This window comes from Drosophila nasuta, chromosome 3 (assembly GCF_023558535.2).
Source record: "Drosophila nasuta strain 15112-1781.00 chromosome 3, ASM2355853v1, whole genome shotgun sequence".
Classification (NCBI taxonomy): Eukaryota; Metazoa; Arthropoda; class Insecta; order Diptera; family Drosophilidae; genus Drosophila; species Drosophila nasuta.
This window is the reverse complement of record NC_083457.1, coordinates 20181397-20421438: the sequence shown is the minus strand read 5'-3', so window position 1 is coordinate 20421438 and position 240042 is coordinate 20181397. Positions and strand designations below refer to the sequence as shown.

At 37.8% G+C, this 240042-nt stretch overlaps 13 protein-coding genes, 1 long non-coding RNA gene and 3 other non-coding genes across 20 annotated transcripts; 7 read left to right on the top strand and 10 right to left on the bottom strand.

Moving 5' to 3' along the window:
• The first annotated feature begins 52094 nt into the window (after positions 1-52094).
• Positions 52095-54098, top strand: LOC132792848 (probable cytochrome P450 4d14). Its single transcript, XM_060802357.1, is given in 5 exon segments — positions 52095-52341; positions 52409-52865; positions 52928-53289; positions 53292-53489; positions 53556-54098. Coding segments are annotated over 5 exon segments (1521 nt in total). The 5' UTR covers positions 52095-52175; the 3' UTR covers positions 53894-54098.
• A 1897-nt stretch (positions 54099-55995) lies between these two features.
• Positions 55996-58124, top strand: LOC132792374 (probable cytochrome P450 4d14). The gene is given in 5 exon segments (XM_060801717.1): positions 55996-56270; positions 56338-56794; positions 56857-57052; positions 57054-57420; positions 57487-58124. Coding segments are annotated over 5 exon segments (1524 nt in total). The 5' UTR covers positions 55996-56104; the 3' UTR covers positions 57825-58124.
• A 2341-nt stretch (positions 58125-60465) lies between these two features.
• LOC132792261 (uncharacterized) lies at positions 60466-61136 on the bottom strand. 2 transcript variants are annotated; one of them, XR_009632982.1, is made up of 3 exons: positions 61013-61136; positions 60852-60929; positions 60466-60805 (listed from the first exon to the last, which is right to left on the bottom strand). It is a non-coding gene; the product is annotated as an uncharacterized LOC132792261 (long non-coding RNA). The 2 variants fall into 2 exon arrangements; XR_009632981.1 differs by having other exon boundaries at positions 60473-60758; positions 61013-61117.
• Positions 61137-101379: 40243 nt separating this feature from the next.
• On the bottom strand, positions 101380-102297 carry LOC132790855 (trypsin beta). The gene has a single exon (XM_060799593.1). It carries the CDS (start codon positions 102279-102281, stop codon positions 101442-101444), a length of 840 nt encoding a protein of 279 aa, XP_060655576.1. The 5' UTR covers positions 102282-102297; the 3' UTR covers positions 101380-101441.
• Positions 102298-114185: 11888 nt separating this feature from the next.
• Positions 114186-116777, bottom strand: LOC132792195 (uncharacterized). The gene is given in 6 exon segments (XM_060801451.1): positions 114186-114810; positions 114812-115204; positions 115206-115705; positions 115760-116101; positions 116416-116502; positions 116572-116777. Coding segments are annotated over 6 exon segments (1824 nt in total). The 5' UTR covers positions 116672-116777; the 3' UTR covers positions 114186-114408.
• A 3749-nt stretch (positions 116778-120526) lies between these two features.
• Positions 120527-121265, bottom strand: LOC132790783 (uncharacterized). Its single transcript, XM_060799475.1, has 2 exons — positions 120776-121265; positions 120527-120715 (listed from the first exon to the last, which is right to left on the bottom strand). Exons 1-2 carry the CDS (start codon positions 121119-121121, stop codon positions 120591-120593), a joined length of 471 nt encoding a protein of 156 aa, XP_060655458.1. The 5' UTR covers positions 121122-121265; the 3' UTR covers positions 120527-120590.
• Positions 121266-134209: 12944 nt separating this feature from the next.
• On the bottom strand, positions 134210-134282 carry Trnar-acg (transfer RNA arginine (anticodon ACG)). The gene has a single exon. It is a non-coding gene; the product is annotated as a tRNA-Arg (tRNA).
• A 4803-nt stretch (positions 134283-139085) lies between these two features.
• On the bottom strand, positions 139086-143350 carry LOC132793981 (basic salivary proline-rich protein 2). Of its 2 annotated transcripts, XM_060804175.1 has the most exons (7): positions 143235-143350; positions 142273-142496; positions 141143-141912; positions 140991-141082; positions 140242-140599; positions 139711-140178; positions 139086-139641 (listed from the first exon to the last, which is right to left on the bottom strand). In XM_060804175.1, the coding sequence occupies exons 2-7, from the start codon at positions 142346-142348 to the stop codon at positions 139504-139506; spliced, it is 1902 nt and encodes a 633-aa protein (XP_060660158.1). In that variant the 5' UTR covers positions 142349-142496; positions 143235-143350; the 3' UTR covers positions 139086-139503. The 2 variants fall into 2 exon arrangements, with proteins under 2 accessions (XP_060660158.1, XP_060660160.1); XM_060804177.1 differs by lacking the exon at positions 142273-142496 and having other exon boundaries at positions 143235-143349.
• A 353-nt stretch (positions 143351-143703) lies between these two features.
• On the top strand, positions 143704-154404 carry LOC132793971 (probable ATP-dependent RNA helicase DDX27). The gene is given in 10 exon segments (XM_060804161.1): positions 143704-143845; positions 143989-144413; positions 144679-145256; positions 151312-151609; positions 151682-152506; positions 152717-153034; positions 153036-153215; positions 153217-153451; positions 153577-154114; positions 154178-154404. Coding segments are annotated over 10 exon segments (3561 nt in total). The 5' UTR covers positions 143704-143832; the 3' UTR covers positions 154329-154404.
• Trnas-uga (transfer RNA serine (anticodon UGA)) lies at positions 145579-145660 on the bottom strand. Its single transcript has one exon. It is a non-coding gene; the product is annotated as a tRNA-Ser (tRNA).
• Positions 145830-145911, top strand: Trnas-uga (transfer RNA serine (anticodon UGA)). The gene has a single exon. It is a non-coding gene; the product is annotated as a tRNA-Ser (tRNA).
• On the bottom strand, positions 145969-150108 carry LOC132793982 (transmembrane protein 53). Of its 2 annotated transcripts, XM_060804178.1 has the most exons (5): positions 149963-150108; positions 149423-149569; positions 149096-149280; positions 146935-147216; positions 145969-146852 (listed from the first exon to the last, which is right to left on the bottom strand). In XM_060804178.1, the coding sequence occupies exons 2-5, from the start codon at positions 149538-149540 to the stop codon at positions 146262-146264; spliced, it is 1176 nt and encodes a 391-aa protein (XP_060660161.1). In that variant the 5' UTR covers positions 149541-149569; positions 149963-150108; the 3' UTR covers positions 145969-146261. The 2 variants fall into 2 exon arrangements, with proteins under 2 accessions (XP_060660161.1, XP_060660162.1); XM_060804179.1 differs by lacking the exons at positions 149096-149280; positions 149423-149569; positions 149963-150108 and adding an exon at positions 147993-148085.
• Positions 150661-151382, bottom strand: LOC132793983 (uncharacterized). Its single transcript, XM_060804180.1, has 2 exons — positions 151259-151382; positions 150661-151204 (listed from the first exon to the last, which is right to left on the bottom strand). Exons 1-2 carry the CDS (start codon positions 151291-151293, stop codon positions 150775-150777), a joined length of 465 nt encoding a protein of 154 aa, XP_060660163.1. The 5' UTR covers positions 151294-151382; the 3' UTR covers positions 150661-150774.
• A 266-nt stretch (positions 154405-154670) lies between the features above and the next one.
• LOC132792172 (uncharacterized) lies at positions 154671-156711 on the top strand. The gene is given in 6 exon segments (XM_060801423.1): positions 154671-154885; positions 154944-155827; positions 155892-155934; positions 155936-155955; positions 156062-156257; positions 156314-156711. Coding segments are annotated over 6 exon segments (1389 nt in total). The 5' UTR covers positions 154671-154798; the 3' UTR covers positions 156473-156711.
• A 338-nt stretch (positions 156712-157049) lies between these two features.
• On the top strand, positions 157050-159718 carry LOC132791617 (DNA mismatch repair protein Mlh1). Its single transcript, XM_060800620.1, has 2 exons — positions 157050-157993; positions 158062-159718. Exons 1-2 carry the CDS (start codon positions 157189-157191, stop codon positions 159228-159230), a joined length of 1974 nt encoding a protein of 657 aa, XP_060656603.1. The 5' UTR covers positions 157050-157188; the 3' UTR covers positions 159231-159718.
• Positions 159719-160370: 652 nt separating this feature from the next.
• Positions 160371-161343, bottom strand: LOC132793315 (succinate dehydrogenase assembly factor 2, mitochondrial). The gene is made up of 3 exons (XM_060803124.1): positions 161203-161343; positions 160931-161097; positions 160371-160873 (listed from the first exon to the last, which is right to left on the bottom strand). The coding sequence occupies exons 1-3, from the start codon at positions 161218-161220 to the stop codon at positions 160591-160593; spliced, it is 468 nt and encodes a 155-aa protein (XP_060659107.1). The 5' UTR covers positions 161221-161343; the 3' UTR covers positions 160371-160590.
• Positions 161344-161589: 246 nt separating this feature from the next.
• On the top strand, positions 161590-239760 carry LOC132793314 (low-density lipoprotein receptor-related protein 1). The gene is given in 22 exon segments (XM_060803122.1): positions 161590-162470; positions 211153-211266; positions 218973-219098; positions 219195-219317; positions 219386-219634; positions 219705-219968; positions 220083-220459; positions 221678-222423; positions 223403-224482; positions 224600-226358; positions 226653-226948; positions 227017-227372; positions 228290-228507; positions 228509-228556; positions 228620-231365; positions 232299-234336; positions 234394-234780; positions 235209-236022; positions 236083-236647; positions 237176-238496; positions 238554-238680; positions 238738-239760. Coding segments are annotated over 22 exon segments (14124 nt in total). The 5' UTR covers positions 161590-162253; the 3' UTR covers positions 238891-239760.
• The last annotated feature ends 282 nt before the right edge of the window (positions 239761-240042 follow it).

Here is a 240042-nt window from a genome sequence, read left to right as displayed (position 1 = left end):
TTATATTTAATTTTTTTAATACTATAAATAAGTATTGAAAATCAGACATGATTTATTTATATTATTTATAATTCATAAGAATTGTATTCTTTAAAAAGAATATCTCTCAAAATATGAATTTTCTTTTTATAACTATAATCTTATACATACATTTTTAATATTTAAAAATATTAAGTAAGGAAAATTTATTTTGAAATATAGAATTTGATAATAACATTTAAATTAAAAATGTTAGTCCCAAAAAAACCAATAAAAATTATAGAAATTAAAACCAAGCTTTAACTGGCAACTAAAACTGAACTACTGAAAAATTGTAATTATGTTAAAATGTAAGATAATTGACATAATTCAAATATGTATGTGTAAGTTAAAGCAGTGGATCAAATCTATGCAATGTGTCTTGCACCACTGTGCGCGTTAGCTTTTTGTTGTTGCAGTAATGAAAGTGTTTTTGTGTAGTGTACAACTACTAGCCGCATACGCAACATGCGTTGCCTGCTCTTTTCCTGGCACTCCTGGCTGCCTCCTGCAACCGCTGCTGCTGTGCTGTTGTCGCTATTGCTGCTGCTTCCATTTACTGCTGATGCTGCTCCATAAGCAGCCAATGTGCAATTGTGTGTGAGCTACTGTTGCTTGTGTGTGTGTGTGTGAGAGAACAAGTGTGTTGGCTAGCTGGAGAAATATGACAAAAAGCATGGTAGTACATTCTTTTTTTTCGTTGTGTGGTTATTGTTATACCCTTCGCTGCTGTTGCTGCTTTTTGTCAGAGTTTCTAATAGCTGGAGTCAAAGGGTATAAGAGGCGGCCAAGTCGCATTGCCAACCCGACACAACAACGACAATAACAACAAGCAATGCTCGAAAGGAGTCATCGGTATTGCTGTTATGGCCATGTGTGATTGTGTTTGTGTGTGTGTGTGTGTGTGCAATAGCAATAAAAATATATTTTACAAACTGCTGCCAACAGTTCGCGACCCTTGCAAAGCATGAAAACTGCTTAGGTTTTTCTTTTACTTCTCTGAGCGCCCCCATATGCGAGTTGTTGTTGCTGTTGCTGTTGTTGTTGCCGCTTGTTTGCTTTTTATGAAATATGTAGAGCAGCTAACAAGCATACGCACACACACACACACACACAAACACAGATACACATGCCAAACAAGTTCGCAACATCAAATTATTGGAAAACCGAGAAGTTTTCTGAATTTCTTTTTCTTTTTTCTTTTTTTTTTTTTGTTGTGTGATCCAGAACGTATGAAAAAATATTTAAAAATCTGCACAAAAAGATAGAAAAAGACAAGCAAAACTGTGCAAAAAGTTGGCGAGCGAACAACACGCGAATAAAATGTATTTTTGTGGGGTGTTCTCCTCAGACATGAGTGAGTGTTTGTGTTTTGCCAGCGAGCGGGCGAATATGGATTGTATTATTATTGTTGTTGGCACTAAAACGCGCTTTGCTTAACGCGCTTGAAACGCGCGTTTGGATACTTTCTTCTCCTTTTTGGGTTTTGTTTGTGTCAACCATAACGATTTTCTTTTCAATTTAGTTTTACTGCGTATTTTGTTCTAATTTTATTGCGTGTATTAAAATTCTTTCCCCTTCCTTCCTTTCCTCCCGTTTTTTGTGTGGGCTGCATTGGGGCTTCGTCTGGGTAACTGGTAACTGGTGTTGGCTTTGGGCTGTTTCGAGTGCTCTTAGCACACAATTTGAAAGCAACGCACACACTCCCACACACACACTCTCATAATAATATATTTTTTATGATATTTATAGCTCTGACATTTTGCTTAGCTGGCAAGCGATTTATATATCTGCTATTCCAATACGCAAAAACCCAATCCCAATCCCATTCTTTTACTACTATTTTCAGCCATACATATTTATGACTGGCCAACTCTTTTCCACATTTTTCATAACATTGTTTTAGTTTTCATTTCATTTATTTGTGCCTTGTGCTGTTGTTGCTATTGTTCTTGGTTTTGTTGCATTTTTATGTGTGTGCTTGTGGCTGTTTACTGCCCCCATAGATACACAGTTATTGAATGGCCTGTCATATTGTGGCAACTTTTTATATGCCCCAACACGTTTCGACGCCTTTTATTGGTCCTGGCTATTTTGAATACACACTAATACACTGATACTGATGATACTCTGATACACTTAAACGCTGATACGCGTATTTACAGCCAATAACTATTGAATATGAAATACATTTTCAGGAAATAACAACATCTATTTGCAACTCAACATTCTATGCAAAACCATTCGACGACAGACAATAAAGAAACGCTGTAAATTTTATTTTAATAAATACAATATCAAATATCAATGCAGATGGCACACCTGTCATAACTTGGCTTAGCTACGCTTATCTAGATTATTCTTTAATGGCCGATATGGGCTTAAAAATTGTAAAATAATTGAATACTTTAAATACATAAAATATGTCAGTTTTAATATAACCAAGCATTATAATGCTCATCATTATATCGAAAGAACCGAATACATATGTATATTAATAATGATTTAAACATTTTATAACAATAGTAACATGATTAATCTTTACCTAATACAAGCTACAGATTAGCAAAAGATTTCCTTGTAATAGAAATAATATAATTAATACGATACCTTCATGTAGGAAAGCAATGGTTATTATAGTTTTCGAGTATTGATTATTTTTATTATAAAGCGTATCGAGTCGGGTTGGGTCTCTTATCCCTTTTTCTTCTCAGCCCATATATTTTTTTTCGTTCGGAGCTCGCCTTTAACGAATTTACCAACACTACGTTCGTTAGGTTTTCTCTTTACTCGTTTCTTAGCACTGCCAATATTTTAAGCTTCAAATACTCTAAAAGTCGTCTTAATTCAAAGGTCATTTGATTTTAAACTTAACATACTATTAACTGTGCTCCACGACATACATAATAAACTATTTATTAGGTAACTATTAATTAATTTCAACTACAGAATAATTGAAAATAAAACCAATATAAACGTATTGTAATAAATATTTTTCTTATACAAAATTATAAGATTAACAAAAGATTTAATAAAACTAAAAATAATTTAAATTACATGTAAGTAAATAAGACATAATAAAATCATGTTGACTTTTTGTTGACTAATTACTTATTATTTCAAAATTATTTTTGAAATTTCCAAAATTGTAAAAGGAGGAAATCTAATATATGTATTTCTCCTCATTATATTTATTTCGCAAAGTTCTTCCACCGTCGATCACACACATGTGATTCGTTATTATCGATTGTAAAACTCCCTCCTTCGCTTATCGCTATTTTCTTTATTGTGTATAATAGTTATAATTAATTTGAAGTGTTGTATAATATGTATTGATTAGCTCATTTAAATGTTGAGTGGTGTGAGTAACGATAACTTAGTAGCAAAATGTGGCAAAAAAAATTTGAGTGGTTTACTGAAGCTTTGAAATATTCTATGATTACAATTTGCAACCAAGAGTTATTTGTTTCTGGGTTTTAAGAGTTTACGGGTAGCCACAGAGACTTAAATAAAATTTTGATTTAATTTCGCACACATCATATAAAGTAAACATATATCATACACATAAGAATACTAAAGTGTGTCATCGGTTGAGTTTGTTTTCAAGTGCAATGCCGACCGACGTCTTTAGACGACAGCTCGGTAAACAAACATTAGAGGGGAAGTGGCGATGGGGATGAGGATGTGGAGATGACATGGGGGATTGCGAGGGTGGATAACATTTGCGTGCATGTTGCTAGTTAATTATTGAGCAACGAGCACGTACAACTCTGTCTGAGTGCGGATGTTCTCTCTGTGTGTGTATGCGAGTGTGTGTGTGTGTGTGTGTGTGTGTGTGCGTATGCCGCCAGTCTGTTTGCATGTGTCTATGTTTAACTTAATTAGTGCTTCTATGCGCTGCATTTTGTGGTCCGCATTTAACGCAGCGACCGCCAAAGCGGGCACTAACGCCGGCAACAGCAAATGGCATCGGAGTCGCTTTGAGCCACACGATTGTCCGCCAGTCCGCACGGCTGTCCGTCCGTCTGCCTGTCCCTCAGTCCGTCCGTTCATTCGTTCTTCCGTCTGTCCCTCAGTCCATCTGCTTCTGCCGGCAATATTTAAATTGCAGCGCACGGCTTCCGACAGTGCCAGAGGTTCCCTCTGATGCTGCGAATAGTACGTTGTTTATTTGTTGCAATACACTTGGCACGAAGTGGGAATATTACACAGTTCAAATCGACTGTTATATGTTCTATTATAATCTATTCCTTAAGGGAGAAATTATTTAAAGTCTACAAGCAAATTTGATGCCATTTATTATGAATTTACAAATATTGTTCAATTCTGTAATTATGAAAATTAAACATGTGTTTGGAATACTGAGATACTTAAAAGATATAATTAACTTTTTGATAAACATGATAGGGCCTTATGAATACTATTTCGTGTTTGACTTCCAAATAGTATTATAAAATTAATTGCTTATAACTTTAAAATATTTGCTCACTTATGTGGATTGAATTATCTGATTAATGGCACACAAAATGCGTACAACAAAGTTCGTATTCTTTATTAAATAAGAAAGTTACAGTCAAGTGTGCTCGACTGTGAGATACGCGCTATTGAATAAAAGCAAAATGGTGCAGTATTCTTAGAATATACCGAATACAGCAAAAATACTAAAATATACCGAATATATATTGATATACCGAAAAATAATAATATACTACTACATTCAAAATACTCCATAAAGTACAAAATATACCAGATTTTTTTTCATAACAAAGAATTTCTTAAATAACTTCTAAATTTTGAAAGTTCGCAACAAAATTTTCAGGAATCATAAAAACTATACATAAATTACTTGTTTAAAAACATCACTTATATGGATTGTTGTATCTGATTAATGGCACACAAAATGCGGACAACAAATATCGTGTTCGTTTTGTATCGAATTAAAATTAACATAAAAAAGTTGTTGTAGAATTAAACACTTGAAAACCACCTTAAAAGAGCATTTAAAGTTCGCCATGTTTTCATTAATTGTGCTGCAGTTTTATTTTATTTTAGTATATTTTACTATCGTGATGTTTTTGTGTTTTTTTCTTGTTGTTGTTGCATTTCGCACACTCGTTGCAGGCAGCACGTAATTTGCATTGTTGTTGCTTTTAATTGCTTAGTGTTAATTGCTGTAATTGCGGTAAACTGAACTGCGAGCAAAAGAGGAAAAAAAAAAGAAAGACCAGAGCGGAGAGCAGCATGAAAAGTCTGGTACATACCTACAGAATGTTCGCTTGTAAAGTGGCCTTAACAAAATTTAATTAGACGATGTCCTTGCCGCGGCCCGAGGTCAATCAGCTGTTCGCAGTGTTGCAACAACAGCGACATCGACTGCTGTTCAGGTGGCTTGGCTTGGCTTGGCTTGTTTTTGGTGGGTAGCATTTGTCATACGATCGGCCCCATCCAATTTGTGGGCCTTTAATTTGGCGCTGTCATTCAATATGCTTGATGCTGTAGCCTTTGCTGTTGCCGTTGTTGTTGCCGCTCTCATTAACGTTTTGCTGTTGAATTGAGAGCGGATGCTCGTTAAGCCCATTAAAGGCAATGCCAAAATGTTAAGGCATCGAGAGACTTTAAAATGTCATCATACGTAGATATCTGCGAGCTGGGTGAATGGTGAATGGTCACGCCCACATTCCGCCTCAAAAGCTGACGAAGGATGTGAGCTCAAATGTCACAGGACCTGGCCATAAATTTGACTCACACACACAAACACCCACGCACTGGCACGAAGAAGTGTGTGTGTGTGTGTGTGTGTGTGTGAGAGAGAGCTAAAAGCCAAAGCCGAGGCCAATTTGTGGACGCAGATTCGTGTGATTTTTTTTTCTGCTTCTGCCTTTTGCCAGTGGAAGCTGGACTCACCTGGTAGTAGCCTAATTTATTAGCTAGCATTTTGCGGCATGTATTAATTAATTAATTAGAGAGCGAGATGGCGACACAAACATCGAGCTGCTTACACATATTAATTATCTGGCTGTGCTGTTAAATTGTTGCTAGTTGTTGGTTTATTCAGCAAAAAGTTTCTGTCGCTTGATGTTGTTCATTATGCAACCTTTTCGGAGGCATTCAAAGGGAATCTTTCAACTTATTTGGGGCATTCACAGCTGCGACTGATTGGAAGCGAGTAGTTCAATTGTGGTCTCATGGTTAATTGTAGTGTTGACTTTATTGTACCTGATGTCCATAGAGAAAACGGGTGTTATAACGTTGTGCCTCCATGAAATGTATATTAAAGACGGAAGGAATGCCTCCGATCCCATAAAGTATATGTATTCTTTATCAGCGTCAACAGCCGAGAAGATATAGTCATGTCCGTCTACCCATATGATAAGTTATGTTTACAGGTAGATCAAGTTTGTTTCAAATTTTGGCCAAACCCATTTCCGCCCCGCAATTCAATAAAAATCGAATAACCTATAGGTGTTTTTGTACAGTTTTGTTACATACAATAATAATTATAAATATTAGATAAAAATTGGAGAAGTTATTTAAGAAATACTTTTGTATGTGCAAAAACGCCTACTTACTACGGGTCTTATCTGCTTTGTCTGACAATCTATAATATTTTCTAATATGGTATATTTTAAATGTAGCACTATATATATAAATATACGAAACATGACTTTGGGTATGTTATTAGTATTTTTTCAGAATAATAATTTGGACTATTTCAAAATTAATACCACACTATTTTGCTTTTATTCACAATTGGACGTAGGTATCTCTCAGTCGAGCACACTCGACTGTAGTTTTCTTACTTATTTCACTTGTCCATCTTCATTTCAAACTTTTCTGCTTGCCCCATAAATTGAGTTTTGCAACTAACGTAGTAACCTAGTCAATGCGACAACTAATTGATTGCAAATTGATGCTGTTTTTGAAAACACTGTGTGTATTCAAAATTCATATTTGATCTAAATATTGCAGAGATATATCGTTGGGTATATTTTATAGTAACAAACTTTTTGCCACAAATTAACAACAATAACTGCAGAAGTAATGGTCAGTGGTCACAGTGGGACATCAATAAACAGAATTGGGACAGCAGAGCAGAGCACAGCCGACCACTTGAATTGGTCGGTTGTACTGGCTGCCAAATAAGTGCCTATTGGGAGACGAAGCCCTAAAAACAGTACATTCGAGCCTCATTTCTAGGCGTTGTCCCTGGTCGAACATAAAAATTATTATTGCGCTGCGTCGCGGGAGCCTATCAAAAAGTAAATGATTTTTTTTACAAGCCATTTGCTGGGCAGGCAGAGCAGCTGTGTAGCAAATTGAGATGGGGTATAAATGAAGAGATGAGGAAGTACTTGCATTAACCGAAGGCGAGTTAATGATTATGCATTAAGTTGTCATTAAAAAATTAGGTTTATTAGTTTTGCGTTTCTGTGACGTCAGACAGCCAAGGCGGTAAATGCGTCGCCATATTCTAATGAATTGATTAATTGAATTAGACTCTGCCTCTCAAGCAATCAATACACACACACAGACTCACAGACTCGCAGACAGGCAGACAGGCAGCCAGGAACAGGACTGCTCCTGGCGTTAATGGACACATCCTTGTCTCAAAAACTTGCATTTGCTTTGTCAGCGCGTCTAATAAAATTACAAATTACAAATTAAATTTAGTTCCATTGCTGGCAGCCATAATGCATGATTGATGATTGATGATTGATGTCATTGTTACGTTACGTTGTTCGCATTACAGTTAATTAGAAATGTTTATGGACATGGTTGTATTTGTGGGTACAACTTGTATGCAAAGCAATGAGTTTCCAAATTTAATGAGGAGATTCTTTTAATTGCAAATGAAATTTAAAGTAAGAATGTATACACTGAAAAATTTCGGTTTCTAAGATCAAGAGGATTTATCTTTAAATTTCTGTTCTTACAGACCACATTTAGATTAATTTATTAAAATTTAGAACATAAATCTTAAAAATTCTAAATAATACCTAATATACTATATTTAGGTCGAAACCATCAAAATTCATATAAAGATTTTATATATCTTTCAGCGTATATGATATTTTTCTCTTACTAATAAGAACTTGACCTTATATAAAATGTTCTTAAAATCAAGATGTGATTTCTAACTTCAAGATTTCCATTCTTGACGTATTTTAAAGCAAAAATTTAAAGTACTAAAAAATTTTATTTGGAATGTTATTCTTTTAATTACAAAGTAAATTTAAAGTAAGAATGTATAACATATGATTAAAATTGCTTAATTGAGTTGTGTGATAGGCTGTCCAAAAGTCTGTCATTTAAAAGGCTAAGTAATAATAATAATTATCATTTATTTGACTTCTAATACTTTCGAGACCTTCAATGAAAGTATCTTTAAGTCTACAGTCGCTGCTTTCACCATTAATCAAGCAGCTTAATTGAGTTTCTCCGCAAACGGTCAAAAGTTGAGATGGCTTTCCCCTTTGCTAACAAAGTGTTGACAAGCCGTAAAAAGTGAGTTAAGATCACAGGGTATAAAAAACACAGACAAAGCCGACAAATGATTGCCAGTCTGAATGATAGCTGGCGTCAGTTTTTCAACCCCTCTAACTCCTTCCTCTCTCTGTCTACACTTGCATTCGATTTATAACATTTTCCATTTGAATTGTGACGTCGACTGCATTCAATTCGATTGATTTAATTTGCCTGTGTGCCGTTTTGGTGGTTATAAAAATTCATTGCGAACGTTTTTATATGTAGATTTGTGGCTTTGCCTTTTTTCTCACTACTGCGCTCGGATTTCACGTCTCTGTTTTCTGTTTTTTTGTTTCTTTCTGGTTGCGAAGAAGGATGAAGGAGGAGTTCGCTTTTCAGATTTGTTGTCAAATCATTCGTGTGCTCATACCAATAAAACGTGTGCAGCAGTCGCAACTTCCATTTCATTTCATTTCTCGCATAATATACGATGTCGGCGTCAGCTTAACTGTTGCTGCTCTGCTGCACTCTTCATACTCGTCATCGTTGTCGTCATCGTCATCGCCATCATCCTCATGCTTCTCCTCATCATGGAGATTCTCATTTCAACGCAACGCAGCTCAACACTTTTGGCAACAATGCAACCAACCCGCAACAACAACAACAACAACAACAACAACCGAAACCAACCAATCAACCCACAAGGAGAACAACAACAGCTCTCAACCATTTGCCATTTACATGCATTTACGCTTATTTGAGCACAATAATTTTTGTTTATTGGCCACAAAAACTATGGCGACATGCAGTAGAGGCAATGCCTCAAAAGAAAGCAAAAACCAAATTTGTATGCCTTTTAAATATTTAAGCGCCTCTTTTTTCCTCACTGTTGCATTTTCAATGCGCTTTTTAATTGCGGCAAATATTCAGTTTACAGCTTGGGCACTTATGCAGTTAATATTTTGGATATTTATTACTTTATTGCCAACGAAAATATACAAATAAAATATAAACAAAATATTTATTTTTTTTATCATTCGTAACTCGTTGATGAACTATTTTTAAATTATATTTTCATTTTTTTCAGTCCAAATAATAAATACCTATAAAGGAATTTAAAGCATTTTACACATTTTTAGTTAAAATCCAAACTTTATATTTGATTGCCAATATCAGTTTCTAAATATTATATAATACACATCATTGATTAAGTTTTAAATATGTGTATGTAGTGAACTTATATTTTCGTTACGTTATACCAACAAAACTTGCAAAACCTTTTTTAGAGCAGTTATAGTATCAATGCCTTATCTGTGTATATTTATACATAAATCATTCATAAACAATCGTCAAGATTTATTAATTATACTGAAGATTTCTAATTAGTATAATAATTAAATAACCAAATGAAATACAAAATCACTCGTACTTTATTTGTAAATCATTGAAGAACTCTTTTTTTCTGAAAATAATATGTTACATGTTAAATATATAATTGTGAAATAATTTAAAGCATTTTACACATTTTTAAGTTAAGATCTAAACCTTATTTAGAGCGTTTATGCAATCAGTGGTTTATCTGTGTATATATGTATGCATAATTCATTGTAAAACAAGCGTCAACATGAATTAATTATACTGAAGATTTCTTATTAGACTTCTCTCGAGTCAAGTTTCTCAGCCAGACAAGACAAGCAATGCGTTTGATTGAACCCAAATTTAGACCAATAAGCGTAAGAAATTTGCATTTTGCGCAAAATAGAAAACAATTTGAACAATGGAGCTTCCAGTTGCCACTCACAATTCGCCCACTCAAATGTAATTTGCTTAAGTGTTTCAAACGCACTCACATAAATTTTGCTTTTACAATCCGTCTGTCTGTCTGTCCCATTGTCTGTCTGGCTAAAAAATATTAAAAATATGCAAATTTGTCTCCTCAGCAGCAAGCAGCAGAATTTCTTTTATGTGTGCAAGCACAACCCTTTTTAATTTGGTCAAATACAGCAGCAACAACGAAAAAAAAAACACAGATAACAAAAAGAGAATGTGAACAGTTTTCTCATATAATCCAGAATAGTTTCGTCTATGAAGGGGACCTTACACACACACAAATATATACATATATGGGAGAGCACACTCCATTTGCCAAATATAATAAATGTTTTGCTTTATGAAAATTGTTGTTATTTCTATATTTTTTTTTTCCTTTTTTCGTTTTCCAGTCCAGTTGTTGTGTGGGCCGAACGCAAATTTCTTGTAGCAATTTTTGGGTTTTTGGCATCTTGGCATTCTGCTGTCTGGTCAAGAGAACGGCCCAAAATTAATGTGCGAAATATTTTAATGTTGCATTATACTGTCGCATTATTCCGAGGCCAATTGGGCGTAATAAGTGGTCCAGATTTTGGCCTATTGTCGCCAGTTTATGGTAACAACTCAAGGATTTAGAACGAAATTACGAATAAAAATATTTCTGCTTCTCTCGACTCTCGCATTTTTGCAGATGACTCAATTGATGCTGACTCTCGCAGCCAGGCTCTCGAACGCAACTGTGTCAATACAGGAACTTCTATTTGTACAACCAATAATCATCACATTTCCGCAAACACTCGACAGGGGCAGCACAAAAAGCGAGAGAGAGAGAGAGAGAGAGAGAGAGTGCCAGAAGTCGCATGAAAATTTCATGGCCACAGCCTGAACACCACAGTTGCCACTGCAACAAATTCAAATACTCATAAACGACGAAAAATGACAGATTAACACAAATATTGATACAGCGACCGGCAAATCATCCCACACACACATAGAGAGAGAGATGGAGCGACCCAAGGGCCTAGCACTTAAGCGTTGACTTTTGGCTGTCACGCGCTGTGGCCGCAGGATATCCAGTGGATAGACAGGACTAAGCCAACGACGGGACGTTTTGTTGATGCTGTTCGCGTTCATCGTGGCCCGCATTGTTTTGAATAATTTGCACTAAACATGAAATATTAATGAGCATTTTTTGTAGATTTTGCCTGCGGCCACGCTGCGTATACGCAATAAAATTGAATATGCAGCAAATGATACACACTGCCCGTCTTGGTTTGGCTTTGGCTTTGGGAGTGATTGGGTCAGCTGGGCCGCAGATAATCACTTCACAGACAGCGTCAGCTGAGATTTCTGTTAATTCCAAGTGTGTGCACGAGGTGTACACACTTCATTTGGCATTTGAAAGAGGAACTTGGCCAAGATTCCTAAAAGGGAACTCAACCAATCTTTGTACCAGAAGTTTAACCACTTTTCCAGAGTCACATTGCATTGCAGAAACGTAAAATTTGCTGGCTGTGCAGAAAAATGGAAGATGAAAAAAAAGGAATCGAAATCGGCAGGGAGGGTCTACATAAATTTAACTTTTAATGCGCTGCGTACGCGAATGTGTAAAAGATTATCTTTATTGGCCATTAATTCATATTTAAGCTGGTGCGGCAAAAGAAAAAGGCGCCGTTTCCCTCTTTCCACTTACCAATTTTTTGCCGCTTTTCGTTTTCTGTTCTTTTCTGGGAAAACGTTTGTAAAACACTGGATTTACGAAAGGATAAAATTATGCTTTGTAAAACAATTAAGTGGCATTATTTATGGCTGCTGACCCCACGCCTACTGCCGACTGCTGTCTTCCACTTACTTACGAGCAAAATGCCAAATGGTGCGTTAGTATACGTAATTGCTGCCGCCAGGGGTTGTGTCTCTACAGTTTATTTATGAACCCTCCTAATGGCTGCGGGTAAGCTATGATCTATACACCCAACTTTGCTACTACAACAGAACACTCGTCGTCGTAGATGTCCTTCGAATTGATGTCATTATTTGCTAAGCTTTTTTTTTTAATTAGTGTAACAAATGTGAAAACTTCAAATTCATTAAGGCTAACTCAATTGCTGTAAGTAAATAACAAATTGAAATCATTTTATAAATGATATTATATTTTAAATAAAATTTAACTTAAATTTCAAATTATATGTTTATGTATAAAGTAAATTGAATAAAACATAATTAATGCAGTTTAATAAAAATGGTGAGATCAAAGTTAACCTTTTAAGATATTCCAACCTATTATCGAATTAAAGAATATGCGTAGTCAATGGAATCACAACAAATTGAACAAAATAAAACAAAAATATTTAAGAACATATTGGTTTTAGTGGCACATTATTTGTATTAATTAAGTTATTAAATTTACTCTATTACAGTTTGAAATGTTACTAACTCGAAGACTTTTTAAGTGTATTAAAGAAGAATTAGAATTTGAATTGAATGCGAATTTTCAACGTAAATATTACATTCCCTCGTTCTCTCTTTAAAAAAATTGCTTGAAGTCATTAAAATTATAAAATACTTTGTTTAAGTTAACTAATTTAATGCTTTTTGATACATATTTTAAATTTATCCCATGAAATTATTTTGCAGTAATATCAAACAAAAGATAACTACCCAGAGACCCTTTAGAATCTTAATATAGAATAGAATTTGAATTAAATAATTATGTTTTTAAAATCTAAATTAACTAAATTTTTAATTTAATGAATATGTTTTGAAACAATGAATTGCAATTAAACTAAATATAATAATGATTTTGAAGAATATATTGCGTTTCATGAAAAAATAATTGATTAGGTAAAATCATTTAGTGCTGCCTAAAAAATATTTTAAATCTATGCCATGAGAGTTTTTGTTTTCTGCAACGTCGCACAAAATTTGAATAACCCAGAGAGTTTTCAGAATGTGAAAGTAGAATAGAATATGAATTGAATAAGTATCGATAAACATGTAGCAATTGGATCGTTGCCTTGCAGCCCAGTTGAATGCTTATATACTCTACATATATCAATATTGTTAACTCTTTCCTTCCTTCCTTCTACCCTTGTCTCCTGTCCACAGTCAACAGGGTCGTGTTTCTACACGAAGAATAACCCCTTTAGCAAATTTACAAATTTCCGCAATAAACCAAATAACTAAAATAAACACAAAACATTCACAGGCAAATGGCAATGGCAAATGGCAAGCGCCAAAAACAACTTCAAATCCCAATGCCAAAAAAAGGAAGAAAAAAATGTAGCGAAGAGGAAGAAAGTGCTGACATATGCAGCATATTTTTTGGGTCTTTCCGGCATTGGCAAAAGCGTTAGCTATAGCTGAAGCTGAAGCTGTGGCTGATCCAAGTGGGTCGATGACTGGATTCGAGTTCACAAGTTTGAAGTGTGCAGAGCAGCGACACTCGCGAGCTTTGCCGCTGCCAATTTGGAGGTGCCTCAAGTGAGCAGCTGGCAAAGTTTAAGCACCTGACAAGGATAGGGGTTGCTTAAAGCTTACCTAGGGTAACAAGGATACGAGCATAACATGCGTGTACCGCCCTCATACATGCCACTCCCAATAAGTAAACGTATGTGGTAGCTAGCAGCTATTTTGTTTCGCTCCATCCCATCTTCACTTTCAACTTCTTGCTTCACCAAATGCAAAAATTGCTCACTGCGGTAATGAAATTTATTAGATCATTATACAGACTGCCTCCGCTTCGTGTTCCATGTTCCATGTTGAGGCTGCCGCCACACGCCTCCTTTCGGCTAAATTTGTTGACGTTGATTATCATTTTCAAGTTCTGACTTTTCATTTTCAATTTGTGCGCCCAGCACAAAAAAATGTTGTACTTTCTTTGTCTACGCGGCACGAAGGTAGCTTCAGCTCCTCTGCTTCTCTGCTCATCCTCTTGCCTTGGCGCCTCCTGCTGTTGTTGCTCCGGTTTCAGGAGACGACCGTTAGCTGGGCGTTGCTCTCAGGGCTCAGCGCAATTTGTGGTATTCTTTATTGGGCTTGGGCTTTTGTTGCTGCTGCTGCTGCCGTTGCTGCTACTGTTGTCGTCGTCGTTCTCGTTGACTGTGGCATAATTTAACTTAATTTTTGGCACAAATTTGTAATTTGCATTAAGTTTATTGGGCTGAGCCCATGCCCCTTCCCTCCCTCCACCACTCAATTGCCAGCCGCAGAGCAGCTTCAATATCTTTAACTTTAATGAACTCCACATTGTCGAGCACATCTTCAGCTTGACAACCAAGTTGCTGACACCGAGACTTCATCAGTCTATTTGCAATTTATACCGAAGTTCATCTATGTATGGCCACAAAACGTATAAACCACCACCATGAACCCCTGGAAAAAGAATCTGAAGTTAAAGTTGCATATGCGATAACTTTAAAATGATATTGGCAATACTGTCAAGTAGCTGTCAGCCTATCCCCCCGTGTGCCTGCCAATCAGTCTATCTGTTTGTCTCTTAACCCAGCCAAAAGAGGGAAAAAATTAGATGCGGACTTCGGCAGCTTGCGAAGCCAACAGCCAAGAGCAAACTGTGCGTATACAAAACATGGGAAACAAGGAAGTTCGGCCGCGTGGGTGTCGAATATTCTCGCGGGAATTTTCATGCCATGTTGCCTGAGAAATTCGCTTAATAACTTTCGTTTGTGCGTGCCCCAGCACACCGAACGAAGCAGATTTGTGTCCTCTGTCTCTGTCTCCGTCTGTGTGTGTTTGTGCCCTTGCCACGCTTCAATTCGAGGAAGCGAGGAGCAGCATACACAAAGCCCCGACACGGTTACGGTACAGGACACGCATTGTGGCGGCATTGGGGACCCCAAAAACAGCAACCAGACAGTAATTTGTTTTAACAGCGCCTTTTAAAGATATTTACAGCCAGCCAGGTAGAGCCACAGTCAGAGTCAGAATTGGAGTCGGAGTCGGAGTCAGAGCACGCTCTCGCATCGGAACTGACTGCTGCCAACTGCCTTCTGCCAAGTGCTACCTCAGCTACCTTTGCGACCTGTTACCAGCTTTCCCCCTGCTGCCTGCCTCCTGCTGCCTGCTGCGGCCGACGACGCCATTTCATAAATTATCCGACACGCGGCGCTAATATGGCGCAACATCCTTGGCAAGTACTGCGCTCCATCCCCAGCTTCATCTTCGCCAACTTCGTTTTCCCCCCGCGTGCGCTGACCGACTTTGTGCGTTTGTTCACACGTAGCGTTGAGAGTCAGCCGACGCTTGGGCATTTTGAAGTTGTTGTTCTTCTTGGCTAATGCCGAATTCTCTTTTCAACTTCTGTTTACGCTGTTGCGCCTGGTACACGTGTCTGCCCGTTTTTTTGGGGCGGCCCTCTTGAGTGGCTACAAGTTGCGCTTGTTGCGCCTTATTTGTGTAGCCGCCCAGGGGCAGCCGCAGCCGTATGCCAGACGGTACTTGACAGACTCAATCAGACGGGAAAAGACTACCTAGGGCCAAATTCGAGGGCGATTCAGACATATTGATGTTCATATATTGCCACACTTGTTTATAATGCACATTAAGTATACGTAGATGCAAATCATATGTGGTTTTATTTGTGAAGTAAAAGGCGTTACATTGAAGAGAAAAAACATCATCATCGAACACAACAATATTAAATTCATCAAATTATTTTTTCCACGATCACAAAAAAAATAATCGGTCAAGTAAAGTATCCCTCAAAAGGAACGAAATAGTTTTGAAAACAATGCCGAAAGGAGTTAAAAAACTCTTGTATGGGCAAAAACACCAATTTACTACGATTTTTAGTTGCTTCGGCTAAATATGGAATATGGAATATTTTTTAATAATTGTGCGGGCTATGAAAAATTAGAATCAATAAAAAAGGAAAAATATATTATTTAATTTACCATTCTTATATTTTTTGTTGAGAAACGAAAACAATTTATTAACATAATTTTAAAAATACGATTTAAAACTTCCTTTTTAAAAATGTGTTTGAAATTATCTAATTTAAAAATTTTTATAAAATATATTCTTACCTAAATTTTTAAAGATTTGTTCAATCTAATTTATTATCTTATGGCGAATTTCTTTAGCCCTTATAAAAACCTTTAAACAATTTCTCATGCTGTTCCTTCTTCAATATATTTTAAAATAAAAAGTAGTAATTATCAGTATACAAAAAAAAAAACATTTAATATAAGCACATGTTAATCTTTGTATGAATTGGTATCGGAAAACGAAATATCAATTATTTCCTTTCTATCTTCAGGTACAATAATATATCACGCAATAAAAATGAAATAAATAATTTCTATCGTTATTCTTTCGTCAATTACGAGCAACCTGTTGCAATTGAACTTCGTTCCCTAAACTTAACACTGCCACACAATATACAATTTATCGCATTTATTTCATTGGTTATTAGCTTTAAATTTATTTTCAATTTCGTTTGTCATTAAATAATAATTTACGAGCTACAACAACCACAACAACAACAACAACAAGAGCAGAGGCGAAAATAACTCCCCGAGGCAGCTGCACTCGCAGAAATTTCGTCGAGTCTTTCAATTTCAAACGAATTTGCTTTGTTGACCTGAACCTGAACCTGAACCTGAAACCAAGTGCTGACAGACTCAATAGCAATAGCAAACTCATACAATTTTTCTCAGCTCACAAAAAACGAAAGAAATAGACTGCAACAGGAGTTAGTTATTGTTGTTCCCATCGTAGTATCTTGTGTGTGTACGCTGTGGCATCGTTTATTGGTCTTAGCAATTGAGTTTTTTTTTTTTGGCGGCTAGCTGAACGCCTGCTTAGACCTTGAATGGAAAACTTTGACATTTGATTATTTTAAAGCAGCAAAATTATCGCTGTAGTTGAATTTTTCTTTTGCTGGGTTCATTCTTTGTTTTTTGCTTTTACTTTTGCTGCTGTTGTTGTCAAATTATAAACGAATTTATTTTAGATTAATTGCGCGTAAAGTTGCAAACAACAACAGCAGCAACAGCAACAGCCACAAAGAGCGAAGAGCCACAGCAAAGGAACTGAGTTTGAACCGCAAATTTCGAGGGTGGCTTAAAGGTTTCGAAATGAGATGGGGCAAGACGGGCGGGCATTGGGTGGGGTTTATTTTGATTACGTGGTGGGGCTGTGGAAGCAACTATGCTACAAGCGTGCAAATGCGCTCATTTTAAATGCGTTGTCTTCGCTTTGAGCATCAAATGGTATTATTTATTATTTTTCTTTCCCAAGCGACCTCGCGCTCCCTTTTCCTTATTTCCACACGCCTTGTTTATGCTATATATGAGAAGACAGTGGCAAAGGTTTCATCTTCAGTGTGCTCCTCGTACTGTTTGTTGTCTTTTGTTTTATGTTGCGGAAAATAATCGGAAATTTTTCTTACTTATATAATGTTAATAGTTATCTCTACGCGGCCGCTTCATCCTCTGCCATTTCTCTCTCTCTCTCTCTCCCCTCTTGTCACTCTTTCTAGTCTTCTATTTCTCAACGATTGTATGAATGTGTTTCATTTGGCTGTCTCGTTGGAAATTGTCATTACGAGTATGCCACAAAATGTTGCGCGTCCTCTTGTGGATTTCGCGCTTCAATTGTGCCGTCCCAACTTCGACGATGGCATTGGCATTGGCTTCGACTAGTCCGCCGTTTCATTCTGCCTTGGTTATTTGTAATTTATGTAACTATTTCAGTTAATCGAGCGTAATTGATTTTATTTTGAGCTTTATTATGGCGCTTGGCGGTTGACGTTTTTCTCGCTTTTATATTTTTGGCCACAACTTTTGCTTTGACTTCGGCCTGAATGGCGAAAATAAATATTTGACTTTGATGTTTTGTGTGTGGGTATTTTCGATTGCTAGACTTCAGCTGAATTTCCGTCAACATGTCCTGCGCAATTATTAAAGGTCACATTAATTTCATATTTATATTAAAGTCTTCAAAGTAATCATGAAACTTTTACATAAATAAGCATTTAATGGGCAAGAATGTAGGCAGCAATCTTCTGAAACTAAATGAAGTATTGGTTTGATCATTTTCAACGTAAACCTACATAAATATTAATAACTTGTAATTTCAACCAAAACTTTATTATTAAATTGTAATTTTAAATTAACCTTAATTTTTAAGTTCATTAATATTCATATGCATTGACAGAGAAATTTACGATTGCCGAAAGAAAAATGCCGTAGCATACTTTTGGGGGCTCCGCTTTATATACTTGACCCTGCATTCTTCTTTGCCTGATTTTCTCACAGGGAAAGTCTGAGCCCTCTACTGTAACTGTGCGATAACGGTATTATGCACATTGACAACAGACCGCATACACACAAACACATTCAAAAAGGGGAAACACGGACGTTGAGCCCACGCTTAAGCGCTCGATGAAACGCGTCACAGTAGAGTCCGTAGATAAAATGTGGTTGAAATATTACAAAAGTCTCAGCCTTTAAAATCGCGTTATCGTGTGTATTTTGGTTTTGCTGATGATAAATTAGTTAAGAATATATGTACATATTATGCTATAGTGTTGTGTAAACATCGTTGGAATGAACTGAATAAGTTCGTTTGATAATATTAGTGCAATGGATTAGATCGTTTGTGCGATTTATTGTTGTAAGGATTGTTCATCGTTCTTCGATTATTAATCATCCTTAGTTTGATGCCTTTAAATTTCGTTTGTTGGATTTTAAGTATGCTATTATTGGACAGCAAGTCGAAATAGAGCGTTAACAAGTGAACAACTAACAACAAAAAATAACATTGAAAGTGAACATATTCAGTTCGTTGATTTTGATGAATACATAATTTTTGATTATTTGTGAATAGCTCAAAAACAATGTACATATATAAACTAAAAGAAGAAATACAGCATAAAAATTACTTTTCTTACAAAAAATTAAAAAGGTTAACCAAAAAGGGACCTTATTGTAAATAATTTTAATAAGATGTTTACGCAAATTAAAACAATAATTGTTAAACAAACTTTAACGCAAGTAAACATGCCTCTAACCTAAAGCTATGAGTGTATAAAACCAAATGAAAAAATACATCATACGAAAATTAACCCTTAGGATAGAATTTTAAAGCCTTTGACAATTTTTCTATCTTTCGAGTCTGTATTTAAAAGATGAAATTTTTGCAGTGAAAACACTCAAAGGACGCCACTGTTCGGCGTCCAACAGCGCTGTCGATTGGCCAATTTCGCTCAGCAAATAGGTTGCATTATGCGACCATACACACAAGAATGTGTACGCCAGTCTTTCGTTTTATATTTTTGTATTTTAAAAATTAAAATGTTTGTTTTCAACTTGCAATTCATAGACAATTGTTTGCTAATTTGGCGTGCGACCATTGTGAAAATGTGTGGTATGTGCTGTGTGCTATGTGCTTGTGAGGTTTTTGCGAATGTTTTCATTACTCACATTTTATTGTCATGAATTTTCTATAACGAATTAATTCAATAATAGCGGGGTACAACGCAAATTCATTTCGATTTCGAAGCGAGGACACTCGAAATACATACAATTGAACACTATTGGCATACTCAGTTAATTGAAGGTTTATCAATTCAGCAACCAGTCGCATACTTCTGCCAACACATGTGTATGTAGAGTAGACCGTGTACAAATAAATGTTGTTTAAATCATTTGAAATTCAATTTTCATACAGCGACAGCAACAGCAGCAACAACAAAAGAAAACCACATGCATTTTTAGCTAGTTCTCCTAATTTCTAACTCAGCATGTTGAATTTGGTTTGCAAACAATAGCAATGCATTTTCCATAACACAAATGCCCCGCTCAAGCCCTCCTTTCTTACTCTCAATACCATAACTCAAATTTTCCATTTGCATGCGCTTTGAATATGCAATTCCCATACGCATATTGATTTTCATATTCAACGCACAAAGAAAAAACTACAGAAATCCGTTGGGAACACACAGAAAGTTAAAGTGTGGAAAGTGAGAGAATGTTGTATGGACACGATTTCGCGCTCTAACTTTCCCGTGATGCAGATTTTTATTTTCTTTTTTTTTTAAATACCAGCTACTTTAATTAAAGTTAATTTACTAAGAAAACATTCAGAATACGGCACACCACCTTAAAAATACATGGAAACTGCATTCTTTTTAAACAATCATAAAATACCAACCAACCGACGGAAAAAAAAAGAAACATGATTTCTGTTTTGATGATACGCATACAACGCGTACCCAGTGCGCACACAAACCGCTTGCAGCAGCAATAGCAATTTGCAACATGGGGCAGCTGCATAAATATGGGCGTGTCTGCCTGCAACACACAATACTCTTTCGGACGCCAGGCCACAACTTGAGCTATTGGCATGTTAAAGATATATATTTGTTCGACATTAAATGTTGAATAAGGTATTAAATGCTAACTTAAATATAATAAAAAACGAAATTATAAACAACTAATAAAGGCTAAGGTATCAATACTACCAGGATCAGAATATACTATTGCGAACGAAATATACCTCATAATATAAATCAGAATATACTACTACCAACAAAATATAACCAAAGCACTTTTAAATGTTTATCTAATTGCAAATAAATTTATGGTTGTGATATAGATTGCAGTTAGTTTAATGTGTACCAAAGATCAAGACTTTAATGTAAATTATCATTAATACAGACTTGACAAAGTTCAAATGTGTCAAGTTGCAGCTCAATAACAATTTTAAAATAAGGTTAATTGAGACATTTTAGTCATTTACTTAGATTAATATACAGAGTAATGATATCTGAACTGTCCAGACAACAAGCAAACAATGTATTAAATACTTATAAGGATTATAACTGAGACTAATTTGATAAATTATATTATTATCTTATATTTTCTTCGTTATTTACATGTATAAAATTTCGAATATTTAAAAAAGGTAGTAACAAGATCTGATGTGACCTTTAAATCATTTACATAGATTAATGTAATATAATTTATGTAATCTACTATTTAAAATGTATCTATTAACTACCTAGACAACAAACAAACAACGTATGTTAGACATTTATCGAGCAATCCGAGTGCCCATAAGAGAAATGCCAAGTATTACAAAATGAGCACAAATTAGCCAAATCCTGTGCGTACAAAAGTGTAGCAACAATCGTCTTCCAGCAAGCGGACCATAACCCATAAGCTATAACCACTTACAAATTTCGGGGCGGGACAACAAGAAGAATGAAACAATCGGGCTTAAGCCATTCCGTGGCATTGTCCTTCAAAATCACCAAAGGCAACAATCATTTATGGCGGACTAAGCCACAAAGTCAGCCAATCAGTAAAGTCGCTCTCTGCCGCTGCTGCTGCTTCTGCTGCTGCACAGACGTCGCTTGCTCTTATTATGCTCAGAAGGCCAATCACCAAATCGTGTCTTAACATAATTTTCCCTATGCTCGTTTAGGGCAGGCCAAAAACATGGACACAATGCCAGCGAGAAGTGTACAAAAAATTACATTTACGTGCTTCCAATGTGTAATTAAGGATTATTTTGTGCTCAAGTGGATGATGCTGCTGCTGCTGCTGCTGCTGCTGCTCCCAATGTTGTTGGTTCAAGTCGAGTTTGCCTCTTTTGTTGTCTAGGCCCAACAAATCAGTTCAAAAAGCTCAGCTTCGTGACTTTGCTGGTTGGCAAAGAGGGAAAAAAGGAAAAAGGGAAAAGGCGAAGGGTTCCACAGCCTTGTTGTCTCTATGAAAATTGACTAATGACTTTGGAGCTTGGACTTAAAGAGTTTTGTTAACTTGTTGTTGCCAAGTATTTAGGAGATTTCAACTTAAAGAGGCATTAAGTATAATATTCTATTTAAAGCTCAGATTTAAATAACGCCAGACTTTATTCGATAATAAGTAAGAGGAAAATGCTTCAATCTCATTGAATAAATGAGGCATGAAAAATGTTTTTCGAAGCGCTAACTAAAGCAACTTAATTCCATCTAATCGTTAAAATATAATAAGACTTTAAATGTTCGAAAATTAGTATATTTTTATGTTTCTCTCCGCTTTACTACGCATTATCTGTGTAAATTTAACGATCAGTTTTGTGCTGAGCGCTGCTATGAGCCATTGTCTTTGCTTAAAACGTGTGCAGCTGGGAAAATCGAAGCAGACGTAAGCTGCGGGCTCAACAAATCCCACAGCTAGATACCTGATGGTTGGATGGACATGAACGGATATAGATGAATGTGTGTGCGAACAATTTGCATTATTCACATGCTTAACATGCAAAACGCCGTTGGGACGAAGACATTGCCACACTTGTGGGGACGCACTTGCATGTAGATATGTATACAAGCAAACTCTCATATACATAAAGGTTCATGATATGCTCTTTGAATGAACATCGTGCTTGCAACTTAAACCTAACTTCAAGTAGAGTGGACAAATAAACCGCAGTGCAGAAATGGGGCAAAAGAGAGAGACAGTGGCAGCATTACGCAAATTCATTTCAATCTAATCAAGTTGGTCAAACAAGTTTAAATTGATTTCGGAAAGCCACAAGGAGCTGCAAAAAAGGGACATTTTTAACGGACAATTAAAATTTACGCCGCAACGACAATGATAATGAGATTTTTAATAACCTCGTAAAGTGCAAGCTTCCCCCTCTCACAGCACACAGCCAGAACACAGAGCAATGCAGAGCCCAGTCATCCCCTGCAGCTGTCAAGTTAAGCGCCAAGCAAAAACCGGCAACCGGTTAACCAACGACAATGGCCAAGGACTTTGGACAACGATAAAGTTAAGAAAGCCGGAACGACATGCGCGTCGTTCTTTCGTTCGCTGGCTAAAGAAAAAGAAGTAGCCAAATAACCCAAAGGCAACTCGACAATGTGCAATGTGAGGTAGATTGCTCCGCTTCCCATTCCCTTCAGTTTTTGTGTGCTGGATTTTTTTACATTATGTGGCTTTTTGTTTTTCCTCAGCTTTAGCTTCATACCAATTCGAGTTATTCTTTTTTTTTTTGCCTCACATCGTTTGTTGGCAAGAAACGGAAGCGCAAAAGCAACAGCAGAAACAATTAAAAGTTTCCGTTGGCACTTGGACTTCCTGGCCATTTTGGCCACGCGCAATGTATTCCCTTTGATGGCACAATCGGTTAACTGAGTGTGTGTGTATATATGTGAGTGTGTGGGCATCAGGAATGCGAGCAATGTCCTGTGAATGCATAATGTATGTGCAGCTTATTAAGGAATACAATTTTTTTTTAAACTGAATATATTATTGTTTAATTAAACAACATTTATTAAAAGAGTATTCTGACTTCGTTCTGCTTAAGTCATTTTTGTTAGCGTCTTTAGTTGAATTTTAAATTCAACATTCAGTTTGTTTGATTCTCAACCTCTTAACTGTCATTTAAGCGTGAAATGAGCTGCTTTGAAGCGAAAATTAATATTTGTTTTGCCTGACAAACGGGATAAAAAATCAGGAGTGCAAAGAAAAAATTTGTTAGCAGCTTAGCTACTATTTGTTTAGGCCGAAAGCCTCGGTAATCGAAGCTCAATTTTAAGCTGAAGAGTTAATTTTGTTAGCACAACGAAATGATTAAAAATTTACATTTCAGTGCCAATTTTGGATTTTAATTTTTAATTCTAAATAAATATAGTTTTCGTTCGATTCTATTCTTATCATTTAATTAAATTCTTAAGTTTTTAAAAAATGATTTAAAGTATTTTTAATACAAAATAAATAAACAAAAAAGAGATAGAAAGAAATATAGCAATATGAAAACAAGTGGACCGCGTTCTTTTTAATTACCCACTCGAGCAAAGTAGCAAGAAAACAAGTCAGCAGAGTGAAAGCGCAGAAAGAAAAGGAAAATAAGGAGCAATGTTAAATTTCAATTGGAAGGGCTGCTTACCCGTGTCAGGAATGAGGGAAGGCAGCAAGCAATGACAGCTCCAACCGTTCGGCACTTCATCAAGTCCTGAAACTCCTGACGTTACGTTCGCCCAATGACGTACAGAACGTTGCTGACAGCAGACTTCTCAGACTTCAGAGCTTGTTCGGCAGGTCGACTTCAGATGAAGTACTTAAATGAAGTTAAGTTGATACGAAAAAGAAACGATGGAGCGTGGGAATGGCAAGTTATTTTAAGTGGACAGCTAGCAGGGAATGTGATGGAAGCAAGTCAATCTGTATATTATGAAGTCGAAGAATGACCAAATTTCGATACCTTAAACTCAGTTTCAATTGCAAATTTCACACTATGTGTAAATATTAAACATATGCTTTACATTCTGTTGTTGTGCAGTAGCAAAATACTCGAAATACCCGCGTGGAGGGAAACTCACCCGCCACACCGCAGTGCTCATTTATCAGACAACAAAATTGCAAGCCATGCCACATAACTCATTGCTTCTCTAGTTCTTTCCCCTTTATTTATTTTTTGTTTATTTTTCTCTACACTCGTATGTCTTTTGCTCAGTAGCAGCTTCGAGTCAGCGCCCCAAGTGTTAAATGTGACCACTTAACAGAATGACAATAGTTTTTAACTTGGCTAGAAGTTTTGGCGTCACCACAAAGTGGTTTTAGTGCAAATCTCTCTCTCTGCACTGAACTGCAATGAGAAACTTTCTTGCTTGCCAAGTTCTCAGTCGGTTCTCAGCTTTGGGGGGTAACGGGTCAACCAGCTACAATTGCATATGTCGTCGACAGCTGCTGGAAGTGACCCAAAAGCGAAATATGCTGCTAATACCAACAACGTGAAATGGCCAAAAACTGCTACTGCCGGCAGCGCATTAAATATGCATGTGATCCAGAGCCAACGATGAGCCAGAGATGGCGATGACGATAACGATGACGGTGACTTCTGGCGGTGCCACAGCTCGCAAAGTGCGTGCCACAAAGCGCTGCGAGATACAATTTCCATCATGGACATCAACAGCAGGCGACGACAATGGATGGCAGAGTCAGCGATAGAGTTATAAATTTAGCGACAGCATTTGAAACAAACACAACCGGACATGAAGCACGGCAGACGGAAGCGGCATTTTGGTCATAGGCTTCCTTCCGGTTCGCTGCATGCGGCTAACATTTTGCGGCCATCGCTGCTTCCCTTCGCCCTTCGCCCTCTCTCTTCTCCCTTCTCCGCACATAATTTGAAATTTTCACAACCACTCACAGCAGTCATCCACTCGTTGATATTTCAATTTCAGCGCATCTTTGACAGGCGGCATTACTTTCAACATTGCGATTGGGTCAGTCACCAAAACGTCGAAATGTCGCTGATTGTTTCGCAATGTGATTTCATTACGCAAACCGGAAACATTTAATGCTGCGGATTGCAAAAAGGGTTTAAAATAGATTGCGTAACTTTAATGTATAATGTTATTATCAGCTGCCAGATATCTGTCCCTTTGGTTCTTTAGATCCATCAATCAATTGAGAATAAGGCTTCCCCAGGGATTATTCCATCATAAATAATTTTAAGCGAAGAATTGCTTAATACGAAATGCGAAAAATGTTTCACTTCATGAATTTTCCGCCTTTGTGCGCAACATGTGCGCCAAATTTGACAGCGTTTGCCAGGTTCGTTTTACATTACACACACATTACGTATAAGCAGTGTGTAAGCGGCAACAATTAATTATTTCGCAACCTGCAAGGAAATGAGATTACATCTTAAAGAATATATTAAAAATATCAAGATCTACTATTTGGATCTTTAAATTCACACCTGTAGTGTGCTCATCTCTGTCACATTTATCATACAGTATCAGTTATTATATCAACACGACCGTCGTCTAAGCACACCGTTCTGATTGTAAAACCCACACAGGAGATGTCACTTACTGTCAGCGTAAAATAAACACGACAGTCAATTTCAATCCATACCGAAATGCTAGCTGATCTCAGCTGATTGGCGTGTCAGCATTTGTCTCACACATCCTTGTCCACTTCCAGAGGCAGACATTGAGAAAACAAAACCTCTAACATGTCAATATTTATCAAAGATGTCCTCGGCTTTCGCTCTCCCCCAGTTTGGCAGCAGCTGAGCGACTGCAACTTATTATAATACATAATGCCAAAAAATCAAAACAACAGTAAAAAGAAACAAGCAACTGATATTTTCGTTATCAAAAGGACTCGTAACACAAACAGGAGCCGAGAATCCGAGACGAGTCGAGACGTTTGCTTATATTTTGTTTTGTGTTTTTTACATTTAATATAAACACATTTAATTTATACGACATGACAACGACAAGATTTTGGGGCTTAGATTGACGGCCCATAAGCAGATACGAATGTGCGTCTTAGTTGCCTTTCAGTGGCGGCTCCAAAGCGTGGCGCAAAACTTTGCCGCACTCTCGTATAAACTCGTATACCTTAAGCAACTTGCAAATTGTCAGCGTGTGTGTGAGTGTGTGGGGTTCGCTTTTTTTATGTTTTTAAGTTTGTTTGACATCGTGTGTAGATGAGTGTATCTGTGTGTGTTCGTTGCGTGACCCAGAGATTGAGCATTGGGGTGTTTGTGTGTGTGTATAAGATTGGAAATACTCTCGGATTATATGCTGATTTAACGCATGGAAACAAAAGCATCACGTATACGCATTTTATATTTGTTTTCTCTTAGGGGGACCAACTTCATTCCATCTTCGTGTGTGTGTGAGTGTTTGCGAATTTGTGCAACTGATAGGACAAAAGTTTTGCCACATATCTATGCGAATATGTCGTTGCTTTCATTTAAATATTTAGTCAAGCCTTAGCTCTACCCCGCCACCTTTGTGCATTAAACAAATTAATGCCATAAAAATCAACAAAACAACAGCAAAGCTCACACAAACTTTGTCATTTATATCGTTTATTTTGTAGCATTAACTCCACTCCGCTCCACTCACAACAACAAGTTTGGGACACACATTTAATGTTAGTTGCGCACAGTTTTTATGTGCTTGGCTTTTATTTGCTTATTGAAAATAAACAAAATTTATTAACAATAAAAAAAACTTGGCCAAGCGATCCATTCGAGCGCTAAAAAGTTCGCAATAAACCAAGAACGAAAGTCAATTGGTTGCCTTAAGAGATTAAACGGGCTCAGAACTTTGTGTCCATTTCCACATATTACCCGTGGAACACTTGGCGAATTGTGTGTCGTGATATGTATTGAAATCAGTGCATTGTCTCCCCTAGCAATAACAATCAGAAAGAACCACAGCATAGCATTGGGCAAAAGTAACAACATGGAGATAAATGCAATTGCGGCATATGGAAATTGTTGCCGTTTTTGAAACCGAATAAAATTAAATCTCACTCGAATTCTCTCCTCATGCATCCGAGTATATTTTTGTTGTACCACACACACAAAAGCCACCATTCCCTACATGCTCACCTTCACTCACCGAATGCCAATGTAAAACAATTAAAAAAACATTTTGTATATTGTATGTTATGTGTGTGTGTGTGTGTGGTGCATTTGGGGGCAAACTCATTCGGTTTTGGGTTTCGTTGGACTGGCAACCAAACAGCGAGCATGTAACCCGCATCCCGACCATAGAATATTGCGGCCGTTTGCGTCGTATTGTTTACTACTCTGGACACCACAGGAGCCACCGATATTTGTAATTGAGTTGATTTTTGCATAGCGAACAGCTTCGAGCATTATTAGTTGCCGCACAGTATCAAATTTGGCTGCGGTTTCTGCATATTTGCTCTGTCGTTTACCTTGTGCAAATTTAATCAATTTCAATTGCAGCAATTAAACGAGAAAACATATGTGATTTTTAATTACAAAAAAGTCATGATTTATAAAATAATATCTAATTAAATAGAACTTGAAACTTATTCTTTTAGTTTTATTGTCACTTGAACTTACTTCTAAAAATAAATATTCATTTTTTAACAAAAATATGAAAAAGTTTAAACACGATAAATTGAAATTGTTTTATTTTCGATTTAATTTTTAAAACTATATTATTGGCAAATTACAAAATTAAAGAATGTGTAAATATTGAACAAAAAAAAAATTGTAAAAAAGTAAAACTCATGACTCAAAATTTCATAAAACTATACGTAAACTGGATTAAATTTCTGTTTGTTTAGCCAGGATTGGGGGCTAAGCTGACTCATAACTTAGACTCAAATGTAGACACATAGAGAGAGAGAGAGAGAGAGAGATGAAAATCAATCAAAGTTTTCAATCAATATCCATTATGGTTCAAAGGGTTTTTTGATGTCCAGGCCAAGGCGTGAGGCGGCAAGAATAGAAGAAATTTATTGCACTTTGCGCGACAATTTCCGATGCAGGACTCAAAGTTCTGAGTTGCTTGAGCGTCGCGCAGATTGCCGTCATTGTCAACATGCATCGACTGCAGGTTGTGTGTGTTGGTGTGTGTGTGTTGTTTGCCATGGCAAGAGTATGAAAGGTTTTCACACTATTTCATATGTTACAGACTTGGCCAACAAGTTTTTATTGCTTTGGCGGGCTTAAAGTGCCAGCCAGAAAGCAAGTGAGCTGTAAATTGTTTTTCCATAGCTGCCGTTCCTCCTGTTCCTGTTGCTGCTGCTGCTGCTTCTGATTCAGCCATCCAACAACAACAAATTGTATTGTATTGTGTGTGGAAAGGGGACAAAAAATAACCGAAGAGAGAAGAAATCCCTGCAAATAACCCTGGATGCTCGACATGCGACTATGAGTCCAAAGTAAAACTGGCAACTGTAAACTACGCTGCGTAACGGATGCGGAAACGGAAATCCGATATTATTGCGTTTGTATTGTATTAGAAGTGCGTCGATGTCGCTGTCGCTGTCTCTGTCCCTGTCGATGTCGTTGTCGATGCCGATTCCGAGCCTGTTGTTGCCTCTGTTGATGTTGCTGTTGTCGAGGTTATTGTGGGTCTGTCTGTCGATGTGCAGGTGTCTCTGCGGCTGTTTTCCCATTGTTGATGAAAATTGAAATGTCATATTGCTGGCTTTCCATTTGATTCGAGCTTAGCCAGACAAACGGGTCACGCAATTTTGCGGCTAAAGGGAAAATACTCGTAACACACACAAACACACACACAGACACGCCCACGCCAATATCCACAGAAAGCAAAATGAAAAACATGAATCAGCGAGAGACTGCATGGGATTCTTTTTCACTTTTTTTACACAGTGTAGGAAAAGTGTTAATATATTAGACAACATGCAAAACTAGTGTTGATCTTTGTACTCAACACGAATATTATTTAAATTAAGTTTTGATGTTGCTATTAATAAACTAAGCTAAACTAATACATATTTTGAAGTTAATTAAATTTTCTTATTATTTTTTAATTATCAAGTGTAATGGGGCTTAAATATATTATATTATATTAAACATTGCATCACATGTAACGTAGTTTAGAATTCAAATTTAACAGAGCGGCCTTAAAATGTAGAGCATATTTGGAATTAATAAAAGATACTAATTAACTCCTCAATTATGGTACAAAATAAAGATTGCCGACCGACAATTTAAATTCAAAAGCCGACTCAAAATTGATGTTGCTCTTGCTAAGAGCCTCTAAGTTTTCTCATAAGCTTTCGAAGATTTATCAGCTTCCCATAACCAACTCATTTTCTGTATTTACTATAAATACTATTAAAAAAATGTATTCTTAATAAGAATATAAAAATTTCTTTTATACAAGTTTCTTGTTTAGTAGACATCTTACAGTGACTTCACATCCTAAACAGATCGCCTCACAAATGCTTGGTCTGACACACTTCCAATGCGAGTAGCCCAAAATCATTTCTATTCCAAAATTTACTATCTTTTTATATAGGGTTTTGTTTTTTGGGCCCACAGAATATGTATATTGCAGACTAAAGGAAGCATGTCTAACCACATGAATATTATTGATCATTGTCAACAGCGAATACGACGTAGACATGTACGTCATGCCACTCTCTTTGGATGAACATCTTGATCTTAGAGACTCTACGCGATTCCAAGCGTAATTTTAAAGCTTTTTGAAAATTGGAACCTTAATAACAGTTTTAGAAATACGATGGTAAATATTTGTTGACAAAGTTTTAAAATAATTGGTTGATTATCGATGATGAAACTTCAAAAGCCTTAAATAATAATATTTTGGCATGCAATCCCAAAGTAATAGAATAAAAATAAAAAGAATGCAACTTTAACCATGCGAAATCGGTATAATATGAGAACAAAAATGTTAAATTTGATTAAATTAAAGTTTTTCATATAAAAATATTAGGTACAATTATACATTTTGCTGAAGTTTTAATATATAGTTCAATACTAAACATATAAATAAATAATAAAAAATTGCTCTACTAATAAATGTATTTTGAAAACATTAGATTAGATTTTCCCAGAATCAGATGGGAAGTAAGCCCTAAAAATCGTACTATTCACTTTGGGAAATGGAAGTTGGAAATTTCTACAATTTCCACGTAACATCATAAACTCTGCGAAGTGTTCGCCTTTGGACATGAGACAAAAGTCAACGAAACATAAATGTGATGGATGGAGTAAGGGAGTGGGAAGCGGTCAATGGTACGAAACATGCAGCACAGCATGTTATTTATTGCGCTTCAGGTTGTTGGGGTGCTAATAATGTGCGAGTGGCCAGTCACAGGCGCCGCCCAATGCCACCGACGAATGCCCAACGTTATGAGAGCCCTGGGCGCCAAAGTCCAAGCTACAAATGGGCAACTTTGTTGACCAACTTCATGAAGAACACGTGCCCAGCCTTCAGCCCGGCAGTGAGGTAGCGAGGCAGTCGACACAGGTGCTGTCAGTGTTCATCCTCAAGTTACACATTTTCATTTTCCAACAAAATTTATTAAGTAGATTTTGGGGCAACTGCACAATCGGGGGAGCAGTCAGCAGTATTTGCTTTAGAACCTTTGACCTCGCCAAACCAATTTGACATTTTTATTTCGGCACTGACAACAAAAAATTAAAAATTATAATTGCGCATGGAGAGCAGAGAAATTAGTGCCACTTAATGAACACATTCCACAATATATATTTTTATCTACTACTTGAATAACAAAACTGTTCCCCCATTTTTGTGTAATTACATTTTAATTTAAGCTTTTAGTCGACATTAAGTGGATTTTCAACCTATTGCCATGAAATTTAAGAATTTAATAAAATTTAATGCTAGCATTTTTTGAATAAATGTGTCAAAAATAGTAGAAAGCTACGATCAAGTGTGCTGGACTGTGAACTACTCGCTACTAACTTCTAATAAAAGCAAAACAACGTGATATTATTCTTATAATATATGTTTCTAAATTAATATACAAAAAAAACACAAGTAAGAAAGATGCAGTCGAGTGTGCTTGACTGTGAGATACCCCATATCTAGTAAAATCAAATCATTGCGGTATTATTCTTAAGATATAATAAATTAATATACCAAAAAAATTAAATTATACCCAAAACAATATTTGGTATATTAATATACTATTACACTCAAAATATACCAGATTGTCAACCAGAGCAACTAAGACCCGACAGCAGCAGCTGTTTTTTGGAAGTTTGCGTGGCAAGACATAACCCACGTGCAAAAACAACTAGAACTATACAGATATATATAAATATATACTTCATGAAAATTATGATACTCTACTACACTACTGGTAGCGGGTTTACAAATTGACACATTCCAAAAATTCTATTCTTTCTGCAGATGAAGGGGTCAAAGAGCTTAAGTATGCATTGCTTCTGCAATCTGCAGCAACTAATTTCATCAAAATTTACCATGGCACAAACAACATGGGCAGCAATAAAGCAGTCAGCATGAATGCAGGGCATATATTCGTAGTTGAATTTATGGCTGGCACAAATTACCATACAACATGCATCCCAACCCAGTCGACATACACACACAAATGCTTGCATATATAAATTCAAAGTAATCTGCAACTTAAATGAGATTTTACTGGGTTTGTAACCAAGACAACATTATAAATAAATATCATTTAAAATAAACTCTTAACTAACCTGTCTGCACTTTGTGAGCCAGCCACTTGAGGCTCGTATTGCAAGCATAGACGATACTTGAAAGGAGTCGACTCGAGTGCAATTTCACAGCATCTACATACAAGTGTGTATATGTAGATGCAGTTTCAACACACACACACACATACTCATAGTTCTGTAGTCGTATTAAACGGCTGCTGTGCTGTGTAATTACCCATTAAACAGAACGCCAGGACATGCGAGTCTTAACCGAAGACAGAGAATGGGACTTAGACTGGGAACTGCGACAGACACCCAAAGAAGTAGTTGGAGACACTGAGCGACTCATTCTCCTTCAGAGTCTCCAACTCATTCTCAACTGCCTACTTTTCGTTTTAAGTAGTTTTGGTTAGATTGAGGCGTACTTGCATGAGTGTGTGTGCCAGTGAGTGGGTGTGTATAAGTGTGTGTGGCCAAGGCAATGTGTGCATGTTAAGTGCATGGAAAATGCTTGCCTGGCACTAACACTAAACCAGAGAGGGGGACAGAGATAGATATATGTAGAGCAAGGGGAGGCGGAAGCAGTCGACGACGGTGGCGGCATTCGCATTATGCAGTTAAATGTAGTAAATAAAATGCTAACGCCATTGCCATTAAATCTGAGCACAGCCGACGTCAGCACGTCGTAGCATAATTAGTTTTAAATGGGCTTGTTGATGGCTCAAGTTCTCACGCACTTGTTGTTTTTGTAGCCCGTTTTGCCTTCGCCTCTGGCCTGGTTATGCTTATTGCTGTTCTCACTACTTGTGTCATTTCTGTATTCATATTTGTTTCTCCATAACGAAATACAAATATTGCTAGCAAGCTTCAAATATTCGAAAGAGCTTCATTCAAATTATTGATTCTCAAGTTATATGGAAATTTAAAAAAGGAAATCATACGATCTTGATTTTAAAATTAAGAAGTAATCTATGAAAAACTTCAAGTTAATTAAAAAGAAAGAACTGACATTTTTTATCGAACGTGATACAAGCAAAAGACTCTATCTTGTGGTTTATGTTAAGTATATTCCAATTGGGTTTTTAAGCTTTTTTATAGCAACTTCTTTGTTTTTCTCAAAGTATAAATAGATATAAAACTTTAATTGTATAACTTAAGGAATGATTTCAATAAATAAAAAAAAAAATAAAGAGAATATTTGGCATTGAGTAAAGAGGTTAAAAATGTATGTGTATAAAACGAAATAAAATAAAACATAGATTAAAAATAGTTCACTAAATAACCCTAAAATCCATACATTGATCGATTTGATAATACTATTTTTATACCCGAGGTATAGTGTAGGGGTCATAGTTGATTTGGTTAACAATCAGGTTTATATTCTAAAAAAAACTCTATGGTATATTTTGAATGTATGTAATGGTATATCGATATACCAATTATTACTATTGGTATATTCCAAAGATTATACCACACTTTTGTGCTTTAATTGAGAACGTGTAGCGGGTATCTCAGATGACTTTTTTACCTACTTTACTTCCTTTTTCTTAAAATACGTATTGTGGCTTATTTATAAGCGAAAATATTTAATTGAATACACATTTAAAATCAAGAACAAAATCTTATTTTTAATATACATTTATATGGCGAATCCATTACTGAAATACGAATCCCTTTTTCAATTGAAGCAGCATCTTATCGTGCTTCGCAGCTGTTAGAAGTAGCTTAATGATGATGCAACTGCATACAGCATCTTGTCATGTACAACTTGCTTATTTACCGAGTGACACTTAGCTGCCAGGAAATGGTATGCGTCAAGGTGGCAACTGTCAGTTGGTGGCCACACGCACCATGACAGCCGAGCAGCTTCTGAAAGGACACTGACTGGCGTTGTCGCTGCGGCACATTTAATCAAGTTTTCAACTCAGCTATGTTTATGTCAAGTGTCTATTTGCCTATAACAAACAGACAGCGCGGCAGGACAACGTCAGACAGGCAGCATCAAAGGGAAAGCGAGATAAGTTGAACGACAGATGAGCAGACACTTTGCAGTGCGCAGGGAAACATTAATTAAACAAATAAAGTGCACGCTCTCTCCCTCTTGGTGATAACGGCTGCAACCGCAATGTCATGCGGTACACAATACTGGAAAATGTGAGACCATCTCAATGTTTACATAGGACATACACACACTTACGCACAAAGGTGGAGTAAAGGAGTCTCGGGGTAGGAATGCGAAATTACGCATAACTGTCATTGTTCACTTCTGGGGCAACTGCACGTTCCGCACCTTCGCCAGCTTTGCTTTTTATGTAGCATACTTACCTGCAAGTTTATTTAATTCGCCGCCTCCTCCTCCTCCTTCGTCCTTGCTCCTTTTCACTGCCTGCTGCCTACTTCCTACTGCCTGGCTGTCACAACTCGGGTGCCATAATTGAATTTTTTACGCACGCTCATTTGTGTTTGCGTTTTTATTAACAAAACAGGCAGACGGTCTCTGACTCTGACTTAGCCTTCATCGCCGTCTCCACCTCCTTCTCCCTTCTCCTTTCTCCGACCCTAACTCACTGGAAAAGTTTATAAAAAAAGGCCTGTCAACTTTCAGGCGCCGCACACGTTTTGCGACTGTCTATCAATTATAACGTGACTGTTACGCATTTGTATTCGTTTGCCAGGATGTGTATGCGTGTGTGTAAGTGTGAGTGTGAGAATGACGAGGACATGAACTTTATTTGAATTCCTTAACCGCCGCTTGCTGTGGTTGCCATTTCTGGCCACTTGACTCTGGATCCCCGAAAAATATATTCCACACCCGAATTCCTTGCTGCCAGTTGTTGCTCCCTTTAAGTCAGTTTGGCAAATGTTTCTGTTGCTGTTTTTGTTGCTGTTGTTCTTTTTGTTGCTGTTGCTGTTGCTGCTGCTGTTTTGTTTTGCATGGCAGGAAATTAAAATTTGCTCCCCAGTGGCAAATGTAATGAGTTTTAATGTGTGTGAAATGAGCTTGGGACCATGTGGCGTATGCGCAATAAATATGAATATACTTCGTCGTATCCATGTTATGTAAGGTCTACACAAATTTTATAAGCAAATTTAACTGCAAACACTTGCAGCTGCAATGTCAACACATGTCTGAGGCACTCCTTGTTGACTCTCCAACTTTTTCTCACTCTCTCTCGCTCCGTCGGGTCTCTCTCTCTCTTTAACACTTGGCTCAAAGTGTTTGGCCTTGTTGCGACAACTTGGTCTTGATATTTACTACAAGCTCGCTTAGTAGCTGCTGTTGATATTGCAATTGTTGACTATTAATTATCACAGGTTACACCTTACTCAACACTGTGCAGCAATAGTTTGTATTTAAAAATGCAGCTCAATTCCTAATGAGCAACAATTTGCTTAACATTTGGGCTTGCAGCATGTTGCAGAGTGTACAGAGTTTTGCGTATACGCAATAATGGAGTATGTAGCAACACGTTTTGCATGCTGCATTTACTCTGCTAATTGAAGTTCCGCATCCTGCGGGCCCCCGTTCATGTTCCATTTTCGCTTCTAATAATTGCCACATTTGCTGCAATTTCCATAAAAGCCTTTTGTACAAATTCTTTTGCACTGCAAATGCAATTTGGTAGCCAGTTTAACATCTATGTATGTATATATAGTTGCATGTGAAATGCCTTTCGAGGTATACAGGAAGTTCCGGCTAGCATAATTAAATATTAATTTGCAAGCGGGCGGCGGACAGCAAAAGAAACTTGAAGTTCTGATTTACCACTCAAATGCTTAAGGAATTTGTTTCAATTTTTGTATAATTTATTAGCTAAATACTTTTAGTTTGAGGGATTTGAAGTAAAGTTTGCGCCTCAATCACTGCTGCATACGAGTATATGGGGGAAGGCAAAAGCTGCTCTCAACTGAACTGCTCTAAGCTGTGAGGCAAAACATGCAAGCCGCTTAAGTCCTTAAGTTTATCTAGGCAATGCCATGGCAATGATGCCAATCCGGCAAAGGAGCAGTGGAGCAATTGAGCAATGGGGCACATGAAACAGTGGGGCAATGGAGCATTGAGGCATTGAGTCAATGGTGTGTTTGAAGTGCCTACGAAGGTTTCATTTCGTCTCTTGGTCAATCTGCCATCGTCTGCTGGCATGACAATCATATTTACGTGACCTGCATGTATAATTAATTCAAGGCTCGATCCCTGCCACGCCTCCTCCTCCTATCCAGTAACCAATCGCAGCCCCCGCATGAAAGTGACTTAGGCAAAAACTTTGCCAAATTGTACACAAAACAGCAACAGCAACAGCTACATCTCTACATCTCTAGCTAGCGCAAAGACAAAGTCTGTGGAAAGAAGGCACGAAGTCAAATCTATGGCAAGTTCAACAGAAACTGCTGTCGCTCCCTGTTTGACTTTTTTGTTTCGTAAGCAGTTTCTGTTTGGCTTGCATAAAGGGCAAAGCCAACTCCCGATCTTTACCTACTTAACTTTTGTGCTCTGATTTAGGCAACACACAAAAAAAAAAGAAAAGAAACAAAAATTAAGCCTTGATAAGTTTCTCTTTATGCTCTCGGTGCAAACCTGTATCTCCAGCTCCTGCTCCCAAATCCGCTGCGATAATTAAGTCAAGCATTTGTCGAATATAATGCTGCTCCCATATACGCGTGTGCTGCTCTCTTATTAACATATAAATATGTCATTATGTCTCTTTAAGCACACACCTACACACACGCATAATTAGTTTCGACTGCCGCAATAATTGCTGCTCATATTTAATGAAGATTACTGATATCTATGCCTAATTACAAATGCCATTGAAAGCCCATAAGTTCAAGCCCGCGAGCAGAGGCTTTATTCAGCCATAATGTTGAGTTATCATAAGCCAATTTTATGGCAGAAGACGCTGCTCAATAAGAAATATGTGTGGATAAATGGACACTCTAAAATGCAGAGAAAACAATAAGTGTTAAGTACTGGTTTCCATATGAACTGTCAATTTCATAAACAAAAACAAACAACAAACTTTCGGATGCATATCAAACTATCGAACGGCAAAGCTTCAATGTCCTGCAATAACCTTGTCGGAAACAAAAGCAAAAACTGTCATTAACTTTTAGTTGAGCTCAGCTCAGCCCAGCTATTGTTATAATTGTCAAGAGTTGAGAAACTAAAGCGTACAATAGAGCAGACAAAAGTAACAATTTCAGCCCTTGGCTGCGTATCAATTTTAGAGTGTTCACCCTTTTAGACTGGTCGTACGACCCTCTCAGCCAGTTCGAGCTGATAAATGCAGTTTTTTAGCACCATTTGTTGACTGTTTACTTTTATTACGTAAGCTACATGCCGCACGGAGCTAAACACGCTTCACGCTACACGTTTCACATAGTTATTATAGTTATTTTAACCCATTTCCGCAACCGACGACTGCTCATTATGACTTTGTGTTTAATGGGCAATATAAGCACTGAAGCGGCAACCAAGCAACCCGGGCAACCCGAGCAACCCGAGCACAGCCCGCAGCTCCAACAGCTAACTCCGACAGCATAGCCAATTGCCCAGGGTATTCAAGTGCGCAGCTCAAACATAATAAACCGTGTAGCATCCTGACAAACTCAGATCCTTTGCTGACTTTGTGTGTATATGTGTGTGGACACAGTTAACGCAACGTTGCCATGTCAGACATTAAAATAAATATTTGCGCTAATCTGTCATTTGTCGCTGGCTTCTCTCCTCTTTCTGCTCTAATCCTTATTACTATCAATATTGTTTGCCAGTGATTGCAAATGTGCGTTGAGTTATGGTCATAAAAGGGAGGAATGCAAAGCATAATCATAAAACCACCTGAAATATTCCAAAGCAGCACGAAATTAGAGTGAAATTCTAAGCATTGCCTACAGCTTCCACCTCAACTAATTTGAGTGCATTTTTTTTTCTGTTTGCTAAAAAAATAACAACATTTGCAATTTGGTTTTTGCAGGTGCTCGGGCAACCACAAGTTTTAATTGACTTTGGTAACTTTTTTTTGCAGCAACAGCCACAGTTGGTAATTAGTCAGCTGCGCGACAGAGTGTATTTAGTTGATTTATGTAAAATAGTCCAGCTCATAGCTGCCATAGCTCCCATAGCACAACAACAAGAGCTGAAGAGTTCCCCGGGTCAATTGTGGCACTTGTCATAAATATCATTTTATTGCTATTGCCCAAGAGTCGGAAAAGTGTTTGTTACTTTGTTGTTTATTTGTTGCTTTTTTCGGGTATTAATAATATAAATGCGTATGTAGGATTTTTACTTGGATCAGCACTAAGCTGCTATGGAATAGTTAGGAGATGTAGCCCCAAAAACACAAGAGAAATGAGAAAACGAGAAAACAGAAAATAGAAAAAGCTGTGCAAAGTTTTTATTGCCCTGACACCCGCATTGTTCTAGGTGACACCCTTTGACGTCTTCGGTCCCTCTGCTTCTCTTTCATAATCGCATGTTTGACGCTATAAAATCAATTCTTTATCTCACCCACATAGACAGAGAAAGAGAGAGAGAGTAGGAGAGAGAGAGAGAGTGAGAGAGACAGAGTGACGAAGGGAGCGCCTGGTGCGTGTCATAAAAACGATTTGGACCCCGACCAGCCCCACTCCGGGCATAAAAATGATATTACGACAAGTGTTGTTATTAAGGCCAACTGTAACAGTCAGCAAGCAGCCCAGCATCTAAGCAGCCAAGCAGCACACGCCCGGCAACATGGCTGAGTCGCGTTTTGCTGTTGATGAAAGCACCGAGCACCAAAGAGACGACCTTCTCCGACCCGCTGGCTATGATAACCGTTACTATAGCTAAATATATAAAGTTTAACTCCAAATGGCGATGGCAGAGCAAGCAAAACTTGCCATTTTTATTTCTATTTGTGTGCTCGCATGTTCGTCAGTGTCAGTATGTATGTGTGTGTAAATGTGTGTAAAACAAAACAAATTGAAAATCTCACATAAGCAGTTGATGGCAAAAGGGGACAACATGGCGTATGATTATTGCGCTCAGAACAGTGTACTTCAGATTACACTCTCTGCCAACTTGAGAAAAATAATAACTATGCCAAATAATAAATGGGAACTCAGGGAATTTAATTATTATAATTACACGTAAATTTATCTTGCATCCATATGTAATTATTTTTAATATAATTTTCTATGAATTAATTTTTTATACTTTAGTTTTACATTGTATTCGAAAGTTTAATAGGCCTTATTTGCTGTGATTGAATTAATGTGCTGATTAGGCAGCAACTCTGCTCTTGTTTGTAATAGCCCATCCCACAAGCACAAACTTTAAATAATTAATTTTATTGAATATATTTAGTTTTAATTATTCACTAGAGTGAAACCCCTTACGCTTGAGCATGAAATGCAACTTTAAATTAGTGCGACAAAGCGTAAATAGTTGGCAAAAAAACCAAATTAAATAAAATGAACGAATACAGAATAATGCACATTTATATATTTAATCAAAAAAGTTTTTGCAACAACACGAACAACAAAATTACAACAATGAAATGGCAGACAACTGTAGCAAAAACTCAACAAATAAAAATGGGAATGTCATAAAAAATACAGACATCATCTCCCGTTCCTAAAATGCAAATTTGTTTATTATGGTTTGTTAAAAATATTTCACCAACGTGAATATTTTATGCGGTGGCCAAGCAAAAAGACGAAACGTTTCCCCTCATTCGGTTTACGTGGACTTGTTCAGCTCCCAACTAATAATGCTGTCAACGCAGTTCGTTTTGCCGCCGGCCCAAACAAATCTGTTTTGACAATGTTTAGCAATTAAAACAAAACAAAATGTTGCACACCGGAACAACAAACACAATCCGCTGGAGTCTGCGAGGTCCTGCCACAAATTTCGTGACATGTTGCACTGATATTTTAAACAGTTTTACGCTGCCGTGTACTAAGTGAACTAGGCTTCATGTGAAATTTTGAACCCGAAATGTTAAATTTTTATCAGTGTAAAGTAAAGGAAAACATGGAAAATTGTCGTCGTAACATATATAGATTGTAGATAGAAAAAGGTAATAAACCTTTTTTTATTTACGTCAAAATTTTAAAATATATTTTATTAATTTTTCTTGGCTCGATAAACTACATCTTTTAAATTAAAGTACTATAGCCACTAACACTTCAATTTTCTTTTTTGTTTTTTGGACTATTTTTACACAGCACTAATTTTCTGCCAGTTTGACCAATTTTCTAAAAGATCACTTGTATAAATATGTACAACTCAAAGACTCCGTACATATTTATTGTAATAAACATTTTGCGTGCCTTTTAAATTATTGAAAATTGATTACTCAACATTTTGATATTTAACTAAGAAAAAAGAATTTATGAAACATTTTAGTAAGAAGGAAGCTAACTTCGCTCTAAATTCAATGTTTGTGTTATTTATGTTATTATTAATAAACAAAAATGCCAGCCTACCAAATCCTGAAGAAAAATTGATCAATTGACGACGGAAATTTGACATAGAAATCTTTGTGTACATATATACGAATGATCGGCGAACACTCAACCCAATAATTCGCTTTCAATATTCTAATTTTGAATAGTTGTCGCTTTCTCTCATGTTAACCCTGAGACTATACAAAAAAACCTTCATCAGTTAATATATAAAAAAAAATGTGGTCATTCCATATAATTTATAGTCAGCATTCTTAAAGAACCTCACTATAATAACCTTACAGATCTAAGTACTATACTTTTGAATCTCAGGCAGCAAGCGCAAAATCCTGAAGGTAATATGACATCTTTTCCATTCACGTACTGCATAACAAGGCTTCGAAAATAATGGTCTCTATTAAATTCCTGAACCCATACAAATGATTCGCAGCCCAAACGGGTTTTCTTTCATTGACAACCAACAGGCTGTCTATTTTTGCTGATAGGCCACAACTACACTTTTCCCACGTTCAAACAATATTGCAGCAGATGTCTCTTATGCGAGGCGAATAAATGCGACTTTTAAGCCGTAAAAATTGTTTTTGATTGCATTCGTGCAGCAAATTGCAGAAAATATTGAGTAAAAAATGTACGGCATAAAGTCAATTCATGTTCGTGTGTGGTGTATTCGGTTTTGCACGATCTTTAAAATATGACCATAGTTTTATATGATTTATGCATCCACCTTGCATTCAGCCAGCAAAAATGCACCCACAGCAACAGCAACGGGTAACTGAGAACGGGCAACAGGCAACAAGCAAACTGCAAGAGGCAAAAGGCAACAGGCAATGGAAATGGAATTAATGAGAGCCACATGCAGCGTCTGTCTGTCTGATGACTTCTCCGCTGATGACTTGCAAGCCAGAGGGGTTCCTCAACCAACTGCAGTTAGTTATGATACCCTATAAATTATTAAAAACCGAGTGAACTTAAATTGTAATCAAAGTAACTTAATATGAAACGTAAACTATAAAGAGCGATAAATTAAAATTAATCAAAATGTTATGTTGTATTAGAAAAAAAAATATATAAAATATGGTAGATAAAAAAAGCTCAATACATTAAGTGGCTCCTAGGTCAATATAATGAATAATAAGTCCTAAATATTTCAAATTAGCATTGGAAGGTGAAATGTTTAAATGAATTAAATTTGATTATCACAAATTATAGAGACAATCCAAAGATAAAAGATTGGACTTATTTTACAGTTTATTCATGTAAAGTATACAGCCATAAAATAAACTGTAAAAAGGGACCAAACATAAACAAATATAACTAATCTTATTTGTAAAGTATCCTTTTAAGAAAGTGTTAAATTTAAACTTTTAATAAATATTAAAAAACTTATATTGCAATTGAAATAAATTGTAATAAATAAAATAACCGTAGAGTAACAAAATTTCGCAATTATTATATGATTTGATAACTAAACTGTCTAAATACGCAGGCAATCCGATAGTCCAGCAATTGGTGTTATTCTCAATTTGCAGCTGTTGTCGGATAGTTGAAGGATTCATGTAACGGTTTTGGGTGCAGCTTCTGCAGTTCTGTGACTTTAGCATATCATTTGTTATTGTGGCCTCTGGCTGACAGTGCACAGTGCACTTATTTTGTCATTGCAAATTGCTTTTGCCCCGCCTGACATCATATAAATAACTGTCACAGGCAATTGCCGTGTGCGCTATTCAAGATGCCCCTACTCTACGCTACTATGTTCTGATCCCGAGACTTGACTTTTAATTAACTTTTGGCTTCAACCGAAAAGTTGCTCACACAAAATGTGTAATTAAGCTTTTAGCGACACCTTGCTTATCGATTTGATTTTAATAAGCAGCTGCATGTGGGCTAAAAGCATACTGCTGTTAACACACACACACACACCCGCACACACATACACACACACTGAACAGACAACAGCGAATAGTGAAGAGCAAACTGTCAGCAGCAACAGCTAATGCAATTAACACTTTGGCAACGAACCCTACCTGAGTGCAGTGCATTATCCGCATTCGTTGTCTGCGCAACAACTAAACTAATCAAGTGCGCAAGTTAATTGTTGTAATTTAGAGCAGACTAAAACAATTAAGACAATTAGCTCATTGTGCATTTTCAATGACAAGACGATGCTTGCCGCAGAAAGAATCTTCAGTTCTCTTATGCACTCGTGCACAATTGCACAATTATAAACATGAGCTTTCATTAAATAATCCAACTGCACCACAGACACACATTCTGATTGCTTCATTTGTTTGCAATTGGCAGCACACATAAACTGAAAACCACTTACACCCATGACCATGGCCAACAAAATGCGATTCGCTTGCGAGTTTTGTATAATTTTGCAGTTTCGTTCTGCGTTTGCACTTTAACCACTATCGATGTTGCACGACTCCTATTAAAGGGTGCAAATCTAATTCAATTAGATTGACCAGAGACACCCCAGAATTGCAATCAGCAGAAAATTCAATGAGATTACCCACGTAATATTATTTTTTTGGGATTTAATGCCATAAAATGATTTCAATGATTTTCTACTTTTATTTGTACTTAATTTTTTATTGTGTTATTTTATTTATACAAAAATACAAAGTTTAAAAATAATAATTAAATATTAGCTTACTTAAAAGTAAGTAAAAAAGAAACTATCATATACCTATATCTACTATTTTCAATAAAAATCATTGTAGTTTTGTTAATATTATACATGCCAAAGTCATAAAATACTATAATACTATTACTAAAATCAATATTTCGTACTTATTCACACTTAATACATATAATAAATATTTGGATTGGATGAAGGCAACGATTAGTAATTTTTGCAGTGATCTTTTTTAAATGATTTTCCGTGTTAGGATAAAAGCGGCGTTTCCAGTAGAACGGAATAAATCACCAACGAAAAAGCTATATATTTAGCAAGCTCTGAGAATTTTAGAGTGGCTGCTATAACAACCTATATGTGCCTAAATTTGGCAAGAAAATGTTGGAAAAAAAAACAAAAAGTTTATGGACAACTAAATAAATGCAGTTATTAAAATAAACAAATGAACTCACCCATCTGGAAACAGCGCTCAATGAACGATTTCTTATACGAATGTCGTTATTATTATTCATTTAAGTTTTATTATTATTTATAACATTTGAAAATCATGTCGTCGTCGTCTTCGTTAACACTTCCTGCTTCTTTTTGTCGACGTCACAATGTGTTTTTATGACTCCTTTGACGATCGATACTTGTACCTCCTCATCGATAAAACCATTGCCAGACATTTTTAACACATTTGGCATTGCCTTGCATTATGGCAATATGCATAAATAAATATGTATAACATAAGTAAATTTAAGTACTGTTAAGATATATGTAATACGATGTTAAAAAAAAGTATCGGGCAGTCTATCTTCCAATCCTCACGAGAGAAATAAAGAGAGCGTGCGTTTACACACTTTCAGATTTTCACTATAGTTGCATTTAGAGTATACAAAAATAATCTAAAGTCTTTACAAAATGTCAATTTTTGTGAAAGATTCTATCGGAGCTCTGGCTCTAGCAATTATGCAATTATGCATTTATATTAAGTTTTATACCACATCTGTGGCTGCTCTAATATTACAGGATATCTGTGTCAATAAATCAGCGGTACAATCGCCCAACGTATTTTGTATTGTACTAGTGCTAACGTAATAGGATGGCCCCCCCATTGGTCCAATGGCCAAACGGCTCACATTACCTCGGACACTGGTGATAATGTCGCGCGCAACTCAATTTGGATGTGGTTTTTTTCACAGTCCTATCTCTGCCAACATACGAGTATTTTCCCATTTGCAATGTTGACCAAAAACCTCTGTCCTCCACTCTGCGTTGTGAGTATCTTTTCCTCGCTCTCTTTCCTCGCTTTAGCTCTTTCTTTCCTTCTCTGCACCCTGGGCACAACCAATGCGCTGCGGTCTTTGACGTAGCTCATTGTTGGCTGCGTACATTTTGTACGTCATACGAATTGACCTCTGCTCCGCTCCATCCCTCGCGCCTTAGGGCGGCGCCCCTCTGCCCGTTAGGGGCACCCTGATGCTGCTGCTGCCAGCCACACTATGTACGCTGTGTACAGCATTCATTGTCCAATGCTCCAAATAATGGCATTTTCATTGAATTTCACGCGCAAAAGTCAAAAAGTTGTTTGCGCGAACTTTTGCAGTAATTGCATTGGGCGTAGATGGGAATGCCACACCCACTATCACACACACATACACACACACACAGCCCTCTGATGTGCCTAATGAAGTCGAAGCATGGGTGCAGGCCACAAAATCGTTGCCACACCAAATGGTAAATGACATTTGAAAAGTGCTTGCAGTGCGTACGGCTAATGACCAGTTTTGAAGTGAAGTTCAAAGTCTGACTGCGGGCGTCAGTGAATTATGAAAATTACCCCCCCGCGCTTCGGCAATACCCCGCTCCGCTCTTCCACACTCAAAACCTCGCACTGCTGCCGGCATCTCACATGCTTTTCCCTCCCTCCACTCAACCAATGGCTGAGAGTATATAGCAAATTAGGCGCACAGAATCCCAGGCGAAGAACGTCTCTGGAATTGCAAGCACGTTGCTTTCAGCTCCTTGTGCTACTGCTACTGGGAACACCTTGGCCGCCGCACACATGTGTGAATCGCATTGGGAAACTTTTTTGGCGAGTGCCTTTTTTTCCATTTCGTTTTCCTTTTTTTTTTTTTTGAGTCGAGTTGAGTTGAGTTGGTGGGGCGAACTTCACCAAATCACTTACAATATTTGGGACCCACAGTACGTGCAGGGCTTAGGAATTGCTCCCTCTTCCTGCAACACCCACTGTCATACGCATCGAAGTATCTGCGACGTTTTCCCATTCCCCCCGTCAACGTCCGTACTCCAGCTCCTGCTTCATCTACAGCTCCAACGCTCGTTGCGTTGTGCTGCTGTTTCTCCGCCGGCTGTTGGTTTTTGGAGTTGCCGCTGCTACTTTGGCAAAGTTAATTTTCTTAGCGTCAAGCGTGAAATCGATATGGCCGCGAGCTGTTTCATAAGTTGAATTGAAACTCTGGAAATTGTTCAGGTTGCATTTTTTTCTTATTTTTTTTTTTTATGTTGTATTCCATTTTTTTCCCTTACTGTTCTCTCTGTCCGCTGCTCTTTTATTTTTTTTCTGTGGGTTTTGGTGTGCGTTGCGTGAGTTGATAAATAAAATACTCAGAATTCCTGACTTGGCCGTAGGGATTGATTTTCTTATAAGTATTTTCTGTACGCTGGCAAAACTTTGGGCACCGCAAAAGGCAACAGCGACGGCGACGGCGACGGCAACGGCAACGGCACGGGCTAATAAAATTTTTTTACTTTTGCTCTTGAGCAAACAAGTTTCGTGCGCTTTTTATAACTGCTATTTTATGTTATGTCTTTCATTTTTTTCTTTCCGTTTTTCTTTTTTTTTTTTTTTTTTGCTGGTGTAGTGCAAGTTAAACTTTGCCGCTTTGTGGTGCGCCAGCAAATGAAGTTAATAATAAAACAGTTGCTGGGGTTACTTTAGGGTTGTCGCTGCTGAAACCGTTGTCCAAATATTTAGCAGTGGCTCCGCACAAAGTTTCTGTTTAATTTGAGACCGTAGCATCACAGCTTTAAAACTTTCGCCCGACCATTTTGAATTTGAAATTAATATTATAAACTTTGATTTATTGTCGCACCGACGCCACCAAGTCGCAAGCTCAACAAAGACATGTCGAAATATCAAAAAGATACCAGGTCCCATACACTCGACAGTACTACAACAAAGGAAAATGCTTTAACATGAGTTGGGAGTAACTTGAATAATATTTTGTATATTTTATTATTTATTTTTAGGGACGGTCAATCGCTTTGGTTTGTTATACTACTACTACTACAACTACTTATACTACTACTACTATAACATTGATAAAAAAAAATTTTTATATTTGTCGAAAAACCAGCGGCATTCTCAAGCAAACCGAATCCGTCACTCGCTTGTTCCTGGTCTTGGCGTCCAGTATTTAGTTCTACCATTGTTACTCATAATTATTACTTCTCTTGTATTAAACACTCGTATCCATCTCACGCCAATCTTAAATCGAGTGTGAAAGTAAAAATAAGTGTGCCCAGACCTAGCAACCCATACGAAGCCACACAAAGTCTCAGTTTGCAAACCAGAATTAGAACCAACACAGCCAATGGTCACATCATAAACTAGCACCAAATATTTCACTGCATTACATATTCCCCGACTTTTTTATTAAATTGTTTCTTCAATATTTAAAAATAAATCTGAATATTCTATTCTTCGTCGATACACTCGGAAAGTTAGGTTTTGAAACAATAAAAACCTTGAATTTTAAATCTTAAATTTTATTATTTATTGACATTCAATTGCCAAATATATACTAAATTGTTGATATTTTAAAATCGTATTATTTATTTACAAGTATTTGCAAATATGTGAAAAATTTACATATTTGTTACTCTCTTTACTTAAATGTAATGTCTGAAGTGGACTTGCCAAAACTCATACATTTTCTATATGCTTCAGTTGAACAACCTAAGTTTAAGCAGCATTTTCGTGGCTCATTAGCGCAGACCTGGCAAATACATAGAACATATGTAGGTGAGCTTAATTTTTGTCAAAGTTCTTTGATCTGCGTTGCTTGTTGTTGATGCTTCTAATGATGATTATTATGATGATGACGAGGGTAAGCTGATAACTGTGGAAACCAGGCAACCAAAAGCCAACCGCTGGCAAAGCAGCTTTCTACATGTCACGCATACCAAATGAATTCAAGACAACTTTCGATGGCAGTTCAGTTGTCCCATGAGTGTATACTAAAAAAACAGCAACAAATTGGTTTATAATATTTGAAGATAGCAAGCAGCCAACAATTTCGATTGCGTGATTTTTTTCCAGACAGTTTTCAGTCCTCTGAAAATGTTCTTTCCAACATTTCAATAGCAAAATAAATAGAAATTCAAAAGCCACATGAGTGCCATTAAAAACTGCATTTAAATTTGCTGAGATTTGAAACAAATTATTGCAAAAGCTTTCAAACGATGCAAAAGCAATCTACAAAATAAAACACATTTAAATTTCCAGCTGTTGAGAGGCAAGTGTTAGGCAAATAAACTGACAGCCGACAAATCCAATGAAATGTAAATCAAAATACCAGGCTAAGCGCTTGAGTAGTGAGAAAATCAAAACAAATAAAATATTAAATGTACATTTGATAAAAATTGTAAGGAATGTAATTGAAAAAAACAACGAAACGCAAAAATATACATGCGCAGTACAAAATGCTGTCAGTCAAATAGTACACATACGCCACGTTGGCTGTCAAGGGCTTAGCTGCGAAGGGCACAGCTTGTCCAGAGACTGGAGACACAAGCAGCTTTTGTTGAAGAAGGCTTAGGTATTTTAATATGACACTTTTACAGTTGATAAAGGTGCATCAAACGTTGGATAAACTTAATTAACAGTCAGGGAGTCAGGGAGGCGATTTAAGGTGGCAGCTTGTGGCCAAGTGTCAGCTTTATGACTTGCACTCTGCCCTGTGCCCAGGTGGCCAGATGCTGGACTAGATTGATGGGATATTTCACATTTTTGACAGCGCTGAGTTGGGTTGGGCATTTCGTCTATTGCTGGCCTATTGCTGCGATTTAATTAGACGCTTACTTAGTTTGTTTACATTTAATTTGGTTTTATTTGACAGAGCTACTTTAAGCCATTTACACGCATGCATAAATCTTCTGGACGGTCACTAATTATCTGCCAGCCAGCATCAGTTGTTGTTGGTCCCACATTAAAGTCACTGCTTTCCTAATCCTCTAGTGCTTATGCTTATAAAAACACCCGAATACACACACACTGGCAAACACAAAGGCAACTAGGGGTTGCCCACAGCATATGTCCCCAGTGCTGAGGTGATAAATTACCATCGGCAAAGGTGTCATATTAAAACACACACAAAACCCCAAACATGTGGCATTGGCCTTTTAAATAAACCTTAAGCCCAATGCATGCTTGTCCCGTCTCCCCCGTCTTTCGTCCTTCGTCCTTAGACTTTGCTGTCGAGCCCCAAGGTTTCATCCCTTCCCGACTCGGCGCATAACTAACGAGTTAAAAGGCAAACAGGGGAACAGCAACTGAGGCAGCGACAACCGCAAATCCTAAACCAAATCAAAAGGGTCTGACCTGCTTATCACGGCCATAAAGTCAGTTTCCTGCCAAAGCTAACATCCCCACTTCCCCCATCTGACTATCGGACTATTCTTCTATCCGAATCCCGCCCATCCCGGTTGCGACTCTCATTTAAACTATTTAATATTGGCACCTGCCTGACGTCAGATTCGGCAAGCAGCACAACTTACATGTGCCCTGAGTCTGGACCACTTAAATAATTTAAAAGCTACACTAGATATGGGAACGTGACTCGACTTACTTCTGGACACAAATGGAATTTGGGGAAATGCAATAAGAATTTTTTCTATTCTCAAATTTATTGTAATTTGTATTTTCTAATGTTATTTAATATATTAATTAGTAATTGCAATATCAAATATAAAATATTTTGATCAAAATCGAATCAGTTCGTGAGTCACGCAGTCATCGCTTTTCATTTCAGCAATGTTTCTGGCCCTGCGCCAGTTGTTGGCCAAGCTGGCACACATTTATTTACGTTACCTTTTCGTGCAATCGTAAATTTCAATTCCAGCCACTTAACGCTGTACAAAAAGATTATGCGACAGCACCTTAGCAAAATGAAAGCAAATGGCAACCCAGAAAGAATTCAGCGAGCTGAGACATGAGACACACACCTACATATATTCCGCAGCAGACTTATGCTATGATACGTACTTACAATATATGAATGTAAGGATACATGAGACTGGTTAACTGCTCTTATGAATTGGCTTGAGGTCTCTGGCTTTTAACTAATTAAATTGTTGACTCTGCTACAAATAAAAACAACAGCAACACCAGACTAACAAACAAATAAAGCACGCTGGTAGAGCATTTTTAATATCTTGCTCCCATGCGAGAGAGTCAATTCCAAGAAAAGAATAATAAATAAAATTACGCAAGGAGCTCACGAGGTTCTCCCCCTCTGTCCATGTGTGTTCATGAGCGTGTGTGTGTGTGTGTGTGTGTGTGTGTGTAAGTGTGTCTGTGTATGTTTGTGTTTACGCCTTTTAACCCTTTCAAATCAGACTCTACCGCAACGCTCGTTGGCTGTGTAAACACATTAATCATCCAAATGCCACAGACAGAGATCGAAAGTGCCACCATTGCGACTCCTTCTGTTCCTTCTCTTTGCTTACTGTGTCCCTGTTGGCTTTTGGCGCTCCCCCTTCCCTACACTGACCCTACCACGAGCCATGAAGCCATTGCGGGTAGTTTGGTAATCATAAACAGCACACCGTGTAGGAAATTAAAAGCGAAAACAAAAAACAAAAACAAAAAAACAAGCTCATGCAAATACGAGTAAAGCGAACAAGAATGGAGGGGAAAAAAACAAAGAATCAAATGAAACAAGCGGAAATAAAGGAAAGGAACGATGGTCAGGACACGGCCCTGGCACGTGTGATTATCATTGGGTTGACGTCAAACCAAAGTCATACAATATGCAAATACTTCTCTTACTCAGTGTACGAGGAGCTATGCAAATTTGTGTGTTCCCTCTCGACATTCGACCCCCGGACTAACAGTAACACATAACAGACTAACGACCTCACAACACAATCATTTTGTTCGTTTTGCGGTTTGCCACGCTTTGTACAGTTATTATTACATTTAAACTAATTGAGTTGATTAGAGAGGAAATTGAGCAAATGTAAACGCAATGGAGCAACAACAAAACGATGGCAAATAAGCTATCTAAATTGTAATATATTTACGATATACGACAATTCAAATTTAAATAATCATTTCCTATCAATTCGATACGCTTATCTAAACTGTTCATACACATCTCAAGACCAACCTACCTCAATCAAAAGACTACAAATATTATTCTTTTGGTTTATTGCACTACACTAAAAACAGTTAAAATTATCCTTATCAAGAACAATACAGGGTGCAAAGTACTGAACAATTTGTTAAATACAAAAGAAGAAAGTTTGGAAGTGTAGATTATTGATAACAATGTTTATTCCCGTGGTCTCTTGAAGCTTTCATTCAGTAGTTGAGCTAATCGCACTGCTCTTATCTATGGGAAATTTCGAACCTTCCGAACATACTAGATGTAAATTTATCTTTTTGCCACATCATGATTATTTTTGAAAATTCTAAAACCATTACCTTGTATACCTTGAGCACGTATGAGAATTGGTGTACTTTGAGTTTTTGAACTAGGAAATAATTCAAGTGCACATGTTCTTTTAAACAAGTATTCGAACTATATTTAAGTGATTCATAGCATTCTAATATTAATGTATATTTGAAATCATTGTTTTAAGAGTGTGTGCTCTTAAAAAATAATCTTGAATTGCTGTTGCTACTCGATACCCATAGAGTAAAAGGGTATTATAACTTTGTGGCAACAGGAAATGTATGAAAAATGAAGAAAGGGTCATCTCCATAAAGTATGTATATTCTTGATCATCTCTAACATAACAATCGAGACTATCTTTATTGTTTCACGAAGGTCAAGGTTTTTAACGTCCAATTAAAAACATGGCGTTAATCTTACATTATAATTATACAATTATAATCACAGTCTTTATGAATTTCATTTACAATCTAATATATTTTGTACTCAATGGTATATTTCTAATTATTAAACTAGAATATAAGTCCACATAGCATGGAAAATTTTAGTCGTTGTACTATATATATTTATATTATATTAATTTACTATATTATATATATTTTTAACGTAATACTATATTAGTAATGCTTATATTTATATTGAAAATGAGCACCGGGTATCTCATAGCAAAGCTGACTGTTGCTTTTATAATAGCACGATTTAAATGCTAAGTGCTTATGCCATAAAATTTTGAAAAAAAACTTAACCTTAGTTCATATTTAAAAAAAAATCACATCTCAGTTACATACATACTTTACGTGTTAGTAGTTGTAGAACGAGAAGCTGTAGGAATTGTAAGCTGAATCAGATGAAAATAATAATGGAACCACCTGACACTCTATTCCATTTTCATATCTCTGCTATCAATTATTAAGATGCATATTGATTAGTTGCTGCATAGTCCAAGTGAGAGTCCGAATCAAATGACAGAGAACCAAATTTATGCCGATATGCTTAGTGGACCTTCTTATCTTATCTTCAATGCGCTTAGCTCATGCGAGTACAAAAGTAGCTCGACACCGTAGAGCGATCAACTAGTCGAACAATAACTCTAAGGCTAGTCGCACTGCTAGCCAAATCAAGCAGAGATTATTAATATTTTCAATATTTGACTAGTTCAATTTTGCAACATGTGGTGGGAACTTCTGGCGCTGCTTTTCGCAGCTCTGTTCCTGTGGGACTACCTATACATGAGAAAACCATATAAGATGTTTGAAGCGGCTGGTGTGCGTGGACCGCCTCGAGCACCACTGCTGGGCAATGGTCCACTCATGTTGATTGGGGAATCCGCTGAAAGTAAGCAAAGTCTATCTGGTGATAAACCATACAATTAACAAATGGTTCGTTTGATAACTCGTTGTAGCTATGTTGGATTTGACAAAACGTTTGATCGACAAACATGGTAAAAATGTTCAAATGTCCATGTTCCAAGAGTATGGGTTTTTTACGGCCGATCCAAAAATGATTGAGGCTATCTTAAGCAATCAACAGACGATTACGAAAAATAATCTCTATAGTCTTCTGCAAGGCTGGCTCGGTACTGGACTGCTGCTGAGCACAGGAAAGAAATGGTTCAGACGCCGCAAGATCATTACACCTACATTCCATTTTAAGATCCTCGAACAATTTGTGGAGGTGTTCGATCAGCAGAGTGCCATCATGGCCGAGCAGCTGTACGATCGTGCCGATGGCAAGACTGTGATCAACATGTTTCCCGTCGCCTGTCTGGCAGCTCTGGATATTATTGCCGAGACTTCGATGGGCGTGAAGATTAATGCTCAGCGATCACCCGACTTTCCCTACGTCCAGTCTGTGAAGGTGTAAGTACAATACAAAAAAGATTTAAATTTAAATGCTGTGCTATAATATGATGTGCATTCAGGGTGTCGAATATGATGGCTGAACGTTTTATGAATCCGCTGCAGCGATTCGACTTTACAATGCGTATCTTCTTCCCTCTCCTGCATCGCAAACTGCAGAAAAACATCAAGTCTATGCATGATTTCACCGACAAAGTCATCGAAGAGCGTCGTGATGCACTGCAGAAATCCATCAATGAGAAATCCCCCACAAATGTGGAGGAGGACGACGTGGGCAGCAAGCGTCGTATGGCCTTGCTAGATGTGCTGCTGCAAGCTTCGGTGGATGGCCAACCATTGAGCAACACGGATATTCGCGAAGAGGTCGATACATTTATGTTTGAGGGTCATGACACCACAACCAGTGCCATCTCCTACACCTTGTACCTTTAGCCAGGCATCCTGAAGAACAAGCCCGCGCCTTTGCGGAAATTCGTGAAGTTATTGGCACCGACAAAACAAAGCCCATCACAATGCGGGATCTGGGCGAACTCAAGTATTTAGAGTGTGTGATCAAGGAGTCGCTGCGTTTATATCCACCAGTGCCGATGATCGGTCGTCATTTATCAGAGGAATTTACACTTGGTAAATTAAGATATTCATTCAACACACTCAGGAATCAAATGTACTATATATTCTGATATTTTCCAGATGGCAAAACGTTTGCAGCCAAGACAAACGTGATTCTACTGACTTATCATGCTCAGCGAGATCCAGACTATTTCCCAGAGCCAGAGAAATTCAATCCGGAACGATACAATCAAGAGAACAACAGCAACATCGATGTATTCGCCTATGCTCCCTTCTCAGCTGGCCCTCGCAACTGCATCGGACAAAAGTTTGCAATGCTCGAGATGAAGAGCACAGTCAGCAAAATGCTGAGGCATTTCGAGCTGTTGCCGCTGGGTGAGGATGTGAAACCCATTATGAATTTGATCCTGCGTTCCACAACTGGTATCAATTTGGGTCTCAAGCCTCGAGTCTACTAAAATCGGTGAATATATTTAAGTTTGTGTAAATATCACTTCAATCTGATTCAACGTTCCACAACTGACATCTGTGTAAATCGTTAGAGTTGAGTTTATTAAAAATGCTGAACATATTTAGGCCTGTGTAAATATTACCTCAGATAAACCCATTGTACATATATAGATCACAATACTTCACAATAAAAACTTTTTTAATTGTACGCATATCCACAGTCAGTGTAAAGAGTTCGAAACGCTTATCTAGACTTTGCATCTAATTCCTGACCTATCTTAATAGAATGACTACAAATAGTACATGTTTATATATCACCTGCCCTTATCTTTTTGCGTATTGTATTACACTAAAAACAAAGCTAAAATTATTCTTATCAACAAAAAATACAGGGTGCAAAGTTCTGAACAATTTGTCAAATATCAAAAGAGAAAATTTGGAAGTAGAGATTATAGATAATAGTGTTTATTCCCGTGGTCTCTTGAAAATTTCATTCAGTATTTGAGCTAATCGCACTGCTCTTATCTATGGGAAATTTAGAACCTTCCGAATATACTAGATGTAAATTTATCTTTTTGCCACATCATGATTATTTTTGAAAATTCTAAACCCATTACCTTGTGTACATTGAGCACGTATGATGATGTACTTTGAATTTTTGAACTGGAAAATAATTACGTATTATATTATATTGACAAAAACTAATCTCGGAATGGTTTTTATACCCGCTGCCCATAGAGTAAAATGATATTATACCTTTGTGTCAACAAGAAATATATGTATTAGGAAGAAAAAGCCTTCTTAATAAGACATATTTATTCTTGATCAGCTTTGACAATTGAGAAGATCTTTATTTATTGTAAAGTCTTTATGAATTTGATTGCTAATTTGGTATATTTTTTACTTTAAGGTATATTTCGAATATATACCGCATATGCACTTGGTATATTTTCGTATTTATACCCGCTACCCATAGGGTAGAAGGGTATTATAACTTTGTGCCGGCAGAAAATGTGTGTAACAGGTAGAAGGAGGCATCTCCGACCCTATAAAGTATATATATTCAACAGCCGAGACGATATAGCTATGTCCGTCTATCTGTCTGTCCGTCCATCCGTATGAAACACTGGATGTCAGGCACTATAAGAGATAGAGCTATAATTTTTTTTCGACAGCATTTGTTATGTTTGCACGCAGATCAAGTTTGTTTCAAATTTTTGCCACGCCCACTTCCGCCCCCCCAAATCAAAAAAATCGAATAACAAGCCTAATTTTAAAGCTAGAGTTACGGATTATATACAATAAATACTGTAGTAGTTATGATTCCTGAAAATTTGGTTGCGTTTAGATAAGAATTGTGGAAGTTATTAAAGAAATACTTTTGTATGGGCAAAAACGCCTACTTACTAGGGGTCTGAGTTGCTTTGGCCGTCAATCTGGCACATTGTGCCGTCTGTGGTATATTTTGAATGGTGTACTATATCGATATACCAAACATACCATTTGGTATATTTTTAGTATTTTCGGTATATTTTGAAAATGATACCGCAATATTTTGAATTTATTAAAAATGGGTAGCGGGTATCTCACAGTCGAGCACACTCGACTGTAACTTTCTTACTTGTTTGTAGTATACTTCTTTAGTATATTTTCACATAATAGTGCTTTCGTAATGTTTTGCTTTTATTGAAAAAAAGACGCCGGTATCTGACAGACTGTAGTTTTTACACTTGTTTACTTTAAATATTGTCTAATATTTAAATTAATTTAAATTAAATGAAAATTAAACTTTTCTCATATTTAAAAAAGCAAACCTTATTTTTTTATTTAAAAAAATATTCATACACACTTAACGAGTTAAAAATTGTTCAACAAGAATATGTAGCAATTGTAAACTGAATCACAAGCAGTTGACACTCTATTAAATTTTCATGCCTCTGCTCTCAATAATTCAAATGCATATTGATTAGTTGCTGCACAGTCCAAGTGAGAATCCGAAACAAATGCCAGAGAACCAAAAGTATGCCGATAAGCTCAGTGGACCTTCTTATCTTATCGCCCATGTTCGAAGCGCTTAGCTCATCCGAGTACAAAAGTAGCTCGACACCGTGGAGCGACCAACTAGTCAAGCAATAACTCTAAGGCTAGTCACACTGTCAGCCAAAACAAGCGGAGATTATATTAATATTTTCAATATTTGACTAGTTCAATTTTGCGACATGTGGTGGGAACTTCTGGCGCTGCTTTTGGCAGCTCTGTTCCTGTGGGACTACCTATACATGAGAAAGCCATATAAGATGTTTGAAGCGGCTGGAGTACGTGGACCTCCTCATGCACCGTTCTTGGGCAATGCTCCTCTCTTTATGATTGGAGAATCCGCTGAAAGTAAGCAAAGTCTATCTGGTGATAAGCTCGGCGATTAACAATTGATTCGTTTGATAACTTGTTGTAGCTATGTTGGATTTGACAAAACGTTTGATCGACAAACATGGTAAAAATGTTCAAATCACCATGTTCCAAGAGTATGGATTTATTACGGCCGATCCAAAAATGATTGAAGCTATTTTAAGCAATCAACAGACGATTACGAAAAATAGTCTCTACAGTCTCCTACAAGGCTGGCTGGGCACTGGACTGCTGTTGAGCACAGGAAAGAAATGGTTTAGACGCCGCAAGATCATTACGCCCACATTCCATTTTAAGATCCTCGAACAGTTTGTGGAGGTGTTCGATCAGCAGAGTGCCATCATGGCCGAGCAGCTGTACGATCGTGCCGATGGCAAGACTGTGATCAACATGTTTCCCGTCGCCTGTCTGGCAGCTCTGGATATTATTGCCGAGACTTCGATGGGCGTGAAGATTAATGCTCAGCGATCACCCGACTTTCCCTACGTCCAGTCTGTGAAGGTGTAAGTACAATACAAAAAAAGATTTTAATTTAATTTCTGTGCTCAATACGATTTACATTCAGGGTGTCGAATATGATGGCTGAACGTTTTATGAATCCGCTGCAGCGATTCGACTTTACAATGCGTATCTTCTTCCCTCTCCTGCATCGCAAACTGCAGAAAAACATCAAGTCTATGCATGATTTCACCGACAAAGTCATCGAAGAGCGTCGTGATGCACTGCAGAAATCCATCAATGAGAAATCCCCCCACAAATGTGGAGGAGGACGACGTGGGCAGCAAGCGTCGTATGGCCTTGCTAGATGTGCTGCTGCAAGCTTCGGTGGATGGCCAACCATTGAGCAACACGGATATTCGCGAAGAGGTCGATACATTTATGTTTGAGGGTCATGACACCACAACCAGTGCCATCTCCTACACCTTGTACCTTTTAGCCAGGCATCCTGAAGAACAAGCCCGCGCCTTTGCGGAAATTCGTGAAGTTATTGGCACCGACAAAACAAAGCCCATCACAATGCGGGATCTGGGCGAACTCAAGTATTTAGAGTGTGTGATCAAGGAGTCGCTGCGTTTATATCCACCAGTGCCGATGATCGGTCGTCATTTATCAGAGGAATTTACACTTGGTAAATTAAGATATTCATTCAACACACTCAGGAATCAAATGTACTATATATTCTGATATTTTCCAGATGGCAAAACGTTTGCAGCCAAGACAAACGTGATTCTACTGACTTATCATGCTCAGCGAGATCCAGACTATTTCCCAGAGCCAGAGAAATTCAATCCGGAACGATACAATCAAGAGAACAACAGCAACATCGATGTATTCGCCTATGCTCCCTTCTCAGCTGGTCCTCGCAACTGCATTGGACAAAAGTTTGCAATGCTCGAGATGAAGAGCACAGTCAGCAAAATGCTGAGACATTTCGAGCTGTTGCCGCTGGGTGAGGATGTGAAACCCATTATGAATTTGATCCTGCGTTCCACAACTGGTATCAATTTGGGTCTCAAGCCTCGACTCTACTAAAATCGGTGAATATATTTAAGTCTGTGTAAATATCACTTCAATCTGATTCAACGTTCCACAACTGACATCTGTGTAAATCGTTAGATGTGAGTTTATTAAAAATGCTGAACATATTTAGGCCTGTGTAAATATTACCTCAGAAAAACCCATTGTATATATATCACAATACTACACAATAAATTCTTTTTTAGTTGTATGCATATTTACATTCTGTGTAAAAAGTTTTCTACATTTTCCAATTTAATTGCAATCGGGGCAGCAAATAAAGATTATTTTGTTATCTATGAGCAATAGTATTGGAAAGAAAGCCTGAATCATAAAATTCTTCTTCTTGAAAGCTAAATTATACAGTTTCACCATGATGAGCAAAAAAAATGTTGAATTTTGCCATTTCAGCATGACTTTCAGATTTGTATTTTAGTTTAGAATAAGCTAACATTGTTGGAACAATATTCGAGAAATCAGCTGCTAAATTTTATTATTAATATTATGTCTAAAAAATATACATTTTAGTGTTTGCTTAAATTTTCAACATACCAACTGCAATCAGTATATAAATTACAGAATACAATTAGTATATCATAAAATAGGACAATGTTTTTTTTTTTTTTCTATTTTCGCCTTATTATAACGTATTTAGATATTTAAATATTTAGGCAACCAATTAAACACAAATAACCAAGTCAATGCAATCAATAATCATTATTTTTGTTAAGCGAATGAATATAACTAAAACAAAAGTGTATTATTTTCTTATTATGAATTCTTTGTAGTCGGGCACACTTGGATGTAGCTTTCTAGCAATTCTTCAACAGCCAGAATGTTAGTGCAAGACAAATTTATCTGGCAATTAATGTATATAAATATGAAGTAATTGTTTAATTTAATGGAAGCTCTTTAACAATCAGCTTTGAATAAGTGTAGTTTTCACAATAACTTCACATCACATGCATGCCAACATAATAATGTATCCACCTTTCATGTGCGACCCTCGGACTCTCACTTCGATAGCTGATAACTTATTTGGCTAATACAGTTGTAAGGCTGCACAAAGTAGTTATAGCCAGCTGTCAAAATAAATCACTGGCACGCGCTTACAATTCAGAGTCAGCATCAGAGTCAGAACCAGAGCCGGACTTTTAAGCTAATTAAATTATATATACACACCTAAGTAACAAACCATAAGATATGGGCATCAGCATCAGCATCAGATGCCGTCAGAAGAGCGGAAGAGAAATAAAAGGGACAATGAAGTAAAGACACGAACGGAAAACTGTAACGAACTGTAAGTGCTGGCACGACCCGTGACACACCACCCAGTGGCCAATAATAAGCCACTTACCCGAGCAACTGCCGCAGCATGAAAACTTTCCGCACTACTTTGAGGAGAGTTTTGTTTTTTGCCATCCTTCGCTCCATGGCGAGCCAACAATAAGTTGACAATTTGCAAGTTATGAAAGTAAATAAGTGAAATAGTTTTAGCCGATGGCTGGCAATCTTCTTCTTCGCTTCCTCAGAAGCATCCCTCTCATCTTGAGTTTCCTTTTTTTCTCCAGCCTCATATGAAAACTTGTGCAAATAAACACGACTTGCAACAAATTGAAATGATGTATTAGGCCGCAGGGGATTAACGCCCAACAAATAAATCTCCTTGGACACAGCCAAGGGTGGTCATCTTAACAAAACAGTCTGATATCCTTTACAGGGAATACTGTCTACGGATGTGTCTGTGTCTGTATGTGAGAATGCCAAACAGTTCTCCAAAAGAAATACTCACTGTAGGCTGTGCAGTCATACATACATATCTCTGTATTAATAAGACACAAAATGTTCTTATCAACCGAAGCAGTCGACTTCGACTTTTCCATATGTTCCCAACTTTTGCTTCACGCTTTTCATGCAATTTGTCGTTCAGCTCCGCCTGGCGTCTAGGTCAATAAACCCAGCACCCAGAAGCCTGCAAAGATAGAGAGGTTGGAGGACATTGAGTTGACATATAGATTTGTGTGATGTGTGGGGAAGTGCGTAGATAATGTGAGTAATTTGAGTTTGGTGCAAAGGACATAAATTGTGGCCTGCCTGTCGATGACATTGAAATGGCTTTAAATACTCAATGGCGGTTTTTATGCACTAAATATTTTACTTACAACTTCAACATGACCTTCTGGATAACGCATCTTTATCCCTTGAAGTAAACTCCCACAAAAGTTTTGTTTGATGAATTAATGAAACATTGTCTTTAATTAATGAATAATACTTTTCAAATGAAATTCCTTACTTATAAAAAATATATTGAGCATAATATAAATATGCAAATATGTTTTAAATGTTTGGCAATGGAATTTATTGATTAATGCCTACAAAATATTATTGCTTTCATATAAATTCATTCACAAACGAAGCGCAGTATGGGTTGAATTCACAGTAAGTATGACAAAAGTAAATCTCACATATCAGCAATAATTTCAAAGTAAATGCTTTAACTGGAGCATTGAAATTAACTTAATTGCAACAGTTGACACTTATATCGGCAACAGAACAAATTGACTTTTCACACAGATGTTGTTGGATATCGCTTAGTGGCCAATGCACTATGGTCCCAAATCCCGATTTGGTGGCATAAAATCGAATATTGCATCTATCGAGCTGAAACTTGGCATACTTCATTAATAGACCACTCTAAATATTTAAGCAAACTTTCAAGTAAGTTTGACCACGCCTACTCCAATGCCCATATAGACATCATGACGTATACGTGATATTTTATTTAAATTTTTTTTTTTTTTTTGTTTTTTTATTTATTGCTCTCTTTTTTGTCGTCACTCAGTGTACATTCATCTATTTGACCAAATACAAGTTCAACCAGCGCGGAAGAGTGGCGCCCGCTGTCCATCCACACGTCCAGCAACGTGGCGTGACAGAATTCAAGCACATCTAAATAATTAAAGCATCGGAAAAGCCGCAAAAAGCCGCAAACCAAACTATTATTAAAATTTAATATAAAGTGTCTACTATTGTTTAACATACATTAAACAACGCACAAATACGCAGAACACCTTTTTTTCCTCTACAGAAGACGAACACTTTTGTCAGCTTTTTGATTTCCTTGGACAACACAAAACAGTACAAATATATAACGTTAATCAAATTACCACACAAACTGTGTTTATTATTCGTAATTAACATACCTCCAACTTTAATATCCATTTTAAATAATAGAAAAATATTGTTTAGTTTAGATTTGCCAAGCGCTCAAAGTTATTAAAAATTTCCCGCCAATTTTGTCACAAAAATCAGCTGCTCAATCACCTGACTTTAAACATCTGTAAAAATTGCAAGATTGCATTTTTGACAAAAATATTTATTGATACTTTCTATCTAGGGTATCTAGTTTAAATATATAAAAAAAAAATTCAGATTTTCTTCCATGAAATTTTGGACTTTATGCCACCAAATCGGGATTTGGGACCATAGTGCAATGGTGGTGTGCAGCAGAGACATCTCGACTATGGAAGGATATTTGGTAGTCAGCCAGTGTCCAGGCCACGCTGCGTTTATTTTCCGAGCGCATTGTGTGAAGTGTGATGTGAAGTGTTTGGCACTGGCTAACAAAAGCTGTCAGGGCAGGACGAATTATAAAAAAAAAATAAAAATAAAAAGAAAATAAAGTGGAAGGAAAAAACATTGTTAAAGCGTCGTCTACGCAGCGTTACAATAACAATAAAGTAAACAATAATAACAACAATACAACAAACACCACAATGAGCGTGGTATAATAGCAAAAGCTTTTCATATGAGTTCAAGTTTCCCTTGACAGATCCAAGAGAGAAAGAGACAGAGAAGGGGAACCATCCAACTTCGGTTTGGCATTTTGTCAGTGTATTTGGTGCGTTTGATGAGCCGTGGCACAGAAATTGGAAATTTATCTTTGATCTTTTTGTGTATCGCACTCGATGGAAAATACAGTCCAAAATGAGACAATGTTCTGTCCCGGCTGTCGCTACCCTTGTTATCGACACCATAAGCCAGCCTATGAGCGACAGTCGAGTTGCTCCTTAGATGTCAGCAACAGGGAGGCACCAGGAAAAAAGAAGTCAAGTTACGAAAACAAATTGATGTTACATGCGATTTCGCGGGAAATTATTTCGACACAAGTAGGAAAAGTAATAAAGCTTATAAAGTGAAACAAATAATAACGTACTCAAATGAACGAATTCCAATCAATTTAATTTAAATTCGTAGGCAGCAACTAGCCAGTAGCTTTAGCCTTAGCCTTAGTGTTGACCTACTCCACTCGTGTTTGCCTTGCCAATTGCCATGGTTGGTCATTTGTTTGCTATCTCTTAGCTAATTAGTTTTATAATTATGTGTTGTGCGATATGCCTGTAATTTGCTATATGATATATGCTTTGCAGACACAACAGCAGCAAACAGTGTCTCTCTCTCAAAGCAGCACAACTTCAAGGAATGATGATGAAGAGGCTTTCTCCACACCCACCTCCTCCTCCCTCTCGCAGAAGACAATTGCATGGGACAGGCGGCAATTTGTTGTGCCTGTTTCTGTCGCAATTGATTGTCTGGCACTTGAAGTGCCATTTGGTGTTGGTTTATAACATGTTTGTTGTACGCGTACTTGTTGTTTAGTCCGCCACTTGGGCGACAGCATTGTCCTCGGCCAAGGACCATGCAACAAAATAAATTCCTGCCCACTGAAGCGCACACATTTAATGTAATTTTTTAAAAAGCCATTTTTTTAGCTAGCCAACTTCGATAAAATGTACTTATATCTATCTATATACATACATACTTACATACGTATATACATACAAGCATGTTATACATATATTCTTATTTTATCTGTGTTGAACCAGACCAACATAAACAAGACCAGAATTTCGACTTGAATTTATGACAGTTGCCGCATACTTGACATGTGCGCTGCTCTTAGATGGTTGCTCTTTGCTGCGGACTGAAGGGTGTTCAGGGTGTTTAGGGTGTCGAGGGTGTTGGGTTGAGAACCGTCTTTGAAGCCGTCCAACACCTAGACAATGTACCTCCATCTTCTCCATAAAAGTGTCGCCAGCATGACGCTCCAATATCAGCAGGAAAAGCAGCACACAACAAAAAAAAAACCAACAACGAAATGTAGAAAACAAGAACTTTAAAGCTACAATTGGGCATATCGCTCTAGAGTTTTGCCAGTTGCTTTTTTGTCACTTTGTCGCTGATAAGAGTTTTGCTTTGCTAGTTTTTTTCTATTCCTTTTTTTTTGGTGAAGAGCATATTGTTTTTTTTTTTCAACCATTTTCTTTAGCTTTTTATGACACCGATTTTCACACAAACATGAACATAAAAGCTGTGACATTCTGTCTTTGTTTTATCGGCCAAGGATCACAACACCCATAGTTGTGGGCAAGTGGCAATGGTTAGTTAAAGAGGAGATCCAAACTGGACAAAAAAAAATGCTACTAAATCAGTTAACTTATAACTTCAAGTATGTATAAGAAGTAAATAAAATAGTGGAAACACTTAATAACTGTTTCTCACTCTCAGAAAGCGAGGAAACTTTTGTTTCCCCTTATCGACGGCAATCACTCAATTTGCAACCTTTGCGACTTTTAGAGCGCCGAGTGTTTCACTTAGAGGGCAATTTAGTTATCTACATCTAGAACTTCATTTCACAGGCATTTTGCAGCACACTTTCTGGCCTATTTGCAATAATTGAATCTCATATTGTTAGCAGTCGGCAGTTGGCAGCTGCACACACAAAAGGTAACAAAACTGAGCACCAACCTCAGCCTTAGCCGCAGCGTCAGAGCCCTTTGCTGTGAACAACTTTATACAAAAGAGACACCAACAACAAGTTCTTTTTGGGTAGGGGACACTGTCCTTTGATGTAACAAATTTCTCGGACACTGAGCGCCTAATTACTTTATTGGTGACCTTTTTTGTTGTTTTCCCTTTCAAAAATATTTGCTACGAGCTGTCGAGGTTCATCTGTTCAAATGGAAGGCAGAGAGTAACCTACTAACTAACCTTTTAACCCTTTTGCCCGGCATGGTTTCAATTATGAGACGCCTGTCTGAGAGGGACTGATTCTATGTACTATTGGCAAGTTAATTTAATTATAAGCAATGCTGCAAGCTTGAGGGTTTCTTGTTTTTGGATTTATGCCGTTGGGCGTTGGGTAGAGAGCAAAAAAAAAATTAATTTAGCTTGTCATAATAGAAAATTATAATTTGTATATTGTGTTACTATACAAAATTGAGATTTTTCAAAGAGTTCTCTATGCTAGAACAAAGTAAATACCACGATGAACTAAATACGCATGATGTTGCATAATTTAGCGTTTTACGTAATAAATATACATACAAATATCGCATTAATCTATATGAATGAATTCTGAGTTTTACTTAAGTCACACAAATATGACCAGGAAAAACAATGCGCATACAGAGAAAATACAAACACAAATGTATAAATCCACATAATCTTCTAGAATGGGAGTGGATGGAAAAGGACACGTGTGTCCAGGTTTATCAATTTTCATTTATGGATCACCTCGGAATTGTTGTTGATGATTTCATTGTTGTATTCTGTTGTTTTGTTTCTGTCGGCAAAGAAGAAGCAGAAGCTATTCCTATTGCGATTGCTATTGTTTTTGCCGTTGAACTTGTGCCTGTCATTCTGCTTGATTGGCTACTAAATACATTTTGAGTTATGAGCTGAAGTTCGCATGGTATGGACAAGTGTATGTGGGTGTGTGTGTGTGTGTGTGTGTGTGTGTGTGTGGTGGGGGCGGGGAGATAAATAAATGGATGGTTCAATGGGCGAATTCCTGCTGTAAGTGCGCAATGTGCGTGCGTGCGTGAGATTTTGAGAGTCGATAAATATTGAATTATTTGCTGAGAAGCATCCAAGTGTGACCAAAAAAGAGTGAGCATTAGTGCTGAAAGGCATGTGAAACAATCAAAGCAATCGATGGATAAAAATTAATTAATAATCAGTTGTCACCAAAGTTGTTAGCAACTATATTTGTCAATTTAAAAGTGACTCAAATTTAGTTTAAATACAGCTAAGAAATGAAAACAAAAAACAACAATTTTTATTTTAACTTATTTTGATGATCATATAAGAAGTTAATAGTTCTCGGAATCGCTATTCCAAAAATTATTTGTATATACATATATGTATATCTTTTAATATATTAAAAGTTGAGTTTGGATATTAAGCCCATTTTTTAGTGACATTTGTATATAGAATAAATAATTCAATCATATAAAGTATGACGAAATAAATATATTTAAATATTCGACAGATATTCGACTGAAAATTTTATTTATTTTTATCAATTCTCTAAAGTAAATTAATTTTCAATTATTAATTTTTATTTAAAAATTATTATAATGAGCTTCTTTAATTTCTTTTCACCATTTAAGAGAAGTGCTTTAATAAAGAGAAGACAGCTTAATTTTAACAGAAAGCTTTCAAAAATTACAGAGTTCTGTTAGTTAACAGTGGGGTGAACAGCATGCGAACCATTTGCTGTTATCTGTTGGCCATTTGATTTTCAGACATTGCGCACAAAAGTAGGCAACACTTTATTTACACATTTGCAGACGTCATGACTGACTATTAATAAATGCAATATTTGTGTGAAATTTATTTTCAACACACTGCACAAAATTGATTACACTGAATGTAAAGTTTACTTGTGGCATGCCACTTGAACACCCTATCAAGTAAAAATAAAGTTCATAAACAGCCGCCATGGCAAACACTTCAGAAGTCAGCCATTATGCAACACCCAGGGGGATTTTAATAATTCTCATAATTTTCGATGTGTGCAAAAAACACAAACACATATATCATTATGCTGGTATAAGTATTGGTGGGTGTGAATGTGTGTGTGTGTGTGTGTGCAACAGTATGCAGAGTAAATAAAATCACATACACATAATTGCAATTTAATGTAAAAGCAACAGCACTCGAGCATATCAAGTGGGGAAATGGACTTCGGGCTGTCAAGCAAGCGCAAGTATTTGTAGTCAATATTTGATATTTGCACAGATGTTCAGCTGGCAAATTGAATATGGATTTTGCATAAAATACATACAGCCAACCAGCCAGCCAGCCAGTCAGACAGCCAGTCAGCCCAGGCTGATCATCATGATGAACAAAAAAGCCAAATATACAGATATACACATATGTTTTGTACTCGTTTGTGTGTCGTACAATAAGTAGATAAATATTAAAGTGGACTGACCGGAAACCGAATTGAAAGCATCAGCTAGAGACGTATGCCACACAACCTTTTTACTGACCTCAATCTAAGGAAGGGGAGCGACATACAGCAGTGTGTTTGGTTGCGATACAAGCTGTGTTCTGCTGACCCCTGACCTCTGCCCCCGCTTGGTCGCATGTGTCGAGTGCCGAATGCCGAGTACCAAATGCCGCCTCAAACATGAATCAATAAATGCATGTTACATTATTTTCCAATCAATTAATTTTCGGGTCACTAGATTTGCTTACTGCCACTGCTGCCAAGTTGCTGCAGCAGCAGGCAAGAAGCAGTCAAATAGCCCAGCAGCCAGATGGGATGGACCAGCGCCTCTGACTTGACCAATGAACTGCAGAGTAAATCATACGGAATGATTTTATACATACACACACTCACACTGAGACACTCACATCAAACCAAAGAACAACAAGAGGCGGCCATTGAGCATAAATGTTTAATCAAATGAAGCATGCACAAATTGGGGTTCACTTCTGGGGCTGGGTATCCCACACTGTATAGTCGAGTTCAGTTCGGTTGAGTCCTGTCCAGTTGGGATGCTGCTGATTTAATAAACATAAAATGTGTCAGCATTGTAAAATTATTTTGTCGCCCTCAGGCGCAAACAATGAGCGGCAACAACACAAGCAACAGCAGCAACAGCTGACAGGCAACAGCCAACGGACAACAACAACAACAACAACCAAGAGTAGTCAGCAGTCCATAACAATCGGCTACAAAGTGTAGCCTTAATGTGTTTGTTTTTGTGTATGACAAATTTTTTGCAATTTTCCAATACATTGAACTCTCCGTCGTCTCGTCCACTGACCGAACATAAACTGCAACGTCGCGTGCACATCACACAGCATAGCACTGCGTATACGTAATATTATTCTTTGTGTCAAGCGAGTCAATTTCCAGTCACTGCCACTACAACAAATTGAGTGTAATGCAATACACACACTGCACTGACATCTGCTGCGGCTGATAGGCCGCCACGGATGTTGCTCAGTGTCAATTTGTTTTATGTAATGAGCAATAAATAGTTAATAATTAAATTCAATATGTTATTGCGGTCGCAAAATATGCAATTCCACAAACAATTGTTACAAGTAGCAGCCATAAAGCTGCAATGTACACAAAAAAAAAGTGGAAAAAATGTAAATGAAGTTTATTCTCTTTATAAAAAAATATTACATAAACACAAACACATCATAAAGTTACGAAAGAGCACATAACATACAAAAGAAGCCACATCTGATGATAGCGTGTGCATGCCAATGAAATAAGTTAATGAGATTTTCTACGGATATCGCAGATACTGAAGTGACAAAATTAAAATACAATAAAATTCGAAAGCACTTCGATAAGTCCAAGCTACGAGATACTATTAACTTGTAAGCATAAAACATTAAACAATAAAATATATTCGTAATGTATTTTAAAATTTTTAAAGTTATTTTATTTTGTGTTTCTCAATACTAAATTCTTAAAATTCATTAAAATGACAGGGTATATTATGTCCAGGAACTCCATTATCAGAGCAAAAAAGCAACTGAATTAATTTGAATCGTGTGTATTATTTAATAAGCATTATGTTTATTACAATAATATCATAAATGTATTAGTTGATCTTGACTTTTTCTTGATCTTTCTTATAAACAAAAAAAAAGTAATGTAATTTTGAGACGCCAATATCGTTTTATCAAATTTTTTTGAAAATATGTATGTTCAATAAATTTTATACGGAATTTTATACGGAACTATTTAATAGAATTTTATTTGGTTCAGGTTTGTATACCAAATTAAGATTGTTTAATTTAATAAATAGAATCAATCATTTTAATTCATGCGTAATAAAGTTAAGCAAAACAGCGCTGCATTATTAAAGTATACCACAACAATACTACAAATATTCCATATGGTATATTTTGTGTATTAATACACAGGCATGCTCCGGTTTTCACTTTCGGTTTTCGTTTTTGTTTTGGGACCAAAACCGAGGTTTTCGTTTTTAGGTGCTCCGGTTTTCACACGTTTTTGGTCATCGTTTTGCTATCCGAACGTTTCATTTTTTACTGATAAAACACCTGACTTGTGTTTTGGTTAAAAGTAAACAACGCGAAAAAATGTCTTTTGTATGTCCAATTTCCTGAGTGGATAGAACTCACATAAGGATATTTTTATCGTGCATAGTGGACTTATGCTTCCCCTGAATGAAATATATTTGCTTTTTGTCTTTTTTGCAAAGAAAGATTTGAAACTTTCTTTGAAAAAAATCAGTTGAACGGCAATCAGCTGTTTCCCACAAAAAATGGGGATGCCACCTTTATAATAGATTTCATTCCGGTTATTCTAACAATTTTTTTATAAAATGTTAACACATAAGTAATTAAATTAAATAAACGAAAACGAAAACCGAAAGTGAAAACCGGAGCATGCCTGACAGTACTACATTCATAATATACAGTACAGTGCAAAATATACTAGATTGTCAGCCAAAGCTACAAATACCCCTATAATACCCAGAACCGAGCGAAGCGTAAATTTGAAACCAACTTGATCTGCGTTTAAATATAACAAGTCCTATCGAAAAAAATTATATCTCTACCTCTTATTGTCTCTGAGATCTAGGTATTCATATAGACGGACGGACGGACAGTCTGTCTGATGGACGGAAAGATGGCCATGGCTATATCGTCTCGGTTGTTAACGCTAATCTAGAATATATACACCTTATAGGGTCGGAGATGCCACCTTATGCCTGTTACGTACACTTCCTGCTTCATTTCGCCCTTTTTCAACATTCATATTTTAATTATTTAAAATCACTAATAACAATTTTAAGAGCAAGCCTCTAAATCTCAGAAAAATTGTAGTGTAACGGCTAATGCTATCGCAATCAATCTATTTGATTGCTTGTTTGTTGCTGTTTATTGAAATTTTAATATTTACTAATTTTTGTATCTGCCAATGATGAGTTACAATTTCGATTTTTAATTTAATTGATTATTTAATTTATTTTCATTGAAATTATTTTTATTTATTTTTGATCTAAAAAATAAATAATTTTAAGAATTAATCTCGGCTTTTCATTATATTATGAGAGAAGCTTCCCTATGTTTATTTCATATTTTCGAAAAAAATATAAAATCTTTTGTACCAAATTTAATTTAATTAACGAAAAGTATATCAATGAAAAATACAGAGATATTTTTATTAAGAATTTAAGATTAAGTAATTTCTTAAGTTTTTCAAGGTATTGAAAATAACAAAACGTCAAGCTGTTCTTATAGTTTAAAACTCTCAACGAGACAAGAAATTATTGTCTCTTAATTAAAAATTATTGACAATGTCAATGTCTGAATTAAAAATTATTGACAATTTGAAATGAAATTTGGTCTTGTAACATATTAGTAAGTCATACAACTCTCTCTTTTTAATAACTCATAGTTTATAAGTCACAATTTTATATATATATGTATTAAAGTATCAAATATTTTAAGTAAAATTACGCATGAACTAGTTGTATTATTGTTGATTATATGTACTTATGTGCCCATCATCAACAATGATCTATCACTCAGAGAGCGCTCATTGCAGCACCGACAGCCGTCTAATAAATTATAATCTAATGACTACATATGTAAATACGCATTAAGCCGTGCAAAGTTTCAGGATCGCGCTCTTGCTGCCAGGCAACACGGCACAGAGAGGGGAATAGCAGCATTTGTAATTAAAGTTTAACACGGGCAACTTTTCAGCATTGACGACAACACGGAGAGCATGTGGAGCAAGGGGGCTACAGAAGCAGAAGAGTCGAGCGAGGTCTATGGTATGTTTATGCCACGCTTTAGATGGCCCCTTGATAGCAATGCAAACTTTTTTGGAAACATTTCTATAATAATGCGCCGCTGGCGTACGCAAATGCAAAAAAGAGGGAGAGAGAGAGAGAGAGAGAGAGAGAGCGATGCGAATGTGCTCCAAATTCAAATTCATAGCCAAAAACGCAGCATACACGCACAGGATGTAAAGTTTTCGCTTATCGTTCCAGCAAAATGTTAATATTTGTTGAAACGAAAAACTCACACCAATACACTCACACATACACTCGCATATAGCAGACACAGCATGGATACTGTGGGTAAATATAAGCCGCATAAAATGGTAATTATAAAACTAAACTACAGCAAATACTTACTCTATGCATACACTCCGACCCTGACTGACTGTTGTTATCTGTAATAGATTTTGTTGTGTTTTTGGGTGTGGCTGGGGATGTATAGAATAGAAGTATTGTCAGCGCCTGCCTACGTACGTCCTCTCGCTGTCCCTCTCTGTGCGCAACTGTGCGTATGATTATTATTGTAATAATTGTACGAGCCATGAGTAAGGCTGTCTTGTTCGGTTTTAATGACTTTTCTTTGGAAAATGAAGAAAACTGCTTTGCGGCTTTGGCTTATTGTGGTTCGTTAACATTTGCTCGCCAAGTTTTATTTGCTTTTGATAAAGTTACCAAAAGCCATGTGGCACAACAACAACAACAAAAACAACAAGAGCGTTCATATGAGTGCTCCTCTTGTATATATTTGACTAGTCGACTACTTAGCCCCTGGCGCTTTTTTGCTTTTGCTCGTATGTACTATAATTTTATGTATGTATGCATGCATGTTTGAGTAGCATGAAAAGCAAGTTCATTTTACATTTCAAAAGCGCCTTTTGTTATGCTACACACACACACACACACACACACACACCCACACACACAAGTGTAGTTCACCTGCTTGCCTCCCCTCTCGACCCCTCACCGCAAATTCGGTCCAGTTCAGTCCAAGCATTTGTTTTTATGCATTTCTTTATGCTCTTTAGCATTTCCATTTATTGTTGTTTTTAATATTCTTTTGTTGCGGATTAAGTATTTATTATCATACGCACCAAGTGTTTCCGACAAAAACAAATAAATGTTTTATATGCACATACACACACATCCATACATATATACATATGTTTGTATCTGTGTAGTTTTTCCTGCACTTTAGTTTGCTTGCCATGAGTCGTTCTTCGTTCTTCTTGCATGAATATGAAAGTGTTCACTCGTTCTGTCTGGCTGGCCGTCTGCCTTGTTTGTACATTGCCATTGTTAGAGATTCTATTCGAAGTGCTTACACTCCGCCATCTCTTCTATCTCCGCACGATTCTTATGTTGTCCCCTTCACCACTTGCGGTGCCATGCCAACTGTCGTTTGAAAGCGTTTTTTGTTGCCCGCTCTAAAATATGTTTTATTATCGTGTTACTCGCTTTTAGTGGGTAGCTCTCCATGCTTCGAGAAATAAACAAGCATTTTACATATACTACATGCACCTCTACGCTCCATCTTATAAGTAGTATAAATGCTGAGATTGTACAAGTATTGCTTAGATGTATGATTTGTCAACTTTGTTGTATTTCCTTCTTCTGAGTTGGTATTTTCATATGAAATTTATTATCATTTCGTTGGCATAAGTACTGTGATGCTGAAACTATTTTAACTACATTTATACATTACTAAATTCACATGAATGTATTCCAAAATTTTCAAATGTGAATATATAATTTGCATAACGCAATTACTCAGTATGCGTCATATTGAATAGTGTGCAATAATACATAAAACAAATTATTATTTAAGCACGCGTTTGACATGGAAACAATGAAACAATGTTTCTTGTAAAATAAATTTTTTGATACAACAGTAAAAAAACAGTATTTTTAATATAATATTTTTTTACTCCAACTACATATTTTAAACCACTAAAACTAAATTTAAAAAATGTAATAGGGCCGAGCATTCAGTCTGCTTCTGTTATTAAATTTATTGAATTTTGTCGCATACCCTATGATAGCATGGATTCCTTAATGTCAATGAAAATATTGACTTAATAAAGTTTTTTAATAGCTGTTTTCATACTTTCTTGATCTCTATTGCATAATATAAATTAAAATATAAATTTTGTGTATTAATAGTGTATTTAAAATCTCACTGAATATTCGCTCATTATAAAAAAAAAAACCTATAGAATGTAGTTAAAATATATTTTTTATTATTTTAAGTGGAGAGGCGGAAGTTGCGGTAAGGTGGCTAACGTATACATATTTGAAAATTGTTATCAATAAATTCTAAATATAAATTATTCATTTATATAAATTGATAAATCAAGTTGTGTCAATTGAGTTATTTGTTCCGCTACCCTCGCTTAGCAGAGTCGATAAATCATTTATTGTTAGCCGTTCTGTTATGTTTCAGTTGGTAACTCGCTCAGTCCTGCCTAATTAATTCAACAAAACTTACGGACTAACTTTTTCGCATCTTATAAATTTTAAAATACTTAACTGCAGCCTGAATGAGTCCCGAATCCTCGCAGTCGTTTTAATGGCATGTTGCTAATCGAATTTCATGGCGTCTCCCGTTTTCTTATTTTAATTTTATTTTTTCAAGTTTCGACTCTCGACTTTTTTTTGTGTAGCTCTCATGACAGTTTAGTTGGCAGTAGTTTACATTATTTCTTTTTTTATATTTTCAAGTCGCGCTCAAGTTGAAAATCCATTTAGCGTAACTCAACACTTAAGCATATTTCTCAAAGCTGCTGCTGCTGGTGAAGAAGCTTCTGTTGCTGCTACTGCTGCTGTTTTTTTTTTATCAGTTCTAATATAAACTTACAGTCAGTTGACAGCTTTTTTAATTTATTTCATTAAAAATTTTCGCGCAAAACTTTTTCAATTCGCATGCAAAGCGACAGATTCCGTCGTCGTCGTCGTCGCCTGCTTCGGATTTCACTGCTTCTTTTGGTATAGAAGATATGAGAGAGATTGAAGCAACTGCTGCAGTTGATTAGTTGTGCATTTAGACTTGATTAAGCCGTTTTAAGACGTATTAACCTTAACCCCTTGTGTGTTGCATGGCCAGCAGTAGGTTAACGACTTAAAAAGACTCATTCAAAAGTGAGCGTGTGGCAGACAGGCAAACAAACAAACAAGTGAGTAAACCAAAGCAAAGCAGAGCAGAGCATCAAATGTGCACTTGACTTTTCCCACAAATGCCCGCAGGAGTTGCTCAGGATTGCGACCCGTAAACCACTCCAGTCTCTTCTTCCTCTCGACTCCCCTCTCACACCAATGTCAACTCAATTAAATCTTATCAAGTTCAGAGGGAGAGACACGGGACACACACACACACACATCCGAGAGAGTCGAGTCAGCCAACCAACACAAATATCAAACAAACTAATGTCAGTTGTCATAATAAAGCGCAAATACTTTTGATGCCACTTGCTGTACACTTAGCCACCCATATGCTTCTTTTTTTGCTCTGTCACATGAAATGAGGAGAGCTCGATGTGGGTTGAAGGTAGGAGGTAGTTGCTTGTTGGTAGTTGGTAGTTGAGAGGGGAGAAGGCGGAGAGTACAACATGTACATTCTCGGTACATACTATACATGAACATATAAAGTGAAATGCAAACAGCTGCGCAATTTAACGTCGGGAAAGTAGAGCCAAGGGCATACAAGGCATGAGCGAAGGCAAACACACAAACAAACAAACAAACAAACATGCAAGGAGACATACGAACAAATACAAGATACTATATAAAAAGTACATCTGTGTGTGTGTTTCTGTGTATCTGTGTGCTATCGCTGGCGTGACTGTTGCTATTACTGCAGCCATCACATCTCATGCTCGAACTACAAATGTATGTATACATAACATACATATTTATAATAACTTTAATTAAGATTTTACAAGAAGATTATTTCTTAATAACAAAAACAACAAAAGCAAAAACACACTTCGCTGTGGGCGTAACACAACAACAACAACAACAACAACAACAACAACAACAACAACAACAACAACATAACACAGGCACAGGCAGAAGCATACATCACGATAACAGCACTACAACATCATGGAAGATACATCATCTAAAGCTGCTTTTTGTGCTGCATGTCAAGAGCACACTAACTGCTCAGATCTAAGCAAATGATAATCGTTTATTTTTAAATTTGATTTTTGACTCTTAATTGAATTTCATTAAGCTAATATGACTTTATTAAACAATTTGCAAATAATTTATTTGATTGTCATCAGGTTTTATTTTATTACAATTGTAATAAATGTATAAAAATAATAAATAAATATAATTAATGTGGGATTGAATTTATAAATATGTCATATATGAAGATCGATCCGGTTGCTTTATTAACTTAAGTTTAGTTTAATTGGTAAATCTTTGGTAATATTTAGAAAATCGCGTAATTAATGATGACTCATCATTGGCACGTTATACCCTGTTTAGACTGGGCTGTATCATTAGAATTTCCATTAAGTATAATCAAACGGCTAATGGAGCAATGATTTTGAAAATTTATCTGTATTTTGGATAATATCTTCGCTTAATTATCGACAAAAGTGCGATATCGATGGAAATCAGCTGATCATTTCCCTTGCAAATTCTGACGCCTTAAAATTATTACAAATTACCTTACAATTTGAAAAAAAAATGGAAAAAATTAGATAAAATAGACAGGAGCATAAAAAAATGTTTAAAGAATATCGCCTGGACGATCAATTCGAGTTGTTTTTTGATGCAACTTTGATGTAAACACTTGCATTATGGAATCGCATCATTAAAGCAGATGCACTTGGTCTAAATAGGGTATTAGCACGCCTTCCTTTTGTGCGTCGATGTCACAGTCATCCTCTTTCTCCCCCCCCAATCAATAATCGTGCCTCTGCTAATCGATAAGACTCCAGCTGGTGTAGTCAATAGGACCCTTATTTTTCCCACATTGAGAATGAGAATGTTCAAATCCGATAAGATTGCAATAACAATTCATATTCTTTATAAGAACAACATAATTGAAGCAAAATAAGAATAAATGTATGTATTAAATCGGGAGTGTCCTTCCCAATGAGTGAAAAATGTTTGCCTGAAGAAGAGATTCGCCTAATAGAGTTGTCCGTTAAGTGAAGTTTTACTGTATTATAATTAACATCAAAAATTAATATCAAATCAATAATTAAATGTCATGTTCTCTTTTAATAGCCAGAAACCAAATGAATTTAATCAAAATCTGCAGCTTAATAAATATAAGTCTTGGTCTTGTTATCAATATACCTTTGAATGCAATTCCTCACATTTCTATTGATACAACTAAAACACAAATTTAATTGAATTTAATTAAGTCTGTTATTGATACACAATTTGATAGCAATTAAAATATAAACCTTCTAACTTTTTAGTAACTACATAATTTCAGTTTGAAACAGAACATAAATTTCCATTTTCATAAAGTAATGAGAGCAAATAATAGTAGATTCTCATAACGCATAAAGCTAAACATTATTTCTGCGACGTCCGTTATCGTTGTTATTACGATAAATAAACAAAGTGCTTAGTTGCATGCACATTCCAAATGCACAGTAAATAGTAGTTGCTAAGTAATTTTAACATTTCGTGTTAATAAATTTCCATTAAAGCCCGCTAGCAGCATAATGCAGCAGACCATTATGCGAGCAACCCCACAGCTTGCAGTCAGCAGCCGGCAGGCAACAGCGACTGCAATTCTTGAGCTGTGCATGCTGGGTGCATCCACTTCACTAACCGTTCACTGCACCCGCAGCCACAGGCAATAACAACAACAACAACAACAACACCGACATCAACAACTGCATCAACAACAACAACAGGAGCAGCAAAGGAGTCTAATTTTATTATGGGCAGCAAATCACATGTACATAATTTTTTTTAACATTTAGCCACAGCTGACTGCCACAGCACCTTGGAACTTCGAGAGTGTTCATACGTTCACTTTGTTTCTCTCTCTCTCACTCATACACACACACACGCACACACACTGAGACATGTGAATCGAGCTGTTAGTTGGTGCTATTGCCAAGCATGTCCTCCAGGCAGTTAGCAGCGGCACTTAAAAATTAATTAGAGAACTTATAAACAAGTGCGGCATGTGCAAACTAACTCGAGCGGCAAATCAAACGCACTCAACATCGTCGGAATGCGGCAATGGCAGCGGCGCTGCAAGAATGCAGCTGCAAGCTAGCAGCCAGCAACCTACAGCCAACAGCCTGCAACCTGCAACCTACAACCTGGAGTTCTCTCTTGCCGACAAACATTTGGTGGCAATGCAGTGCATTGCACGTTTATGTAATGAAAATTGTGTGTGTAATTATGCATTAAGCCAAGCGCGCAGCTTGCTGTTTACCTCCGACCAACACACACACATACACATGCACACAAGCACGAACATGAACGAGACAATGCGGTGTTGAAAAATATGCTGCATATTTTGCAGCGCTACCTTAGCATAAGATTTTAATTAGTTTGACTTCACACGCCTGTCAATTAGAACCGAAAACGGTGCTTACAAGTTGAGCAATAAGGTGCATCTAATTTGCAGTCAATTATCAACACATTTAAATCAATTCGTCAGCGGTTAGCATCTCATGGAGTTGAATTTGTCTAAACCTATATTAAGCTTCAATTACGAGTATTATTAGTAATTTCAAACTGAATTTTAATTTAAGACAACTTTAGCATTTTTAACAGCTACCCAAGAAGGTAAGAGGGAGGAAAATAACAAACATTAAGAAATCTACAATCGAGTGTATTGATATACTGATATAGTAATATTATACATTCAAAATATACAATACAGTCCAAAATATACTAGATTATCAGCCAAAGCAACTAAGACATATAGTAAGTAGGCATTTTAGCAATACAAAAGTATTTCTGAAATAACTTCGTAACTGATTGTTATTGTTACGCTTGTTATTTGATTTTAATCGATTTGCAGTGTTAAAAGTGGGAGTGGTAAAGTGGGGTACTAATAAATACTTTTGTATGTGCAAAACCGCATTCTTAAAACGGGTCTTAGTTGCTTTAGTTGACAATATGGTATATTTTCGACTCTGTGGTATATTTTGAATGTAGTACTGTATCAATATACTTAAAATAGCATTTAGTAAATTTTTAGTTTTTAGGTGGTATATTAATTTGGTATATTTTAAAATTAATATTGCACTATTTTTCTTTTATTCAAAATGGGTTGAGGTATCTTACAGTCGAGCACAATTGACTGTAGCTTGCTTACTTCCTTCCTTCTTTCCTGCACAAAGTTAGCGGGATAGCGGGTAGAAAAAATTATCATAGCTCCCAATAAAAAGCTAATATGTATGTGAAAGCTATTTCTGTTTTTTTTTTTTTCTATTTCCGTTAAACCAAAATCGTACATTTTTGGTATATCTCTTTCATCAATATGAGTGGATAGCAGATATAAAACACAAGAATCATACGTTTTTGTTATATTTCTGGTATCATTATTAGTGGATGACGGGTATCTCAAAGTCAAGCATCGTTGACTTTTTCTCTATCCCTTATTTTAAGCCAGCACTATGCATCACCTAAAGAATGTTGAAAGTAGAAAGCATTATAATGAAGCGAAAGCGATACTGACGTTAACACACAGATAGTTGAACACAAACACACATCAACATGAAGCTAGCTTTGACGCATCTCTTTAGAATGTTGTTAGTAAAACAAAATGTTGGACAATTAATTTACGATAACATGTAATCGTGGTAACTTAAGTAGTTTTGTTTGTAATGCCTCTCGATGACAACCATGTTGACGGTGACGTTGACGTCGCTGTCGCTGTCGCTGTCGCTGCCACTGTCGACGTCAATGACAATGACTTGGACATGGACACAAGGCTTGAGTTCTAATGAAATTGTTGTCGGTTGATGAACCATTGGGACGAGCACAGTGGGTTGTGCCACATAGAGAAAGACTAGGAGCATGTACGGTTCTTTGCTTTGTTTGTTGCCTCGTGGCGTGCCTCAAACTATGTGTAGGAATGTGTATCCATGTATTGCATTGTCATGTTCATTGTCATGCCAATTATTTAATTTGTCCATAGCAAACACAACAAAACAAAAAATAAAGTCTTGGTACTTTTGAAATGTGATTAGTATCTCGGTATGTGCATATAGACAACACTCGAAAATAAAGCAATTTGTAAGTTTAACGGGAAATACATCAAAGTCAATGGCGGAAGCCTGTCTAACAATACTAATTAGACATTTTCGACAATCGAAGTCGAAACATTTGAGCATTGAAATTTGATGCTTGGATACGTAGATGCACATCAATTATTAATGAGAAATACATTTGTGCTTGTTCAAAAATATAGCAAAAATATCTACCGCATTGAGATGCCTCTTTACCATGACAGAATGGACTTAAAAGTGCTTAAAAGATTTGTATCTCGAGCAATCGATGCATGCATACATATGTATTGCTGTGGTTGAGTTATAACACGTGGCTTAGGCTTGAGTCCTATTTTCAGTTTCAGCTGCCACATGACAGAAAACAACAATTTATTTATTAATAATTCACCGAATGTGTACACCAAACTGCATAACTAATAAACCTGCCAAAGAAACAGACGTTCTCTTCCCACACTCACGCATCGAGAGAACACAACAAAAACAAAAACAACAACGAAAAAATTCCATAAAATAATAAATAACTAAAACCTTGTAAACATGTGCATAATCCGACAAGTCCAGAACAACAAGATGTAGGAAATGGCAGTTAAGCTGGGGCCAGCCTGAAACGAAAACGAAATAAAAATCACATACATAACCGAGTTACTTTTAATCCTCGACACACAATCGACACATTAATTTATCACTCAGAGCAGGCAAAAGCCTTTCAATTAATTCCAGAGCACACACCCGATCCACGACCCCAACTACCTCAGCAGTATAGTATGTCTGTAGTATGTGGACCCATCTCTGGAACAACTCTATAAATACTTTATCGCCGACTGGCGACCGTCGGGCAATTCGGCACTTTGGCATCGGCATTTTGGCATTTCCAGCATTTCTGGCATTTGACATATTGACTTATGAGCGCTGATTTGTAAGCAGATTTTCTATACTATGTATGAGCTTGTAATTAATTCATGTTTTTTGTGACTTCTGTTTGCTACCAAAGACAGAGAGAGAGCATTTGTCTTTTGTCTTCCCCAGCAGATGAAGAGCTTGGTCGGTTGGTTGGTTGATAGTAATACCCGTAACTCATCTCAGTGAGTGCATTTTTGGCAAGCAGTCAGCGAATGCATTTTATGCAGACCACAAAGAGCTGCAAATGCTTTACTGTTTCCTCACAGCCAAATGACCAAACTACTTGAGCGAGGCGCCAAAAGTAGCTGCTAATGTAATTACTGTAGTTTCCGTTCTCCATATTTCGGGTAAGGTGAATGAACCAGCCAATGAACGCCTTACATACACTAACAATGTTGACACAATGCAATACATCGACAAGTTTACACAACTCAACTATCTCACAGATACATACACTCGTAGATAGACGCACGCATATGTCAGATAAGCAAACGAGCCGACTCGATCCAAGTCGAGCCTAGATGAGACGTAAAGGATGTGGTAAGTAAATACTAAATTTACTTGGCTTTGCCGCACAGCCACAGCGACATTTCCTCTTGGCAAGGCGTCGACATCCTTCTTGTCAGCCTCATCTTCAATTGTACTATGCACTTTGTGGCACTGGCATATGAATGCTTCTCTCTCTATCTCACTCTTTCACTCTCTGTCTCTGTCTCTGCATTTCTGCCAGCACAAAATTATGCAAAATAGTAGCAAAGTTTCAATTTCCTCGCCAGCACAAAATAAAAAAAAAGAATACGCAAAAGGAAGGAGCCAAAAGAAAAACGAATAAAATGAAATAAGATGGGATGAAAGGATGTTGGAGTGAACGCAAAGTAGCGAATCGTTGAGCAGAGCAGAGCAGAGAGAGAGAGAGCTGAAATGTTGCAAATAAAGAAAATGCAAAGTACAAAATTGTGGTCTCGTATAAATAAGCGTAACTTATGAAAAGTTATGAAAAACTTTTGCTTTACAAGGCAATACGTAATTTGGACTGTGTAAGAGTTGATGCATACCTCGGGCATTTTGAGACCAAGCGATCTAGACTTCTACACACAATGCTCCTCAATATAACATCTAAAAATTCCCCCAAATTTCTTGACACCTCACTTTTTCTCCTTTTTGTAGGTTCGTGTCAAATTCGACAGCAACTAAGTTGTAAGAAAACACTTTTAAGATATGCATACACAATTTTAAGTACAACTTTACCACGTTTATTGTTTTAAGTACCACACATGTTCTTAACAACATGAATTTTTTGCTAATATCAAATCATTGAGAAAGGAAAACAAACCTAATTTTTGCTTGAGGCCACTTGGTGAGATTTTGTGATTCAAATTTCAATATTCTTATTTGAAATAAATATTAAGTATTCTGTTTCCGCACTTTTTAAGTGAAAACTTTGAAATATTTACGATATTCAAAAAAAGTTACTTTTTAAGCTCTGCTTTTAATTATTCATCTGTTATCATCAATTACTTTTATGGATTAAAACCGCCTTTCAAAATGTGCTAAAACAAAATCTTAGCATAAGAACAAAATATAATGAATATACATATACAAAAAATTCGAAAATTAAATTAAATGTTATTAGTCATATTGTCCAGTAACGTCGCTTGCTTTGCCTTTTTAATTTATTTCGAAGAATTTGTTCCTTACAATAAAATTTATTTTTCAAAAAATGTCTATTGATATCGATTTTAGTCCTGGGTGAACATTACCCTAAATTCTGGCACCGAATGTATTCTTTCATGATTTCAATTTTCAATTCATTTCAATTTTCAATTTTCATACAAAGTTTAATACACAATTTTAGGCAGAGGGGCAAAATGAAAACTCTAAAAATGAAGATCGTTATAAAATTTCGTAAACTACAAGTATGTTGTGTAAATATAGCATCCTATAGCTTACCATTTGGAGCAAATAGTTAAAAATGTAGAGTCTAAAGTATAAAAGAAAATTGACTTATTGCATGATCAAATGTGGCATTTATATTTTTATTTACAAATATATATATAACTAAATAATAAATACAAAATTAAATTACCAAAAAAAAAAAATAATTAATGCGTACTAATTTGAAATACAAGGCAGTGCATTGAACTAAGAATACAGAACTGTCTGTCGAAAGCCTAAATAAGTTCGAAAAGTTCAAGACATATTTAAGCACACTCTGCACACACACGCACATGCTTATTTAAATATTTACATGAATATATGTATGTATGTATATATAAATACATACAATATGTAGTTCCATTATAAAGGCAATAACCCAACGACATTGGCCACAGGGCTTCAAAAGGAGATAGTTTATAGTTTTAATTTTTGCAATTTTGCTGGCTGGCGGCACACAAGCTTTACACACAGACACACACACACTTACACACGCACACACAGACATTGAACCATAAAGATGAGGGAAAGAACCACATAAAAAATTAGCATACCGCATAAGACAATTGCCTGTCAAGCGTTTGTTACAAGACAGTTTTCTCGGTTGCTCGGGTCGAGCGAGAGCAGTCACCAAAGGGTTTCTTTTGCCTTGCCGTTGCCGTTGCTGTTGCTGTTGCTTTTGGGGCCGCTGCTATTTGATTAGGCCAAAAGCTTGTTAAGAAAATTTGACTGGCAAGTTGAGTGGAGATGCTTGGCTGACTGGCTTCTTGGCAGCATAATTTGCATATAGTTTTACCATATTTTTGCACCGACTTTTCGACGTTTTTGCATTACTTTTGTGTAAATTTTGTTAAAAATTTAAGTTTAAGTTGTACATTTTGGCATTTCTTCCGGTTCGTTGACTGCAATTCCAGCCAACTGCATAAGAAAATTGAAAACTAGCTTTGAGTGCTAACGAAGGTAAATATTGTTTCATTATAATACAGCATTTTACTATTGCCAACAAATTGTTGCATAATAAGTACATGTCTAAATACAAAAACAACAACAATTTATTTGATTTATTATACCCGCTACCCATTGGGTAGAAGGGTGTTATAGCTTTGTGCCGACAGGAAATGTATGTAAGAGGTAGAAGGAGGCATCTCCGACCCTATAAAGTATATATATTCTTGATCAGCGTCAACAGCCGAGACGATATAGCCATGTCCGTCTGTCCGTCTGTGTGTCTGTCCGTCTGTCCGTATGAACACCTAGATCTCAGAGACTATAAGAGATAGAGCTATAATTTTTTTTCGACAGCATTTGTTATGTTTGCACGCAGATCAAGTTTGTTTCAAATTTTTGCCACGCCCACTTCCGCCCCCGCAAATCAAAAAAATCGTATAGCAAGCGTAATTTTGAAGCTAGAGTTGCGAATTTTGGTATATACTATAATTACTATAGTAGTTATAATTCCTGAAAATTTGCGATCAGATAAAAATTGTGGGAGTTATTAAAGAAATACTTTTGTATGGGCAAAAACGCCTACTTACTAGGGCTCTTAGTTGCTTTGGCCGACAATCTGGTACATTGTGCCGTCTATGGTATATTTTAAATGGTGTGCTGTGTTGGTATACCAAACATACCATTTGGTATATTTTTACTATTTTTTAGTATTTTCGGTATATTTTGAAAATGATACCACAATATTTTGCCCTTATTAAAAATGGGTAGCGGGTATCTCACAGTCGAGCACACTCGACTGTAACTTTCTTACTTGTTTAAATTCTTTGGAGAGTCCATGCGTGTGTCCTGTCTCTGTAAATAGAATGACACTTCACTATTATTCTACCCAAAAAACATATAAAGCCTTTGACCAGAAAGTTCACTTTTTATATTATACTAATTGCGAGTTCATGTCGAGTATAAATTAAAAAATACAGTTATAAAATACGCATATAGATTAAACCATTCCATATGATTAACAATATTAACATTTACAACTATATTGATCATCTTGAGTTTAAGACTATTCAAAGACAATACAGGATATTTCAATAACGAATATCTTTGATCATCTCTACCCAATGTAATTTTTATGAGTTTCTGCACAAGTTTTTCAGGATTACGCAAGTGCATTCACCATGCATGCTTTATGCTGCAAGTGCAGCTGTGTATTTTTGTTTGATTTAAATCCAATTAAAATGTTTCAATTAAAATTAATAACAGCATAAACCGACTTGCGTATTTAACAAAGTAAATATTATGCAATTATAAATAATTGAAGTACTAAAGTCACGTTGGTAAAACGCACAATTTACGTATTGACATCGCTCGCACACTTACACTCTATATACAAATTATTTAAGAGCTTTGCTATATGTATCGAACTTGTCTGTTTGTATTATGCTTGATATATGTAAGTTCATATGATAAATGATAATTAAGTTTATATTGTGCCCATATATCAAAATAAGAAACGTGACCATATTTACTTTTAAATATCTTTCACTTTGTTGTATGGTCACACTTCAGAATAACTGCCTCTTCGTCTGTTCATTCGTCTGATAACATAGGTTCATTGTATATATTTAAAACTATATCGATGTTGTTTACATTTTGTGGAATCGGATATTTACAATAAAATACATTAAAACAATTTGTAGCTAAATTGTTACATACAAAGTTACTTCAAATTTAGGTAAAGAACTCTAAATCTTCTAAGCTGGATTTATTTTCGAGAAATGACTTTCATAATTTAAGCATTTTAGAAATTCTTTTCAACTAAATGCATAAAATTTGTAAGTGCTTTTGTAGTACACACTGAATAAGAAACCACTGTTTAATATAGTTCACTCAACCAGCGCACACACTCAATGAGATTGCTTTAAAATGTTTCATATTTCACATACCAGTTCAGCCTGTAGCTATCGGCATCAAAGCCAGCACAAACATTGAAGAACCCAAAACCGAAACCAAACATTTTAAATGTCAATTTATAAGTGACAATTGGGCCACACTCTACGCACAGTCTATACAGCAGTCTGCTGCACAGTCTGTTACTTTCCCTCACTTACCTCTCATGCCCCGATTCAAGACTCGTCCGTCCCCCCTTTTCGGATAGCTCGAAGCATGTGCTAACAGTTTTTTGTGTGGTAATATAATATGCACAGCATGGCTTATAATAATAAAAATGCCAGCAGGGCCTGCAGCAGCAACAAAAGCAACACCATGAGCGGAGCAGATGGGCGGAGGAAGCAAACCATCGATGGCATCGTCAATGATACCAATGGCCGACCGTTGACAGCCCGCGGCTGTCAAACGCGTGATTGTCCCTTTGAAATATGAGTAGCTCTTTTCAATAACATTCAGAGCTGCCTGTTGTCGGCACTATGCAATCCACGCACTCTCCATGGATATATATGTACATTTACTACATATTGTATATACGTATGTTTGGGTCTCTGCATAAGGCCAAATATGATCTAAGGCCGCAAACCGAATCTGAATCACAGTTATGCTCGCATTTATTATGCCGTTGCCGTCGCTGCGCTTACTGTCCGGGACCAATTCTAATGTTTCGTTTGTAAATTAACTTCACCGCTCGCGGCAGCATATATTTTTAACTTTAACATTGCGTTTCTTATACCCTGTATACCCTGCTTTAAGAGCAAAAGGGTTAACTCAGTTTGACAAAAAAAATAAGAATAAATTGTAAAGGAAATGTAAAGCTTCGAAAGCGTAATCTTAAAATAAGAATACTTAAAAATTAGTTAGAAAACAGAAGAGATAAACAAACACAAAATTAACATAATAGTGAACATATCCAAATTAGATTTATTGCTTATTTAATAATTTTCTTTTAAAGAAATTAATATTGGCTAAAATATTTTAACCTTTGAGTCTATTTCATAATTTTTGTATTGGAAGTTAGAATTACTTAAAACATATAAACTTATGATTTTAGCACAAACCTAAGAAAAACCCAAATTCCGAAATACCTGCAAGTGGCAAGTCTACAAGAAACAAACTCACTGAGGCAACAATAGAAAAAGACAGAGATCAAGTGGTCTGCGCCATAAAAGCTCATGCGTCTGGCAGGACAATTGACTGAAAGGCCAACTCGTTTGCAGTGGCGATTGAGACTCAAGTTTTCATTGTATTGATATATATTATGTGGTATGTTTGTGACCAAATAATATTTAAATAAAGGGCATCTTCGATGTGGAATACTCTAGACGAAAACACTCCTGATTTTGATTTTCTATTATATTTTTTTTGTTCTTGTTTTTGGACGTATCTAATGCAGCGCATGCTTCGAACTCTCATTGGCTCATTGACAAGACGGTTTCGCGTCTTGGACCAAACTGAACAACAACAAATTTTTTAAATTAAAAAAGTTTTCAGTTGCCATTCGGCACGTACCAATACGCAGCGACAACGCCGCAGAGATATGTCTCTATGTATGTATGTGTATGTAGAAGTGCGAGTACGAATGCGAGTATATATCCCCTTACACAGACTTTCTATATATATATTTACTGTGAAAAAAGCCCAACCGCCCACATGCTGAAAAAAATCTCAAGGGGGGGCTGAGAGGCGGGGTAAAAACTGGTAATAAATGCGACAGCACTCGGCATGCATAGCATGTCCATTTTCACAGTATAGCCGCATCCTCAGTCCGTTACCGCAGCTACAGCATTTCCACATTCCAGCGATTTTTCAAAATTGTTCTATAGATATTTTTTTGGCTAGCTGTGTGTCTGCTTTATTTATGTCAATTTTTGTGCAGCCAAATCCGTTACTCTGATCATCAGGGATGAGGGATGACGGGTATAAAAGAAAATTGTCAGTGGCACGAGGAAAACTTTGTGGCTAATATTTCCGCGTTTGGGTTAAGCCTTCATTCTTTATTTTTTTTGTTCTAATACTCTAGCTTAAATAAAATGAAAGGTGGGTTCACTTAGGCAGAATATGATGGGGTTTTTGACTGGCATAACTAAAGTCACAGAAAATATCATCTTACAAACAAATAAACAGGCAAAAACATTGTTTAACATAATTGTTTGAAACAAGTAAAGAGTATATTCTAGTCGCTACATTTTGTATTTAGTAATTTTTATACCCGCTACCAATAGAATAGAAGGGTATTATAACTTTGTACCTGCAGAAAATGTATGTAACAGACACATGCGTAATCACCATAAACAGCCAAGATGATATAGCCATGTCCGTCTGTCTGTCTATCTTTTTTTTCCAAAGAACACCAACATAGATCCTCAGAGATCTATAAAAGATGGAGATATAATTTTTTTCTCACAGGACTTGTTATTTTTGCACGCATATCAGAAATTGTAAAACTTATTTAAGCAATACTTTTGTATGACTAAAAACGTATATATATTTTGATTAAATTAAATTAGTATTTAGTACTCTGTGGTGTATTTTAAATAAAGTACTATACGGATATACCAAATATAACCTGCAGTATATTTAAATATTTAAACAATGAATTAAATCAATATACTAAATATACTTTATAGTTTCGATATATTTTGGTTGCGGGTATCTCACGGTCGAACACATTCGCCTTTAACTTTATTGCTTGTGTTAACCTAGAATGAATCAAATTCACGGCGCAAAGCGCTACAGGAATGTGAGATTTGAAATAAAAGGCTTAACTTTGATTGGCTGAGTTGTGGATGATTTCATAGAACATTTGTAAGAAAACGCTGGTGATTTTTAGGATTATATAGTTTTAAAATTAAAATTAATGAACATAATTTAAAGAATAATGCTTCGAAGCCCAAGTTGAATATGAAATAGAACTTAATAGCGAAATAGTTGAAGTATGAAATTTGCAAGCTTTAATAGTTGTTATAAAGCTTGACTAAAGACTACAGATCTAATTAGATATTCACTGAGTCAGTTTCATCCTATTTATTGGAAAGCTCATTACTTCAGCTATATTTATCCAATTGAAAATCCAATTAATTCGATATCACAACATGCACGTGCAGTGCGCATCGAATTTATTAATATTTTATATTATTAATCAAAGTATTTGTTGACACACCAGAGGCATAAATATCAAAAATAACTGCACACTTCTGCGGGTCGACACATTTCATTGCCATATAATTCATTCAGTCTTTCCATCACTCAGTCACTCAGCCAACCAGTCAACGCCTAAAGTTTTATTACTTTTTGCTGCTGTCAACTATGTTTGTTGTTGGCTTGTTGCCTTGTTGCCTTGTTGGTTGGTTTGTTGGCTGGTTGTCTGCTCTTCTGTGCGGTTTGGCCTTAGGCAAAACGCTGTGAATATTACCACCCCACATCGAGTTGCCACAGAGAGAGACTCTGAGAGTCGGACGCGCTGCTTATTTTTTAATATTTGTGCAAGGGCTACATGTCGTATGCGCAATACTAGCCAACTGGCAACTACGCAGCAAACTCCATTCCCCGTCCCGTCTCCGTCCCCCCGGTTACTGCCTTCTGCCTTGTGCCCGTCTGTTAGTTGTTGGCTGTTGGTTGTTAGTTGTTGTACTGAGACACAGTTGGGCAAATATTTAAGCTTTGTACGTCATTTGCCGGCAATGATAATGTGCTTCATGTTTGCACTGTGGCAAAGGCATGGCAAACTGTTTAACCAGGATAGAAAGTACGAGCAGCAAAAGGGGCAGCTCAGCTAATATGCCATCTATGTTTGCCCATTGGCATTATTGTGAGCCAACTCTATATATGTGCATATACTATACTTGTATGTATATTTGGATGGTTGAAGCACAACTCACAACTCAACAGAATGCAGCAATTCAGCTTATACTATATGGTAGCGCACTTCATTATCAACTCATCAGCAGACGCATTGAGCTCGAACAAATGGAACAATTTCTCAGCAGCATCTCTCTCATCTACATATGCAGCAAAAAAAAAATTAAGCTATATTACTTAAGAAAATTGTTTGCCATCGCAAGGCGGCAATAAAACAAAATGAAAATTTCCTATAACTGTACGTAAGCAAGATGTGTCTGCGTGTGTCTGTTGAGGTTATTTGTCTGTGTGTTTGTAATAATATTCAAATTGGCAAAATCCATTATGATCGCAAATATTATTTCAACTGCCAGCCAGCAAAACCCAGTCAGCCTTCAGAGCCGAAAGTCTGATGTACCAAAATTCAGAGATTCTCGTGAAAATACTCTCAGCTATTGCAACTGCTGCTGCAGCCACTTCAACCAAGAGCTCTCTTAGAGAGCTATGTAAAATCGTGCTCTTGCCGATTGGTTAAGAAAAAAGCAATGGCATTCGTGTTAACTGTAAAATCCCAACTAAAATATGCTCTGTTTAATTGAAAAATATTTACAAATTTCCAAATTTTGCTTTAAACTTATTTCTAACTCTATAAATTAATATTTAAATGTTCATTAAAAATTTAAATTCAAATTATTTTTTTCAGTTATACGCTTACTAACGTCGTTACCATAATTAAAGGGTATACAAATTACTATCATGTTGTAGCCACAGTTTACATGCATTAAGAGGATTAAGATTGCAAAATTTTTAAAAACAAACCATGATGCAAATAAATAAATATATTGAAATTCGCATGCCTATATTTCATACTTGATAGCATAAGAAAATAAACTTTAAATAAAAAGATTCCCCTTTAGCGCTGCTTCACTGTAGCTGAACACATGCATTTGAAACGAAAACCAAACTTATAACCGACAAAAATGGGTTAAAAGTGTTGACAGTTAGACAAAGCGCAAATTATACACTCAGCGAGTTGGTCGACGTATTTGATTTGCGATGGGCGTTGCTAGACAAGAGGGAGGCGTGGCAAGTACTGGCCGAAAAAGTTACAAAGTTTAGAGCTTGGCTTGCAATGCTGTTGAAATATTTGCACACGATATTGGCAATCGAGTTAACAGTGCCAGCAGGCAAATATCACAGTCAAAATGACAGCAAGATGGCAGCAGACGAAGACGAAGGCAAAGGCGAAGGAGGCGGACGATAAGACGGCATATTTCAAAATACGGCGAAATTAAATTAAGCCATCCCTGGGACACAAAAAAATTATGTAAATTTAATCAAAATAAGTAGCAGCAGCCGCGGATTGTCAGCGCCCAGCTAAAAGAGGCTTATAACAACAGCCTCGACTCGACTCGACTCGGCCAATAATAACAACCACAGCAACAGCAACAACAACTTGCAATCGCTGATGATGCTAAGTAGCCGCAATTCCAGCCATATGCTGTCAACGTATAGCACGAGGACCACACTGAAGTTCTACAACAGCAAATGGACAACCAAAGCCGAACAACAACGAAAAGCGAGCGGCTCATAAACAAAAAATAAGTTAATGCGACTCAAAAGAGACGATCGACTAATGGCTGCCCTAGATTGAAGTATATAAATAAGAATTAATACATTAAATAAATTACGCATTTTATTATGAGATACTTGGAAATAATTTCAATATATTTTACCCATAAAATTAATATTTACAAATTGTCGAACATACCCGCTTTCAAGTTTTTATAAGGTGCATCGAACGACTGAGCGGCAACATTACGTGTAATAGACAAGCTTGCTGGGATGGGAGAGTCATAAAGTTTCCGCCGTGGCAATAATAAAAAATTTTTAATGTTCCTTATTGTTTTCGAGCAAGTTATCTAATGCCTTTTAGAGGTAATTCTGCTCACGATGCCATCATAAACTTATTTACTATTTGCTAGACCAAAACGAAGCAAGTTCATGCGCTTGCTAACATAATTTAATTTGGCATTTGTAATGTGCGGTAGTTGCGCTAAACGTCAGCCACAAAATTACATTTTTTCCAAATTAATGGCATTGTCCGTGCAGACCAATTTCAAAATTATTATTATTATTCACTTAAAGCGAACTACAAGTTCAAAACGAATGCGAAGTTTTACATATTTAAAATGTTCTAAGACATAACAATATTAATTAAATTTAAACTATTATTGCGCCTTTTATAATAAACGAAGTTAGTTAAAATATTGGAAATTCAAAGTCACAGCTTAATTACAAATTGCTTTAAAATTCAATTTTTATAAAAATTTTATTGTGCCCAATGAGTTTTCAAGAATTTATATTGCACTATAAAATTACAAGTAATTCGAAAAACAAAAACTAACAATATTTATGTAGTGTTTTGCAACTAATTTATGTAGAAAAGTTGTTTATTATATATACATATGTAAATATAAACGTTTGTGTGAGTGTGCCAAAGTTATGCTTGAAAACTAATGTAGAACAAAGCATTTTTATGGCTTTACCAGAAAAATGTTCTAATAAATGCAAAGTACATTTTGAAGCTCACTCACAGGAACAGTATGACCACAGCACAGCAAACTATGTGTATGTATGTGTGTCTACACACGCAAACTTACATTTACACGTACTTCCACACACACACACACATTGAGGGAAAAAACCAAAGCCATTTTGAAGCACATTTTAATAGCATTGTAGAAATTTTTTGCACTTAATTAAGTGTAATTAAATTTTCGTTGCCTGCTCGCCTATTTTTGGTATAAACTTGTGGGTGTGGGTGAATATATATAAATGTGTGTGTAAGTGAGGAAGGCCGACCGAGTCGAGTGCCTAAAATATGCGCCGTGTTTCATGCAACGATTTTCCACTTGAAGTTACCAAAGCGCCGCAACTCTAGTGCTATTTAGCAAACTAAATGTACCTATTTGCTGTATTTAATAGAGAAAAATATTGCAAGTGCAATTTCACTCTAAACGATTTTATTTAATTGACATACTCATCATAACAATGAATACTTAATTAAATGTAATTTAAATTTTTTTGCAGACTAACAGATCAGTGGAGGACCATAATTCGATTATTTCGTTTTAACTGTTAATAAAAATAAAAAAAATATATATTTTGCTAAAGGCTAGCGAATTATAATTAGTTGCAAGTTTAATTTCTGATAACATTTCATTGGTTACACAAGCGACCGCAAAGAGCGGCCACCACCGACTGATGCCTGACAGAAAGTGCAGCGTTGCACTGGCCACCAACCAGAAGCCAGAAGCTAGCTGGCAGCAGGCAGTATCAAGCTGCCGACGGTTGTGACCATAACAGTAGCAGTTAGGAAACTAACAACAACGGTTTGCTGGCTGTCAATGCCGTTGGATGTTGACTCAAGCGCAGCGGCGTTAAGTATACGCCGTGTGTAACGTGTCATGTGTGCGTGAATGTGCCCGCCGGATGTCATATTGCAAAATTGAATTTTTTGGTACACAGCACTTTTGTTCCGCCAGCTGTTTGCCTCGTCATCACTGCAATGGTTTTGAATTGTTGACATCAGCAAATGTCCACGATGAAATGGAGCGTTCTCTCTCTCTCTCTCTACACATATATTGTAGTAAATTGTACCACACACATCGCATACTATGTTACACGCATATATAGTATATAAGTAGTATGGTAGTATTTTTGTATGTCATATAGCTAAGTTACGTTATCAGCTTTATTTGATGTTTAGCAATTTCCTGATTTATCCCTCATGTTATTTCCGCTTTGCATTTGTATGCGTTGACCACCACACACAGATACACTCATACTCTCATACTGAAGAACAAAAATTTGTGAAAAGAAATCCAAAAAAACCCAAAAATGATAAGCATTGAAAATGAAATTTTACGTTTTCTGCAACGAGCATAATACGTACGTATGAGTGTGTGTGTAACAGATATGTGTGCGTGATTACGTGATTTTCAATAGCTTTTCCTGCTTAGTCGTTTGCTCAGTCGTTGAGCTACTAAAACCCTAACATTATTGAACATTTTTGTGGCTTTTGATTTGATTTGATTTATATTGATATTGCTATTTATGTTCTTGATACTGACAAATTTTCGGACTAATTCTAAACAAATCCAAAATTGTCTTTGCAAGCGAAATAAAAACAAGTTCTTAAAATACTTCAAAGTTTGCGATTGAATATTGCAGACACTTCAACAAGCTTTTCAGTACAATTCCGTTTAAGATTCACTTAAATTAATAAGTACACTAACCATTTACTAACCAAATTTCACACTTATCTTAAAAGCGATAAACAGTTTATAAACATATGCTAAGGGCGTCGATGTCTATAATTGATTGGCCATCAAAATTCAAGCAAGCATATGTATAAAATATGCGAAAGTAAATTTAATTTCAAACTCATCGTTAGGCGTAGATGAGCTAATGATAATTTATTTCTACTCGATTCAACCAATGAAAATTAGAACCACACTTACATACAACCACATAGTCACACACACACACACACACACACTCGAATTCACCCACACCGTACTCGAAAAAGTAACAACTGCTCATCACATTGTGGCCATGTCCTTTTTCTGAATTTTTATGCAAAACATGAACATTTAGTGGAACGTTCTACGAATTTTTAATGAGTCTCCAAACAGACACAGGAAGCACAGACACATCGAGGGGGGCAACCAACTCCCAGTCTCTTGTATGTGAGCTTTTTAACATTTTACATGTTTTATGAGTTGAGTTTTTTCTTTTTCGTTCTTTTTTTACGTTTTTTCTTCTTTTTTTTTGTCAAAAGCAGGTAACTAAATAGCAGCTCCACAATTGGCCTACCTCACACAGCTCCCGAATCCAAGTCCTGCGTCTCCGACAAGTAAAACTCGCCTTTGGGGCATGCAACGTCACACGTACGGATAATCAAATCAGTTGGTGGCCCAACTGCGTGCGTTACATAAATTTGCCAGCATTTAGCAGATAATGAGCACAATTAGTAACCGGACTATTTTACATTCAACAATAATGAACAATGTGATAAGCATCCCAAACTGCTTCAATGCTACTTTTAAGGCAATCGAAATGTGAGGCTTGAAGACAATAAATCTATTTCATTTTGAAGACTACATACTACTATTTATACACTTGCCAACTTGTTTGTAGCTTTTCCTGCTTTACATTTTATTTTTACCTACTATCATATAAAACAAGTAAGAAAGTTACAGTCGAGTGTGCTCGACTGTGAGATACCCGCTACCCATTTTTAATAAAGGCAAAATATTGTGGTATCATTTTTAAAATACACCGAAAATACTAAAAAAAAATACTAAAAATATACCAAATGGTATGTTTGGTATATCGATATAGTACACCATTCAAAATATACCATAGACGGCACAATGTGCCAGATTGCCCATACAAAAGTATTTCTATCGTAACCAAATTTTCAGGAATCATAACTACTATAGTAGTTATTGTATATACCAAATTTTCGTAACTCTAGCTTTAAAATTACGCTTGTTATTCGATTTTTTGATTTGCGGGGGCGGAAGTGGGCGTGGAAAAAATTTGAAACAAACTTGATCTGCGTGCAAACATAACAAATGCTGTCGAAAAAAATTATAGCTCTATCTCTTATAGTCTCTGAGATCCAGTGTTTCATACGGACGGACGGACAGACGGACAGTCGGACAGACGGACATGGCTATATCGTCTCGGCTGTTGACGCTGATCAACAATATATATACTTTATAGGGTCGGAGATGCCTCCTTCTACCTGTTACATACATTTCCTGCCGGCACAAAGTTATAATACCCTTCTACCCTATGGGTAGCGGGTATAATAAGTAAGAAAGATCGAGTTGAGTTGGAGCGTCTGTGAGATACACGCCATTTATTTTCAATAAATATACCAAAAATATTCCAAAAAATTACCAAAATATACCGAAGTCTATATTTGACCTGTGTCCAAACATTACAAAAGCTGAGATCTAGGTGTTCATACTGACAATACAATATACAATATACTTTGTGAGAGTCGGAGATATCTCCTTCTACCCTAGGGTATAATGGGTATAATCATTTCATATTGCAAAATGCGGCTGCGCCTATCAGATCTTCATTGCTTTGGTTGACAATATGGTATATTTTGTATTATTTGGTATCTTTTAAATGCAGTAGTATATCAAATACCAAATGTATGCTTCGGTATATGTATATTGTTGTAATTTTGTTGGTTTATTGATTTGGTATTTCTTAAAAATCGTTCCGCATTTCTTGGTCTTGTAGTCTTTATAGCAGTGGCTTTAATGTATGTAGTATAACAAGCGCAGCTGCGTTAAGTATACGCAGTGTGTAACGCTAATATTTGTAACAGTAAAATAATTCCAACATTTTAAAACCTTAAATAACAAATTAAATTAGTAAAGAAAAAAGTATTAAATAATATTGTATTTGAATATGTGTAATTCCATAGCGAAATTTGTCCCGTGTGAGACTTTTTACAGTGCACTGCAGTGAAAATAACATAAACTGAAACAATTTTAAAAATAATTGAATGTTATTCTTAAAACTCTAGATAAGCACTATATTTAGAGCTAAGATTGATTTTAGGAACATGATCTGTTTTCCGATAAAATATATAATTTCGTCCATTTTTTGGTTTTGCGTACGAATTGGTTAATTTTTGCACAACAGAACACAAAACAGAAAGAAAATTCCAAAACCATACTTAGCTCTAATTAAAGTACTTATCTAGAGCTATAAAAATAAACTTTTCTTATTCTTAAAATTGTTTCAGTTTTTGTTATTTTCAATGTAAAAAGTCTCGCACGGGAGAAATTCCGCCATGGAATTATAATATATTATAATTCAAATAATATTATTAATAGCAATGTAAACTATGCAAAGTTAAAAGCGAATAAAAAAATGTAATCAAAAAATTTATTATATATAATGTCAATTTCTTATTTATATTTAACTATTTATGATTCTCAATGAAATATATTCTTTTAAATAGAAATAAATTATGTATTTATCGGAGAAATTACGGATCAAAATTTCAAGATTACCAGAGTTTTGTGTAGCTCGTAAAGTCCTTTGTATATATAATTTAGAATCTTTTCTTTTAGTAGCATCACAAATAATTCAGAGCATATTTAAATGGCCAGCTTTACAAGTTTAGTGTTGTGTACTGCGGCATCTGTGCTGTCCAGCTAAATGAAGCAGTCTGACATTTTATGTTTGCATAAGGTTTTGTAAGAGGCAAATCTTTTGCTTTCTTTATACTTGTTCACTCGTGGCACCCACCGACCCACCGCCAGACCGTCCGACCGAGCGACCCGTCACCACTGCATTGCATCTAAGTAAATTATCGTGTTTCATTTGCCAGCCACCCAAAAAGGACCAACAAGCTAAGAGTGGCAGCAGCATTCTGGCCAGGCGCGACGAGCCTGGGGAGCTGGCCAAGCGTGGCAACACTTAGTCACTTGGTTTCAAGAGTAAACACATCTTATAAATTATTCAAAAACGCAAAAAAGCTATTTGCAACACTTTACCGTTAGCGTTGCCGTTACCGTTGCCTTTTCTGTTACTGTTACCGTTGCCGTCACCGTCAACGTTACCGTTAGCGCTGCCTGTCACTCGACGCTGTTCCATTCTATATGTACATATATTTTTTTTTCGCTCTCTCTCTCTCTCTCTTTCTTGCTTTCTTCTTTCTGTAATTTTCAACTTCTTGGGTGCCCGATGCTGGTAACAGCGCTGCTTGTCCTGTGCAATCAGTCAAAATGCGGCGCGCAACATATGCGTGAGGGGGAAAGGAGGCAGATAGAGAGAAGGGGCAACTTGCTGCAAGGGCGTGGCAGTTGGCAGTTGCCAGGTAACAGCAAAAGCAACAACAACAGCGCAGCAAAGCAAAAAGCATGACAAATGAAATGTTCACGTTGCGCTTAAAGCAACAAAAACCAAAACAAAACCCAAAAACGAAGGGACACACACACCAAAAAAATGTGTAGCGAACTGTTCTCTATTTTTAGTCGAGTTTCTCAGTTTCGCGTTGCCTTAACACTGACAAAGTGCCTCGGCTTACTGCTGCGCACTGTGGGGCATGTAAAATGAAGCCTGAAGACCCGCCAGCTACCTTCCTTACCAACCAGTCCAACAACAGGCGTTGAAAACTTGACTTTGTCAGTTAACTTTGGTGGGAGCTCCTTGATGCGGGACGAGGCAAGTATATCTGTTGTATATGTGTGTGTGTGTGAAAGGGTGTGAGTGCCGCATAAAAGCTTCGCACAAATATTTAACTTAAGTAAACGTTCGTAATTAATTTCACCCTTAATACTGACACTTTGCCACGCTTTGCAACACTTTTTTTCTTGCAGCCCTCCTCTCTCTCTCTGTCTCTCTCACGGTATCTTTCACTCCCTTTGTTATGGCATAATAAACACACATTTTAAAATAAAGTCCCTCTGATTTTCCCCTACTATATGTTTGAGAGAGTGTGTGCGTGTGTTGTTCCTGGCATGTCAAACTCGCAGTTTGGTAGTTTGTCGCGGGCAGCATAAAAAAAATGACTGCATAATTTATGTGTCAAGAGCTTGCGGCTACGTTTTTTTTTTTTTGGCTTCGTTTTCGTTTTTGGGGTGTAATTGATGTTGCCACCCCGCAATTAACTCACCCGCCTGCCAAAGATTTATGCTTTGAGGTTGCCATCAGCGTGTTTTATGACGCATCTTGCCTAAAAGCGTTCTCAATTACACGCAATTAACTGTAACAATTACCGGCCGAAAAGCCGGAAAATATTTACCAAAATAACACATACGACATGTTGACTCAGCTTCACTCACACACAAGCACATACGCTACCCCGTCCTATCAACTAAATATTGTCCAATTGTAAATAATGTCAGATTGCGTATACGCAACGCATGTCGTAGAAATAGAAATAACTGTTATTACAGCTTAGCCAAGTCAATGGAAAGTAAAGGAAGCATGACAAACGTCCACAGGTTTGCCCGTCTTTTGTATTTACGCTCAATTAATCGCTTGTTAAATTTCATTTTGTTGTTGGTGACCAAAAAAACAGCACGAAACTCTGACTAACTTTGAAGAATGAAGGAAGCGCACACACAGCATTAAATGGAAACCTTTTCAATCAGCTCAAATCAATTGTATGTAATAAGCTGTCTTTATTTATGATATTGTGAAAAAATAAGGTCAGGAAACCAACAAATGAAAGATGTCAATTTAAATTAAAAAAATAGAAATCAATAAAAGTTAATACAATACTAATCAATTTTATACATACATTTAGAACTCTTGGGGAAATATTGAAAATATAATATTTGCTACCTATCCTCTTTTTATTTTCTTCAAAGGCTGAGTTCAAATAGAGTATATGAATTGAATTATTTTATTTTCACTAGCATTCTTTAATATTTGATTGAAATTTATGTTGTTCAAATTGCGTTCTCTTTATTATTTGCCAATCAATAAAAGCAGGAAAAAATACGCAGTTTCCACTTCAAAGTCCCTCAAATGTAAAAAATACGCCACAACAAACAGGCATCCCAAATATTAGTAAGCATCTTAAAGATATTTTTGGAAAATAAATCCCAAGTGCCATGCAAGGAATGTGGCTGCCAGGCAACGATAACAGCGAGAAAGAGCAATTGAAATGGCAGCTAGAAACTTCTAGTTATATATCAACACTTGAATATCCACTTGACCATTCTTCGAGCACTTAAAGAATCCGCTAAGACGGTGTTATTCATCCTTCGATGTGTTACGCTGGGCTGACAGCTTATTATTTATATAGCAAAGCAGCACAGAATTGTCGAGGTCAAGCAGGGAAAATATACTAGATTCTATATTAAAGATAACCATATTTATATGCGTTACCCACTGCCTTCACAGATCAAACAACAACGAATAATAATAATAAATATAGTAATTATTATTTCAGCACTATATGTGCTATCTAATTTGTAATTTAAAGAACGACAAGTAAGAAAGCTTAAGTCGAGTGTGCTCGACTGTCAGATACACGCAACCAATTTTGAATAAAAGCAACACAGTGTGGTATTATTCCTAAGATATACCGTATTAATATTCCGCAAAAATACTGAAATATACCGAAAGCTACGTTGTGTAAATTTGCTGCGATTGGTAATGTGACCACCCGCAACCGATATTGAATAAAAACAAAACAGTACAGTATTATTCTTAAAACATATCAAATTAATATACACCAAAAATACAAATAAACATATATTTACATACTATGTATACAATTTATAACAAAATATTGAATAGCTCTAATTCACATTCACATTCCACAATTTTTACCTGAGCGAATCATAAATACGATAATAGTTAATCGTAGGTACCAAAAACCAGGATCTATGCTAAAATATACGCTTGTTTTTTTATGGTTGTTTTGCGGGGGCGTAAGTGGGCCTTGCAAAAATTTGATAAACAAAACAACAAAAATATAATAAATTTATCTTGTATCTCTTTATCTCTAAGATCCAGAAGTGCAATGAACACTTTTCTTACAAACAAACGAATATCATCATGGATATATCGGCTGATGGTGCTGATGAAGAATATATGTATATATTTTATAGGGTCGGAGGTGCCTGTCTCTTCTGACTCTTCTACCATATGGGTAGCGGGTATAAAAAAGTATGAAGCTTAAAATAATCTAGCCAGATTAAATGTTATATCAGAGGGCAAGGCAGATGAGTGTCATTCTTAATATGGTCTGGCCTGAGTTCAAAGTCTACACAATGGTTATTTAAAACAAAAAAAATAAAAAAATTTGAAACTACCAAGAAGAATATTATTTAATAAATAAATAAATAATTTAATAAATCAACGTTAAATAAAAGTTTAAATTTTGATTGTTTTTCCTTTCTATCTTTGGACACATTTTTCTCTTTGTAAACTTTTTCATTTTTACGTACAAATATATTTTAGAATTAAAAAAATTTCTTAAGGCTCTATGGCTCAATAAAATGTTGTTTTTAGAAACCAAACCAGAATTATCTGTCCATATGCTCTTCCTTTTTTTTCTGTGTTGATAAACTATAATTTAATATAAATCAATCATAAGAAAACTATTCGTCAAAGTAATTTAAAATTGTAAGTTGAATAATTATTTTTATAATTTGCATTGTAATAATATTCCTTCAAGCTTTGAACATTTTTAATGTTCTCATTTTTTATTTTATAATTATTCTGATTTGGTTGAAAAATAATCCAATAAGCTTGAATCATAAATGTCAAACACAGTATTGAAAGACATGGTTCTGTTTGTTTGTGATATTGCATGTTGAAAACTGAGTTCTTTTGATATTCAACAAACGCGCTCTTTTCTGTATGGCACACATAAATCTGTTGATTTGGAAGTTGTTGTGGTTTATTAACTGATATTTGGAGCTGGCATATTTAATTAATTGCTGAACTGCAATTAGCATACTGAAAGCAGACATCAAGCTCGATGTGACAGCAGCAAATTGAAATTTCTGCAAAATACACGCATGCAATTAAATGAAATACTCGCACAGTTTGAAATGTTTGCTTAATGCCAAGCAAAATGAAACAATTAGCAAGATGTGTGCCTTATCGTCAGGACAGACACTTACACAGTTTGCTTAACGGCAAACAACAAATTAAAATCTGTGAAATGTGCTCGTATCTGTGTGATGAACACCAACTCACCAACTCCTAACCCCTGACCCCTTGCCGTCTGCCCTGTGCACTACGGCTTGTTAGCCTCTTGCTGCTATTTCTACTTCTATGTTGTTCTATGCTGTTGCTTTTTGCTCCTGATGCTGTTGACCACAAGGCTCACGTCCTGCTTCTGTCCATATACTAGAAGCCACGTTTAAGCTGTTCTGCCTGCTTTAAATATTTATGCAATTTATTTTTGTCTAAACTAATAAGTTGTTGTTGCTATAGTGCAGGTTGTTTTATCTCATAATGAAATACTACACAGTATAAACTAACTCTCTGCCTGTGTCCGTCTCTGTGTCTGTCTCTGTATGTGCTTGGCTTGCATTTTGACATTTGCGCCTGGTTGTAGGCAAACGATTTATTTGCCAGTCTCTGTGGCAAGCAAGATGTTAACATATTCATTGAATCTGAATTAGTTTCGAGCTCAGCTACCACATTTTCTGCTGCATTCTGACTTAGGAGCCAGCAGCTTTCAGCTCTTGAGCCAATGGCCATGGAAATGTTAAATGTGTTAAAATGGAAATTATGAATTTTCGTAATTAAAAAATAAGTCGATAACCAAGATGAAAATACACTTAAGAGATCAGCTCGACAGCATCTACATTTGAAATTAGTAAAATGACTCAAATATAGAAAATGTTGGATGTATTTTATTATTTATAAACATACATAATATTCTATGCACAAATTTATTTATTCATTCTCTGACTGAACATCAAAGCACAGCCAAACGGGAAAAACTAGAAAGTTTATTCCTTCGTTATAAATACCACATACTCGATCTCCCCGAAAGATAAATCCAAGCAACTGAAAAGATATTACATATGATAGCAGGACTCAGTCGATAACTGTTATTTCTGTTAATTTAATATCAATTATAGAATTTACTTATTGTTAAAATAGACAGATTGTAAATAAAAGAAGACAGAAATAAAAATTATAAATTAAAGTAAGGGTGATTTTTTATATGTCGATCTACGAATGTATCGAATTACTTTTGATATCAATTAATTGAGTTTATGAATTAAAATAACAAGAAAGAATTTAACAGCAGTAAGAGTGCTTCAGATACATGCGTTATACCGAAGGCTATATTTGTTGTATCGTTTTATGATTACATTCAAAATATACCCGAATGTCAACCAAAGTAACAAAAAATACGGCAGTTTTTTGTAATGTAAAAGAGTTTCTTTAACTTATACAATTTTTATCTGATCGCAGCACAAGCAAGTAAGAGAGCTACAGTCGAGAGTGCACGACTGTGAGATACCTGCTACCTATTTAAAAAACAGTGCGGTATTTCTTTATTAAAATATACCGAATATACCCCAATATACTAAAAATATACCGAATGATCTGATGTGTTTTGAATGTAGTACGACATCAATATATAAAATGTGGAATTTGGTGTATTTTTAGTATGTTGCAGTATATTAAGTTGGTATATACTAGAATTAATATCATACAGTTTTGCTTATATTCAAAATGGATTGCCTCATATCCGAGCAAACTCTTCTGTAGCTTACTTGTCTTCATATTTAGTAAACTGAATAAAATAAAAGGAACAGTATACTATATAAAACCACGCGGGTTTAAGACAATGGTCAAATAACATCAATATAACACTCATGATAGTTCGTACGATGAACGAAATTTCATAAAACCCGATCGATGTAGATCGTTGAACAATATTGAAGCGAATCGAACGACCGAGAGCACTTAATATTGAAATAAACGAGTAAACTTATTAACTGAATTAACTTAAAATAGGCACTGTTAAGTTCTCTATAAGTTGCTTGAATATTCATTTTTTTGTTAATACAATATGTAATAACTAATTCGTATAATAGATTTGATTTTTTTTAGAATTTTAAAAAATATACATTTAAAATAACACAGTTTGCTTTGTTGTTCTTATCCCATCAATTCTGATTGATCCTCTGCAATCCACTCCAACCAGCTAGCAACGTATTCCATCCCCAGGCGCCCACCTGAGCATCAATCCAAGTCCTGAATGAAGCCACACTCGTGTAAACACCCGGATATTCGCGCTTCGCGCAACCGAGACCCCAGGAAACGATGCCGTAAAGCTTACCCTCGTTGCTGCCAGGCTGATAGCCAACCAATGGACCACCAGAGTCGCCTTGGCAACTATCATGCCCCTCGCGGCTGGCGCAGAGCATGCGCTGGGTAATGGGCAGCACTTTGGAATAAGCACTTCTGCAGGCCTTCGGCTCCACATGTGTTAGATCCACGTAACGCAGCACTGGCGATACACCCTCCTCACCCGTCTCGCTCTGCAATCCCCAGCCACTGACGTACAACGTTGTTTCAGGGGTAAGTGCATCCTGTGCCGAGGCCAAAGGCACTGCCTGCAGTTCCTCCGTGTAGTTGAGTCTGCCATTGAGCAGCAAGAGTGCCAAGTCATTATCGTGTGTCAGAGTGTCGTAGGCTCCATGACGTATGATCTGCCGCAAACTGAGCAACTCGCCACCCATCGCATGCTCCGCGGAGCCCAATCTTACGCTGTAATCGGGCTCTGACCACTCTCCCTCGAAGCAGTGGGCAGCGGTTAATATGAAGTAATCTCCGATAATGGCGCCACCGCAGATGTGCTGACCGTGCAGCTGTATGGATGCCTGGTATGGGAAATTGCGTATCTCTGTCACCTGGCCACCCACAATGCGTCCATCATAATGAGGTGTTGCCCAGCTGACAGTTGCGAACAGCAAACAACTCCACACAAATGCCAATCGACTCATCTTGTGCTGTGGTTGGGTGTTGTGACAATGTCGAAGCTGAAATCAGTCCATCGCTTTTATATTGCCATGCGTTCGCTGCCTTATCAGTTACCTTATCTAGGTGTCAACAAACTTGTTGCCAGAACGCATCAGTTTTGGCAATTGTTTCAAGTTCAGTTTAAACTCGTTATCAACAACTATTTGCGTTTACTCATTTCTTTGGGTCTTCTCTTGTCTGACGTTAACCTCGTAACCTTCACTTTTACCAAATTGACACTTGTTTAATTGAAGCAAGTAACTTCGTTATGAAAATAATAAACAAGGCAACAATTTGTTGCATATTTTACTATATTATGTAAGAGTAAATTATAAAGAGAAAAGATAATTCAATAAACGAATGTGGGACAGGGTCGAAGATTAAATATTTATATAAGTGCAATTGTAATAATTGAATAATATATGCAATAACAAAAGAAAGATGGAATTTGGAGAACATTTTAAGACAATTATATTGTAGTGTAAGTAGACTTTATTCAAATTTGTTAACTATTATTATTTGCTATACATTAAGAAGGTTACATACCACAAATTATGAACAAGTAAAGGAACTAATAGAGTCGAGTATTCTCAACTGTGAGATTCCCGCTTCCCATTATAATATACCAAAAAAAAATCTGAAATATGCAAAAGACTATATTGATATACTACTGTATTAGAAATATATCAAATAAAAAACATGCCAGATTGTAAACTAGCTTTTTACCAAACAAAATTCTTGGATATCTTTAATTCAGCTTGCTTTTTGTTTTTTTTTTATTTTCGTTTTGCGGGGGTGAAGTGGGTTTAGGAAAAAATGTAAGTCTAACTTGATCTTCGTGCAACAACAATCAGTTAAATTAAAGATCTAACTCTTGCAGTGTCTGAGATCTAGGTGTTCATACCGACCGATAGACAGACCGACAGACGGACATGACTTTATCGTCTCGTCTGTTGACCCTGATCAAGAATACTACTAATACCCCAATGGGTAGAGTATATTAAAATTTAAAAATAAAATAATAAAACTAAAATTTAATAATACAACATTTTAACAAAACCAAAACAAGTAAGAAAGCTACAGTCGAGTGTACTCGACTGTGAGATACCCGCTACCCAATTTGATTAAAAGCAATATATTTTTCGGTATTATTCTCAAAATATACCGAATATACTGCAAATATACTAAAAAAATACTAAGAATATACCAAATGGTATGTTTGGTATATCGATACAGCACACCATTCAAAATATACCACAGACAGCACAATATATGCGTGCAAACATAGCAAACAAAAATATTGCTCTATCTCTTATAGTCTCTGAGATCTAGGTGTTCATACGGACAGACGGACAGACACACAGACGGACAGACACACAGACGGACAGACGGACAGACGGACAGACGGACATGGCTATATCGTCTCGGCTGTTGACGCTGATCAAGAATATATATACTTTATAGGGTCGGAGATGCCTCCTTCTACCTGTTACATACATTTCCTGTCGGCACAAAGTTATAATACCCTTCTACCCTATGGGTAGCGGGTATAAACAATCATAAAAGTGTTTAAAAACATTTTTACTTATTGCTAGTTAATTAAATAATTAATATTTTCAATGCGGTTTCTTGCTAAATATTGCAGCCTAGTTTTCGGCATAATTGCAGGGGCTTCTTTGGCAGTTAGTTTATTGTTTAAATAAATCAATTGGCGTGCACATTTGCGGCCACAAAAACCGCAACACCGCCAAAAAGAGAAAATATGAGAAGGAACCGAGACGCCTGCCCATTTATGTATGTCAGTCAGACAGTCATTTAGTCAGTTTCTTTTTTGTTCAGTGTTTACGGTGGCCACACAGCCGTTACAATTGGCCAACATTGCCGCTGCTGTGGTTTTCACACTTTTTTGGCAACACACACTCACATTTTTGGCCAAACATTGTGGGGAAGGGAGAAGGGTGTGTGAAATAAGCTCTCAGTTATCTGGTGTTATTTCAATTTGTTTGGTTTTTCGAAGCGATTCTTTATTTTGGCTGATCGCCCGTGACGCTTCAGGCCACAATGTTATGCCGCATACCGAATACCGCAGGCATTTTGGAAAGCGGTTCAATGAACCCAAAACCGGAGGCGTTGGCTGTGCGGCAACTGCAATTGACAGTCTCAATTATCTAGATAGACGCGCCTAAGCCTTTCTCAGCGCGTAATAAGCCCCAAATTGAAACGGCTTTCGAATCGTTTATAATCTCAATATTTGGCTAATCGGCACACAGCAAAGCCAATAAATTGCCTTGGCTTAAAAATGCCAAAATCCGCCCATTCCCTCGCCCACTGTCCGTGACAGCAGTCCTTGAAATACTTTGAAAATAACACGCCTATAAATAAGCATAACTGTCAGAATAACAAAAACACCAAATTGCCAAGGCCTAAACCAGCAACCAGCAACAACAACGACTTCGACAACAACAACGGAGTTCCTAGCGAAAGTCTATGCCAAATAAGTATTAGCACATTTTTACGCCACACTCCGACCATTTCAACAGCTCTGTAGCTGGGGGCGTGGCCTATAGACAGAGAGAGAGAGACAGTTTGGCGTTCTTGTGTGTATGTATTATAGTAACGTATACGCCGTGTGAACTTTCGCCGCAAAGTTTTCAGCGGACGTCGTAACCTTTTGCTAACATGAGCATTTTTCGCAATCTTCCAACTGTCACAAACACAGAATTTGACTTTTGACATGATTTGCGAACTTGTTTAGAATTTTATTTAAATTTTTGCCGTCATTGTCATCTATAACCTTCGGCAGAATTTTCAATTTGAACACAACAAAATGTGGAGATTATTAAATTTATAGCAATCTAGATTTAAATGTAAGTTCTTATCTTGAACAATCTTGAAACAATTTAGTTGAACAAAAAATTAAAAAAAGGAAATTAAAGCAGCTTCATCATTTTATCCAGAAACACGCCCCTTGATCAAAAACCCACATATAATAGTGGAGTAATTTTACTTGCAACACGCATGAAGCACAACGCTCGATGCGCAGTGTGCACTAAACACGTCTCGATGTGTTTTCGAGTTTTGTAACTCATTTGCAACTAAACTGAGTTCATTAAAGTTAATTTGAACGTGCAACATTGGCGTGCCACACACAACTTGCAACACGCTACATAAAAGTGTGTGGGACGTCATCCTGGCCACACAATGCACCTCCAGCCATCAGACATCCAGATGAGAATGTACTTCGTGCCATAGATGCACTCGACTCGAGGCACGTGGCTTAGAGTCGATAAGTTTGACATTTGCACAACGTAAAATGACAACTGCAAAGCCAAACCAAGCCCAAAATGGCAAAATGAAAAAGTTGGCAACCCTGTGCACACAACGCTGACATTTGCATTTGTCTTCCGCAAAAAGCTTTCAAATTAGCGACAGCTCCAGGTCCTTTCAATACCCTCTTCTGCCACTGTTCTCCTCCTGTCCACCTGTGCTTCAATGTTACCTGCCCTCGGCAGCTGCAGCTCACGTCTCACGTTGCACGCAAAGAAATATGCAAATAATTAGCAACCGAATGCAAAATTATATTAAAAGACGCCTGAACGATGACAGTTTCTATATAACCACGCCTCAGCTTTTATGTCTTTGCTGCAGAATATTTAAAAAAGGCAGAAAATTAATGTTTAAACTTTAATGATCTACCTTCAATATTGCACACGAGATTAAAAGTCAGTTTTTCATTTCATACATTTTGGAAAATTACAAATAATCGCTATTTTAAATTCTAAATTGAGGAATATATGTTAATGTTAATGTGATAAGCATAGCTTATGCTGGTTTATCACTTAATAGGTATGCTCAAAAATATAACGACAACAAGAACCACCGAGCCAATAAACAATTCAAATAACTTTATTTAAATAATTCAATTTAATGCCACCCATTTTTAAAAATATACCAAATTAATATATCACAAAAATACTGAAATATGTCAAAGGCTATATTTTTGGTATATTGGTATAGTACCATTCAAAAAATACCATAGAGTGTACAATATACCAGATTGTAGATAAAGACACGTTGTAAATTGGTGTTTTTGCCCATACAAAAATAATTTTTAAAAAACCTACTATCAAATATAAAAATAAAACGCGGCCGAAGCTGTCTAATAATTTCATATTATTGCTAAATTATTTACTTTCAAATTACAGATAGACTTTATGAGCAACTTCTCATTTAAATAAATTTAATGCACGTTTTGAATCAATAAGCATTTAAAAGACAATTATTGTCGTTGTTATTTGTAGGATTCGATTAGCTCGAAAAGTGCACAGTCTGTTGATTTCATTTAGGCAAAGATTTCAGCTATTTCTGTTCTGGTTGGGCCAACTACTTATATATATACCAAAAACGCTACACACAATTTGCCTTACACAACTGATGGCTTCTTCTCTCTCCTCGTCGTTTTATGTTCTGGGATATTGACAGCTCGACCAGTTCGGTCTCAGTCTCAGGCTCAGACCCTGACGCAAGTCGATGAGGAAGTGGAAGTCAAAGCAAGCTCTCTGCTAAGCCAAAGTTATGGCATGGCATTCAACTCGAATAGACAACGGACAAATACAGATGCACAGCTCGAAACAGATACACAGATACGAAATCAGTTTGAAAATTGAATTCTAATGCAACATACCAAGTTGAACTGCTCGAAACTGAACTGAACTGAAGTGAACTGCGGAGTGACTTTGTACCGCTGCAATCCATTGACTAAAACAAATGGGTTCCACAACATCTTCTACTGTCAGCTGCAACTTGTCGCCCCGTCCATTTGTGTATCTGTAGTATCTGCAACTGGGTGCGCCTGTGTCTGTATAAATAAAATAAATATTTATATTGAAATGCAACGCAATCGAGCGCAACCGAATTGAATTTCAGTTCTGTCCCTCTTCAGCCCAGTCCACTTCAGTCCGGTCCAGTCTGGTTTGGATTGGCCCGGTTTGATCCTGCCAGCCCAGCAGTCCTATCATGCCTTTACTCAGCCGGCCTTTGCTCTCTCGGATTGTCATGCGTTTTATATTCGGCCAATAGAGTTCCGGACAAGTCCGTCGATTTGCTGTACCAATTCAATTTTGAACTTTGTCGCATTTAATTGCATTGCATTTGTCCAAAGTTGCGCAAAATGTGCAATTGATTTGAGGATCTGTGCAGGTAAACCGGCCGAGGCTAATCCTTGAAATGTTTCGCCAATGTTTTGCAAAAGTTCTTCTTCGATGTGAAGTGAATTGAATAGAATTGAATTGTCTTAGTCCAAACAAGTTTGTTCAAAATTGTTTTATGGTAACTTAAGACTGACTGTGCCCAAAATGCTTTGCTTAAGTGACTTTGCTCTTGCCTTTGCTTTTGCTTTTGCTTTGTTTCATTTACGGCAGCAAGCGAATTGTACGCCTTTGTGACTTGGCCAGCAACAGGAAGCGGAAATATGCTTTACGCACATAATACTATACATGCAAAAATGTAAGAGTACAGTATGTTTGATATGTACAACCAGAAAAGGAGCAGAAGAATGAGGAGGGGCAAAGGAAAAGCTGAGAACAGCTGAAGCCTTTGTCTCCAATGGTTTATGCATGGTAGCTCCCATTGCTGTACATAAAATTACATTACTCAACAAACAGACAAGCAGCAACAAATTATCATTTAGATAATACTTTTTAGTGCTTTTCAACATGCACACAAGCTCGTACTTTGCCACACACACACACATACATTCCTAGTATCTGCTGTCTACGCCACTTACCTTCCACATGACATTCGCAATACCCTGTAGTGAGCAAAAAAATGGCTAACAAGGAAAGTCATACTATAAGACAGAGGCGTAGAATTAGTTAAAATCTCTTTTTGTGTATTCTTCAATTTACATTCTTTTATATTTACCGACATTATATTTGATACTTTTAACTAGAAAATTATAATTTTTTTGTTTGTTATTTAATATTAAATTTAAAGTGAGTAACAAGGACAGTCTATACTATAAGACTGAGTCATAGAATTAGTTAAAAACTCTTTTTATGTATTCTTCAAATTAAATTTTAATGAATAATATTCTTTTAGATTTACCAACATTATATTTGATCCTCTTTACCTTAAGATTATTATTTTTTTCTTTTTCTATTATTAAATATTAAGTTTAAAAATGAGTTTTTCTATCCCGACAGATCGATTTTAAATAATATAAAAATAAATATATGAATTCTCAAACTTAAAAGTTAATTATTAATTTATATTTCTATAAAATTGTTATATATTTCTATAAGATTATTTTATTTTTTATTAATGAAAAATAAATTTCAAAAATTCGTTATTTTATATCGTCAGTTCATAGTCGATTTTAATTAAAATAATAATAAAAATAAAAATAACTTTCGACATAATTCCAGAGTATATGCACTTCAAGCACTCCCCGCTGAACCCTATTTGTCTATTCTCTTCCTTATATGCATATATGTATGTATTCTTACCGTTGAATGTGCACTACACCAACTCTAGGCATATAAACAACGCATGAAAACTGGCTTATAATTGAGTGTGTAGTGTACATTATAGTCGTATAGAACTGCTTAAGGGTTTTGCATCATTTTTTTGCTCCAGCTAAGGGCTGTCTACTTTTTTGCGCTCTTGCCAAGCAAATGGCTATAAAAATACGCTGCAAAAGCGCGTAAAGTAAAGTGTAAGTGGCATTCCGGGGGGAAAGAGAGAGCGGGAGTGTCGGTGGGCGTGGTTTGCATAATACGCATAATAACAAAGCGGAAAGTGTGTGAATACCGTCAAGCAACAACAGCAGGAGCAGCAGCCATCCAATTTTTCCCATCTCTCTCTCTCTCTCTCCCATTCCCGTTCTCATCCCAGAAGAATTCAAAATGGAGTTTTGGTTCAACTGAACTAAGGCCATTTGCATTGCCTCATGTTTGGTTTATGTCTTTGTTTTTGCTTAGTTGAGTGGAATTTATATAAAAGAGTAAGCGCGCAAACACACTCACACACACACACTTATATGTATGTACAATATAATCTAAGTGGCTTTTGCACAAAGTAACTTGTTGATTAAACCCTAAAAGGTGTAAACAAAAACAAAAACAAAATGAAAATGAATATAAATTAATGAGCGTACATAAAATGTATGAAATGCAGTAAAGCCGGCAAAAAAAAAATAAAAACGTGCTTCGTTTGCAGTATTTGTTTAGTATTTATTTAGTATTTAATATGATTAATTTTGTAAGAATTACCTTATTAGAATTACCTATAACAGACTTTGACCCGTTGTCGCTTAAATTAAAATTGTAACTTTACAATATTATATACCATATATAATCACATCTTAACTCAGTTCGCTTCAAGAAGCAAAATAGTCATCAGCAAAATATGTGAGGTGTGAAACTTGTGTAGCATTTAAAAATAGACATTTTCATGCATTTCATCGCATTAAGATCATAATGCCCTGCGTAATTATTCTTTGTTTAAATAATTCACAAAGATGCAAAAACTTATGAGCACACACACGCACACACACACATATACTATATATGTGTATGTATAATCGTATATACATTTGGCAACCTTCGGTTGTTACATTCTGGCTCCACTCGCTCGACTCACACACGCCTTTATTATGATTTCTCACTTGCTGTCCCTCTTTCGCGTGCCATTTTGCACATTTACATTTTTATGAACACACTCGCTGTTGTTGTTGTTGTAGATGTTGTTGTTTTTGTTGCCCGTGCAGTCTTTCCTCCCTTCCCCTTTGCCACTCTCATAATACACGTCTTTTATATGCGCATATACTAATATGCATTACACAGACTTATATGTACATATGTAGTAGTAGAGTGTGTGTGTGTGTGTGTGTGTGAATATATTGTGTAAGTGAATGAGCAAGATGGAGAGCTGTATAAGCGGAGACTGCAAGCTGACATTAAAGTATATTAAATTACTTAAGCACAACGGATGAAGAAACAAAAGCAACAACAACAACAGCAGCAGCAGCAGCAACGAAAACTGCAACAACGAAGACATACGCTCACTTTTAAAGCATAATTTCTCAGGCATAAATCTTTGTGGCTTTCGCTGGCAACAAACAAAAATTAGTTGCACTCGGCGAAAAAGGCATAAGCAACGTTAAATTATGCGCCGCAATATGTCAGCGTGTTGCCAGTGCTGCATTTGCACCCGTTGCGTTTGTCACACAGCATGGCAGCCAAGTTGCAACTTGGTGCACCGCCAACCGGAATCCTGAGGCGGGGCACCCTGTACACCCCCTACACCTTGTACCCTGTGCGCTGACAGCCCACGCTTAATCAGAAATTATTTGAAAATGTAGAGTCGACATGTCGAGACTCGCTCGACTCACGACGACTCACGCACAGCTTCTGTTGCTGCCACCGTTGCTGATGCCGCTGCTGCATGCAATTTGCACATGCCACGACCCCATGACCTAAATAGAAAGAAATCTCACCAACAAGAAAAGCAAACAAAGGCTGCACTCTGACTGTGAGACTGCGACTGCGACTGTGACTGTGACTATGACTGTGGCAAAGCCAACTTTCATAGACTAAAGACAACGTTGCACGCTGTGCGAACTCCTTGGTTCATTTGTTTTGTCAACGCATAAAAGTATTCTGTGCAAAACAATATGAAAATTAAAATATCAAGGCTAACCATACCCTATGAGTTTTAGAAAAAATATATATTTTATAGTCTTTAATTTAGATATTATAATATATTTAAATTTTCTATATTTTATACGCTATGTTTTTTGTTGAATCTTGTTTTACAATAATATAATAACATATAATAAAAATATAATTGTTTTATAATTTTTGATATTCATTCTTTAATTTTATATATTATTTTCTACTTAATATTTTATATTGCATGTTTTTTTAAATACAAATTGTGTATTTAGTATTTTCTATTATTGATTTCTATAAATTATATTCAGAAATTGAAGAATACTTTATATATTTTTGTTATATTTTATTTTACACAACTTATCATTTTTATTGTATAATTTATGTGTTTGATTTATATGTTTAATTTTATATTTTTTTTTTTATATTTTTATTTTATATTTTCCATTATTTATTTCATGTCTTTTATTCTATAAATCATATTAGAAAATTAGAGGATACCTTTGATACATTACCCAACTAGATTGCTAGGCGAATACCAAAAAAAACAAGTAAGAAAGCTACAGTCGAGTGTGCTCGACTGTGGGATACCCGCTACCCATTTTTAATAAAAGCGAAATATTGCGGTATCATTTTCAAAATATACCGAATATACTACAAAAATACTAAAAATATACCAAATGGTATATTTGGTATATCGATATAGTACACCATTCAAAATATACCATAGACGGCACAATGTACCAGATTGTCGGCCAAAGCAACTCAGACCCTAGTAAGTAGGCGCTTTTGCCCATACAAAAGTATTTCTTTAATAACTTCCACAATTTTTATCTGATCGTAACCAAATTTTCAGGAATCATAACTACTATAGTAATTATTGTATATACCAAAATTCGCAACTCTAGCTTTAAAATTGTTATTCGATTTTTTTGATTTGCGGGGGCGGAAGTGGGCGTGGCAAAAATTTGAAACAAACTTCAGGAATCATAACTACTATAGTAATTATTGTATATACCAAAATTCGCAACTCTAGCTTTAAAATTGTTATTCGATTTTTTTGATTTGCGGAGGCGGAAGTGGGCGTGGCAAAAATTTGAAACAAACTTGATCTGCGTGCAAACATAACAAATGCTGTCGAAAAAAATTATAGCTCTATCTCTTATAGTCTCTGAGATCCAGTGTTTCATACGGACGGATGGACAGACGGACAGACACACAGACGGACAGACGGACAGACGGACATGGCTATATCGTCTCGGCTGTTGACGCTGATCAACAATATATATACTTTATAGGGTCGGAGATGCCTCCGTCTACCTGTTACATACATTTCCTGCCGGCACAAAGTTATAATACCCTTCTACCCTATGGGTAGCGGGTATAAAAACAGCTTTGCGAGTATCCACTGCTTCATCTTGGCATAGTTGGCAGCAAAAGGAGGCGAAGTCACCGTCTTGCGCTGGTTAGCCGCCCACTTTGCAATAATAACTCATGTTAACCGAAAAGCGTGCAGTGTCTTTTCCTGCTGTTGCTCCTTAGTTGTCCTCGTGCTCATTCTCATTCTCTTCTTATTCTGTTTAACCTGATTCTCGTCCCCTTCCCCTTGCCTTTCCCTTCCTTATCCTCTTACAAGGCAGCAGTAACAAAAAAACTTTTCGCGCACAATCAGCTGCATTTCAACATTGCGTTGCATTGTTGCCTTTTGCTTATAATTTACTTTTACTTGTGCGCTTTGGCGTTGGCTTTGTGTTTGCGTTTGCGGCGTGTAAAATATTTGCACAGCCAACGACAACGACAACGAGAACGACTACAACAATAATAACAACAACAACAACAGCAACGACCACAACAAATGACAACGACAATAGCGCACAGCATTAACCATAATAATTTTCTTTGCGAAAAGTTGGAGCCAGGACATGTTGGGGAGTCCCTGTCATTGTTAATCAGCTGCCATCTGCTGGTAAACAAAATGCATTGAATAAAGCCTTGAATCCTGTTGTTTCCATTTCAGTTCTGCTTTTCTTCCATCTGCCAGATGTGCGAATGCATCTTTAAGATTCCCAATTGTTAGTTCACAGAAGGAATTCCTTCCAAGAAGTGCAAATTGTTTTAGAAGTCATATCAAAATTAGTTATTAACGTACTTAGGTGGAACATATATAGTTGTATATATTAAATAAAAAGATGTACAAGTTTGTTATCAGTTTTACTTTAACAATTCGATTAGACTGAACTCAATCATAGCAGCTTTTTTCACTATACAAATAAAAAGTTGTCACAATAGAAATAATAAGTTGTTAACAATAAAATTACAAATTATATTTCAAACAAATGTGATAAATTATATATTTTATTTTATTTCATTTGTCATTACCAATTTTATATTGAAATTATGTGAGCAACTTTTTCGTGTATGTTATGTTGATTTTTAAACTCAATGACAGATGCTTTCATTCAAAAATCAGTTACAGCTCAGCGATCTTTTGGTGCTCTACTCATGGCTGTTGAATTCTTAGTTACTGCTGAATTGGCAACTGCCTATCAACGTCTTTGGTCATCAGAAAACTCAATTAAGTACAGGACTCACACAACTGAACTGAACTGATTCAATCCATTCAGTCATTCACTTACGTCAGTTGCTCACGCACTTGGTAAAGAGTGTAAAATCGATTACGATGCCCATTTTGATGAGCTGGGAGCATAAACAGAGGCGCAGCAGCAGCAGAAGAAGCAGAAGCAGCACATGAAATTGCTTACATGCCAAAATTTTAACTAAGTCATAAATATGTGGAAAGTTTTCTTTCAGCCTTTGCCAAATGCAACGTGAGCGCTTTTTGCTAGTTTTCAACTCGACCCCGCCTAACGTTTGGCTGGCTCTATGGCAACCCCAAAAAGGGGCCAAAGGCACGCAGCTAAAATAATTGATAACAGATTATGTTTTACAATCTAAGCAAGGATAGAGATATGAGATATGCTCGTAATTTTAATGGCCACATGTAGCGGGCCACACGTAGACAAGATGAAGGAAGCTGCAATGGCAGCAGGAGCTAAGGAAGCTAAGGGAGGAGGAGTAACTGCCTGGACCTCGCACAGATTCCGCAAAACGTTGGAAAACTTAATTATTTCGTGCTAGCTGCTGGTTTTGGCCATTTCAGGACACACACACACACACACACACACTCGCACTCACACATAGCGATGTACGGAAGCAGAGACTGAAAAGTTATTTATTTTATGGTCAAAAGTTACTTTCTGCTGCTCCCCAGTTTGGTGGCTACACAATTTACTGGAGCATAACGCATAAATCATAAACTATGTAAACGTGGCTCTCGTGTGTGATCTTTCTTTCTTTCATTCGTTTCTTATTTGGCGATGTAGTTTTTCTAATATCCTTGAATTTTAATTGTGGTCAAAAGATAGCTTCACCGTCAGCTTCAAGTTTCCGCGACCTGAGCAGCCACCTCGGCGGCAGCAACAGCGGCCATTTCAGCAGCAAACTCTGATTTCAATTCTCGGGCACGTGACTCGCTGGGATTAAGCATCATGACGGATCCTTTGCCTGTGCCTCGCATCATTGAAGTGCGACTAATCGATTGTCTCACTAGCGACAGATTACTTAACTTGGAGGCCACCGAGCCAGTAACACTGTTCTCCCGTTTCTTTATTGCCTTGACAAGCGACATATCCGATTGTTCAAAGAGCACCGAGTCACGATAGAATTGCGTCTCGTCGAGCTTTCGATTATACATCCCGGTCGGATTCTCACGATCAAAGTGCAAGTCCGGTGTTATTTCGCTCTCGGTGACTAACACACGAGCTCCCGGTATGGGTAAAAAATTTAAAGAGACGTTTGCGCAGCTTCGGCATATATGTATTACGCATATGCTCAGGCACATGATGCAGCCGACTAAGCATTTTCGATGGTCTCAGCTCCAAGGGATGATCGACGAGGCGTCGTTCGATCGGAAGACGCTCTTTGATGGCCTCCAGCTGGCGTGCGGTTAGTTGCAGAGGACGTGCACCATCCTTCCAACGCTCCTGACCACTCAAGAAGGCAATTTTCTTATTGTTCCGCAGCTGCTTGCGAATCACTCGCTTGGAAACACAATTGTAAACGATGCGCGGCACATAAGGTGGCACCGGAAAGTCACGGATTGAGATCGGAAAATGTCTGGGATTGACCAGCATATTAAGGTATTTGCCATCGGCAAACATCTTCAATTGTTTCTCTGCCTTTTTTGCCCTTTACGATAGGTTTCTTGACCTGTGGCTTGGGCTTATCATGTTTACCTATCTTGAAGATATGACCATGCCCATGACCGACCACATGTCGCCAGTCCGGCTCGCAATACTTGCGAGAATTTATGCGCATATACGGCAATCGGCGAAACTTGAAACGTTTCTGTTTCTCAATCATTACAGTCAGACCCGGCATCGTCTTTTTACCCCTCTCGCAACCACAAACATTCGGATAACGAATGTCATAACGCCCCGGACCTGGCTCGAAGCTAATGTTGCGTCTTATGCGAAGACTACGACCGGTTGGAATACATGACTGCGGTAGAAACAAGTGAGGATTGTCTAAAGTGGTCTTGATGACTGGCTTCATATTGGCATTGATCTCGTAGACATTAGTGTAAGTATCAGTTGGACCCGGATCGTCTGGATTGCGCCAGCATGTGGTTAAGTCGTTAACCATGGCACGAGTGCTTGGACGATGATCTCGAGCATCTGCGAAATGGATTTTAAGTCAAATTTTGTTGTGGAATGTATAGCCTATCTTACTGGAGAGAAATATTCCTTTTTGCTTATTTTCCGGCTTGAAGAACCGCTCTATTTCCGACGGCATCTCGTAAAAGCGTGCTCCAGGCGGTTTTATGCTCACCCGACTTTTGTGTACGTGCATTTTGGCAAACACTGATCCCTTGGAACCCATCCGACTCTTATATGGTTGCGGTAGCACTCCATATCTATTTGGCGCTTGATGATAGCTCCGCCAGGTGGAAAGTGAACGGTCACATTTCAGTGGACGTTGCTCAGGATATGGTTGAGCTGGTTGCTTCTCAAAACCGGTTAAATGCTTATAATGTGCATACGTAGCGCTGCTGAATTCCTCCCCACGATTTTCTATAAAGTTAGTGTACATTATGTTAAAAGATTTAAACCTCCTTCGGACGAGCAATTCTTGATTGATACTTCATGAGCGATAAAAAATCAGGTTTCAATTAACTCTCATATCTTTTTTTCTCGAACAATTTGTCACACTGTTGAGTTACCTTATTTTTTGCTTTCAAGAAATTTTGCTATTAAAAAATACCAAAGAAAGCGACTCTTCCTTCGTCACTTCTTCACTTGTTTTAATCCATTTAACACATACTTTCTAAAAGTGCAAATCAAGAAATGCTCGTCTGAAAAGGTCCAATAGATCTAGAAACACAAACCTTGCTGACAACGACTATTGTAGTGTGCACCCGCCAACTTGAATTGCTTCTGAACACTATCCAAATTATCTTCTCGTATGCGATTGCCTTGGAAGTACTAAGGTTAATAATACAACCTCAAACATAATAATGTTTGAGCGCATCTTGCAAACTTACGAGACACCATAAAGAGTGGTAAACTCATACGAGTCGCAACGAAATTTTGCCTATCATCGAAACACGTTTTCTTGTCCTTGTCCTTGTCCTTGTCCTTCATTTTGCGTATAATCTCTTGTATATTTAGTTAGAGCAAAAATTTTTAAAATATGCAGAAAAGTTAAAAGTTTATATTGTTTTGCTAAGCTGTGAGTTTACTACGACTTCATTATAATTACACTAAAATGACAAACGAATTTCAAATGAAATAACTGTCAAGCTAAACTTTAACTCCGACTAAGACTTTATATTAAAGATAAATATGTTGTGAATGTTGTTTATAGCTGTTTAAAAAAAAATTAATACAATTAAAAAACAAGTAAGAAAGTTACAGTCGAGTGTGCTCGACTGTGAGATACCCGCTACCCACTTTTAATAAAGGCAAATATTGCGGTATCATTTTCAAAATATACCAAAAATACTTTAAAAATACTAAAAATATACCAAATGGTATGTTTGGTATATCGATATAGTACACCATTCAAAATATACCATAGACGGCACAATGTACCAGATTGACGGCCAAAGCAACTCAGACCCTTAGTAAGTAGGCGTTTTTGCCCATACAAAAGAATTTCTTAAATAACTTCCACAATTTGTATCTGATCTCAACCAAATTTTCAGGAATCATAACTAGTACAGTAATTATTGTATATACCAAAATTCGTAACTCTAGCTTTAAAATTACGCTTGTTATTAAATTTTTTGATTTTCGGGGGCGGAAGTGGGCGTGGCAAACATTTGAAACAAACTTGATCTGCGTGCAAACATAACAAATGCTGTCGAAAAATTATAGCTCTATCTCTTATAGTCTCTGAGATCCAGTGTTTCATACGGACAGACGGACAGACACACAGACGGACATGGCTATATCGTATAGGGTCGGAGATGCCTCCTTCTACCTGTTATATGGGCAATTCTCAAAGAAAGGTAAACCACGACCGAAAAAAAAAATCTTCACATTCATCGTATTTTTTTGTATAATGTCATAAAGAAATATCCAAATTTTGATAATACAATGGATCCGTAGCATATCTCGGTTGTTTTTATAAAAAAAATTTGCCTGCAAACTGAAAAAATGTAATTTTTTCTCTTTTAGCTCCTTTTGTATGCTTTTTTTTGTTTTATTATTTCGCAAAGAAAACATATGATATGTTTGCTCTTTTTCTACCAAATCTCTTAATAGCAATCCAATAATAAGATAAAAAATGCAAAGTGAGCGAAAATATGTTCAATCAACTGTTTATTTTTATTTTGCTTCTTATCTATGTTCAAATCGTACGTTCGCGACCAAAAACATCATTTTATTGTAATTGCTCCGCAATAAGTGCAAGCAGGTGAATGAAACTTCTCGTGTTAAGTGATTTTGGTATATATATTAAAAATATAAAAATCGTTGGGGTTACTCAAACCAATCTTTTTTTATTGATTGTCAAAGTAGCGTACGTTCGCGACCTTACCTATAAGCATATGTCGATTTTTACTAGCGTCGCATGGATTTAAAAAAAAAAATTTTTTTTTTGTTTTTGTTTTGAAAACTATGTCGTTTGCAGTTACTTATTACTTGTTAGTTATTACTTATTATTTATTACATATTTTTCTTGCTATTAATAAATTTCAGTACAAATTTCATATTTAATAAAAATTTTTTTTTTTGCTTTTAAATGTTATTAGACACATTAAATTGAGTTTGTTTTGTTTGTTTGTTTTGTTTTTATGAAATATGAAGTTATTAATAAAAAAAAGTTGTGGTAAAAATAAAAATTTTATTAATAAAACAACATGGAAAAATCGTACGTTCGCGACCGTACGTTCGCGACCGGAACTTAATTAAATTAAAAATAAATAAATGGAGATATTTTCTTGGGAGTAGACTTAATAGAAAGCTACATGATTCTACTTTAAAAGTAAAGTTATTTCTTTAAAATATTCCGTCTCAATTCGCAGAGTTTTGCATTTTACTGTATTAAGCCAAAGTCGACTTCCATTTTGCGTACGTTCGCGACCGCATGTTTTTTTGACAATATTATGAAAATTAAAAATCGATAAGCCCCATAATTTACACTAACCAAAGAGCTATACAAATGCTATCGAAGAGTAAAAAAAAAAAAGTTTCAGGAAACGTTTGTTTTCGATTTTATTTTTCTAATTTATCTCGTACGAACGTACGTTCGCGACTTTGAGAAATGCCCATATACATTTCCTGCCGGCACAAAGTTATAATACCCTTCTACCCTATGGGTAGCGGGTATAATCAGCATAAGTTTGCTTTTTACAAACAAGTGAATTTTGGTATATACTATAATTATTATAGTAGTTATGATTCCTGAAAAGTTGCGATCAGATAAAAATTGTGGAAGTTATTAAAGAAATACTTTTGTATGGGCAAAAACGCCTACTTACTAGGGGTCTGAGTTGCTTTGGCCGACAATCTGGCACATTGTGCCGTCTATGGTATATTTTGAATGGTGTACTATATCGATATACCAAACATACCATTTGGTATATTTTTAGTATTTTTAGTATTTTTGGTATATTTTGAAAATGATACCGCAATATTTTGCCCTTATTAAAAATGGGTAGCGGGTATCTCACAGTCGAGCACACTCGACTGTAACTTTCTTACTTGTTTTAATATAAGTTTAAGTATAACAATTTCTTTATTTGTTGTACTTAAATTAAATTTAACACTAAATTAACAGATAATAATATATTTTGTTTCTGAATGTAAAATATTTTAATCATTTTAAAGTAATTATTTGTTGTGTTCCGTCAGGAACGTTTATTTATAATGAATACCTGGATACCTTGATTATTTCATTTGAAATGAACTGAAACTAGCATTCTGTTGCATTGCATGTAAGTTTCATATTAACATTCGAGATACAACAAATTAGATTATACTTATATAATATATACATTAGTAATGGAAATATAAATTTAATTTGCAAGCCCCCGGATATTCCTTGTCTTGTTACTAAAAGTCAATTGAATTGTTGCAAATCAAATAAATGATTTATCATTAATAAATAGTTACTTTATCCGATACCAGTTTCATATATGTATCTTCGCTGGCTTTTGTGGCCACTTTGTTGATTGACTGGCTCTTAACTATGTCCTGTTGGCCACCATTTTTTTTTTATATCTGTTGTCCTGCACAGCCTCAGGCTGAAGCTGAGGCTGCCTTTTTGGCTGATTGCCAGAATTGCTGCATTTAATCGAATTAATTAATGGCACATTTCACATTCATCATTTACCCGACTGCATATTTTTCATTTCGTTCTTATCCCGCTTTGTATTTTTATTAACCTATCCCCCAACTCTGGGGACCCAACACTTGTAACACCCACAAAAGCTCCTATGCTGATTGCAATTGTAATGCAGTTGTGTCTGTGTGAGTGTGTGTGTGTTTGTGTTTGGATTTTTCGCTGGGTATTCTGTCTTTATATATGTTTTTTTCTTTTCACTTTTTTTTCGGTTCGAATCAACGAACTGCAAAATTCAATTGAAAATCGTTGAATGCAAGTTAATCAGTGCGCTTGGCTACGCTAATTATGCGGCCGATGAAAATCAGCAAATACATACGAATGTACACAGATAAATCTATCAATGTAATATACGCATTCATATAAATATACACACGAGTACATGTTCATATGTGTACATATAGCAATATGTTATATGGGGAAAACAAATTATTGTTGTCTAATGAGTTGCATCGCAGTTGGCTTTTGTGCTATGGTAATTATGCATAATGTACTTAAAGGATATGAGTGAATGAATATTTTCATCTGAAAGCTTTTTAAATATAATTCTTAAATTGTTTCAATATTTAAATGGCGCTTTTATTCGCTTTTATAGAAATTAGTTTTCACAACTATAAAATACAGAAATAACACTCTGCGAGTTATTGATATAAATCTTTATTCAATTTCGTCAATATATATACATTTATTTTTTTAGATGCTTAATCTTAATATTTAATTTCTTCCACGTGGAGCTCCTCGATTCTTATGTGCCTTCTCAGCCTTTTTCTTGTTGGCTGCTTCCTTCTTTTTCTTGTTTTGCTCCCCTTTAGCCTGCTTCTTCAGTTTCTTCAAATTGGCTACATTTTGTAAATGAATTGTACTAAAATCCAAGCGACACTTATAATACATTGACTTACCTTTTACATATTGGGCAGTAGCCAAGTTAACAGGAAGCGGTGCACACTTAAAGCCAGCTGGCGGTGCTTGGCTAAGTTTAATAAAACGATAGCCAGTTGCGTAGAGCATGCCCAGACAGGCTTGTGCACGAATTCTTGTCTTGGGCCACTTATCAAAGTACAGATCCTTTCGCTTTACATCCCGCAATTTTTGTCCCTCAATATCGCGCCAATAGTGCATGTACTTTGGAGTAAACTCCTTGTTGGGCAGCTTCCAACTGTGATATGGACCATATCTTTGATAACTGCCCCAGCAACCGGGCTTGTCCACGTAAAACCAAACATCTGCATTCGGATAGATCTTCATGATGTCGAAAAACCTATTGGAAAATCTATGAGAATCTTGTTGATTCCTTAACAATTTTACTGAAAAAATTTATGAAAACGAAATCGAAATTGATGGATTACGGATAATTTTAAAATATATGTTAATAACTGGCTAAAATTCAAAGCATACTTTCTTTATTTCAACTCTAATCATACAAATTGCAAATAGAATGAATAATCTTTTGGGATTCCGTTGCGGAAATTTTCGTACGTATGAACAAAGAGAGCACTGTGAAGGTAACAAAAGAAGAACTAGGAAAAAAGGATTGCCTATCTAATAAGGATATTAGTATTTTCACTGTTATTATTTGATAGTTTTATCAATAATCTTAATTTAACAGTGATCTCTCATAATGTTGACCTTGTTTATTGTAATTGAAATGCTAAATAATAAATTTATTTAAAATTAACAATAACAATAAAAAGTATCAGTTGGCTAGCTATTATTTAGCTCACACTATATGAACGCAGTCTAAGGACAATAATATCATAAGTAATTGTTAAAATAGTTCATTATTCTAAATTCCAATTTATAAATTATTCATGAATATGTAAAGTTTTGCTTTAACATTGCGGAGAGCGTTAACTGAAATGGCCCAGTTGACAGTTGCTAAAAATATCCGAACTCAATGACCAACTACACTAAAAGCTAAGCAGGCACTTGATGCCAAAGTTAAGCTCATTAGATTAAAGGCCACTCACACACGCACATACACATATATATATGTCAGTACTTTGGTACAAAGGTGGTGCCAAAAACTGTCAATTAAGTTTAATTATTTTATGCTCCCAAATGGGGCCAGCGTACACACACAATCACACACAGAGTCGCACATACACAGCAACTAATGTGCAATGTGAAACACATAAAGGCTTCGTCTTATGCAAGCGTTTCAAACTCAACAGGATTGGGTGGGGAGGGGGATAAAGGGAATGAGTCTAAAACTGTCTGCCTGCCGCTAAGCAAAGTCAATTATCCCAGCAGCTTTGATGCAAGTAATTGGCATAATGAAATTTTCTCAGTCAACGACAAGGACAACCGCAAAGAATAGAAGCAGAGGCAGCAGCAGAAGCAGCGACAGCGGCAGCCGTAACCATAACCGTATTAGCATATCAGGCAGAAGCAAGTGCGGAACCAAACCGATGACAATGACAGCGTTTGCTCGTCATCATCCTTTGCCCCGATAAGCCGAGACGACGCCATACTTTTTTGCGTATTGAATAAATATTTAAACAGTCCAACAGCTGTCGCACAATATTAATAGCAAACGCTGCCAACCACCACTTGAACTTTAGCAACACTCATCCTCGTCCTCGTCCCCAAACACCTTATCCTGCCGTTGTGTTGCAGCAAACTGAGAAAACACTGCTGACTCGGGCCCAGTGCAAATATGTTGCCACAAAATGTTTAAATATTTTATAAGCCAAAGGCATTTGCTGGCAGTGTGCAGCAAAGCGACAAACCGTAACCAAGTTGCAATGCTCCCATCAGCCAACAACAATTGCAGCTGTAAGCGGATAAGGCCAAGTTAACTTCTGTTCAAATCGTCAACAGCAAAATCTAAGATATAAACATGAGTTATTTAAAAGGTTGATGCAATTAAATACTAGAAATACCAAACGCTGAATATATAGTATATATGTACATATGTTGTAGTATATCAAAGTGCTAAAATAGCTTACAAGGTGTTTTTTAGCAAAAGTTTCCGTATTGATACCCTACATACTTACATATGTATATATATATGTATATTCAGCCAAGATACATTGCTCTTATAGGGTATTTTGTAGCCCATCACTGGCGACAGTTGTGTTCTTATTTGATTCTGTTTTGTTGCCCAGCTCGCTTGGCATTCCCTTAATACCATGAATTTTCGTTGGTTGCATTTCAACAAGGGATGCATGCGCTACCATTGTCTTTGGTAGCTTCAGCTTCAGCTGCTGTTGCTGCTTCTGTTGTTGCTGTTGCAGATTGTGGCAATGACGCTGGTGGTCCTGGTGTTTTGGGTGATGTCCCGAACAGCTTTACACGTAGAGAGTGGGTGGCGCCTGTTTGCGGTTTGCTGCATTCTTTCGTTTCCCATTGCATATGAACGACAGCGCTCAACACTTTTTATCGTTCGCCATCGCCATCGCCGGTCTGCTACTTATTATAATTTTTTTTATTCGCTTCCCCTCATTTTTGCTTTTTTTTTTGCTTTTCGCTTTTTGTTTTTTGGCTTTGCTTTGCTGCGAGTAAATTTCCATGGGGGCTTAGCCGGAGTTGAACATGTTGTTGAGTTGATTTGATAGCGTGCGAGTGGCGCTTACAAGTTGGGGCATTGGTTTAGTGTGCATGAGCGCACTAAAGTCTGCTTCAAATGCTGCAGAGTCCTTGCAGCATCTCAATGCATTTATCTCCGATGTAAGCAATATTTAAAATGACTATTAAGCGTATATTCAAGCGTTACACTGGTAATTAGTTCGAAAAAAATGAAAATAGTTGCATTTTGAGTTTGTAGATTTTCATTTTAATTATAGCAAGAGAATTCAAAACACAAAAGAGAGCAGTCGAGAAACAAAATACAATAATTTAGTATATTTGGAATATTACTATATAAGAATCACCAAAGTGACAAAGACTACTTCAGCCATTACACTTGCTTTTTCCCTATTTACACACAAGTAAGAAAGCTACAGACGAGTGAGATACCAGCTACCCATTTTGCATAAAAGCAAAACAGTGCGATGACACAAAATATACTAAATGATACCGAAGGTCATATGTGGTATATCAATGAAGTCCCAAGTTCGAAATTTACTACAGAGGTCAAAATATATCACATTATCGTATATCTAATAATATACCGCAAGCAAACCAAATCTACCGAAAGACATATTTGGTATATCAATAAAGTACTAAGTTTGAAATATACTATAGAGGTTAAAATATACCATATTATCATATTTCTAATAATATACCGCAAAAATACGAAAATATACCGAACGCAATATTTGGTATATCGATACCGAAGGTCATTTTTGGTATATCAATGAAGTCCCAAGTTCGAAATTTACTACAGAGGTCAAAATATATTTATTTATCATATATCTATTAATATACCGCAAGCAAACCAAAATCTACCGAAAGACATATTTAGTGTATCAATAAAGTACTAGGTTCGAAATATACTATAGAGGTCAAAATATACCATATTATATCATATATCTATCTCCCAAAATTCAAAAATATAAACGAAGCCATACATTCGAAATATACTATAGAGGTCAAAATATACCACATTGTCAACCAAAGCAACTAAGACCAGATGACAGTAGGCGTAATTTGCCATACGAAGTATTTCTTAAATGTCTTCTAGAATTTCTTTCAGATCGCAATCAAATTCTTAGGAATCATAAATTCTATAGTTATTATTGTCTATTCCAAAATTCGCGACTCTACTCTAGTGTTTATACAGACAGACAGAATGATAGGGCTATATCTATTTACTTTATGGTCTCTTTCTACCTTTTACATATATTTCCTGCCGGCACAAAGCTATAATACCCTTCTACCCTATGGATAGAGGGTATACAAATGTAAAATGACTATTAAAACCAAATTAACTTTAAGCTTCAGTACAAGACATTGTTCATGTGTGCTCATCTTCAGCATTACCTTCAAGTATTTATAGTGCTTTCTATCAGCAAATTTATAATTGGATTTGATTCGCCAATATCTCAAATGCTTGCCATTTTATCTCGTGCTCACGTATAGCTTGTTCACAGTAGTACGAGTATGTGTGTGTATTTGCGCTGAGCTTAATGTACAGCCGCATGCAATTACTTTGTCGGTGGTTTCGGGTTACTCGTGCAACTCGATTGGAACAATGCTGTCAACGCTTCGGCATAATTATGTCGCAAAAAGATGCTTCATGGTTATTTTTATCGATGCGCATTAAAAGGCTTTTAAAATTTATTGATATTACCAACTCTATTAAATTATGCCAGGCAGCCAACACCCTAGAGCTGAGTATGGCTTTTCCTTATACTTATTTTCCATATTTTCATGGTTTTTTTTTTTGCTTCCTTCTCTCATCTTTTTTTTTGTTGTTGTTGTGTGCTGTATTTTGTGAGTGACATGGCAATGGCGACGAATTTACCATGTCGTCAATGGCAACAACCGATGACTGGCAGCCAAATTGGCAATGCCAAAAGCAGCGCTCACGACATCGGCGTCGATGGCAAGTGCGACAGCGGCTTTTGCTGTGTGAAGTAAACTCAATTTGTATAAAAATTCTTGTAGTTGCTGTTCATGTTTTATATAACGCACAGCCAACAACAACTAACGTAATAATTGCAACAATAACAAAAACGTTAGCAAGAAGATTTATTGTTTTTATTTTATACAGCATAACAAAAATTAAAAAATATTTTATATATATTTTGCGCAACGTAAAGCTTATTGTGCTTGGGGGTAAATTAATCCACAAAGACAGGTTTGTAAGCATTCAATGTACTATAGTTTATTATGCGTCTGCACACGTGGACACACACACTCACATAAGCGTTGCACACACATGAACGCTTTTTTGTACGTGCTATAAGCTGGAAACTTCGATGGCATCCATGGCGTATGATTGATACATTTACACTCTGAAAGCTCTCTATTTAATATAAAGCATACTTTTTGAGGCCGCAAAAAGAGTTTTTTATACACTTTTAATAGGGACTACAAAAAGTGCAGATACGTAAGCTAGTATCTTAACACCACATATCGAATACTCATAACGAAAGTTTTATGTGTTTTTTGCGCATTTATTTTATATGTAGATTTATCTGAAATCTTTATTAAGTCATATCGCCATAACACAGTGGGCATACATATATTTGCTTCCTGTGGAAAGTTCGAAGTTCACTACTTTGAGTGTCAAATTTGAAAGATAAATTTATGCCGAAAGACTCATACTAATTGGTATATTCTGTACTTGTTGGTATATTTTAAATGTACTAGTCTACCAATGTAACAAATATAGTATTATTTAAGTATTTTAGTATAGAATGTTGTAAGAATAATACCGCATTGATTTGCGTTTATTGAAAATGGGTAACGAATATCTCACAGTCGAGCACATCTCTATTTACTTGCTTAATATATATGTAAATATTTTGTACGCAATTCTAACAGCTGAGATTATTTAATGAAAGGAAAAGTAGCAACACAAATATACCCACTGTGAATCTAGTGACAGCAAGATATCTGACATGTACATATTTATTTACATTAAATCTAGAACCTTTCTTAATAAATGCATTTACCTATATATTTATTGTATTATATATATAATAATATATTTAAGCTTAATAGCAAATATGTAAATACTCATAAGGCACAATATATGTATAATGAAATACTGTGCTTTTACGTTTTAATTACAATGTTGCACAATTTTCATATTGAACAGCAATTGGTAGATCAAAGAAATCACCAACTGCGCAATTTGATTGCCTTTGTTAAGAAACCCCAACAACTGACGAACAAGTTTCGCGAACAAAAACTCAGTTGCCTTGACAATGTGTGGAAAAAAGGAAACACGACTTCATGTTCATACATACTCGTATTACTACTATATATACATGCATACGAGGGTGGGCTGATAAGTAATCGGAATTGCTAGGAAAACCATTTTTTCAAATGCAAAATTTTTACCTTTCAAAATAATTTCATTGGACAGATATATCCGGAATTCAGCCATCTTCTCTCTACTTTTAATAAACTTTATTTATACTTGAGTCGACTATATTCAGTTTCAACTATTTGGAGCGCCTTCTCTGGTGGACCAAAAGAACAATACTTAGGTGACTACATTTGAATTTTATTGACAAAAAATACGGGAAATAGTATGCATTAAAAGTATCAATTTAGGTTTCAGTCTGTTGGACAAATTTTGATTTGAAATTATTATTTTAAATTAGGGATTTTCAAAGAAAACTGTGTCTTATTACAAAATAATATCACCTAATCTAATTCATTATTATCCTACCCTCGTATAACATACATAACATATAATATAACTCCACGGAGGATGCTCATGATACCTTTTTTCAGAGTCTTGTAATACAAATTAATCAATGCTAAACATTTTTTGAAATAATTGTACAAAATTTAAATTTCTCAAACGCAAAACGATTTGCAAAATAAAAGAAATAAAAATACTGTTTCCTTTAGTTTATATATGAGACGAGCGTAGTACAGATCTGAAAAAGGTGTTTCAGCAAAGGGTATCATAGTCTCGACTACACATATTATTTTCTCTCTTTCATTTTGCTTAGCTTGCACCTATTTTGAGGGAAGAGTTCTGGCCTATGCTCCAATCCGTTCCCTGATTGTGCCGCCTGGTGTTGGCATTGTCGGCATACGCGTATGTGGAAGATTTCATGGCTAAGCCGTGGCTGGCTGGAGTTGCACGCAAACTGCAACTTCCGTGGCAAGTTCGCCGTGCAGCCGCAGCTGCCATTATTTTTCCCCACATTCGAAAGAGATGGCAACTCGATGAGTGTGTTTTTGGGGAGTGAGAGTGAGAGTGAGAGTTAGTGGAAGATAGGAGAAGTAAGGCAATGTTGGGGTGCTACAAATTGAATGCAGCCGACATTTCGTTGAGGGCATCAGATTGCAGCTACCGCGTGCTGCATAATTTATGGCGGCCAACGGTTTACCCAGCGCTCTCTATCACACACACACACTCTATCTCTTTCTCTCACTCTTTCTGCAGCTCTCACTTTACGTTTCTTGTTTTTCATTTCGAATTTGTATTTTGCCTTTGACACCGGCCAACGGCAGCGTCAGCTACGTGGCACAACTCTTTCTCATCCTCTGCTTCTCATATGCTTCATTCCTGCCTGCTGTCTGTCTGTCCGTCTGTCTGCCTGTATGTCTGTCTGCTTTCGAGCTTTGCAGTTTTTTCGTGCCTGGGAGTTTGCGTTGTTCATTCGCATTGCCGTTTTTCAAATGTCTGCGCCATGTGCATGCGAAATTCAAATGCCCTCGGAAAACGTGAAACGGGTTCGGAGTCGTAGTCGAATCCGCAAACTGCTACTTTCGACACAGTTGGGGCAATAGCAATGGCACAATTCAGCGATAACCTGCGCTAATGAAGTGTGATGTTGCCCAAATGTTTGGCTTTTTTTCCTGATACCTTTTTTCATTTTTGTGTTGGCGCTGGAGGCGACCTAAGAGCGCCAATGCGTGCAGAATTACAATTAGCTTGACGTGATTGGGGTTTATTAAGAGACGGCTCATTTCAAAGTAAGTTGGGCTACTGATTTAACGGTTCCCTATTGTAATTGCAGCTTACATTTCGCATGCAAGTATCTGAAGCATACTTTTAAGCGCTGCGTAAAACTTAAATCAAACGAGCCCGAAAAGTCTGCTTACCAAATTTAAATTTCTTTTGAAAATTATAGCTCAATAGTTCCTTTAAATGTTTTGGTTTATTAAATAACGTCTCACTTAAAAGTTAGTTGTAATAGTGATTTAACAGCCACCTATTGTAATTGAATCTTATAAAACGGATGTAGGTAAAAATCTGCAGCATACTTTTAGACGTAGTGTAAAATAAAATCAAACGAACCCTAAAAGTATGCTTTACAAATTTAAATTTCTATTGAAATTTGGGTTTACTAAGAGACGGCTCGTTTCAAAGTTAGTTGAGCTACTGATTTAACAGACCCATATTAAAACTTTCAGTTCCCATGCATGTAAAAATCTGCATCAAAATTTTAGGCGCAGAGTAAATCTTAAATCATACGTATCCTAAAAGTATGCTTTACGAATTTAAATTTCCATTGAAATTGTTAGGTCAGTAGTCCCTTTACATTTTCCATTCTCTCTTTCTCGTTCTTTATGCCACGCTTTTCGACGTCTCGTTGCCTGTAGTTGAGTTTGCCTCTAAGCTAATTAACTCCATTTCAAATTCGCCAGCCAATCCAGCAAAAATATGTTTTAAATTAATATCAATTATCAACTAGAACTCTCAAGGATCCAGCGCACTCAGTTCACACTCAGTTGCCAGTTTCCAGTTGCCCGCTGCATCGTTAGATCAAGTGCTTGGCCCACTCTGCGACTGTCATCAATGCTGAAGTGCTTAATTATAATGCATATTTTTCTTTATACCCAACCATCGAACCAAGCTCATCCAACAGCAGCAGCAGCAGCCGTTCCACAACAACCGTCTTCATTAGCAAGTATTTTCCCCCAGGAGCATCCGAGGCGACAGCGGCGACATCTTCAGTACGCTGCAGAAAGGAAACTAATAATTAACACTTTTTACTGCCAAGAGTCGATAATTGAATTACAGAGTGCAGTCAATGGATCCCTAGACCCGTTGCTTGCCACTACTATATATACCTTCTTCTTTCCACTTGCCCTCCTTGTTCTCCTCCATCCAGCGAACTACCATTTTCATTTTCATCCTTCTCTTATTCTTATGGCTTCGTTGGCTTGTGCGCTTCTCTTCATTTTTTCATTTGCTTGTTCTTATTGCAGCTGCCAGAAAAATATTCTCAGTTATATGGCAGAAAATGCAATCGCTTATGCTAGTAGAAACAACAACGCAAAAGGCAAAAATTCAAATGCACTCTCCACAACAATAGCAACAACAACGATGCCAACAACAACAACAAAAACAGCAGGAACAACAACAACTTCGACGATAGCAGCAGCAACAACAAGAAGACGAAGCGTAACATGAAGAAACTCGATGACGATGAACCAAAACTGAACCGAAAAATAAGAAAAATGAGAAGAAGCACAAGGCGTTCCGGAATCTTGCATAAAAACGTTTAATTAAAATTCAAGAGGTTTTGTTTTCCATCTGCAAGTTTTTCTATACACACACACACACACACACACACTCATATATATGTATATGTGTTTGTATAGGGATTGAGATTGAGAAACGAGGAGCCAAAGCTATGCAAATTGGCGTCTGTTTTGGATCGGCGTTAATTACTTTGAAGTAAACTGCATGCGACCATTGCACGAGACTCTTCCGAGCGTAACGAAAGGGGGCGAGAGAAGAGGAGGAGGAAACGCTTCAGGGTCTGGCGTGGACAATGGCAACAATTGCATTGATGATTTCAGATTATTAAAGAAAGTTAAAGCAGTTCAATTCGACGAGACTTGTTAGCTCAAGCTTGCCAAGTTTGCGATTAATGTTAAATTAAATGTAAAATATTTGGTTGCTTGAGATACAACTGCAATTTTATATTCCATGTTGAAGATTGGCACTTGTATAAATATATGTTAAATAAAATAGTTGGTTCTTTATTTAAAATGTTTATAACTCAAACTTTTTACTTAGAGCACAACGAATCACAAAGAGTAAAAATAAATAGTTAACAAAATTTGTTCATCACCGATACATCAATAATAAAAGTGCTTATTTAGTATGTTATATTTGTCCTAATGGACTATTCAGTTTATATAACATACATTTCGACTGATTTAATTAAGAAAATAATTATTTAATAAAAGCGGTTCGTCCTGAAGCTTTCGAGTTCATAAGGCCAAAAAAATTGATGTTGTCGGGTCTTAGTTGACAATTTGGTATATTTTGTACTCTATGGTATATTTTCAATTGAATAGTATACCAAACATAGCCTTTGGTATATTTTAGTATCGTCGGTATTTTAAGTGAGTATATTTTAAGAATAATACCGCAATGTTAAGCTTTTATTGTGCAATATTAAAATTCGAAAATGCTTTCCCTAATAAAATATGATTTTATGTACATTATATAAATTAATGAAATTTTTAAGAAAATAATAATTTAAGCATTTTTTAAACGCCATTCGTAAACACACTTTACATACATTTTGAATGTTTTTAATTAATTACTTTTACAAATATTGAAACACGAAAAATGCTCCTCCCTTAGACATAATATAATAATGAATGAATAATGAAAGTTAAATTCAGAATTGAGGTCAGATGTGTTTGTTACGTATACGCAATGTTGACTTTCATTTATTTTAACTACATTTGGATATTGCTGAAACTCCATTAATAGTTCTCTGGTCGCCTTGAGTGCTACATTTGGCCACAAAAAATGCTAAGCAAACGTAAATTGCGAATGATAAATGCAATGCGCTCGACTGCCGTTAATAATTTTCTATAAATTTTCACACAAGTCCCAGAGCAGAGTGGCAGGGCAGTAAAAGCAAACAAAGAGGCAAATTTCCCAAAAATCCAATTTGCATTTCCATCAATAACAAAGGAATATTAGACGATGTGTTCAGGGAAAAGAGCGCGTCGCATTGCAGCGACTCAACGGAGAGGGGTGTGGGGGGTGATGCTGTGTTATGAGGCGCCCGTCAAAATTTACCAATCGTTAAAAATACTTCCTGTTTCCTGTGCGCCATTTTCTAATGCGCCGGCTTGGCATCCGCTTTCGCTGCTCCCGCTCCCGCTTCAGCTTCTGCTTCAGTTTCAGCTTCAGCTCCTGATGCTCGTTGTTTGAGTAGCCAGCCCCAATGCTGGCCACGTTCGCGTCCAGCGACGACCGCCTGACTGCCTGCCACAGTTAGTCATTCTCTAGCTGCTTTATGTAATTTATATCCTTGCTGCATTATCCTTTATTTACTTTACTTTTTAGCATTATACCAGTATATACGTATACGTACGTTTGTATGTATAGCTTTCAAGCAGCGCTGCGTGGCACAATTTATGTATAAAAATGAGCGAAATTGCAGAACACATTTTTTCCATTACTGAAAATAAATGTCGGAGGGATGCGACCAGCCCAGCCAACTGACTGACTCTTTTTACATGGCTCTGTCTCTGTATGTGTGCGTCTATGTGTATGTGTATGTGTGTGTGTGTGTGTCTGTCTTAGATCAGAAAAAATCGCTTCTCACTGATGAGCTTCAATGAATTCAATCAGAATTCATTTGAATACAGTCCGTGCATACCAAAGAGGCGAGATTAAGTGGCAAAGGCGAACTGAGAGGCCAGTGAAAGTGCGACAGGATAAGATGAAGTCAAGAAGATGGGAGGACAGACCAAGACGAAGTCGAAGACGAAGACGAAGACCAAACTCCTTATGAGCTCGGCCGCAATTCGCTTTGACTAATATGCCTTGTGGTTGCCCAGGAAGAACGGGGGAGACGGATTTTGCGCTGAGGAATAAGTAATCAGCGCTAAGTTGGTAATTGAAAGCGTTGCTTCGGCTGCGTTCGCTACTCGACGGTTCGCTTGGCGGTCTGAACTCTGCTCCTGTTCCAGCTCCTGATTCTGCCACAGCCACTTGCGGTTTTGCTGTTGACTACGGTCAAGTGTGGCATCGTCGTCGTCGTCGTCTCCACACTTGACTTGAGCTCTGAGCTCCTCGCTGACTAGCTTCGAGTTGAATGGAGTCGAGTTGCGGAGTAAGATGCGAAGAAGTGTGGAAAAGAAAACAAAACTGAAGTTGCTGCAAAACTTTGCTCAAGTAGTATGTGCAACAGCAGCTTAAGGCTCAGTTTTGGATTTTGCGGCTGCCTCCCAGCTACTTACTATCAACAGGAAATGTCAAGACGTTTCAGCAAGAACACCTGCAAGGACACCATGTGTGTAAATGGGGCGGCACAGGAAATGCCCAAGGCCAGACAAGCACAACAAAACCAAAAAATAAAAGGCCAACACTTGCGCACCCCACACACCCCTCGCACACACACACACACAACCTCACACACAAAACATAAGACAGATAAGCAGAGGTATGGAAAGCAAAGCAAAAAAGTTACAGCAAAGTATTCTGCTTTCGACTAACAGATACCCATTCTGATATAATATATGTGGTTTAAATTAGTAAAGAAATATTTTTAAGTTATATTAAGTAATGTTGATTATGAAGCAAAACTAAAGTTTGCTATATTTTAACTTTCTTTTAGTTGAGCTCAAAATTTGAGATAAGAAACAAGTTTAAATGTAATAAATATTTTATTTGTTTTTATTTTTCTTTTATTACTAATGGATGCACATTTTCACTGTTTACTTGTAAAGAGTTTAATAAGTGAACGCAGAGAAAAAACTCTTAAAAAAAATAAACTTTACTAAAAATAAAGTGTCAACTGAGCGCAAACTTAAAATCGCTATTAAATGAAAATGTGTCAAACCACATAACGAATTAAAGCAGCCCATGTGTTTAGAGTAGAAGAACACGTTGACTGCGACAAGCTCCCCCCAAACTTTGGAAGCAGACATTACGTAACATGAGGTTGCAAAAATTATGTACAAAGATTAAGAAAGTAAACCGTTATCTCGCATGGCTCGAGGCAATGCAAACAGTTGGGGAAATGGGAATGCGCCGTGTTGACAGTTTCTGCTGCGGGGTCGTATGTCGCTTGCTTGCTTCCTTGCTTGCTTGGATGGATGGGTGGATGGATGGATGGATGAATGGATAGATGGGGAGGAGAAACGAGGGGCGAAAGTGTAATGAAATTATATTCAGCCAACATTTTTGTATGTGTGCAGCAGATGAGTTTTGCTTTATGCGAGAGATTTGCTTATGCTTTATGTGTGGCAACATAAAATATTGCGAGCTAAAAACACGAAATAAAATAAAAGCAATTTTAGAATAAACGAAAAACGCTTGCTTAACTTTAGATGTGAATGAATGCGGGCAGAAAGCGAGCAATAAAATTTTCTGTGGCACATAAAATCCAAGACAACGGTGCTTACACGTTTATCTACAGGTAAGTTCATAATATGAAGTATTAATAAAACAAGTACAATAAAAGAGCAAAGTTTGTTGAATACAAATTTAAGCCGACGACTGTGTAAATATGGAAATATACATCTGTGTAAATATGGAAATATACATCAATTAGATTCATATGCGATTTCAACCGTCTTCCGACTTGTAAGAATTTACGGAAACTAACACTTATAATGTATTTTCTGTGTGGAATAGACTTTTTCGTAGTTTATAAACATATATTTTTAAAAATATATATTATATTTAAGACATAGCAATGTTTTTAGCAAAAAAAAAAAGTTTAATACTCTATTAATTTAACAAATAAAATTAAAAAAGCAAAAAAAAAATTCGATCCTGCCAGGAGTCGAACCTGGAATCTTCTGATCCGTAGTCAGACGCGTTATCCATTGCGCCACATGACCGTTGATACCCAAGCGAACAAAACACACTTTTAGTCGACAAGCAAGCACCGACCAATGAGAACGATCGCTCGTGTGCTTATCGCAGCTATTTATAGATGTCAACAGCAACAACACAATGAACGGAACATGAGAATGAAGTGTAAACAAATAAAGCATAGCGAAGCCAACAACAACAGTGGCTGACAAAAACGTTGCTTCATCTTGCGCTGAAATAAACTTTGATAGATATAAGTATGTAAATGAAAGAGAAGGGTGATGAAGATGGGCATTCACATTTTTGGCCACTTGAGAACTGGTTGCCGATTGACCGGCTGGCCAACAGTTTAAGCACAGCTACAGTAAAAACTCACCGTGAAACGAACAAGACATTTTTGCTTAAATGCGATGCCAGTTGGGGGAGAATTGTAGGAAAAGTGTAACATGAATTCCGAGTGATTTCCATGCGAATCAACTACCTGATATCCGTTTCCAATTGTCTGTGCGTCTGTCTGGATCCCACACACACGAGTGTGTGCGTATGTGTGTGGGTGACTGTTGTATCCGGTTTGCTTCGTTTGATTTTGATTCTAATTGTTTTCGTCCACCAGTCCAGAGTGCAGCCCCGTACACATTGCCAGCTCTAATCTCACTGCGAAAATTACCTGAACTGAACTGCAGGAAAACTTTATCCCAAATGGGCAAATAATTATTCGTGCAAACCAAACGAAACCATACCAAGGCAAACGAAACGTATCGAATCGAATCGAATTGAATCGTACCGAAGCCCCTGGGCGAAAATTAAGCAAATATCACGTCGATGGTCGACGAATGAAAATCAAAGACATGCTGTCCCCATCCTTATCCCCACAATGGAGCTCAGTTTGGATACAAGCGAATCCCCGTAACAAAATTCTTGCACAAAGTGCGTGTGAAAATCTCTACGTGTGTGCCTAAAGTTTTTCTTCTTTTTACCGACCTGTGTTTTGTGGGGGGATGAAATTAGGGGAGAAGTGTTCGGTGGGAGTGGGGAGGGGGGGAGGATATCTGATCGGAATCAGTTTGATTGTTTGAGGTTTTAATTACAGAGAGTGGATATTTGGAGAAGCTATCGAGCGAAGGAGTGCCAGACGAGGGGACAAGGCAAAGCTGGAAATTGGCACAAATTGTGGCTAATCCTGCAAAACGAAACTGCTTTGAGTTGCCAACAATACAAATACTCGTTCTATCGACAGTTTTCACTAAAGAAGCAAAGAACTTTAAACCATTTCAAGCTTAAATCTCTTGAATAAAATTGAATGGATATGGAAATTTGATTTGGATTCATATCGCATTAAAGCTGAATTTTTTTTAGTTACCCAAAATAGGAAAAATCAAACCGAAGAGCGTGACAACACCATAACAACTAATTCTATATAACTCTTTCTAATTCTCCATAGCAGAACTTAAGTCAAGAATAAAATTTAATTGGATTCCTAAGCCGTAAGCTTTTCCTTTCTTTATACCAGACTTCGAAATACTTTATAAGCGGTTTTTAGAAAGCAAAAGTATTTAAAAGGGTCTACAATAAATGTTAATTCAATTTAACAAATTATACATTCTCAATGATAGATAAAGAACTCTTATAATCAATATACTGGCAATATATATAATATATATATTGCCAGTATATTATAATATATTATATACATTTCTGCAAAGTAAGAAAACAAATCCAACAAATCATTAATATAATATTCCAAATACGTAGTATTATTTTATTTTTGTTAGTTTGTAGTATTTGAAATTATCAATGAGAAATATTGTTGAATTTATTAAATAAAATTAAGCAATTTATAAATTTAAAGTAAAATAAAGATAATCCTTAGTCACAGCCAACTTAAGATCGAGTTGGTAGTACCCAAAAAATACATTTATATAAAATGAAATAATATGATTGGAAATAACAAATGTAACTAAAATATTAGAAACTAATGTATTGCACATGTTGACAATGTGTTCTATTCAAATTGTACATTTTTCCAAAGCAAAAAAAACAAGTCAAACAAATCATTAATTGATCCCACTAAAGTAGGCATACATATGTTTTGGTTAATAGTAGTTGCAAACTAGTTGCAAACTAATGTGAAAGTAGTCGAAAAGGTTGAATGTTGTTTGCGCAAACTGTGACACAGAAACTTTTTTGCGCAAACAAAATCCAAGTAAACCCAATATGTAGTTAGTAGCAACAACAGCGGCAGGCAACTCGCTTTAACTTCGTTTCGAACTGCAGCGACTAAGCCCAGCGACCCGCAACCCTGCTCCATCCCCCTGCTTCAATCCCCTTTATACCCCTTGCGAATAGGGCCCCCAATAAGTAAATTGTACAGTTGGCGCAAACGAGTAAAGAAATCGCTCATGCAAAACTGATTGACTGTAACGAAATACAAAAAGCAAAGAACTGTAAAGAGAAACACGAAACTTGTTACAGTCGCTGCTGATTTTAGAGCCCCTCTTTCCACGACAACTCTCCGACTATGCGACTATATAGTAGTACATCACGCTGCCAAATGCCGAACCCACAAACCGAATACCCATTGCAGCAGTATATGCCCGTTATCTTTCTGCGTTTATTTATGTAGTTTGGCTGCTGCGCCCGTTCGTATGCAACGCTTTCATTACTCTTACTTTGTGCCATCTGCAACACTGCTGTGACCAGGGCTGCAATCGATAAATTGTTCAGCCAATGCGGTAAGCTTGACTCCGCACATTTTAGTATACTAGACAAGAAAACGAAATGGAAATACTAAATAAAATACTCTCAAATATGTGAGTGATCGATTTGATAAGAAATCGCTTGCAGCCCTGGTTGCAGTTGTCTGATTTTTATTGAAGAGAATATCGTTGGACTCGCTGATTTCTTTGAACTTTTTTTTTGCCGTTGCACGCCTTTTTGTTGGTTGCACAGTTAATTGAAAGGAATTGTTAATTCACAAGTCCTTGCAGCAACACAACCGTCTCCCCGTCCCCCACCGCAACCTTGGTTACACACCTCTCTCAACTGCTGTGTGTGTCTCTTTGTGCGTGATTGGTCGGCACAAATGGAGCTGCTTAATGATGACTATCGGCCGCAGGCGTTAACTGTACTTGCAATCGCCACTCGTCGTCTTTTGGATCCGTTGTCGGCACTTTTTGTGCTTCGCTTGATTTTTGCACTGCGCTGCGCTGCACCGCACTGCAATTCAATTATTTTAATTTTTTACCTCTTCACACATTCACACAGCTTGATGCTGGCCGCTGGAGGGCGACACGCACACTTACACTGTTCCAGCTTTTGTCGCTTTGTTTATTCCTTGACACTTATTTGTAATATTTAGTATTTTATGTGGATTATACAAAGCTTACATTCTGTATGTGTGTGTGCGTGTGTTCTGTAAAACTTGGTTTGACACTCGCTTTGCTACTTAACCGCAATAATTGCTCACGTTCTCACGCCCCCGTCTTCTATCGCCTGCTTCTTCTTCGTCATTGTGGCTTTTAAAACCAATTTGGCGAAAATATAAGCAACCCTATGCCAAGCCTTCTGCTCCCTCTCCAGGAGGAACCAGGTCAAATGCTGCTCTAAGATGTGTGTAATTAGACGTGACTTTTCCTCAAGTTTTTCCAGCTTCTTTTGTGCGCAGCATTGGATGATTGGGCTGGGTTGACGACAGGAGGGTGGGGAGGTGAACTCAGCGTGAGCTTAAAGTCTTCTTAACACTTTTGTTGCTGTTGCTGTTGCTGTTTAGTCAGACATAGGCACGGCTTAATTGTACTAGGACATGGCCCTTGGTGTTGCTGCTGCTGCTGCTGCTGTTGATGATGATAATGATGGGGATCCAGATTGAGGTTAGACAGCAAGTGCCAAAGGCAATTATAGAGTAGCAAGTTAAATGTGACGGCATAATGTAACTGCACTTAAAGATAATGCCGTTAAGTATCATACCATTTAAGACAGCATCACGACCATCTTGAGCATTAATACACTGATTACTGATTGGTATTTTCATCAATAATTCTCATTAACAAATTATGGAAAGCACAAATGTGCATACATCTAATGAATGTGGACACATTTTTTGCTCAAGCGACATTTCCAGCACCGACATCAACAGCATCGAGACAGCAACATCAAACATTTAATCTAATTATCAGTTACCTGTTTACCCTCGACAACAGTTAATTTGTATAACGGAAATCTCATTCCTTTCAAGATGCTACATATCCCCATATCCCCCTGACATATGTATGCGCAACCCCTAATAAGTAGTACCACCCATTTCTGGATAAGATGCCACCTCCCCTCGCAACATGCTCCATTTCGTCTCGCGGCGCATACTTGCGCCTTTGGTTTGCACAAATTGAAAACATGCCAAATAATTACATATTTTTATATGTGAATTTTTCAATTTATATGCCGTCAGGCAAACGCACCATGCATATTTTCCGGTGACGTGTCACGACATTGACATCCACGACATATTCCCACTACACGCATAAACCCAAGTCAAAAGCAGTGTAGTCGTTTATTTATTTATGCAAATTATGCAAATGACGACCTTGAAACCAACCTCAGCTCCCAAATGTTACTGAAAAGCTTGCTCCACTAAGCTTAGTCTGGTCGCCTTTATTAATAAGCTTAGCAAAGACAACAACCGGTTGAAAGCTGCCGCTGTTAACAGTTCATCAAAACTTCATTTGAACTTGTTATCGAACTAGAATCGCTCGCTCAAAATGAAAACGGAACTGATTTTTTAGACGGATTCGATATTCCATTTTTCTGGCATAATAATAAAATCAAGAGTCAAATTTATATTTATTTCTAATTTATTGATTTGTATGTATGGTATTTAATGTGTTTACAAATGTATCTTGAATGCCTGGAAAAAATAACATACACAGACCAAATAACAGACATACAATGTTCTGCGTTATATTTTGAAATATATAACAAGCTTTATATATTATTATATATATATAGTGATCAAGTACATCTCCACATTTGTCAATGATTGATGCATATATACATAACATATATATAAATTAGTTATTAAATACAAAATGCGTTTTTATACATTCTAAATGTACAAAAAGAAATTAAGATGAAGTCTGGAAATGATCAAAAAACACAAACGGAAGAAAAGACAGGATGAAAGGAAGGATCAGGAGGGAAACTTTATGAGGGGTTGAAAGCGTATGGACTTAAAGAGAGATAATGTGCAATCATTTAATTTAAACGCTGAGTAACTGGCAGCTTCTTGCGCCGACGTCGCAGCTGTTGGCTGCGATCCCAGTACTCGTAATAGCGTTCCTGTTTTAACCACTCCTGATATTTATACCACCATTCCTCCCATTTGATGTAATCCTGCCAAGCAAGAAAAAACGAATATTAGGATTATTTGACAAATTTCATAGTCAGCATCATCACACTCACCTTCAGATCCAAGTCCCTCAAATAACCGCGACTCTTGTAGTACTCGTAACGAACGCGCACATCATCCCACGACAGCATACCCGACGGTGCTGTGGTGGCCAACTCCTCGGGAAAGTGACCAGCCGGTGCCGGTGAGTACGAATAACGACGCGGCGGCGATTCCATACCCTCTTCGATCATCACTTTGAGCGCACCACCCGCCGAGTCTTTGGTGATGCGCATATTCTCCATATTGCTGCGATCGATGCTCCATTGAGCCATTTTGCCGAATCGCTCGGATAGCGTTAGACGCGTGGTCGCCGAAAATGATGGCAATGCTGGGCTCGCATCATCGCTATCGGAACCGCCCGAATCATCCGAATCCGATGACGAGTTGGCATTGTTGCCACTGGCGCTAGCGCTTGTTGCAACCGTCGCACTTGTTTGCTTTTTCCGTTTTTCACCTTCGATTTTGACACGTGTGCGCAGCTAATGGAAATAAATCAACAAATTAGCATTCAATTCATTAGAGATTTGCACGTATTAACTCACCTCTTTCTCCTTCTTTTTCTTTTTGGCCTGCGGTACTGCTGCTGCGGCAGGTGCAGCTGGCTCTGGTGGCTCTGGCGGCCGATGCTTTAGTCGCGGATCCTCTGGCGGCGGTGAATGACGCGACGCGCGACCGACTTTCATATGCACATCCGACGATGTGCCGCGCTCGTGACTTATGTGACGCATTTTGGCCTCGCGATACTTATCGATGCCACCGCCACCTCCGCGCACCGGCGGCGGAGTTGTCGGGCGACCGTGCAAGCGGCCATGCGACTCTGGCGGTGGTAACGGCGGTGGCGCCCCGGCGCCACGATAATGGCCACGCGGCTTGGGCGGCGGCGAACGCGGACCACGAGAGCTGTATGAAGAGAAAGAGCATTAGAAATTGTAGATATTTTTTGAATAAGGTTAATAAATGGAAATTTTAAATTATTTCAATACAAAATACATTTTGCAATTAACAATCTTCGTTTCAAATATATTGTGGATATATAAAACGTATTCCAAATACGTATATGCAAGTAATTAATAAGCTGAACTCGAAACTTTACAGTTTGCAACCATAAAACTCATTGTTCAATTGCCTTATGAATGATTTGATTACAATTATATTACACCTATGTATATAACATTTGTCTTTTATAAGGTGTGAATGACTTAGGGGTTCTGCTTGATGCAAAACTAAAATTCGATAAACATATTCTGTCTGCTGTAAATATGTATGACGAGCTAGATATTTGGAAACTTACCGAGATCTGTGACGATGACTGGGCGAGCACAGTGAACAGGAATCATCCGAGCTGCTGCTCATGGAGCTGTTCGAGCGTGACCGCATTGAATGCTAAATAAGTGTGGCAATTAATAACGATTCCATATCAATTATAGTCATTTGTCTCCTTACCCTTGGGGGCGGTGATGGTGGGCGCTTGGACCGTGGCAGAATGTGCGCTGGGCCCATTCCACGTTTCTCCATTCCCGACGACGACGATGGAGGCGGCAGCGGCGGCGAACGGCGCCGGCCTAGCGGTGAACGCGACGCGTTTGTCGGCTTACGGCGCATCTGAGATGAGGATGAGCCGGTTGCCGGTTCCGGCGGCGATCGCGGACGGCCATGACCGTTGCCCGGTCGTCGGAGCATGTCGCTGTTGCCACTGTGATGATTGTTCGGGGATCGGGGCATGCTGCGCGGCGGCATGGGAGGCGAACGTGGACGGCCACGCATTGGAGGCGGTCCGTTGTTGTGATGTGGCGATGGTGGCGACATTACCGGCCGGCGATCCATGAACTGCGGTGGCGGTGAGCGGCGACGTGAATGCGATGGCGGCGGCGGCGAAAGCGGCGGCGATTTGCGCAAACGCGACCGACTCCGTGAGTGCGGTGATCGCGAGCGTCCGTAGCGCGTGGACGACGAGGATGGCGGTGGCGCGGAGTTCGGCGGCACGCCTGGGTAACGCGAATAGCCACCAGGTTGGGCTGTATCGCGTTCACTTTCTCCAGAGCTGCTCTCGCCTTGAATGTACATTTTCTTGTAGCCGGTGTGGCGCCAACGATTTGGATCTTTCTCCTCGGCTTCGATGAGTTTCTTGTCCCAGTAATCGTTGGTGGTGTTGGCACGTGCCTTCTTCATAACGTTGTCGATTTCGCGACGCTTTCCAGCAGGTAAAGATGGATCTGCAAGTTCAAAACGTATTTATACAGATTAGCGATGTTTCCTTGGCATCCAAAAATCTCCCACAACTTGCGAATGGAAAGTCCAATTCAATTTAGATAATGAAAAGCTAAATCCTTTCGGATTTGTCTTCAAAAAATTTCCTAATGCCTAATCAACTAAGAATTAGAGAATTCTTCGAATCTTTTTCACTGAGAATTAAAGAATTCTTCGAATCTTTTTCACTGTCTTTTTGCAGACTTTAATTAATAAATGTGTTTCCCCCAAAATTCTTTGAAGAGCGATTTGTTTTGCGTGTATATCGATATCGATCATTCGTTGGCGTCATAATTATCGATGAGATCGATATACCTGTTAGGTACCTGTTATGCGTGCAGCTGTTGGCTGTCTGTCCATGTGCAGTTTTGGATTCAAATCGGGGCGTCTGCGCGACGCCATCACACGACTCGTATCGCGCTCTCTTTCACGCACGTTTAATTCGCTATTCGTTTAACTCGCGCGCTCAAACACTATCTCATTATATATCATAAACAATATATATTTATATATATTATTTTCTTTTTCTTAATAACACATACACAAAAAGCTGCAAATATATTACAATTGATTATAAAAACATGAGAGAAAGAGAGGCATTAGAAATGGCGTACAATAACAAGAAGGAACAACAATATCAACAATGAGAGATAAAAACAGTCCCAACGTAACATAAAAAACAAACGAAACGGAATGAAAAACACGCGCGCAAGGCAGCTTAACGTACTGTACGGAAAAGTACGTAACGTAACGTTACCAGCCCACAACTATTCGTGTGTGGTGGCCAAATATCACGCATTACGGCCAACGTAAGAACGAGACGAGAACGACAAACAGCTGTGTATCGTAAGCGGTGCTTACGTGCGCGTCGCGGCTGCCGCAAAACGTAGCGTAACCCGTGGCATCAACGTAACGATTTTTTTTGCCATAATTTCCATTTTTCTTTGGTTTTTTCAGCCCATGCCGCGACACGTATGACCATGAAGGCCAATTAAATGCAATGTTCCAGGCTGAATTTTCGACTTCATTTATATTATTCACAAAGTGGACAGCACGTATACCGGCTTCTCATAGATATTTGTTGTGCTCTTAAAAAATCAAAGTGACACACACACACACTCAGGCACGCACATACTACATAGACATTTGTATGTATGCATATTTTCTTCCCGTTTTTTTGCCTTGTCAGCGACAAATAAATCGAAACCGAACACGAACCGAAACAGGCAATTAATGTATGTTAAGCTAATAAAAACGATAGAAACAGGCACTAAACTAATTTGCTTACATTTGTATACGTTTTGCGTGCACGCTTGTATATGTTTTGTAGGTTTAAACACAAATGGCAAACACGGCGCTTATCTTTTCTCACATAATTTTCAGGCGACGGCCATATTTGCGCAGAGTTTCAATGTGACCGTATATGATATACCGTAAATTACCTAATTGAGTAATTTACGCATAATAGAGTCATGTTAACGCAAAAGTCTAGCAGTTATGAGAATGTTAAGTCATATTTCATCAGCTGGAATTCTTAGGTATATTATGAATATATTCAAAATCTAATAAATGCTTATTAATAAATATTCTGTTTAGCATTTCAAGCAATTTAAAGCAAAATGCTTAGAAAAATGGCATGAAAATGTACCTCAGATTGCACATTTTTAATATTTTTAAGTCGTTCCTGGTCATCGACAATGTGCATCCCTGGGAACTCTACATCAAACTGTGCGGATTTGGTATTTTACTGTATTTTTCAAAAATCAACTTGCGGTCACGCTACACACGTGGTTTCTTTTTATGCGTGCAGCGTTTTTGATATACCGCGTGCGTTTTTGAATTGGTGGATACACTTGTATTAAAACACAAAAGTACAGATATTTAAAATGGGCAAACCTGGTAAGTTGATCATAAACAACAAATATCAAACTTTTGTAACGATAAATGAGCATTCTTAGATTCAAAACAAAACAAAACAACACAACCTTAACCTAAGAACGCAAGAGAAGCAGTTATTTTAATTCGTTGATTTTTTTCAACAGGTTTCAGTCCTCGTGGTGGTGGCGGTGGCGGCGGTAGAGGAGGAGGCGGTGGTGGTGGCTTCCGCGGTGGAGCTGGAGGACGCGGTGGCGGCGGTGGCCGTGGAGGCGGTGGCGGATTTGGTAGCCGTGGAGGAGGCGGTGGACGCGGAGGTGGTGGTGATCGTGGCTTTGGCGGTGGTCGTGGAGGTGGTGGCCGCGGTGGCGGACGTGGTGCTGGAGGTCGTGGAGGTGGTGGCCGTGGAGGCGGTCGTGGTGGTGGCGGACGTGGAGGTGGTGCTGGAGGCTTTAAGGGCGGCAAAACAGTCACCATTGAGCCACATCGTCACGAGGGCGTGTTCATTGCCCGTGGCAAGGAGGATGCTCTGGTCACCCGCAACTTTGTACCCGGCTCCGAGGTCTACGGCGAGAAGCGAATTTCCGTTGAGGTACGTTTTCAGTTTATTTATAGATGGCATCACTGCTTATGATGATGTTGTGCAGGGGTACAGAACATGACAAAATGTGGTCATGAGTGTGCGTGACGTCTGTTGCGACTGTGTGCACTTCAGGTGCATGCTAAACAGTTGCCGACGGTGTCCACGTGACGCTTAGAATTAATGCACAACTGAGGCAGCTATCGATCCAGCTACAATCAACACTTTTCTGTATGTGGTCAACTACAATTCGATTTTATCCTTTTTTATTTTGTAGACTGGTGGCGAGAAGATTGAGTACCGTGTGTGGAATCCCTTCCGTTCCAAGTTGGCCGCTGCTATTCTTGGCGGTGTTGAGAAGATTCACATGCCTCCCGGCTCCAAGGTTCTTTATTTGGGTGGCGCCTCTGGCACAACCGTGTCCCACGTCTCGGACGTTGTCGGACCCGAGGGTCTCGTTTACGCCGTGGAGTTCTCACATCGTTCCGGCCGTGATCTGATAAATGTGGCAAAGAAGCGCACCAACATTATCCCCATCATTGAGGACGCACGTCATCCACACAAGTATCGCATGCTAGTCGGTATGGTGGACACCATTTTCGCTGATGTTGCCCAGCCAGATCAGGGACGTATTGTCGCACTGAATGCCCAGCATTTCCTTAAGAATGGCGGTCACTTCGTCATCTCCATCAAGGCGTCGTGCATTGATTCTACAGCGCAACCCGAAGCGGTATTTGCTGCTGAGGTGAAGAAGATGCAGGCGGACAAACTGAAACCACAGGAGCAGCTCACGCTGGAGCCTTACGAGCGTGACCATGCCGTCGTTGTGGGTGTCTACCGACCACCACCAAAGCAGTGAAAGTCTGACGAGGCGAATGAGGATTGTGAATGTGGATAGGTTTTAAGCTATATACATAATACTTCTATTAATACAGTCGTATTGTATTAAGTTTTCTTTTTAACTATTAAATCAAACAAACCATAGTTGTAAACACTTAAAAAATGCAAACTATTTTTTGTAACAGACGTACAAAATATATAAAAAAAAACAAAAACGAACGAAAATTTGTTTACATTTTAAATGCAGTCGAAGGTAAGCGATGTCAATATATTCAACAATCGGAGTAGAATTACATTTACTTAAAAATTAAAAACCAAAAAAGTAAAAATAATTTTTCGCTGCGGACAGGATTCGAACCTGTGCGGGTAGAACCCAATGGATTTCAAGTCCATCTCCTTAACCACTCGGACACCGCAGCACATGTTTAACTGCGTGTCAAAACTGGTATTTAAAAATAGACTTCGTGCAGCGCCATCTATGATCATCAAGTCGAACTCACTAAAACGCCACCTATACAATATACACATAACATTTCCCGTCAAACCACTCATATAAGTAATAGGCAGTTTGGCAGCGTCGAATTCAAGGCTGCGGTGTCCGAGTGGTTAAGGAGATGGACTTGAAATCCATTGGGTTCTACCCGCACAGGTTCGAATCCTGTCCGCAGCGATCATTGAACTCTTTTATTTTTTTAATTTTTCCTTTAACAAAAACAATTGCTCTTGATTAGTTTTAATCAAATTACTTTATTTAGCGGTGATGCTGGGTGCTGGTCTCAAAATATAACAAATATACATGTCGTTGTCGTACAGTGGAGCTTTTACTTTGCATTCATCGCTTAATTCTAAAGAATTGTTGTTTGCAGCCATCAATTTTGGTATAATTTGAAGATTCTGGCGCACACACACATACACGTACGTAGGGAACAAAATGGTTAAACTTTAATTCTTAGAAACTAGGTAAAATCATGAAATCGTCGCAAATTTATTTATCACCCACAAATGAATCGGAGAGGTATTTTACAACTTTGCGCGCTTGGGCACACCAACAGCCTCAAGAACACCGCAACTCTCCAAATGCTGGAACAGGGTATCCAGGTACTCATCCCGATGCTTGATCAAATGGGCCGCATGCTGTGAGCGTTCCCAGCATTTGAATGTAACCTTAATGTTGGCACGCTCCCAATTCTCGCGTACAGCGTGATTGGAGGATGGCGGGCCGATGGGATCGTTGTCGGACACAAAGAAGAGCGCCGGTGCCTTGAGCAGTGTTGAGTGGAACATTTGACTGGAGCGCATGTAGTGTATGGTTGCCTGATTGTGGAATGTCTTCAGATGGTACAACGTGTAATTGCGCAGAGCGCTCTGCATGCGCTCATTCTTTGGGAAAATCGATTTGGGCAGTCCGACTGGGATTTCAGTGATGTCGGCGGCACTGTCCCAAATCTGGCAAACAAAACGATCCAGAATGCTGCCATAACGATCCATATCACGCGACATTTGCAACATTATCTCGCCCAACTGGTATGCGCCGACCGAGAAGCCGTGCATAACGATCGGCTCATATTGTTTATTGTTCTCCAGAAATTTCAGCGTCTCTGCGGCGACCACCTGGCAGGGCAATAAAACAGGGAGAGCAAAGTTAATAAAGAGATCAAAACCAGTTCGGTGTAATCGGTTTTATGGCTTCTACCTGTGTACCCTTCGCCGGCCAGAGCAGCTGCCAGGGTGTAATGTGCACGACCATCACATCAAAGCCCATTTCCGTGTAAATCTGAGCGTACTTCTTCAAATGCTTCTGCTTGGCCATCAGCCAGGCCATCATCAGGACCAGTGGATTGCCCGTGGGCTTCTTGAACGCCAGAGTCTTGGGATCCACTTCGATATTCGCCTTGTTAGTCGTATAGAGCGTCATATTCTTGGTTATATCCTTGGAGGACAAATACCTACGATTCTTTATCGATGTCATCGCGCTCTGCATAATACAAATATTGAAATATCATCATTAGTCAACGGATATATATTATATTTAGATTATGTGTATATATTTAGTCATTGCCATGCATTTCCGGATTTATTCTTAATCTATATAATATATTTTTAAAATAACATTTTTAGGTGGTGCTAATCAGATCTTTATATAAATTAGACCTAACAATTAATTGTTTGGTTAGGTCTAGTGTAACTTTAATCTGGTAACCGATTAGATAGGGTTGACGTCTGGCATCACATCTGATTTCAAATGTGGCCTGAGACCCGACCAAAGAGTTCTCATCGATAAGAAACATTGTTTAACAGATTAAAGATGGGGATTCACTTGTAGACCTAATAACATTGCTTTTATTACTCAAACAATATATATTAAATTATATTTAAAGACACCGTACAAAACACAAGGAGAAATATTATTTTAAGGAACTTTGGAATAAGTATTACATAATTTCCTTAGATAAAGATTATAAATTCGGAAAATAATAATAATAATTAAAATGCGTATTTGTTCATGCGCGGCGTATTCGAGAACCGTCAATATCGCGGGTATTCAGTTAACTAAATTCTAGATTCTATATATTCTTAATCCAGCTGATATTGCGTACTTTGTTTCTTTTTTTATAGACACCGTAACAAATCTATCGATAAGAAGGTTGCAATTTAGATAAGCGCTAGACAAAGTCAATTCAGATAATTACCGTTCCACTGGCCAGTTCCTACTATATTACTGTTTTTTATAAACTTAATACTCAAACTCACAAGTTGAATGCGCCGATATATCTTAAGCAGTATATATAAGAATATTAACAGTAGTGCAATTTCAATTATAAAATCCATAATTATGATTATAAAAGGGAGAAGAACAATAACTATTTTCTATCTAACATGTATTTGCAGATACAAAAGCTTTGATCGACTGCCTTGTGTGGGAAAAGAGCATAGAGCACTGACAAGTGCGCCCATCTTCCAATGAAAGCCTATATAAATCTGGAAATCTGGAAAATCGTCATTCGTGAGTGTAGTTGAGGGATCTGAATTGCCATTTGCGGCGGATTGAATTACATTGCGGGATTGGAAGAAGCGCCCACCTACACCTACATATGGCATGTACATATACTTATATACACGTCCACAGAACTTGGAAATTGCAAAGAGAGAGAACCACCAAATGTGGGCTTGCGCCGAAAGCTTGACATTGAGCGCCATTATGATCTATCTATCATAAAAGCTGTCCCAATTGCACGAACATATATATGGATGTATATGTGTGTTGGTTTGTTCGTAAACGTGACAGTAGAGGTCGCTTTACGTATTTAAAGCTCAACTTAGGTTAAGGGTTTATTTCAAACGTACATATTTTGCATATTTAAATGACAAATATTTATACGGTTTATTCAACCAACAAATGGGTACCAGCTAATTACATGCTGTACAATATAGTACATAAATATATATTTTCATTTTTTTGCCGGCTAATCGCTCAAATGGAAAACTTAAATCATTGTACGGGAACAAAGTTCACAATCGTTTTTTATCAACACCGGCTCATTTAACAGCGGCCTGCTACTATGTTAATCATCATTTGAGTGGGTGCTGCTAATGTAAACACATTGGATGTAATGTTAATTATGCAAAATGTTGTGGTAGGGATAATGTTATTCATGCACTTTAAACTATGTTATGATTATGTTATGCAGAGCGACAGACAATTGAAAGCAAATATATATAGAACGAACACTGCACAAATTAAGCGTTGATTGGCAAACAATTAAAGCAATGCAGACATAGCTAACGAATTAAAATCAAATGCCATGCATGACAAAAATTAAAATATTTAAAAAATGTAAATTTGTTTCGCTTACATTCTGCACCAGCGGCGTTTGAAGACTTGAGAAATTGCGCGTTAACGGCCTTTGCATTTCCCGGTACTCCGCCAGCGGCCCCTGCAGAAGACCCTTGCCCTTTCCACCGGCTGCGGCGGAAATGTTAAAGAAATTATCCGCATAGAGATTGTCGTACGGCAGCGCTGCACTGCGATTATTTTGTGCTGATGAGGACGGATCATTTGAGTTGTTCATATAGTTGCCGTTGTTGTGGGAGCGAGACATACAATAAATATAAATAAAGAAATTTGCAAGCGTGTGAGAGTGTGTGTGCGTGTCACTTAAGAGAAAAGTTTAAGCATTTACCACCAAAGGAGAGGCCAACAGCAAGAGTGGCGGCCGTGCGACCGGCGGCAAACGGTAGATTTATTGATTTTCTCGCTGCAGTTGCGTAAAATGCAGTGCGAAAGAAATGTGAAGCCATTGTTTACAGGTATTTTCTTGGTTGTGTGTCTGTATGCAGTCATCGTGAAGGAAGAGAAAAAACGACAATTGACGAAAATATTACATTTATTATAATTAATATGCAAAGTGTGTAAGAGAGAGAGACGGAGCACACACACCCGCAAGATTACCAAAACACTCACACACACGCACGCAAAACCGATGCACACACCGAAGCAAACTAAACAGCGCTGCACAAAAACTGAACTTTGGACCTGGACCTGAGCAAACCCGTCTGCTGCAGACGAATTTAATTTTTATTAAATTGATATGTACATATAGATGTATGCTTATGTTTGTACGAGACACATCAAGTATACGGCGTGTGTGTGAATGCGGATGGAAGATGCACTGTGGACTTTGGATGATAATGAAAATTCTTTTTTAATGGTCAGCACTTACACACTCTGAATTTATAAACGGATCACTTTGTTTACTTTTTACCAAACACTCATAAACACAGAGTGGCAACTAAAACAAAAATAAACTGCGCCAACGTCCGCGAATGTGTCTTTGTTGCCAGAGAACAACAAACACAATGTGCCTGCTGTTTAGCAGTTGTCGAAATACCAAATGATTACTCTTATCGATAACACACCTAATCGACAATATCTCGAATCAATTACACAATTATTAGCAATAAACCCGATATAAATAGGTGGCATCAATTAAACTAAAGTTGTTTTGTCATTAATTGAGCTTGTAAATATATTTTGTATAAAATGAATCTTTTACAGCTAAACATTTGTCAATTTTAAAATATCTTCTAATCGAAATGCAACTCACATCATTTTAAATCGCAGTTAATTTAAATTACATCAACATTTACTTCAACTTCTGTCAATCAAATCGGACCAACGGACCGCTTACACACATTTGGCTATCAAACGCTGGATTAACCAATATTCAGGTTAATTGGGCTTAAGAAGATACGTCATTTATTTACAGGATGGAATAAAATAAACATGTTACTTTAATTATCTACACACATCTTCAAAAAATGCAATTAAAGACCGATCCAGTTATAACGATTAAGAGAAAATAATTTTACTTGTCAACTAATGATTACATTTTGTCACAAAATAGTATTCAAGAGAAAATTGGAGTCCTCAATCCAACATTTAATAAATCCATACATCAGCAGATTAAATTTGTAATTTGCATTTAACTTTTGGCTTAACAAAAAGTACACGTAGAACTAATTAAGAACGAAGTTATTGTGCCGCCAATTGCGAATCCAATTGTCGCACATCAACGCCCAGTTCGGTCAAACGTTTCTCCTGTTCCTTTGTGTCTAAGCCGTGTTCCTTGTTGTACCTGTAGTTGACTGTGAGCTGCACTTCCTCTAAACCGCTAACGTGATCATACAGATTGCCCTCTAGTCGCAAATCAATATCGCTCTCTTCGCGCAGTATGCAAAAGTAGACTAGGAATATCGCCAGGCTGGCGGAGATTACATAGGGCTGGTACCACAGTGCCTCGTCGCCGCCACCGCTGCGCGATTCACTCGCACGCCAAGTAGCCGCCTGGCTACCAAAGAATTTTATGGGTTCATTGCTAATCGGTTCTTCGTCTTGCGATTTGATGCTGCTGCCTGAAAGTTTCTGTGCATAGCTACGAACACCCGAGATGGGCAGCAACGACCTGTAGAAGAAATTGTTTGAATATCCATTGATGTAGTTTAAGTATTTTACATACCTGAAATTGCGAGTTTTTGTCAACAAACGCAGCATTTTCCTTTGTGAGAATTAACTAAATTTCATAACAATTGCCAGAACAGCTGATTATGGGAACTTATCGATAACAATTTCAGCAGCCGGTGTAAGTGAGCTGCCAACTTGTAAACAGTTCTCTTTTGGCAAATTTTCAAATGCGGTCACTCTGTTGCTTACTCGCACACGTGTTGACGGCTTGAGCATACAATTTGTAAACACGCGCTGCACTAAGCGCATAAAAATGGGCGCAACTAAAAATATGGACTTGATCGGCACAATTGAAGACGATGCCGAGGTGGAGAATCTATCTGAGGACTCAGACGCCGAAGTAGAAGTAAGAAAACATAATTTATTGTTACCTGCCATGTCTCTTAAACACTCTCTTTATTAACCCGGCTTTGCGCAGTATCAACCGACTAAACTGCGACACAAAAAGGTTACCGAGTTTGAAAAGGGCTTTGAGTTTGTGTCTTCGGTTAAGGAGTACAATCAAGACACTTGGGATGATCTGATGAAGTACGTAAAGCGCAAGGCGCGCACAAAGACAGACGACAAAATCGCTGCTCGTCTTCAGCAACGCGGAGGAGCCGAAGCTGTGGCAGCCGAGCAGAGCGATGAGGAGATCGCGCTTTCCGATGATGAACTGCAACATGATAATTTGCGACTACGCGAGAAAAAGCTAAGTAAGAACAAGAAGAAGAAACAGAATGGAGACGATGAGGAAGAGGAGGAGGGCGAAAAGATGCAATTCGATGACACTATCGAGGCTAACGAGCTCATCACGTCCTTTTACCAAATGAATCTATCGCGTCCCCTCATGCGCGCTATCGGTGTGCTCGGCTACATCTACCCAACACCCATTCAGTCATCGACCATCCCTGTGGCTCTTCTCGGACGCGATGTTTGCGGCTGTGCGGCGACGGGTACGGGAAAAACTGCAGCCTATATGCTGCCCACACTGGAGCGTCTGCTCTATAGGCCACTAAACAACAAGGCCATAACTAGAGTACTGGTGTTGGTGCCCACTCGTGAGCTGGGCGCCCAGGTTTATCAGGTGACCAAGCAGCTTTGCCAGTTTACTTCAATTGATGTTGGTCTAGCAATTGGTGGACTCGATGTGAAGGCGCAGGAGTCTGTGCTGCGACAGAATCCGGATATTGTTATAGCGACACCGGGTCGTCTCATTGATCACATCAAAAACACGCCCAGCTTTACCTTGGACTCCATTGAGGTTAGTCTAAAGCAAAACTTTTCTCATGTCGTACAGTAGCTAGTTTCTATGATGATGCTCCATCCTTGCGCGCTGAGCTTTTCCAAGCTGTGCGGATAACTCTCTGGTACTTGCAATTGCGCTGCAGCTGCAAGCTGATTTCACTGTAGAAAGCACAAAAATACTTGTTAACTTTCTAGTGCAATTAACGAAGCAAATGTCAAATTTCAGGTACTCATTTTGGATGAAGCAGATCGTATGTTGGACGAGTATTTTGCGGAGCAAATGAAGGAGATCATCAACTCCTGCTGCAAGACTCGCCAGACGATGCTCTTCTCAGCCACCATGAGTGAACAAGTCAAGGACTTGGCTGCTGTCTCACTGGACAAGCCCGTCAAAGTGTTTGTGAACAACAATCAACAGGTGGCCTACAATTTGAGGCAGGAGTTCATACGCATTCGCGAGGACAAGGAAGGCGATCGGGAACCCATCTTGGCCAGTTTAATTTGCCGCACCTTCCACGATCATTGCATGGTCTTTGTCCAGACTAAAAAAGCAGGCACATCGTCTACATATTCTGTTAGGACTGCTGGGAGTTAGAGCTGGTGAATTGCACGGCAATCTAACGCAGCAACAGCGATTGGAGTCGCTCAAGAAGTTTAAGGAGGAGCAGATTGATGTGTTAATTGCCACCGATGTGGCGGCACGTGGTCTCGACATTGTGGGCGTAAAAAACCGTCATCAATTTTGTGATGCCCATTACCACAGAGCATTATATCCATCGTGTGGGTCGTACAGCTCGTGCGGGCCGTGCGGGTATCTCTGTATCGCTGGCTGGGGAGAAGGAGCGCAAGATTGTCAAGGACATTATTAAGAATGCCGAGAGTAGCGTCAAGAATCGCATTATACCGCCAGAGATCATTGAGAAGTATCGCAATAAGCTCACTGGTCTGGAGCCCGAGATTCGTAAGTTATTTATCATTATATTTGTTGACTAACTGACTTATGGACTAAACTAACATCGCACTACCAATATATAACGTCGATCTTTCAATTTGATTCTCTAAATAATTCAAAACATGGATCTACAGAAAACATTCTCGACGAGGAGCAGGCAGAACGTCAGCTGGCCAAGACGGAGCAGCAGCTGTCGAAGACGGAACGCAAGCTGCTGGGGCAACCCAATGAAAGACGCACCTGGTTCCAGACCAAGCAACAGCGAGAGAATGAAAAAGCTCGTCTTGCCTTAAACGATGGTGATGAGGCAGCCAAACCTGCAGGCGGCAAAGGCAAGACAGCTGGCAAGCGGAAGCGACCCGAATATGGTGGCGACGGCGAGGATGGACCGCCAGTTAAGGAGCTAGAGGCCAAGCGCAAGAAGAAGAAGGAGGAGCCAAGAAAGAAAACACCAGAGCAGCTGGCCAAGGAACGCGCCATGAAGGAAGTGGAGAAGGTGTCGCTTGTGCGCGCCAAGATGGCGAAGTTACGCAAGCGACCTGGTAAATTGGGAGCAGCAACTGAAAATACCAAATATTCAGGAGCTGGAGGCAAACCCAAACGGCGTGGAGGACAATCCGCTTTCACTAACGATTTGACTGATGTCAGTCGCAGTGGAGCACTGCGTTTGAGGTGAGTATTAAAAACTAATCAACTGTCTACATGGTATTCAAGTATTATATTATATTTCAACAGATCCGAAGCCAATCGTCACAAAAAGATGTCAAAGATTTCGGCCAAAAAGAAGACGAGCAACGTTAAGCTGATCAACAAGGCGGGCAAAAACAAATTTAACAAGGGCAAAAACTTTGGTGGGCCTCGTTTTAACAAAAAGGGCAAAAACTAATTATTGCGGAGGCGAATTCTTAATTAATAAAATATTGAAACAAGTTATAAATATTTAATAAATAAGTGTACATACATCTTGGTGTATTTGAATAAAAATACAAATACTAAGCTGCTCAATGTGACCATCACGTTATAGAAAAGTGATGTCAAGGTTTTTTTTTTTTAATTTTCTTTACATTGCAGAAGTTTTAAAGTCAATACTAAAGAATACATAAACACGCAATACAGATATGTTAAAAAGAAGAGAATATACATTTTACTTAATTTAAATATTAACATATACTGAGCTGCTCAATGTGACCATCCCGCTTTGAAAAAATGGGTAATCGAGTTATTCAGCAAGGTCACACTTCATTTCAAGCTTTACCATTTTTGTTTGGTTTTTTGCTTTTGGCTGCGTAATTTTTTAATTACTATTTTTTAAATGTTTTAATACATTGCATTTTGTCCAAACGCAACAACAACAAAATGACAAACACAATGACGTATGGCCCACCGCCGGATTCGGATGATTCTGACGAGAGCAGCTACGACGGCTTCTACTTTGCTGAAAAAGTAAATATTGCAAATTTGCATTTTTGATATTACTAAAACACTTTAATTATTCGCGTAGCTAAAACGGGAAAAGTTCAAACCTCATGTCCCTCCAGATCAGAGTCTCTACGATGCTCTGGTGGATGGCGAATTTCACAGGGTTTGTGAACTAATCGATGAGCTACACTTTGAGGTAGATAGTCCGGTGTGCGGTGGCCAAACAATGCTGATGCATGCTTGTCATAACGGTAACTTTGAGCTGGCCTCGCATCTGATAAACAAGTACAAGGCAAACGTCAACAAGCAGGTGGATTCCACAATGCCGCTAATGCTGGCTTGCGATTGCCTCTTAAAAGACGCCGTTGTTGCTGAGAAGCTGGTGCGTCTGCTATTGTGTAAAGGAGCTATTATTAATGTTTCGGATAAGTATGGCATGACGCCGTTTATGTTTGCTTGTCGCAATGGCTACACCAACGTAGTGCGCCTGCTCATCAAGGATGTGAGCTTCGAAGCAAGGGACAACCAGGGCTGGACTCCCATATTCTTTGCTGTTGAAAACAATCATGCAGATATTGTCAAACTGCTGGTTGAGGCGGGCTTTAATGCAACCATTGCCAACAATAAAGGCTACACTCCAAAGCAAGTGGCGGAATTTCATGGATTTTACGATCTTCTGGAGTTGCTGCCACGCGAAAATAGTGTCTACATGGTGCCCACCGATTTCTTGACCTACAGCACGCTGCGGGATCATGTCCCACGCATTTTTCTAAAGTCGGACTGTCCGGAGTACTTTCAGGAACTCAATAGCATCTTGCGAGCTTTGAATATGGAGAATATGGTGGAGCATTTTGCCAAATCACGTATTTCACTGGGTGAATTTCTTAACATGGACGATAAGAAGCTTTGTGATATTGGCGTAAAGTTTCCTATCTATCGCAACAAAATTATGAAGGGTATTCTAGAGTGAGTATAAAGAAGTAATCGAATGAAGAAACTGTTTTCATTTAATTAATTTCCCACGCGACAGCTTTCATTTGCATCATTGGTCAAAGAAGTCCATAGCGCGCGTTAAAAAAAGATGGCATGGACAAGTGAGTATGAAATTGGTTTGTTTTTTTAGAAGATATGTGAGAAAACATAAAACATAGAAAACATATATCAAATATAAAACTCGACTGAAATTCTTTATCCTTACAGTTTCTACGACATCCTGATGATCACAGGCAATCATCTGCAGCATTTGGTCATTATCCAGGCATCGCTGCGCTTCGTCATACAGAATCAGTTGCAGAACAAACTTGGCCAGCCATTGGAGATGCAGTTAACCAATTTGCACAGCAGCCTGAACGCTTATCGTGGCGTCATTAATGATCTCACCAAGACTGTTAAATATGTAAGTATTTTTTTTTGCAAAGTTTACATATTTAAAACCGTTGTCCTGTTTTGCAGCTTGGTTCCTTTAGTCCACCTAAGAATCCTCTTTATATTAACTACGATGAGATTCTTGCAGAGCGCAAGCGGAGTAAAGTTCGCAGCTATTTTAAATATACGACTATAATTTTGGGTATATCAGTGTTTATTTGCTTTAAATGCAAATGGATGTTCTAATAGCGCACTACTGCAATGGAAAGCAGAAAACTTTTAGTATTAGTTAACAAACATTTCCTTGAAAACTTTAAATGTTCGAAACGACACAGTACAATTTAATGTTAATGTACGAATTTTGGAAATTCTCTTTAAGTTCTCGAATCAAAACTAGTTGTAGTGCAAATGCTTTACGAACTGTTAAATAATCTTTGTGTTTAACCATATATGAATTAATAAATGGATTAATATTGTTGATTTAATGTCGTTATTAATTCTTTTATTTTTCTAAGTGCTAAATTGTTTGTGATCTATTGTTTTGAACACAGTATCTGTTGAAGGATAGTATTAACTGAAAAAAAGATGACTGCAATAAAACAAGCACCATCTATGTACATATGTACATATGTACATATGTACATACATACATATGTATGTGTAAGGCCCGGGACTTTTCACACCATGTGTTATATAAATACATATATTGTAATGATGGTAGAATAGTGTAGAATAGCGGCGTGATCTCTTAGCAAACCGCACGAATTAAGTTATTTACAAAATGCTTTAAACAGACTTAATATTAAATCATACATGGATTATTTGTTTATCAATGTGCTGAGTGACGTCACAATTGCGCTATTAAATCGATAAGTTCGAATATACCAAAACAAATCTAAATCGATAACTCGATAACATTGTTTTGCTTGCTGCTATGCATTGCACAGAATTGTTTTGGCGCCATGCTGGAGCCTGGAGTAATCAAGAAACTGGATGAAGTCGTTATCAATCGCATAGCAGCTGGTGAAATTATCCAACGACCAGCCAACGCCCTCAAGGAACTTCTAGAAAACAGTCTGGATGCAAAATCTACGCATATTCAGGTCAACATTAAAGCCGGTGGCCTCAAATTGCTGCAAATTCAGGATAATGGCACAGGCATACGCAAGGAGGATCTGTCCATTGTCTGCGAACGCTTCACCACCTCCAAGCTTAGCAAGTTCGAAGATCTCACCGAAATCGCAACCTTCGGATTTCGCGGCGAAGCTCTCGCCAGCATCAGCCATGTGGCCCATTTGACCATCCAGACGAAGACGGCGAACGAACGTTGTGGCTACAAGGCCAACTACTCGGATGGCAAACTGTTGGGCGCGGCCAAGCCATGTGCTGGCAATCAGGGCACCATCATCAGCATTGAGGATCTGTTCTACTCGATGCCACAGCGACGCCAAGCGCTCAAATCTCCGGCCGAAGAGTTCCAAAAGATATCCGATGTGCTCGCGAAATACGCGGTGCACAATCCCCAAGTGGGATTCGTGCTGCGCAAGCAGGGCGAGCAGCCGGCTCTGAAGACGCAGGCGAACAGCACGCGGAGCGAAAATATACGCGCCATTTATGGTGCTGCCATTGCCAAGGAGCTGATGGAGTTCAGCTGCAAAGATGACATGTTCAAGTTCGAACTGGAGTGCCAGCTAACCCAGGTGAACTATGCGGCAAAGAAGGCGATAATGCTGCTGTTCATCAATCATCGCTTGGTTGAGTCAGCGGGTGAGAAAATCCATTAATGAATTCTTGGCGAGAGATGTTGTATTTATTCCACGAATCCCGCTTTGCAGCACTTAAGACCGCGGTGGATGCGGTGTACTCCACCTACTTGCCGCGTGGTCAGCATCCCTTTGTCTACATGAGCCTCACAATGCCAGCACACAATCTGGACGTCAATGTGCATCCCACCAAGCACGAGGTGCACTTCCTCTACCAGGACGAAATCATTGAGCGCATCAAGCAGCAGCTGGAGGCGCAGCTGCTGGGCAGCAATACCACCAGAAGCTTCTACAAGCAGCTCAAGCTCCCCGGCACCTCGCAGCTGGAGGACACCCAAGTGATGGACAAAACCCAACGTATCTACGAGAAGGAAATGGTGCGCACCGATTCCACCGAGCAAAAGCTGGACAAGTTCTTCAAGCCAGTGGAAAAAGCCGATTCGGGCTCCAACTGCGAAACACCAACAACCTCACAAGAAGAAAGTTTCCGAGTGATTGCAGCACGCAAATCAAAAGAGGTTCGACTCTCCAGCGTGCTGGACATGCAGCAGCGCATCGAGCGCAAGTGCCAAGTCCAACTGCGCGGTATCTTCAAGCAGCTCGTCTATGTGGGCTGTGTGGATGAGCGACGCGCCATCTTTCAGCACGAAACGCGTCTCTACATGTGCAACACGGTCGCATTCAGCGAGGAGCTGTATTACCAAAGATTGGTCTTCGCATTCCAGAACTGCAGTGAGATCAGCGTTGTGCCGCCTCTTCCTCTGGAGCAGCTGCTGCTCATAGCGCTCAACAGTCAAGCCGCTGGCTGGGAGCCCGAGGATGGCGACAAATCTGAGCTAGCCGCCAATGCCGCTTCCATTCTGCAGCAAAAGGCGCCCATAATGCGAGAGTATTTCGCACTGCGCATCTCGGAGGATGGCCTATTGGAATCCCTGCCTGCCCTGCTGCCCCAGCATATGCCCAGTCGTGCCCAATTGCCCGTCTATCTGCTGCGTCTGGCCACCGAGGTGGAGTGGGAGCTGGAAGCCGAATGCTTTGAGAGTTTCTGTCGGGAGACGGCGCGTTATTATGCGCAGCTCGATTGGCAGGATGATGGCGACATGCGCGACCAGCACTGGCACATGGAGCATGTCCTGTTTCCTGGCTTCAAGCAGTATCTGCTGCCGCCAGAGCGACTCAAGCGAGAGCTCTATGAGCTCACCAACTTGCCAACGCTCTACAAGGTGTTTGAACGGTGCTGAGCCTTTGGGTTCAGAACTACAGTTAATATAAGCTATAATAAACAAGAAGTTAAACTAAGTATATCAATTCCTTACCATAAATTATCCATTGCATGTAATATGTGTTTGTGAAAAGTTCTCAACCCACTCTGTATTACGTTTTTCATATTTTAAAATTAAAGAATTTCGGATTTTGCAATGGTGAACCAAGTATTGAAAGGCCTCTTCAGTAAACGCATATAAATAGCGGAGATCATTAATGTAAATTTGTTAGATTTAGGATTGTAAACTTAGGGATTGTTTTTGAAATAGATTTTAACGTCGAAATCAAATTTCTTGAATGTAAAAATGAAAAATATTTCATATTCTTGAAAATTCGCATTAAGTAAATCTGTAATATTTAATATAACAACTTTATTCTATTGATCTTCGTAATTTATATCCGCTAAGTACACCGACCTTTCAAATAGAGAAGTTCACTAGTACATTTTTAGGAATAATATGAAATATATTTTATTTTTATTATATAAATTGCAAAAAAAAATTAATTTTAAAGTTAAACTTCATCAATAAAATATTAATTTTATACCAACTCGATTTGCAATTCATTTATATTTTGGAATTTTATATATTTCTTTAACTTCTATATCTGATACTGATAAAGGTTAATGCATTCAATACTAAATGGCAAATATTTTAAATATTATTTTAAGTTGCAATAAACTTCAACATTTAACGAACTTGAATATTTCCATATATAATATATATAAAGATGGTAAATGAAATTTTTGTTTAAGAAAATTTCTGAATATGTATATAATATATGTTTTAATTAAATTTAAAATTTTAATTAATTTTTAATTTTAGTCAAATAAGAACTTTCTCTTTGCATTGTGCGACTCTTGGTAAAACATTTGCATTATTCAAAATATTACCCATATCAAATAAACTATGCGCCCAATAAGAACTCCTCGACAGATTTTTTTGTGTTAACATACTACATATATTTTTTTCTAGATCATCATGGAAACCCAGGCCAGCCCTCCCAAAGTGTATTGTTGTGTAGTTTCGTGTAAAGGAACACATTATAAACATATTGTGGGGTTATAAATTGTGGAGCACCGTCTGTATCCACAAACGTAAGTCTGAACTAAAGGAGACTGCAGCAAGCATTGTTCATGTTTTAATTCGTGACACTAATGTAAAACAAGCAAACAACACTAAAGAGTAAAAGGACGAGAAGCCAAGCTAGGCAGGAATTCGGATGTGGGATGTGGTGTGAAGTGTTGTGCGTGGAATTCGGGGGGGAAAACTATAAGCCCCAAGGCCAACTGCAACGGTTCTCAGTTGCCTTGTCTACGTTTTCCCCGAGCAACTATTTTTACAAATAATACGTCAATTCTGGCTGACGGAAGCGAGTGACTTTCTCTGCATTGCGGACGTGTTCTTTGAGTAACTTCATGATCTCTGTGTTGTACTGTTGGGGTGTTGGCTTCACTCCCGTTGCCCAATAGTAAATGTCCCAATCATTGCTTACTCCATTGATGAGATCGTCATAGACTTCAGTTTGTGCCTCGTTGAAGTCTTTGAGGTACTTGTCAGCAAAAGTGCTCAGTAGCAGATCATTCTCGAGCATGCCGCGTTTGCGAGATTGGTAAAGCAAACTATGATGATTGGTTGATTGTGTCATCAGTCTGTAAGTGAATCAATCAAATACTTACCGCTGTTTTCGCTTATTTAGCGGCTCATTGGGACGTTTTGGATACTCGGGCAGCGGCAGATGATCTGGATCATCAAAGTCCACAATAACATCATCCTGTGTGGTTTCGGAGTTGGAGGCACCTCGACTCCACGTCCGCAGCACTGAACGCGCAAGATTGCGACATAACTACATACGTTAAAAATTGTGAAATTCAGAAAGACATAAATAGAAAAATTGCAAATTGCAATTGCAATATTATGCAACCAATATGCAGCTAAACTTTTTACTCACGAGCAATTGGGGTAACATTATCAGCAACAATTTTTTACTTGCCCATCAAAATTAAAAGTAACTACAAATTTTCTTATGCGATCTTTACTGCATTGCTTTCCAAACTCGAATGCCGGAAAATCGTTAATCAAAAGTTATTAGCACTTTGGCGCCGCCTGCCGAGGTTTCAAGAAATTTCATGACCAGGGTTCCTCAACCAAACTTGTCGAGGGCTGCAGACAAAAGCAAGAAACATGATATTAGGGGTGACAAATTTAGAGCGCTGGCATGTGTTTCAAAAATTAAAAAAAAAAAAAAAATAACCGACAAATAATTTAATTCATGATTTCAGTAAAATCTATAAAGCAAACAATATGGTTTATATTTATTTAACATATACTTGATCAAAATGTAGTAGTTCAACTAAATTAAATCTTACACGCAGAACTTGTGATGTTGTGACGTCGTTTTCATTCATCATTTACGCTCTCAGAATGTGGTTGCGCGCAACGATACCTTGTAAATCTCATGGACCATGAACGTTGAGTTTCTCTCAGTCTTCTTACGGTTTTCTTGGCGTATGGTGCGATTGCTGTGCGTGAGTTTGGTTCTAAACGCCGACGCTAAATTCATAAATACATACATATGTTAAATAATTAAATAAATGAAATGTAAAAAATAAATATTTGTATGTATAGGCAACGCTCTGTTTACAATCTGTGGGAGCCTTGAGCCTGATTGAAAGTTTGTCTATGTGTTGGTGTTAAGTGTATTTGTTTGTGTGAACGTGTGTGTGTTCGCTCATATTTTGTTATTCGCGCGGCAAAAAGGAGAAAAACCAAAAGCAAACAAAAGTAAACAGAGAATAACGCGGCTGCCACAATTTGCGGCACAAAAATGTTAAGCATATAAACAAAACACAAGAAAATTTTAAGCAATAACTGCTTTCCGGGTGTGCGTTCGTGTGCGTGTGTGTGCTCGTTTTGTTTTTGTCTTATTTTTACACAGCAACGCAAGAGAACAACAACAACAACACAACGACAGGAGCAGCAGGCAGCGCAGCAGCGGCAAAATGCCGGCGACAGCGAATTTGTGTCTGTTGTTGTTGCTGTGCTTCGTTGTAGTCGTTAGCAGTAAATCGAAGGAGCTGCAGTCACATGAGCTCAGTAGCAGCGGCAGCGGCGTCGGCAAGAGCTCCTCCACAACAGTGAGAGCAACAACAACAACAACAACAACAGCAGTGGCAGCTACAGCAACAACTACAACGCTGAGGCCCTTGACTGAGAAAGGTAAGATTTAATTTGTTGTTAATCTCTGCAGCGGTGCATTAACCCGTCGGCGGCAGTGACGCCGCTGGCGTCGCCGTTAGCGTCAACGTCGGCGTCGGAGCTGCTTGAGTAAACATATTAATGCGCTCTCGCTTTCGGGCTCCTTCTCGTTGTTTCGTTTCGCTCTCACTTATGCCAAAAATAACAAAACAGCTTCCCTTCCGCACATTGGCCCCTTTTCTTTTGTTATGCAAATTCTTTTCCTTGTTTCAAAAATGCTAACAAAATAACAATTTTAATAATAATACAATTTGTTATGTTATTTTTGCTGGATTTGCTGGGAATTTTTATTGCAGCAGCGGCAAGTGAAATGTAGCGTGCTACAAATGTTGAAAAGACAACAAAAGATATGGCAACAGCCGATTTAACCCATTGTTGCCCCACCCCTCCATCCGCATAAACAACTCGTGGCCCATTAGAATTCTAACGAATTGCAGCAAATAAATTTAAATAAATATGCAAATAAACATTTATTTATGTACACTCGCATGCAGCAGTGTGTGCAACGCCATTTCTTAAATGTGCCACACTGCCCCCAGTGGCGACCTCGAGTCGCATTATGCATGTACATGCTCCAAGAAGTCCATTTAAGAGGGGAGCGGGGGAGACTCAACGTTGCGCTCGTTAAGATAGTCCACAGAATCGTAAAGAAAAATACAAAATTAAAGTAAGCATTTCCTCATTTTGTGGCGTCAAGCAAACGAACAGCGCGACAATTTGAGTGACAAAGTAAAATAGTGTAGTGTATATATAAATACATACTTATATTATATTACTACTTGAACTTAAATTATTGCTAAAACTCAACATAGAAATATCTTGTAGCTATAAATTTAATGTAAAGACTCCAATTGTAAGTTTTAAATTATATTCATTGGAACGGACTTCAATATAAGACCGACAAAGATAAACGAATTCAATTTAAGACAAGACAAGCCAAGTAACATACCAAAGATTTTAGCGGATTAGGTAATAATAAAACACACACGCATTATATTCATGCTTTTTGTATGGTTTCTTTGACTGGGTAATTTGGTTTAACTTATTTAACAATCAAGCTTCCTTTTGAGTGTGATCTTAACGAAGTACTTCAATTTCCCAAGCAATTTGCAAAGCATTTTCTTGACAAATTTTGGAGATTTCTTTAAGTATACAAAGATTATTTTTGGCTGGCTGGCTCACTTTGTTATGTCGTCTCTGGGGCGAACATTATAAATTCTTAACCTTTTATATACAATTCAGAAAGTCACAGAAGAGCGCATTGTAAAGCTTTTGTTTCATTTGTGTCAGAAACTGAACTTTAACTTCCATCTTAATAATAATGTTGTTATTATGAATTCAGATACAAATTGCTGAAGAAGTAACTCATCAATTAGAAGTTGAGAACATTTGGAAATAGGGTTAATTTTATCTAGAATGTCTTCATTCAGATTTAACGAGCAGTTTCCTTGCCCGGAAAAAGACAGTGAAATGCCATTTGTGGTTTTTGCCGTTCTAGGCTGCGTTCACTGTAAAATGTTTATAAATTTATTTGTGGAATCTCTTGGCTCCTTCATTTTTCCTTTTTTTTTGGTCTCTTGCTTTCTGCTCAATTCACTCTTTTTACTGCTTCTTCTTCCTCTCTTGTGTCGTTCGTTCTTCTTTGCTCACTTCTCAACTGCCCTCAGCTGTCTTGCTCTGACTGCAGAACAAACTGTAAACAAGCCGCTGCTGCGGCGCTGCTCAACAGTTTTGTCAGCAAGGACAATTTGTGTGCTGTGTTCGAAATTATGAAGCCGTGTGAAGTGGGCCACAGTAAAGCGTTGAACGAGGACAGAGAGAACGCAGCAAGAGCGAAAGAGAGAAAGAGAGTGCAGCCAACCCCAGCTGAGACGGCAGCTGTTGGGTCCATTGCCCTTGCCAACCCTCTCCGAAGAGCGGGCGGAAATATTGCGGAAATCGTTTATCATGTCGCCAATGGCTGCGTTTTAATAATTGCTGGCAACGCGACGATGGGAAACAGGAGAATAAATCAGAGAAAGAGAGAGAGAGCGAGAAAGGATGTATAGAGTGGGTAACCAATTAGTTTATTCACAAAATAAAACTAATTTTAAACACCTTTGACCAGATCACATTTCATGTTCCGTTTTCATTCTCATATGTTTGTTTGCTCTGGCGCTCACCTCAAGTTCAAGAGCAAACGATAGGCAGCGCACAGACGATTAAGTAACACCACTACCAACAACAACAACAGCAACACCGTCAGCAACAAACAAGTCTATGAGCCGGCTTAAACACACGCACACATACATACATACATACATAGCTAAGTCACACCTGCTTAAGGCTCAGCAAAAAGACAAAAACAAAGCAAACAAGCCCATAAAATAAAAGCAACGTGAGGTCGACTGAGCGAGATGGACAGAGCTCAATAGCAAAAGCAAGAGTGAGATCGAGACAGTTGGAGGTAGGCAACAAAAAAAATGTGCAGTCGCTTGTCTAAACAAACAATGCAAAGAAACCAAAAAAAAAAAAAAAAAAAAAAAAAACTGAAAAAACTAAACAACTGGACAAGCCGGCCGGCTTTAAGTCTTTGGCAGCAAAAACAAATTAAATAAGTAGAAGAAGAGAAGGGCAAGGCAAAGAGAGGAAGAGAGAGAGAGAGAGCGCGTAATTCAGAGAGCCGCTCACCTGATGCCCTTAAGCAAATTCCTAAAAAGATAATTTGAGAGCATTATTAGACTATAAGAATACTATATTCGATTATGATTCTTATCACTTAACTTTTAGTATGTAAGATGGTATATTTACGATTACATACTGATTCTATATATACTAAATCTTACTTGAGCAATCGAATGAGGAATTGTCATAAATTGCTCTTTGTTCAACTCTCAATTCATTTTAATCAGCAATGTCATGAAATTGATGTGATTATAAAATAAAAATTGTTTCTAATTGGCTTAGATTATGAAACTGAATCATTATACAAATAATAGAGATGAGATTGTAAAATATAAAACATTTTTAATAAGCTTGGATTAAAAAACAATTAAATTTTTGATAATATTTAAAATTGTTTAATTTGTATTTTATAATTGTGTAAAATCACAAAATAATGTAAATAAGTATATACATATATATAAATAAAACATAAAATTTTGCCACTTAACTTATCCATTGCATGTGACAAAGTTTGAATTCGAACAAGTAAGAAAGTTACAGTCGAGTGTGCTCGACTGTGAGATACCCGCTACCCATTTTGAATAAAATCAAACTATTTGCGGTAAATATACCGAAAATACTACAAAAATACTAAAAAAATATACCGAGCGGTATATTTGGTATATCGATATGATACCACATTCAAAATATACCATAGACGGCACAATATATCAGATTGTCAGATAAAGCAACCCAGACCCCCAGTAAAAAGGCGTTTTTGCCCATACAAAAGTATTTATTTAATACCTTCCATAATTTTTCTGATCGCAATCAAATTTTCAGGAATCACAACTACCATAGTAATTATTGTATCTACCAAAATTCGCAGCTCTAGCTTTAAAATAACGCTTGCTATTCGATTTTTTTGATTTGCGGGGGCGGAAGGGGGCGTGATAAATATTTGAAATAAACTTAATCTGCGTGCAAACATAACAAATGCTGTCGAAAAAAAATTATAGCTCTATCTCTTATAGTCTCTGAGATCTAGGTGTTCATACGGACAGACGGACATGGCTAGATCGTCTCGGCTGTTGACGCTAATCAAGAATATATATAATTTATAGGGATGCCTCCTTATGCCTGTTACATACATTTCCTGCCGGCACAAAGTTATAATACCCTTCTACCCTATGGGTAGCGGGTATAAAAACGAAGCATATGGCAAATAGCATGATTAAATAAATGTACCCAAGTGTTGTTTAATTATACCCGCGTGGATTACAAATGAAGTCCACACGAACTGAAGAACTGCAAATGCGGTTCGAGTGCTGGATAAGGACATGCATCAGCAAAGCTCATAAGCAAATAATTAGTGGTCAACAATTAAGTGCTGACGTTGTCTGTCGACCCACTTTGCAAGTCACGAGTGTTGGCTTAGTCGTAGTTTTTGGTCACTGCAAGAGGAATGACGAGAACTTCGAGAGAGTATTTGCTTTAATTTTTTTGTACTTGTTGTGGCAGCATTTTCTTTTATTTTTCTCTGTATTGATTTATTAGACAATTCATTGTTGTTGTGACTTGTGACTTGCTTGGTCGTCTCTTGTCATTCTTGTTGGAGCTGCAATGCTTTTATGGTCCGTCTGGGATCGCATGACGCACAACTGATGATGATGATGATGGGATCGGACCGGTTTCGGAAAACAAAGACACAATGCCAGTGTCCAGAGTCGTCTAAAGTCTAGACTTTGTCGCCCAATATGGCCATGAGAACTCAAGCTGCAGCTCAGCATTGTAAAGTTTAGCTGCTGCAAATAATAATACAAAAATATATATTTACAACTTGAGGAAAATACAACAAAGAATTAATTAAAATAAAATGTAATTAATTTCGAATAAAAATCAATTAGCTAGAAATCAATACGACAACGAAAGAAACTCTGTTTCCTTGGTGTTGTATAAATTAAAGGATTACTTCCTAGGTTCTAGCAAAACTAAACATCTTTTATATACATACATAGTTACATTGAAGAACTGAAGCTGTATATGTGCATAAAATATAGTGACATTGAGGTTAAAAATGAGATTAAAGCAATGTACATAAATATACAAGTATTTGAAATATAGAAATTAGATTTAGAATAAGATTTGTAATTTGAAGTCAACCCAACCTAAAATAACATTCAGATTTTTTAATGATTTGCAAAGCAATTCTTTTTTCAAAAACACGTTTCACGAAAGCAAACTCTCAAACTTACAAAGTTTGCTAGTGTGTCCTCATCCAGTTCTCAAATTCTGACCAAGTATTGCGAAAATATTCACTGCACAATACTCTCAGCGTTTTGAGAACTAAGTTGTACAACTATTTTGCCCACTATTTTACCAGTTCGAATAGTTTTCTATCCATTTCACAAACAAACTTTTTTTCTTTAAATAGTATCACATAAACGTTAAAAAAATACATCTGAATGATGGATGAATATACGAAACTATTATAACAATTTTAAAGTAAATGATTAGTTATGGTTTATCATATTCAATATATCAAAAAAATTGTATAGTAGAAATTAGCATAAATTCACAAGAATGCTTTATAATCATGTTTATAAGCTCAATTAAAATAAGTAAGAAGTAAGTAGTTTAGTATACTTATTGCGAAGAATATTTTGCAATTGACCTTCTGTATAAGTATTTTCGTTTAGAAAATATATTCAAGATCATTTGGAAAAACTCGTTCTCCTATGCCTCAGCCTATTTGGCTATTTGAGTGTTTACGGAACTTGTCTAGCTCCATTCAAAGAATTCATGTTGCATTTACGACTTTCATTGCTGATGTTGCGGGCGGTGTTTCCATTCAACTACGAATAGTATTCACTTAGACAGACGAGCGTGTGTGCATGTGTGTGTATTGTGCTTTCAGGTTTTCAATTAAAGAACTGCAAATAATTAGATGGCAATTAAAAATTCATTGCTCACTGCTGACGCACGACCGCCCACAAGCAAAATACTGTAAGACTCATCCAGTCTCTCCTCCACGTGACAGCTTGTAATGAGCTCACGCACACACATGCTTACACATTCAGACACAGACACACGTACACTTTTAAACATACTTGTCACTTGCTGGTGGGGGCAAAACGAGAAGAACAAGAGAAGAAGGAAGAGAAGAAGGTGGAGGAGGCAAAGTCGCGGCGAGCATTATGACATTTAAATAATTTAAGCTCTACGATGCCGACATGCATTTGCTTTTTCCATAAACCGCACACATTGACACTGTCAGAATGCGACTATCTGTGTGTGTGTGTGAGTCTCTCTCTCTCTCTCTCTCTCTCTCTCTCTCTCCATCTTTCTGCCTCTCGCGTTGTAGCTGTGTGTGTGCACTCAATTTAGTTTTAATTAGCAATGAGCATGGAATAATTGTACCAAACCAAAAGCTACAAACTCAACGAGCAGCTCAAGTGTGGACCACAGCCTGTTTGCCCCACCGCGACCCTTGCTGCTCCCTCCCCCCACCCCCTTGTTGCGCCAGCACTTGGTATTTGCAGACTTTTGGCATAATTATTTTGCCCTATTCTCATAATGAAAATATTTTATAATTGCCTAGACTCGGCCATTAAATGACCGTGCTCTCGACTCTACGATTACTTGAGGCCATTTCTTAATTTTGTTCTCGCATTTTATTTGTTAGCCATTTTGCACTCGATTAAAATAATTTTTATGTTCGAGCGCCACTTTCAAGGATTTACAAGCATAACGTTAACGTTAACCTTAAGCATCATTGAGATAACTTGAGCTCACCAAATGCTACTCGCCGATGTGGAATACCATTAAATTGAAGTATACACATAAGAAGCATTTAAAAGCAATCAATCAAGGTTGAAAATAAAAAAAAAGATATTAAAAACGCATTTGTGAGAAATATTGCGAGAGAATGCAATTAAAAATTATGGCCAGTCAAAGATTTAATTATCGTAGCGAAAGTAAGACATAAATTAAAATTCAATAACATTGCAATCAGAATATTGCAAATGAAGTGTTAAAGCTGCCTTTTTAAATTATTATCATAGTCAGAAGTGTTATTTAATTGGCTGTACAAGCTATAAAATAAATCCACATATGCGCCTCTAAATAGGCTTTATTAAACCATAAAGTCCATTCATGGACTAAGACCACAACAAAATGGGAATGTAGTCATGTTGCCATATCATCAAATTTGAAGACTAAAACATGCACTAAAACTAAATAGAGCCACAGATGTCAATGTGTGTGTGTGTGTGTGAGAGAGCTGTTTAAACTCTTTTGCACAGGAGCAGCCATTAAAGTTACTCAGTTCAGTTGTTCAGCTCAGCTCTCAACTCTTTGGCGCCTCTGTCCAGCCATAAAGTTCGTAACAAAAAAAAAACAAGCAAGAAAGCTACAGTCGAGTTTGCTCGACTGTGAGATACCCATTTTTAATACCAATTTTTAATAAAAGCAAAGTATTGCGTTATTATTCTTAAAATACTCACTTAATATACCAACAATACTGAAATATTTCAGAGACTATATTTGGTATACAAATAAATTGAAAATATACCATTAAGTACAAAATATACCAAATTGTCAACTAAGACACGACAACAGCAATTTGTTTTTGGCCTTATGAACTCAAAATATACCAAAAAAATATACCACATAAATACTTTAAGTATTTCAAATAATATACTTGGTATATTGATATGGTACTAGATTCAAAATAAACCATATAATGAAAAATATACCAGATTGTCAGTCAAAGCAACTAAGTAGGTAGATGTTTTTGCCCATACAAAGGTATTTCTTTAATAACTTCGACAATTTATATCTGATCGCAAGCAAATTTTCAGGAATCACAAAGATTATAGTTATTATTGTATATACAAAATATGGCGACTCTAGCTTTAAAATTACGCTTGATATTCGATTTTTGTCGATTTGCGGGAGCGGAAGTGGGCGTGACAAAACTTTGAAATAAACTTGATCTACGTGCAAACATAATAAGTGATGTCGAAAAAAATGTAGAGTTCTATCTCTTATAGTCTCTGAGATTTAGGTATTTATACGGACAGACGGACAGACAGACAGACGGAGTGACGAATATGGCTAGATCGCTGATCAAGAATATATATAATTTATAGGGTCGGAGATGCCTCCTTATGTCTGTTACATACATTTCCTGGCGGCACAAAGTTATAATACCCTTCTACCCTATGAGTAGAAGGTATAAAAAAAGAAAAACACAACGCACACAAAACCGGACGGACATGTGTATAGACTTATAAAACATATGGCCACATGAAGCCGGAACGATGTACGTAATGCGACCATAATGCTGAAGCATAAGCGGCATTAAAGCAGCCAGTGCGAGAAGCGAGCAGCAATAGCAGTAAAAATTCTGTGTAGACCAGAAATAACCATCAACATTGGCATAGTCCTCTTTCCACAAGTCCAACACTTGTGCTGACGACTCTGCTGCTGTTGCCCGGTTTAATATTGAAAATCATTTTACATTGTTTACATTCGCTTGCAACAGGACGAAACCGGGACCTAGAACGAGACGGAGACGGAGACCGGGGACCGGGCCATGTCAGTGATGAGTGCTAAGGCATTGAGCTTGTCGCAGTAAATGTTTTAGTCATGTAGCAACAAGCCGCAGTGCCAAATCCAACCCACACAGAGAGAGAGAGAGAGAGAGAGAGAGAGACAGAGAGTGAACTTTACATTCAACCGTATATAGACATAATTTATGTTTATGCAAATTGATTTTGTGTATTTTGTATTCGAATTCGGATTCGGATTTGTGCTGCATTCTCGTAAATTCTCTAATTTACTTAGCTAATGAATAAATGAAACACAAGTGTGCTCAAATTGAAAAGGCTTTCTCGGTTTAATCTTAATCAAATGGATAGTGTTTCCTTTCATATTTGATGATGCTTTTAACAGCAGTGTTTAAATATTAACGACGTTTCAAGTGGATTGTTTAGATCAATAAACGAAAGTATTAGCGATACAATTTCCTATTAGTTTTAACACACAAAAATTGGTGTTTACACTCTTTTATCGAATGGTTATAACGATCGTGTTTTTCGCATTATGTGTGCGACGTATAAACGTTGGTAATGGTCGCAGTCGTTTGGTGTTTGGTTGTTGACTTGGTTGGAGGAGTGTGCACAACATTTATTGCTCATACGCCGCGTTGCAGGCACGAACACATTTTACAAAGTAATTTAAGCAGAGAGCTGGCTAGGCAAAGAGAGAGAGAGAGAGAAAGAGAGTGGGAGAGGGAGAGAATGGCCAAAGAGATGGCAACTAAAACGCAAATTAATGATACGCAATTGCGGCAAATCGCACGCTTCCATGTGGGCGCCATTTTGTTTGAAGTGCGCTTCAGTGCCGACAACTAGAGTGGGGAGTGAAGCACAGTATAAAGGGGCGAAAGGGAGTTGCTATGCCATAAGCTTTGCTTTTTTCTGCTGCTGCTGTTGTTGCTGTTGTACATATTTGTCTACCTTGATGCAGTCACCGTTTCTGTTGCTGTTGCTGTACTTTGTGTGTGTTTTTTGTTGTCGCTTTTTGTGCACTAATTTTTTTCCTGCTATATACTTTTTTTTTTGCTTTTGCGTGACGCCTTTTGTTTGCCAGACTGCCTGCCATATTCCCCGATGACTCTCAGCAAGCCGTTGCTGTTATTATAACCAAGCGCTCGACGCTTTGGCAAATTGTTTCCACTTCTCGTTTGTACGCAACGCCTTTTGTTTGCCGTTGTTTTGCTTGGCAGCCTTGCCGCCTGTAGTCCTATTTGAAAATGGGTTTTCTTGCACTCCACATTTTCACATTTTCATTTGTGCTTAGTGCCTGGTGACTGCTGCCTTGCCGGTCATCAGCACAAAATGCTGTGCGCAAAAACGCCGAAGACAAAAAAAGAAGCAAGAAAATGAAATAAAAATGATAAAATGATTTAAGCGCATCCATCTTTCGTTTTGGGTCTAATCAACAACGTCCCTTGTCATGTCACATCCAACTCACATTTGTTGTCCCCTCTCTTTGTCTGTCTTCTGTCTTCCCCTCCACTGATAAGCATCATCAATAAGATCCGCTTCTGTCACAATGTTTGACATAATCGTTGATGCGTCGAGCTTTTCCTAATTTATGACATGTCCACGTTCACTGCATTACAAGACAATAACATGCCCCAAAGGCTTTCCAACTTCTACTTGTAATGGTTGGGGCGGAGCGAGAGGGGGAAGCGCTATTAGTGGCGGGGCAAAGTCTGCTTATCAACGAAACAATAATCGAGTCGTGAAATATGAGATTGTCGCCATGTGACAATGGAGATACAGATTCTCAAAAGAGTTGTGGAATGAACTTTGAGCTAATCATGCTGATTAAAATAAGCCAGAAATGAATACTTTTAGGACTATGTCATCTTTGACTTTCTAATCAAATCACAAAAAGAGGCTCACTTTATATTTGTATAGTTAAATACAAAAGTCTCGTGTTATATTAATTCTTAAATTGTTGAGCAAAATTACTAGAGAGCTTTAGCTTAAAAGCCACTTGGCTCAGAAAATTCTTAAAATTTCTTAAATGTTTTTTTTTTTTGTATGAAGCAGTGAAAGTTCGCATATGCTTACAGGTATGAATAGGAAAGTCCTTTACTCCTTTTAGTAGCAATCTTCTACATCAAAGTCCTTGGAAATTTACACTCCAATTCACATACAGTAAGCCCTCATTCACATGTTTTTTTTTTCCTTTCAATTTTCTGCTCGAGTCGCACACACTCTAAAGAAGTGACGAGTTTGTTCTGTTTCTTTTTTTTTTGCAGTTCTTAATCTCAAACAAAAAATGTTGTTTGGTTTCTCTAGATCTACTTCATTTTGCATTAAGCGTTGTAAGGAAAGGGAAGAAAAAAAAACTTAGTTTCCTACTTGACTTTTAAGTGAGACGGACAGAAAATTAAAAACTTTTGCTAATCATTCAACCAAAAGCGACTTGCAAACAAACCCGTAACAGAGCTGACAAAACTCTTACCTCCTCCCCAAACAAAAAGTTTGCACATTAAAATTGGCGCTAAAACTAACAAACTTTATCAAAAACCAAGCAAATCCCCCTTACAAAAATATATGTATGTATATGGAGGGGGAATTCCCCCTTTTGTGATGATTTATAAGCCGAAATATTTTAATTAGTTTAATTTCACTGACGAAGCGTTAAAGACCTCCATGCTGATGATGGCCTATGCCCAGCGATTATTCGTCTCTGTGTTTAGCAAAAGCCGCGGGCTAAACTAACACATTGCAAGTTTTTTTTGAGGGTGATTATGCCAGATGTGATGTAGATGTGGTTGTGGATGTGGCATGGGCAATGGCATTTACATGGAAATTTAATTAAAACAGCGTTTAATTGCTGTTCGAGAAGTTACTATTGTCCAAGAGAGAGGGCGAAACTTAATTGTGATACAAAAGAGTTTGAGGAAGCCTTGCAAAGAAACAAATTCTTATTTAAAAAAATAATAATTTTATATACGGAATTCTATTTACACTTTAAATATTATCTACGTTATTCGTTTCACATAATCGCTTAATTTTAAAGTATAAAATTTTGAATCGGAAGAAGCTTTGCAGAGCAACGAATTTTAAAATAATAATTTTCTATTTGATCTTTAAATACTACACATTATCTACATTATCTGTTTCACAGAATCGATTATTTTTAATACCTTAAGGGAGAAGCGAATTTTGAATTAGAAAAAGCTTTGCACAGAAATGAATTTCAAAATAATACTATTCTATACGAAATTTTATTGAAACTGAAACATTACACATTATCTACGTTATCTCTTTCATAGAATCGATTCATTTTAATACCTTAAGGGATAAACTTAATTATGATGCGCAAAGAATTTTGAATTGGAAGAAGCTTTACGGAGAAATGAATTTCAAAATAATATTTTTTTTATTTAATCTTCAAATATTACACAATATCTACGTTATCCATTTCATAGAATCGATTCATTTTAATACGTTAAGAGAGACTTAATTATGATGCGCAAAGAATATTAAATTGGAAGAAGTTTTGCAGAGAAATAAATTTCAAAATAATACTTTTCTATTTAAACGTTAAATGTCACACATTATATACGTTATTCATTTCACAGAATCGATTAATTTTAATACCTTAATGTGTGAAGTGCAAATATATTCGCTCATTGCTTATGCAATAACTACAAAAATAAATCGATGGCTTAAGCGGATTAAGCGAATAAGCTGCCACTGCGGTTCGTTGGTCGCAAGTGCGGCGAAGAGCAGCGGCTTCTCTCATCTCTCGTCTCTCCTGCATTTTCCTACATCAATTTTCATTTAAAATTTCCATTTCGTGTATCTGTTGCACACAAAATCAATTTCAATTTACGCTAATCTCTTTGATATCGCATCCGCTTACGTATACGTTATTTACATCAAGCATCTTTTCCACCTAATTATTTAATCACTCGACACGAAGTTTTCGTTAGTCTCTGAACTTTCGCAGCTTTGTTTTTTTGATATACTTAAATTGTTATAAATTGGACACTAATGAATCCAGGTTAAACCATTTGTAAAACTAATGTTGACTAAGGTCAGATCGCTGCAGGGAATTTCGCATTAGGTTAGTTAAAGATTTTGCCGCATTTTCACACATTTAATTCAATATTTCATTCGGACATTCATTTATGGAAATTGCAATAAATACCAAAAAAGTTTTGCAGTTAAAAATTGAAATGTAATAAAACAATAAAAAGTGGCAATTCATTTTCGAAGTTTCCATACTCTTTTTTATTGTTATTGTTTCTGCCGTTGATTTGTGTAATTTACGCGTTTCGCGCAATTTTTCACTTCTTTCAATTTAATCAAAAAGGCCGATAACATAAAAAAAGGAGTGTTTTTCTGGCAAAAGTCCTGACTAAAGCATGCTCTGCTGCAATTTAAATTATTTTAAGTTTAATCTTCAAGCAAGTGAAAGGATGTTTTGTTACTAAATTTAAATTAAAAATGCTTTGTTTAATATAATGTTTGTGTTATGTATTTAAATCTTTTACATCATTATACCCTGTTTAAATTGTTAACTGAATACGAGGTATCGAAAAGTGCGACATGTAGATTTATGAACACTGAGAGGAGATGAAAAATTGACTCGCTCGATTGGTATTAATAACAATAATATCATTGCCAGACATTTTACAGATGGAATTGTTGGCACTCGACGTGCACGAATTTCAATTTGCACAAATTAATAAATAAATATACATGTGTATATACATAAATACTTAAAAACGGTATATACATGCAAATATGCGATAGTATGTATTACATTGTGTAAAAATCATTGGTGAAAAAACAGACACACAAAGGAGGACTTGAAGCGATATTCATTTGATGGAGTGCCAAATTGACAAATGATTGACAACGCTGGAATGTTGCAACAAAGGCAAATAAACAAAACTGCTCAGGAAAATAAAAATACAAATTAGTAATCGATAGCATTTAATCAGTCAATCTTGATTGTTACCTATTGTACTTAGTAGTTCATGATATGAATACAAATCAAGTAAGAGAGCTTCAGACGAGTTAGCTCGACTCGCTACCAACCAATAAAGCAAAACAGTGCGATATTATTCTAAAATAACACAAAATCTCTATACACATTTACTAAAATATACCAAAGACTATACTTAGTATATCGATATACTTGTACCTTCAAAATGTACCATAAAGTACACTTACCATTGTAAACACTGTTAGATTGCTTTACCTCTCAATTTCAATTTCATGAAATGAATTTCTGAATTAACGTATATCATTTAGATAAAATGTAAGAATGTTTTGCTGATAGTTCTAAAAATATTCCAAATAAATATACCAAAAAAGAGTAACATTCGGTATATTTATATACTATTATTTTTACAATACATCATCAAGTCGAAGTACGGGTATAAATGCAATTTTACTTTGTCTTTCAATTTCCATCCAAATTAATATCTTGGTTAATTTATTTAATTAAGATAAAATAAAAGAATGCACTGCAGAAAGTTATAAAAATATTTCGAATCAATACACCCAAAAAAATATTAAAATATACCAAATATATGGTATATCGATATACTATTATGTTTAAATTGTACCATAAAGTACAAGTAAGGGTTTAAATACAATTGGACTTTGCTTTGCTGTTCAATTTCAATTTCAATTTCAAGTTCATTAAATAAAATTTTTAATTAATGTATTTAAATTAACAAAAATAAAAGAATGCAGTTAAAAAAATATCCCAAATCAGAATACCAAAAATAGTAAAATATACCGAATACTTCATTCGGTATATCGATATACTATTATGTTCACAATGTGCCATAAAATACAAGAACGGGTTTAAATAAACTTTTACTTCCCTTTGCCATTCATTCTTAATTTATATTTCATGAAATGAATTTCTTGATTAATGTATTAAATTTAGATAAAATAAAAGAATGCACAGCTCACAGTTCTAAAAATATTCTAAATCAATGTACAAAAAAAACACTAAGGTATATCGAAGACTTTACTTGGTATATTGACATACAGTTACGTTTAAAATGTACCAAAGAGTACAAGTACGGATATAAAAAAAATTACTTTGCTTTGCTTTTCAATTTCAATTTCATGAAACGAATTTCTTAATTAATGTATTTAATTTAGATAAAATGTAAGAATGCACTGCTGACAGTTTTAATGAACGGCATTTACTTATAACAAAAAAACCCAAGATGCCTGTGCGTCTCTCTGCCATATGCCATATTTCATTTTGTCTGAAGGCACATGCAACGAACGCTTTGAGTTTTGGTGCTCCCCCCCAAAGTAAAAATGCGGGCGACCCAGTTGCAATAATAATATCATCCTATATAAATACCCTTTTCACACAGTAACATTTGTTTCAACTCGCCAAACTGCTGCTGCCAACCCTGTGTAAAAAGTCACAAAGCCACCACCACTACTACCACCACCATCAGAAAATACTAAAAAATAACAAAAAGCAAAAAATGGGAAATAGTATGCCACCAGAATTGGTCCAACACACAGTTCGGGGTTCTGACCTCGAAGGGGCAGCGTTTCGTTGCCCGAAATGACCTACAACCCCAAAAGCCGCACACACTTTAATCAATCTTTGATAATCATTTTCCTGTACATGACCTGAAAATGTGAATAAATATGTGCACATTTATTTATGTATACATATATGTACATATGGGGCATCAAAAATACTATATGCAGATATACAGTGTTTTTCAGCTTGCCGCATAGAAATTGATTGCGATGCGCATCACTGAAAAGCTGTAAAATATTTAGTTTTATTTTTGTTATTTTACCTGTGCATATCAAATTGATAGGCGAGCGAATGCTCTTTGCAAGATGAAGAAACAAACTTAAAAAATTTTAATAAATATATAGGATATGAATTGAGTAAATTAAAGTTAATAAAATGTGAAGAGTTTAGGATTACTTAAATAAATAATTAAACATATTTAAACATAAGCATTAAAGATTAGCCGGTTTGAAATAAATTAGTTGTGCAATCAATTTTCTGAATCAAATGCCAAGAAAATAAATTGTTTGTTTTATTAAAGAAAGTCTTGAAAGATTTTCCCATTGAAAATTTGTGCAAATATTCGTTTTAATTCTTACATTATTGTGATAGCATTTTAATTGTATTTTTGGTTACTGTGTGGAAAGCCAAATGCAAATTGTTTTTTCGTTGCGGTACAAAATTTTGCAAATATTCAACATTTTGCTCACGTTGATAAAGCACGAAATTTGCAAAGAAGCTGATAGCCGTTGTTTGGCCTTTGACATTTTCTGGCATCGATTCAGTGCTTTTGGCTTATATATAGACTGCTTGTTGTTAGTGCTTTTGTTGTTGTTGTATTTGTTGTTGTCAGCTTTTCAGAGCTGACATGCCCCTTGTTGTTGCTCCACTTTGCTGTCGGTTAGCGTGGATGCTACAGAGATATTCTCTTCTTGTTTTTGCCATTTTTTTTTGTCGTTGTTGTTGTTTTGGGTTTTATTATTATTTTTTTTTTTATGCGGCATACTGGTAAATTAAAACGCTGCTTTGTTTCACTTTACGCTTGTGCTGTGCATTGTGTATTAGAGAAATTTTTAATTTCCTCGCCTTTGTGTCGCTCTGGCAGCTAATCTGGCACCGAGAGCAGAGCGTAAGGAGAGCTTTGCGCTTTGCGGAGATGCATTCTGTTTGTTTGCCACGTCTGAAGGAGACCATTAACAAACAGCTGCGCATGGACAGCAAAGTGCTACTCACATTCGCCTCACCTTAAACAAACACAGAAGATGGACAGACAGACTGACAGACAGACGGACGGACATTAAATAGATAGAGTTAGACAGAGAGCTTCTCATGTTGTGCTTGTGCTTTTAATCTTAATTTTATAGTAGCAGCGTCTTCGGAATGCTCTTCGGTGTGTCTTGCTGCAACTGCAATTGTGTCTAGACTCTTAACACATTTAATGCTGCTTCAGCTGCCGCTCTAAAAGCAGCTTAATGCCTTGATGTTGTTGCTCAGTGCAAGTTCATTTAATCAGTTTAGGTATGCGCATGGCTTATCAGACTTCCTTCCTTAGCAGCATCTCAATTAGATTCATAAAATTAATACAAAATGCTTTTATTTACAATGTGTAAATTGTATAGATTGCATTTGCATTTGAAGCCCAACTGCAGCTGGTAACTAATTAGAAACAAATGTATTTATTTGTATGCAATTTATTTCTATGTAGTTTCCTATTAGGCTTAATTATGTGTGTTGTCGATGGGCTGATGTCTCAAATAAATTTCTAATTTCGCCAGTGATTTATGCCATGTCAAAATGTTGAAATGATGAGTTCAGCATTTATATTTCGACTATAGCACATGCACATATAGCTATATATTTATTATTTAATGGAAAATAAGCTGATTTTGTTTATAGAGACAAATTATGAATTTTGTCAGAGTTTATGCGCTCTATTTTAAACACACTTATAGAAAAATAGTTTAATATGAGAAAACAGAGTATATAATGCTGCAAATTCGTAAATTCTTTAGCTAAAAAAATTTGTGAATATATAGTAACCTGAAAGTATAATAAACCCAACCTTTATTGCATTAAGGAATAACAAAATATATAAGAAAGAAAGCTAAGTTCGAGTGTGATCGACTGTTAGATATCTGTTACTCATTTTGAATAAAAGCAAAACAATGTGGTATTAATTTATAAATATACTGAAATAATATAAAAAATGCGAAAAATGTATATCAAATGATATATTCGGTATATTTATATAGTACTAAAAATATGCCATAAAGTGCAAAATATACCATATTCTCAGCCAAAGCAACTAAGTAGGCGTTTTTCCCATACAAAAGTATTTCGTTTATAACTTCTACAATTAATATATCAATATAACAAAAATCGTATTGGCTACAACAGATTTTAGATTTATGATATATCATAGATAAAATATATATCAGTTTGTTACCCAAAGCAATGCAGATAAAATTTCAAAACTTGTTCAAGGTAAAATTGAAAACATGTTTTTTGTCTTCTTTTGTACTAGTTGATAGTTTTAGTTGCCCAATTTACAATAGTTTTTATTTGCGGAGTAAACTATTCTGTTCTCTGTGATTTGGCTAACGAGAGCTTTGATATTTTGCTTTCTACAGTTGAAAGAATCCCAATATATTTGCTTACACACAAGAGACACATTAGTCTTAGTAATTTGAAATGTTCTTGTTCGAATTGAATTTCAATTTATTACTTGGGAAGACGAGAACTTTTCGAAAGTTCCCGATGTGTATGCGTGTGTCAGATTGTGGTGTTGAAAATTACCATTGCATACTTGAAGGCATCGGGAAAAGTTTTCAACACTTTGCAGCACTGTTTGCAGTGCATAGAAAGACATACGACAAATGCTGGCTGACTGTCTATCTCTATCTCTATCTCTATCTCTATCTCTATCTCTATCTCTATCTCTATCTCTATCTCTATCTCTATCTCTATCTCTATCTCTATCTCTATCTCTGTGCTGTGCTGTGCGTATCCCAGTATCTGTCAGTGCCAAATTGCCTTGAAACCTTTTGACATGCTACGTCAAGTTTGTCATATGTCCCGTGTCGCCTCCGCACAGTCAAAGCGCAGAGAAGAATGCCAGAAAATTGTTTTAAAGTGTGTCAGCATTTCCGTACGCGCGTCTTGGTAAAGTGAAAATGTTTGGAATTTTAATGAAGGGCGTCTGCCTGGTATTCAAACTGCTGGAACTGCTGGAACCTGACGGGCCAATAGTCCGCACAGATTTGCAGAATAGCCTCCGGCGAGGCGCGGTGCGGTGCGGTGGGGACTGGCTAGAATCTTACCAATGGACCACCACTAGCTTACGTAGGCTTCCGCTGCTTTGCATATTTTTCCATTAAAAGCGATTTAAATACCTTGCCTGCTTTTATATGTATTTTTTCTTATACAGATATATTCGTTTTTACTTACACTTCCAACGGCCAAAAGGACTCGTCGTTGGCCGCCTGCGGATTTGTCTCGACACGTTTGCAAAAGTTCACTTAGCCAGGCTGGTGGCTGGCAAAAGCAAAAAAAAGATTGAATTTTATAATAAATTTCGCACAGGCCGAAAGAGTCTTAAGATTGGTTGCCTCACTGGGCCACGGCTTTGGCCTGCTCCTATCTAGCCAGCCACTATCTCAGAGGCCCAACGTCTGTCGCTCGAGAGAATTTATGTGTGTGCGGGTTAAGTCGTCAGTAGGTTACTCAATGTCCTTCGCACTGCACACAGCACCGTGTGGAGCCACAGAAGCCACATCCTTGGCTCCTCCTGGCAAAACAAACGGGCTTTTAGCAAACAAGTGCAAATGTTCAATTGATTAAAAAAACAGTCTTTACCCTTTTAAATTTCGCAAATGTTTGCTCCAACTTTAACTTGCCCCGAAGTGAGGCATGCTCAACAATAAAAAGCTTTAAAATCATCTTTTGTTTACCATTGATTGACTAAGGCATCTCACAATATAATCTGTCTTCTCTTCTTGTTTCAGGTAAGCAAACGCTCAGACACACCTTTAATATTTGACTTTGAGTATGTGAGTATTTTCCGGCAATTTCCCACATCGCCCCTGCGGCGATTAAATCAACCTCAAACACAGCACAACAACAACACATAACACAAAAAAAACAAGAGCTGGGAAGAAGAATGTCTGGCTTAATTGAGCGCTAAATTTGCGCACATTAAATTTATTAGCCATCGCATATTGTTGCTATTATTATTGTTATTGTTATCATTGCTACATATAATAACATCGACCCAAAGGCAGACAAACTTAACGACAGCACAAAAGCAGAATAACCGCAAGCTTGCGTTTTATTTAACAAATTACGTATACGCCGCAGATGCCGCGGGATCATGGAAAGTACCAGCCGCAACAAATATGTGCATGTGTGTGTGTGTGTAACAAAAGCAATAATAGCGCCAACAACAGCAACAACAACGAGTGCGAGTAAATCAAATCAACTTAAGTGCCATAAGCAGTCAGTCAAGCAGACATTACTAAACAAATAATAATGCTTGTATGGCACATATGATGTGTTTCTATCTATGAGCACCATATAAGTAAATCAAATCAGCGACAAAGTCGAGCTCAAATGAGGATCATAATCAAGCACACAGCAGGCGATTAACTAACTCATTTGCTGCAACAATTTGTTGAGTAGTTCAAAATAATATGCGAACTTTGTGGTTCAAGTTATTTCCTTTAAATAAGCAGTTGAACGTTGTAGAACCCATTTTGGAAAAGTAGTTATGCAATTGCTGAAATAATATATGAACTTTACGAGCATGGCTTCCTTGGCAGTCATATTTATGATATTCAATTTTCTGAAAGTACTTTCAAATGGGGGTACATCGGGTCACATATGTACATATAACTCAGTAACTATTTGCCCGTGACAGCGAAGAGGAAAATATCTTGCACAGAATTTTCGTTTGCTCGTATTTCGCTCTTTCCGTGCCCTCCATCGATGCAGTTTACGGAATGTTGCGCTGTTTCTTCTTCGCCTTGGCTTCTTTTGTATTTCCGTATTTCCGTTTTGGCAATTGGCCCGCTTTTGTTTGTATATGCTTATTTATAAGCACTGACTGCGTTTGCTTTTAAAATGTTTTGCAAGCCCTGTGTCCGAAGAGGCACGAAAGTTTTGCGCCGCATTATGGACTCTAGAACTCTTCGAGTTGTTGGCCATAGAACATTGCCTTAAGCTTGAGTACTTCATTAGCGCGCTTTGTTACTCATTATGTGCGGACATTACTCAAACCAGTAGCCAACTTTTCACAACTCCCACACTCTCACACACACATACATTTTAATGTTAATCCTTTTTTCAAAAGATTTTCCATGTACCACCTTGCCATATATTCTAGCTAGCTGCTTGGCTGGCTCTGGCTTTCAGTTTCAATCAGCCCAAGCAGCAGCAGCTTGCATATTTTCATTATTAATGCCCCACGGCAGCCATTGCACTGCCACCGCAACACCCACAAGCCAGCCAGTCAACCAGACGGCCCAAGAGTAAGCCAAGCTATTCAGCCAAGTAGGATGGGAGGCACAGGCAGAGACAGAGACAGAAGCAGGGGCAGGGGCAGGGGCAGAACTGTGAACCAGTCAGAACTCTCACCCTAAACTAAACTCGTCTGCCACTGTTGCTCGGTTTCGCTAGGTAGCCGCATTTGCTGACTTGGCTTTTGTCTAGAGTTGCAACCACATTGCGCTGGTCATGGGCAGACTCAGCAACGACGTCGCCATCGATGTGGTTGCTCTGAAAGTTGGCATCACAGCGACAACGGCGACGACGTCAATGATGACGCCTCCGTTCGCCTACGCGAGCGTAATACCTTCTATGTAGTTTCCCCTTTGCTCCTCCTTCTTCTTTTTACTTTGTCTGCCCCCTCACTCATTCTTCCTCTGTTTCTGTCGTTGCTGTCTCGCCATCTTGTGTCGTACCTGTGCCAAGTTTTACGCCGTTCTGCCAAATCAATTGTTTGTAATGAACTTGCGACTGGCGTGCCACGCACAGTGGTCTGAGAGTGTCGCAAAATGCGATCAAAGTGTTACCTTATATCACTAAATATATTTTATTTCATAAAATTGAAGCTTAAAGCATATAAAAATGGATATAAATGTTTCAGTTTGTTTGTCGTTTATGATGCGAGTCCTATTTTTTTTTTTTTTTCCAACACACCATTTAATTCTAATAAATTGCGAGAAAAATGTTACATCATTTTATTAACTATATTTTATTTCATAATATAGAAGCTTTATAATGCAAACATTATTTATTTATTACTTGTTACACGGAATTTAATTCTAGTGCATGAAAGTGTGACCAGATACCAACTAAATATATTTAATATTCTTATTATTAGAATGCTATATAGAACTCTTTGCCAAAATTCATTTATTCATTGACTTACTGATTAATTATAAGTGGGCACATCACGTTCTTATATATAAAAAAAAGTTTAATGAATACAAAATTATTTATCAACAAATATCAAAATAAATCCCGGACGAAGATTACTATTAATGTTATGAAAGGCATTAAATATTTTTATTTGAGATCATTTTATTATTCTTTTTATATAACAGAAAGAAATTGAATAAAATTATATTAATCAATTTGTTTCTTTTTTTTTGTAAATAAAATGTTTATTAAATTAAATCCAAGGTTCGTTTATATTTCTGTACTCTAATGGAATGTTGCGATTTTTTTTTTTGGCGAATATCCACCACGGTGACAGCTTGGCAAAGTTAATTTTGTGCCAGAGCCTGACTCCGCAACAATTGAAATTAATTAGAGCTGTAATTTGATTAAGAACGAAACGAGTGTCTTCTACAGTCGTATAAATAACTCAGCTTGAACTCAAACCCAAACCCAAACTCGAGCTCGCTCGCATCTTTTGCAACAACATAGACAGTGACAGGGACAGTCAGTTATCCGTAATATGTATTTGCATTTGGAATGAAACATTTGGCCTGATTCTCATTAACTAATTGTGCTTTGGCATTCCCCTTCTGTTGGCCTTTCTTTCCATCAGTGGACCAAATACTATATATAAAGTAAATGATATCAGGCAAAAAGAAAAGAAGAAATGTAGAAGACAACACGTGTTAAGTACATATGTAAATGAAGCCCCATCTCCTCCACAATGACTTGATGAACATGGAGCATAACCCGAGGCAGCAACAAAAATATTACACGGAAAGAAACTCAATATAATTTAAATGGTTTTTTGTTGTTAGCTGGCTGTTGATGTTGTTGTTGTTATTGTTGATGTTGTTCTTCTTGTTCTTGTTATTATTATTGTTGCTGTTGCTGTTGTTGCTCTGGTTACACAGCGGGCGTGAACTTTGCCGTCGACTTGTTTGCCTCTCAGCAAAGTATTAGAAACTTTGAAGTAAGCAAAAGGGGGGAGAGAGACAGAGACCCGAGACCCGAGCCACGAGACCCACATCGACATCGATGTCGCCTCAACGGGCACATTTACATAGCTCACTGGGGCACTTGGAAAGAGCTCATTGCTTCAGCTTCAGCTCCAGCTCCATCTCCGGCTTATTTTCTCCAGCTAATATGACGCCATTTTTGTGTTCACTTGTTTTCCCATACACAATGCTTCATGAACAATCTCGGGGCTGTCATGACAGCCGCCGATGCCGCTAAAGTTGTTTGTGTTTATGAATCGACGCTTGGCAATTGCAAATCAATTTGTGAGGCACGCGCATAAATCAAATACGCAAAAGACATTTGCCCCAAATGTCGTTGTGAATGGCCTTCAAAAATTGCCACTTACACACATCTCAAATATGGTACATACATACTTAAATGTATATATGTAAAGTCACGTGGCATATGCCGGCTTCAGTTTATTTGCCAAATGAAATAAGGAAGCAATTTTGCAAATTTACAAAAAGACCAATGGGGAAAAAAAGCTCCATTCTTTCTTTAGCCACATTTGCCAACAATAATAAGAACAACAAGACCCAAGACTGGCAGGCAAATTGTCGCATCAACACACACACACACACAGTCGAAGAAGTGACACTTTGAACTTGGGGAATGGTAAAAACTGCGATCTAAGAATTCGAGCCAAAGCAGCGAAAAAGTATCCAAGAAATATGTAAAAGAAGAAGTGAGATAAATGCGTTAGTAGCATGGATAAAAATCAAATACATTTTGCAGATACACTTTGAATTTGTTGTTTTTGTGACCAACAATATGTTGATAAATTGTTATGCATTAAACAAAATTTATAATGCACATTTTTCGGTTGCTATTTATATATTTTTTTCATATTATTAAAGTAGACATCTACATATGTAAAAACTTAAATATTATATTCATACTGAGGAGAAATATTATTTGTTATACCTAATTTAAACTTTAAGTTAAATTATATTCATTTGAATATGTAAAACTTTAAAGGTCGCCCTTCACCTGTTCTATTTTATTTTCGTTGTAATGTGAAATAACAATTCGACTGTGAGTATTTCATAAATTAATGTTGAGGCTAATTTATTGTTATAGAGCTTCTATAGTTCTAGTTGTATTATTGTTCTAATTCTATTAGACTAATTATTTCATTTTAATGATTTTGTAACAATGGATGTGGGCGATTTATTATGTAGGTCAAGCTCTGTTAGATTTGCTCAATTATTAGCATGATGCATTGAAATATCTTATTCACAATTGAAACCTAATGAATAATGTTTTTACTATTGTTTTATTTATAGTTGTGTTTTCAAATGTATTACTTTCTGAAATATATTAATTCAATGTTTTCATTTTGGAGTATAAATGTCAAGCTTAATGTGTATCTCACTCCGCTGACTGGGGAAATTGTTGAAAGCCTTTCTTTATTTGCATTATGCAAAGTTGGTGAGGAAATCGTAATAACCGTCGCAAGTGTATAATGAAGTAAAATACATAAAATATGCGACCAGTGCGTCAGTTGGTTTGCGTCCGTCCTTTGCATTGTCGGTGCCTCAAAGTTTGGCGTATTATTTTCACAGCGCCTGGCAATTGAAATGAAATGTCTGCTTGGTTCTGTTTCTTGGTTTCCATGGTATAGCTTGGTCTGGTCTGGTGTGGTCTGGTTTGTCCTTGCCTAGCTGGCTGGCTGGCTGACTGGCTCTGGCAACATCACCAAATCCCCCAATGCAAACCAATTTACGCTTGTCCCGCCTAGCCAGACTCTCTATCTCTCTTTCTCCCTTCTGACGCATCCGCACAGTTCACTGATTTTAGTTAGTTTTGCCTTTGCCGCTATGTGGACTGAAGACTGTTGACTGTGTAGACTGTAGACTGACGACTGAGGACTGAGGACTGACGACTGTGAACTGCGGACCAATGGACCCATGAAGTTGAGTTTGTTTTGCCTCTATGAGATGATGCTGGCGTCGAAGCATTCTCAGCACTCAGTTCACAGTTCTCTTAGCGTTAAGCAGCACAAAGTGATTGATGGTTGAATGCATAAATTATTGATGGCAGCCCAGACAATGAGGCTGTTAACTTACTGTGGAGTGGGCAACAAGAATGCGAATGGAAATGGGCCTGCCTGACTGCCTGCCTGGCAATTGGATAGTGGTTGAGCGGAAGGAAGTGAGGGTGCCACTTGGTTTTGATTTCGGCGGTTGGGCTTTGAGAACTCTCCCAGCAAATTATGTGCTAAAATTGTTTGTTGTCATAAGAATGCTCTACACTTTTGTGAGTCCTTGTGAAAGTGATAAAAGAAATATATAAATTAAGAAAATACAAGAATGCAAAGTGAGATTGCATGCATACTGATATGGTAAAACAATACTAATATAGTACAATAAAAATACCAAAACAAGTGTAATTTTAAAAAATAGAGGAAGTGCATTTTGTAGTCGACTCGAAGTTAAGAGTTTAAGTTGAACAATAAATTTTCTGGTTTTCCTTGAGTTGATTTCGTCAAAGTTTTCCTTTTTTCACATTTTTTTCACATTTTCTTCACAGTGGCTGGGAAGCGGCGTAAAAACAATTTAAGCGTAATTTGAAGCTTAAGTAAACAGGCGTCCATTGGGGGTCAAAATCAAACAGAACAAAACAAAGCAAGGCAAAAAAGAAACGTTTTCTCAGCAAATGTGTCTATTGTTGTTGTAGTTGTTGTTGGTGTTGTTGTTGCTGAGTGATGGAACACTTTGGCAGTTTAATAGCCCCACGCCGGGTCGCCTGTCAAATGCTGCTAAATCATTCGGTAAACGCAAAAATCCCTCAAGCTGCAAATCTTCAAGATGCTCAATTTTCGAGCAATAAACAAATGAATGTGGAAAACACCCAACAGCTAGCAATAACAACAACAACGGTCAATTACAGTAGCTACGTCAACAATAACAAAAAGTAAGAAAGTTGCAGTCGTGTGTGCTCGACTGTGAGATACCCGTTACCTAATGGTATTATTGTTAAAATATACTAAATAAATTTTCGCGAAAATACTAAAATATATTGATTTACAATATTGATATACTACTACATTCAAAATATACTATAGAATACCTATTACTACCATATAAGTACCATGTATTAATATAACTTATAACTACATAACTTTTATGTGATCGCAACTGATTTTTCCGCAATCGCCAAGACTAAATAAATATACAGAAAATATACTATATATACTGGCATGAATATTTAGTATATTGGTGTACTATTACATTCAAAATAGAATAGAAAATATACCGAATTTAAAAATGGACAGCTGCAACCGATTAAAGCTTTATAGAATTATTTCATCAATAATTTTTACCTGATCGCAACTGAGTTGTCAGAAATCTCCAATACTGTTTTATTGTTTAAATACTCGAAATAAATATACCTGAAAAATAGTAAAATATACCGAGATTTATATTTCGAGTATTAATATACTACTATTTTGAAAATATACCATAAAAAACAGAATATAACGAATTTTCAAGCAAGGCAATTAAGATCTGCAATCTATTAATACTAAATAGAATTATTTCTTCAATAACATTTATCTTATACAACTGATTTTTCTGATATCACCAGGGCTTTAGTCTAAGATTGTATGTCAATCATTAATAATCTCTCATATTTGGTGTTTATATAAACGTCTGCTTGCGATGATCAAGAATCTATATGTATTAAATTTTCTGCCGGCACAAGGTTATACCCTTCCACTCTATAGGTAGTGAAAGCTGTAAACAAATCAATTCGTTACATAAATTGGATGCTACAAACTTGCAATGGAATTGATACCGAATTCAGCAGGCATTCATTAATCGAGGAGAGTACATAACATATTTGAATAGATTTTTTTTAACAGGCAGCTGAGCGCCATCACTGCCCCCTGACTTGTGTAACCGATTGTAAGTCGAGTGAGAAGTAGCTACCGTGTTTTTTATGCATTGATTGAGTTTTTGATCCGCCTCCCTCTCGTTCTCTTCTCAGCTGAGCGGCTTAAGTGTGGTTGCTGTGCAGCTGTTGTTCCCATTGAATGTTTATGTGTTTTTAAAAGGTATTGAACTACAAAACCATCGCAAGAATGTTGTACAGCTGTGCCGCGATACCAATTGAGAGGAAGGGAGACTGTGAGTTATGCAGACATCAGTTATCTTTGAAGCAGCGATATCTCATTTTTGTCTGCAATATGAAATCGATGATAAGAAGGTCGCAACTGGTGCATCAATAGAATCGAGGGAGTGACACAAGTGGAATGTACTTCCAACTAACATGTGTGTCGTGTATATTGCCGGAGGGTGCGACGCTACAATGAACTTCAATTGCAGCATAAATATTTATGGTAGTTGTCAGCAAGGGGATGAACATGTGCCTCTAAAGTAACTGCCAATCTGCTAGAATTAGCTGACTGGATTACAATGTTATTCTCAATTAGTTTTTATTATTCTTGATTGAGATCAATAACTTTGAACTACTTGATAATACTGCATATTGCAAAAGTTGAAGAATTTGATAAGCTAGCTGAGAAGCTGAAGCAAAGTGAATGCAAATAGTTGCAAAGTAAACACTAGTAAAAAATATTAAGAGCTTCAGTGGATTTCGAGAACAAAAAGTGTGCAAAAGGAATGAATGAATAAAACAATAAGAAAAAACCCAAAGCGACAGAAAAAAAAAAAACAAAGCGAAGCATTCTCAATGAATAAAATGTTAGGAAATGAAATTTTAATAAAGTGAAAGATGCAGAAAGTTAGCAAATCATGAAAAGGAAGCGTTGAAAATGCTCTGAAATGAAAAGCGCATTTATGAGCATGTTTCCAGAGAATTTCATTTAGATGATTTCCGACATTTTCGTATTAGAATTTCAGACATAACAAGCAAATAAATCATATGCTGGGCAGCCAAGCAAAACAAAATCCTCAAAATTGATGCACAAATTAGAAGGGAATTCGGTTGTGCGCAACGCATAGACCCAATTTCCATCTGCCATAAAATCAATCCAATCGAGGAACGTGTGTTTGCATACTCAACTGCAGCAGTCTGTGGATCTGTGGATCTGTGGATGGGGCTGTGGATTGAGGCACCAATTAAATGTGTGTAATCAAAAGTCATGAGCATGAAAAACAAGCCCAGAGACCGACCAGTCAATCAGTGGGCCAGAGGTTAAATGATGTTCTACATCATAGTTTATATGTAAACAGATTGATGTGCGACTTACATATACCCCGTTGCCCCATATTGTAGTATTATTACAAATGTTTTCCAATTCTGAACGCATAAATTCTATACATATATTACATCGTATGCACGTACTTCAGGAAGATTGAATACTTCTCACAGATATTAAATGCACGACTAACAAACACTTCTTAAACGATGAGTGTAAACTTCGTTTTAGGCTCCGGGATATTAATTGCTAATCTGTTTAGTTTCTTATATAATAATACTATATAAAATCTTTCAAGAAATTATTATATTAGAAAGCTTAATTTGCATTTGAATAAATATAAGTTTTACTTTTAAGTTTGGTGTAAAAATTCAGAAATGTTATGTTATACACTTAAATAGTTGGAAACTCTATTCTCAGCAGAATTAGTTTATTATATTTGCAACACAAATAGTTTTATAAAATAAGTCGATTTGCATTATCATCATTTCATTCTAAAATTTTTGAATTTTCAAATAATTTTGTCAGAGATTTGATTATAAATATGTACGAGTTATTTAATAACTTTACTTTAGAGTATTATTATATTAGATATGATATACGACAAAGAGATAAAAATAATGGAAAACCCAAAAAAAATGTAAAAATATTAACTATGTTTATTTGCAAATATAATTTAAATATCTTGGCACTGCAGAACTATTTTTTTCGGATGTTGACGCTGATCATAAATATACTTACTTCCTGTTATTATACCCTTCTACCTCATCCGGTAGTGGGTATAAACATTTGTTTGTAAACATTTGGCTATAGGTTGGGAAACATTGCTCTAACGGGGCTCAGACTATCGCTTCCATCTAATCTGTCAAGGTTAATTTGCGCTCATCCGACCAAACAGCCAAGAAAAATAATCAGAAAATGCCTATCGAGAAACAGTGAATGTGCTTTGTTCCTGTTCCAATGTTTATTTTTACCCTCCCAAAAAAAACAAAAAAAGTAAAAGTAAAAGAGAATTCCTCAAGTGCCTGAAATTCAATCGAAAAAAGAACTCAAATGCTGTGCAAATAACTTTAGCACTTTAATGGCCATTCCAATTCGATTCTTATTTATTTCTTGGAGCTAGTTTCTGTATTTCATTTTTTATTTACTTTATACACACACTTTATTTTTGTTGTTGTTGGTTAGCCCAGTTCAGTAGCTAAATTAAATGTCACACCCAATATGCCGAATTTTTAATATGCGTTTGGAGAGTCACAAAACTTGTCACTCCGCATTTGAGTTACAGTTTTCTTGATCTCTTTTTTTCTTTTTTTTTTTTTTTTGTTTTGGTTTCTTGGTTTTTTGGATGCTCAACGAGGCAGGTAAACGACGGGCAAGAAATATGTCTAAACTAGTTTTACAGTTGATAGCCAAGATGAAAAGCAGCTGATGGAGAAGGGCGGGCGCATTAAACGAGAGGCGGATTGGGAGGGGAAGGGAGGGGAAGGGAGGTGAAGCAGTGAAACAGTTCTGTTGCTGCCGGTTAACGACTTTCAAAGTTTCAAAAGACCCAAAAGCAACCCACGCAGTCTGAGACTTTAAAAACGACTGCAGGCTCCAAATAAGTAACGACTACTCAAAAGTTAATGGTATGGCCCAAAAGATACACAAAACTAAATGTGTGTGTGTGTGTGTGTCTCTGCAGTGTGTGCGGAGTGTGTGTAAATATTAATAGCATGTGTTGTTCGCACAAGGGAAGGGGAAGGGAACGCTCGCGCACAACACTTTTGGGAATTTGAATAAATTATTGCACATTTACAGCTGAAATCACATTATAATGTGAGCAGTCACAGGTTTGTCCGGCACGTAGAGCATGTTTGTCCAATCGTTCGATTTATTTTAGATTGATTTCCAATGAGATTAGTTGAGCAGATTAGTTTACAGCGTGCGCCGTCTCTAAGCTGACCGTTTCTCTATAAGAGTATGAGAATGGTTTTGGAATCGGATTCTGATTCTGATTCGAGTTTAGGTTCACAGCTTTAGAACCCCATTGGCAGGTGTTGATTTGCCCATGAGGGCATTTGATATACGAGTAAGTGAGTGTGTGTGTGCTTGTATTTATCGTAAGTTGAAACTTTCGACTTGGGAAGAGGGCTGCGAACTCGTTGAGAGTTCATAAATAACACAAGAAGCTGCTCGATGCCCAATCCCAGGGAATCCCAGGGGTTGGACCAAGGGTATTCAACAGCTTGGAAATGACCAAAAAGGAGAAGCTTTTGATGCCAAAAGGATAATAAGAAAAGCAAATGCTAAAGTTGCTTAAGCATAAGTAATTCCAAGAGATATCTTCTAGTCTCTCTCTGATGCATGTAATTATCCGAATGCCGGTGTGTCTATTTGTAGTTCTAGCTTCAATGATTTACACAATAGTTTCCACAAATGTTGCGCTCCATTGAACTTCTTCTGTTGCTGCAGCAACAGAAACAAAACAGAAAAAGACAAGAAATTACATCGATGAGTTTTGCATTTTGTTCAGCAAAAGAGGAAATCTTAATGTGGGAAAAGAAAAAAAAACAAATGAAAACCAAAGCGGCAACGATAAAATTGCCAGAGACGGCTGCAATCAACTGTATAACGTGGTCCAGCTTATGAGGCAAGACCAAGAAGATGACCAAGAGAGTAAGGGGCGGGAAACGTGGAAAAATCAAAGGCACAGGGGCGAACGTGCAGCGTTGTGGCAACGTGCAATGTGCAACGGCATTGGCGAAAAGGAAAAGCCAAAGGCAAAAAGGCTTAACAAGCAGCTGGCATCAAATTTCTTGCATTTGGAAATGACAAAGGCGAACGGAGGCAGTCGGGAGAGTTAGCAAAAGATGATGCAGCCAGCAGCTAGCAGCCAGCTAGTTGGTAGTTCTTCGCTTAATGTGCCCAAGTCAGTCCATGGTTAAACCTTTAGGCGATACTCTAACTCCCAGTTGCGCCTCCTCTCGATCTCTTTGGACACCTTGCGCCATCGTGCAACACATGTCCAGGGCAGGGCCTTCAATGCATACAGTTTACGTGGCACAGACAGACACCGCACACAAATGATAAGAGCGCCAAGTGCAGGAATCAAGAAAAGACACATCCACATGCAACCGCCAGCCAGATGTACTTGCATGCACACATATAAATGAGAATATGGTACATATGTATATATGTATATGTTTATCGTTTAGATATATTTATATACATACACACATATGTGTCGTATATATTATATGTATGTTTGTATGTATATCAGACGTGATTTCTTTGGCTTGCTGTTGTCGTTGGCGCTCTGAACCTGTTTGGAGCTGCAGCTCCAGCAACTTGCGAGAACGTGGACAACGACAATGGCAAACGACATGTTGTTGAATTACAAAACAAGCAAGAAAACAAGAACATGGCCAAAAGCACATCCGCACCGCACAATTGATGCTCTTACAAAGTTTTAAATGCTAAGCTCGCACATCGGGAGAACTCCATGTAACACATTAAACAATAATTATAATTTTTAATATTTAAAAATGAATTATGTTTATAAATTTAATGAAAATAATTTAAATTTTGGGTTTAGTTGCAGACCTCTAACAAATTAAGAAAGCTACAGTTGAGTGTGCTCGACTGTGAGATACCTACAAATAAAAAATCAAAACAGAGAGGAGGCGGTTCAAAATATTCCAACTTATTATACTAAAAATGCTAAAATATACCAAAATCTATATCTGGTATAACCGCATACTGATGCAAAGTGTGCAAAGGGGTTGTCATTAATAAATATACCAAAATAAAAATGATGAAATATACCAAAATCCATTTGCGGTATAAACGCATACTAATACAAAATTGTGCTAAGGCGTTATTATTTATCAAATATACAAAATTAATATACCGAGAAAATAGGAAGATATTCTATTTGGTATAAAAGCATTCGAAATATACCATACAAAATAAAATACATATATCAAATCATAAAAATAAGGTCTACATTTATTACTCGTTTCATTGAATATTATTTTTTTTTAAATCTTGTAAATAATTTCTCACGAAATTCGCAAAATGTAAGTCAACCCGCTTAGTTGCAAATAGGATATGTTTGGCAATCTGATCTAGGTTGTAGGGTGCTTAAAAACAAACGAAGAGGGAGTCGGTTAAGTCCCGGTATCGGTCATTTTGTTTGAAGGACAAACCACAGTCGAGTCAGAGTCAGAGACAGAGGCAGAGCCAGACTCTGAGACACAGAGAGTCAGACAATGCTCCACCATGCGAGCGCACTGTCTGTTTGGATGGTTTTAATATGTTCTCGAGGGTGATTCAATTACGTGGACTGTGTGTGCTCTTTTTTTTCGTTCCTTTTTTTTTTGCTGTTGCTGCTGCCAATGCCACTGCCAGTGCCAGTGCCAGTGCTACTGCTGAGCAAACATGGAAGCAGCTCTCTGAGGTAGTAAGTCAGTCCAGTTGAGTTCGGTTCGGCTTGGTCCAGTGCAGGCAGGTGGACGAGGCAAACTGACTGTTGTTTTTAATGAGCAACGCGCTGGATGAGCTTTAAAGCTGCTGCGTGTTTTTGCAGATAGACACGGCCGCAGAGACAGGCTGTCAGACAGACAGACAGCCGGACGGACGGACGGGCGGACAGGCGGAGGGAGTCGAAGGGAGTTGGTTGCCAGTGAGTGGCCTGTCAAGTGCAGCTGTGGTTTACTCTGCGGTTTACCAGCTAAAACAGGGAAGGAACGTTTTTTGAATCTGATAGAACACCTTCTGCCCACCGCACCTTTCATTCTTCACTCCCACAAAACTACAATAAAGCTGAATGCGAGTATCTTCTTACAACTAAATAGCAAACACCTCAACGCAATCCTTTTGTGAGACGGTGACCGAAATAAAGTTTTGGGCCACAATTGGCCAAAAGTTGGCGTCGCTTCAAGTCGTCATCATTCAATGTCTTGGTTGTTGGCGCCTCTTGTGGTCACGTTTTTCCATTATTCCTCAGCCGTTCCTTTGCTCGACACTGTTTGTTCACCCAATGGTAATATTTTTATAATGATGCTCAACTGGCCCCGAGGTCGTCTCAGCAGTGCACAGCGTTATGTTGACAATTTGTATGCTCGGCATGATAAATGTTTCAAACGTTGGTAAACTTGTTAACGAGTAGACACACTGTTCTATAATATATTTTGCATCTCAATTGCAATTACTCGACTCAGACTGAGACTCAGACTGAGGCCAAAGCAGCATTCGGTGAAACCATAAGACCAATTCCATGTCCCATTAAAATGATGGAGAAGGCAGCAGAACTAATGCGATTATGAAGACATGTATGTTTGTATGTTGTTCTCAGATGTGTATTCTCATCTATATGGCATCTTCAAACAGCTCATTTCAATTCCATCCAATTATCCCATTGTGTCAGCTGTTGAGCGTGCGTGTGATTTATGCCACTTGAAAAACAATAAAGCACTTAATGCTGAAGCTGAAACCCCAATTGAGAGAGACATTCGCTTGAATCTAAGAGAAGAAATCATATTAAATAATTAAAATTGACTCGCTACGAATCGCAATTAGAGAAATATTCTTGGTAACTTCTGTGCACTTAGCTCAATGAAATGGGGGCAATGTCAAGTGAAGCCTAAGCGCAATGAGTCAACATTTCGATGCGCTCTATTTCATCGGACTCTTCTCTTTTTCTCTCCCTAATCTATTACACTCCCTCCACTGCAGTGGGGTCTCTCTGCTTCGCTTAGTGGAAGAGTAGACGGCTAATTGAGCCAGGCAGTGACTGACAACTGACTGACATTTCGCATCTTTCAACTAGCTCGGGACATGACCGTACACCTAAATTGCGACTTAGCTTTCGCATTCACTTTTATGACGATTTGATAGCTGCACTGCCTTCTAATAACCTACAGTAACAGCAGCACTGACAGTGGGGCTAAAAGACTGATTATGTGCTCAAAATATGATTAATTGCGAGTTTTATTATAGCAGCAGCAGTATATGTTGTATTTCAGTGTTGGGTAAACATAGTTTAATTTACTGAACAAGTTAGTGCGTTCATTTTTGATTAGTAAACAAATTTGTTCATTTGGTTCCAAACATTGTTTAACGTTCTGTTTTGCTTATCGTTCTATTTTGTTGAGCGTTTCCTTTCGATGTATGTTTTTATGTTCTTTGTTTGAAGGCGGTCTTAAGTTTTGTTTCATTTTATAATCTCTATTTTTGTAATAGGAAATATTGTATTGTTCAGTTTTATAGATGTGCTTATATTTTTCTTAAGCAAAAACAATCAACTTAATTCTGCAATACGCACAAGTAAGAGTTTCCAAGTCAATCCAAAAAGTGATAGACAATTAATATGAAAAAGAACGACTAACCAAAAAAGGTAACATGTTCCCTTTTCTTCCCAAGAACGAACTAAAGAACAAAAATAAACAAGATCTTGTTGCCGGTAAAAGTATTTTATAATTTCAAAAATACCTAAAGAAAAGTTTTAAATTTTAAATGTAAAATAACATCGTTAGCATCTATAATGTAGCAGAATTATTTCTTTATTTTATGTTAATCAGCACTATGAAAAACATTATCAAAATATTGATTGAATATTAAGAGTCACTGTAAAAGAAAAAGGCAATGTAAGAACACTAAATTTTTTAAACTAAATCGGTTTATATAATTTATATAAACATAATTTATGAATTTAGTCTAAAAATAAAAGAGGAATTTGTGTGTTTTAGTGCTCTAAGAAATCGTGCAGCCTCTCAGCAACATATCTATAAATGTAAACTTATTCTGTTCGTTAATTTTCTTAAATATGATGATCAACAAACATTATTTCAATGTAAACATTGTAAATTACATATCTTGTTTTCATGTTTTTTCGCATGCGTAATGAAAATATCTTATACAAATAGTTTATTTTCAGAACCTGACTCTATAAATATTCAGGACTCGGTTTGCAATTTGGCCGAGTCAGTCAGCAACGATGTTTAGTGCCATTGTCGCTCGGCATTGTTGTCCCGTGCCTACTCCGCTGCTTCGTAGTGACTGTGTGTGTGTGTGTGCGTAAAAGAGAAACGGAAACGGAAGTGTTGTCTGTTGGTAGTTGAACTTATGGGGTGCTGTGTGTTTGGGTCACACACACTGAACGAAGGCCGCTTAACTGCGCCTTAAATCCAAATGGCGGCTTATTGACGTTCTGCCTGCGTTCGCCTGGTTGTTGTTGGCACTCCACAACAACAACTACAACTCTTGTACCTGCGTTGATTACATAACAATGTATGAAGAAGCAACTAGAAAGCACTGTACTCGTAGAAACCAACTAGCTGTGTATTTCTGTAAGACTCTCATAAGATCATAATGTTTTTGTTGGCGCGTTGGCTGTAACTATTTTACTGCGAGTTTCATGCTTCGCCACCGCCGTCGACGTCGACGACGACTTCGACGCCAGGCCAAACTCTGGAGAATGTCTTACTTTTTCGTTTATTGCACAAAGTTTTGCAATAATTTTTTATTTACTTGGTACGCTGTTGCTGCCGTTTGCCGACTGCCGACTGCTGCTCCTCTCTGTCTGTTTGTCTCTGGTGTCTAGTGGTGTCCGGACTGCTGGCTGCGGACTCCTGGCTCGTTTTATTGCTTGAAGTGGCTGCAGGAAAATAGCAAATGGCAAATAGCAGTAGCTGCAACAATTTCCTTACATTTTTGCACACTCGACGCCCACAATTCAAAACTTGGCACTTAAAATATGCGTTCGAGAGTCCAAAGTTTTTTCAGTTCTCTCTTCTAGCGTTTTACTCTTTCTCCTTACATGATTTCTTCACGTTTTCTTTTTCTATTCCTCCGCTCTCGCCCTCGCAGTAAACTCAATAATTCGAGGCATTTTTGTAGCGCACAAAAGTATGCTATAGCGAGAGAGATAGAGATGAATGTACAATCTCTGGGAGCCGTGGCGATTGACGAGACAATTTCAGAAGTCGATCAAAGGGGCGAAGGGGAGACATGCAAATCCATTTAAGTGTGCTAAAGAGTTGCGCCAGATATGCGCCATGGCATTTAAGCCACTTAAAGACCCACAAGAATTATGAGATACTGGGATTTTCGGGGGTTTGCTCTTTGTTGGGGGTTGATGACAGCATTAAGCTGAAGCTGAAGCTGAAGTCAAAGTCAAGTCAAGTCAGAACAACAATGAGCTGAGTTGGTTGGCTGCTTCAAACGGGATTATTTTTGCGCATATAAAACAGTTAGCTTTTGGTAGGAAATGAATTGTGAAAGATGGCAAAGATGCGATAGCAGTCAAGTGATGAGAAGCTGCAACAGCAATAGCAACAGCAACAGCTGTCTGCTTGTCTGTGTTAAGCTGTGAACTGCTTCAATTGACAGCTTACAGTGAGTGAGTGAGTGGGAATGCGGCGTATACTTAATATACACAAGTACACATGTACAAGCACTATAGTAAGTTGTATAACATGGCGTACGTGTGACAACAGCAGCTGTGACAACACATTGTGTATACGCACTGGTTAACCACAAACACAAACTTACCTGATGTGCTAACAAAACAAGCCAATGAAGAGCTTCCTTCACTTAAAAACGACATCATCTTCCTCTCTTACTCCCTAACTCTCCAAACAGCGATGCAAACATCCTTAGCATGTGACATATGTCGTCTGCATGAGATATTTATTGAGCATGTCACGAGTAGTTGCTGTGCAAAAACAAAAACTAAGACAAGCTATTGACTGAAAATCATCGATTGATTGTTTTGCATTGCCGCAAAATGCATTGTACTACATGACAATAACACACACACTACATGCCACGCCCACACGCCCAACTCCGCCTCCCCGTTCAACTCGCAGACTCTCGGTGAAACAAATGCAAGCGAAATGAATTTGCTGCTTAGATATCAACGTTAGCTGCTGTCCCACTATTGTCGTCGTCGACGTTGTTGTTCTTGTTTGTGGAAATCAATGCAAAAAGCATTTAAGCCTTGTGTTGCTTGTGTTTGGGCGCAGTCATCTGGCAGCAACAGCCACAAAAATTGTCAGCTCAGAAAGATTGATGAGACCGAAGCGTGTTGGGATAAGGCACAACAAAAAATACATCGAGGTTGGCTCAAAAGGTTTACGGCAAACCACAAGTAATCATAAACTAGTTGAACTTTGAAATATTTGTTGGACCACCCTCGCAGAACGTCAAACTTGCCGCAAATGCAGCTGCAACAGCAGCAGCAGCAGCAGCAACAACGATAACTGGCTAAAAATTGTATTTATAAACATTTATGAAGGAAATTTTCACAGGATACCCCAGGGCCAGCGCGCTCTCTCTCTCTTTTACTCTCTCTCTCTCTCTCTCTCTCTCTCTCTCTCTCTGTCTCTCTTTCGTTCTCTCACTGTTCTGTTGCCATGTTGCAAGTGCTTTAAGTTATTGACAGGCAAAACTCAAACCAAAACTCAGCAACAACCGACGGCAAACGAAGGCTAAAGTTTGCAGACGGCAAAATTATGCTGTGAATAAAAGTTTTTTTCTGCCTACTGCTGCAACTACATCGTACACAACTAGTAGATTCATTCCTCCTCTCCCTCGTTCCCACCCGCCCCTGTTTATATGCGACTATATGTGTATGCAGATTAAAGTTGCATGCCCCGACGGCCTTTTATGGTTTCTTGGCCTGGCTATTGAAGCGGCATCAGCAGCTGTGTGTGTCAGTGTGGAATCATCTTCCGGCCTCCAATGTCGACTGTGTCAAGTGGCAAGTAGCAAGCTGCAAAGGGCAACAACAACACTATCAGCTTCATCAGCGTTTACAACAATACGATGCCCGATGCCCTGGTTGCCAAGATAATTCTACGGCAATTGTCGGTTGTCAGCAGTGCCTTCTACTTTCGACACGATTAGGATTATTAAAATTTTATATTTCTTGGACGAGCACAGAAAGTTTAAGTAGCCTAGACCGAAAAAGGTGTTGGAGCATCGTCGTGGCGTGTCATTAATGCAACTTTTCGTATTTGCCAAACAAAAACCAAGCAAAAACTCTCCGGCAACGCACTTAAATATTTGCCATAAAGTTGCCAGCAAAATGCATAGAAAAACTTTTTGCACTGGGCCAAACATGGAGCCAACAAAAAAGGAAAAGAAAAGCAAAAACAGGAACAACAACAAACACTGATGATGCTGCAACTTTTTATGGCCCATCCAAGGCGCAAAACAACATCTCAATTTCGAGGACCTCAAGTGTGTGCGTGTGTGGGTGTGTATGTGTGAGAATGACTGCGAAAAGTTTTTGCAAAATAACATAAAAATATAGTAAACCTTAGTATAGTATTTTCATATTGGGTAATAACTATCATAGCCAATTCTTAAGCTATAAAACAATCTTTCAGATTTGCGCTTTACGCGTGTGACAAATATAGCGTCATGCAAATGGGAATTATGTAATAAAGTATGAAAATCCAGACTTGAAATCATGTTGTGTGGTTTCTTTTATGAATATTTTCTCGTTGCATTTTTGCAGAAATACACAAGTACTTTTTTAAAACAAACATTAAATAGAAGATCGGGCCTCAAATCGAAAAGAAAGACAAATAAGCGTAATTTTGAAGCTAGAGTTACGATTATGATTACATACAATCAAAACTATAGTCTTTATAATAGTCTGATTGGTTGCATCAGTTGATTGATCAAAATCGTAGAGTGTAGAAGAAATAGTTTTATATGGCGATATCTTTGATATATTTTTTTACGTTACGTTAAGCGTAACATATCTGGACATATACCAAATTTAGTTTAGTATTTTTTTAGTATTCGGCATATTTTTAAATAATACCTGATTGTTGTGCTTGTTTTGGAAATGGGTATCAATATACTAAGTACCTTCGGTAAATTTTAATACTTTTGGGTATATAAATTTGGTATATTTTCAAATCAATACCTCGCTGTCTTGCTTTTATTGAAGATGGATATCTCATAGTCGAATATCTCATAGTCGAGCAAAATCGACTGAAACTGTCTTACGTGTTTATTATATTTCTATATTATTGCACATTTAAAATGAATCAAGATATTGTTTCAGCTGTTGAAAATTCTATGACTTCTATACCTAATAGATTTTTCACTTATCAAATGCTCTGGCTGAAAAAGTTATGTTCCTCGACATCAATTATAGCTAAAATTTTGCAAGAGATTTTAAAAATGTAAAACTTCACTCAACACATGGGAAATTTATTTGGTTTTCGGCTGTGGTCAACAGCTTTCGTAGCTCGCAAATCTCCATGCAAAATGTATAAACTGGCCAACACAAACCATACATATATTTCATTCATTCGCATACCTCTTCATTTTAGAGCTCTTATAAAAACTGCAAATAATGCTTCAGAAAAACATTTAACAACTTTGTTTCTGCTGGTTTCGTAGCTCTGCTTTTGTATTTTTATTTTTATTATAATTTTTTTGTTTTTGAATTTTTGATGTTGCCGGTTTGCTGCAGATTGTTTTGTATTAAAACAATTAAAATTAATAAACAAAAAGCGTTGCAACTTTTGTGGCGAGAGTTTTTAAAGAGAGTTTGGTTGTGTTGTTTTTGGTTTTGCTAGTGAGCTGGCTAGCAGCCCAGAACCGGCTGGAGTTATTGTAAAAGCACATAATAAACTCGATTAAAGTGCACAAAACATACGGTCAAACAACAAACCGAGCCGAGTGCTAGCAAAACTGGCAAATGCCGGATACAACTGTGGCTCTTCCTCTCTGGGATCCGCATCCTTTTTGCCGGCTTCTGAATTCGTTTGCGGCAATCCCCCAGACTTGGCATCTGTCTGAATGCTAGTATACTATAACATAGCATACATTTCTGCCTGGATAGCTGTCAGTCAGAGAAAATGCTGCGTCTCGTTTCGTTCCGTTCCATTCCGTCCCGTGTGCATTTAAAGTACATTTATGTCAATCACGCTCATTATGCGCACATCACTGCATTAAATTACATACATAGAGTGCCACCGAAGGCACTATGGAGTATCGAAAGAACGCGAAACAGAGACGCGAGAGAGAGAGAGAGAGTCAGCAAGGAAGTGAAGGAAAATGGTCACCATCAATGTAAGTGGAAATTGTAGCCATAGCACAAGGAAGTTGAAACGCCACCGGAAGCTGCCATATTTGTACACGCGGTTAAAGCGATACCCTAACTTAAAGACTGTTGGGGAATATGCGGCGTATTTTACATCGATCTCGTATTTATTTATTTAAAGCACTTGCAGTTGAAATCCATTTCAAATCATTTGCAACGAATGTTTGTAATAATCGAGAGAGAGAGAACCGCCTTGCATGTTGTGTATTGTCGGAAGCACAATTTTTGGTCACCTTTTCAAGGTATGGGCTTTTGCTTTTGCTTTTTGTTGGCTCACACTGCGATTATACAGCAGTTGTTGCTGCTGCTGTTGACAGGAGAATGCAATGAAATGAATTTCAACCGGAGAATTTGGCATGTGTGCTTGCGTTGCAGGCAAAAATACCAGACCAGGATGTTGGTTTCTGCTGCTGCCGCTGCTGCTGTCGTTGGTTTTGGCTATCATTTCCAGTGCACCACACTTGCCATATAAACATTCCTTTTCGACTTTTATCGTTTCGATTTTAACGGTGCTCATTAAAAGCGGCTCATAAAATTGCGACGTGAAAGCTGCTGCTCCTGCTGCTGTTGTTGAAAATGGTGTGCGAATTGTCGAGCACTGAATCATTAAAGTACACACACATCAGACACACACACATGCTCCAAATTTGCGCGCCGTTCAATGCGATGGCGATGGAAACAGAGAACTGTTGCATGCAACACACTTGGCTGCCCATTAAAATGGTACGCTTAAATTGAAAGATGTAAAATGCGAGCATATCTCAAATATTTAAAGCGTATCTTGTTCGCTTTTTCTACAAATTTCACATAGTGATAATACCAAAAAGTTTCGTTCATGAAAATCGCAGTCAGCAAGTGAGTGAGTGTGTGAAAAATGTTGCATATGCAGCAGCGTTTTGCACGTTGCATTAACTGTCAACGCGTCACTCAGCGCGCTAATTAAGTGAAAAACTGTGTTAAAAACTGCACAGGGCGACAATAGACGAGAGTGAGAAAGATATAGAGAGAGAGAGAGAGAGAGAGAGGGGAAAAGGGAGTCTCCATACATTGTCGCATCTTTTTGACCCAAAAAACGTGCCAAGTTGTTGACAAACAACAAACAGTGTCGACCCGAAACCGACTCTGCTCTGATTCTGATTCTGATTCTGTTAACGTTACTGAATCGGTTTCTGGTTCGAGTTCTCGTTCTCGTTGTCGTTCTGTTGCTGTTTCTGCTTCTGGGCGCCTGACACTGTCAGCTTCCGTGTGCCCACATAATTTGCAACAAACTGTGGCAACGGGAACGAAGCAGATGCAAATGCGCGACTCTCGGAGTCGTGCCCAAAGGCGCTTAACCCGCTTTCGGTGTCGGGTGTGGATGGAAAAATAAGCGTAGCGCAGCTTAGGCAAGACTTTGCTTGCCTCGTGCCTCGCGAAGCTAAAGTTACATCAAAACCGTGTGCCACCGCAAAACTCAAACTCTGTGCAACGAACAACCAAAAGAATGAGACAAAAAACATAACGAGAGACAGACAGACAGACAGTAAAGGACAGCGAAACTAACAAGTAATAGGATGTCGCATAGGAGAAAACACTTGGCGACAATGTGACAGCCGGCAACAGCAGAAGCGTATCAAATTAAAATTGCGAGCAAACACACACAAATGGCACGTAGCAGCAGCCAAGAGTCAATTAAAATTTCTATTTGATTTGGCAAATGTCAGTGGCAAGCGGACATTGCGGACGACACTGCTTGCAACATGCCGCACACACCGGAGACACAAAGAAGGTGAGCTAACTCACTCACCACCCACATCGCTGACCAAACGACAGTCAGAAGAGAGTTGAAAATTGGCTACAGGTTGAAGGTAAATATGAACAACACGCAAACGTGTTCCGCAAATCAAATTTGCAGCGAAAACTCGAAGAGTTTAAGAGTTTTTCAACTACTGTAAAAATAATAAAGATATTCTACTGTATTATGGGATTATTTATTTGAGTATGAAATTAAATTTAAAGTGTAATAAATATATATAATATTTAAATTAAGTAATAGTAGAATTTTTAATAAAGAATGAAATTGGCCAAGAAATATTACTATTATTAATATTATTATTATTATATTCAAAACTAGATTTGGCAATAATATCTTTGTGTAATTTAAAGAGAATCCAGACCAGTCAGGTAAACGAACTCAATTGCAAACCATTATAGAAGATGTGCCGAAAGTAAAATAAAATGAAATGCAATTCAGAGACATGGCGAAGTTTAAGTATTCAGAGCACAAAGCCCACATTTGGTTCTACGAGTGCACCGAATTGCATTGAATTCCAGAGGCATAACTTTGCGATTACCAGCAACTGTTTAAAGTGGACAAATGTTTGTTAATATTCCAGACAGGTTGACTCTTTGGCTAACGACCGGCCAGATGGTTGCAGTCACGAGACGTGCATTCAAGCTGTAGAAACTAAATCAAAACGGCATAAAACTAATTTCCAATGCCGCCAAGTCGTTGAATGTGCACACATGAATGCAATTGCAGTACTCATAAATTATTGAAAGCGCTGATATAAGTACGGTGAAAAACAACAACATTAAGAATAAAACGCACTGCGCACAAAAGCGCAAAATTTATGATGCTATTTTTTATATTTTTGCTGTTTCGTTTATTGTTACCTGCCGCCAACAACCCCATTCACACAGAAACGCACACACACGCCAACAAGGTAATAGCAAAAATGCATCTATAAAGCTTAACGGATACGTTAACAACAATGAGAATAGCAGCGCCACCTATGCGCCCGGCATAACAAACTATTGCGCCAAAAAGTGTGCTACAAATATTGTGAATTCTCAGTGCGTACGATAATTGGATGCACTCGGCAATATTTCAAAGAAATTATGAAACACCTAAAGTCTTTTAGTGTATATATGTACATATATATGTATATATGACTAACCTCACATATAAAAACTAAATTTTACAGCACACTTGTGAAAAGACAATCGATATGCATGAAAATTCAACGTAGAGACTGAGAAAATTGGTTTTGTTCTTTGAAGAATAAATCAATCATAATGTTTGTCATTTTCAAAAGAACCTTTTGGAAACCTATCATCGTCTGCATAATTTCATAATTTCCGTCTAGATTTTTTTTGTATTAAAATTTTTGTTAGTCTACAATATCACAAAGAAACTTGTGATAAAAACTTTAACAGAACTGAAATTTAACTTTGGATGTTTATTCACAAAAATTACACAATTTAAAGTCCAATATCAGTTTTTACGTTTATAATAACTTTAATTTTTCTTTTAACATTGCATCCACAATCTTTTTGAGCAATTAAGTGAAATGTCGGAATTATTCTTTCATTGATTCATAATGAATTAATATAGCTCACTCATTCAGAGTGGCTTTGGGGATCTATTTTAATTTGTTTTTAATTGCAGTCTTAAATTAACAAATAAATGTTACTAGTATTGTACAAAAATAAATAAAATGCTTGTGAATATTTTGGTTGTCTTTCGATAAAGTCTATATAATTAAAACTGCTAGTGGATTAACGTAGACTTCGTTGAAGTGGAATTTGTTTTAATTAAGAGGTTTGTCGCTTTATTATGGGTATCTTTTGTTTCAATTTCTTGACTGACAATACATTCTTAGCATAATATCTATGAGAAAATGAACTGTTTGTGAGGCGCATTATTGCCATTGACAAGCAGAGATCTTATGCTTTTGTCGTTCGCTTGACGCCGATTCTGCTTCTCTTGCCATTGCCATTGCGATTGCGCCTGTTGCCGTTACGATTGCGCCTATTGCCGCGGCGTCTGTTGGCCCGTCTATTGCCGCATCGTCTATTGCCATTGCGGTTACGACGTCTGGGGCGTCCGCCCTGATTTGCTCGTGCCGAACCTGCTTCTTGGGCTTCCAATTCTTCCAGTTCTTTCAATAGCTTGTTGAGCTCATCAGCACTGGCACCATCGATGTTTTTATCGATGTCCTTAAGGCTCTCCAACTCTTCTTCTTCCTCCAGAGCTTCCAGATCATCGAGAATATCATCGTTATCCTCATCATCCTGACTATACAGACTTTCGAAGCGGATATCTTTGGTTTGCCTCAGTTGCTCAAGAGGACGAGGTTGAAATGTCTCGGGATCTTTTGCCAAAGTGACACTAATGCCGATCAGCACCAGAGTGCATAGTGTGAGACTCTTGAATGACATGTCGGAATCTATATGTTGCTCTCATTGCTGGCTCATCGAGTTTTTATAGAACTTCTTTCGTTCTATCTGCAGGCGGCTGTGTCAACACTTTGTTTGTTTGTTTGTTTGACCACCGATCGAAACAAAAGTAGACCCAATTGTCACAGTATAGAAAGTTATCAGGAGACCGCAACATTTTGACACCTTTTATTTATGCGTTAAGCAAATTTAAATTAGTTTTTATTGTTTATCAGACTGGGGTGTCGACGGGGTTGGGACGAGACCACGACAGGCCAGAAAGAAGCTAAACTAATGATGCAATGGCCCAAAGTCACGTACACGAACGTTGGCAGCATCGCCGCCAGTTGCTGCCACAATCAAACAACAACAACAAATACAAATACAACAAAGTCTGAGAAACTTTTCTACAGCTATTTTTGTTGTTTTTGTTGTTGTTGCCACTTCGCTCTTTATGTTAATTTTAATTGTGGGCACGTACAAAAGGCGACAGCTACTGGGCAACAACTGGCTACAAACTGCATAAACATGATATTTGTTTTGGGTAGTAGTTATAGATACATTTGTATCTAACACCCGCGTGGCCATAGATACACATTCACGACTACACCCACACCACACCATTTGCCACAGCTCGCATTTATTCATAAAATAACAAGCACGAATGCGTTAGGCGATAAATATTAACGATACCATTCACAAATATCAAGTGCTTCCTTCTTGCCATTTTCTTATTCATGCTCATTTTCAAGATTCGTATTATTATTCGATTAAATCTATGTTTCACTAGTTCAATAAGCATTCTCTTTTAATTCATAAATTAAATTTTAGTTCTTCAAAAAATTTAGTACTGCTTTGGCAGCAACTTTTACCAGATATTTGATAGAAGATGTATCATATACTCAATTCATTCGATATATTTAAAGATAATACGGGAAATAATCAACCAAACAACTTTTTTAGAAAGATAGCAAATAGAATATAGAAAATAGCAAATAGGAAGTGAAAAATATAAGGAGAAGTCAACAAATAGCAAGAACAGAAGACTCAACTTCGCTACATGTTTAAAGAAATTACTTAAACATATCAATAAGCATCAAGCATAAATAAGTATATGGCAAATAAATCAATCGAGGTTGTGAAGACTTTAATAAAATTTATCGGTGTCATAACTAGTAACAACTAGTTGTCTGTCCATATACAAAAAACCTTTTCGCCTGACAGATGAATTGCTATCTGAGCTAATAATTTTAGTTAATGCCATATCCAATTTAAACTTTATGGTGATTTAGTTCACTTGCATGCTAAATGTACAAAAATATACGGATTTAATTATTGCATTTGTATTTTTAACACTGTTTTCTCTGCAAACACATTATTACAATTATTTTAATTGAAGCTTTGGCGTTTCTATTAGAATATAGTTTTCATATATTCTTCGTAAATTGAAAAATTTTACCAATGTAAGAAATAAAGTTTATGTCTGGCCCAGAAAATCTGAAATTTTAAATGATTAAATTACTATAGTATTCATGAAATAATGAAATTTGACGCAGTGAATTAGATTTTCATAGGTTACATAAGAAGATCATATAAAAAGAAGAGTTTTATCGAGCCCCTAGTGTATTTTGAACACTGCTAAATAAAGATGATATCGTTTGGAATATTTTTCTTGCTGATTGTGCTTTCTTCTGTATGTGGCCTGTATCCCGGGAATAAATGGATAGAAGCAGAACGGAGAATGTGGGAAAAGAATAGAAGACCAGTTACTATCGATTAATTGTAATATTTTTTTAACTATTATGATTGTGAATAAAAAAGGAAATTATAAAAAACCTTATTTATAAAAGTGAATCTGTTTTTGTTTATACTTAGTGCATCTATCAAAGCACAGTCTTAATAAACTAATAGATTCATTCCTTTCAAATAAATTTTTGTTAATTTAAATTAGATTTTAAGGGCATTTATTTCACTTAAATGCTAAATATATCAAACTATGCGGGATTATTTATTGCATTATTATATTTCTTATAATTGTTTTCACTTATTTCTCTGAAAAGGCATTAGTTTAGTTTATTATTATTGGAGTTTCTATTAAAATCTAGTTCTACATTGCAGAGTTGTAACTAATTTAAAAATAGTCCTCGCTATACTTTCAGTAATATAATTTGACACAGTGAATTGCATTTTCATAGATTACATAAGAAGATCATATAAAAAGAAGAGTTTTACCGAGCCCCTAGTGTATTTTGAACATTGTTAAATAAAGATGATATCGTTCGGAATATTTTTCTTGCTGATTGTGCTTTCTTCTGGATTCAGGCCACATCCCGGGGAGAGTTGGATAGAAGCAGAACGGAGATGGTTTGAAAATAACAGAAGACCAGTTACTATCGATTAATTGTAATATATTTTAGCTATTATGATTGTGAATAAAAAAGGAAATTATAAAAAACCTTATTTATAAAAGTGAATCTGTTTTTGTTTATACTTAGTGCATCTATCAAAGCACAGTCTTAATAAACTAATAGATTCATTCCTTTCAAATAAATTTTTGTTAATTCAAATTAGATTTTAAGGGCATTTATTTCACTTAAATGCTATTTATATCAAACTATGCGAGATTATTTATTGCATTTATATTTTTAATAATTGTTTTCACTTATTTCTCTGAAAAGGCATTAGTTTAGTTTATTATTATTGGAGCTTTGGAGTTTTAATTAAAGTCTAGTTCTACATTGCAGAGTTGTAACTAATTTTGAAATAGTCCTCGCTATATTTTAAGTAATATGATTTGACACAGTGAATTGCATTTTCATAGATTACATAAGAAGATCATATAAAAACGAGAGTTGTTTTATCGAGCTCCTAATGTTTTTTGAATGCTGTTCAATAAAGGAGAGAATGATGTCGTTTGGAATATTCTTCTTTTTGACTTTGATGTCTTCTGTATTCGGCATAATGATGCCCGAGGACTGTTCAAAACTACCACCGGGTAGAGATTTTATATGTTGGGAAGAGCAGAATCCGCCGAAGATACCAAACATTTATCTGCGCATGCCTTAAATATACATAAATCATTCATTTTCTGAAAATTAAAAGTTATTAATAAATTAAAAAAATTGCTTTATATAATTAATTAATTAATTAAACGGTTAAGCATTAAACAAATTAAAAAAGTTAAAAAGTAAGGAAATTATTTGTTTCTATTTATATCAAATTTGAAATGCATTTGGCATTTATAGTTTAAGCCGCTTTGATTCAACATCTTTTAGTGTCTTAAAATGGGGAAGGAAGTCAATTTGTAATTGTGTAAGACCGAGTTTGTACTAAAAGAGTCCGTATTAAGCCAAACGAAGTGTAGTTTTTATATTTTCGCTGTAAAAGAAAAATGTTAGTATGTAAGAAATAAAGTTTATTTGTTGCAATTAGTACAATATTCAATTCCTATTGAAAGCATTGATCTCAGACATAAGAGTTGTAGCTCTTCATTTCATAGTATCTACTGAATACATTCCAGAGTTGTAAATAATTTACAAATACCATTCGTTATATTTTCAGTAATATAATTTGACACAGTGAATTAGATTTGCATAGGTTTCATAAGCAGATCCTATAAAAAGAACAGTTCTTTTAACGAGTACCTGATGTACATATTTTCGAGAGAATGATATTTGGAATATTTGTATTACTGGCTTTACTGTCTTCTGCGTGGAGCAAACTGTGGCCCGAGGACTGTTCAAAATTGCCAATTGGTTCACAACGGATATGCGAAGAACAGCTATATAGCAAATCGAAGACCCAAAAAGATATTCGATTCCTGAGATCTTAGCAATTTGTTGTAATATTCCTTAACAAGAATAAGTGTGATAAAAGGAAAGAAAATTATATTAAACATTCGTTGTATTTTTATTGAAATATAATTTTAATAATGTCTTTATAAAAGCAACATTTCTGTTCTCTAAGAATAAGAGTTAATATGATGCCAAGAATATATAAATGGTCATCGTGCAAAATGGGTTACAGTTTATAGGGATTAACTTAATATGAAGTTACACTTACATCTTTGTAATAGTTCCAGAGATTTAAAAATAATGCCCGTATTATGAACTTATATACCATAGTCTTGCTTAGATAGCTACACTTGTTTTAGTCCTTATTGGAAGCATTGATCTCAGACACAATAAGAGTTAAGGGTCCTCCATTTGATAGTATGCATTGCATATATTATATTTCAGAGTCGTACTCGTCGCTATGTTTTCAGTTTCAGTTAACAGTATAATTGGACACAGTGAATGGTGTTATTATAGATTACATAACAAAACCATATAAATAGAAGAGTTGTTTTGACGAATACCATTCATTTTTGAAAGCTGTTTGATAAAGAAGAGAATGATATCGTTTGGAATATTCTTCTTGCTGACTTTGCTGTCTTCTGTATGGAGCCAGGATTGTTCACAGTTGACAGGGCAAGAAGTGTATTATTGTTATCAAGAGCTTGCTCGGCGACAGAATAGTGGATATAATGGATATAATGGTTACAATGGATAGTTTTTTGTATTATTCCTTGCTATTGTGATTGTGATTAAAGGAAAGGGAATTAAAATAAACAATCAATTTTTAAAGCTGCTAAACTAAAACCTAATTTAATAAGTTTCTCTGTTCGTTTTTGAAAGACCCATGGCTTGTATTTTAAATCAAATCAATATTACTTTCAGTTTCATAACAAAACGATAAAGAGGCAAAACATATTGGTTGTTTCTGCCACATTAGTCTCTGCATGTATGAACAATTTTACACATTTGATTAATTTTACATGATTTTGCTTACAAGCCATTAAATATTTGCATAAAAAAATGAATGAATGAAGATATTTCGCTTTTTTTGTTGAGCGACTTTTCGAGCTATTATTGTACAACATACAAGTAAATGTGTTTTTATCTTCTGCTCAATTTCAGGTCCCTGTCCAGCCTCGTATTTCACATGCAACGATGGCTTCTGCATACCAATGCGCTGGAAATGCGATTCCAAGCCAGACTGCACGGATGGCTCTGATGAGGGCAGTGAATGTGGTGAGTACTCTACGCGTACAACTTTCGAATCCATGGATGCAATAGATTCGTTCAGCCAACAACAATTCCTGATGCCCATTGCCATTTGGCATTGATGTTGGCGTTGATGTTGCTGTTGCTGTTGCCGTTGATTGCAATATTATTGGTTTGACTGTTTGGCTGTAAACGTTTTTGGCTGACTGCGCCTAATGACAGGTGCTGGTCAACGCGCCACAAAATGCGTAAAAGCCTCTGCCAAAAACACCAAATGCAATTAGTGGCCCATGTTGTACTGCTGGCTGGCTGGCTGGTTGGCCCTGACTCTGCTCTGCTCTGTTGCTGATGTGCACTTAGGCCATTGTGGCCATTACAAATTTCCGCTTGGGATACCACTTTAACTCTCAACTTTACCAAATGCATTTGCATTTGTAGTTGCATTTGCAGTTGCAGTTGCAACTGGAGAAGCTAGTCGAGTTGCAGTTGCAGTTGCTGTTGTGTTGATTTTGTTGTGCTGTAAGTTGACATCCATATAACCCACATGACTCTGCCACAGAGTCACTCAACCCACTAAATTAATGTGTAGACATTTTCGATGCGTGCCAATAAAAAATAAAGAGAAAAGAAAAGGCCTCTGCGAAATGGCAATGTTGACAACAACAAAGTACAAACAGATACAGCAACAATATTGGAGCTTGGACTCTGTCTCCTCAGTGCACTCACACAAACTCTTTCTCTGTTGGCATTTTTAATTTCATTTCATATTATAGCATTTTTATGGTGACAACACAGCAACGAGAAGAAGAACAGTGCCACAGCACAGACAACAGACGACAGACAACAGGCAAACTCTGACGACAAATTGTCGGCAAATATTAATGCAACAGATTATAATAAATGTGGCAGCCACTGCCAAACTCACGCCACTTGCTGCTGCTGCACTTCCCCTTCCCCTTTCCCACACTCCTTTGCACTTCTGTTTTCTGTCTCTATCAGTCTTGCATCCACGCAATTTCAATTAAAGCTCACTGACTGCAGAACTGCACACATACAGTTCTCTCTTCAGTTGATATATCGCATTTAAACTGCCTGGCATGCTGAAAAGTTTTTCCGAGGGATTTAGCACTCTCTCGAAATAAATTTCATTTAATTTATGTGCCATTTTATATCTCCTTTTTTGTTTGTTGCATGTGCTTGTGTCTAAAAACTAAAAGCGGAGCTCGGCTATTATCCCAAAAATGTCATCGCTACGATTATAATACGTTTGTCGGCTGCCAAAAATGTGCAGCAAGAAATTTGAAATTGACTAATTGACAATTTCTTACTTTGAGGGCTTTATTTTTATCTACTCTAATTTTTTGTACATAATTCGTTTTGGGTTTGCGATTCCTAGATATCTGCCATCGATTCCCTCGAGAGGAGCATAAAAAGATACTTAACAATTGCTTTATGACAACATTTTGAGTTAGCCAAGTTGATTAAATAACTGCCAGCATGCAGTCACAAATTTGGCCAGGATTTTTGCCACCCCATTTTGTCGTATCAAATAAAATGAAAATTTAAAATTTATACCGTAACATCTGCATGCCCTTGGGCTTATTAAGTACTGCACCCAACTCCCACATTTCACAACACCACTTGGGCTAAAACAATAGACGCGGGCATCGACATCGACTACGGCTTCAGCTTCGGTTGGTGTGGTTGGTCTCTGGAGTTTAACCTCTTGGCAGCCAAAACATTCCTTTCGGACGTCCCATGTGTCGCCAACGTGGCTTTTATGGTTATGGCCGCGCGTGGAAGCTCTTCCCTTTCCCTCTCCCTCCTCTCCCTCTATCACTCTCTCTCTCTCTCTCTTAACGTGGTCGTTGGTGCTGCCATTGTCGACGCCTTTGATTTGGACAACCAACTCGAGAGCTGCGCGTTATTTGAATTCCTCTTCCGCTTCGTGTTGTTTTTTTTTTTGGTTTGCCTTTTTCCATCAAATATTTTGGCGTGACAATTTGCATTTTTTTAATATTTTCGCTACAATGAAACCAAATGTGCTGCAAAAGTCACACTTGAAGTTCGTTCTGTGCGACTTTAGTATCGCAACAATTGGATAATTTAAATGTACTCCAGTACTACAAATTGAAGATCCATTAATTAATCAGTATCCCAAAATTCATAAAAATAAATTATTTACTTTTTTTTTTTAACAGAGCTGATTAATCTATCAAAGTTTTTTTTATATTTTTTCATGTAACAGAATACGATTTTCAATTTACTAAAAATAATCATTTCGATTGGCATTTCATCTGCATTAATTACTAAAAGTAATCATTTCGATTTGGTATTTCATCGTAACAATTTTCATAACAACTTTATATAAGATCAAGGAAATGAAATGGATTTCAAGCAATTTCTTTAACTCGTTTGCTGGGTGTTTGTATTTTTGTTACTGTTCTCCCTTAGTTCTCTTCTTATACTTCAAGAGAATTAAAAGTAATGCCTGTGTTATAAACTTATATACATAGTTATATGCTTAGATAGCTACACTTGCTTTAGTCCTTATTAAATGCATTGATATCAGACACAATAAGAGTTAAGGGTCCTCCATTTGATAGTATGCATCGAATATATTTTAGAGTCGTACAGAATTGTTAAATACTCGTCGCTATGTTTTATGTTATTATAGATTACATAACAAAACCATATAAATAGAAGAGTTGTTTTCACGAGTACTATTCATTTTTGAAAGCTGTTTAATAAAGATGAGAATGATATCGTTTGGAATATGCTTCTTGCTGACTTTGCTGTCTTCTGTATTCGCCATAATGGTGGAAGAGGATTGTTCAAAATTACCTAGAGGCCCAGCGTGGGTATGTAGAGAAAATAAGTCTTTTGAAGAGAGACGTAAAAAAATAAAACTTTAAGTTCATAGTAATTTATTGTAATAGAAAATAATATAAAAAGAAAGAACATTAATGTAAATCTTTATTCAAAAGTAAATTTGTTTTAGTTTATTCAGTCCACAATTTGTTTTATTCATCATTGTTTTCCCTCAACTCTTTGCAAATAAAAAACAAGTAAGAAAGCTACAGTCGAGTGTACTCGACTGTGAGATACCCGCTACCCATTTTGAATAAAAGCAATATATTTTGCGGTATTATTCTCAAAATATACCAAATATACTGCAAAAATACTAAAAAATATACCAAATGGTATATGTGGTATATCGATATAGTACCGCATTCAAAATATACCATAGACGGCACAATATACCAGATTGTCGGCCAAAGCAACTCAGACCCATAGTAAGTAGGCGTTTTTGCCCATACAAAAGTATTTCTATAATTACTTCCACAATTGATCAAAACCAAATTTTCAGGGATCATAACTACTATAGCTAATACTGTATATACCAAAATTCGTAACTCTAGCTTTAAAATTACGCTTGTTATTCGATTTTTTTGATTTGCGGGGGCGGAAGTGGGCGTGGCAAAAATTTGAAACAAACTTGATCTGCGTGCAAACATAACAAATGCTGTCGAAAAAAAATTATAGCTCTATCTCTTATAGTCTCTGAGATCTAGGTGTTCATACGGACAGACGGACAGACGGACGGACGGACAGACGGACATGGCTATATCGTCTCGGCTGTTGACGCTGATCAAGAATATATATACTATATAGGGTCGGAGATGCCTCCTTCTACCTGTTACATACATTTCCTGCCGGCACAAAGTTATAATACCCTTCTACCCTATGGGTAGCGGGTATAAAAATTCTGTCCTTTAAGAAATACATTTTATGTGATGACAAGAAAATTTAAAAACAGCTTTTAAATGGTCAATAAGCAAAATGAGTTAAAGTTTTTAGTAATTAGCTTAAAATGAAGTTACACTTACATCTTTGTAATAGTTCCAGAGATTTAAAAGTAATGCCCGTATTATGAACTTATATAGTTTTATGGTTAGATAGCTACAATTGCTTTAGTCCTTATTGGAAGCATTGATCTCAGCACAATAAAAGTTATGGGTCCTCCATTTGATAGTATGCATCGATTATATTTTAGAGTCGTACATAATTGTTAAATACTCGTCGCTATGTTTTCAGTTTCAATTAACAGTATAATATAATTGGACACAGTGAATTGTGTTATTATAGATTACATAACAAAACCATATAAATAGAAGAGTTGTTTTCACGAGTACTATTCATTTTTGAAAGCTGTTTAATAAAGATGAGAATGATATCGTTTGGAATATGCTTCTTGCTGACTTTGCTGTCTTCTGTATTCGCCATAATGGTGGAAGAGGATTGTTCAAAATTACCTGCGGGTCCAGCGTGGGTATGTGAAGAAAGGAAGTGGTTTGAAAAGAACCGACCTAGAGAAATAAAACTTTAAGTTCATAGCAATTTATTGTAATATAAAAAAATAGAAAGAAGAAAGAAGAAGGCCACAATTTGTTTTGTTCATCATTGTTTTCCCTCAACTCTTTGCAAATAAAAAAAAAAATTCTGTCCTTTAAGAAATACATTTTATGTGATGACAAGAAAATTTAAAAACAGCTTTTAAATGGTCAATAATCAAAATGAGTTAAAGTTTATAGTAATTAACTTAAAATGAAGTTACACTTACATCTTTGTAATAGTTCCAGAGATTTAAAAGTAATGCCCGTATTATGGTCTTATATAGCTACACAATAAGAGTTATGGGTTTTCCATTCCATAGTATGTATTGAATATATTTTAGAGTCGTGCAGAATTGTTAAATACTCGTCGCTATGTTTTCAGTTTCAATTAACAGTATAATATAATTGGACACAGTAAATTGTGTTATTATAGATTACATAACAAAACCATATAAATAGAAGAGTTGATTTCACAAGTACTATACATTTTTGAAAGCTGTTTAATAAAGATGAGAATGATATCGTTTGGAATATTCTTCTTGCTGAGTTTGCTGTCTTCTGTATTCGGCATAATGGTGGACGAGGATTGTTCAAAATTACCTGCGGGTCCAGCGTGGGTATGTGAAGAAAGGAAGTGGTTTGAAAAGAACCGACCTAGAGAAATAAAACTTTAAGTTCATAGCAATTTATTGTAATAGAAAAGAATTTAAAAATAAAGAACATTAAAGTAAATCTTTATGTTAAAAGTAAATTTGTTTTAGTTTATACGAAGCGCTTCTTTCACGTCCACAATTTGTTTTGTTCATCATTGTTTATTCTCAACTCTACGCAAATAAAAAATAAAATTTCTGTCGCCTAAGAAATACATTTTTTTGTGATGACAAGAAAATGTAAAAACAGCTTTTACATGGTGAAAAAGCAAAGTGGGTTAAAGTTTATAGTAATTAGCTTACATCTTTGTAATACTTCAAGAGAATAAAAACAAGTAAGAAAGCTACAGTCGAGTGTGCTCGACTTTGCGATATTCGCTACCCATTTTGAATAGTAGCAAAATATTGCGGTATTATTCTCAAAATATACCAAAAATGCTACAAGCACTAAAAATATACCAAATGTATATATTTGGTATATCGTACCGCATATATAGTACCGCATTCAAAATATACCATAGACGGCACAGTATACCAAAGCAACTAAGACCTCTAGGAAGAAGGCGTTTTTGCCCATACAAAAGTATTTCTTTAATAACTTCGACAATTTTTATCTGATAGCAACAAAATTTTCAGGAATCACAATTACTATAGTTATTATTGTACATACCAAACTCTGGCTTTAAAATTAAGCTTGTTACGGGATTTTTGTTGATTTGCGAGGGCGGAAGTGAGCGTCGTAAAAATTTGAAACAATCTTAATCTGCGTGCAAACAACAAATGCTGTCGAAAAAAAATAAAAAATAAAATAAAATTATAACTCTATCTCTTAGAGTTTCATACGGACAGATATGGATATGGATATGGCTATGTAGATCGCCTTGGGTGATCAAGAATATATCTACCTCCTTCTACCTGTTACAATTTCCTGTCGGCACAAAGTTAAAATACCCTTCTAGCCTATGGGTAGCGGGTATAATGAAAGCCTGTATTATGAACTTATATAGACTTGCTTAGCATTAATATTCAAGTTTATTAAAATAGCTACAATCTTGAATCCCTATTGAAAGCATTAATCTCAGACACAATAAGTTTTATGGAATCTACATGTCACTAATTTTTAAATACGTGTCGAAATATTTTTAGCTTTAATTATAATATAATTTGACACAGTATATTTTCCTGGGTTACATCACAAAACTATATAAAAGGAGAGTTATTTTGAAGAGTAATTTATACTTCTTTGAAATCTGTTCAATAACGGAGAGAATGAAATCGTTTGCAATATTCTTCCTGTTGACTTTGCTGTCGTCTGCATGGGCTCAGCAGCAGAGTGGCTATGAATACTGTTCAACATTGACCGGACGTGAAGCACTATATTGTCCGGTTTAACAATTGTGAGCGTGATTAAAAGAAATGAAATAAATGCATAGCTAATTTTAAAATGTAAAGGTAGCCAAACGGGCTAAAAGATTTATTACTTTACTACTTGCTACCCATTGGGTAGAAGGATATTATAACTTTGTTCCTACGTATGATATAGGCAGACGGACACTATAAAGTATATACATTCTTGATAGGCTTCAACAGCCGAGACGATATAGCCATGTCATTCTGTCCGTATGAACACATGGATCTCAGATATTATAAAAGTCGGGGTTTGCACTTTTTTTTTGCATTTTCTAAAAGCTTGTTTTAGATTTTTGTCTCCCCCATTTTCGCTCGCCCCCGTAAATTTAAATTAAGAATCTTAATTTTTGGTAGATACGATAATAACTACAGTCTTTATGATTCCAGAGGACTTGGTTGGCCTTAGATTGTTGTTAGTTATTTAGGAAAATATTTTGTGAGGCAAAAACGGCTGCTGCAGTCGGTTCTCATTGGTTTTGGTTGACAATCCGGTATATTTTGTATATCGATATACCATGTATAGCTTTCGGTTTATTTCAGTATAATTTGGAATATTAATTATGTATATCTTACAAAAAATTTGCACATTTTTAGTAAATGGTTAGCGGGTATCTCACAGTCAAGCTCAATCGACTGTGGCTTTCTTATTTGTTTGTGATTGTCGTGAAATTTAACAACTGCAGATAATCAACATTAATGAATTTATGTAGAGCAAAAGGTTTTCACATTGGTCAAAAGAAAACGCTTTGCTAAGTGATATGATTATTTGCACTTAAAATGGGTCGCATTCTTATAAATATAAAAACTTTACATTTGAAATGAAATGCGAAAATTATAAATATGTATATGTATACAGCATCTGGTTTTCGTAAATAAAATACATTGTACGAATGAATTTTCTAATATGCCAGCTTTTTGAAAACTTTAAGTAGTCTAGTCTTGTTATTTAAACCGAAAAGCACTTGAAACTTTATCATGCCACAAATACTTTTGCCATCTCCCTCGACACTCAGCCCCCTCGAAATGTTGCTCTTTGCCGTTTACTTATTTTGAATTTTCGGAAAATAATTCAGTGATTTGTACAAGGATAGAGACAACAGTTTTACCAAGCGAGGCAGCCCTTAGTTCCGATCTCTTCCCCCTATCCGATTCTCGAGTAAAAACCAAAAGCCAACGAAACCGCTAACAAACCGTTCATAAATCTTCATTTACGTTATTGTTATTGTGGTTTCGGTCTGATTGTGTGTATATGTGTGTGTGTGTGTGCTACTTGCAGGCAAGTCACCCAAATGCAACGAGGGGCAATTTCACTGTGGCCAAAGCTTAAAATGCATACCGATGGCATGGCTCTGCGATGGGGAATACGATTGCGACAAGGGTGACGTATCCGATGAGACCAACTGTAAGTAGCCAAAAAGTATGCACTATATATTATACTCTTATTATACTCTCTTTTAAAATCTAACTGCAATCTCTCTCACTTCGTCTTTTGTGGCAGGTCACGATGTCATTGCGCCCAAGTGTCGAGCCTTTGAAGGCGAATGCCACAATGGCGCCTGCCTCGAGCTGTCAAAATTCTGCGATGGCAACTGGGATTGTGATAACGATGAGCTGCATTGTGGTAAGTTTGAGCCAAGTCAAAGGTTGTTTGTTCTATAACTTCAACTACAACACCATCGATAATTGTAGATAAGCAAAATGCCGCTTGTGCTGCTCTCAACTGCAGCTACAATTGCAAATTGACGCCGCAGGGTGCTCGCTGCTATTGTCCGGCCGGACAAGTGCCGGAGTCCGTCAACTCAACACGTTGCATGGACTACGATGAGTGCACTGTGCCCGGCACATGCGATCAATTGTGTCGCAATACTCCCGGCTCTTACGAGTGCAGTTGTGTCTCCGGCTATACGAAACAGGGCAAGCGATGTCTGGCCATAAACGGTGAGTACTCGATTTCTACATAGTTTATTTTCAACTAATTTCGAATGTATCTGTGTGTCTGTCTCCGTAGTGCCCCCTTCGGAGCCTGCCCTACTGACTCTGCTGTCCGCTGGCGGCATACGACGAATCAGCACTCTACCGGGAATCGGCGAGGTTCCATTGACGTCCACACAGTCGTCACAATTTGTGCTTGCCTTTGAGGTGTGGCATCGGAATCGCACACTCTGCACCCTCCAGAAGATGTGGTCTGAGCTAACCATGCATTGCGAGCGCATCGACGAACCGAATGTCAATTGGACACTGCCCGTCTCCGCCTTCATTGCGCCCCAGCAATGTGAGTTCTAAGTCTTGGTCATAATTTCTCCATTGTTTGCTGATGTTTGTCTGTCTGTCTGTTTGGTTTATGCTGTTGTTTATGTTCGTGTGTTGTTTTTGACTCGTGTTGCAGTTTTCGTGGAGCTGCGCTTAGACTGGCTGTCGGGGAATTGGTATTTCCTGAATGAGGACGAGGGCATGGTATATCTGTGTACCAATGGAGTAACCTTTTGCCGCCTCATACTCCATCAAGTGGAGCATCCATCGTCACTGGTCCTCGACCCCACCAAGGGATATCTCTTCTATACGGATTGGTCGCCAAGCTTGTCCCGGGCCCTGCTCGATGGTAGCAATCGGACAACACTCGTCAGCACACAGATTTATCATCCCAGCAGCGTTACATTGGATCTGGCCAGCGAGCATGTCTATTGGATTGATGTCTATAAGGATGTCATTGAGCGGGTCCACTACGATGGCCGACAACGTTGGGCATTGAAAAAATCCCCAAATGTGAGTTGCCATTTCCTGATTTATGCACACGATGTTCACATTGTGGTTGTGGTTCTGCTTGTGGTTGTTCAAATACACTTTAATCTGTTTGGAAAATCGTAAAGAGACTTAGAACTAAGCCAACATAAAGAGAAACGAAACTTTTAATTAATATATGAATTGAGCTCAAATTGTTGCAAAGGAGTCAATTATATGTTAAGACTAGTTTGCGGTAGTTGCACTTTACAAAAGTGTTTCAATGACAAGACAGTTTTCAATTAGTCAATGTAGGAATTCTAGTTGCATTTCGAATTGATTTTTATTTTCTTGTGAAAACTAATTGAAAAATTAATGAATGAGTGCAATTTATTATAAAAACAGAATGAATAGAAGTATAATATTATTAAAATTATTTAGCACATTTTATTAGCCAGATTAAAGATAAATATAAGTACAGCCATCTTATCTTTATTAAAAGAAATTCAAAAGACTATAAGTTCGATACCTATCCAAATTAAATAGATTTTTAAAGATGATTAATTATGTTATTTATATACCCGCTACCCATTGGTCAGAAATATAGCATTTGGCATATTTTAGTACTGTTTTTATAATATTTGATATATTTGTGTAAAAATACCACACTGTATTTTCGGTATATTTGGCATATTTGCCTAAAAATAACCTAATGTTTTGCGTTTATTTTGTACAGTTTAGTATTTTTTGGTATATTTGATGCTTTGCTTTTATTGAGTATAGTTTTTTTTTTTTAGAAAATACCGGTTTTGTTTTCTTGAGTATCTGGTATAAATCAGTATTTTTTCGGTACATTAGATATTTTTGTACAAAAAACCGAAATATTTTTCGTTTATTGAGTATCTTAATGTCAAGCAGAAATATTCTTACTTGGTTTTATTATTATTATTATTATGTTAACGCTTTTTAAGTATTTAATAGTTTTGTTTAGAATATTGATTGAGTGATACTGTGGCACTGTATTTAGACTGTGATTAACTGTTAGTATTCAGATAGATACCAAATGGAGTTCTGAAACGCATAGTTGCAATTGAAGTAACTCTCTGATCTGGAGAGTGAGGTCTGCAAGAGACAAATAAAATCCGAAAAACCGCAAAAAACATGTGCATCGCTATTTGCAATTGTTGTTGTGTTGTCGTTGTCCTTGTGTTAAACACAATTTCCGTTATCCTTTGTTGTTGTTGTTGCTCTCGTTGTTTACAGTCGCCAGTGCCATTGAAGACCATACAGGCAGTGGAGGTATTCGAAAACACAATTTATTTGGCACCCTGGACGGACAGGACCATCGTTGGACTGGACAAATTTACGCTAAAGGCGCGCGTGCTGCTGGCGAATGTGACGCGCGGCACAAATTTTCGCATTTTCCATCGCCAGAAGCAGCCGGAGGTGGCGCATCCGTGCCGGGAGAACAACGGCAATTGCAACCAGATTTGTGTGCCGCTTTGGACACGAGGATTTGCGAGCGCCAAGTGCCTCTGCACGGCCGGCTATAAATTGCACAATCAGACGACCTGTTTACTTTCCGCGCACGATAAATTCCTTGTGTACACCGACAAGCGTTTGGTTCGCATCACGGGCGTACCGCTCGGCACCGAGCAGGTGCAGCAGCTGGAGCAGCTTGGCGAGCAGCCCGACGTAATGGTACCCATTTACAATGTCTACGGCCCGAAGGCCATCGATGTAAATGTGCGTGGCAAATCCATTCTGTACGTCATACCCGACCACGAGGCATCGCCCCTCAGCTCCGACGAGCCCGTCTACACCATCAAGAGCCAGTCCCTCAATGGCAGCGTTTCGCGAACACTCTCAACTGGCTGGCGGCAGGTGCATGCCATTGCCTACGATTGGATTAACGAGCACTTGTACTGGACGGGTTATCGGAAGCTTTCCGTTGCTCCGCTGCGTAATATGAGCAAAGTCCTTACCTTCACGCTGGATTGCGATGCCATGTAAGTGCGACAGCCAGGCGTTTAATGTAAAACACCATTTAAGTTGATATTGTTTATTCAAAAAGTTTAAATTGGAGTTGCCTCATGGTCTCCCTCGTTAAGTTTCTTGGAATTAAAGGGGAGGTGTTTTCTTAGGCTTCAGTTTCCACCGTCAGAATTGCATTTATTTATCGTTTTCAGAAAATATATTAATGTGAACGTATTAAATTTTCGAAAAATATCTTGCTTACTTAAAGAATAATTATTTCAATTCCCTTACGACGCTTTCTTCAGATTGTAATCTCAGCAACTTGTTAAGAACACATCGCCAGAAAAGTTTTTGCGAGTTGCTCAAAATGTTTTCTATTGCTAAATTTGTCAACTTTATTATATTTGTGGACATAGTTTTAAGACAATCCATTCATTAGTTTGTAAGTGGTATTGATTTCTGTGTAGCTACTCTGGAACAGCTCGAAACAATAAAAAGAATTTTAGTGTCGATTTAATAATTTTTTAATAGAAGCAAATTAAATTAAAGTCTTGAAAATACAACAAATTCAAATTTGTCTTTTTTAAGAGGCATAACGAATTATGAGTTAAGAAATCCTTTAAACTACTAAAAAGATGTTGGATTACTAGAATTTTTAAATAATAATAATAATAACAAATAAAATGATTTTTATTAAAACCTTTTTTCTGAGTTAGACAAAAACTTCTCCGGTGATTTGTTATATAGCGATGAAATTGGAGTACAATAATAATATGTTTCATTACGAAGACAAAGTTCATTGAAATTACGAACTTCAATTTTTCCTTTTTTAATGAAAATATAAATATAGAGATATTTCTTCCAATAACAACCTTCTTATTTGTATAAATTTCCCGTTGAAAAACTTTACTATAGTTATATCTTTTAATTTTAGTTTTATGTCACTTGTAGTTGTAGTAAAACTGCTTAAATCAACTTTAATCATACCGTATTATTTTCATGCTCTCCTAGGTCACTCAAGGTAGATCCCACTACAGGTCTGCTCTACTGGTCACAATGGGCATTTCAATCCTGTGAGGCGGGTATCTACAGTGCCTGGATGGATGGCACACACAAAGAGCTGCTGGCCAAGGCATCTGAAGAGATGCCGATGCTCTGGCCGCGTTCCCTGGATGTGGACCGACGCACCAAGCGCGTCTATTGGTGTGACTTTAAGCTGGGCACCATTGAGCGCATGAAACTGGATGGCACTGGGCGGGAAATCCTCTTCAAATCACATCAATTCCATCCATATGCCATGGTGCACAACAATGGCATAGTCTACTGGGTGGACAACATAAATTCAACGATTTGGCGATTCCATGTGCATCATACAAATCTAACGAATACCTTCAGCTCAACTGTGCATCTGCAGCCCAATGGCAATGCAGTCGATTTACGTATCTTTGATGTGGCCACACAACCTCTGCCGCAAACTCCCAGCGAGTGTGCTCTGTCCAAGTGCCCGGGCATGTGTCTCAACTCACCCAAAGGCGCCATTTGCCGCTGCCCAGATCGCTATACGCTCAATGGCACTGGCACCCATTGCATACCACAGCTAACACCATCGACGGCCACGTCGTCAACGGCTCGCTCGAACTGCACCTCAGGTCATGAGTGTCGCAGTACACGTCAGTGTATTGATGGCAAGGATCTGTGTGATGGCTTCGATGACTGTGACGATGGCAGTGACGAGAGCAGCGATGCTTCCGGTCCCTGCAATCCACGCACCTGTGATAAGAAACTGCACTTTGTGTGCAACGAACGCTGCTATCAGCGTGCTCTGCTCTGTAGCTCCATTAGCTACTGCCGAGATGGATCCGATCAGCTCAACTGTGAGCACAACACGTGCAACAGCAATGAGTTTACCTGCGAGAAGAGTGGACGCTGCATTCAACTCACTTGGGTCAATGATGGCGTCGTCGATTGTGGACCTGACGATGTCTCCGATGAGTCATCCGATCTAGACTTCGACAAGTGTCCTGAGTTTGACTGTGGTAACGGACGTTGCCGGCAATTTGCCGATACTTGTGATGGACTCGACAATTGCGGGTAAATATAAACTGTTTTTTATAATCGAATCGAAAAGAAGGAATGATTATCTTGGTTTACTTTACCTCCAAATAGGAGGACTTAAATGATCAATATACTCTTACTACTATTTTCCAGGAACAATGCTGATGAGTTTGCCTGCGAACACGAATGCGGCGCTGGAGAGCGTTATTGTCGACCAATTGGTTGCTACGGTGATCTGCACATGTGCGATGGCATCAATGATTGCGAGGATGCCGCCGACGAGGCCAACTGCAATCAGACGAAGAGCGATAATCATCCCGTCACCGGTTGGAAGGAGCTAAATGAATGTGCTAGTCTGGAGTTCGCATGCTCGGATCCCTTTGAGTGCATTCCCGAGTATCTGCGGTGCGATGGCATCAATCACTGCTTCGACAAGTCGGATGAGGTCAACTGCACGCAGTTACATGCCACCAAGTTCGATCTCAACGAGACAGTCTTCTGTGAGCATCCGGATCGTCTGTGTGGCTTTAGCAACAAATGCATAACAGTCAATCAACTCTGCGATGGTCACAATGATTGTGAGGACACCACGGACGAGGGTTTCCTTTGTGCCGACAAGTTATGCGAACAGAACCACGACTGTTCGCATTATTGTCACAACACGCCCGAGGGTTATATTTGCTCGTGTCCTGCGCACATGTTTCTGAAACCGAATGGCAAGCGTTGCAGCATGTTGCATGCTTGTGACCACTGGGATACGTGTTCTCAGATCTGTGAAACCAATGGTAAATCTTATGGCTGCCAATGCCTCGAGGGCTTCGACTTGGCCTACGATAAGTTCACGTGTAAGAGCACAGCACCCGATGAGCCTTATATTATATTCACGAATCGCCAGGAGATTCGTGGCATGAATCTAAAGACTTTGAGTGCCAGCAGCTTTTACAGTTCGTTGCGTAACCTGATTGCCTTGGACTTTTTGTACAACAACGAATCGAGCGTGGAGATTTACTGGACGGACGTGATTGATGATAAAATCTATCGCGGCCAATTGGTGGGCGAAAGTCTGCGTAATGTGGAGGCCGTTATACACTCGGGCTTATCGACAACAGAGGGTTTGGCAGTGGACTGGATTGGCAAGAATCTGTATTGGATTGACTCGAATCTGGATCAAATCGAGGTGGCCAAGTTAAATGGTAGCTTTAGGCGTACCCTAATTGCCGGCAACATGGAGAGTCCTCGTGCCATTGCCTTGGATCCACGCGAGGGTTTGCTCTTCTGGACGGATTGGGATGACAATTCGCCGCGCATCGAACGCTGCAGCATGGCCGGCGAGGGCAGACGCTTCATTTCCACCAATTGGCAGCTAAGTGCTGGCTGGCCTAATGGCCTCACTCTGGACTACACACAAAAGCGTGTCTATTGGGTGGACGCCAAATCGGACTCGATAAGCAGCACCAAATACGATGGCTCCGAGCATCATGTGGTGCTACGCAACAAAGACATACTCTCACATCCCTTTGCCATTTCCGTCTTTGAGAACTACGTTTACTGGACAGACTGGCGAACTACATCTGTGATACGTGCAAACAAATGGAATGGCAGCGATGTTCAGGTGATGCAACGCACGACGACTCAACCGTTTGGTATTCAGGTGCTGCACTCGAGTCGCCAGCCCTGGAATAGTAATCCCTGTGGCGATAACAACGGCGGTTGCTCCCATCTCTGTCTTCTGAGCGGTCGAGGAACGTTCAAGTGCGAGTGTCCGCATGTGATGCGCTTGGATCCTGCGGATGAACGCAACTGTGTGCCCAACGAGCAGGTGCTGCTCTTTGTCATTGGCGACGAGATACGCGGAATTGACCTGCAGCAGCCCAATCATCATACCATTCCCACCATCAGGCAATCTCCAAAGGTGAGTTGATGATGACTACCAAAAGGAATTACCTGTTGCAGTCTTGACTTTATTAAGATAGATACAAATTCAGAAAGATGTATTTGTTCGTTGTATAATATGGAACTATCATACTCATACAATAGATTATTAGGACTTTTGGATAGTATTGGATCTAGCTAGAATAATAATTTATATATCATTAGTGTCACTTAAGCTGCATACCATATATTCAAATTTAAAACTAGAATCTGATATATTTATAATGTATTGCAATGCATATTTGTTTTTAATTACATTTCAAATTTGCTGCAGCATGTGGAGCCGCAACGCATAGATTTCCTGGTGGAGGACAGTCACATCTATTGGTCGGACATACAACAGAATGAGATTTGCCGCGCTGGCATATCGAGTGGCCTCATTGAGCCCATCATCAATACGAACATTGAGAAGCCCTATGGGTTTGCCATCGATTGGATAGCCAAGCACATGTATTTCTCCTCGGGCCAAACAGTTTGCACAATTCTGGTGAGCAGCCTGCAGGGTGAATACACAACGCCCATTCATGAGAACCTCAATATGGTGGACAGCATTGCTCTGGATCCGGCAAAGTAATGTATTATTTTCCAATCAATTAAATGCACAATTAACATTTGGTTTTTCACTCTTTTTGACACAGTGGCAAAATGTATTGGATACACTCGTCGCAGGAAAACAAATTGTGGCAACTGGAACAATCGAATCTCGATGGCTCCGCACGCCAAGTCATTCATGAGCAGAACAACACAATACAGAGTCTGACCATGGATTTTGATTCACAGCGCGTGTATTATGCGTACGATAATTCGGGCATTGCATACTACGATATACCCAAAAATGAGACTCATCTGGTGCTGGTGTCCAGTGTGATTACAGCGATCACTTCGCTCACCGTGTACAATGGCACACTCTATTTTCCCGAGAACATCCAGAGCGCCATCATGCACTGCGAGAAGGAGGCGTGCCAAAATTTGTCCTATCTTCGAGTCAATACAAGTATGTGTAAATGAACAGAACATTTTATGAACCCACTACCTATGACTAGCCATGATATTAACATATAAGAAAAAGCATGTGACAGTCAGGGTCTAAGGGTTATAGGTTTTAAAGACGCTAAAATTACTCTTTGTTTTTTACCCATATCGAGTTTGTGATAGAATATGGACATGCCTTCTTTAGATAATGTCAAACGTATTCTAGATCAAGCGAGCTCAAAAGGCTTTTTACATTTATCTGTGATGTAATCATACAGTCACAATCGTATTCATACTCATTACCCTTAGGGTAGAAGGATATTATTACTTTGTGCATTTTGAAAAGTTATGTGACAGGTCGAAGGAGTCATCTCTTACCCCATAAACTATATATGTATATTCTTGATCAGAGCTAAGACGATATAGTCATGTCCGTCTGTATATCTGTCTGTCTGTATTAAACACTGTATCTCAGAGACTATAAGAGATAGCATTTGTTATGTTTGCACGCATATCAAGTTTGTTTTACATTTTTTGCCAGGGCCGCTGAAAATGGGTATCTCACATCCAAGCTAACTCGAATGTAGATTTCTTACTTGCCTTTTGGTAGGTTTTGCAGTCATAATAGTATTGTAGCCGCTTATATACTTTCTACCAAACCTGAATATATGGTATATGGTTTGTTCTCAATAGCTTATTTTGAATGTAATAGTATTCCGTTATACCACATATAGGTTTGTAGCATGTATCTTACATTCGAGCATACTTGACAGTATCTTCCTTGCTTGTTGTCTTACATTTAGTGGACAAATTATCAATACTTAAAAAAAGACTAGTATACCTAAATTGAGTAGCGGGTATTTCACATTCGAACAGACTCGACTTGACGGATACTTTCGTAGTCCTTATTAACTTTTATATTTTTCTTCGCATTTACAGAGAGCATTCAGAGCATTAAAATGTTCTACGCCGAGGCCCAAACTGGCACCAACACCTGTGCTGGACCATTGCGCGGTGGCTGCGAGCAGCTTTGCCTGGCCACATCGGCCACAGATCATGTGTGTCGATGTGCACTGGGCTACGATGTGGAGCCGAATAATCCCACACGTTGCATAGCACGCGCCGAGTTCATATTCTATTCCATCGATGTGCTGCAGGGGGGTAGAGATGATTGATCCCACAGAGCAGTTTGAGCCACCCAAGCAGGTGAGTTGCATTACTAATTAGATTTAAATTGACACACTGATAACTATGATTCTTGCTTTGCAGGCTCTTTTGCCCATACCACGCGTCAGCTTGGCCAACTATATTGAGTACCATGCGTCCACGGATATGCTGTATTGGGGCGACAATGATCTGGGCACCATTACGCGAGTGCGTCGCGATGGCACGCAGCGGAAAACCATACTGGAAGCCATCAATTTGGCTGGCTACAAACAGCACGATTGGCTCGGTGGCATTGCCATCGATTGGATCGCTGGCAACATCTACTGGAGCGATGCCAAGCGTAATGTGATTGAGGTGGCTCGCCTCGATGGTAGCCATCGCTATGTGGTCGTCTCGCATGTGGAGAAACCCAGTGTGCTGGCTGTGGATCCGTTGCAGGGACTGCTCTTCTATGCCAGCCAAAATCATATTGGACGCACCGGTCTCGATGGCAGCCAACCATTTGTGCTGGTCAATCAAACGCATCCCAGCTGGGCTGTGAACAGTCTGATTGTGGACATGGATGCCACCAAGGTGTACTGGTGCGAAAGGTATCCAGATGCCATCATGAAGGTGGACTACGATGGCAATCTGCGTGAGATGCTCTTGAATGATACGCAGAGCAAACCTGTTGCTCTGGCCATGCTTGGAGATTACATCTACTGGGCGGAAAACAAATACAATGAGGGTTCCATAAAGGTGGCACCCCTAACCAATCTCTCTAACTCACGTCTCATACTCAAGACCAAAGAGGATGCCATCAATGATCTCAAGATCTACTCAAAGCGTGTGCAACATGGCACCAATCCGTGTGCCCAAAGTAATGGTGGCTGCGAGCAGTTGTGCCTCTTCAACGGCACCAGCGCCATTTGTGCATGCTCCCACAGTCGCCTGGCAGCGGATGGCGTCAGTTGTGAGCCCTACGACAACTTTCTGCTCTTCAGCTATCGCAGCAACATCGAGAGCATCCACATGACGGAGCATGCGAACAAGAACTGGCCGGTGCAGATCATAACGAATGCCACCTTGATGCGTAATGTGATTGCCATCAGCTACAACTACGAGGAGCAGTTAGTTTACTACTCGGATGTGCTACAGAGCACCATCAATCAAGTACACTTCAATGGCACCGGCCAGCGAGTGCTGGTCACGCAGCAGAAACGTGTCGAGGGCTTGGCCTACGACATGGTTAACGAGCAGCTCTTCTGGACATCCAACAACGATGCAGCCATACGCAGCTTGGAGCTGGTGCACCTTACTCCGTCGGCTGAGAAGAATTTGGAGCATGTGAACAATGTGCTCAGTCTGCACAGCAAGGACAAACCACGCGGCATTGCTGTTGAACCCTGTTTGGGCATGATCTACTGGACCAACTGGAATGAGCAGTCGCCGAGTATACAGCGTGCCTATTTGACGGGCTATGGCGTCGAGCGCATTATACACACGGACATTAAGATGCCGAATGCGCTGACGCTGGATCTAGAGCAGCAGCAGCTTTATTGGGCCGACGCGCGGCTGGACAAGATCGAGCATGCGAACTACGATGGCACCAATCGCGTGGTGTTGGCACACACAACACCCAAGCATGCCTTTGCCATGGCCGTGTACGGGGATCTTTTGTTTTGGACCGATTGGGTGCTGCATGCGGTGGTGCGTGCCAATAAGTACACCGGCCAGGATGTGCTCTTCTTGCGGGAACAAGTGCCCCAGCCCATGGGCATCATTGCGGTGCAGAACAGCAGCATCAACTGCGATGCGAATCAGTGCAAGATACTCAACGGTCTCTGCGAAGATGTTTGCATTCTGAACAAGGACGGACTGGCCAAGTGCCATTGCACTCAGGGCGTGCTTGCGCCGGATGGACGTCGGTGCATTGCCGCCGCGCACACGAATTGCGGCAAGTCGCAGTACAATTGTCATTCGGGCGAGTGCATTCCGCTGGAGCTGACTTGCGACAATGTGACGCACTGTCTGGATGGCAGCGATGAGCTGCGCAACTATTGTGTGATCCGACAGTGTCCGGATAGTCACTTCATGTGCCAGAATCATCGTTGCATTGCACTCGATCAGACCTGCGATGGCATTCAGCAGTGCGGCGATGGCAGCGATGAGTCTCCTCTGCGCTGCAAGTGCCAGGCCGATCAGTTCCGTTGTGGAAGCGGGGAGTGCATCTCACGGCACTTTATGTGCGACAACATGCGCGATTGTCGCGACTTCAGCGATGAGAAGCACTGCACCCAACGGACTTGTGAGCAGGGCGACACTTTGTTCGAGCACTGCGCGAATAGCACCATTTGCATCATGCCCAGCTGGCGTTGCGATGGCGAAAAGGATTGCCCCGATGGCACCGATGAGGTGGGATGTCATATAGCGAATCGCACCTGCGCCGTTGGCCAGTTCCGTTGTGCGAATGGACGCTGCATTGCGAGTGCCTGGCGATGTGATGGCGAAAACGATTGCATGGATGAGGTTGGTGAGATGGGCAGCGATGAGTTGAACTGTCGCCTCAGCTGTCAGGTGAATCAGTTTGCCTGTGATCACAGCTGCATACCCAGCAGCTGGCAGTGCGATGGCAAAAGCGATTGCGCCGATGGCAGCGACGAGGGTCCGCAGTGCCCCAGTCGTCCTTGTCGGGCGCATTTGTTCCAGTGCAAGAGCTCGGGTCGTTGCATACCCCAGAAGTGGGTGTGCGATGGCGAGCCTGATTGCCCTAGCAGTGGAGATCAAGGCGGCGAGGATGAGGGTTCCCAATGTGGCGGTGTTGCGCACATTCCCGACTGCCAGCCACCCGCTTTTCTATGCTCCAGTGGTAAGTAGTTGTCGATATTGCAGCTTATTTATGTGAAAGGCAAAAGTGCTTATAATTTAAGTACGACCTTATGCGACCTTTTTAATCTATTTGTCATTTAGTTAAAAAAATCTCGATTGATTACTCTTTAAAATTGTATATGATTCTGAAGAGATTAAAGAGTACTCACCGCGGTGTACTGAAGACACAACGTTTATCAATACCAATTACCGAAGAAGAATTCAAAGTAAACAAAAACCAAAGTCACAAAACCATAGTTTTTAATTGGGCTGAGCTGACAACATGAGTAGATGTATCTTAGTCATCTTAAAATATAGGAATTCATTTGGGATGCTCTAATATGACAATCCTACCATAGAACGACGATTTTGAGCTCATCCAACATGCAATTTTAAAATCAAGAAATCCCCTTAACTCGTCAATTTTTGAATAGAGGAAGTCATTTGAGAAGGAAGCTGAAACGCCATCATCATTGATTTTGTGAAAAAATGCTCCTAAATGAATGAATGTAAATGCATAAAATAAAGTTTTTATGGTGTCATTTATAATTTCAAATGGTTACTTTTGTCTTCATAATACATAATCTGTAGATAATAGATAATTATACTGCTTAATATGTCTCTTAGCAAGAATTTGCTAGAGATACGTAAATATAGTTTTCAGTCGATACTGAACTTGTTTAGTATTTGATAGCAAGCATATATTTGTGTTGATACCATTTGTTTTGTCTTTGAATATGTATACTTAAGGGACAATTGGGTATTAGAAAAATAATGAAGCACACACAAGTATTTACCGAATAAAACTGCATTTTGTTTTCATTTTCACTAGCTTAATAATTATGCGATTGGGAAACATCCCTTTTCGTCTGGTTGAAATAAGATGCGATCCACACATTTTGTTTTAATTATTAAATTTCCTTCTTTTTCGTAGGCCTTTGTATCGATTCGCATTACGTGTGCGATGGCGACGAGGATTGTCCGGGTGGTGACGATGAGTACGAGGGCTGTGAGCCTGCCTTTCCGCCACACGCCTGCCCGGGAGGCGCACAGATGCACGAGTGCCACGACGGCAGCTGCGTCTTCAAGAATCAGACGTGCAACGGCAAACCGGACTGCGCTGATGGCTCCGATGAGTTGGACTCGCTCTGCGCCCACACACGCACCTGCAATGGCACCAACGATTTCCGCTGCAAGAACGGCGCCTGCATCAGTGCGGATCTGTTGTGCGACAGGCGCAACGACTGTGCTGACTACTCGGATGAAGCGCTGTGCAATATGAATGAGTGCTTAATACCGGATATCTGTGAGCACGAATGCATCGACAAGGTGGTGGGCTATGAGTGTCGTTGTCTGCCCGGTTTTAGATTGTTGCCTGGCAGCACGCATCTCTGCACGGACATCGACGAGTGCGATGAGCAGCAGCCGTGTTCGCAGACCTGCATCAATACCCATGGATCGTACAAGTGTCTGTGCGCCAAGGGCTACGAGCTGCGGGATCATCATACGTGCAAGTCAACGAGCAATGTGACCATGAAACTGATATTCTCCAATCGCTATTACATACGGCAGGTGAATCACACGGGCAACGGTTCCATATTGATACACTCGCTGTCCAATGCGGTCGCCTTGGACTTTGATTGGGACAGTCAGTGTCTGTATTGGTCGGATGTGACCAGCACTGTGGGCACCATCAAGCGCCACTGTTTGGTAGAGAACAAGACCCAGACGCTGCATCAGGCGATGCTCAAGAATCCTGATGGCCTGGCTGTCGATTGGGTGGCTAAGAATCTGTATTGGTGCGATAAGGGACTGGATACCATTGAGGTCTCGCAACTGGATGGCAGGTACAGGCGTGTGCTGATCAACGAGCAGCTGCGCGAGCCTCGTGGCATTGCCTTGGATCCGTATCATCGCAATATTTACTGGTCCGACTGGGGCGACAATCCACACATTGGCAAGGCGGGCATGGATGGCTCACAGCCCCGGATGATCATACGCGAGAATCTGGGCTGGCCAAATGCGCTGACCATCAGCTTTGAGACGCAGCAGCTGTTCTGGGGCGATGCTCGCGAAGATACGATATCTGTGAGCGATCTCGATGGCAACCACACGCGTTTGCTGCTGTCGCGCAGCATCAATCCGCAAATCAATCTGCATCACATCTTTGCCATTGCCGTGTGGGAGGATCGCATCTACTGGTCCGACTGGGAGACCAAATCTATTGAGTACTGCAGTCGCTTCGATAGTCGAAACTGCTCCACCCTGATCACCACCATACATCGACCCATGGACTTGCGTGTCTATCATCCGTATCGTCAGCAGCAGCCTATCAGCGGTAATCCTTGCCTGAAGGCCAACTGCTCAACCCTGTGCCTGCTCTCGCCCGAGGAGCCCTACTTCAAGTGCGCCTGTCCCAACAACTTTGTGCTCGCCGACGATGGACGCACGTGTCGGGCCAACTGCACGGCGGCGCACTTCGAGTGCATCAACACCTACAAGTGCATTCCCTTCTATTGGCGATGTGACACGCAGGACGATTGCGGTGATGGCAGCGATGAGCCGGACTCCTGTCCGCCCTTCCACTGCGAACCGGGACAGTATCAGTGTGGCAACAAGAAGTGCATTCATCCGTCGGCCATCTGTGATGGCGCCAATCAGTGTGGCGACAACACCGATGAGCTCAACTGCGATAAGTTCACCTGCTTTGAGAATCATCTGAAGTGCGAGGCAACCGCAAATAGCTCGGCCTTCTGTGTGGATAGCGTCAAGCGTTGCGATGGCGTACAGGATTGTCCCGGTGGCGAGGATGAGGCTGGCTGCACTCCGCTCGTCTGCAAGAAGGATCAGTTCCAGTGCAGCAACAATCGCTGCATGCCTTATGTTTGGGTCTGCGATGGTGACATCGATTGTGCCGACAAATCCGACGAGGCCAATTGCGATCATGTTTCCTGCGGACCCAATGACTTCCAGTAAGCTCAATCATTATATTCTATCATCTTGTATTTATTTATTTGATTTGCTTGCAGATGCAATTCGGGTCGCTGTATACCTTTGGCTTGGCGATGTGACGATGAGGAGGATTGCCCCAATGGGGAAGACGAACCGCCCAGTTGCCACACCTCTAAGGCCACCTGTGATCCCACCTACTTCAAGTGCAACAACTCCAAGTGCATTCCCGGCCGTTGGCGCTGCGATTACGAGAACGATTGCGGCGATGGCAGCGACGAACTCAATTGCCAGATGCGCAACTGTTCCGAGAGCGAGTTCCGCTGTGGCACTGGCAAGTGCATCAAGCACGACTTCCGCTGCGATGGTGAGATCCATTGCGACGACAGCAGCGATGAGATCAACTGCAACATCACCTGCAAGCCAAACCAATTCAAATGCGCCGCCTTCAACACATGCATTAACAAGTGAGTATGAATACTAGTAACATACATGATGAAATTGCTTTTTGAACTTTACTAGTTAAATTTATTAGAGGATTATTTTTAGTTAATTTCAATTTACCACGAAAATGATAATTCAATTTCTTGTTGATTTTACAAATTGACACCAAAGCTTTTCTATTCGTAAGCATTGGATACAATATATTAAATTCATATCATGTCAATTAAGTTTTATGATGTAGGCAATAAATGCATTAATCATTTGGTAGTAATGATTAGGAGAATGTACATATATTTAATAGCAGATAGAATTCAAATTATCGCAAAATAAGTAAATCTTTGGATTTGCCAGAAAAGATCAGATCATGATAGTTAAGACTTACTTTGTTACCCATCAAAAGACTTCTTTATTTTCATATATAATTTTTCAATAATTTTAAATCAACTCACAGGCAATATCAATGCGATGGCGATGACGACTGTCCCGATGGCTCCGATGAGGTCAACTGCACATGTCCGCCGGATCACTTCAGCTGCGGCAATGGCAAGTGCATAATGTCCCGCTGGAAATGCGATGGTTGGGACGATTGTCTGGATGGCAGTGATGAGAGCTTTGCAACCTGTGCCCACGTTCATTGTCACTACAATGCCTTCAAGTGTGCTAATCTGTTGTGCATACGCAAGTCGGCGCTCTGTGATGGGGTCAATGATTGTGGCAACAATGAGGACGAATCGGATCAGGTGTGCGCTGCGTTGCCCAAGTGCCGACATGATCAGTTCCAATGCGAGAATAATGATTGTATCTCAAAGAACTTCCGCTGCGATGGGCAGTACAATTGTGTCGATGGCTCCGATGAGACGAATTGCCAGCCACCGGTTTGTGGCTTTGGCACTTGTTCGCAGATTTGCATTGAGAAGAAGGCGGGTCACTATAATTGCAAGTGCACGGCTGGCTATCACAAGGGCATACCGAAGAATGCGACTTGCTTGGCCTCGGGACCCGATCAAATACTACTGCTGGCCTCAGAGCAAGAGTTCCGCTTCATATTGCCCGCCAAGCAAGAGGGCACAACTGTGGTGGGATTCTTCCAGACGGATAGCTTAAAGATCGATGTGTTCGACATTCTTATTCGGCCGAAGGATACGCTGCTCTTCTGGATTGACTCGCATCACGGCAAGGTGCATACCATGAAGATTGCCACGCCCCACGTCGAAGGTGTGGGCGTAAGAGTGCGTCGCGATCTCAAGGAACTAACTGCTTTTAATGTAAGTATGCACCAAAACTTTATAAGGCTTATCAATAAATGGTTTTTCTCAATTCTATAGATACCCGATCTGGATGATCCCAAGTCGCTGGCTGTGGATTGGATCACGCAAATGGTGTACATCATTGATTCGCGTCACAACGAGATTATTGCCACCGACATTGAAGGCAAGAAATACATTTCACTCGTCTCCACGGGCATGAATCCAACGGACATTGTGCTGGAGCCGGAATCACGTGTGATGATTTGGTCAACGCTGGAGAATGGCATATTGGTGGCCTCGCTGGATGGCAGCAACAAGAAGAGCCTTGTGGAACGTGATGTTGGCTGGCCAATTAGTCTCTCGATTGACTATCCCACGGGTCGCTTGTATTGGGCCGATTACCGCAAGGGCACAATTGAAACGTGTCGTCTCAATGGCAAAGATCGCAATGTTGTGCGTCGCTTTGGCACTCGCGAGAAACCACAGAAGATTGACGTCTTTGAGGATTATCTATACATCAAGCTATACGACCAGAGCATCATCAAGATGAACAAGTTTGGCAATGACAACGGCACCTATTTGCTCAAGGGCTATCGCTCCTCGGACATTGGCATACTGCATCCCATGAAACAGAATCGCAACAGTAAGTTGAAATCTCCTTTTAATTCGATGTATAAAGGGTAAAGGTAGTTTACTGCTAAATTACATAAGAAACAGAGTCCATAATATATTCTTTAACTTTTATAAGACCCGCTAACCATAGGAGAGAAGTCTTAATTGCTTTTGCAGACAATCTGGTATATTTTGCACTCTATGAATGTAGTACTGTATCAAAATACGATATTTAAGATGATATAGATGTGACCTATGAAGGTAGTACTATACCAATATCCGATATTCAAGATGATATAGATGTGACCACCTATCTGTGTCTATTAACTAGACTTCAGACTCTACATAGTTCTGACTTCAGACTTACCTCAAAAAGGATAAGAGCTAGGACTAACAGACCTTAATTTGTAATGCAATCATATTAATATTTCGAATGGATAGTAATTTGGTAGTTATTCAAGAGTAGTTTCCTAAGGATTCCACTTTAACTTTTTATAAGTTGACTTACTCAAGTCTGCCTTTCTTTTTCGCTTATTAACTTCTCTTTTGTGTTTTGCAGTCAGCAATCCTTGTGCCAAGGAACCTTGCAAGGGATCCCCAGCGCTCTGCATACTCTCGACGGAATCTGTCACTGGCTACACCTGCAAGTGTCCCAACGAGTATGTGATGACCGACGAAGGCATTTGCAAGTCACACGCCGAGATACCCAACTACTGTCCACTCATGTGCAACCTGGGCACTTGTCAGCTGGTGAATCATGTGCCCAAATGCATTTGTCAGCCGCAGTTTGAGGGCGAACTCTGCGAGCATTATCGCTGCTCCGGATACTGCATGAACTATGGCCACTGCACGGTGGCGCCACAGCTGCCAGGATTGCAAGAGCCACCGCCGCTGAAGTGCACTTGCCCGCCCAACTGGTCGGGACCGCGTTGCGAGACTTCTGTGTCAGATTGTCAGAGTCGTTGCCACAACGGTGGCTCGTGTCTTGTATCCGAGACGGAAGGCATGAAGTGCAGCTGTCCAGAGATGTATGTGGGCGAGCAATGCGAACACTGTCTGAACATGACCTGTGAGAATGGAGGCATCTGTCGGGAGACATTGACAGGCGCACCACAATGTGAATGCCCCGATGGCTTTACGGGCAAGCGCTGCGAGTTCAATGAATGCGCTGACTTTTGCAAGAACGGCGGCACCTGCAGCATTGGTGGTAAAGGACAGAGACAATGCAAATGTCCTAGTGGCTACTATGGGGAACACTGCGAAGCGAACTCGTGTCGGGACTTCTGCCAGAATGGCGGCACCTGCATGGATCGTGGCCACCGGTTGACCTGCACATGTCCAACGCGATACATTGGCGATCGTTGCGAATCGGATCTGTGTCAGACTTCGATGCCGCCGCGATTCTGCGATATGTCGCAGCTGCCACCGCGTGATCCCTGCACTGGCATCATTTGCCAGAACTCTGGCACTTGTCATGTGATTAAGGGCGTTGCCATTTGCAATTGCACGGATCAGTGGAATGGAGAGTTTTGCCACAAGCCTGTGGGCGATGACAATCCCTGCGTGAATCACTGCGCCAATGGCGGACTCTGCCATCTGAACGAATATGTGATGCCGCGATGCACTTGCATTGGCGAGTGGCAGGGGGAGTACTGTGATAAGCCGCCGCATTGTGTCGGCGAGTGCAGCGTCTGTCGTCCCGGCAGCTCCATCAACGAGTGCTTGTGCGACAACAAGCGTGTGGTGCCCTGTTTGGGTGAGAGTGCAGATGCGCTGAGTGGCGAACAGGAGTCGGGCAGTCTGCTCTCTGTGCTTGCGGTCATACTGGCAATCACCACCATTCTCCTTGCCTTGTTTGGCGGCGCTGTTTACTTACTCAAGTGAGTTGCTGAATCATTAAAAGTATTCTATATACTCATTTCGTTTTGCTTTTGCAGAAAACATCGCATTGCGCAGCCATTCTCGCATGCTCGACTCACGGACAACGTGGAGATCATGCTCACCAATCCCATGTATCGTGGTGACGCCGACGAAGCGCCGCCATTCGCACACGAAGATGATAAGGTAAGAAAAGATAATCCACTAACATGTCTCGATACTGACCTCTATGCTATTTTGCAGGGCAACTTTGCCAATCCCGTGTACGAATCGATGTACGCCGATGCCATAGCGGAGCCAGCCAGCGTGGAGATTGCGCTGAGCACAGCTCCCGATGAACGCAAGGGTCTGCTGCAGCATACGCACGACGAGACGCATACACCGGACATACTCTGATGATTGGGACGTGTTAGCCAATCGGATCGTGAGCTGTGCTAAGCGCAGCTCATGTCGACACACACATACTCCAAAATTGATATCCAAAATCGAACACGTAATCCAAATCCAAAACTGACTTCAACACGAACAATGGACTGATAGCGTAGCCATATTACGAATTTTGTAAACGTTTTGTATACATTTTGTTCCCTTTACTTTTCTTGTTGTTGTAGATGGGGTTAGGGGCTGGGAAAAGGAGGGAGTGGGAAAGGGAAGGGAAGGGAAGAGGAGACCAAGAGGGGGGCCGTCCATCCAAAGAGCGCTTAGTCTTATTTGCAACTCAGGCAGCTCCTTGTGCTCCAAGTGTTATGTCCTTAATATTGATGTCCTTATACTCATACACACGTAATCCTTCTTGTCATTTCTGCTTAAGCGCCCTTTATGTAATTGTCGCAAAGTTTACAAAAATTTGCCTTCCTCTTTATATAATGATTTTAATTTTATACAAAACATTTTTGTGCATTTGTAAATTTGTGTAGTTCGTAGACTTAGTTGAAGTTCACGTACAGCTAATGGAAAATTTTGTAAATATTTTATAAATTTAACGCCCAGTGTGGCAGCCTAGTTAACATTTAAAAAAACCAAGCACTAAAAACCCTTTGCCAATTAGTGAAAAATCTTAAATTAAAAACACAAAAAAGAAAGCAAAAACTTAGAAGCAATTAGCAAACGATTGCTAAAGGAAAACTCAACTTTTTAAAGTGACCAACAGAAGAGAGAAATGCATTTAAAAATAATTTAATGAGCACACTACAAAATCTACATTCATATAAATTAAATTAACGCACAAATCGCAAAGAAAAAAACACTATAAGCAGTTACTGATACCGAACGAAATCGCATGACAAACGATATAACGAACAAATTGCTTAGTTTAAATAACATAAGGTACAATTAAAGGATATATCTTTACATTATACACAACAACTATATACATACATATATTATTATTATTACATAACATTTATTTAGTTTGTCACTTTTTAAAGCAATCGAACAAATGCAATTTCCTGTATAAAACAAAACTAATGCTCAGACAAAAGCCAAATTTTAATAAAAAACAAATACTATGTAAAAATCGAAATAATAATACATACACAATAAAACATA

Bases quoted from the DNA above. Each gene is read 5' to 3' on its own strand.
- LOC132790855 (XM_060799593.1), bottom strand. From the start codon at position 102,281: ATGAGTCGATTGGCATTTGTGTGGAGTTGTTTGCTGTTCGCAACTGTC.
- LOC132790783 (XM_060799475.1), bottom strand. From the start codon at position 121,121: ATGAAGATCTATCCGAATGCAGATGTTTGGTTTTACGTGGACAAGCCC. The intron at 120,716-120,775 runs GTAAGTCAATGT...TACAAAATGTAG, and splicing joins TACTGCCCAATATGTAAAAG to CCAATTTGAAGAAACTGAAG.
- LOC132793981 (XM_060804175.1), bottom strand. From the start codon at position 142,348: ATGGCGTCGCGCAGACGCCCCGATTTGAATCCAAAACTGCACATGGAC. The intron at 141,913-142,272 runs GTACCTAACAGG...TTGAACTTGCAG, and splicing joins AACAGCTGCACGCATAACAG to ATCCATCTTTACCTGCTGGA. The intron at 140,600-140,990 runs GTAAGTTTCCAA...CTCTTCATACAG, and splicing joins AGTCATCGTCACAGATCTCG to CTCTCGTGGTCCGCGTTCGC.
- LOC132793982 (XM_060804178.1), bottom strand. From the start codon at position 149,540: ATGGCTTCACATTTCTTTCGCACTGCATTTTACGCAACTGCAGCGAGA. The intron at 149,281-149,422 runs GTAAATGCTTAA...CGTCCTCATCAG, and splicing joins TGTTGGCCTCTCCTTTGGTG to CACAAAATAATCGCAGTGCA. The intron at 146,853-146,934 runs GTAGAAGCCATA...TTGCCCTGCCAG, and splicing joins GGCCGGCGAAGGGTACACAG to GTGGTCGCCGCAGAGACGCT.
- LOC132793983 (XM_060804180.1), bottom strand. From the start codon at position 151,293: ATGCTGCGTTTGTTGACAAAAACTCGCAATTTCAG. The intron at 151,205-151,258 runs GTATGTAAAATA...TTTCTTCTACAG, and splicing joins ACAAAAACTCGCAATTTCAG to GTCGTTGCTGCCCATCTCGG.
- LOC132791617 (XM_060800620.1), top strand. From the start codon at position 157,189: ATGCTGGAGCCTGGAGTAATCAAGAAACTGGATGAAGTCGTTATCAAT. The intron at 157,994-158,061 runs GTGAGAAAATCC...CCCGCTTTGCAG, and splicing joins TCGCTTGGTTGAGTCAGCGG to CACTTAAGACCGCGGTGGAT.
- LOC132793315 (XM_060803124.1), bottom strand. The intron at 160,874-160,930 runs GTAAGTATTTGA...CAATCATCATAG, and splicing joins CTAAATAAGCGAAAACAGCG to TTTGCTTTACCAATCTCGCA.